The sequence below is a fragment of the Molothrus aeneus genome, chromosome 9 (genome assembly GCF_037042795.1).
Source record: "Molothrus aeneus isolate 106 chromosome 9, BPBGC_Maene_1.0, whole genome shotgun sequence".
Classification (NCBI taxonomy): Eukaryota; Metazoa; Chordata; class Aves; order Passeriformes; family Icteridae; genus Molothrus; species Molothrus aeneus.
The window spans coordinates 29717496-30005853 of record NC_089654.1 but is presented as its reverse complement, the minus strand read 5'-3'; the positions used below and the strand labels follow the sequence as shown (position 1 = coordinate 30005853).

Here is a 288358-nt window from a genome sequence, read left to right as displayed (position 1 = left end):
CTCATGGGGTTGTTTCTAATTACTGACCAATCACAGCACAGCTGGCTCAGACAGAGAGTCTGAGACAGCTGCCTTTGTTATTCATTCCTTTCTATTTTTAGCCAGCCTTCTGATGAGAACCTTTTCTTCTATTCTTTTAGTATAGTTTTAATGTAATATATACAATAAAATAATAAATCAAGCCTTCTGAAACATGGAGTCAGATCCTCATCTTCAACATAAGACCCCTGTGACCACGGTCACAGGGAGGATTTGGGGAGGGGAGGATTTGGGGATGCCCTGAGCTGCTGCTGCTGCATCTCCCGGAGCTGCCGGGCCCGTGGGGCTGAGGAGGAGCCGCTCCCAGCGCGGTGAGCGCTCGGTTTCCTGCGGGGCACAGCGTGAGTCACCAGCGCTGCGAGATGTAAAAGCGTGGGCAGGGCAAAAACAATGCAGAGATGCTGGGGGTGATTACGGAGAGGCAGAATCACCAGCAGGATGGGGTTTTTCCCTGCTTATCTGTAAGGTGTCTGTAAGGCTGATGGCATCAGCACAGCGTGCAGAGCAGCTGTCACCTCTCCCTGACCCTGTGCCAGGACTGGTGAATGCCTCCCCTCAGAATTTGGGGTCCTGGACTCTGCTCCTTGCAACAAAACTTGCTTGGGAAGGATTATATTTTTGGGGGAAGCAGCCAAAGCAGGAGGAAGGGAGAGGAGTTTATTGGATTTGCATGGCAAGGTAGCAAAACCTTGGTAGTAAAACTCTAGTTTGCAATTAACCATTCTTGGGAAAAATAGAGAAAGCTTTTACCCTTACTCAAGAAAGGCTGGCACCTCTCTCTGCCCCTGTGCCAGGACTGGTATTCACCAGTCCTTCTCTTGGGGTCCTGTGGTCTGCTCTTTGCAACAAAACTGTCACAAACTTGGAAAGGACTATATTTTTTGGGGAAGCAGCAAAAGCAGGAGGAAGTGACAGGAGTTTATTGGATTTATGTGGCAAGGTTTTGGTAGCAAAACCTTGGTAGTTACATTCTAGTTCAAAATTTTAGTAAAATTCTAGTTCAAAAGTAACCATTCTTGGGAAAAAAAAATAGAGAAAACTTTTACCCTTATGAGAGAAAGGCCACTGGTGAAAACCAGCCTGATCTGGGTGAGAAATTAAACACCTGGTGATTGAGCAAATCAGAATTTCTCAGGCTACTTATTCTCTAAACCTGCATTTCCCTTTCTCCCTGATTGCCTGGCATCCAGAGAGCCCCTTCCCAGGGTTCCTCCAGGGAATCCACCCTCCTTTTTCACAGCCTCCAGCCCAGGGCAGCAGGAATGGAGCAGGTTTCTTTATGCCAGGTGCCACCTCGGGCACAGCAAGCAATGCCACCCAGACGAGCTGCATGCATTCATTCCCCCACACCCTTGATCACCATCAGCATTTTCACCAGAAGCAGTGTTCACAGAATTACAAATAAACACAGTAAAAAAAAAAACCAAACAACCAGAAACAGTGCAAAACCTCAAAGGAAAATGCATCACAAGAATCTTGCTGTTCTTACAGCAGAACTCCAGCTAGAAGAAAGATTTTATACCTTTGGGGAGGATTTTGAAACAGATTAAAGAAACAACTACTCTCTTTACCAGCCAGTGTGGGAAAGTAAGCCACTAATGTGGTTTCCAAGCATGTATTTAAATGAAGAGTTGTCTGTTATCTTGGAAATAAACATGATGTTGTCCCCTATGCCTGGTGGCAAACGTTCATCCCCCGGCAGCAGAGCAAATAACTGAGCCTGGGCAGCTGCAATGCTTTTGCCCAAGCAGGGAGTTTCAGAGCAGGAGAACAGGGCTTTGGAAAGAGAAATGGTATTTCTCCTGATTATTTTAAGTGAGCTCATTTCATACATAAAAATAACAGCCCTGAAACAAAATTCTGCATCTCAGGAGTGGCAGAAACCACCTCAGCATGGGTGAGAGGGTGAGGCAGCACAGGATGGAGAGAGCACTGCAGGGAGTGAGCCTTCCTCACTCAAAGCCTTGCAAAAAACCTTCCCAGGCACTTATGGAAGAGAGCTCCCACTGTGCACTCTCAGCAGCCCTGGACAGGCACATTTACCCTCTGTGGCAGCACAGCCTGGCACTGGGCACAGCTCTGCCCTGCCAAGGAGATGCTCAGCCTCTCACATGCAAAGAAACCAAAATGAGGACACAAAAGTTAAAAAAAAAATAATAATTTCAAAGCAAGTGATGGAGAGGTCTTTTTCCATCCCCCACAGCTCCTCAGTAGAAACACAGAGCTCTTTGCCTTTTTCCAGAGGGGAAGGACAGAAGCACACTCAGCTGAGGCACAGCAGGGCACAGGGTGAGTTCAAAGACCCATTTCTGCAGGGGCTGCTGACAAACAGTGCTGGGACAGCCATTCCTTGTGACTCCTGCTCCATGTCCCATGTCCCATGCAGCTGCAGAGTGCTCCTGGGCTGCTGCCAGAGCTCCCTGGCCTTCAGCTCAGCCCACTCAGCCCTCCTGCCTCCTCATCTCCTTCCACCAGGGCATGGAACAAACGCGGTGGAGGTGGAAAAGAGGTTGTTTCATGTCTCATGGAAATGCCTGCCTGGTCTCTTATCTCCCCAGATCAGCTTTCACAGAGGAAGCACTTGCACTGCACTGCCTCTAATCAAACAGTGCTGAGGAGCTGGAGGTGCACACAGGTGTCCCCCAACACCACTGCTGGACCCAAAACACACCAGGCACAGCAGCCAACCCCTCCCTGGAGCAGAGCCCCTCTTTGCCCTCCACACCCCACAGCCAGAGCCCCTCTTTGCCCTTACCTCACTCAGCAGCATCCACAGCCAGCTCCATCACTGCCTCCATTCCAGCCAGGCACAGCTCAGCCAGTTCCCAGTGGGTTGATGGCAGTAGAGCTGGGAATGCTCCTTGATCCAGTGGGTTGATGGCAGCAGAGCTGGGAATGCTCCCTGTTCCAGTGGATTGGTGGCAGCAGAGCTGGGAATGCTCCCTGTTCCAGTGGATTGGTGGCAGCAGAGCTGGGAATGCTCCCTGTTCCAGTGGATTGGTGGCAGAAGAGCTGGGAATGCTCCTTGTTCCCAGTGGGTTGAGGCCAGCAGAGCTGGGAATGCTCCTTATTCCAGTGGATTGGTGGCAGCAGAGCTGGGAATGCTCCCTGTTCCAGTGGATTGGTGGCAGCAGAGCTGGGAATGCTCCCTGTTCCCAGTGGATTGGTGGCAGAAGAGCTGGGAATGCTCCCTGTTCCAGTGAATTGGTGGCAGCAGAGCTGGGAATGCTCCTTGTTCTCAGTGGGTTGAGGCCAGCAGAGCTGGGAATGCTCCCTGGAGGTGCCCATGTTGGGGTGCAGCCTCCTACACACCCTTTAGCCCCTCTAGCCCATGTGTGCCAGCCTGGGGGAGTGCCAGAGCTCCAGCAGAGCTCTCTCATCAGGTAAAGTCATCTAGGGTGATTTCTTAGGTGGCTTCCTCTCTTGTAAACACTGTTTGATCCCTGGCAAGTGCTGCTGGGCCTCGCTCGCTCCCCTGTGAGATTTAAGGCTCGTGACCGCAGAGAAAGAGCTGTGTGACTGCAGTCCTGAGAGCCTTGTAGCCCCAAAACCTGCAAATAGGGCACTGTGGAGCTGCACAGCAGCCAGGGGCACAGAGGCACAGCTTTCACTGCTTTTGCAGCTGGGCAGCCTCGACAGAACTGCAGAATTTTAGAGCCAAAGTGCCCCAGTCCCTCTGCGGGCCAGGCGTCAGGCACAGAGGAGGGAAACAAAGCTCTCCTTGTGGGCTGGGATTCTGCTGCCTTTAGAGTTTGTCCAGCCCAGTCCTCAGCAGCTGTCCCAAAGAGCTCTGGAGATGTGGTTCCAAGGGGTGACACTGCAATATCCACACAGCTCTAGGTCACACAAAAGCCTCTGCCCACAAACAGATATTTGGTGCATCACTAAAACTCCAAGCCTCCTTTTGGAGCACTCTCAGCAGCCAGAGGTGAATTTACACAAAGCCAGGCCACTTTCAAGAACCCACAGCAAACTCCAATCCATACACTGGCCCAGGCAGGAGCACTAAATTGCAGAATTTAAAGCAAAAAGGAGAAAAGCACACAGCCTCACCTCCCACCAGCACAGCAAAACTGACCTGGCCCCCACTTCAGTAACTTGCCCAAGCAGGGCCATTAAGATTTGCTCTGCCTTGTTCTCCACACAGGTGTGGAAAATGAACAAATCAGAGTTCCTCAGGCTACTTAATCACCAGGTGTTTCATTTCTCACCCAGACCAGGCTGTTTTTCACCAGTGGCCTTTCTCAAGTAAGAGCTTTCTTTATTTTTTTCCCCCAAGAGTGGTTAATTTTGAGCTAGACTTTTACTACCAAGGTTTTGCTACCAAAACCTTGCCATGCAAATCCAACAAACTCCTGTCACTTCCTCCTGCTTTTGCTGCTTCCCCCCAAAATATAGTACTTTCCAAGCCTGTGATAGTTGTGTTACAAATATCTGACCTTTTTTAGGACAGTTTTTTGTATGCTGGGCTGTGAAGAGAGCAGTGATCCCTGGGCAAGGACATCTCAGTTAAATGGGTTATCAACAGCAGAGGAAGAGCAAGGGAAGGCTGAACCCCATCCAGGTATTGATGGGTTCTGTGTGCCTGGGCCCTCTGCCTTCCCATCACTTTGCTGATGAGCCAGCCTAGAACTTTCAATTTGATACACTTCACATCAACTCGACCCACACTGGTCCCAAGAGGTTGATGTGACAACTCTTCCAAAGAGCTGGGAGAGCTCCAGTCCCTGAGCAGTTTAATGTCAATTTATCTGTCTACAGCTCTTCAGGACACAGCTGGCAGTGACATTCCTGGCCCTACCTGGTGAGCAGCCCCAGTAACTCAATGCTGGCAACATCCATCTCCAGCTTCTTTGAGCTCAGCCAGGGCTTCTTTGGATCCTAATCTACTTTGGAGTCTCATGGGGATTTTACTTTACTTAAGATTACTCTGCATTTGGCTTCCCATTTAACATTCTCAGAGCAGCCTGGGTATGGATGGATTTTGCCTAAACCCAGTTTGGTATGGTCACATCTCAACAGCTCTGCAGGTTTGCACGTGTAAAATGTGTTCATTTAAACAGTGCCCTTTGAGCCTCCTTTCCTCAGCCTTCAAGGCCTCCATGGGTTTTGATCACAGCAGTTCATAAGCTGCCATGACTTTCAGATTCCTCCCTGCAGAGCTGTTTCCTGACAAAATCTTACCTTCTTCTTTCCTGACAAAGTCTTAACTTCTTTTAGGCAGGGTAGGGATTAAATGTGTGAGATGGAATTTCTTGTTGGGACTCAGGTGTTTATTAGTTCTTATCTCTGTTACAGTCTCACAAACCCTGAGCTCTACAGCACTTCACTCTAACAAACTAAAAATGGAGCCCCATCTCTCTCTCTACAAGACCTTTTTAGGATAAACTGTCCAATTAAGAAATGACACCTGAATTATTTTCACTTTTAACCCAATAACCAACCACCCATGGCCTGCAGTGGGGACTTTTTTATCCAATTACACAAAACCACCCAAACCCGTGAAGAAGAAGGAGCAGCCTAAACCTCCATTTTGCTTTACATATATTACTATATTCTAAAACCTTAAACTCTAAGTTTTCTACCCTGTGATATTGCACACTTCTATTCAAACTCTACACCCACAATCCCAGTTCTGTCATTCCATTTTGGAAGCCTTCTCCATGGCCTCAGGTCAGTGCAGTGTTCTCTTGGGGGTCAGAGTCTGTCAGCACAGAAATGTGGCATTGTGGGGTCCCCAGGATGAGGTGAGAGATGAGAATTTAACTCCAAGTTCTCAGAAGGCTGACTTATTATGATATTATATTATATGCTAAAACTATACTAAAGAAATAGAATACATCAGAAGGCTAGAAAAGAATGATAATGAAAGCTTGTGACTGACTCCTCAGTCTGACACAGCTGATGGTGATTGGTCATTAATTAAAAACAATTCACATGGAACCAATCAAAGATGCACCTGTTGGTAAGCAACCTCCAGAGCACATTCCCAATCAGATAATTATTATAATTATTATAACATTATTATATATATAATTTATATAATTATAACATTCTTATATATCTTATATATATATTATAACATTCATATATATTATTATAGCATTCTTTTCTGAGACCTCTCAGCTTCCCAGAAAAAAATCCCAGGCAAAGAGGATTTTTCAGAAAATATCATGGTGACACAGAAAGTCTCAAATTCTCAGCAGCCAGGGCTCCAACAACAAAGCTCACCCAGCAGTGACCGGAGGTGCAGGATGCAGAGCAGAGCCAGCTGTGTCTCATCCCTGCTGCCCTCAGGAAGCCCTCTGGGGCTCCCCTGTCAGGGATTAAGGTGGTGACAGCTCTGGAGCACAGTGGATCAGCAGCAGCACCACCAGAAGCACACATCCCCCACTGGCTGTCCTGTCCCTGTCCTCAGTAACCTCTGCTTCCTGCCCACCATGCCTTGGTTTCCTGTAGCTGCCTTACCACCAAACAAAGAGACATTTTCTGTTTGTGTTTGCTGTGCCATCAGGCCCTGAGCTGTTTGTCACCCTTGCTGCTGATTTTGTCCCTTCCAGGTGGCAGAGAGGCGTCACTGTAGGAGCACCTGCAGCTGGAAGAAGTCTGTCACCCCAGAGGTGTCTGCAGTGGGGAGGAGCTGTTCCTCCCCTCCTGGGAGCATCACCCTGAGAGCAGAGACAGAGAGGGACAGTTCTAGCTGGGACCTGGCACTGAGATATGGGATCAGGAGGTGAGAGAGGCTCTCTGGGGAGTCCCTGCCCAGCCTCCTGTGCCAGGCAGGGCTGACAAGCAGAGCAGAGGGCTGGCAGATGTCATCCCATGTGACCGTGTTCACAGGGGTCTGAGGATGAGGGAAGAGATGAGGATCTGACTCCATGTTTCACAAGGCTTGATTTATTATTTTATGATATATATTATATTAAAACTGGACTAAAAGAATAGAAGAAAGGATTTCATCAGAAGGCTGGCTAAGAATAGAATAGGAAAGAAAGAATGATAACAAAGGCTTGTGGCTCAGACAGAGAGTCTGAGCCAGCTGGCTGTGATTGGCCATTAATTAGAAACATCCAGCATGAACCAATCCCAGATGCACCTGTTGCATTCCACAGCAGCAGATAACCATTGTTTACATTTTGTTCCTGAGGCCTCTCAGCTTCTCAGGAGAAAAAATCCTAAGGAAAGGATTTTCCATAAAAGATGTCTGCGACAATCCCACCCCAGGGCTCCTGCCCCTGCCACCACCAGGTGACATGGAAGCCTCTGATTGTCACCTCCCACCCTCCAGGGAGCAGCAAGGGTGGTCACCACGGCCCTGCACGACACGTGGAGCTCTCCAGGCTGGGGAACACAGTGCATGGAGGGGGCTGGACACCCTCAGCACCATCCCTGCTCACAGGGAATGGCCCTGCTGCAGGATCAGGGAGGAAGGAGCTTCCAGAGGGCCTCAGCTCGGCACAGGCCATGGAGCCAGAGCACCTGGGGCAGGGAAGGCTCCAGCAGTCCAGCCTTTGTGGAAGGATGGGCTTCATCCCTGTGGAAGGATGGACCTTGTCCCCACGGGAGGATGAGCTGTGTCCCTGTGGAAGGATGAGCTTCATCCTTATGGGAGGATGGGCTCTGTCCCCACGGGAGGATGAGCTTCATCCTTATGGGAGGATGGGCTCTGTCCCCGTGGGAGGATGAGCTGTGTCCCCCCAGCCCTCAGCAGCACCAGCTGTGACTCACCCTCCCCAGTGGTTTGCAGGATGCAAATGTTGATGAATCAGCCTTGGTGTCTCCAGGCTGTTCTGGAGCCCCCTGTGTCACGGTGCCACACCAGCCCTGCAGCTGAGGGGCTGTCACGGCTCCTCCTGCAGCAGCAGGACACAGGGACACGGGGATGGTGTCAATGGTGCCCGTGCCAGGCAGCTGGGAGGTGCCCAGCTCTCCCTGTGCCACCAGGGATGCGCTGGCAGGGCCTGCAGCCAGCATGGAGCTCCTGCCAAAGCTGTGCCCATCCTGGGCCTCCCCTCACGGCCCTGCCCCAGCCCCTGGGATTGCTGCAGCCTTGGTGCCTGTGGCCATACCTCTGTCCTGCTGCCCTGGATGCCTTTTGGGGCTCCCTAAAACCAGAGGCCAGACAAAAATCAGGGAATAAAAAGCTGTTCTATTTATTGAAGGGCCTTCAGGTGCATTTAGGGCAGATGGAGCCCTCCAGGGGCTACACCCAAAATGGACCACAGGTCAGAGGTTTGCACGCTTTTCTATGTTTGGTCCATTTGCATATTTGGGGTTAATCTTCCAATTACAGCTTCAGGTAATGAAGCCATGTACCCCAAGTTTGCTCCCCCCAACTCACTTTGGTTTTACATTTCTCAGGGCCTGAGGCAGTGAGGTGTCCTTGATTGCCAGGCCTGGAGAGGAATTGTTGTGTCTGACCAAAATGGGAAAGCAGCAGCTGACACTGGATATGGAGTTTAGAGCTATACACTTAAAAACTGCAAGATTACAAATAGATGAAAAATATAAAAATCCTGAAATCCTAAGGCATCACCCTTCTGCTGAAATTGTAACTCACAAAGGGCACACTGAGAGTCAGATCAGACCACTGTCCTCAAAGTACCAGGCACTGAAGGCAAACATTTCATATCTGTTTTGTTCTCCCTCCTTGCCCTGAATTGTTCCTTACTAAAAAGAAGCATTTCTTAGTTTCTATGCAGGCTTTCTCTTCCAGCCAGTCCTCCAGGCCTTCAGGCTCTAAGAGTGAAATTGGGGGACTCACTAAGACAGGAAATAAAAGCATTACATAAATTGCAGAACAATTATGTTCCATTTCCTTGCCAATTTAAAGCCTGAAGTACTGACATTTTACCTGCCCTGGCTGGCTGTAAGTTGTATTGTGGATAGGTTTGCTTCATTGGAGGAGGAAAATGCCTGTCTACAGACAATGACAGCATTTATTAATAAATAATGAGTGTCATTTTCCACACAGACCGTTTGCCACAGCTTCTAGCAGCTCAGCCACATGTCGCCCACTGTGCCAGCACAGCCCTGCCTGTCTCCTGCACAGCCACCTCCAGAGCCTCCTGGTGCTCACCCCAACACCTCCCTTCCCATGAGTGCCTTCCAGGATCCACAACCATGGCAGGGGAGTGCATGAGGGGGGAGGAAGGGCAGGGAGCAGTTTTATCAGCTGGGAGAGGCAGGGGAGCTGGGAATGAAGGCACAAGGGGAAAAAAATGGGCTGGAGGAGTGTGAAAGGCATTGCTTTGTCTTTGTTTCTCACCATGCAAGCCTCTTTGAGCTGGCAATAAATTGGTTTCCCCAGCTGAGTCTGTTTAGGCAGTGAGGGGAAGTGCTCTACCTGCATTTATCCCAGCCATGAGCCTTTCCAATGTATTTTCTGTGCTGTTCAGGAGGGGCAGTGAGGGTGGCCATGGGGGAGCTGATTGGGGTCAGCCCAATATGGAGATTTCAAGCACAGAGAGGTGTGTGCAGCCAGCAGGTGTCTGTTCTGTAGCACACTCTGAGTGCATCACACCAGGCTCAGCCCTGCTTGTCCCAATCAGCACACAGGGATGCTGAGGGGGAAAAAATAACATTTCCATCTGCATCTCTGGCAGGGCCCAGGGAGGGAGGGGTTCCCAGCAGGTCCTGCCCAGCTGACCCAGCACCTCCATGTGGGGCTGAGGGTTTACTGGAAATCACCGCAGAGTCTCACTGCCCATCCCTTTTACACCCAGCCAGAAAGAACAGAGATGCTTCACATTTCTGTGTTAATGTGCTCCTGGAGACCACAGGAAATAGCACTTTTTAAAAGTAGGTCTTCAGGAGAGGGGTAGCTATCTTATTTTTTTTTTTTTTGGTCACAGAGGAAATCAGAAGTAAAGAATGAGATGAGTAAAAAGCAGTTAAAGAAAGGCTGAATTTCCACACCAGTTACGTGATGGGTTCTGCCTGCAGGTGATTCAATGGTTCTGCACGAGGTTTTCACACCCTGAGAGCAAAAGCAAAGTGTTCAACAGTGGTACCCGAATTACAGAGGGCACAAACCACTAGAAAAGAGTTGCAAGAAAACAAAAAAGAGCAGTTTGGTGACAAGAAAAGGTCAGTCTTCCAAAGAAGGCTATACAAAGAAGGAACAATTGCTGTCTAAGTGTTCCTGGAGAGACAAGGCTTTAAGGCAGAAACCATGAATTTATTTTCTCTAAGCCACATCATTCCTAGAACATTATTCTCTCTCTCTCAGTGGCTGTGGGCTGGTGGGGGGACAAGCTCCCCCTTGTCACCATTGCCACACACATTTCTGGTGCTGGGCATGGCCCCACCACCCCACCACGGGCACTGCAGGGAGCCAGGCAGCTTCTCCTCAGTGCCTGCAACCCCAGGGCTCCCAGGCAGCTTCTCCTCAGTGCCTGCAACCCCAGGGCTCCCAGGTGATATAGGAGCCTTCTCGAGCCAGGTCTCATAAGCTCTCAGAGGCCTATAACACACCCAAGATAGCTCAGCTACCTTTGGAAGCATAAAAATCAGCAGGATGGCTGCTGTTGCAGTGTTGGAAACAAAAAGGTTTAATAACAGGCAAAATAACAAGCAGAGAAAAACTGAGCCAGGTGCAGGAGGTCTTTGTTCTTGGTAAGAACCTCACAAAAGCCATTAGTTTCTTTGTTCTCTTCTTTTTCTACTAAATTGCCCAGGCAATTTAGTAATTTTTGGCAATTTTTAGCAATTTTTGGCTTCTTTGTAATTAGCTATCCTTAAGTTTGAGGTGAAGTCCCCCAGGCCTATGAGGAGGAGAGAAACTTCTGGGCTTCTTTCCTTTTTGAGGGGACAAAAGATAGTTTTGTCACTCTGTAAAGAGGGGGCACATTCCTACACCCAGGCAGCTTCTCCTCAGTGCCTGCAATCCCAGGGCTCCCAGGCAGGCAGCTGAGACCAAAGTGCTGCTGCCAAGTGCCATTTTTAGGGTTTGGGGGTTTTTCAAAGAGTTCAGTGGTTGTATGGCAGCTGGCAACTCTGCCTTCAGCCCCAATGCCCCCACCAGCACTCTTGAGCATGGCAGCCTTGGTGGCTGCCACCATGTCCCCAGGTTCTCTTGCTTTGCCCCCTCTGTGCGTCCTCCAGCTTCCTTCAAGCACCAGGGTGAAGCGAATCTAGAGACTTGCAGAAAGCATACAGGCTTGGCTGATGGAGAAAGGGCACGGTTATCTGCAAGGGGTGCATCACCAGGCCTGAAGGCAGCAGACAGTCCTTGAAATGCCCTTGGCCAGGCCATAAAGAGAAGTTGGTCAGTTACACAATGCCTCCAGGCCCGCTAGCAGACTGTCAGTAAACCCCATTGCAGAAGTAAGCAGGAGCATGAACAGCTGGCTTGCACCAATCATAGCATTAGTAAAGCTGCATGAACAGATATTTGTAACCAATAACATGTAAGCTACAGCCGCATGGACAACTAACAATGGTATAAAAGAACCTATCAAGCAGTAATAAATTGAACAAGATGCATACCTCATATTGAGTCGCTACTTGATTCCAGACCCCTTCTAGACCCCTTATCTCTACATCTGGCGCCCAAACAGGGACCTGGCGTTGTGCCCAATTTTAGAAAACCTGTGATTCTTGGTCAGACGGCCAAGAGGGAAGCTGTGACAGGAAGAAGGGGAACAGGTGAGTGGCATCCACTCTGCGGGTAGCTGGACCAGACTGATCGTGACAGTCAACGACCACCACAGTATGACCGCTTACTCGGGTCATGGATGGAGAAGCGGCACTCTCACTGCTGGAAAAAATGCTCGCTAAGCAAGAAGCCAGTGTGAGTACCAAAAAGCTCCATGAGCTTTGCAAGTGGGCTAAGGAAAATGGTCATCTTCAGGATCCTGGATTGATGCAGATTTTACTGGAGAAATCCAAATTGTTGCATATACTATGCGTCCACCCCTACACATTCCAAAAGGCAGCAAGATTGCACAACTTGTACCATTGCAAAATCTTACCAGCCAAGTATGTAAAACCCCCTTGAAAGAAGTCAGTGTGCAAGGAGATACAAGTTTTGGTTCCACAGGAGAGATTGTCTGCCTTACATTGGACATGCATAATAGACCAGAGCAACAAGTGACCATGACGAATGGCAGCGAAACTATCACTTTCACAGCCTTGTTGGACACTGGAGCTGATATTACTATTGTTTCAAACAATATTTGGCCAAGGCATTGGCCTCTTTGGCATAGCGACGCGGCGGTGAATGGAGTGGGAGGAGTGTCCTTGGCATACCTAAGTACTCAGCCCATCACCTTCCAGATAGAAGAGAAGATTGCTACCATACTAGTTACAGTATTGTCACTGCCGAAAGGAGTGAACGCCCTGATTGGAAGGGAATGCATGACACAATGGGGAGCTGTTCTTACCACCCCAGACATGGTTTTCTCGCAGTGGCCCCTATCAAGCAGCCACCCCTTTCTAAAGCCAGCTTGGGTAACAGATGAGCCTGTATGGGTAGAACAGTGGCTGCTAAGCCAAGAGAGGCTGCAAAAGGCTCATGAGCTAGTCAAGAACAACTTGCAGCTCAACATATCGAACCATCTACTAGCCCATGGAACACCCCCATTTTTGTCATTCCCAAGAATTCTAGAAATCTAGAAATCTAGGGATGCGTAACAGTCCCACCATGTGTCAGTTGTTTGTGGCCACAGCATTGCAGCCAGTATGGTGACTCTGGCCATGCGCCCTGATCTATCATTACATGGATGACATCTTATTGGCACAAGAAAATCCTTTCACCAATGATCAGTTGCAGATTCTAACAGCAGTCCTCTCCAAGGCAGGATTGCAGATTGCACCTGAAAAGTCCAACGCACCTCACCGTGGAAATATCTTGGATGGCATATCATTGATAGTGTTATTCACCCGCAAAAAACCACCATCACTACTGAAATCAAAAATCTTACTGACATTCAAACCCTGATGGGTGATTTGCAATGGGTCCGACCCCTCGTGGGCATTACTAATGACGATCTGGCTCCTCTGCAGCCTCTCCTGAAAGGTACAGATGCAGAGAAACAGATTTCTCTCACCCCAGAACAAGAACAGTGCATTTCTAATATCGGCACCCTTATATCCACACGGTGAGGACCCAATGCCACCTCTGTCTCCCTATCCACCTCCTGATCGTTTCTCAACCGACTTCTGTGTTTGCCATCATGGCACAGTGGAAAAAGAAAACCAAGGGAAGAAGAAATGAAGACAAACTATACATCCTAGAATGGATATTTGTCAGTCTCCAACCTAAACAAAGTATTTAAACCCAACTGGAAACAGTAGGAGATGTAGTCCAGAAAGGATGAGATCGGGTGACAGCTATCTTCAGGATGGAGGCTGCAAGTATTCAAATCCCTATGAGCACAGCTGGCTTTGGATGGGCACTCAGACATTCTACTGCTCTGCAACTTGCGCTCTTAGATTACACAGAGTACATTTCAACAGCTCTTCCCAAAGGAAAAGAAGCTCAGTTTCTTACAGAGCAGTCTTAGATAGCATTGGAAAAATGTTCACGTAGACCATTAAAGGATGGCCTCACAGTATATACTGATGCTGGAAAAAACACCAGAAGAGCTGCAATCACTTGGTACCAGAATGATCAATGGAAACATCAAATTTTGCAAGCCCTACCAGAGGATACACTCCAAACATTAGAGCTGGCAGCTGTCTGCTGGGCATGTTGCAATGGCTCTCTACACCGCTGAATATTGTCATGGACTCTCTTTATGTTGCTGGAGTGGCCCAAAGGATAGAAGATGCATTCATCAAGAATATACAGAACGAACAGTTGCTTGCCCTTTTCCAGCAACTGCAGACAAGACAAAGAACAGCTGCCTATTGCATTATTCACATTTGGAGTCATAAGTGGCAAGAAGGACTCAGGGAAGGAAATCACAGAGCTGATCAGTTGGTTAGCGTGGTAAAGAAAAATCAAGCACCAGTCAATCAATTTGAAGCAGCCAGAATCTCCCATGAACACTTTCATCAGAATGCTACAGGACTAAGGCGACAATTCTCTTTATCAATAAATGAGGCCAAAGGCATAGTCCACACTTGCCCTCAATGCAGCAATCATGGACCAGGCCTTGGAATAGGAGTAAATCTAAAATGTTTACAAGCCTTAGAACTCTGGTAAATAGATCTAACTCATGTGCCCAAGTTCAGAAGATTAAAATATGTTCATGTCACTGTCGATACCTTTTCAAAATTTATATGGGCCACTGCACAACCAGGAGAAAAAGCTGTTCATGTTTGTAAACATTTGACTGCCTGCTTTGCTGTTATGGGCATACCAGAGCTGATAAAAACTGATAATGGGCTGGCCTATACTAGCGATGCAGTCTGACGGTTCATGCTCACATGGGGAGTGCAACACAAAACAGGCATTCCCAACTCCCCTACAGGACAGGCTACTGCAGAGAGAACCAACAGAATTTTAAAAGACTATATAAGCAAATTCAAGGAGGTTCTCAATCCAAAAGAACGCTTGAATCGAACCTTATTTGTGTTGAATCATTTGTATGTTTTTGGGGAAAATCAAGAACCTCCTGCAGTAATACATTCCAGTTGTGTTAATGCAGGAATGATAAAAAGAGATATGCTTGTGCATTTTCGCAATCCAGGAACCGGGGAATGGGAAGGGCCTGTATCTGTCATATTTAATGGCCAAGGATATATGTGTTTCCACTCCCACAGGTCCACTATGGGCAACCAGTAAGTGGACTTGAGCAGCGGTATGAATGACTCAGAAACTCTCAACCCAGAAGCCCGTGCCCGTGAGCAATACCGTTGGGCTCTTGTTTTAAAACCAATATTCGAGGAAGCAGGAGGAATACTGGGATTTACCATATCCTGGCAAGATCCAGACATACTGCTATTGGCCATCAATGAGCAGATAACTGCCAAAGTCAAACCAGAAAATTGTTTCTGTGGAAAGATTGGTTGTGGATGGTTTAGAATTTACTGTGGGAGTTCTGAGAGAGATCTGTGGATAGCTAGAGTACGAGGAACAGCACAAGGTTGCCTCACATGCCAGTTCTACCAACATAGAAGAAATGCACATAGATCTTTAGGTGAGTAGTTGGGGCAAAACCTCAGTGGACCAGAGTTCCATCAACTATTTGAATCAAGGCCTCAGAAAGAGAGGGCTCCTAGAGTTTGGCAATTGCAGGGTCTCCTGAAGGAGCTTAGACATAGAAAGCTAACCAAGCAGTTAGAATTCTGCTGTGGAAGAGAGGTGTGTATACCAGTACAACGTGAGGTTCCCAATTACTGTTGGGCCGAGACTGGGCAGATCTGGGCAGAAAAGAGACTGAGTAACAGGATGGTGGGTCCTTGTCGTGGTAAATCTCGTCCCAAAACCAGGAAGTAGCAGGAAAATGTTAGAAATCCCTAGGCAATGGTTTGACCCTAGACAGAATGTGTGGGTATCCTTGGCACAAAGTTTGAACACTACTGCCTTTTGCACGAGCCTAGCTACACCGAGTACCCCATTTTTAACTTGCCTGGTAGGGGTACCTGTAAATGACTCAACAGGGAAATTTTTCACGCAAGCCTTAAAGGAGATGGGAACCTCCCGTTTACACACAGAGGGAATGCCAGTGTGGGTATGGGAAATTATGACTCTTGGGATGATAAACTCCCCACAGGCCCTGAGCCACAAGAAATAGACCTACTGGATTCCCTTACGGCAAGTTACTGCATCTTCATAAACTCTACAAAATGGAAATGCAATGAGCCATTGCCAAGACCTTGTAATCAGACCATACCTACATCTGTTAGCCCGATAGGTAACATAACAGAATGGAAGGTTAACTGGTGCAAAAATTTTAGCCCAATGAAAAAAGAACAGTCGGCCAAGGCCCCCTGGCTCAAACGAAGTGCAGCAATGGGATTTAACTGCTGAATGTGCTGGAATCCTCCTGGTTCAGGATTTCCTCCTGAAATCCTCCTGTTCCTTCACTGCTGATCTCAAGCAGGGAACCTGAGAAAATGGCATTCTCCTTTGTGCATTCTTGGTCTTCTGTGGTTTGGATTTTGCAGCAATGATATTTTATGCAAAATCCTTTTGCTAGGATTTTTTCTCCTGAGAAGCTGAGAAGGCTCAGAAGAAAAGAAAAACAATAATTATCTGCTGCTGTGGAATGCAACAGGTGCATCTTTGATTGGTCCATGTTGGTTGTTTCTAATTAATGGCCAATCACAGTCCAGCTGTCTCTGACACTCTGGTCAGTCACAATATTTTATTATCATTCCATTCCTTTCTATTCCTTTCAAGCCTTCTGATGAAATCCTTTCTTCTATTCTTTTAGTATAGTTTTAGTATGTCATTTTCTTTTAATATCATATATATCATAAAACAATAAATCAGCCTTCTGAAACATGAAGTCAAGATTCTCCTCTCTTCCCTCGTCCCGGGGCCCCTGTGAACACCACCACAGGATTTCTCCTTCAGGACTGTAATGAAAGTTAAATCTCAGATACCTGTTCTTCATGCAGGAATCCCATCAGGAGGCACAAATGTTCCTCTCTGCTGCCTTTTTCCTCACAGGAGTGAGGAGAGAGAGAAACTTCAGGGGAAATGGATGTGCCCATCACAGAGCTGAGGAGAACATGCAGCCCAGTCCTGGGGGTCATTCAGGTGGCCCAAAAGGCCAGCTGTCCCCTGACAGGGCAGCTGTCCAAGGTGAATTCCCCAGGGAATTAGGTGGCCAGCTGGCTTTCAGTCACCAGGAATGACCTGACCAAGGGGAACCAGAGGAATCCCCAACAACAAAAGAAATCTGGACAGGGAGAGTTTTTCAACAGTTGTTGAAGGAAGCTGGTTGTGGAATGTGGGAAGAAGAGAGAGGGAGAGTTAAAATAAAATATCTGTGGTGGTTTGTAAGGGGGGAGAGAAGGTGATTCTCTCACAGGCTGTGCTGAGGAATGGGGAGGCAGCTGAGGGAGAGGAAAGCATGTTGTGGTTTCCACCTGCAGCTTTGGGTCTCTGCTGCCCAGAGGAATGAGCAGCTCATTTCCAATCAAACCTGGGAGTTCCCAGAGCAGAAAACCTTTGTGCTGTTCCCACAGCTGCTGGGACGGGCCATGTGTAGGAACAGAGCACCTGGCTCTCCTCATTACCCCCAGAGATCAATCAGCAACAAACTGTCAAGCTTTTCTTCTTCCTCATTTCCTTTTTTCTTCAGTCATTAAAATCAACCAGAAATTTGCATGCAACTTGCCTCACCTTGCAGCAAAATCACTCTGTCTTTACTCATCTCCTCCTCTCTGCTGTGTTGAACCTCAGCCACTTAGTCATGCCTAAAATTCCACTTCTGTAACCATGATGTAATACCCCCATGTGTCAGAGCACTAGGAGAAGAAAAGCAATATCTAAATCTACCCCTCTTTCCTTTCCCCTGTCTCTAACCACCAGACAAAGTCCTTCCCAACTGGCAAAAATGTGCCAGAGTCTGGGCAGCTCCTTGGGCTGCACAGGACATTGTGACAGAAACTCAGAGAGCCCAGGGCTGGCTTCAGGGAAAAAAAAGGAAGTAAAAAGAGATTTAAAAAATAAGTCTGTGATGTAACCCCTTGGTTACAGCCCATCCTGAGGCTACACAAGGTTTGCAAGGCACTGGAACCTGGTCTCAGGTAAATGGGATACAGCATCTAATGCACATCAGCCCCAAGAGAGGCCAAATCCCTACCAAGCAGCTCTCTGTGCTGAACAAACAGAATAAATATTTGCCATAAATAATTGCCATAAATATTTGCAGAGCCCCAGTTTGGGCAGCCTAAATTTCCTCTCTGCTCCCCCTTCTCCTTTACACTATTCCCCTGTTTCTATTCCTTTATCCAGCTCCCTCCAGAAATTCAGGTTTATTATTTATGTTCAGCCTCTGCTAAAGAAGCCTGTGATCAGAGCACTGAGCATCCAGTTCAAATGAGAGCTCCCCTTCCCCTAAAGGGGAAAATTTATTGGTAGAGGAGTGGATAAGAACCCTTTCCCAATATTTTTTTTTTTTGATTCAGTATCAGAACAAATTTGAAAACAAGTTTTCTAATTAATAAAATTCTCAAGTGGGAACAAATTTAAACTTCTCAGATCTAGAAAAAACCGTCTAGAGGACTGAAAATTTCTTTCTGACTTGGCCATTTATGAAAAGGATATCCTCATTTATAATAACATGGAATGCAAAAGAAAAGCAACAGTTTGGAAGTTCAAACCACAGTTTTTAAATTGTTCCAAACAGCTGCCCACAGGAGCTCTCTGTGTGCCAGGCAGAGGGAGCAGACCAGAGATCTCTGATCAGGAGATGATCTGGGCTCCTCACTCCCTGTCAGCCACGTTCTCTGCAGAGGGGGATGGAGCCCATTTACAGCCTATTTCCCTGCAGACAGGGGTCTCTGGAGCCTCTAAATCTCTGTAAATATCTGGTGCTGAGACCCCTGAGGCACCTCCACACCTGACCCAGGCTGCTCCACCGGGGGAGAGGATGTCAGCTCAGAGCACTGCAGGGCAGAGAGAACACAAACATCCCAGTTCTCACCCTGCTGGTGCACCTGGGATTGCCTTTCTCATGCACAGACCTTGCCCTTGCTGGGGAGAGAACAAAATACTTGGAAAGTTCCAATTAAATTTCAATAATTTATTTTTATTTTTAAAATTTTAAATACAGCCCAAGAGCTATTAAAATCACAGAATGGTTTGGCCTAAAGTTGGGTCCAACACCCCCAGTTCATGGCAGGGACCCCTCCTGCTTGCTCAAAGTCCCATCACACCCCGCCAGGCCTTGGGCACTTCCAGGGATGGGGCACCCACAGCTTCTCTGGGCACTGCCAGCGCCTCATCCCCCTCAGAGGGAGGAATTCCTTCCCCATATCCAATCTAAACCTGCTCCCTTTCAGTTTAAAGCCCTTCCCCATTTTCCTGTCACTCCATGCTCCCGTCAGGAGTCCCTTCCCAGCTCTCTGGCTGTGGAAGGGGCTCTGAGGCCTCCCTGGAAACTTCTCCAGGCTGAATGACCCCAACTCTCTCAGCCTGAGAGAGCCTGATGTCAGCATTAAACATTGAGTATTTAATGGTTACAATCAGCAAAAATGTCTTCCAATGAACAGCTAATTTGCTAGATCGGGGGATGACTTTGATAAAGTTGGTGTGGCACAAGCAGCCTGTGAATTGAGAAGGTCCAATCCTGCCTTGAGCTGGTTCCCAGGCTGCAGGCAGAGCCCAGGAGCTCAGCATGGCTTTGCTCTGGACACTGCAGGGATGTTTGAGGGAGGGATCACAGAGCAGAGCCAGTCCCACATCCCACTGGGAGCTGTGCCCCTGACCAGGAGCAAACCTGGGAGCCCCAGCCTGGTCCTGCAGCAGCTCTGCCCTCCTCAGGAAGCCCAGACCTGTTTGTAACAGCACTGCCCATCCCTCTGTGCCCCTGCCCACCCCTCTGTGCCCCTGCCCATCCCCCTGTGCCCCTGCCCATCCCCCTGTGCCCCTGCCCACCCCTCTGTGCCCCTCCCCATCCCTTCTGTGCCCCTGCCCACCCCCTGTGCCCCTGCCCACCCCTCTGTGACCCTGCCAATCCCTCTGTGCCCCTGCCCACCCCCTGTGCCCCTGCCCACCCCTCTGTGACCCTGCCAATCCCTCTGTGCCCCTGCCCACCCCCTGTGCCCCTGCCCACCCCTCTGTGACCCTGCCAATCCCTCTGTGCCCTTGCCCACCCCTCTGTGCCCCTCCCCATCCCTTCTGTGCCCCTGCCCATCCCCTGTGCCCCTGCCCACCCCTTTGTGCCCCTGCCCACCCCCTGTGCCCCTCCCCATCCCTTCTGTGCCCCTGCCCACCCCTCTGTGCCCCTGCCTGTCCCCTGTGCTCCTGCCCATCCTCTGTGCCCCTGCCCACCCCTCTGTGCCCCTGCCCACCCCCTGTGCCCCTCCCCATCCCTTCTGTGCCCCTGCCCACCCCTCTGTGCCCCTGCCCACCCCTCTGTGCCCTTGCCCACGCCCTGTGCCCCTGCCCATCCCTCTGGGCCCCTGCCCACCCCCTGTGCCCCTGCCCATCCCCTGTGCTCCTGCCCATCCTCTGTGCCCCTGGCTCTGAAAGGTGCAGCTCTGGGTTGCCCTTGGCACTCCAGGTAAGGACAGATCTCATCCCCTCCCAAGGGCTCCCTTCATCCTGCCCCAGAGCTGGCTGCAGCCACAGCCTGCATGGGCACTGTGGGGTGACCTAGAGAGCCCTTTGGGATCCTTCCAGCCCCGTGCCAGCTGTGAGAGTCTGTCTGAGATATCCCTCATCTGCCTCACGATCGTTGTTTGGGGACCACTGGAGAGAAGACCCCCCCTGTTTAGAACCTCTGGCTCTGAAGGAGAAAGTCACACACCAACAAGGCCCTGAGATGTGAGAGCATCACTAAGTTATTGTTTTCACAGGTGTGTTTGCTGTATGCTAAGAAGGGGGCACGGTGCCCCGTTTGCAACAATAGCTTTTGGAAGCTGTCCCACCTCTCGGCCTGGCTGGGCTTCTCCTGATTTTGGGTGGTCTCCCACAGAAGACCCTCACCTGTTTTACAACCACCATGACAGACAGACTGAGATGTGAGAAGCCTCTCCATCAAGGACTGAGAGATGGAACCCCCTTGTGAAAAGGCCCCTCTGCTCCTTCCAAGGACTGGGACTGAAACCCCCAGCCCAGGGGAGGTGTGTGGGGGACCAAAGCTGACCAGAGCGAGATGTTTGCCTGCAGGTTGTGACCACTGGAACAATAAAACAATGGCTCTCACCTGCTGCCCAGCTTGGACTCTGTGTACCCCTGTTGCAGTGTGACGCCATTTCCTGTTTCACCTATCCCAACCCCTCAGGTGTGCCAACCTCTCCTTTCCCCTCCCCCTTTGCCCTCCTGCTAAGAGCTGTCCATCAATCTTAACATTCCAGCAGGGTTGTGGCGTGGTTGGCAGAAGTTCAAAAGATGCCCCTCAGGTCCGGGTTCATTGGCCTGTCCAAGTGTCTTTATCCTTTGAGCCTTCCCCTCCTCACACCTGGTTGGTGGCTCACCTGTCCCTTCCCCTCCCCCTGTCCCCGGGCTTAAAAGGAGACGGGACCATGTGGTCTGGATTCTATTGGGAGCTGTTTCAGAGGTCTGCCATCCTGGAATAAAACTCTGGATTAAAACTCTACGTTAGAATCCTCTCCTTTCTCTTCACCATTGCCTGAACCTTTTCCACCAGAGGTAAACTGAGTTCCTACTTTGCCTGGATTTGTTCCGAGTGCCCAGCTGCAGCACCCAGCCGGCCAAAGGTACCTCTGAGGTGAAACACCACAGCTGCCGCCTTTGGCCCAGCAGCGAGGGTCAGACAGGGCCAGGCACGTCCAGCTGGAAATATTGGGATTAATATTCCATATACCCCCCTTTCTATTCTTCCCCCCGGAAGATCTTTGCTTCGGTTGTGAAATTTATTCTCCCTTCCCCCATTGAAAGGGAGTATAATTGGTGTCCAGATGAACTGTGCCTCTGAGATCTCCCCAGCGTACCAGGCGGATCCTCGACTGGAGCGGACCAAAGGACTTTGTCTCTACGTTTGGTAGCTATACCCCCCTCTTTCTCTCTCTCTTTTCTCTCTTTCTCTATATTTTTCTCTCCCTTAATCCCTCTATCTCATTTTGTTGTGGTCATTCAATACAGGTGCATTTGTTTTGATTATTACTGCAAACCCCCTGTGCCATGTTGGATTCTTGCACCCTGAGATCAAATCCAGGAACCATCACAAACCCCGTTCATAAGGACAGACTGTGACAGCAGCAGGCAGAGGAGCCTCAGGGCAGGTTCTCTGTGGGCCCCAAATGCCCTGCCCTCTCTCCAGGCTGCTCCCAGTACAAAGGGAAGCCCCTGGTGTGCTCGGCTGGTTTGGCTGCAGAGGCAGCTGCACAAAGAGCGTCCCGCTCCTCACTTGGATGTCCCATCACCAGGAGAGCAGCACAGCCCAAAGAGCAAGCAGAAGAGGACAGCAGTTCCCAGCAGCTGTGGATGCAGCAGCTCCATCCCTGTGCTGTGCAGTTTCACCCTCTGATACGTGCAGAGAAAAGGTCAAGCCAGAGAAGACCCCTGAACTTCATCCTTTTGAGATACTTTCCACCCTGAGAAATGCAGTGGAAACATCAGCAATGTCAGCAGGGCTGCAGTTTTCCCCTCCCACTGGCCACAGCAGTAGCCAGACCACCGAGAGGTTTCAAAGAAATAAACTTCTCTGAAGCAGATAACACAAACCACAGTGAGCTGAGAGCAGCACAGGGCAAAGGAAACAAATGCTGCAGGTTGCTGAGGAGCCCCAGGCACTGGGAGCAGCAGCAGAGCTGCAGAGGGACCAGTGCAGCCTCTGTGTCCTGCCTGTGGCAGTGACAGCCCCAGGGTTAGAACCCCGTGGAGCTGACACCAGGGTGAACAAATAGGGTTTGGGGCTATTTTACACCACTTTGTCTCTCTCACTTCTCTGTGAGAAGTGCTTCTGGGGCCAGAGTCACTCAGAGGGAGCCCTTGGGGACAGACAGCAGCAATTCTGCTCAGCCACCAGTGCCCAGCTCCAAACTGTGGATTGAGATCAGCCCCTTCCTGCTGGGCTTGGGCTGCCTGCTCTGTGCTGCCCACCCCACACCTCCCCAGGCCCCAGATCCTGATGGTTCAGAGCTGGAGATCCAAAGCCTCATGGAGAGGGCCCTGTGCAGTGCCAAGTAGGCAGCAGAGAGGGATGATGGCACTGTCATATTTTCTGAAAAATCCCTTCGCCAGGATTTCTTCTCCTGGGAAGCCTCAGAGAAAAAGGAAAACAAGAATTATCTGATTGCTTCTCCTGTGTTTGCTGCTCTGGAATGTGGTCTGGAGATTGTTTATCCAACATGTGAATTGTTTTAACTTAATGACCAATCACCATCAGCTGTGTCAGACTCTGAGGAGTCAGTCATGAGCTTTCATTGTCATATTCTTGTTAAACCTTCTGTCTGTATCCTCCTCTTTCTTGAGTATAGTTTTAGTATAGCATTCTTTAATACAATATAATATCATAAAACAATAAATCAGCCTTCTGAGAACATGGAGTCAGAATCTCATCTCTCACCTCATCCTGGGGACCTCACAAACACCACAGGAGGAGGCTCCCAGGTTTCTGCCAGGCTGCTGGAGGAGGAATGGGGCCCTGATCACAGAGGCCTTGCAGTGCCTCGGCCATGGCCCAGCACCAAATGAGGAGAGGACAGCACCACTCACTAGAAAAATATATATTTACCATCTGTGTTTTTCTCAGGAGGGAACATCCCATGGCAAAGCCATGCACTGACAGTGCCAGGTGTCACCAGCTGCACCAGGACAGGGGGGGCAGAGCAGCCCCCATGGAGAGCCCCCATGTGCTGAAGCTGAGGAGGGGGCTCGAGGTGCTGCCTTTACCTCAAACCCCAGTGCCCAGCCCTGCTGTGTGCAGAGCCCATGGGCACCCCCAGCACCCCAGCCCTGCTGTGTGCAGAGCCCATGGGCACCCCCACACCATGCTGTGCTCACACTGCCACGTCTGGGACACCCCCAGGGCACTGCTGCTCCTGGCACCTTCCTTGCAAGGCACTTGGGATGAGTTAAATAAAGAGGGTGGGGAGCATTTCCTGGGCTGGGAATGGTCCATAGCTTAACAGAGAGGCTGAACACAGCCCTGTCCCAGCCCAGCTGGCAGGAGGGACAGGAGTGCCAGTGCTGGGCAGTGCCAGCCATGGCTCAGGGGGAGCAGCTGGTCACACTGCTCATCCCACACCACTGTGGTGTCATGGCACAACACAGACACCTCCTAACACCCCCAGCTGTCCCCAGCAGTCTGTGCCACCACGGGGAGCAGGTCCCACCATCTTCTCAGGCAGCAGGTAGTGAGTTCCAGCAGGGTCTGCAGCATGCCACATTCTGAGTTTGCTGGGTTTTTGTCAGGAGAACACGTGCAATTCTGTTCAGGCTGATGCAGGACAGCCCTGGTGTTTTCAAACCTTTCCCATTGCTTGGATCCCCTCGTGCTGAAGCCCAAACATGGTTTCTGGTGGGTTTGGTGGTGCGCAGGCAGCTCCCAGCCCTCACACATCCACGTGGGGCTGTGTGTGTGTGTGTGAAGGGGCTGCCAGCCATGCTCCACTTCAAAGCTTAAATAAACCAAAGAAAGTCTTGGATTCCTCAAAGTTGACCAGGGCGATTTTGGAGACGTTGACGTGCAGGCTGTCCATCCTCCTGAGCCTGAAGAGAGCCCCCAGGTAGCTGCTGCGGGCCCACATCCTCTGGCCCGAGCAGAAGTTGGTGGCTCTGTCCTCCATGAGCACCAGGCTGCCCGGGGAGGCCGGGTTCCTCTTGTACACCACATGGGCCAGGAGCTGGGTGTCACAGGCCGTGCCCCGGAACAGCACCTGCGAGTACACAAAGTACAGCCCCGGCTCGCTGACCCGCAGCCCCCGCTCCTCGTACTGGATGCCGCTGGTGTAGGCATGGCCAGAGCTGGGCTCCCACTCCAGAGGCAGCCCCTGCTGGGCTGGGTTGCCTGGAAGGGAAACAAGGCCAAGGAAAAGATTGGGAAGTGGATTTGGTTGGGTGGGTTTGGCTCAGGTCACGCCCCACAGCACAAGGCAGGGCTCTGCTGTTGCAGTGGGATGCCATAGCCTGTCTCAGATATCCCTGTTCCCTCCCCAGGTGTGCCAATCACCTCTCCCTTCCTCTCCCTTGCCCCTGCTGAGTGCTGTCCGTCAATCTTGGCATTCCAGAAGGGCCTCGAGTGATTGGCAAAGTTCAAAAGACGCCTTAGACCCCTTGAGGGGCATTGGGCCATCCAGGTGTCATTTGTCCCCTGAGACTCCCTCTCCTGTACCTGGCTGGTGGCTCCCTGCCCCTCCCCTGCCCCTCTCCCCGGGGTTCAAAGACACAGCAACCACGCTGTGGTTCTGTTGGAGCTGGTGCTGCATTCAGAGCCCTGTGTGCCAGGAATAAAGCTCTGGATCCAAACCCTCCAGCAGAACCGACTCCTTTCCTTCACCTCGCCTTGAAGCTTCTCCACCACAGCTAAACCTGAGCTCCTGCATGCCTGTCCCCAGTGCCAGCTGCAGCATCCAGCCAGCCAAAGGTGTCTCTGAGGTGAGACCACCTCAGCTGCTGCCCTTGGTCAAGCAGCAAGGGCCGGACGAGCCCAGGCACGTTCCATCTGGCAATATTGGGATTTAATTCCAATATTCTCCAAGCTTTGCCTGCAGTGTGGAAAGTCCTCCTGGGCCTCACCCCTCACCAACACCAGCCCCAGTGCCACTCCTGCCCTGCACAGCCCAAAAACCGAGCCAAAGCCAGGCCTCACTGAGAGGCACAAGTGAGGGGGAGGGTTTTGTCTGTGGAGCAAATTTCCACTGTCAGAGCAGATGTGTCACCTGCGTGGGGTGGGCTCCTCATAACTCCAGCCATGGCATCCCCTGACCCCATCCCAGCTGCCATGGCACCCTCTGTCCCCCTCTCAGGTGCCATGATACCCTCTGGTCCCACCCCAGGTGCCGTCTGGCCCCACCCCAGCTGCCTTGGCACCCTCTGATCCCATCCCAGGTGCCATGGCACCCTATGATCCTGTTCCAGCTGGCTTGCCACCCTCTGATCCTGTTCCAGCTGCCTTGGCCCCCTCTGTCCCCATCCCAGCTGCCATGGCAACCTCTGATCCCATCCCAGCTGCCATGGCACCCTCTGATCCTGTCCCTTGGCATCCCCTGATTGTGTTCCAGCTGCCATGGCACCCTCTGTTCCCATCCCAGGTGCCAGCCCGGCCCCCCAGCACGTACCTGTGACATGGGCTGCCCTCCTGGCCTCCTTCCTGTGCCCTGCACAAAGAGAGGGAACATTGGCCACGAGCTCCATGGAGGAGCAGGGGACACCCGAGACCCTGCAGACCACCCATGGCACTGGGCAGGCAGGAGCTGGGGCTGTGCTCAGGAGGGGAGAGCAGAGCTGGGGAAGCTCTGCCTGCCCTGCAGGGCTGAGCTCCCTCTGGAGAGATGGGCCCGTTCCAGTGACTCGGTGTTTGGAGCCCATCCACTCCATCCCTTCATTTTCCCCAATATCTACTTCATCTTCTCTAATTTCAGAATCATCCTTTTCTTTTCTTTTCTTTTCTTTTCTTTTCTTTTCTTTTCTTTTCTTTTCTTTTCTTTTCTTTTCTTTTCTTTTCTTTTCTTTTCTTTTCTTTTCTTTTCTTTTCTTTTTTTCCCTATTAAATTTTCCTCTCTGCTCCCCCTCCTCCTTTACACTATTCCCCTGTTTCTATTCCTTTATCCAGCCCCCTCCAGAAATTCAGGTTTATTATTTATGTTCAGCCTCTGCTAAAGAAGCTGTGATCAGAGCACTGAGCATCCAGTTCAAATGAGCTCCCCTTCCCCTAAAGGGAAAATTTATTGGTATAGGAGTTGATGAGAACCAGGACTTCCCTTTCCCAATAATTTTGCTATTTCAATTTTTTTTTTTAATTCAGTATCAGAACTAATTTGAAAACAAGTTTTCTAATTAATAAAATTCTCAAGAGGGAACAAATTAAAACTTTTCAGAGCTAGAAAAAACGTCAAGAGGAGTGAAAATTTCTTTCTGACTTGGCCAATTTTGAAAAGGATATCCTCACTTATTAACATGGAATGCAAAAGAAAAGCAACTGTTTGGAAGTTCAAACCACGGTTTTTAAATTGTTCCACCTAAATTGAAACTTTTTTTTTTTAATGAAATCAAAACCATCTAAATGAAATCTAGGAAAATTGGCAGGTTCTTGTGGAAAGTTTCAATTTCGCTGTGTTCCGCCTGCAGGCACGGACTCACCTGTGAGTTTCTGAGCGGCGGGAGGGATGTGCTCAGCGCTGGCAGCCTGGCAGGAGAGAAGAGGAACATTGGCTTAGAGCGTGAGCAACCTTTGGCAGTGCTTAAATCTGGGGATTAACTCCATGGGGGGCTGCAAAGTGCTGAGAAATACACAGGGAGAGAGCAGGCAGGAGCACAGATATCCTGATAGAGCAGTCCCTGAGGGAACAAGCACCCTGTTCCTCTGTGCCAGCAGCCACCGAAATGGTGCCCCTGGGGAGCATCTCAGCCCATTCCAAGGGTTCCTTTCCCCCTTTCCCCAGGGACCTGCACCCAGCCAGGCAAACCTCACCTCTCTGAGTTCATCCACTTCCTTCTCCAGGTGAAAAATCTTAAATATGCTCAGCCCCACTCCGGTGAAGGCCACCAGGATCAGCAGGAACATCACGAGGAAGCCGGCGCTGCCCCTTTCCCCGCGCTCCCTTCCTTTGTTCCGGGGTTTTCTGCTCCGGTCCGGGACGGGCGGTGGGAAGGGAGCCGTGGGGACAGCGGGGGCGCAGGGAGCGCCTGTCTCGGCACAGCCATCCACCCAGAAGATGTGCGGGCAGTAATTCAGGTTCTGCTGCACGGGGGGCAGCGGCACGGGCCGGACCTGCCCGCCGGGCTCGTCCCCGCGGCAGCCGAACCCCGCTCTGCCCTGCGGCGGCTGCATCCGTGCGCTGCGAGGGAAGGATGCTGAGGAAGGATGCTGTGGCTTCGAGAGGCTCCGAGCATCAGCAGCAGAGCCCTTTCCGGCCCCGCAGGACCCACCCTCCTCCCACAGCCCCGCTCCGGGGGCTCCCGCAGCCGCTCCCCAAAATCTGCTGCCTCCGCACCGCCCGCAGGGCTGGGGAGCTGCAGGAAGGACAAACCCTGCGGCATCCCGCACGGCAAGGGACAGACAGAGCCCAGGATGGACAAACCTTGCGGCATCCCGCACGGCAAGGGACAGACAGAGCCCAGGATGGACAAACCTTGCGGCATCCCGCACGGCAAGGGACAGACAGAGCCCTCCCCGACAGGGGATGTGGTACCGAGCCCGTGGGATGAGGGATGAGGGATGAGGGATGAGGGATGAGGGATGAGGGATGGCTCCGTTCCTGCTCCCCGAGCATCCCTCCCTGCCTGTGAAAAATGCATGTATTTTATGATTGGCTTTTCACAAATATTAAAATGAATATTATATGTGTTGTGTTAGAAAGTAATGCTGTATTAATTCTCTTAAGTAGTGTGTTAAATATAATTTTAGGTTATAAAAATTGTTAAAATGGAAATGATGCTATGTAAGATACTTTTTTTAAAAGAAAGGACTTGCAGTGAGATAGCAGCCACAGGACACCTGAATCTTTCAGAAAAAAAGAATTTATTGCTCCATTATCAGGAGAAATGAACTTCTTCCTGCCTCGAAGGTGCTGTTAGGATTCAGAGGAAGAAGTTGACACTGCCCAGACAGAATCCTGTGTTTGAATGGAATTTATGCATCATGGATGAGGTGTATGAATATGCAACAGGCTGTTGCTTTTAAGGGTTAATCCTCTGTTAACGTGGGTCCTTTTTTGGGCTTGTGCTGCCCAGAAAAAGGTACCCAGACTGTCTGTAACTCTTTGTTTCTGTTGTCTCATATTGTCCTAATTCAATTTGTCCAAATTATTATTACTCTAATTGTATTACTATTTTTATAACCATTTTATTACTATTAAACTTTAAAAATTTTAAAAACAAGTGATTGGCATTTTTCACACTGCCTTTCCCCACTCCACAGGGCACAGCCCAGGCACAGCCTGGGCACAGCCTGGGCACAGTTTGGGCACAGCCTGGCACAGCCAGCTCCAGGGCTGCCCTCCTGCCTTCCAAGGAAAAACACAGAGTCCAGACCATGCTGCACTGTTAAGAGCTCATTACAATATCCTAATGAGGAGAGACAGGGATATCTCCATTTTCCAATTTCCATTCCTCACGTACTGCAGATTTTTAAGTGGGGACAGCGAGATTTCCCCACAGATTTCCACACGTGAAAGTATTAGGAAAATAAGAATTAATAAAATAAAATAAAATATAATAAAATAATAAATTCAGAAAAAGTATTAGGAATACTTTTTCTTTGACTTTACAGACAGGTGTTGAAGTGTGTATTTCCATGGGGCAGTGTTAAAAAAAGGAAATGCTTAACACAAGAGCAAACCAGAGATTAGTCTCCCGTGGTTGAAGGAAGCAATCACAATACACAGGCTTTGATCTTGAACATCAAAACTGGGATCTGAAAAGGGCACATCTGAACCTTTGTACACTTGTTTCTCTGAAGCAAGGGCTCAGCTTTGCCTGCAACCACACCAATAAATCAGATGTGCCTACAAAGTCTTGCACCACCAGACACCCCAGTGCTCTTTGAAGATATTCACCAGCCCTTTGCTTCAGCAGCAATCCACAGCTCAGGTTTCAATAACCCCATCTGGCTCTTCCTCACACGTCAGGGTTTAAGAGACACAAAAGCAACAAAAATCCAACTCTGACAAGGTTAAGCTTGGTCACACCTGGCCTGGCTCAGTCCCTCTGCCCCTGTCCCCGAGCAGCCACACAAGGACAGATCCCCATCCCCTCCCACAGCCACTACAAGAGAGGGTAACACGGTGGCTTTGCCTGGGGAGGATCCACTTCCACATTCTTCTGACACTGTGTTAATGCCAACAGCTTGTTAAGGTGGGACTGCAGAGAGAGTAGCAGCTTCCCTTAAATGCCACAAGTGTTCTTACTCCACACCCACTGCTTCCCACTTTCACAAAGATGCTTTTTTAAAGGGTGGCTGAGAGGGAGAGACAAGGAAACCAAGTGAAGCCATTTCAGCTGCACTTGCTTTTTTGGGTGCCCAGATCAAGAGCCTGCTAATACCCCATGTGGAGGCAAAACAAAGGTTGGGGCTATTTTACCATCTAAAATGTTTAGTGCCCAACATGCTTCCAGGGACCTCTACCTCTGCTCTCCTGCTGTCAGTCTCTGTTTTCCTGCCACCCCCTTCAGACGCCATAAGATGCCAGACACTGACTGGGAGATGGTGCCAGGCAGGGCTGTGTCTGACAGCACATCAGGATCACAGAGCCTGGGGCTGGAAGGGACCCCTGGAGATCCTCTAGGCCAAAAAAAAAGCAGGCAGTGGTGCCTGCAGGCTCTGTGTTCTGCTGGCTTCCCGTGCTCAAATGACAGGATAGGAGCAGGACTGCTGAAATCATGGCAGGACAATTTGCTGCAGGTAGGCACTTCAGTCAGGGGAATTTTGCTAGAAGGCCTAGAGCCAGAATTTAGATAAGGCTGAGGCCTCCTAACAAGGACAGCTGGGCAGGAAAACAGGGCATGAGAAGGACAGAAGGGGTGTCAGATTTGCCTCCACCACCCTATCCCCCTCTTGAACCAGCCTGCACACCCTGTTTCCAGCAGCCCTGTTATGTCATTTGGTCAGGAAGGAATATTTTCCAATGGAAACACCTTCCATAGCACTCATGAGAGAATTGTTCCCCTTTACCAAACCAAAAAAAAAAACTTTACACAGACTGTGAAAGAGGATTTTCTCAGAAGAACACTCTCCTTCCCCAGCTCACCCCCAGAGGAGAGGTGGGAGCTCTTATTAACAAGACACACAATTATGCTGAAGTTGATGGCAGAGAATCAGCCAGCAGCCAAGAGTTTGTACTAGCAGGACTTAGGGACCTGCCTGAAACAGCCCAAAGCAAGCAGGACTTGAACAATGATCCAGATCTAATACTTGACAGAAAACCAACCCTGAAACTCAAAACAAAAACTGAAGTGTGAACCTCTGTGTAGGAGAGGCTCTCACCATGTTTTGGACAGAGTCTCTCTGGAAGCAATTAACAAATATTTCCTATTACACTAATGACTAGTGGAAATGTTAAAAAGCAACCCTTGAAAGCCAACAGGGCTGCAGGAATTACACCCAAGAGCAACAGAGTAAGTTGAGAATCATTCGCATTCAAAAACACAATAAGGATTCAACATCACGAGCACAGAGAATTGAATCAGAAGAAAACAAGGCTAGAAACAGAGACTGCAGATCAAGCTCTTTGGGTAGAAAACAACGTGCTAGAAAGAAAACAAGTCTGAAGTTGAGAGGCTCCTCAGCTGGACATGAGCTTCCAGCAGGGAAAGCCCAGAGGCTCCTGTGAGAGCTCACACAGCTCTGGGCATAGACCCTGCCCTAGAGATCCCCTGGAGCCTATGGGGCAGACAGGATCCATGGGGCACAGGGGATCTGTGGGGCAGACAGGATCCATGGGGCACAGGGGATCTGTAGGGCAGACGGGATCCATGGGGCACAGGGGATCTGTGGGGCAGACAGGATCCATGGGGCACAGGGGATCTGTGGGGCAGACAGGATCCATGGGGCACAGGGGATCTGTGGGGCAGACAGGATCCATGGGGCACAGGGGATCTGTGGGGCAGACAGGATCCATGGGGCACAGGGGATCTGTAGGGCAGACGGGATCCATGGGGCACAGGGGATCTGTAGGGCAGACAGGATCCATGGGGCACAGGGGATCTGTAGGGCAGACGGGATCCATGGGGCACAGGGGATCTGTAGGGCAGACGGGATCCATGGGGCACAGGGGATCTGTAGGGCAGACACTCCTGGAACTCGCTCCACAAGGCTTTGTTCAACTCCAGAGAGGCTCTGGAAGAAGTTGCCGGAGCTGTTGGACAGAAAGGAAGTTCAAATCTGTCTGTTCAAGAGCAAATTGGCAGGGAGGGATAGACAGCGTGTGGAAAACCTGTGAAGAGAGGGATGATTTCCAGCAGCAGAGAGCTCTTAAATCTCACAGAATAAAAAGCCTCCCAAGGAGCCACTCGTTGTGAGCCAAATCTGAAGGAGTTTGAGCAAAAAATGGATTTTTGAGAGAACACTGGTATGGATGGTTGTGAGAGCTGCCTCCAAACGGAGTGGGTCCCCACCTGCTGAAGCCTCAGAGGGGTGTGGAAGGCACCAGAACTCACCCAGCCTTTGCAGCTAGCACCAACATCTTCATGTTGTTTTCTCTATTACGTGTTTATTAACAGTTTCGTTTCTCAAATTTCCTCCACGACTGCTTTCCTTGCTAGGAGCATTTGTGGCATACATAAGCCATGACAAGGACATTCAGATATTCACACACAATAACAGGTTTTAAAGTCCACTGTTAACAGCCCTGGCCTGGCATTACAGTGCTTAATACATCTCTCTTCCATGGAACAAGGTGCTCTCTGCTCTCCTGCACCCTGATTCCAACAGGCAGCCAGCAGCCCTGGATTCAGCAGAAGAGGGCTCTGAGGTGAGAGAGAACCCAAGGAGCCAAAGCAAATGAGGAAAAGAGTAACTAAAATATTACTCTGCTGCTTTCATTTCTTTTGTGCCTGTGGTAAGGGCAGGGAAATGAGGTGGAGTGGCTGTGAGGTAAAGGGCTCTATTCTGAGAACAGAGCAGCAGGGTCATTCCTTGGTGCCACAGGATAAAACAGAACAAGGTGCTGGGGCCAGCTGTGAGGAAGACCAAGAGAACATGCAGGTGTTGAGTTCCTGTCCCCTCAGCTGAAGGGAGAACAGGACATTCCCAAGGGTCTCATTCCCAAGCCCTTCTGCAGCGTCTGTGCTCTCCTGCCCCAGCCTCTGCAGCCCCAGCCCTGGCTCTGCTGGCCAGGGGGCCTGGTCAGTGTTTGACAGTTTAATTTCTTCTTGGGAGCAGCCAGTCTCAGCCCATTCAAGGCAAACAAACTGTAACTGTGTCATCACAACTCACAAAAGCTTCAGTAGCTGCTGCTTTCAGTCATTTTTCTGGGAAAAGAGAAACAGCAGCCAGGGACTGTTGTTTGCTGCAAGCTCACTGAGGGCACCGCAGCTGGACCAGGCTCCAACCACATCTGACAGGGCAGAAAAACAGGGCAGAAAAACAGGCCCCAAGGTGGCAAACGCTTCCTTTGCATCTCTGGGTCCACAAGGGGCAGAGCTCAGTTTCTGCATTGCCTCCCAAGAGCTGCCCTGAGCGTGGGAGCTCCTGGTGACTCAATGGAAAGCAGCACAGGCAGGGCCAGCCCCAGCCCCTGGCAGGGTCAGACAGCAGGGAGGCAGCAGGAGCTCCTTGGAAGCTTCTTCCAAATCCATCCTGCTTAAATTGGAGAAGGGCAAAGAGATCAAGCTGAGTTTCAGCACTAAGCCTTGACCTGTGGAGCTGTCACAAAGCCCAGCAGCAGCTGCAGTGGGACACTCAGGGTTTCCAGGAGATGAGACACCCCACAGCACTCCGTGGGCAGGGCTCTCCACTTCTCTGTTCCAAAGAAGTGGAACATGTTTGTACCTCATTAAGCAAAACCTGCTAAGCTGTTCCGCCTCGTGCTGTCACTTGGCAAAAGCAGAAGCCACACACCACCTTAGATCTGAGGTTTCTGCTTACATCACCACACAGCTGGCAGAGTGTGCAGCTTTCAAAAGCCTGATTTCCACTGGTAGTTACTGTATAGAACCTCAACACCTTGGCAAACACAGCAATGCACTTACACAAGGTGTGCTTGCACCCATCCACCCTCACATGGAAATCTTCACATTAAAGACTTTTTTGACCTTGGGCTCAGGACCTGCCCAAGGACTGAGGGACACCATCCTCACTCCAGCACACACTTTGCTTCTGGGTGTTTTACACCAACAGCTCTCCAGCCTGTGCTGGCAATACCATGAGACTGTCACACAGAAATTTGAGATGTAAAAACTCTCTTCATTAGAAACTATTATCCCTACAGAAAGTCTATAACCAATTTAAGAGACTTGATTCTAAAGAACCAAATTTTGAAAGCTACATTGCATGACATTAATAAAATTGAAAGTAAAAAATTACTCAAGAGCCCACATGAAAGGAAAACATTAGGCAATAATAACCTGATGGTAAGAGAATTTTTTTTTTTTTTAGCAGTGGTTACAGACAACTAAAAGCAGGGTGTCAGCAGCAGGTGGAAGCTGTGGTTCAGTCTCCAGTCTCTTACCAGAACACACTCTCAAGTCTGCAAAACCATAATTGGCCCTGTAGGTTCCTTCAGATGCTTTATTCCCATGGCACACTTCCCACGTGTTCATTACAGGACAGGCTTTATCACTGATGTCTTTCCACAAATGCATCAACTCCTCAGACCTAAGTCAGGCCCAGTATTACAGGAGCAGATTAGAACACATTTGGTTTTACATCTGCAATTGTTAACTTGGAAATCTGAATGCGTGATTGGGATTTCAACATGCAGCCTCATGTATCAGCACAGGATAGAGCTGGGAGTCCTTTAGTTCATAGCCAGTGTCTGCTTTCAAAGAGGGGCTGTTTTAAGAATTCAGTCACATCCAGCTTCAGGTGATTCTTCTGGAAATAGAAGAATTGCCTGGGCAATAAAGGTACATGTGCTTCTAACAAGTGACATAAGAGGAAGGAGTAAGTAAAAGGAACCCACACTTCCCCCCACAAACCACCCAGCACTCTCCTCCCTCAGCAAACTCCACACTCAGTTTTATTTTTAAATCATAGTTCTGTGATGAAGCAGAGTCCTGAGACACACACTCCAGTGGAAACTCAGTGCTGGGGAGGTCTCTGACAAGCAGCTGCTGGCCAGCCTGTGAACTTGGCATTTGGCTGCCCAAGTCCTGCTGGGCTTGACAGAACCAAGTCAGAGGGAGAGCAACCAGTACGGGGCAAACTTCAAGCTGAAAGCTCTGGTTTGAGATAATGACTCTCTAACTTTCCTTTCAGGGCCTTTTGTACCATCCTTCACAAGCCTTAGCTTCATGCAGTTCTTCTCACAGAAAGCCAGCACATGCAGGGATCCCCCAGGGCAAGGTGTGAGCTGACCTGCTGGAAACCTCTCCAGCAGTTTCACAGGGCCACAATTCCTGACCTTTCAGACAAAGCACCACTGAGCCCTCAGAAACCACTCCCGCACACTTTTCTTTATTGAAATAGAAAAACACATCTAGGCTGACAAGTTTATGAACGAACTCCTTACTACAGCCCAAAGGATCCCATGTCCTAGTCCTGGACTGAAATTTTAAGACCAGTCCTTCTCTAAGAATGCAAGCCACAAGTTTCATTCTCAAAGGAAAAAATGCCAGTAAATGAAAGACAAAGTGTTCAGATTTATTTGGAAATTCACAGTTTCTAATGGCACTACAGCTCTGTAGTTACATACTCTTGCTCCACAACATTGGATGCTGCACTCTGGTGGTATGAATTTTCTTCATCCAGGTTTGACATCCTTCTGAATTCACGTTCAACACGTCTGGTTCATGTGCTCTGACTGGCTAATTGTGCAGATCAACTCTGAAAGTACATCACTTTAAAGTACTCATAAACTAACAAGAAAGCAGCAAAAAAACAGAGGCTTTAAATAAGTCACATTACATACAATACCTAGGAAAGGCATCAGATCTGTTAAAAAGGGTACCACTAAAAGTGCTCAATAAATTAACTTATTTTGTACAACGTGAACCTGTAACACCTGTCAAAAGGAATAACCTTTTGTTCCACTCACTCAGAACACACTCAACAGCTCAGCAACCACACATCCTAAAGTATCCAAGTACACAGTCACAGTCAAAATAAAAAACACTTGAGTATGAAATACCAGCCATACCAACACTGCACATTTGTTAGCCAATACAAAAGCAAACGTTGTGGAAACATCTGCTGTGAGCCAGCCCCAAGGCTCAGACTCCCAGGCTTTGGCAACCTCAGCACACCCAGAGCAGGCTCTGAGAATGCACCCTCACATTCTTCAGCACAACAGCAGTGAGCATTCCTCATCCACCTCCTCCAGAGAGCTGCAGCAGGCCATTCAGGTGACAAATGCATTCCTCAGCCTCCACCACCAGCAGGAAATCCTCAAGAGCCACCGTCACTGATTCTGCACATCAGAGTAAGCTCCGATTGTGACTGAAGGTGCAAGTAAACACAATTGCCATCCCTGGTGAGAGATTTTCCTCAACAGAGTTTGCAAAACAAGAATCTAGTCAGGCAAGTCCATCTCTTGGTATTTTTACAGTATCCAGTCCACATTACTGAGTCCAGCTGAAGGCCAACATGTCCCTTTACAGCACTGTAGTGTTGCATCTTCAAAAAAAGCTAGAGAAATTACAAAATAAATCAAATGACAAACAATTGTATCTCCCCTCTTCCAGTGGCATTATAAATAGACAAAAGGCACATAAATATGGGAAGGTGCAAGAAATAGGAACAAAGCTAAAGGAAGAGGATTAGGCTTTTATCCCTATTCCACCCAACAAACTGGGTTTCAAAAAATTTCTGCCCCAGGAACTGTGAAAAAAAACCTTTATAAAATGAACCCTGCCCTCCCTCCCCCCCCCACGCTGTTCTCATAGGAAATTATCAGCCTTGTAAAGCTGCAGCTTATAGCCAAGATTGACACAATCCCATCTATTTAAAAAGGCAGAAACCAAATTTCTGAATACTTTCCAATGAGTCGAGCTCTTCGTCTCCCACCATCCTCCCCCAGGATACCACAGACTGTTCTCAAACGAACAAACACTCTCCTGTTTGAGAAGTTCAGCTAGGTTTAGATGTGTCCAGAGACTGTTGTGACTCCGAGCGTTCCCACTGTTATATCTTTGTTTCCTTTGATTATGTCATGCAGGCTTGGCATCGACCCCGACTTAGTCTGTATTAGAGTTTTTATGAGCTTCCCTTGGTCTGAAACTTTCGACCTCCTCCTCTTGACAGCTCTCTTCTCAGTCTTTGTCTTTTGGGTCTGCCCGTTGCACAGGCTGGTGCAGGCTGAGATGCCACAGAAATAGGACTCGTCCGACTGCGACGATGTCTCGGAGCTCCCTTCCGAGGGAGGGCCCTTGTAGGAAGAGTGATAAACCTCCCCAATGTTAGAGAAGTCCCTCTGGTTCGTGAAGGGCTTCCTTCCTTTGATCTCCCCGTTGGCTATCGGGTGCAGGGGCTCTGTTGTTGGCTTAATAGTCTCTGGTTTTTCACTTTTGTACTTGCAACGCTTTTTCTGAAACCACAAGTGAAAAAAAAATTAATGGTGAGCTTCTGGGAGGCAAGCAGAGCATGCAAGCCAAGCCTAGGAACCAGCAGGGAGAGCAGCTGAGACGTGCACCACCTGCCAGCACAAACACCTCAGCCCCAGTGTCACTGAGATGTTTTATGAAAATCCTTTCGTTAGGATTTTCTGCTGAGAAGCCTCAGAAAAGAAATGTAAACAATATCTGATGGCTGTGGAATGTGGTCTGGAGATGGTTTACCAACAGGTGCATCTATGATTGGTCTCATGTGAATTGTTTTTACTTAATGACCAATGACAGCCAGCTGTGGCAAGGCTGTGAGCAGTCACGAGCTTTTGTTATCATTCTATTCTATTCTTGTCCAGCCTTCTGTCTGTATCATCTCTCTATTCTGTAGTATAGCATTTTTAATATAATATCATATCATAAAATAATAAATCAGCCTTCTGAAACATGGAGCAAGGATTCTCATCTCTTCCCTTGTTGGGGGTGCCTGCAAATTCCACAGCCCAGCAGCTCCCTCCCCACAGGGTGAGACTGTACCTTCTTCTCTGGGGAAAACTTCAGGGGCTCCACAATGTAGAGATCCTCTGGATCCACTGCAAGAGAGAACAGACACTCAGCAGTGCTGACTCTGCCAGCTCTAGAGCAACGCAGTCCCAACTAAACACAGCATGACAAAGTATCCCCCTGAGCAGGCACATTTCTCCCTCTCTCCCTAAGCTGAGGGAGGCACAACACAAGCACTGTAAGTAAAGTCAGCACAGAGAAATCCCCCTGTGCTGTTGTGGCAGCTGTCAGTGACACACACCTGAAAAGCCCTGGCCTCCTCACAGTTATGGCCATGGGAGAGGTGCAAAGAACATCCTTTGGGGGAAAGGAGCAGTCAGAGTGCTGCAGTCTAGGCAAATAAACTGCTCCCAGTGTAAGAATGTGTCACCTGCAGCCTGACACACTCAGAACACCAACAAGGCAGATGCTCACACTGACCTGAGACCAGTGGGGAGAATTTGGGACATGCCTTGTTTTGAAAAAAAACAGTCTAGGCCTTAGATGTGTGTGTTCATGGCATCACACTGCCAACTCCAGAGTTTTAATGGAGTTTTATTCACAGAACAAACCTGTGAGGCAAGTTTGCTGCACCCAAAGGGCTGTGTCAGCAGCATACTTGCTAGTTACTATCATCTGCAACACTTGCTTTTGCATGGCACTCATGGCCTAAGAAATCAAAAGTCAGCTGTCCCAAATCTACCATGAATACTGCAAAGATCAGATCATTCCTCATACCCAAGCCAAGATAAATGGTCTAAGTTTTCTTACTGAAGTTGCTAAATTTGAATCCTAAATACCTGCCAAGTTTCAAACATAGGCTATCAGGACTTCAGGAAAGTAGGACACTAAGACTTCCCACGTCTGGCATTTCCAAGAGAAAAAAAAAAAAAAGCTGTTTTCTGCAAGCTTCACAGCTTTGCAGACCTGAGTGCCTGCACTGATTGCTCCTAACCCTAAAAAACCATCTGCAGAGCAGAAGAGATCTGTAGCAAAAACTGCATGTAAGGTTTTAGCATAATTCAGCACAGTTCTGTGAGTATCTGGTAACTTGTTCACAAACCACCTTCTGTTACAGAACACATACATGGACACACACACATTGTGCAGCACTAAGAGCAACAGCACAGACCAGATGTATGATATGAATAATACCTTCTTTACCAGCTAGCTGAAAAGACTGGGATCTGACCAGTGGAAGGGAAGTTCTTCTTTTCAAATTCATATCATCATAGGAGGAGAAACACCTAGGAAATTCCAGAAAGCTTTTTTAACACATTTTTCTCAGTACATTTCTCATGAAAAGTCATTCCTGGCAGAAAGACAGAACTGTCTGCTGAGGTGCCCAAAAAAGCCTGGCTATCAGACACAGTCCTGTGTTTGCTACAAGTTATCAAGACATGTTTTTCAAGTACAGGAGCCCCAAAAATGCTCCTAGGAGAGTGTTATGATTGAGAGCCCCTTGCTATCAATTCTGAGTGTGCAGAAAGAAAACTCAGAATTAAAGCAGATGTGCCAGTACCAGCAGACTTAGGAAACATTAATGAAAGCTGCAAGAACAATTAAGTTTCAGATATAAATACATTACCTTTTGGGGCTAGGGTAGTGATTGCTTTTGGGAATTTTTGAGAGGTAATCTCCACAGAACTGAGAAGGGCTCCTGCAGCGCTGCACAAAAAGCACCAAGCCCAGGATGAGGCAGAGAACCAGAGAAATCACCAGGTAGGTCTGGCGGTCAGAAACCTGCAGGGATTGGACACAACTGCTGAAGACACAATCCCATGACATTGCCATTCTTATGTTCTAAGCTCTAAAAAAGCTCTAAAAGACAAAAGCTATGTTCTCAACTCACTTTAATTTCACTAAACACCTGTTCATGTTTCAGTAATTTTTCAGAGGTTTGATGCAGTCTATTGGCTGTGCAGCATTTAGGAGTGAAGGCTGATAACAGGAAAAGATCCCCCTGCCTCCAATATCAGCACAACTACAGAAGCTGCCACCCCTTGCTAAGAGCATCCCAACCTCCCTGAAAGCAATACACTTCCCATAAGAAACCAGGCTCAGAAAGTAACTTCTCTGGTTCACAGCTGACATGGATGCAACACTATGGCAAACCTAAACTGACACTGCAGTACTTCAGAAAATACCATTATCATCACTTGATTCAATGTGGTTTCATTGACCACAGCACTCAAACAGGAGCTCAGCCAGCCAGGCATCAAAGGAGGAGCCTCACCAAGTGTGTTAGCTCAAGGGAGGTCTTTGGCAATACCCACAAAATATAAAAGATCATGTTTATGGTACTGCTTGAAATGTCAGGCGGGCAGAACATAAACATTGGAGAGAAAATGTTCCTAATATTGTTGCCAAGATTTCCCTAATCTCTAAAGATGACAATAGCCAGTAGGGAAAGGAGAAGGGTGCCTTTGCTCAGACTACAGTCATGGGGGCTAGGGTGGGCTGCACTAGGACCAATTTTGCTGTGACCAAGACAGCTCATGTTACTCTAATTTGCAGCTAGAAGTTTCAGATAGAGTAGGCTGAAAGCAACCCAGCAGACAATTTAAAACTCCATTTGAAGACTCTGGTCTCTGCAAATAGAGATGTGTTGATGCATCCATTTCCTCTGGACTGTGATTACCTCACGTTTCAGCTCTGCCACGGTGGCTGACAGATTGGAAGCCAGCTGGGTCATGTTGGTGAGCTGTGCTTGCAGCAGCTGGATTGCCTCTGTCTGACGCTGGTCCTGTGGAGAACAGAGTCATGGGCATGCTGTCAGTGGCCAGTTCCACTGTCACCTGCCCTCATGGCCATAGAATTAGTGTTCTGTCTGTCTGACACAGCAAGGCACTCAGCACAGCCTACCCAGCATTGTTTCCAACACAGTGCTCACATAACATCTTTGTTTGTCAACACTTCCTAACATCATGCCAAGTGCCTCTCATTAGAGACACTTGTGCTGTCCTCACCACGGGCACAGGGAGCAGGCAGCTCCACACAGTCACTGTCAGGAGGCCACAGAACACACACACAGCTCCAGCCCAAGGCTGATGCACAGGACAGGAGCCCACACCAGCCAGGAATGGCTCCTTCCCAGCTAACAGCTGCTGCCTGCAAGAGCCCTAACATGGCTCAATCCTATGAGAAATTAAGGAAGGTGAGCAGAACACCAGGGAGACTAACCTCACACTGACCAGCACTGATACTCTTCCAAAAAAACCCCAAACCCAACCCAGAAAAGGCAACACATGAAAGCTGTCATTTTCTTCACTGTACGTGGATGAATAAACTCCAGGCCTGGGGCTGCACTTCAGAAGCTTTCAGACAGTCTGGGATCAAGTCTGCTGTGCCATGTGCACAGATACTTTAGTGAATGTTTAGCACAGCAGTTACTGCTCTATTTCACAGCTGCTCAGGAAAGCCAAGATGGCAGAGCAGGGAAAATTCACATTTTAAAGAATGAAGTTTTTGTTACATGCACAACATTTTTAAATGCAGATTTGGCCTAAGCCATTACTGTACCACTCTGCTTTTCCACAGCCTCAGTCTCTTCAGCAGCAGGGAAATTGTCTATCGATACTTTAAATCAGATATGAAAAATGAACCAAGTTAAAAAAATTGTTTCGAGTGCAGTTACAACCAAGAAACAAGGGTTGGAACTGACCTGGGTAACTTTTTCATTGACAAAGACATTGAAGAGTTGTAGCCATTACCAGCTGACAACTGATCTTGTGTTTAAGTACAAAATCAGAAAACAGAGCTGAAAATGGCTTTATTCTGAAACAACTGAGAACATGTCTAAAAATTTTATAATGGAGAAAAACAGGGAAGCATGGAATGGATGCTCTTAAAAGGCAGATATACAGCTCAGTTGAAAGTAGATTTCTGTACCTCTGTGTAACTCTTCATTAAAAGCAAGCCTTTCTAACTAGGAAAACACCTCAATACTCCAAACAAATCATACCTGCTCTTCTGCTATTCTTGAGGTGTTCTGAAGTTTTATTATTGTTTTATTGAAAGCCTTCTGCATTTCTTCCATTTGTTTTCGGTACCTAAAACAAAAGGTGTTTAAGGCTGAAATATTAGTGCACAAAACTCCTCGGCTTAGACTTGTCTTTAAGTCTAAAACATGATTATGCCAGTAAAAACCTTCTCTTTGCCCAAAGAGCTTTATTTAAACATCAAGTGGTACCTGCTTTTAAGTTTCACAAATAAAACAGATGTCCCTTTTGTTTTGTTTTTCTTCCCCCAAGGTTATGGTCCAATCTATTTCAACACCTTCAAGCTCAGTGCCAATTTACTGAATTCACTCTGCACAATAATTATAACTGTGAGCCCCTTCCTTGGAACCAATTCTGAAATGGGTGTATCTCCCCACTCTCCTGTAGCTAAAGAACACCACAGATAAACACTAATGCACAGAGACATCCTTCACAGGAAACTCTTGGGTCCCTCTCCACAGCCACTTACTCAACCAGAGTTACTACAGAAAACAGGGTAGTTTAAGTGGAAACAATTTAATAAAAAAGGCATGGTAGGTGTGTGCCATTCAGTTCAACAGTAACAGAAGGATGTGCCATTTTGTAGACAGAATTATGGACAGGATTAGTGCCTACATCCTGACAACACTATATTCTTTTAAAAAATCCACAGCAATAGTCCTCAAAATAAAACAAACAGGATTTTATCTGAAACACAAAGAGGGAAGAAGCCCTGATTCACACAGGGTAACTCCAACAGCCACCTAGGCTCGGGTCCTTTCCTCAGCTTTCCATAAAGCTTTAAGCTGTGATTTACTGTTGTATTGCACTAGGTGGTTTCTTCAGTTATTGTTTTGCACTGGGTGGTGGTGTTATTTTGCACTGAATAGTTCACACGGTTTGTTCCACACACACCCCTCTCCTGGTCAGTCAGTGGTCTTGTTCTGGGTCAGTCCCTCCCATCACCTCTATCTCATTGGCTGTGGTCCCTCTCCTCTGCCCCATTTCCCCTGGGTTTAAAATCTCCTGGGATGAAACCCTCCAGTCTCTTTGGTCTCTTTCCCCCCAGGGACTCAGCCTATCCAGGACTAAAGTGGGGCTCTGGTCCTGAGAGGAAAGAGCTCCTCAAGTCTTTTACTTTTGTCCTTGTAAGGCTGTGAGGGCCCAAGGATCCAAAGCTGGCTGGATCAGACCTGAACAGCCCCGAGAGATCAGCCCTTACAATGTATCCCCTGCTCAACTCCCCTGTACCTCACAGCCTGTACCCCTCTCAGCCCTTACAATGTACCCCCTGCCCAGGCTCCCCTGTACCTCACAGCCTGTACCCCTCTCAGCCCTTGCAATGTACCCCCTGCCCAGGCTCCCCTGTACCTCACAGCCCTTGCAATGTACCCCCTGCCCAGGCCCCCCTGTACCTCACAGCCTGGACTCCACCCAGCCCTGCTCAGCCTCACCTCTGACTGAGCTCCTCCAGGTAGCGGCTGCTGAGGGACATGTTGACCTCCAGGGCCTTGATGCGGTTGTTGAGGCGCATGAAGACGGATTCCTTCTGGTTGGATCCATGAACCAGGTTCCCGTTGGTGTAGCCCAGCTCTGTGGAGTTCTGCAGCTCAGCATAGAAATCTGTGGCCGTTCTCTGGGGTCCCCCTGAGACCGGGAGTGCCAGCAGAGCTTCCTCCGCCGCCTGCTCCTCCTCCTTTGTCTCGGCAGGCACGGCAGGCTCAGCAGGAGGCACAGCAGGTTTCTGCACTTCTGGAGTGCTCTCCTTCCCTTCCACAGCATCACTGGCTACCACATCCACTGTGCTTTCAGGCTGCACAAGAAGAGTCTCTGTGGGCTTTGGAATCACCGGGGTAGCAAGAGGCTCTCTTGTGCTCACCTCCTTTACCTCAGTGGCCACAGTGGGCTCGGGGCTTTCTTCTACAGCTGAGCTCTCAGCCTTTTCCATTTCAGTGCTGAGCTCCGGGACATCCAGCTGGGGAGTCACCCTTGGTGCTACCTGGCCTGAGTCTTCTTTTGGAGACTCCAGCACCGTGTCTGTTGTGGGGGATGGCTTTGCTTCAGAAGTAACTTCTAGCAGGAGGGACTGAGAGACAGTTTGAGGATGGCTTGGCTCCAGCTCAATGGACTCTGTGGTCTCATTGCCAATCTCCTCATGGACTGCACTGAAGTCAACTGCAACAGCAGACCCAGGGGGTTTCTCAGCTTTGCTGTCCACTTGCTCAGGCAGAGGCTCCTGTGCTGCTGGGTGGGCAGACTCAGCCAGAGCTGGCTGTGGCTGCTGCACATCCACAGGGTGAGGAGGCCTCTCCTCCCCTCCAGTTTCACTGTGCTGCCGATGCATGGCTGCTGCAACCGAGCACCACTTCAGCAGGTACTCGGAGAAGGTGGAGATGCAGCACACTGCTGCCATGTCACTGCAGTGCTTCTCTGTCTCCAGCTCAAACCATGCTGCTGCCTCCTCCTCCTGCTCATCACTGGACAGCAAAGTTACTGTGGACTGGCTGCTATCTTCTTCATACTCCTGCACTAGCTGAACAATTGGGCTTTCTTTAGTCAAATCCACTATTATTTGCTCTTTCTCTATCTGTGGAATATCTGTAGTAACAAGTCTACAACAGAGTTAAAAAGACAAGGTGTTAATTCAACGGTTTTACATCTCTGCTCTATAAGACTGTGAAAATAGTCTTTTAGAAAATTAGCAAAGCTTAGTCCAGTGACCAAAAGCCAGTTTTGAGACAGAAATTCTGCAAGGTAATATTTTCTCTGGTGATTTTCAGTCCCAATAGGCAAAGAAATTATTTCAAACCCTGCCTCTTAAACAGCAAGCCTTCTCAATTAGATATTGCCCCTTCCCTCATCCCTGAAAAAAGTCACCAGTTCAATTCTTTTTTTTTACACAGCAAGCATCTTACTCTGCTGATGCAATCCTCAAATGCAAGAATCACAACATTCCCACTGACCTTCCTGAGCCTCACAGCAAGAGTGATAGAAAACTGTAAAGCCACTAAATACAGCACAAGTCATGTCTTAATATTTAAGAGGCAGGGTCTTGGCCTTAAGCAGCCTAATTATCAGCAATGTAATTACTGAAAAACAACAGACTCTATACAGAACTTCTTATCTCAAGCTCACTCTGTACATCTGCATACAGGTTTCATTATGGGAAGTCTACCAAACTATAAGCTTCCAAATCAGAAGTTTATACAAACCAGAAGTTTATAGCAACACGTTTTACATTCCTAATTAGTGTCCCTTGCAGGAGACCACAAAACCTGGACCAATATGAAACCAGTTTCTGTGTCAAAACTAAAAACACCATAATGGAAATAGCTATAATAGACAGCAACAAAACCACTAAATGTCTCTGATTAGTGCCACTACCATGGTACAGAAATACTTGCTTTTTCCCTTGTTTAAGTCTGCATGCACCTGCACCTGAGCATGCTACCACCAAGGATTGCAGACTGGCCCATGTTTGTCTCTGCTGGAAGCACATTACAAACACCCCTAGAGCAGTCACTTACTCTGGTGAAGGAACAGGTGTTGGTTCAGGCAGTCTTGGTGCAGCTGTTGAAGTTGCAGGGGTGGCAGTGACATTTTCAGACACACTTTTGTTCCCAGCTGCAGGAAGGAGGAAAATGTGAACATGGAAACTCAAGAACCATCTTTGTTTTCAACAAATTTTGAGGTCTGGGTTTATTATTGGTGGTTTTGTTTTTTATGATTAACTGTGCTACCAAATTAACTGCAGATGTCACCCCAAGTTATCTGAATGAAATGCTACTGACAGTTTTTGAGTATGATGTTCTAGACAGTCTCAAAATACTTCAGAGAAAGAAGCAGCAAGTTAGGACAACTCCAGCTGGGTAACACTGAGTAAAGATCTCTAAATAAAGCTGAACAAGCACATGTGTTATCTTTGTATGGGTTTTCTTCTCAGCAAATTCAGCATCTTTGCTCCACTTTTCAGTCACTAGGTTCTATGACACTAATCAGATGTGTCACAAAAGGTGAAAAAAGTCATTTAAACCATCAGAGAACATCCAACTCCCCACCAAAAAAAAAAAAAAACCCAAAAAAAAAACCCACCAAAACCTAATAACAAACAAACCCCCAAACTTAACAAAAAAATGCAAACTTTCCATAATGCTTTTCATCTAAAAAACTACAGTACCTTCAGCTTCAGATGACTCTTCAGTTTTGGCTCCAAGCATATTGGCAGCAATGTTCACCATACTCAGGATAGCATCTAAAAGAGACAACAACTCCTCAACAAGGGCACTCTCAGAGGGCCCAGAGATCAGCAGCACCAAGGAATTTGCTGTTTTACAATACTTGCTTGAAATTAATCACAGTGTAAGGACATAATATCTGGTCATTCTATTACACTGGAGGCAGCTGTTTCTTTTTAAGGTAAATATCTAAGTCAGAAACCTGTATTTGAAAACCTGCACCATAACACCCACAGATCTGCCTTACACATCTATTTATTTTAAGGAGCTGTTAAGTAGGACAGTTCCTCTCCCCTCTGAATTCACAGAAGTAAATTCCAAGAGGTCCTACTCTACATCAGCACAGGAATTAAATACAGCTCCTCTTTGGTCTTGATATTGACAACAAACATAATGGCCAGGTTTATTTAGAAGCTGAGGATCAGGTAAAGAGCACTACACTGTAAACACACAGGAGCTGGCTTGGTTTTGCCCCTTTCTCCCCCACCCACCAACACATGGCAGTGGCACATGGCCAAGGTCCTCATGTTAGAGAGGCATTTTAGTAGCAATGACAAATTCCTTGGGCTCCCTGAAGTTGTTTTCAAAACTTTGGTTCTGCCTTTCCTCCAGAAAAGGAAGCTGCAGAAGCTGCTGCCAGAAGCTGCATTCCTGATTTATGTTAATTTATCTTGGTTTGTATAATGAGAAAAGTCACAATAGTCAAAAGATGCTGAACTTCAGCTGTGGATGGCTTCTTACAAAAATGAGAAAATGAGGGAGAACACAGAGTTTGTACAGAAGCTTTAAAATGTGAGAAAATGGCAGGAGAGAGACCAAGACTGCAGAATGCTTCTTAAGAGATTAAATGTCTGAGAACCCCCACCTCCTCCTCTTTCTCACTCTACATTTAAGATGCAAAAAGGAAACATGTCCCATTTGTCTACATGCATCTAAAAAAACCCCACTAAATAACAATACCCACAAACTCTACTCCTTCCAAAAGAGGAGCACTGACCACCCTGACAGAGAGGAAACTCTCAGTAACAAAACCCACTAGCCAGAACTAAATACTGGGCACTGCAACATTTCAGTGCATTAGAGAGCCAGCTGAGCACCATCAGCAACAGGTGTTTCAAATCTTTTAATCTTAGCTTTGGTAGTCTGAAAAATTAAATGGAAAGTCACTGCCTTTTTCAGACAGTGAATATAAACTTGTAATACTGCTCTTGCAGACAGATCATGTGAATATGCATCAGCAAGATAGCTTGAAGATAAAAGTTTAGAAGTCACAAAGAAGAGATAAGCAGTGTCAGGGAAGAATTTACTGCTTTATCTCATCTGTGAGAGGCACACATGTAGAAATAAACTGCCTTTTCCACTATCTATTTGCCTTTTGAAAACTGTTCTAAGCTGTGAATATTCCTAGCCATGACCTTATTCTCAGGAGAAAACCATGTTCTAGGAAAAAACATGAAAGATTTCTGTGGCTCTGATCCACTGGAGGATGAAAGCAAAGGCTGACTCCAAACAGCATTACCTGAGTGCAGATCTACACTGGAATAACAAACCTGCATTAGCTGGGACAGAAGGAAGAGTGGTACAGTGCAAGAGCTCCTTAGGAAACGGTGTGAGGAGGTGAAACCATCAGGAATAATTCAGCAATGAAGACTACCATTAAAACTGAGTATTCCAGGATTCTCAGGCAAACTAACCCTACACATGGAGGTTTTCCAATGGAAAAGTGAGAGGAGACAGTCAAGAACCTTTAGTTCTCTCAAAAAAATACACAGCCCTTATGAAGAACATGAATGACAGTATTTACATAAAGCCTCCTCAGAAATTGTAGTATTCTCCATCCTTCTCTGCCCCTACAGTTGTGCAAAGTAAATCTTTATATTGTCTCCTGTAGGTTAAGCATTTTAATTAAACACAGATTTCCAACTTCCAAGTAATTACAGTTCTACAACACTTTAGCACTGGCCATTTACAGCCCTATGCAACTTTTACATGATCTTCAGTATTCAGAATCCTTAAGCACAAAAAAGTTTCCACAAAATAGATATCCTTATAAATTGAAAATTCATTTTTAGAACACTAAGAACAACCCCCCCAACTCCAAATTTTTAATGATTCCTATGAAACTAAAGAAGAATCACAAATTGCTTCAGCAGAATAGAAAAGCTGTAGATGCTGCACAACAAAATGTCATTCCACTTTCAATTAGCACATCTTGTTTTAAGCACAGGAATAACTTTTTCTAATAAATCATACTCACTTGTAGCAGAACCAAGAAGATTTTTGGAAGATTTTTCTTCCCCTGTGTTATAATCCAAGAGATAATCTATGTATAAAGAAGAACAATTCGTGACTATTGGAATTTCATCTGTCATGGGCAAAGAATATGAACCTCAAGATTTAACATGTCATTCAATGATGTCAACTTGACAGTGTGGAAATAAAACTACAGAAAGCTTGAGGTCAGATATAATGAACTGAAATGGACACTAAGAATAGAACTTTCCATGTAAGCTGCTTTATTTTAGTAATCCTTTCCTACTGTCAGCACATGAAGAAACTGTCTATTCTGCCAAGTGAAACAGAGACTCATTACTATAATTTTAAAGCCACCCTCTACGTAGCTACATTTAAACATATTGTTTAAAACTTCAAAGGATTGTTGGAAAAGCCCAGAAATGCTGAAACACTGTCAACAAGTAAATTCAAGGGTCAAATCTTTCATCATATGCAGGAAGTGATGAGCCACCAACAGCACAAGAGCTGTCTGAATGGCTAAAAATGCACAGAATATTTGCTTACCATAATCTTCATCAAACAGTTCTTGTCTTTCAGACTGATACTGAGAATCAGCTATTTCTTCATACTCTTCAACCATGCTAGTACCAAATACTCTATGATCAAAGTTTGAAAAGAAAAACTTAGTATTAGGAATCATGTGACATAATTTATAGGCAGTACTACCTTTATGTAACAAGTAATGAGATACAGCAGTTGGAGTCATTTAAGCAAGATCAAGCAGCAGGGATGTTTATTTCCTCTAAGTCTATCTACAAGGAACCTAAACAAGATCCTGTTTCCCATTCTAATTCCAAAGAGTCTTTTCTTCCTTTTAAACTCACACCTAGACTTCTTCATCTTTGGCTGTCCATGAGTTCTTACACCTCCTCTTCAGTTTCACCTTTGACTTGCTCTAGGAATATCTGTTCAGAACTACCTCCCTTTGCATACCACATTCTCTTTGACCTCTTCTGCCAAAATTCAATCAATTCAATCCAATGTAAAGCAACCTTGTGGATTGAAAATATGGTTTGACTTCTAATACCAGAGACCTCCCAGGTTCAAAACCCGTTTTTTAGCAGTACAGAGGCTGATGGTTCTCTGAATTAAAAATCCGCAGGTTTTTTTACTCAGCTATTGCAAACATTACTGACTGCAGGCACTGTGGTGCCAAACAACCCAGCAGCTTCCAGAAAGCACTCAGCACACCTGCTCTTTTTAGCTCACCACTTGTTCCCTGTTTTGCTTGGTCAGCTTTGAAATGCTCATGTCCTGCTCTAAAGCTGCTCAAGGCTCCTGTTTCCTCCTCCCCTCCTCCTGCAAATATAAACTATTCCTGACATACCAGAGAAGCAAATAAAGAGATTCAAACCTCCTTTACACAGACATGAAAGACACTACACAGCAGGCAGGTCAGGCAACTTCTTCAATCCATAATGCCTACAAGTAACTGCAACTGAAAATTGGAATTGTTGCCCAACTATTCCAAAAGCAGACTAGTCTTCACTGCAAGGAGGTAGAAAGACTAAGCAAAACACAAAGTATTACCTTATAAGACTTAAAGGACAAAAATGTTCTGATCCAAAGTGTGATATCAACTCCACCTAAAGAATAAAAGGTACTTAAAATAAAACTCCGAAGACCCACAGAGCCAAAAATTCAGTTAAACATAAACACTCAATCTTGAAATTGCAAGTTTTGTTCACTCCAGGGAGTTGCAGATTGCCCAGAGCAGAAAAGGCCAGATTTATTCTTGCCATGCATTAAAGAGCTGAGCCGCAGCAGAGAACACCCCCAGCCCCATGCATCCATCACTCCACAAGAAGAGTTGCTAACCTTTATGTACTTGATGAACATCTGAAGCGAGAGAGAGGAAAGGAGAAAAAACAAAAAACAAAAAGTAGATGTCAGTACAAAGGCTGAACACATGCCACAGGCAACTACAGAGTCCTGCTGGGTTTAATTCAGTACTATAAATGCCTAAGAGGACAAGCTGGGAAGGATTAAGGTGTAACACAACTTCATCTGCCTTGGGTAGCAAGATTTCATTTAGCCCTTGTACCTTGCAGATTGAAGGCGACATGCAACAAGTGTTTTATTAGGCAATTGAAGTTATTCCATTTTTCAGGGCAGCATGACTGCAGATAGAATACTGAAGTGTGTTAAATGTACTAAGTGTATTTTCTCCCCTCAAAGAACACAGACTACAGAAAGTGACTCAAAAGGAAAAACAAACCCACATAGCATGCACTCTGTATGTACTGCTGCTGCTTCAACTCACTGTAAAATACTTCCATTTACAGAAGCACAACTGCAACAAACAGAGCAGCTGATGACAGACCTGGGAGCTTCAGACATCTGTGTATCTCTAGTGCATCTATCTCTATCTCTTGACTACACACTGGTATTTAATCTGAATTAATTTGCAAGCATTTATTAAACCACTATGTAGACACTATCACTGAAGGACTGGAATAATCTGCAAGTGAGACCAAGACAATCCCACATAAATCCCATTGTTTTTGATACAAGTTCAGTAAGCCACTTCAAAAAATTTAACTTTTGGAAATATTTTGGAGTCATTCTGTAGACCAGACATACTTAGAACTTGCTTGCTTTTCACATCATGAAGTGAAAATATTATAAGAACAAACCTTTGGAAATGTTACCATGCTGTACTATTCAAGACAGAGCACTGTATCCACCAAGGAATTAAGTGCTGCAGCATCTACAGGAATTCTGCCACTTCAGTGACAATGGCAGCTACCTTAAGGCATTAATTAATTCAGCCAGAAAACAGAATTAAAAATAAATGAAATCTCTGTTCTGTGACTCATGCAGAATTTCTAGGTATGAAGTTAGACAATTATCATTCATAGCTACTTTTTCATAAAGGCACAAAGCATTAAGGAGGAAAAACTAATTTTTTTTTTTTTTGGCCATACCATAATTGGAAGATAACACATCACTGAAGAGGACCTAAAGGTCTGTATTTTATTTCAATTTAAACCTTCACTACAACCCAATATTTTCACAGAAGCTTTTATCCAAGTTCAAGTACCACATTAATTATTCATGGAGTTTTATTCCCTTTGAGTCTCCTGAGTAAAGATAGCTCAATGCAAACTGTTTTGAAGGTGGAGGTATCATGGCAATGCTCCAGTAGCAGTGAGCATAAATAATTTGCCTGAGTCAGAGTTATGGTTGAATAACTGGAAAACTGCACTTGGAGTCTCTTAATGAGAACCAAGATGCAACCCCATACACTTTCAGATTCACTAAACTGCACAGCCCAACATGGTACAAAAATATCAAGAAATAGGCATATTGTGATCTGTGCTCCAGGGCAGTGTGTGTATATACACAAATAAATCTCAATAGGTATAGATATATGTGTGTATATGTAAAGCAGATACAGCCAAGAAACAAAATAGGTCAAGATTCTTCTGCTCTTACATTCAGGGGACAGCTGGGTAAAGTCAAATAGAACAGAACTTTGTCTAGATTTTCCTTACTTCAGGTATCAGCTAAGTATGTACTTGGACCCAAGGGGCTTCCCAAGATCCTCTCAATTACCAAAGTGAGCAAGGTAATAAGGTCACAACTGTGACAAGGATTTAGTACCCAGACAAGCCCAGCTGGGGCCACTGATAACACATTTCTTGGGATGCTGTCATACAGAGGAAACCCAGCAAAGCCCTCCTTCCCTGAGGAGCATGGATGCTTCTGCAGTATTGAGTTACCTTCACATATTTTGCATACATCTGTTCATCCAGAGGAAAGCTCTGGACATTCCTCTCATCTCTGGCATGGAAAGTACCTAATTTAATCCATTTGTTTGTTGGATACCTAGAAAGGAAACAATGGAGTCAGGTAATGAAATGCAGGAGCTCACTGTTTACAGGTATTTACAGAAGTTTCTCCCAATGCCTTCCCAGAGCAGAAATACATTTTGTTCTTTCCAGCTGCAAGGCAGCAGCGAAGTTCCCAACCCAAAACCTCAGCAGGACCCTCACACAATGACAGCAACGTGCAATCCCTTGAAGCACAAAATCCCAGACTTATCCAGCCACTGAAATTCTGCCAGTCTGGAGTGAAGCCCCCCCAGATGAACAGAAGAACACAACACCTGGCAGGTTGCATCACTGTAGGCAGGCAGCAGAAAACTGAGCAGAGCAGAGCTAGAACTGCACAACAGAACAAGTGCTCAAAGTCTAACCCCACCTGCTTTAGGCATCCCAGAAGTAAAGGAGTTTTCCTGATGCCCTTTGAATGCCTGCTCACCCAGACCAGAATTCCCTGCTCACTCCAGAAAGCAGTGGGGGCACAGCACTGCCTAAATCATCCTAAAGCAGCCTCTAAGCAGCCATCTGGCTAACCTGCAGCACTCTCACCCCTTCCAACTTCTCAATGGTGAACTACTCTCCCTTTCTTTTTGAATAATCTGTGGGGTTTTGGACATGGTTCAGCATTGAAGACAGCTCAAACCATGTGAAAATGGTCTGAATGACAAGGGAGGGGAGAGCCCACGACCTCAGTAGCATTTTATTAAGGAATTTTATAATCTGCCACCCACTACCCAGCTACTGTATCAATTCTGCTCCTCAACAAATTTTTCCTTTTCATTTTTAAGGTGGCACAGGAAAAAAAACCTGCTAGCAACTGACAATAGACACAAAGAAAAACCATGTGACTTCACATTACATTACAGTTTGCATAATAACAAACATACAGAGATCCTGCTTCATAAAGCCTTGCATCAGTAATTATTTCATTTTTTCATTCAGAAGGATGAGTTTAGGTAACATACCTGTCACTAATTGACACCAGAAAGTCCTTTGGAGTGGAAGAGAATAATTCATGATTTGCAATGTCAAACTGCTTAACTTGCACTGGTTCACAGAGCTCAACAACAAACCTTAAAGACAAAAAGGAAGTATTTTTTAAGAGAAGACTTCTCCTCCTGCAGTTACAATCTTCATCACATCCTTCACTGGGTGTAGGGACGACACTATAAAAATGCTGTACCATTAGAATCACCGGTGGTGTTTTTCTGAACATCACCTTAAATAACTCCTGGCAGCACCTGCAGCTACAAGAGCTTCATCCATCTTGTACTCAAAGGGATCAAATCACAGAACTAAAAACTAAGGACAGCAAACAATTTAAATCACATTGAAGTGCCAATTAATGTATGGTAAATTCTGTTCACCTGTCCTACAATTATTTGACAGTCAGGGAAAGAAACCAAGAATCTTTATTTGAATGCTCAAGTGCCTTATTGCCATAAGATAATTATGAAAAACTTACACATATTAAGATATATAAAAATATCACCTTAATATTACTTGTCAATACCAGAGCTAGATTTCTATGAAGACATAATTTATTATCTTGTGCTAATTCTGCCAGAGTTCCTCACACACCCATTCCAAGAAGCAACACATCAAGGTCAAGTCAGTCCCACAGCAATGGAAAACTGTCACCACTCCTGCCACAAATGTGAACCTCAGGAACCTACCAGATTTTAGTACTGCAAGGATTGAGCATATAAAGGTCCATGTTTTCCATCAAAATAGCTGAAGTGCTCTGTAGAAAGAAAAGAATTTGTATTTTAAATTGCATGGTAGACACCAACAGCATCAAGGATTTTTCCCCTCTTTCCAGCAATAAATTGGAAATTAGGTTTGTAGACCAGTATCAACAACACTCTGAGCAAGACAATTATCCAGGACACAGCAGGCCATACTTTGGGGTAATCATGGATTATTTACTGTGGTGAGCTCTTTAATGTAACTCTGTTCAGTTTCTGTAGGAAGTAGACTCTGCTCCCATTTTCTGAATTCACTTAAGACATCAAGTTCTATAGCAATCCCTCTTAAAAAAAGCACTGACCACTGTTTACATCCTATTTTTATTAATCAAAATCCCAATAAATTCAACAACAACAACAATTCAACAGAACAACAACTTCACAAACCAGTGCTCAGTTTTAAGTGTACTTTGCTGCATAACAGCACACCAAAAACTGAACACTAATAATTAATAAATGCTTACCTTTGCCTCTGGATTTGCTGCCAAAATTTTGGCACCACACTCTACAGAGGCGTAGTTATTCCTGTTTTTCTGGACCTTTTTAGTGGAATGCTGCCCACCAACAGCAGAAGGGTGCATTGACTGACCTAGGAACAAGAAAATATTGCTACTATAACAAACCACACAAACAAGCAGTATTTGCACAGTCAGGGAACTTCTGCTCACTGCTTTTATATAATGAAGGCTATTAATTACATAGTTCTAGCAGAAAAATGAAGTTCCAGGCTGCATTCCAAATGGAGACAGTCCTGCTATTCAGCTCTGCCAGGAGATGACAGTGCTCTGGATTTAGACCAAACTAATGAATCCTGAACTTACTCTTTTCTTTCTCCACTTCCATGACTTTCTTCTTCCATTCATCAAATGTTGGAATGTCTCCAGGGTCCTTTGGAGTTATTACTGATGTAGGGTCAATTTCTCCTGTCTTCTTAAAGTCTTTCTGCAAAAGAAAGAACCACTGCTTGTGAATATTTTTCAGGACCAACAATGAAAACAAAGATGAACTTGAAAAAACAAAGCATGCTCTGATCCAGTCAAGGGCAGACACATCATTTGCACCCATGTTAACAACTTAGAGCCAATGTAAGCAAGATTATAAGCCAGAAAAAACAAGTGATGATTTTCTCTCAGAATTACAGATTATTTCACTGAAATACTGACAATTTTTGTGGCTAAGCTAATATATTTTAAATAAAATGTAAACCTTCTTCTCCAACACCTGCATTTTCTTCCCAAGTTTTGCTTTTCCTCTTCCTAATGAAGAAAGCTTTCCCTGTAGCAAAAATCTTTAAACATCAGTGCTTGTCATGACAGAATTCCAGAGGTTCTCTGGGATTTCTGAACATCTCAGAAACAGCAGAATGATTAAACATTAAAGGAACCATTTTAATTATCTCAGAAATAATGTTTTGGACTTGCCTGACAAAGCAAAAACCCTGTCAACTAAACTGTACATTATTCCATTTCAAGTTTTCATTTCTCCTTTATACAAACATATTCAGCACACCACCACATGAGTGAACATTTTTTGGTAGACATTTCAAGTGTAGAGGTTATTTTGTGGACAATATTTTAGAGGTAGTTGCCAAGTGACAGTTTAAACACAATCCTAAAGCAGCAAAAAATGGTATTGCCATGGCCTTAAGTCATTCTGATTTTAAAAAGAGTTAATTATTAAAAAACAGAAGCTTTAGGAAGTACTTCACAACCAGAGCATGAAAAAAGTCATGCAGTTAGAAGGCCTGGCCAGCTACATATCCCCTTGTAACAAGGGCCAAGTGATACTTCTGGGACAGAATAAAAGCACACCACGTATTTTACCATAAAAACAGAGGGCATTACTCCTGTGTGTACCAACTTACCTCCCTTTTTAGGTTCTCTGAAGCATTAAGAGCAGATTTTTGCTCATCTGCCCCCTTTTCAGCTGCTGAAACTTTGGACTCAAACTCAGATTTCGTCTTCTTTCCCTTGCCATGTGAAGATGATATGTTCTCTATATGTTGGCCTGCAAGGCTGGAAGTTGAAGGAGTGTCAGGATCTGTAACATGGTCACCACATGCAGTATCACACTCACACAAGTACACAGATAAGCAAGCACATGCAAATGTTTGTTGCAAAGCCAGCACAAGAGAACAACTCCCTTTGAAGTATTCAGAGCCACACACAACCTGCTTGGATACTCACCTCTCTGGTGGACTGACAAAAGAGGAAGGCTCACTGTGAGGGTCAGCCTCAAGTGTCCCACCAATATCACAGTCAGGTTCTGACTGCTCAGCTTCACTAGAGCTGACTACAGGGATATCAGCACGGGAATTCTCTATTGCACTGAAGGGAAACAAACAACAGCCTTTTTTAGCCTTCTGATAATACAAGGAACCCTGACAATCAACCACAAAGATAAGTGAAAGGTTTAATATAGCAACAGTCTGACAGAAATAATTAAGAAAAGAAGAATGAAGCACACTGTACTTGTGGAAGTGCATTCTCAGCCGTGCCCATGAAAGAACAGAATTTCCTTTTCCAGCCTGTTTGTCCCAGAAAGGAACTCAAAAGAGGCTTCTCATCTCCCAGTACTCTCATCCAACATCCAAACACTGCACTGGGTAATTCTTCCCAGCATCACTACAAGCTAACAACATCTTCACAGTTACCTGGCTGCCAGCAATTTTCTTTTTCCTTTCAACAAAAGAAGCAAACAAGAGACTGAGTTCCCTCACTAAAAGCTCCTCATGCTCCCAAGTCAAGAGGCAGCAGTGAGAACAGAACTTGGCTAAAACTAGAGGAGAACAGGGGGGAGAAAAGCAGAGCCAGCCTTTCTACTCATGTATATCTCTTTTTTTGCTGGTGTAATAAAAATCAGGTAGCCCAGCAGACCATGATCCCAGCTGTACCAACAGCCCAAACCAGCTCATCTGCCACTGCTTCACCTCCTGGCTCCCAGAAAGGCTGAGCACAGCTCATCAGACAAACCCTGAGACACAAATCCAACAGAAAACCTCCCTCTGCTCTTCAGGAATGATGGGATGGGTGGGATGGGCAAAGAGTGACTTTCAGGTGCTAACTTCTGACTGTCCTCTCCTCTCCAGCACAGGGATGACTCCCATGCTGATCAGCCCACAGCCAGGTCTAAGGAAAGGCTTTACTCTGCATTCTAAATTTCCACATAAGCTTTCTTTAATGGAAGCAGCAAACTAGGTTAATCCAGTATCATGACAGAGCTGCCAAAACACAAACAGCACGTCAGCAACTTCAAAGGGGATCTTTTTGGTTCCCTGACTGCTACAATCATCAACAGAAGCAGCAGCAACCAACCCAGGGAGACAATTTTAGTACCTTTCATATGATAAATTTCCTGTGGTATAAAACAAAAAACTCCTAGGTATTCCAAGACTTTTTGCTATGTAGCAAAATCTAACAAACATCATGAATACAAGAATTTATTAGCAATAAACAGAGAGTATTTACCCTGTATGCCCCAAAATGCCTCCATCTGAGATGCACAGTGTTTGGCTCTGCCTGCAACTCTTTACTGACTAAATAATGCTGACCACTACACAAAACTGAAAAGCTGCACATATTCTCCATTTCAGTGGGTAGGTGACTGTATGAATAATTATCAACTGAATAAAATATGGGACAAGAATGAACTTAAAAATTCCTTGTTCTCAGAGTGTACCTGACTGGCCTCAAGTAACTAATTTTGGCAGAAGGTGAGTCTAAAAGCTGTGGTGCTCCCTCTCCTTTGAGTACCTCGATTTGCCTTAATTTTTAAAATGCATTATGAAGGTCACTTTGCACAGCATGTTCCTCACTTCCAGACAAAAAGAGCTCAGATTATTTTTCAGTATTTTTTCCTCAGATTAGACTGAGGTAGAAAAGTTACACTCAGTGCTGTTCTAAAAAAAGATTCACTACAAAGTAAAACTTGTTTGGGATAAAATTCCTTCCAAAATATTTTGACTAAGAGGTTCTGCTGAAATATTAGACCAGTAACACCTGAGAGAGCTGGACTCGGTTACACTGTCAGGAATCAGCATCTAAACCAGCGAAAGGTAAAAAATGTCTGAAGGTAACAAATGCAACTGTGTCTTTTTAAAGACCTTGTTTGAGTATGGAGCTGGACCACAGCTGGTTTGGATATTCATCTGTTCAGTAAGAGACCACCTGTGAGTACTGAGAGCTGAAGTGCAGTTGGAAATAATGGATAAACATTAGTTTTTTTTAGCTTCTCTGCTACACCAGGTCTGCCCTTTCTTCCTGTAAATGGCACTGGTGTCACAACACCACTGCCCAGCATGAACTCATCCATCAGGTGCTCCAAACCAAGTTTCTATTTTCATTTGTTTCACAGCCCAATCTTTGGAGTTCAGCACTCCAGTATTCCCCAGCTGTGACAGCCAGACAATTTCCAACAATTACCAGACACCAAGCTGAATGTTTCAAAGGAAATAACATCCTGTCTCCTTCTAGGACCTGACAACAGTAGAGCTTACAACACATTACACAAATAAATCAGTGGAGTAGTCAAAAAAAAAAAGCTATAAAAAGAACAGGCTGAAGCTACATTCCAGTTTTGCCTTATAAAAACTGCAAATTTTGGAAGGCTTCCAATGAAAGACACTGATGAAATACCAAAATGTGTTTAAGTGTTAGCCCTGGCAAACTAGGAAAGATCAGCCAGCAAACAAAATTTCCATACCTTTTCTATGGTAAAGAAATGAAATTTGGTAAAGCAGAAAAACTGAAATCTTAAAAAACCCAAAACACCAAAGACACATCTACTTCATTTTCACTATGTTCAATTTTTATCCAGCAAAATACTTCATCTTTATCAGCAGTCAGAACAAGATTACTTCCCTTAGCACACACCCAAAAGCCAACAGGACTTTGTGAAAATCCTTGGAAGATCACACACGAATTTCCATACTACAGTTCACATTTACAGCACAACATCCCACAAAAGGGAAACAAAACAAAGTACATGGACTCCAGAAAGGTGCCTGCAGCAGAGGCAGCTCTGCAATACACTACTGAGCACTAGAACTAAACTGCCTTGACTGCATTTATATGACAATGTGCTATTTTGTCAGAAGTCTCTTCATATCAGAACTTGAGACTCTCTGTTTTAAGTCCCAAGATAAAATTCTGCAGAGCTCCTCCTTAACTGAAGGCAGAGGCCATTGCTGAAGCAGCCTCAGTGCTTGTTGACACAGATGTGAAAGCACATTTGTGAAGGCAGAAATGCTAATGGTAAAGCCCTGAGGGCTTTTCTAGTACAGATTATCTAAGCATGCTGGCTTAGAAACTGCTCATGGCAATGGTGTCCCCCTCGTGCAGGGGCACAACTCTTCATCCACACACTGAGGAAATGGTGGCACGCTCCCCGAGCACTGACATGCCACTGACAGATTTTATGAAAAATCCCTTTGTCAGGATCTTTTCTTCTGAGAAGCTGAGGAGCTTCAGCTTCTCCATGTTTTGCTACTTTGGAATGTGATTTGGAGAATTGTTTACCCAGCATGTGAATTGGTTTTAATTAATGGCCAATCACAGCCAGCTGTGTCAGACTCTGAGTCTGTCACAAGATTTTATTACCATTCCTTTCTAGCTTTCTGATGTATCCCTCCTTTCTCTTTCTTTAGTATATCATTTTTAAAAATATAATATAATATCAGAAAATAATAAATCAGCCTTCTGAAAGGTGGAGTCAAGATTCTCATCTCTTCCCTTGTCCTGGGGACCCACAAACACCACCACACTGACACCATAAGCCAGCAAAACAACTGTGGGGAGCAATCCCATCTTATCCCTACTACACATCTTAACAAGAGCAGAGTGAGATTCTCTCAAAGACCAAAAGAACAAAAGTGCAAGAGCTTACTCAGGCTGTGAGACTGGAGGTATCTCTGAGGTAGGTGAACTGGAAGTGTTTTCAGTGCTTGGAACTATGCTGGAGGAAGCTTCATTTACATCTACTGAAGGTGGACTCACAACTTCAGGCTGGCTTGTTTCACTTATTTCTGTTGTCTGTAAAAACATTCCAGGTGAATATACATTTTTCAACACCTGAGTAAGAAAAGCATTCCCACAGTAACACCTAACATGGAGTTCTAACAGTTTGCATTTCTGTCAGAAATTAATTTTCTTTCTTCCTAGACCTAGGTGGCATTCTGTGCTACTCTGGGACAGTTGCAATAATCATGTAAAAATATCAACTGGAGCAGGCCTGTGCAACAGCTTCCTCAATGATGCATTCCTACAGAGACTGCCATGAGAAAAGCAGTTTGAATATTGCAGCAACCAAAAGAAACAGTTCTATTTGCATGTTCCATTACAATTAAATTTACTGTTTTCATCCTAAACTAAATTTTAGAGAAGAAGGCTTTTAATTTCATCACTCCAACAGAGGTCCAAAATTATTTAAAGCCTATTCCATGCTGTAAGTGAACAAAGAGATAAATCACTTTTCACTTTTGAGTGTTTAGTAGTCTTGACTCTTATTTATTCTAGGTCTTCAGTTGTCATAAGCACATTCAAAATAAGGCTTTGTAAATCTGAAAGAGCAGATAACCACTGAAAGAGGTCAGATTAACTCCTGCAGCAAAAAGAAATAATATTGTACAAAAATTGCTTGTCAATGCCTACATTACTCTATGTCATCTCACTAAACATGAAGGGGTCAGGACTTTTTAACACATTTAAACACCCAAACCATGAAATAAATATTCTGAAGTATGTCCTGCATATGATATTTTGTAAACTACAAAACAAAAATATGTACTCAAATAAATAATCTTTAACAGTTGGTTTGTAACATTTAACACCAAGCACAGACTTTACAGTATCAATGGCACAGAGCTGAAATACAACCCTTTTCCCATTTTAACAAAGGAAATGAAAGTGATAGAAGTCATGAAGGATCAAAGCTAAAATGGACTGCTATAATCACCAAGCCTGATCTACATAAAAGACCTCAGAGAAAAGACTTTTTATGTTTTATTTATAAATAGACATCCATACCTACAATATCCAATTTTAATTTATCTTGGAAAGTTTTTAGTCAGTACCTCCAAATACTAAATTACTCATTATTTATGCACATAGGAAATGCAAGGTCTGTTAGCTCACACATTTTCTCTTTTACTGGAAACACGAGTCTGACAGCAACCCAGTGAACAGGTGAAACGTGAGAGATGGTTACTATGAACTTTAGATAACCAAAATGAAAGACTGAAATCCAAGAAGCATTTGAAGACTGTATGAAGAGAGTGAATGAAACAAAAGCCTTGCCTGGTGAGATTTTGTCAAGTCCTGGAGCAGCTCTTCCATAGAGTAAGTCCGTGTGCTGGAGTCCTCGGGCTCCAGGCTGGGAGCAGCCTCTTCCCCCTGGGAGAGCGAAGGTGGAACATCAGTCAGTCTGCAGGCACAGCTCCATGCTCAGCCAGAGCAGCTGCCCCAGGGACACACTCAACAGCAGCACTTCTTTCACCAGCAGAACATCAAAAACTAAACCACATTGATCCTCAGAACTGCTGCCCACCTGTGTTTCAAATCTCATCTGCACAAAGACTACAGCAAGTTAAAATGATTCAATCAAATCTTCCCTGAAAAGATCATTTTAGCACTGTCTTAATTCAGTTTGTTTGCTAAGGAGATTTCCTCATTCTTCTATGACTTCCTGTCACAGACACATTTTATGGAAAATCCTTTCCTTAGGATTTTTGCTCCTGAGAAGCTGAGAGGCCTCAGGAACAAAATGTAACCAATGGTTATCTGCTGCTGTGGGATGCAACAGGTGCATCTGGGATTGGGCTCATGTGGTTGTTTCTAATTAATGGCCAATCACAGGCAGGTGGCTCAGACTCTCTGTCTGAGCCACAAGCCTTTGTTATCATTCTTTTTCTATTCTTAGCCAGCCTTCTGATGAATTCCTTTCTTCTACTCTTTTAGTATAGTTTTAATATAAAATATATCATAAAATAATAAATCAGCCTTGTGAAACATGGAGTCAGATCCTCATCTCTTCCCTCATCCTCGGACCCCTGCAAACACCAACACAACTTCCCATGTTGACAAACCCTCCCCTATCTCCCTGCTGCCCAAAAGGGGAGAAAAAGAAAATTCTAAGCTGACTTGCATCAGACAACCATCAGAAAATAACACGTGGCACATTTCAGTTGTAGCAGCCTTATCAGCAGAACTACAGTAATTACACAAATCTGCCAGAACCTCGTAAAGCAACCTTTTCTTCTACAGCTAAAAATTCACCATCAACAGCAGGGAATTCACAAAATAAAATGTATCAGCACTTGAGGGGAAAAAAGTTTTAAACCCACCAGACTAAAAGCAGCAAGAATTTACACTTGTCCTTCAAACATTAAGTTATGACTACAAAATATGCAAGCTGGTTTTGAGCAATACTTTAAAATACAGCAAGAAATGTGGTAGAAATTTATACCCATTTTGTTTTATAAGGGCTACCTAAAACCCCATGGCCAAATACTGGAGGTGCCAGTGTTCAGACCCAAAATGGGCTGCTGTGCTATACAACACTCCATGATATTAATTTGAGAGAATTAAGCATCCACTGAAGTGCAGGAGCTACAAATCTGAGCTGACAAACCTTAGAGACAACTGAGCAACATTTTCCCCCAAATAACTATTAACTCACATCCCAGTCCCTAAGATGAAATAGCATCAATGGCTGAAGAGACAACTGATCTAAGGCAAGCTGATCAAGGTTGCAGAACTGCTCCTCTGGAGCAGGACAGCTCCAGCAGCCTAATCAGGAGAAACAGACACTTGCTTAAGATTTCTCACCCACCCTAGAGATCTTCTTTAATGAGTCTAACAGTGTAACATTAGTTCTCACATCTTTGGGTTTAAGTTCAGAAATCTGCTTACCTATGCATCCACACTAACAGAATGAAAGGAAGAATGTTGCAGAGTAGGAAATCATTTACCAGTGGCTTCCCAGTCTCAAAGCTTACTTAATCTTTCCAGTATTATTGCATCAGACATTAAATTCAAGCAGAACTTCCTTTTAGGCAGCCTGAGGAACAGGAATGCTATTTGGCTGCACAAGCTGGCAAAAAAATAGAGCTACCCTAGTTGGTGCAATGCTTAAGAAACCTACAATATTTAAAGGGATTTTTTATGGTCAGGCAGCTCTCCACTTGAGCCAGCCAGACTGCTCCACACACATTTTCCAAGTTTATTGTGGCATATAAAAGCTTTTTTGGAATGAGGACTGTGATTAACACTACTACAGATTGCTGGAGGAAATAGGAACCCCAACATATCAATACTACCCATGTTTAGAACAGGACTGATTCTGTACCTGGGTAAATAAATAAATGAATGAAATCATCATGATTTTCTGACTCAACAGCTTGGGAATTCACTATGCAATGCAAGATGCAGAAACTTGCCATGAGTTAATCAGGGTGGGACAATTACACTCAATTAACCTAAAGTGCTGAGTAAAGTAAAAATGAAAGGGACCACAGCTAATTTATTATACTTTTCAGAAACACATTTTAGCCCTCTTAATTTTTATTGAACAGAAGGAATGCAAAGTGATAAATACTGACTTGAACCAATTAATCTTAAATCTTCTCTTTAGGATAACAATCATCTGTACACTGCTTTTAATACAACACAGATGGAAGTGGCACCATGTGGCCTAGACTTACCCAGCCCATCCCCTCCTATTCTGGCTCTACAGAGTCCCACACTTGCCCAGTGCCCACTTCTAACATCTGACCCCCAAATTAAAAAAAAAACCAAGCATCAGTAGCTTTACTATTCATTCCTTCTCTTGCCCCAAACTATCCACTTGAATTGTTGCATGACTGCAAGAAATGAAGTAAAGGAGAATAAAACCGTGGGAAGGTATCACTGCTCAAACAAGTGAGTACATTAAACATTCTAGCCTTGAAGAGCCTATGAAGAATCTTATTTTCCAGTTTAATATTTAGTCAGAGTGAGTAATTAGCATGATGTATCCAGCATACCTTTTCCTGGACATTTTCATCCTCGCTGGCCAGGGCACAAGCATCACCTGAAGCAAACTGCACTGCTGATGAGAGAGTGTCTTTACAAAAGACATTCCAAACAGGAAGCCTATGAAAAAAGGTCAAAAAGTTTTATTTAAAATGAAATTTTAGAATTCCCTCACATTGTCTCCCTCAATCTTCTTCAGCTGTTCCCATGAGGCATCTAAAAAATACATGTACAGTTCATGGATACTCATTGATAAAATCCATTTGAGGATTCACTAGAAGTAGTTAGCAACAGAAAACACCACAAATTTACTACTTCCAAAAGAAGAAAAAAGTATCACCAAACCAGATCCTGGAGTGTCACCACATCAAAAAGTGAAAGCTGGCACAAATTAGCTAAGTTACAGCAAGTTAGGAACAACGTGAATCAACATCCTTTGACACAAAGCAATGAGATATTTTTAGCAATCATTATTACTAAGCAAAAATTTAAGTCACAGACTAAAAAGCAAAATCTCCTTAATCCCCTGTACAGAGCCTACCTGAGAAGGTTTCGTATAGTCAACATCACCAAGCACATTTAAGAAAATTAGAGAAAATAAGTACACTAAAAAAAAGCCCCAGGAAAAACCTCCCATGAGATTTGTTTTGTACTTTTTTCCAACAGCTTTAGTTGTCACCAGAAATGGATTTATTTCTGCAGAAAAGCAGCCATGCCCTCTATGAACACTTGTACCAGAAGGCATCTTTTCTTTCTCATCATACACGGTCCCTTCACACCCTCAGGAGCACCTGCACAGTGAACCACAGGCTTGGAGGCCCAAAGGTTTCCATGCTGATTTTAACCAAGGCCAGCAGAACACGGAGCAAACTGAGCTTTTATGGAGTCTTCAACCATGCTGGAACACCAGCAAGCCAGCACTTTAAACACAAACATTTTCCATCCAGGAAATGCTGTTTACATAACAATCAGGTGATTGGAATGAGCTCCTGTGAACAAACACAAACATCACCCTGCACCCTGAAAACAAGAGCCACCTTCTCCTCAGAGGAGAGACAGGGCTCTAGCACAGAACAACCTGCATGCAGCAACTTTGTGACAATAGTTTTGAGAAAGGAAACAGCCTTAACATTAATCATAACAGTAAGATTTTTAGTAGGTCATTATTCACACAACTGGGATCACTACTGCTTGGAATTTGAATTACCAGCTTTCTTCAAACTTGAGTATCAACTTTATCGGGAAGTCTGTGCAGCGTAGACTCCTCCACTAAGAAGGAACCCATGAAACAACAGACCACAAACAAGTATTAAAAATTTAAGTTTCATGCATATATATATAAAATTTTTTTTTTCATTGGTTCTCTCCACAGAAGAGACAGTGAACAAGGAACTTGTGGAATCTGACATATTATAGAGATGAGCAAGTAAGGTTCTCCACCTCTGTCTCAGCCCCAAAGCACCTCAGTAATTTCTCTTCTTTTTGAGGTAGCATCTTTCCTCTACACTAAATGAAAGCCTTCAAATCAGGCAGAAGCAGCTGCAGTTGATGGAAAATAAAGAACTGAATGTAAGGTATGAAAACAGTAATACCACATATTGTAGCAGGTACAAAGGCTCCCATCTCAGTTGAGAATTAGGCATAAGCTTCTCACACAAATTCCCAAGTTACCTGTTAGTATTGAGTTTTGCATCAAACCTCTGTCCTACCCTATGCACAGAGGCTCATTGCAGAGCATGAATGAAATGTTACCAGATTTCTATGGCCTTATTACCTAGCTCTCACTTGGAAAAATTAGTTATGCAAATACTTTGAGTCATTTCTATTTCTGAAAAGGGGTTTCAATCATTTCATGGTGAAATTCCCAAGCTCTTAGCTCCAGTACATCTCTTCAGAGATATAAGGACTCCCTGGTACTTCATAAAAATACACCAGAAACATCAAATATTACAGAGCATCATCCCACTCCTTCATTACTCAGGCACAGGCACTTGTTTCCCATTTCACTTCCACTCTAGGGGGCACCTTGGGTGAGCTGCACAGAACAGCAGTAACTCCTTGGGGGCAGAAAAGGAAACATTTCAATGGCTGTGAATTGGCATTTTAAAACACAAAGGTCTACCCTCAAAAATGCACGAGTAACTGCTTTAGCACAAAAAGCACAGAAGGCATAGATTTCTTACCTTAATCTATTGAGAGATTTCATGCAAGAAATCAGGCATTATCAGGTCACAAACACAGATTTTAGAAGAATGCAGACTGGCAGCTCAGATTTAAGTTACTCTGACATGATCTGTGTCCAATGTCTGTCTTACTTATTTTCCAAAATTCTTCTTGGTCTACTCCCCAACTCCAACAAGATGCCTCAAGTCTCCCAAAAGCCCTCCAAGCTAGGGAGGGGACTGAGAGCTCATTTTGTGTGTGTGCATGCACCCACAGGAAAACCTGATCCCTTCCTGCAGCAGAGCATGCAGCTCTCAGGATGCATCACTCATCAGACAGAGCACTCAGAACACAGAACCATGAGACACCAGCCAGTCTGGGAGAAGTCAAGTTAATAACCTTAGCAACACCACCAGCAGTAGATTTTTTCTTCTGACTTCTAACATTTTGCATATTAATTCAACAGGCTTCTTTAGCTGAAAGGATAGAGCTCACAATAAAAATAACCATTTAAAAAAAACAACAAGGAAACCAAGTGTTAATTTACAGAGAGCAAAATTCCCCTTGAGTTTAACTGACTTGCAGGGTACACCCAGTGGAAGTACAGCACATGCTGATCTGTCTTGCTCTGCCTTGTGACCCAGGAGTGGGATCTGAATGCTGACTCAGAACTGAGCAGACCTAATGCCCCAATGAGATCAGTCCCCAGAGACACTGTCTCAGGTACTAGGCAGATCTTCAGATGAGGAGATTGTTCCAAACACATAACCCACAGCTGCTGACTTACGTGGATGCTGAAGTTCTCAATAGTTCCATTTTTGTAGGCATGACTCAAAACACCACCTGCTATTAAATCTCATCAAGAACAAAGGAGCTTAAGCATGACTCTTTGTCCTATCATTAATGCATTTCAAAAGCTATTTTCTCTAATAGCACCACGAACTTTCCAGCTTCATGTGCACAAACCCAAAAGAAAGGCTACAAGCTCAGACAAAGCAGCAGGGGTGGGTGGGGGAATCTTGACTCTTCTCAGGGCAGGCTCATACTGTGGCTGCCCACTGAAGCAGAAAGGCTGCTCAGCCCTATCTGGATGGTTCACTACACTCACTGCTGCACAAATTGCCCATGCCCTGCTGATGAACGTTCTGCTTTTGAAAAGGAACACACTGAAATTCAAAAGGGCAGGTGGCTTTGAAATTGTAGTGTAGTTTCATGTGAAAGACCATCCACTTCTGATTTGGCTGAAACTCTTCAGGTAATTGTGACAAGGCTGCAGAAAACTACCAGAGATAGTGAAGCTATGGATAACTGCTCTAACAGGCATAAAAATCAAGTAGAAAACAAAGAACTGGAAAGAAAAATTAATCATACAACTTACAGCTAAAAAAAAAATTCAAAAGATGAAGGTAAGAGGAGTTTTTCCACAATTTGATCAGAGAGAAAGAGCTTGAGCTTTCCTTTCCAAAGACTTCATACAACACTGACACACAGCTTCAGTTCAAACACATCTGTCCCCAAAATTATTAATTTCATAGATTCTCCAAAAGCAGGACCTATTTCTGGACACTGGAGAGTGAAGCAGTTCAGAACAGTTTACATTTGGCACCTGCAAGACAGAGGAATTTGAAGCAAAGGGAAAAGAAAAGGAATTTATCACCAGTGCACCAATTCCAAGGCCTCCATGCAGGGTACCCACTGACAGATGCCAGAGGGCTGTGTCACCAACAGTGCAGCTGTGCCAGTGCCCAACAGCTAAGAGGGGAAAGAAGATGTCACTGTCCCTGCCAGGGCACAAGTCCCTGCTCAAAACATTCACAGATCACTTCAGAGAGGCCTGTGCAAGAGGAGGAGTTGGAGCCAGCAGAGCAGGCCTGTGAGTGCTGCTTGCTGAAGATGACCTTCATTACACAGCAACTGACTTCAGATCAACGAGGCTGAAAGGGCAAGGAAAGCAGCAAAACCCAACACCTCTTGCTGTGAGCAAGTCCTACAGGTCTGGGACTGCTTTCACCAGCTAACTGACAAAGAGGAAAAAGGCTCTGCAGGAATGAGGAGCTCAGCAGATCCACAACCAAGCTCTGCAGTCAGCAGCAACCTGCCTGGCAGCCTCTGGCAGCACAGGAAAAACAGCAAGGGCAGGGAACCCTCCTCTCTCCCCAGCGACTTCATGGAATCAATCCTTCCCTCCCAACAGTTCAGCCAGGGGGACTGGTACTTGAGAGCCTGCAGAACAAAGTAAATGCCGTGGAAAATGAAGATCAGGACATTGTTTTAACCAGCCACAGGAGAAAAGCCACTTGCAAGACACTGAAGTGCTGCAGCACAACCTCCCCAGACACAACACTCATTTCTGCAGGTGAAGGGGAAATATATCTTGATAAATGCACAGAAGAATCATTAATCTTCTTCAATACAAGTAAGAAAACCCCAAAGAAAACAATACCATTCATTTAGAAGCCATTTATTACCACAGAAGAGCAGCATGTGTTACTAAGATAATTTTGAACTTTATGATGGACCTTCAAGGGAGGAAAAAGCTGAAAACTACAAGTACAGATCTAGACTAAGCATCACTGGTATCACCTCATTTCCTACCACTAACTCAATTCACATGCTCAAAAAAACCCAAGCCCAAAATAGCTGAAATTGGAGCTTTTTTGCAAATTCTTTACCAATCTGTGGTATTTTGCAATTAAGTTTTTAATAGCTTGCCCACACTTTGCAAAGAATGTGCTCTCCAAACAGTTATTTCACTAACTCAGAGGAGCCAAACACAAAGATACTTCTGACCATACTGAATTTCATAGCTGCATACAATGAGATTCCAACCTTTGGTTTCAAATAGGGCTTTCAGTATTTTATATACCATCAGCATGCACAGCTTGCAAAAGGAGGTTCCAGGAGCACCAGATACTTTATCAGATTGAACTGATTTACTGCATCCCCCCTTGAGCCACACAGGAATCTGCACCCTCTGCTCTGATCTGGAGATTATGGAGACATTCCAGTAAGTCCTGAGGGGGGTAAGAAAGTCAGCTCTGAGCCAAGGAATGCTCAGATATCCAACCCAAAAAGACACAGTGGAACACAATATTTGCTCTTGACTGTCCACTGCTCTCCCAGGTTAAACAACAGAAACCAACTTCATTCCTTGCTTGCAGTGCTCCCAGGGTTACTCCCATTCCCTCCTGGAAAAGGCTGCTGAGATAACAGCACCTTCACAGGGCTCTGTGACCACAGCAGACAACAACCTACATTAAATGCAGGTTCCAATGTAACACTGAAACAAACACAAACCTCCTTTTCTCCAAAGGAGTATCCAGGTGCCCTACTTCAGGCACTAAAAGCAGGGCAGATGTCACAACCCCCTCTGGAAGCACCCAAAGGAACAGGCAGTTCCTGGTGTTCCTTGGAAACAGACTTTGCAATCCTGAAGGAGGATTGCAGAGTATCAGAAGCTCCCTGCATTCTCAAACTCTAGTTATTTTCTCTGATGCAAGAGTTTGGGGAAGAGCACCCGCTCCAGAAAAGAAAACACAAAAAAACCCAAACCACACCAAAAAACGTGATGGGAACCACAAAGGCTACAGGGAAACAGCACGGCCATGCACTGTCAGTAAACTTTGAGGCTTTTGGAGGCTGCAGAAATGTATCACACACACACTTTTCAAGACTTCCCTCATTGCTTAAATTCACAGCACAGCAGCAGCAGTGGCAGCTGCTCTGCCCCAGCTCTGCTAAAAACCCACCCTCAGTCAACAGAGCTCAGCACAGTGCCACGGAGGGGGGTACTCAAGTGTAGAAATGGCAATTTCAGCCTTTTAAAGCATTGTAAAGCTGCTATCACCTGACTCCCAGACATGGGTGATGTATTTTTAATAGGCTTCTTATCTGTAAGGGATTTCAGCATTATCTTGATTGCCATTTCAAAACCCAGCCAAGCCAAGGCATTGCCATTCCTTTGTGCACCTGAGCTGATTTTTGAACTGTTGGAACCTTTTGCTAATATTCCAATCTGGTTTGCCATTCACATCAACATTTTCACCCACCCAAGCTGTGGGACCAGTCTGTTACACCAGCTCAGTATTTCCAGCAAGAATTAAGAAAGTTTTCAGATTTACAGTTCTAGGTTAACCTGGTTTTGGCTAAAACTTTTCATGCACATCCTCTCCAGGCTGCAGCACCTCCAGAGTGAACTTTAAAAGACACTGCATGTCCTCCCCTTGAAAGAGGCACACAACTTCCCAAAAGCTGGATCAGTAATGAAAACTAAAGACAAGAAAAAAACGTCTCTGTACAAGACACAGTAAGAACATCAAAGTGCAAAAGAATTAATAGCAGCTTAGAGAAAGACGTTTCAGAAAGAGTTCAAATGAAGTGCTCAAGGGAGACATTTCACTGCAACAGGCAGGGTCTCCTACACCAACACAGACACCTCGTGATGGGGTAGAGGCCACTTCAGTACACCATTTGCATAACAAACAAACTAACTTGAAGTTTCTAGGACAAATCTTTTAGAAGATACTGCATGAAAGCAGTTCACTGATTTCCAAATCATCTTAGAAGGAAAAATATTCAATAATTGATTGAGCCAGGCACTTGGGCCCCTGCTGGCATGTACCATCTTCAGCATGAGCAGGCTGCAAGCTGGGCACATTGGATTTTCATTTGTAGGAGTGCAAGAGTTGCAGGGCAGCTTTTGTCCCAACCTTAACCACAGAGCAAAGACCCTTCCAAACAGGATACTCCATACCTAGGAACACACTTTCCATTCTGAAATCAGATGCCTGGGACAACAGCTCTGATTAGATCAGTGCTCAAATAATTTCATTTCTTCCTGCTATAAAATGCACACGCACAGTGTTTATTTTAGTATCAGCCTTCTAAAGAGATTTAAGTACTCAAGAGGAGAATCAGCAGATAAAACTCTGAGCCCTACCACAGGCCAGTTACTCTTGTAGTCCTATCCAGATCATGAGGGCACTCATGAGGGAAAAAAAAGGATTTCATTGGTAAGGGGCACATTAATGAGGCACACTGGAACACAAACCTCTCACTCCCCAGCTCTACCACTCACACCTTTCTGCAATTAACAGAGGTGAGCTCTAGGTGTGAGCCACAAGCCAGTAATGAGGCAAATAAAGGTTCAATCAGCAGAAGCTCCCTGGTGTGACCTGCACAGCCCTCACCTGTGCAGCAGCACACAATGAGCCTGGTGGTGCTACCACAGTCCAGCCCAGCACTGGGGTTCTCAGAGCTCCTCCTGTGTTACAGCTTCCAAACCACACAGGACTGCAAATGCAAAGCCAAACTGGAAATATCTTCTCTCATGAGAATCCACATGAATCCACACATTAGTAGGTGTCAATACAAACCAGTATCCCTTTCCACTGTACTTGGTAACCCAGGCTTCACTCCTGGCTGTGCCACTGACCCAATCCAACCTTTACAGTTTTCAGGGCACGCTCTCGTGGTGGATTTCAGTCAGAGCTCCTAGGCCAGGGCTTTGCCATCAAAACCAGCACATCTTGCTGCTAAATCACTTTGACACAAGGCATTTCCTGATGCAGGATACTCACAGAGTAACAGCTGAAGGATCCTGAGGTGCACATGCACTGAGCCCATCCTCCTTTTACTCACAGCTGTAAACCCAAGCAGCAGAGTTAATAAAAGCTAAGTAGGTCAGAATATGGCAATGAATTTTCTGGGATAGAAAGACAAATAACTGGATGCACGATTTCTTTATTAGACCCCCAATTAAACTTTGGAAGTGCAGCTTATGGCAGGCAAAAGCTGATGTCAGAATAATTTATACAGGTCACTCTTCAAACAGCCATCACAGCTGGTCTCACCTCACAGAGTCCTGGTATCCTACAAGCTTCTAAACCTACTCCACTTACTCAGCTCTGGATAGAGGCAAGCTACAAAGCACTGCAAGTTTGAAATGTGTTTTTTACATTATGATCATGCACACAAAGGGATTAACTGGAGCATTAAGGAGGTCTCTGAATTCAGGACAACAGCAGACATTTGTCAGGCCCAGTGGAGGCCCCAAACTGCACAGATGCCCATTATTTTTGGAGCACTGCATTCCTGAGCCATACCTCCAGCAGAAGGATTTCCCCAAAGCCATCCTGCTCCTTTGACACTTGGAACAATCCTGTTGGCTCAGGGCTGTCAGAGCTGTGGCTGGCCCAGCTTCAGAAAGCCTCAAGCACTGAAAACTGACCCAGAGAGCATCACATCCCCTTTATTGAAGGGGCACGATTTGGCAACAACCCCCTACTCACTCCTCTGCTTTTCTGGGCACCTCCTAAAACACTGCCACATTTTCAATGCCCAGGATGACATCTTCCAGTTCAAGTTCCAATCATTTTTTCCCCCCACTTGATCTATACTAATCAGTACTTCCCCACTGAACCAACTCTCTTAGGTGAGCTTGAAAATGCATCAAGAGAGATTTTGAAAATTCCTATTTTAAGCATAGTTTCAAGGGAAGAAGCAACAGCTACTCAGAAAGAAAACAAAGCCTAGATTAAAAAAAGGCAACAAGTCCAAACAGCCCCAAGTGTTCTTTGAGCAGTTGTTTTGTCTCATGGGCTCTTCCCTGATTTTGGGGTTCCATTTAATCATCTGTTGACCACCAGTTCATCAGTTACACCTATAAGGAAAATATTTCTCTCCTACTAGCACAAAGTCCTTTGAAAATTACATCTCAAAACAACTAAATTTAAAAAGCCAACATTTCTAACACAAATCCTTCCATTTGCTATTTGAAATTTCTTAACTGCTGAAGTGAACAAAGGTGCTGATTTTCTTTACAGTAAAAAGTTAAATAAATCACAACTTATCAACTTCTATAGTCCACCAACTATGTATGAACCAACAGACTTCAAGACTTTCTAATTACAACTCTGACACGGCTGCTGAAATTAATGCAGGTCCCAAAGCCATCCTGCAGCCAGGATTTCAAACTCTCTAATGTGAATTCATGCTTGAACAGCAGACTAGAAAACTGGAGTTGCATCTCTCAACATTGAAATTAATTCACTGGCTCCTAACCAAAGGCAGCCAGTGAGCAGGCTGCTTTTCTCAACTCTAAAAAAGAGTTTTGCATTGGGGCACTGCACTGCAAGCTCTGAGATCAGTTAGGACACTGCCTGAAAGAGCAGCTCCATTCTCCTCCTAACCACACCAAAGAAGAACACAGAAGTTGTCAGAGATTTACAGAACAGATACATTACTCCAACAAGATAGCTGAACATGACATTTCTTCTTTCATATGGAATTATCCTGAAAAAAGCCTGAACTTTTTCACTAAATCAAGTCCTGGTGAAACAGCAGACTAAGAACACAGCAACGAAAAAAAAAAATCAACCTGCCCACCTATTGATCATTAAGCTAAAATCCCCTTCCACTAACAAAGGACCTGGAGGCAGGAACAGATTATCAGCCCTCAAGGCACTCTAACCAAGAAACAAAAACTGCTTTCCTGATAGGAACCCGAGCTATACAACTAAAACCTGCTGCCAGAACTTCACTGTCCAAGGAGCAAAAGCAAAGCTGTCTGGAGACAGTTCCTGAGGCTCACAGCTCACCTGATCAAACCCACATGGCCAGGAAGATTTTTTTGTTTTCAATTTTGCTAAGTGTAAACACAGCAACTGAGTTTTCAAGATGTGCTTTTGTCTCCAAACCCCAAAATGTCATGACATGAACCAAAGTTGCTTCAGGACTGTCCAAACACAGTAACACAAGCACCAGCAGCAGATTTGTAAATGATTGTGTAAAATAGAGGTGCCTGGGCTCCCACTCCTCAACCAGCTGTGAGACAAGCCAGAGCTTCAGGATGATTTCTTTTTTTAAGCAAACTATCTGAACAATCTACTGTAGTAATACACCAGAGTGTGGCTACTCCATTTGCAATATTTGCAGTTTGCTGTTCAAGCTGGCTATCAGTTCTCAAACAGTGACTCACCAAGTTCAAAGAGGGCCAAAGTTTAAGAAGGCTGGAACTTACCATGCAGAAATACATTCTACTAATATTTGTATTCTGTTGGATGTCATCTCTTAAAGGAAGTTTGAAAAGAAAGCAAACAGGGGATGCTGGAACTAAGTACAGTTCAGGTAATCAGTACAAAAAAATGCTATCAAAGGCATAATCAATGCAAAAATAATAGGGTTCATTTGGTTTAACTTAACACTACTCCTGATAGACTCAGAGAAAGGGTTTCAAGAATAAGGCACCGTAATCTTCCAGAGGAGAGTGCAAGAGCTCAGCCTGAAACTGGAAATGCAGGGATTCCTCCGGTAAAAGCACAGAGACAAAAACACACATGTAACTCTGACCCTCGGTGTGTGGGGTGAGCCCTCACCTGCCCCCGCCGGGTGACCACTGCCGCTCCTGGCAGCGGGAATGGCCCTCCCAAGCGCTGTCACCTTCGGGAATGGCCCTCCCGAGCGCTGTCACCTTCCCCAGGGTGCCACTACCGGGGAACCCATCCCGGGGAACCCATCCCGGGGAACCCGGGGGCAGCGCTCACCATCCCCAGGGTGTCCAGGTCACAGGAACCCATCCCGGGCAGCGCTCACCTTCCCCAGGGTGTCAGGGCACGGGAACCCATCCCGGGCAGCGCTCACCTTCCCAGAGTGTCACTGCACAGGAACCCATCCCGGCAGCCCGGGGGCAGCGCTCACCTTCCCAGGGTGTCACTGAACGGGAACGGGAACCGATCCTGGCAGCCCGGGGGCAGCGCTCACCTTCCTAGGGTGTCAGGGCACGGGAATCCATCCCGGGCAGCGCTCACCTTCCCCACGTTGTCACTGCACAGGAACCCATCCCGGGCACCGCTCACCATCCCCAGAGTGTCACTGCCCGAGAACCCATCCCGGGCACCGCTCACCGTCCCGGGCTGCCCGGGGAGGCCGCTGGGTTCCTCCCGCTGGAAGCTCTCAGAACGCACCCGGGCGCGCTCCCGTGTCACCTGCCCCAGGTGTGCCTGCCCGGCCTGGGGGCTGCACCGGACCCTCTCCACAGCTCCCTTCACACCCTCCCGGCCCTGCGACTGCCGCACCCCCCGGCTCTCCGCAGCCCGCCCAGGAAGCGCTCCCAGCGCGGCGGAGAGGCCGGCACTCACCAGAGCAGGGCGCAGAGCAGGAGGCAGGAGCCCAGCGCCAGGGGCCGGCGGGGCGGCTCCCTCATGGTCTGGCCGGTGTGGCTGCCGCGGCCGGGCCGAGGCGGCGCATCCTCCTCCCGCGGGCAGCGGCGGCGGCGGCGCTGAGGAGGATCGGCCGTTGTTGCGCACGGCCCCTCCCCGCGCGCGCGGCCGTTACTGCCCGCCGGGCCGGGCCCCCCGCCCCGCCCCTTCCACAGCCTCACGCGCTGAGCTGGAAGGATGCGCGTCACCCGCTGCGCGCCGCCAGCCAATAGGCTGAGAGCCCCGCGGGCTGGCCCCGCCTCCCCGCCCCGCCGATTGGGCAGCGGCCTCGCCTCTACCCGCCCCGCCGAGGACCCCGCTCTGTGAGGTGTCTGCGGCAAACAAGCCGTTAAAGGGAAATCGCCATAGTGATAAACGACGGCTGGCGGTCAAACCACCGGCTACGAGGCGCCTGATGCGCGCCGCTGCCTCCGTTTCCAGGGGCCTTTCAAGCACCAGCGCGCCCACGTGACATCTCTTAATTATTCGATTTTTATTTTGATCAGGCTTCCCTGCAGGCTGCCGAGCGCTGAGGCCCGCAGCGGGATAGCCGCACGGGCGCTGCCGGGAGTTGTAGTTCCGGGCTGGGTAGGGCCGACGCTCGGGTCTGCGGCCGCCATTTTCCGCCGCCCTGAGGGGTCCGTGAGGGGCAGCGGGGCCCGGCTTCACTCCGGGCTCGTGGGCTGCCCGAGATGTGTCAGCGCATATTCCTATCCATCGTGGGAGCGGGGGGCGAGCGGGGAGCGCTCCTGGAGTGCAGGCCGGCATGTGGGAGAGAAGCGAGGAGCCTCCGCCGCACCGGGACGGTAGCAGAGCACCCCGGCTGTTACCAAACACGTTCCGTGGGTAACCCGGCCCAAACCTGCCCCTCCGCAGCGCTGGTCTCCACCCCGAGGCAGGAAAACCTTCCCTGCGGCTCACTGCTGCCAAAAACACCCTCAGGATTGGGGCTCTCCGTGAAACGAGCGGGGGGAGCAGCACGGCACGGCCCGGCCCGGCCCGGCCCGGGAACCCTGCAGGAAGCAGGGGGTGAGGCAGGAGCGAGCCACGCTGGAAATGTGCACATGGCAGGACTCTGACCGGGGAAAGCCAGCTCAGCCCGCAGGGAGGGGTGAATCACGGCCATCCCGGCAGCAGCAGGTCACAGCTGCTGTTTGCCCAGAGCAGCTCCAGCCTCATGACCCGGCCCTTATGGAGCTGTGGGATGCCGTGAATGGAGTCAGTCAGTTCTTTCCCTGATTTTTCACTCTGTAACTTTGTGCTTTCGTTAACACTTGGCACTCCCTGCCCCTCTGAAGTTCCCAGAGCAGCGCGGTCCCAGCGCTGCTGTTCTGTTCGAGCCGGCTCCGGGAGCGCCTCTCCCCGCCGGGCTGGGGGCGCCTCGGGGCGTTTGCCCATCCCAACACACAGCCTCAGCCACAAAGTACCTGATGGGCACGGCCAGGAGCACAGCGTCCATCCATGAAGCGCTGGAAATTCAAACACCTGCTGATGTGGCTGCTGGAAGAGCTGGTAAACATTCATTAACCGGTTGCTGAGCACTGCCAGCTCTTGGCCTCAGCGCTGCCACAGGGTATGGCTGGGCCTGTCTCCATTCCAGGGACAGGAATTCCTGCAGCCTCCCCCACTACTGGAGAAGGCTCTGAAGCCACACTGGCTCAGCCCGTGGGGCTGCTCCCTCCTGGCACAGCTCCCACACGCTGTGATCCCGTTAGGAGTGAGCCCAGCTTGGACCAAACCCAGCCAAAGAGCTGACACAGGGGACACATCATTTCAGGGGAAGCTTTACAGAGCTGGGATCCTGGAGGAAAAGCCCCCTTAAGTCAGTCCCTGAGAAGAGCCTGGATCAGCCAGGCAGGGTCCTGATGTCCCCACCTCTGCCATACCCAAATACCAGTGCTTGCTAAGCTTGTTTCCCAACCACTGATGAGCAATTCAAGAGTCAAAAAATGACAGATTACCCAATCTCCTAACTAGAGCCCCTAATTAACCCAAAACCCAGTTGCCCATGGGGTTACCAGGGAGCAAATATTTGTATGGAATTCTCACAAAGTGCTGCATGTTTGTAGCAGGAGTTTTTTGTTGTTTTTTTTTTGGGTTTTTTTTGTTTGTTTTTTGTTTTTGTTTTGTTTTGTTTTGTTTTGTTTTTTTGGTTGCTCTTGGCCAGATTTTTTATGAAAAACCTCAGGAGGAGGCGAGCTGGTGCAGTTCCTGTGACATCCTGGGGCTGAATTGGAGCTCACCCTGCATCCCCTGGGCAGGGAACATCGCTCTGCTGACCAGGAATAAACCTGGGCTGTGGAGTTTGGCACCCTGGGCAGGAAAAGCTGGAGGAGGCCACCAAGGGACACCCTGGAAGCAGCAGGAAGGAGGAGGTGGTGCTGTTTTACCTGCACAGTGATGGGGCAGTGCTGTCCACTGCACCCCAGCTTTCCAACAGGCTGGCTGTAGTGTCCCCCAGAGATCTGGGCATTTTAGCACTGCTGGAGAGACACCTGACCCTGGGCTACACCCTGGCCTCTGCCTTTCAGCACTTTGCAGCATTTGTTTACTGCAGTGGCAAAGCCTTCTCTGCCATTCATCCCTATCTGCTCTTTACAAAGGCTTCTTGTTTTCCCAAGTGTTGCCTTTTTTTTTCTCCTTTTTTTTCCACATGTGATTTAATTCACACAAACTCCTTCCTCTTCTGACTATTGATCTTGGCTCCTTACTGGTTAAAATAAACTAAATCTTTCATAAGCAGGTTCTGACAACACAACTTTTGTTCCTTCCAGACACAATTTCCTGTTTAATTTCCTGACTGTTTCTTACTTGGTCAAGGAAAAGCTGTAAATTGCAAGATTGCTCCAGAGACCTTCCTCTGACTTCAGATGAACTGTTAACCACTTACAGGAGAGAATCCAGCAAATCAGCACAAAACTTGTAAAAAAACCTCAATTTCTTTTATATCTTCGGCCATTTGCACCGAAAGGAAGGCTGTGCAAAAAATAAAGGTTGGAATAATTTTCCTTGGGAAATCAAACAGGAACGAGTCCCCCTCCAGCTGAGCAGGTAATTGCTCTTTCATCACTCAGCAAAATGCCTGTGACACACGGGCCGTGCCTCTGTGCTCCCAGATGGGGACATGGGCTCTGGTTCCACTCCCACACTCCCTGAAATCCCGGGAGAGTCCCGCGGTCACAGCGACCGCCGGATCCAGCGCCACATTCCGGGCTCACCCGGGACAGTCCCACAGGCGGGGTCACCTGAGCGCTCAGGGTTAATTAACGTGCTCAGCGTTAATGAACGTGGGCTGGCGCCGGGCAGCCTTGGCGAGCAGTGACACGGTGACACCCGGCTGGGGCTGCCTGACCTGCAGCAGCCGAGATCGGCAGCCACAGCCCCAAAGAGCCCGGAATTGTGGCACGGGTCCCAGAGCAGGATGGAGCCAGGAGCACCTGTGACAGCCCCTGGGCACATCCACGGCCAGGTCTCCTCTCTAGTGGGGATTTAGTGGGGTTTTAGCTCAAAACCTGGAGGTCAAAACTTCATGTAAGATGAAGAAAATGAATTGACGTGAGAATGTCACTTTTGAAAATGTTTGTAGTTTGGTTTCTCATTTCATGTGGCTAAAATTTAACTTTGCCTAGAAATAGGAGATAAAATGATTGCTCCAGCAGGGATGCCCAGGCAGGGTTCAGCTGCAGCATCTCCTGGCCCTGCTGCAGAGCCACAGAGCCTCTGCATGCCAGCAAACACTCTGTGCTACAGCCAGTGCTTGGGGATGGCTGGGACACAGCTGCCTGGGGAAGGAATCCACCTTATCCTGGCTGGCTGGCAGCTGTTCCAGGCACAGCTTGGGCAGCACCTTGGCAATGCTGTGACACCAGTGCAGAGCCTTGGTGCTGGAGAACACAAACGGGCTCAGCCACTGGGGAGCTTCTCTTGCATCTGATGGGGCTGATGGAATGGGGAAGGTCCACAGGCTGCTGACAGCTGGGACACAGAGAATCCAAATTAAGTCTTGCTCTCATGATGGAAATGTGGTGTGGGCGTGGGGCCCTGCAGAGGGGTGAACCCACCATGGTGGGTGTCTGGGTGCCCCTGGTGCTTCCCAACACCTGCTGTCTGAGCCCCCCTGGGAAAAGAAAAATCAGATTTCACTGCAGAAACCGAGAAGCAGCAAATCTTCACAAGGAAAGTGTGAAGCTTTTTTAGCCTTCATTTCTGAGAGGACAGCGTGGGCTGAAGTTTTCCCTTCCCTCTTCTCACTCTGCCCCAGGGGTGGGAGGAAGGGCTGGGAAAGCACCTGGTGCAGCCCAGGGCTGGGTTCCTCTATGGCCCTGGGCAAGTCAAGGCCACAGTGGGGGATGTCCAGGCACCTGCTCCAGCAGGGCAGGGCAGGGCTTCCGTGGCTTTCTCAGCACAAACCCAGACCTGAGACCCACCCCCGGGCTGAGGGGGGGTCAGAGCCCACTCAGGAGCAGGGTGGCACAGCCCACTCAGGAGCACCAGCACCTCTGCTGGGGATGAGGGACCCAAAGGGCTCACCAGGCACACACAGGGAACCCCACAGGCTCAGCTGCCTCCTTTCCCTTTCTGCCCACTGCTGAAATAAACTGAATTCCCACCTGGCTGCATCCCCTCCCTGCCAGATATTTAAAAATAGGCAGAGGGTTTAGGGGGTGGTGGCAGCAGGAGTGTCACTGCTCAGGGACTGGTGCTGCAGGGGAACAGGCACACCAGGCACCCCTCCCTGTGCTTTGGGGCAGGGAGAAGCACTGCAGGGGTGAAACAAACACCCCTCAGCCCTTACTGAGCACGTGGCTCCTGCTTGGAGCTCCAGGAAGAGGGCAGGGAGGGCTCCTGGTGTGGACATCTCCTGGGAAATCTCTGTGTTCCCAGACTGAGGCCATGCTGTGCTTGAACAAAAGCTTCTTTACTTCTTTACTAGGCAAATGGGAAGGGGAGCATAGGGGAGGATCCTCTCTCAGCATACCAGGCTGCAACAGGCAGTTGCAACCTCTTTTTGACCTGGGCACAGCAAGTTTTTCCCCAGCTACACTTCTAGAAAAACCAACAGTGTTTGCATACACGGTTTCATCCAATATCCCCCTCCCCATTTATAGAACAAAAATGTCTCCATGGCAGACACTAAAACCTTGTCAGAAACTCTGTGTCCCTTCACACTCCGTGTCCCAGAGCTGCAAGGGGAGGGAAGTGGCTGCTGTAGGAGGCTCAGGGTGGGCAGAGTTGGTGCTGGGCAGCTGCTGGGGGGCTCCAGCCACCACCCCAAGGGGGACACTGCTCTTACCCTCTGGGCAGGTGGGTTTTGCAGTGTTCTGCCACCTGCAGCTCTTGATGCCTTTCCACCAGCTGTGGAAGAGCTGGGTCAGCAGTTCACATCCATGCCTACACTTCACATTTAGGGCTAAACAAGGGGGAACAGAGTGAGAAACCACTTGGCAAAGCTTTGTTTGGATTCCCAGCCCTGCTGTGCCAGGTCTTGGAGACACTCGATGCACCATAAGACCCTCCTTGTTCCCAAATCTCAGTTTTCACCTTCCATCTTCCATGACAACCCATGCTCAGGTCCCACAGGCAGTTTTATTGTTTTATCTCCAAGGTCTGGTTTCCTCCCTGCATCTCTGTGCTAGAGATATGCCACATACAGCTGAAGGTTGAGCTGAGCTTACCTGAGCTGCTGAAGTTTGGACTCATCCCACCCTGGAGCACCCTGCAACTGCCAGAGGACATTGCTGGTGTCATTTTTGGCTGTAGTTTCCTAGGGGTTTTCTTTTTCTAAAGCAGATTAAAAAACAAAAACATCTTTACTAGGTGGCAGCTTGACCCTGATGAGTTCCCCTGCAAAACAGGCCCTGCTGCCCTCCTGCCCTGGAGCTGCCAGGCCCTGGGCTGGGCTGGGCTGGCTTGTCCCTTTCTCCAGAGCCCACAGTGGGTGCTGGGGAGGCTGTTTTGCCAGAGGGCTGCAGGGATCCGTGCTGACCGGCAGGGAATGCCAGCAGCGAGGCAGCTCAGTTTCACAGCCGCCCTCGTGCTGTGCTGTGTGTTCCAGAGGTCACATCCCTGCAGGCACGTGTCTTTCCACATCTCATCTCTCCTGCCCTAGATCCTCAGCCTTCCCATCCTTCTCCCCCTGCAACAGGCACAGCAAATCCCAAACCTTGCCCTGGCAGATGCCAGTCCAGTGTGGGCTTCTCAGACCCAATCCCATTTTCCTGGATTGCTCTGCCAGCTCTGAGCAGGGTTTCTCCAGCAGCCTTGGTACCTCCTCAACTCAGCTCAGGAAATGTGACCTGCACACAGGAAAGGGAGAGCCTGGGAGAGCTGGAGCAGCACCATGGGCAGGCCCTGCAGGGCTCCCAGCCCTGTCTGCCCCAGTATCCCCGCAAGGCTCTGGGCTGTTGTCAGCCCAGTCCCTGCTGGGGACTGAATCCAAACAATCCTTACATTGGTGACTGCAGGAGAGCAGGCACAGCCTGTGCCATGGGGCCTTTTAAGGCAGGAGACATCTCTGGGCATGGAAAAATGCAGCAGCTGGAGCTGTGCCAACCTCCCCCCTCCCTGAGCAACATTCCTGTGGAGGGAGGGTTTGGCTCCAGGGTCAAAGGGGAAGGCTGGGGGATGGCTTGGCAGAGAAAGGAGGCCCAGGGATCTATAGCTGTGCCCTGTCATTCCTGTGGGGTGACACCGGGGAAGAGCCTGTCTGGGGGACAGGGAGAGGCACAGGACCCACCCTCCTCCATACAGGCTCAGGCTGGCTCAGCCCCTCAGCAGAGTGTGCTGCTGAGTTATTTGGAAGCCTCTCTCTGCAGCACAAGTGATGGTCCCGTCCTGAGGGGAATCAGACACACCTGGAGGCAGCCTCCAGCCAGGGGGGGGGAGCAGTGCCTGCCATACTTTGATATTCAAATGTCTTCAGTGGAGGTCCAGATCAATCCCAGCTATTTCAGTCCCAGCCTGTCACCTCTTCCACCTTCCCTCCAGACAACCCCAGCAGTGAATTCCAACATTCAGAGGAGGCAGACACTAAACAAATCTGCAGTGGGGTCCCTTTGCAGAGGGCAGGGCAGAGCCAAGCCCCAGCACACACAGAGTTTGTAGGGCCATGGCACCCAGCTCCTCATCCCTGCATCTCAGCAGAGGGGCTCAGAGCCCTCGCCACCCCACAGCCTCTCCAGAGGCCAGTGGCACTTGGGGACACCGAACTGTGAGGTGAGGGAGGTCTTGTGGCACAGAACCCAGAGTGGGAATTTCGATGCTCACAAAGAACTTTTGTATTCTTGACCTTAGCTATTGCTTATCCTGCCAGGAGAGCTCCCAGGAGGGCTGGGGGATGACTCCATGGCACAAGGTCCCCTATGAGCAGCAGGGCTGGCTGGTCACAGTGACGTGGCAGGTCCCGTGGCAGGTCCTGCCAGGACAGCTGTGCAGGCAGGAGAGTCACTGCCCCTGCCAGTCACTGTCCCTGCCAGCCACTGCCCCTGACAGTCACTGCCCCGGACAGTCACTGCCCTGCGGCAAAGTCTGGGCCACCTGGGCAGCGCTGAGCTGTCCTTTGCACCGTGGGCGGTGCCACCACACGTGGCAGTCACACGCTGTCCCCTCCCAGGGACACGGTGCCAGCACAGCAGTGGCAGCTGCTTCGTCACTGGGGTCCCCAAGCACCAGGTGGGTCCCAGGTCCTGTGGGTCTCGGCCCTGGGCTGGCATTGCCAGGGGTGCAGAGCCAATGCCAGAGAGATCCCCTTGTCCAGGTGGGCACCCGTGGGGGGCTCCAGCTGCTGTGCTGGATCTCCCCAAGGGTTTGGCTTTGCTGGCATCACCCAACATGGCTCAGGAGCACTCTGAGTCACTGACCAGCCCCAGCCTCCCACCCTCCCTGCCTCCAAAGGCACTCTGCTGGCCCACAGCAGAGACTTGAAAGGGCACACAGACTACCCATCACCTCTGTTCTTTCCACTGGGGTTTCTGCATGGACCCGACCACATGGAAGCAGCCTCATGCTCCAGCCCCATGCTCTTCTTGGCCCCTAAAGCATCACAGATGTGCAGAGAGCCCAGGGCCAGGTGACAGCAAACCTGCTGGCACCACCCACAGTGAGAGCACAGCATTGCCCTGCACCTGCCCACAGGGAATGGCTCTCTGCCCTCCCAGATTTCCTCTTGCATGCCCCAGCTTTACTCCATGACTCTGGGAGAAGGACATTTCGTTCAAAATCTCAAGTTCCCAGGCCCTGGGCACCGAGGCAATGCCAGCAATCCCAGGAGCTGGCAGCACTCCCTGTCCCTGTGGGCGCTGCCTTGTGCACATGGAGGCACGTGCATGGCTCTGTGCAAAGCTGGGGCTGGGGGCTTTCAGGGAGAGCAGCTGAAGCCGAGTCCGGCTCCATCCTGGCTTGGAGCCTGCTGGCATTGCCCCTTGGCAGGGGGTACCTGCACAGGGTGAGCAGCTGCTTCTGCCCTGCCGAGCAAGTGCAGTGACACGGGGCTGGGAGGTGGCACTTGTGAGGTGTCACTGTGGCGTGGCTCAGCCTGAGGCCCCCCCAAAGGCACAGCAGCAGCGTGGGTGTTTCCTGCTGCTCTCACGTATGTCAGGAGGTGGGATCTGTCTGGGGAGTCTCCTGTGGCAGCCTCTGGGTGAAAACAACCGACAGCTCTTCGCCTGTTGCCGCTGGGAGAGCGGGGCCATGAGGGCCCCTTCCCACAGCACAAACCAGGCCCTGTTTGGGGCTGCCTTGCCCTGGGCCGAGGCCTCTCGGGTGAGGCCAAAGGAAGCAGCTCCTCAGCAGCAAACACCTCTCTGGGGCTGGGAAGGCTCTGACCTGAGCACAAGCAAACACAGACTTAGGGAAAACACCTCTGGCCTCTGTGAAACCTCCCTTAATGTGCCCCTGTCCCCTTGCTGCAGATGCTGAGTCCCTTTGTGGACATGGGCAGCACAGGAGATGGATGTCCCTGCAGAGCTGCCCCTCTCCAGCCCTGCTCTCCTCCTCCTGCTCCTCTCTCGGGCAGGGCAGGACTGAGCTGTGAGCAGGCAGGAGCTGCAGGGGAAGGGAGCCCTGTAGCATCACACCCACATTCCTGAGCTGCCTGCTGGAGCCTGGTTTGGCCAGAAAAGCAGGTGCCTGGCTGGACGGGGACAGGGAGTGGGGCTTGCAGCATGGGCTGGGGTCACGCTCCCAGCAGCAAGGCCGGGCACGCACCGGGATGTCCAAGCACAGAGAGGCGCCCTGGCTAAATCCCATCGGCCGCTGTGCCCTCCTCGGTCGGCTGCAGGGATTCTGCCCTTCGCCACGGTGTGGGAGCAGGGCAGGGGCATCCCTCCTACCCGCTGGGCCGGCTTGCGGGGCCAGGGAGGAGCGAGACAGCCCCAGCACGCTGCAGTGGGACAAGGACTTGCGGCTCTCGGGATGAGGGACACGGGCACGGAGCTGCGCTGTGCCCTGAACCCAGCCCAGAGGCTGCTGAAGCTCACACGGAGCGGGGAGCGCAGCCGGGGGCAGGCGACCCCTCTGAGGCGGGGCGGTGTCCGCCCGGGGTTCGGCCTGTGGCCCAGGGCTTCAGCCCGTGTCCGGGGGCTCCTGCCCGTGTCCGGGGGCTCCTGCCCGTGTCCGGGGGCTCCTGCCCGTGTTCCGGGATTCCGGCCCGTGTCCCGGGGCTCCTGCCCGTGTTCCGGGATTCCGGCCCGTGTCCCGGGATTCCGGCCCGTGTCCTGGGGCTCCGGCCTGTGTCCGGGGGCTCCTGCCCGTGTCCCGGGATTCCGGCCTGTGTCCGGGGGCTCCTGCCCGTGTCCCGGGGCTCCGGCCAGCAGGTGGCGGCCGTGAGCGCCCCGGCGTCCCTTGCGCCACCTCCGGCAGCGGCGGCGGGGCCGGGGTCGGGGCCGGGGCCGCGGAGTCCCCGCCGCGGCGGGGCCATGGAGCCGGTGCCCGGGCGGCGGTGGCAGAAGGTGCTGTACGAGCGCCAGCCTTTCCCCGATAACTACGTGGACCAGCGGTTCCTGGAGGAGCTGCGGAAGAACGTGCACGCCCGGCAGTACCGGTACCAGGCCGTGGTCTTCCAGTCGGGAGCGGTGGTGCAGCAGCTGTGCAGCGTCTGCGTCTTCGTGCTCACCTGGTGGTACATGGACGCCGGGCTGCTGAGCCCGCAGGGCCTTTTCGGAGCGGCGCTGGTCTCCTCCCTGCTCGGCTACGTCCTGTTCGACGCCGTGGACGGCGGGGCCGGGCGCTGGGCGAGCGGGCGGACGCGCTGGGCTGACCTCAAGAGCACGCTGGTGTTCGCCGCCTTCACCTACGGCTTCTCGCCGGTGCTGAAGACGCTGACCGAGTCCATCAGCACGGACACCATCTACGCCATGTCGGCCCTCATGCTCCTGGGGCACCTCATCTTCTTCGACTACGGCGCCAACGCCGCCATCGTGTCCAGCACGCTGTCCCTCAACATGGCCATCTTCGCCTCGGTGTGCCTGGCCTCGCGCCTGCCGCGCTCCCTGCACGCCTTCGTCATGGTGACCTTCGCCATGCAGATGTTCGCCCTGTGGCCCATGCTGCAGAAGAAGCTGAAGGCGCGGACGCCGCGCTGCTACGTGGCCGTCACGGTGCTCTTTGCGCTGGCGGCGCTGGCGGCGCTGGCCACCGTGTCCAGCGTGGGCGCCGTGCTCTTCGCCTCCCTGCTGCTCGCCATCTCCTGCCTCTGCCCCTACTGCCTCATCCGCCTCCAGCTGCTCAAGGACAACATCCACGGGCCGTGGGACGAGGCTGAGATCAAGGAGGACCTCTCCAGGTTCCTCATGTAGCCGTGGGGGACCCTCTGCTGTGAGCAGTGGAAGGTCCTGGCTGGGGGGACAGCCCTGTGGGGGAGGACACCTGAGCCAATAAAGTCTCACACGGCAACAAGGACCAACCACTCTTGTGTTCCCCCAAGATCCGCTTCTAGCCCTGACTTGCCAGGCTGTGGTGGAGGAAGGAGCTGAGCCCTGCAGGGCTAAGGGCAGGGGAGGGGTTGGCTCCAGCCATGCAGCCCCAGATGGATACAGGGGATGTGTCCCATGGAGTGTCAGCCCCAGAGCCGGGGTACAGGGGATGTGTCCCATGGAGTGTCAGCCCCAGAGCCGGGGTACAGGGGATGTGTCCCATGGAGTGTCAGCCCCAGAGCTGGGGTACAGGGAATGCGTCCCATGGAGTGTCAGCCCCAGGACCCTCAGGGGGTGCTGGGGACTGGGCACTGCCCGGGAGGGCTGCAGGGCAGGGCCTGGTGAGGTCGCTGGGGCAGGGGTGCTGATGGAGCTGCAGGGCCAAGCACGAACAGGGCTGCACCGCGGCCCTGGTGGGTGCCAGAATAGCCTCCCACCACCGCCAGACACCACGTTACCCTAAATCCCTTGGGAGAGGGGGCGATGAGAGGGCATCACGCCCTCCTCTCACCCCTAACCCCTTTCCAGAGGCAGTCCTGGCCTTGCTGCAGGGCCAGACCCCGAGGCACAGGGATGGAGCTCAGCGCAGCCCCCATGGGCGCACACCCCGCTTCTGGGGGGATGCCAGGGCCCGGGAGCTCCCACCCGCCCCCGTCTGTCCGGCGTCCGTCTGTCCGGCAGCGCTCCCACACAACAGAGGGCGCTCCTGGCAAGCGAGTCCCGCTGGAGGCCGGGCCGGGCAGTCGCGGTGCCGGCGCCTCCCCTGTCCCCGTCCCTGTGCCCGTCCCTCGGGCAGCCAGGCGGGCAGAGCCCTCCGGAGGGGCACCCCGGAGCCAAGGGATGCCCACACCTGCCCCAGCCCCATCTCTCAGGGCTGCATTTGGCACCGCCCCGGTGTTGATGGAATTTCTCTTTCGGAAAAGCTGCAGGAGTGCAGCTTCTGCTCGATTTTCCCGTCCCAGCGAGCCGGAGCTTTTCAGGCGCTCCTTTCTCGGAAATGAGCAACCCCCGGCGGAGTCCCCAACACCTCCAGTGCTTTGTTACTGCTCTTGCCAAGTGTTAAATGTTGCTGCTGTCGTCGTGGTAACGACTACATCTCATTTTGCTTTTAATTAAAACCTGTAGAAGTCTGGAGCCCGTGCTCAGGTCTCGCGGGGGGCACAGCTCGCCAGATGCTCAGAGTCAAGATGACATTTTTTAGCTCTTTTTTCACAGGCGGGTTCCCAGAAAGCTGCTGAGTGACCCCAATGTCCCATCTGACACTGGGCTAATGCCACTGAAACGCTGCCATCCCCAACAGATTCACAGAACCCATTGCTGCAGGGGCAAGGCTGGAATGTAAATCAAAACTAAACCAAATCTCGTCTCCTTGGCCCCTGGCTGTCACAGGCTGCAAGGAAGCAGAGTTTCTGTTGCACCCACTCCTCCAGGGGGAAATACTTCCCCACCAAGCACCTTTCCCAAATTCACACTGTCAGAAGCAGCTGTGGGTTAGGAAAACTGCAGGCACTGACCACTCAAACACTTCAGGTGGTGGAGCTGGGCACAAGCTGCCACCTTGCCCTCAGCCCCAGCAGGGACCTGTGAAGATCTGGGGACCCACAGCAGGCTCCATCCCCCAGCTCCAGGGATGCAGAATGTCCCACCCAGCCCTGCCTGCTGCCCACAGCCCCAGACCTCTCTGCTCTGCCCCATCCTTCCCTTCACCTCCTTAGAACCAACCACACAATTCTAGGATTAGATTGGAGCAGCCTCAGTCCTTGCCCAGAGACCCCCTGGGAAAGGCTCAGCTCCCCTCAGCTGCCCACAGAGACACCCTGCCCACCCTAACCTGGGAAATGGAAACCAAATCCACAGCCTGGATGCACAAAGGGACCTGAAGGAAGGAGGAATGCAGAAGAGAGCCAGGGAGAGGAGAGGAGGAGACACAAAGGGCAGGCAGGGTTTCCCTGGGACTTCCCTGACCTTCTCCTGAGGACACGTGCTCTGCAGGGCTGCTGCTATTTAAGCTGCTGTATAAACGGCCATTATTGGTGTGTCTGCATGCCTGAGGTCAGAATATCCTCTACAGAGCAGGATTTGGCCATAACTCTGCACTGACTCAGTAAAGCTGGATGCCCTTTGGGCATTTTCTCCCTGAGCAAACCCCCCCTGAGACCCAAGAAGTTGGTCCTGGCTGTTGATGCAACAAACACTTCATCAACCAACCCTAAGGGGTTAAATGTTCTTTTGCATTCCGAGTTTCTTTCCCTTAAGGTTCAGTCCACTGAGATCAGTCCTTGCATGGGATTTTCTTTTGATGTGAAGCTGGCCAAAAGTGAGTAGCTGGGAGGTGGCTGGGGATCAGCCTTGCTCCTGGGGGAGCTGCTGACACGTGCCAGCTGGAACCTCCATCCATCTCCAGCTTTGCTGCAGGGAAAGGCCAGGGGCAGCCGCCCACACCGCGCTCTCAGGGGCCACGTCCCTCCCACGAGGGGGCCTGGAGCTGGGGAGCCTGTGAAGAACAAAGCCTGGCTCTTTGATCAGGAAAGCAAACCAGGATTTTGGTCCTAACCCATCCACTGCCCTGCAATGTCACCCTTGTCCTCCTGCCCCTGGCCACAGCAGCAGGGCAGGCTGCAGACAGCACACACGAGGTGAAACAGCTTCAGGGAGCCTCCCTGTGAGCTCATGTTGAAGAGTGTGCCTGGGTTTCCCAGCACACCAGCTCCTGTGCCTTTCTACTGAAGACATTTTAGAAATGGCTGCCACAAACCCATGGAATCTGGAGTCCAATTTTCAATGTTTTTTACTAAATATTTCTTAAGAAGGTAAAGATTTGTGTGGAGGGTTTCCCACCATAAAATGCCCCAAGAAACCAGTTTGTGCCTTCCAGCCCAGTGTGTGGAGGCCAGCAGGCAGCTGGGAGCTCAGCAGCAGCTCCTGGCTGGGTGCTGTGGCCAGGCCATTGAGATAAAATATCATCCACCTTTAATCTGTTGTTGCTGCTGTGCTGTAGCTCAGAGGGACTGCAGGGAGAGCTTCCCCCAGTGCAGAACAGATTTTTGAACAACCTGGAGAAAAAGCAATTGTAAAGTTCAGTCCATCCCCCTTCCCTTTGAGCTGAGGCATGGGCAGGACCTCCTCAAGAGCTCCCCAGTACAAACACTGTTGCTTCTGCAGTAGTCCTGAAATGCACAATTCCTGAACTCTGCTGAGGGGTTTCTGCCTCAGCACCTGGTGGGTTCCACAGGTGAGAGCTGCAGCCACCCTCAGCTCCTCCATTCTTGGGACAGTTGTTTTGCTGGAACTGTAGATCCAGTTGTTTCCAGTTGTTTTCCTGCAGCTGTAGGTCTCCCTTTCTCCCTGTCTCAGGGTGCTGGGAAGCACCTGGGCCAGTCCCAGCAATTCCCAGTTTAGCACATGCAGTTCAAAGGCACTGAACAGGGTTTGGGGTTTTCCCCCACTTTTTACTACACCATTGCTGCTTCTCTGTTCTACTCTACCAAAAGACCAAGTCTAAGTGAGAAGAAGGAAAAATGTCTTAAGTCCACACCTTTCTGGGCTTATATTTTGAGCAATCTCAGTGTCTGCTATTTACCGGCTCATGCAGGTGCTTCAGCAGCTCCCTGGATATTTTAGAGGTCAGCAGGACCTAAATCAGCTGCAACAAGAGGAACTGCCCAAATTCAGCAAAGTTGCATCAGACCAGGCTGGAAAACAAGCTCAGGCTGGCTCGACCTGGCCCTTTCTGCACACACTGAGTGATCTCATCCCCTCCTCTGCCCATCCTGAGCAGCAGCTCTACAGCTCCCTCTCACCATCACCTCCCCACTGCCCAGGACCCTCTGCTTTGGGCCCCAAAACATCAAGGTGGAGTCCAGTGCCCCTGACTGTGGTGCCCCCTGACTCACCTGCATGGTTTGTGATACCCCCTTGGCTTTCCTGTGAGGAAAACAGCCACTTAGACCCATCAGTTTCCCCCCTTCTCAGACTGACCCTTCACAGACTTCTCTGGCACCCAAAACAATCATCTAAATCGCAGATTTTCTCTTTCCCACAGGGATGGACACATTTGGAATCCCAGAGGTGGCTCCTTACAGCTGCTTGAGCTCAGATGCTCCAGTGAGGTCGGCTTGCAAGGAATTCAGAGGCTCAGCTTGAAGAAAATGGTCAGAACAGCTGCAGTTTATTTATAATTGTGCAGATTAATCAGTCTAGGGACTGTCTGGAATCTGCTGCAATCTTCTCCTTCGAGTTTCCGCTCAGCCAGGTGCTGCTGCTGCTGCACTGGACATGTTTTGGAACTCTGCTGCCTGTTCTTCCTGCTCATGCTAAGCCAAAGCCATTTGTATGGAGCAATCCTGGTGCTGAATGCATTCACCAGTGCTGGAACTCCAGCAGAATGTCCATCCCTCCCTCCACAACCTTGGAGGGTGGGAGGCTCCACAGAGCCCAGGGTAAGAATGTCTCCATGTGGGAAGAGGGAGTAGACCCTTCAACAGAAACAAAGGACACACTCCTTTTGTAGTCAGAATTTTATTTTCTTTACATCCAGGCTTATCATTGACATCTGAAAATAAAATCTTTCATTTACAAATAGGCTAGTGCAAATTAAAGGTAATTTTGGATTAAAAAAAAAAAAGACACTGCATGTAACACAAAAGAAATGTGTGTGTGTTAGGATGATCTTCCTGGAACAGCTGGTGGAGGTCGCCTAGGAAAAAATCAAAAAATAACCCAAAAATCACAGGGAGAGGGGGAGATTTAAAACAAAAGGCCAAGATACAATAAAATGACTCATATACAAAATTATCTTAATAAAATGGGTTAAGAGAAAAAGGCACAGAACATGCATATTAAGGAAAAGAGCAAGAGCAAGATTAGAATCAGCTGGCTCTCAGCACAGCCTGGCTTTCATCCTCACCCCTCCCTTCTGACCTGCCAGTGCCAGAGAAGCAGAACAATCCCATCCCAGGTGTGGAGGTCACTGATCACAGCCTTTCTAATTTTCTTGCAGCAAATTCTACCCTGGCCAAGAGCTTTTCCCCAGGCAGCCTTAAAATCCTCACCATTATCTGCTTCAAACACTGCTCTTGAGTAGAACTTCTGTGAGGCTCTGGTGAAATGAGGAATGATCAAACAGGATGATCCTGGGGTGACAGGAGGGGACATTTCTGGGAAAGGACAGAACAAGGCTGCAGAGCCCTGGGGCAGTGAGGGCACAGAGCACTGAGCACCCCCTGGTACCCAACACTGAGCACTGAGCACCCCTGGTACCCAGCCCAGAACACTGAGCTCTCCTGGTACCCAGCACAGAGCACTGAGCTGCCCCTGGTACCCAGCACAGAGCACTGAGCTCCCCTGGTACCCAGCCCAGGGCACTGAGCTCCCCTGGTACCCAGCACAGGGCACTGAGCTCCCCTGGTACCCAGCCCAGGGCACTGAGCTCCCCTGGTACCCAGCACAGGGCACTGAGCACCCCCTGGTACCCAACACTGAGCACTGAGCTGCCCCTGGTACCCAGCACAGGGCACTGAGCTCCCCTGGTACCCAGCCCAGGGCACTGAGCTCCCCTGGTACCCAGCACAGGGCACTGAGCACCCCCTGGTACCCAACACTGAGCACTGAGCTCCCCTGGTACCCAGCACAGGGCACTGAGCTCCCCTGGTACCCAGCCCAGGGCACTGAGCTCCCCTGGTACCCAGCACTGAGCACCCCCTGGTACCCAGCCCAGGGCACTGAGCTCCCCTGGTACCCAGCACAGGGCACTGAGCACCCCCTGGTACCCAACACTGAGCACTGAGCTGCCCCTGGTACCCAGCACAGGGCACTGAGCTCCCCTGGTACCCAGCACAGGGCACTGAGCTGTCCCTGGTACCCAGCCCAGGGCACTGAGCTCCCCTGGTACCCAGCCCAGGGCACTGAGCTCCCCTGGTACCCAACACTGAGCACTGAGCTCCCCTGGTACCCAACACTGAGCACTGAGCTCCTCTGGTACCCAGCACAGAGCGCTGAGCTGCCCCTGGTACCCAGCACTGAGCTCCCCTGGTACCCAGCCCAGGGCACTGAGCTCTCCTGGTACCCAGCCCAGGGCACTGAGCTCCCCTGGTACCCAGCACTGAGCTCCCCTGGTACCCAGCCCAGGGCACTGAGCTCCCCCTGGCACCCAGCCCAGGGCATTGAGCTCCCCTGGCCAACATTCCTGGCTCCAGGCTCGTGCAGGGGGCCCTGAGGGGCTGCAGCAGAGGGGACACCTGGGACACTGCTGTTCCCTCAGGGGGAGGGCACAAACTGCCTCAGCCACGGCCATTAAAGACCAATAAAAAATCTCCAAATCTTACAGGAAACAGCAGAGATGTTCCTGCTGTGCTCATCCCACCTTTTGCTCCCTCTTTTCCCAAAACCTAAGGACCCCCTTAGGCACTGTGGGGTTCCCAGAGGAAGCTGTTGTGTTCTTTGTGCCCCACAGACCATCTCCAAGCACTGATTGCAGACACTTGGCTGATCCTGATCTGCAGGAGGAACTGAGTAATCAGGACATCTGCACATTTGTGCACAATCTTTAGGGGGAAATCCCTTTCAGGCATATTTTAACTCCAGCTCCTGCTTTGGAGGACTGTGTCTGGCCTTCTGCTCAGCTCTGAAACTCCTCTGAACGTGCTTTCCCCAGCAATGCAGTGAAGCCCAGGTACTGCTTGTAAAACATTCATCCATTTCCCAGCAAAACATCTCTGCAGCACTCCGAGCCCCTTGCAGGGGAGCAGGCTGAATGCTTCCCAAGGGGAGGGTTCCCCTCCCCTTCAATGACATCTCCAGTGATCTCAGCACAGCAGCACCTCCAAGAAATCCTCCCTGCAGTCCCCACCGAGGCACTGTGGAATGCTGAGATGATGGTGCAAGAGACAGAAGACACCACTCATACACATCCAGAAAGTAATAATAAAAGCCCATCAAGAATGACAGTTTATTTTGGGTTCAGAAATGCAGCATAACATTTTTACAGCAGGTGTATGTGATGCTCAGTGATGACCACGGTTTCGGGAATCCACTCGCTGTGCTCAAAGGTCAACACCAGGAACCATTTACAGATTACGAAACCAAAGGCAGATGTTTTGGTTCACATCAAGTAGGGCATTAACATACAGAGCAAAAAAAAAATCAGAAAGAAATTAAGCGTTTGCTTCTTACAAAAAAGAAGTCATGGTTTAGCCTGTCCTGGAAAAGTAAAGAGACAGCAGTAAAGCAAACGGCCGGCAAGGCGGGACAAATCATAGATCAAGCAAGAGTGGAGGGCTGTCGGGACGGGAGGAGGAGCCGTCGGCATCAGCTCGCCTGCGGACAAAGCAAGAGGAAAGACAGGCAGAGTAACATTCATTTACACAAGGGAGCTGCTCTGCCCCAGCCTGGGAGCAGGGCAGTGCCACAGCAGGAGGAGCTGGGCCAGGAGGGCACCGGGAGGCTCCCTGGTGGCACAGGGACAAAGCAGGTCTGCTCTCAGCTCGGGAGGGTTGGGCTGTTTTAGGACAGAAGGACAGAACTAGTCAGGAATGTCAATATGCTGTACACATCATGGTTAGTGGAGCTCTCTCAACAGGGAGGATAATATTTTCTATGTTATACTTGAACACGAAGTGCCATAACCTATAATGTATCTTCTTTAATATAATAAATAATCTACTTTTAGGAGGCTTACTGAGAAAGTGCAACAAGATCAGCAATAAAATAAACACATATTAACTATGTACACAAAGCCTTTTTGTTGAACATACAATCTTTTTAACCCTAGCACAAGATCCCTTGAGACCCCAGGCCCAGAGCTGTTCACAGCACACACAAGCTCTTCAGCTGCTGGTCAGCCCCAGCAGGGTGAGGTGGAAATGTTCCCTGGGCAGAGATCCAGGCTCAGCCTAAATGCAGTGTCAGATGAGCACCCTCCTGAAACTTAGCAACTACACCACCCAGATCTTTGTGCACCTCACCTAAGATCAGAAACTCTGGTGTTGCTTCATTATTGCTCCACTATGGCCTGGCAAGCAGAGCTGTGCCAGAGGGAAGCAGAGAAGGGCAGAGCAAGCTGTGCTCCTCAGACACAGAGCTCAGACCTGGCTCATCCCACCTGAGGGCTCTGCAGAGGTGCTCAGTCCCTCTGGCAGACCCACAGGGTGCTTGTCCTGCTTTCCTTTGGGCATGGAGTGAGTTGCTGCCAAGGCTGCAACTGGATGGATGGGATAGCCAGCATCAGGAGTAAGTGGGACAAACAAACCCATTCCAGGCACTCCACAGCAGAAGGAAGTGGGCCAAGGCTGCAGGACAGTACTTACTCAACTGGATGTGGCAATTTCTTGGGAAGCATTCAAGTGGTTTTCCTAGAAACAAGATTCTGTGGTTTATTCTCACAAGCACATACGTAAGAAGAGGTGAAATCATCAAACCCTGGATTTGTGCTTATGGTTTTTTATTAACCTGGACACCTAAAAGTGTTGCATTTAGGGCCCAGGGCCAGATGTAGATGAGATCTGAATGAGGATGCAGAGGAAGGAGGGCTGTGCAGCTGTGTCCTGCACCCTCAGCATCAAGCACAGGACCAGATGGTGCTGATGCCTCACTGCCTCCTCCTCCTCTTTTGGGTAAATCCACCCTTGAGAGCTTTATTTACAATTCAGGAGTACCGCTGAGAAATAGTCTCTTGGGGGCAGAGTAAAGGACAGTGCTCAGTTGTGCCACCTCTTTCCTTATGCTTGGCAGAAACAGTCATTAAAGTAAATCAGGGAGTCTCAAGGAGGGAGCATTTAAAAGCACATTTTAGGCCAGGAGCTGTGCCATGTAATTGAGGCTCCTGACTTACCAGCATTGCCCTTGTGTCCCCTGCAGCCACACTGGCCTGAATCCCCTCCTGGGAGTCATGCTCTTCCCAAAGGACAAAGGACAGCTAAAGCTGAGTCCTGGGGCTGTGGTGGGACAAACCCAGACTGTGGCCTTGCAGTGTCCTAGAGTGGGTTAGGTTGGTCCCTGCTCATGGATGGTGCCATGAGCAGAGACACCTTCCACTAGACCAGGCTGCTGAAAGACCCATCCATCCTGGTCTTCTATCACCATGTGGGTATCAGAATTTCATATTCTGATATCAGAAGTGATATCAGTGATCTCTGTGGCTCAGGCATTAAACCTGGCTTCCCATCAGCAGGCAGCTGCCAGTCAGTAACAGAGTTCTGTTAAACTGTTTGGAAATACAGGAGTGCTGGCAAGGCTATTTACAAAAATGTACCCAACAGATGCAGCACAGCTTACAGCAGAGAGCACTAAGCAGTGGAAAGCTGTGTAGAAGACAAGAAGGATCATCAAAATATGTTTTCTTTTTTGTAGTAAAAATTAGTATGACTGTGCTTGTGTTTTCAACCTTTTCTTTTCCTTGAAAGCTGATTCTGTGCACTTGGCACTGGAGATGTGGACCTGTTCCCCACACCAACAGCAGTCTGCTGAGATCACCAGGATGCCAGGGCTCTGACAAACTCCATCTCCACCGTGCCTCACATGTGACCTCCAGACTCCCCAGGAGTGTGGCACAAGTATGGGGTTGACAGAAATGGAAGTTAAACTAACACACAAATCATGATGCTGTTCCAAGCTCGTCTCTCTTCTGCAGGCTGAAACATGATTTGCTGCACTGGTGAGCACAGCTAATCGGCAGCCTGGGAATTAACAGAGTGAATCCCCATTTGTTGTGGCTCTTTGATTGGATTCTTCCTATCCATGGGGCTACAGCATACTGGAGCCCTACAAGCAGTCTCAATAAATACATTTATTAGACTGATTGTACTGGGGGCCTTTGAAACCACCAATTGCTTTGCCAAGGGATCTGTAACCATAATTTTAATAGCAGCAATTCATATTTTCTGAAGGAACAAGGCCAAATTCCTCTCTACTTTCATGCTGTTAACTCAGTAAGTTCTAAGCTTTAAGGGTGACACTGACCCTAAGTGTTTAAAGTGAAGTAATGCAGTTAAGACAAAAGGTTTTTTATAATGCATTAATTTATAACGTGCAAAACAAGAGGCAGAGAGCACCTCTGCAAGTGAGCAGCTGCTAAAATAATCCAGGATGCACAGCTGAGCACTTCCCAGAACTTAGCTGGATAAAGCAACAGTAAACCAAGGTGTGTGCAAGGACCATGTAATGCAAAAAGAAAATCTTTACACAGGGGACACAGGGAAACTTTATTGACTGGCATGTGAAAATATCACAAATATCTCACATCCAAACCCCTTGGGAAGCTCAGCTGCCAGTCCAGGCTGGAGCTCCCACGGTGGGCACAGGAGGGGGACCCAGCCCAGCTGTGCATGTGTCTGTGTCTCTGTGTCCTTCTGGGTCACAAAGGGACCAAAAGTAGTGCTCAGTTTGCTGGCTCCTGCACACAGCACATTTCCATGCACTCACTCCCCACAGCACTTCCCAGGAGTGCAGTGGGAGCAGGAGTGGGAGTAGGGTCAGAGGGAGCTGCTGTGTCTACCCCAGCCCTCCAAACCACCCTGTCCCCTCCTGGCTGTGGGGTGGGACAGCTCCCTGTGAGCTGGGGCACCCCAGCCTGCTCCTCACCAACCCAACCAACCTGGCATTGCAGCTGCCAGGATGGGAATACAGCAAAACATGCCTTGTCCCATGCACACCCTGCTCGTTTAACAACATTCCTCAAAACTAAAATTTGGGTAAGGACAATTTATAGGAGAAGCAAGCCTCTTACAAGAGAGACCTGGAAGTGTGGGGCCTTCAGAAGAGCTTGGTAGGAAACCACATGGCTTTTCTTTGCCCAGTTTAGCCATTACAAGAGAAAATAGAAAACCTAGAAGGTACAAATAAAAGCAAGATTCCTTTCAGGTAAGGGAGAAAAAAAAGCAGCAGATCAAATCAACACATGCACAAAGACACACAGAGTCAAGCCCTCCAGCTGCTGTAGAGGACTGTGAGCACAGGTGTCTGGGTGGAGATATGTGTCAGTAAGTTAGCTAACATCAGTTATTGCAGAAGGAAAAGTCAAGGCAGCACAGACCTTCCCCAAACATTGAAGACCTCATAAACAATGCAGAATGGACAGAGAATATCAGTAAAATTGGTTACTTGCCTAGAGATGTCCATACATGCGACTATACACTGGTTATTGTGACAGTTACCAAGCAATTTGTTTCCACATATTTGGTTAACAACGAGTGGCATGCCAGAAACTCCTTTTAGTCTAACAGGGAGGAGTCTAACGGACGGATTACAGTGGGCCGAGTAGGTGAAGGGGGCGGTCTTCGACTGGAGAGAGAGAGAGAAGAAACAATGAGCACAGACACTGAGCACAGACACTGAGCACAAGCACTGAGCACAGACACTGAGCACAAGCACTGAGCACAGACACTGAGCACAAACACTGAGCACAAGCACTGAGCACAGACACTGAGCACAGACACTGAGCACAAACCCTGAGCACAAACCCTGAGCACAAGCACTGAGCACAGACACTGAGCACAGACCCTGAGCACAAGCACTGAGCACAAGCACTGAGCACAAACACTGAGCACAAACACTGAGCACAAGCACTGAGCACAGACACTGAGCACAGACCCTGAGCACAAGCACTGAGCACAAACCCTGAGCACAGACACTGAGCACAGACACTGAGCACAGACACTGAGCACAGACACTGAGCACAAGCACTGAGCACAAGCACTGAGCACAAGCACTGAGCACAAACACTGAGCACAAACCCTGAGCACAAGCACTGAGCACAAACCCTGAGCACAAACCCTGAGCACAGACACTGAGCACAAGCACTGAGCACAAACCCTGAGCACAAACCCTGAGCACTGAGCACAAACACTGAGCACAAACCCTGAGCACAAACACTGAGCACAAACCCTGAGCACAAACCCTGAGCACAAGCACTGAGCACAAACCCTGAGCACAAACCCTGAGCACAAGCACTGAGCACAAACCCACACCTACACCTCTGGCTGTTTGACATGGACATGCACGTGCTTGTACACACAACAATCCTACTGCCACGTACACCAAAGCCAGACACCCCTGAGCATGCACAGGAAGGAAGGAGAAAATGGGTTCTGCCATTTCTGCCATGCTTTACCCTCTCACCCATCACTGTGCTCAGCCTGGGGGCTCTGCACACACCACTGCCTTCTGGAGCCACGCAAACCAGCAGGGCAGGGGGGTTATTCCCTGGTTTCAGGGGTCAGTCCCAGCCTGGACACTCACAGAGCAGATTTACAGGTACATTTCAGAGCAGGCACAGGACTGGGGAAAGCAGCCTGCAGCAGCTTCAGGTCTGCCTTGCAGGAGCAGGAAAATCTGCAGCTTCTGGCATACCTGGGCAAACTGTAGCCCTATTGATGGGCCTGAATCTGAGGCACACTTTAAATCAATGGCCAGTCTTGAAAATGCCAGTCATGGCCAGGGCTACTGGATTCATTAATTTACCATGAATGCATTTTTCTATCAACTTCAGGAAGTGCTACAGAGTGATGGATTTTTTGGGAAGACTTAGGTGCCTTCATTCAATTTTCCTTTGTACTGAAAACCCCTGCATTTTAATTTGGACTCTGTCATCCTCTGATAAGAGACCCCAGAGCAAGGGTGAGCAGCAGTGATCTCCAAGCACATCCTACCTGCAGTCCAGGCTGGCACTTATCCCTCTCTCCCTTCACCAAGGATAACACCCAGCTCTGCTGGAGCTGTAGACAGAGTCTCTCTGGTAGCTGTGTAACACTTTACCTGTTTGTGTGCAGGAAGGTCCCCCTCAGGGCTGTGTGGAGGTAATTCCCTCAGCTCAGTTACAAAGAGTATTTTTGTTGCTGCTCCATTCCACCTCTGCCCATGCACAGAGCCTGGGCTGACATTGCCTGCACGGCTCGCACAGTCCTGCCTGGCACTGCTGTGTGCTGGACAAACAGCCTGAGACTGTTCAGCCTGCTCCTCTCTCAGCTGTCCAGCACCCTCCAGCCTGCTCTGGTGCTGCATTTAGCCCAGTCCATGCCTTACAGGGTGGTTTTGCTCCCTTCCTTTAGCAGGAAGTACCAGGTACACTCTCTCTATTCCTTAACCCAGCCCAGATCACCAGGAGAGCCCATGGCTGCACCCAGGCTCTGAGCAAGGTGGGGCTAAGGCTGGTTCCCATCAGCTCCAGCAGAGCTCATTAATAATTTTTTAGTAAGAATAGATTAATAATTAGCCCCAACAAATGTGCAGCCCTTTCTAACTCATCCTCCACCTGTGCAAGTAGGGACAGTTGTGGCTCTGAAGAAGATTAGGAAGGAAATGTGTCTCATTCTGCTAGAGCTCAACTGAAGATGAAAAGAATGCAACACTGTGTTAATTTTCTTTGAACAGGAACAAAATATGTGAGACAAATTTACACTTGACAAAAAAAAATTTCGTTTGGCTCAAAGTGCATCTTGTGCGACAATATTCTCTTTTGGTGAAGAAACGAGAATTTTAATCCCAACCATGCAACAAATACAAAATATGCCAACTAAAGCATTCAAGTAAATCAACAAGCTAAAAAAAAAATAGGCAAAATATAATTTCTTCATGGTGTATTTTTCTTACAGGAAAAATGTTACTGTGTTAACTATTGTTTCTTGAGTTGCTCCAGTGTAGGTCTTCTGGACTCATTTCCAAAATTTGTAGTTTCATAAAGAACCACTTCTAAGGCTCTGCATTTCTGCTGGGTTGCATTAAATTATTCCTTTGTTGAAATGCCTCACATTGCATTGTTTAGCGCTTACTGAAAACATTGTATCATATGTATGCAATTGACAAACAAGGGAAAATGCATACAGCTGTCTTCATATCAAATTTAAAAGCCCAAACATGCATTTTAATACCAGGCTAAATGCAGCCCACTGGATTCAAATAATGCAATTTAGCCAAGTTGCCATTTAACACAGAAGGATCAGAAACTGGAGAGCACAGTGGGAAGATTTCCTGGACACAATCAGTCAAACCAAACCTGAACCACAATCAGGCCCAAGCCCCATTCCCCCCTTGAACCAGCGCTGTTACTGCACCCTGGCCTACTAAGAATTTCCACTCAAGCCCAGTGCAGACCTGAAGGGAAGAACCCTCCATTAGCTCTTCCCCACTGCAGAGTGCCAGGCACTTCAGGAGAAGCTGATTACCCCAAGGGGATGCTCTGCTGAGGAGCTGCTGCCCAGCCACCCATCCTTGTCCCTGTGTCACTGCCCTACAGACAGGAGTGCTCAGAGCAGGGAGCTCTGACCCGGGGGGCTCTGACCTGTCTGTGGGTGCTCTCACCCCTCTGTGGGTGCTCTGACCCCTCTGTGGGTGCTCTGTCCTGTCTGTGGGTGCTCTGACCCCTCTGTGGATGCTCTGTCCTGTCTGTGGGTGCTCTGACCCCTCTGTGGGTGCTCTGTCCTGTCTGTGGATGCTCTGTCCTGTCTGTGGATGCTCTGACCTGTCTGTGGATGCTCTGACCTGTCTGTGGGTGCTCTGACCTCTCTGTGAATGCTCTGACCTGTCTGTGGGTGCTCTGTCCTGTCTGTGGGTGCTCTGACCTCTCTGTGAATGCTCTGTCCTGTCTGTGGATGCTCTGTCCTGTCTGTGAGTGCTCTGATCTGCCTGTGGATGCTCTGATCTGCCTGTGGGTGCTCTGATCTGCCTGTGGATGCTCTGACCTGTCTGTGGATGCTCTGTCCTGTCTGTGGATGCTCTGACCCCTCTGTGGGTGCTCTGACCTGTCTGTGGGTGCTCTGACCCCTCTGTGGGTGCTCTGACCCGTCTGTGGATGCTCTGTCCTGTCTATGGGTGCTCTGACCCCTCTGTGCGTGCTCTGACCTGTCTGTGGATGCTCTGACCCCTCTGTGGGTGCTCTGACCTGTCTGTGGATGCTCTGTCCTGTCTGTGGATGCTCTGTCCTGTCTATGAGTGCTCTGTCCTGTCTGTGGATGCTCTGTCCTGTCTATGGGTGCTCTGTCCTGTCTGTGGATGCTCTGTCCTGTCTATGGGTGCTCTGTCCTGTCTGTGGATGCTCTGACCCCTCTATGGGTGCTCTGACCTGTCTGTGGGTGCTCTGACCTGTCTGTGGGTGCTCTGACCCCTCTGTGGATGCTCTGACCTGTCTGTGGATGCTCTGTCCTGTCTATGCATGCTCTGTCCTGTCTGTGGATGGTCTGTCCTGTCTGTGGATGCTCTGTCCTGTCTATGAGTGCTCTGTCCTGTCTGTGGATGCTCTGTCCTGTCTGTGGATGCTCTGTCCTGTCTATGGGTGCTCTGTCCTGTCTGTGGGTGCTCTGACCTGTCTGTGGGTGCTCTGTCCCACCTGTAGATGTTCCCACGTGTGTCTGGGATGCTGTGACACAAACATCCGTGTGTCCTCGTGGTGGGCCTGGGCAGCACATCCATGAGGAGCGGGCAGAGCCCTCCTCAGCTCCAGCCCCTCAAGGGTGCTGCCTGCCTGCCGTGCACTTCCAGCTCCTTAACCCCCCACATAAACTGGGGCAGCAGGACCTCCGCCTGCAGAGCCTTCTGGAGGAGAGCAATGTTTGGGAAAGGCAGTGCTGGGGAAAAGAGCTGGAGCAGGAGCAGCATGTCCCTCCAGCCCTGCTGCTGACAGGCTCCTGGGGTATCTGCAGCAGTGCAGGAAGGGGCACTGTGCTCCCGAGGCCCTGGGCAGAGCAGAGGGGCTCAGCTTGGGGAACAGATTGGGGGGGGGATCTGTTCCTTTTCCCTCCCTTTCTTTGCCTCTGGCACTCGGCATCAGCTGGAGCTTGAGTACAAGTGAAGGAAAGAACAAGCCCTGAAGTTGCCTGTCCTAGCCTTCCCTGTCAAGGTGACAAATCATTCTGTGACCATTTCTACCCTGGGAGTAGCATTCAGACTTGTTTTTCATCCCATAACACGAATCTCAACCCCAAAAACAAGAGGCGAGGTTGTATCTCTTGTCTCTCCCTGGCTCCTTCAGGGCCGGACGAGTGGCCGGGAGCCCCGGGAGCGGTGCAGGAGCCTGGGCCACGTAGAGACAACAGAGACAACAACTCTGGGGCAGCTGCACCGAGCACAGCCCCGAGGCAGCCGAGCGCGGGCTCGGCCCCATGGCCCCCGAGCCCCGGCCCCTCACGGGAGCCGCGGCCCCGGGCAGGCAGGGGAGCGGGCCTGCAGGGCGGCAGGGGGAGCTGCAGCCTGCCCGCGGCCCGGCCGGGGGACAGCGGGCACAAACAGCCGCGAGCTGCCATCCCAGTGAGTAAATATGTGACTAAGGCCGGTTCAATGTTTAGTCTGAGGCCAGCGGGTGATAGCGGCGCAGACGGCGCGGCCGGGCCGGTCCCGGTTATCGCAGCCGGGCAGCGGCCCCGGCCCCGGAGAAAGCTCCGAGGGAAGCGGCGCTGCTGCGGGAAACCCTTTCGGCTGTTGTCGCCAACATTTCAGCTGCGTTTTCGGGTCCCGCTGCCTGGCCCGTTTAACTCACTAACTCACTCTCTCGACTTTGGGGTTGTTGTTATTTTGTTGCTTTTTTATTTTTTTTTTTTTTACTGTTTGTAAAAGTTAGTGCTAAAGGGGCAGGAGATCATAGGTCCCCCTGGGGTTGAGTAAACGAGTCTGCAAAAAGAATCAGTTCTTCTAACTAGCACACATTAAGCAGACATAAAGAATTTACCAATGAAAATTGTGGACTAAGTATGTATTTAATAACTCCCTGATGTTGCTGCAGAGACTTCTCCTTTGAAGAGCTCAGTGGGGTTTTGAATGGAGGGGAGCTCTTACCCCCTTGCAAAAACTTTTTAAAAAAGGAAAAGTTTTTACATTTATTTTTAACCTTAGCAGCACCCGCCCCCCCCATGTTTCCAGTTTTAAAAGAACTCCTAAAAGCTTTAGCTAGGCAAATGCCGAGTAAAAGAAACTAAATAAAGCAAGTCTAGACTTAAAATTAGATCAGAAACATATGGGAGTTCTTCGAGCCTTTGCCTTTTGAGAAGCCCTATCGCTCCCCACACGGAGTGCACAAAATGTGCTTTCAGTAAAGCATGGCTGTAATTACCATGGGAGGCCCCGCTCGAAGATGGCTTCTCACAGCACAGCCAGAGGACTTTGAAAGAAAAGGCTTTCATTTCCACTTATATTTGACATTCTTGCTTGCTTGTGACCACCAGAGAACATTTGTGGAAGGCATGCACAGAACTCTATTTTATGATACATCCTATAGATCTGAAGCTGTGAACAGAAGCCCATTATTCTCTCCCTTTTCCATCATGTTGGTTTCCCTATAACGCAGCCCTCTCGGATACCCCAATATGTGACATCGTCTTTGTAGAATTTAACAAGAAAATACTTCAAATCTCTAAGCAGCTTTAAGACTGACTGCAGGCAAATTTGTTTTAGGTGACAGAACAAACCTGGAATGTGAGGCATATGCTAAGAGTGCAGTGACTTAGTGCAGGTGAGGAATAAATCTGGTTTCCTGTTTGGGCGATTATTTAGAGAACTAAGTAGCTTGATCCTGAGAAAGTTATAATGCTTTGACTGGTTTTATTTTTGTACTGTTTCTTTGGTTTTCTCTGTTTCAGTAAGATTCTGAGAGACCCACACCTTCTATTACTGGTTCTTGTATCAACTTAACTTTTATATGGCATCTCTCGACCTCCATCAGCCTCAGGATTTGGAGGACAATCCAAACCAGAAGTGGAAGTACTGTACCTATCATGCTTCAAAAACAGAGGCAAGACATGGTTTGTAGACCTAATTAGTCTTCAGTCTAATTGTGCAGGCTTAAACTCTGTCCTACAGCAGATGCAGCACAGCTGCTGCAGAGTCTCCCAAACATCAACTCAGGAGTGGAAGTGGGAAAGCCAGGGGGAAGACAGGGGGAGGAAAGGCACTTGGTCCTGCTGACACAGGTCATAACAAAGCAGGAAAAGCAGAAAAAGGATGATGACATTAGGAGGACTAAAGCAGGAATCACAGACAGGGATCAGGAGGAGATGGTGATTGCAGCGGAAATGAGAAACTGCATGGAGTGGTGATGAAGGGTGAAAGGAGCTGGGGAATATCTGCCTGAGATGGTCCCTTAGCCCAGTGTAATGGTCCAAGAGAGTGAGAATTGCTCAGATTTGTTTCTGTACTGGAAAATGTCATTTTGTTAAACACAAAATGTCTGTAACTGTTGCCCAGAGGATCAGTACGGTCAGGCAGGCCAGGAAGGGAAGCCCTCAGACACAGAGCACAGCTTTAGAGGGTGGCTGCTAGTTCTGAAGCATTCTCCAGCTGAACTCAGGCTCTACAAAGCACAGAGGGCATGCTCAGACTGTGCTGCCAGGGACTGCCTCAGCTGTCCCTACAGCTGAACCCCAAAACTGCAAATGACCCCTCTGCACAGTGCTCTCAGTGGAAGAATTTTTTTGTTCAGTATAAGCAAGTTAAGGTTATTAGATTATGCTGTTTTATCAGATAGCTGAAAGAAACAAACAAAAAACGACACTGCAGCAGTATAAATCTCCATGAATTCAAAGGCTTACACTGTTTGAAAGCACTGGGGTTAGTGAGGTTCCACTGTGTGTGATTTAACTTAATACAGATACTCCTTTCAGAGGCAATGTGGTCCAAAATATGATGTTCCAGCAGAATAATTTATTATCTACAACTCAAGCTATGTTTTCTATATGACCATAATAAATCAACGTCCATCACACACACATACAAATATATTGTATGCTTATGTGAACACTGCATTTTCAAATTAGTCATTTCAGGGAATTAATGTGGCATATGAAAAGCTCAGCTTGAATAAACACAAAATTAATTCAACGGAGTGACCGAGACAGAGTATTATTCTTAAGAAACTGTGTGTTCTTGTTTGCCCTTCAGCAGAGAACATGTCAAGTAAGCAAGTGTGCAGTGCATCTGTGGAATTCTGCCCCAGCCTTTCAGAAACCTTAGGTTGGGATGGTCCAGAGGGTCACACCTGGCCATGAAGAAGAGAAAGTTAGGAGTGCTGAGTGGGAGCATTCAGAATGCTGTTCTGTGCATGGAAGATGACAACAGAAGGGCCACCAAATCAGCAGGAAGAACATCTGATCTCTTTACAGCAGCTCAGTTTGTGAGCTGCAGTTTGCCATCAGTGTGAACCATGGACCCCACTTTTGAATACATCTCCATTCTTCCTTCCTACTCAGCTTTGACCTTCCTCTGCCTTGTTGCCTCTCTCCTCTTTACTTACCTTGGTGCAAGAAGGGGAGCAAATGTCCTGGTTGTCACCTGCAGCTGGAGTTGCTCCTCTTCTTGTCCATGATGCCAACTAATGGGATTACCACTGTTGTTAGTGGAGCCATGGAGTGCCCTCATCACTACTGTTCCAATACAGCTCGCGGGGGACAGCAGAGTTTCAAGACAGCCTTTCAAGATGCCTGCAGGTGCAGGAAGTTCAAATCATCCTGTTTCTCTCTGTTTACTCTCAGATGTTTTCTCTTCTAGCATAAGGCAGCCTAGAAATGCGCTGCTATTCACCCACTCTCTCAGACAAGGCAGGAATTCCCTGCTCAACACCATTGCTCTTAATCCTGCAATGTCTTCATAGCAACTGTTATTAAACCACTCCATTATGAACCTAAATCATTTCTTGGCACAAATAACATCTTCAGGTTCCTGTACTTCTGTCAAACAACTGCTGTTGCTTGATTCTACTTTCTTTCTTCAAGTAGAGAGACGTTAAAAATAAAACCATTTCCTTCTACTAACAGTATCTTGAGAGAGAAAATGCTAGGAAGAAAAAAAAGAACCGAAACCAAACCAAACTCAAATTTTTGCTGAAATTCATTCACTGCATCAGCTGACACTCCCACTATATTTGAGGACTGCACTTGCAACATCATCTTTATTCCAGAACCACTTCTTTTGATGCTTTTCAGGTTCCTTGTTTTTCTGTCTTCCCCTCTCTTGCATCTCTTTTGCCTACCCTTCCCCATCACATAGCTCTGGTCTACACTAAGAGTAATGAAAAGCCATTTCACTGCCAGATCCTCTTTGCTGAACCTTTAAAGTGACTTGCAGCAGTCCCAGTTGAATGTCACTTTGTTTTATAACAATTTTTTGTTGAATAAGGCAGGAGCAAGTAGCTCAGGAACAATACTCAAGATGGCTACAGCTACCTGAGGTGCAGTAGATAGATCAAACCTCAACCCTATGCAGAACAAGGGATTCTTCAGATACTTTTGTTAATTGCCACAGTGAACTGCCCATCAGAAAATTCCTGGGCCACTGAAGATATAATCAGCCTGTCTCTGGCTGATGGAGGGAGATGCTGAGAGAGGTTAAGAGTCAGTGGCAGCAGACATGGTACCCAGGCTGAAATGTCTGCCATCCCATGAACTTTGTTCTCCTCAGTCTTCAGGACAGCCATCTGGGGGAGAGGAATATAAGGGAAGGCAGTAACAAAATCCTACTGCCAGTCTAAAAGAGAGCCCTCCTTTTCGGGGCAGCAATCACTGAAGCTCCTGGAGCAGAAGTGAAGACTCTCCTGTATCTCTCATGGCATTACAGCTCAGGCAGCTGAAGAATCAGTTCTGTGCAAATGCCATTCCAAATCTCTCATAAGATCAGTACTGCAGAATTACAATGAAACTGCCAGACTTGCTGGATTGTGACATTTTACATGTTTTTACAACCTGCTGGGACCTGCTTTCTGGCCAAGCCCTCCGATACTTATCCTCATGCAGAATGCTCCTTCTTTCAGTGCTTCTGTTGTCTCTCTTCATTGCAGGGGGGTTGGACTAGATGACCTTTAAAGGTCCCTTTCAAACCAAAGGACTCTGTGATTCTATTCTTTGATTCTATCCCATGACCAGAGTTGCAAGATGAGCCCAGGTTTGCACCTGGCAATGTGACTGCCCCAGGCAGAGGAGCTCGTGTTTTTTGTGGGTGTCACAGCCACTGCCACCAGGATGCTGGTAAGAAAGATTGCCAAATATTGCATTCTATGGCTTGAAAACTGTCTGAAAAACTCTAAAAGACAGAAATGCCACGTGACAGATTTACAAAGGTGGCAGGGAAGGGATAATTTGGAAGGAAACCAAGACAAGATGGTGAGAAGGAAAGGAAGGAATACACGGGGAAAAGAGACAAACGTACCAGGCAGGAAACCAAGTGAAAGGAGGAGGTGAAAGAGGAAGCAAACAGGATGGTCAAGAAAGGGACAGAGAAGGAAAGGCTGAGAAAAAAAGGGAAAATAGTGAAAAAGGACCCAGTGGAGGAGGGGAAAATGCAGAGCTTCTTTCTAAGAGATAAGAGAAAATAAATGGAGTCTGCTGCTGCTCAAAGCAGTCAGCAGCAGAAGTAACATATTACTGGGTGTGCATTTCAACAAGAAATGTACGTTAGACTGGTAACAAATTACACAGGGCTGTCTTCCCCCTGGGCAGAAATCACAGAAATAATAACTGATATTCTCCTAAGTCTTGTGATTTTGGGGTCCTTGGACAGGCAGAGTTGGAAACATACTGGCTACAGAAGGGCAGTGTCCCCCCTGGGAGGGGCTCTGGCTTTTCCTATGTAGCTGTATATTCTTGACATGAGATGCAGAATTAAATTATTCTTTGGCTTTCTTTTCTCCTGAGGTTCAGCAGGAATTTGAATTCTGTCCATGTAACACTTTTGTCTCTTTGCTTGCATGAAACAATCCTAATTGCAGACTATACTTTTTGAATATAACTTCTGCCAAAGATCCATTCAAAGAGGACAGAGAGCTGTGCTCTCCTACTTGGGTGTTCAGATTAAGATCATCCAAGTCAGCATGCAAACACTCTAAGGTGGCTCTCACTCATCCTGCCAGAAGAATTTGGTGCAATGACTATTTGATTACAATTTATATTCCATTAAAAAATACAGTAGTAAGCTTTTAAAGCTGCAAGGTCAAACTTTCAGGAGAAAGAAGATTCCCAGGCTCAGGCAGGATAACCCTTCTGGCCTTATATGCCTATGCACTGTGACAGATTTTATTCAGAGGATCATGTGCAATTTTTGCACAAAATCTCCTTATCATTCAATGCACAGGGTTAGACATTTCATGAAATCTTTTCAAAGAACTCTAATCCATAAAAATCCATCAGAGAAAACTTTGTGAATGGTTGATATTTGGCAACCAAAGAGTTGAGTGGGAGCCTGTGGGCTGGGAGTTGTCAGGCAGTAATGCTTTCTGCACTGCTCCTGACTTTGTCTGAAAATTTCTAACTGCAATTACTGTTAGGTAAAAGTACCTTTTCCTGCCAGTTTGGCAGAAATACGTAATGGTGGCTTACAAGGTAGATTAGCTACCAACACAGCAGGTGATGGAATCAGCCTTGGTGGCATAACAAAGGGGAGCTGCAGAGCTGCCACCAGCCCTTCCCTGCTGGCTGCCTGTGGGTGGAAGTAAATTGCAGGGACAGTGTGTGAGCAGCACAATGTGAATTTTCTCCCCACCACTTGCCTCACATGTAAAGACCAGCCCCAGCCCCTGGGGAGCAGCCCCAGCCTGCCTGAGGGTGACACACGTGCTCCAGGGTTTCACCTCCTGTGGGGTCACCTTTGTCTCAGTGACAAAGTCAGGAACCATCTCCTGGTTCCAGACCAGGGCTTTGCTGGGAAAGCCCTGGTGAATCCACAGTAGCAGCACACAGGGAGAAAAAGGCAGCACCCTTCCACCCCCACAAACACCACGGGCTCTGCTGCCAAGAGAAAAAAACATTTCCAATTCAGTTGTTTTCCTTGTGGCAAAGCTGTCCATTCAGGACATTTAAAAGCTGAAAATCAGGCATCCACAGTAGAACTTAAATTGGTCAAGATCAGGCTTTCCACACAGGCAGGCAAACAAACATCAGGGTGAGCTGGAGTGCTTCTAGTGCCTGCCTAAAGCTGTCCTACCAAACCAAGCACACAGCTGCATTTTCTTTCAAAATACTACTGAAGCCTTTTAAGAGAGAGGGAATAATCCAGATTCTGGCAGTGGGGAATATTTCACAAATCATATATGCTTTGGCATCAAGCCCTTAAAGCCAGGGGCCTTTACTCACAGGCTTTGCTGGGAGAGATCCACCCACCTCAAGTGGGATTAATTAAAAGAGGCATGTATCATGCAAATAGTTTCTGTTTCCTTACAGAAATATTCAGAGCACATAACCCAAACCAGCTTTAGAATCAGAGTGAAGCAGGGAAGAAAATGATTTCCTGCTCTCCTAACTCTTTTCCTTTCCCTGTACACTAAGGGAGGAACAGTGAGAGAATGCTGAGAGCTCACCATTTCTGTACAGTTCCTTTGATAAATCCTAATAAAGTAGAAGAAAAAAAATCTGTGTTTTCAAAGATGAGCTGTATCTCACGGTAAGGTGCCAAATTTTCCACATCAAACGTGTGCTGCTAATCTGCTTGTTGGACAAGGACAGTCCAAGTCTCACCCCTGAAAATGATCTTTTTAGCTTAAGCAGAACAGAAGAAAATGGAAACTCTGTATTTCTTCAGCATGTCAGATTTTCAGCTCCATTTGACAGGGACAGGGGCTGTAACAGAAAGCTCCTTTGGAAAGGGAGATAAACTTTAAAAATACTACTTTCTTCTCAGGAAGTTAAACTATTTCCCTAGATAAGAGAGATCCCAACACTTCAAGGAATCCCTGCAGAAAATGGTGCTGGAACAGTCAGAGCACAGCGCCCCAGTTCAAAAATAAGTCACAGAAAAAGCTCAAGTTTCCACACGAACTCTTCCTCAAAACTCTCTTTTCCCCCTTTTAATATCTCAGACCCATTTTCTGAGTCAATTTCCTATGATCCTGCAAAGGCTGTTATTAAAACCAGACCAAGCGTGGCTGAAATTCCAGGGCTCAAAAGAAACACTGAATAGGCACAGGAGCTGGCCACACTGTCCCCCTCAGGTGATTTCCCTGCAGCCCCTTCCCTGGGATTTCCTCCCTCACACTTTAGTCAGCAGAAGAAACCTGAAGTTTCAGCAGAATGTCAAACCCTTCCTTCATTCTTTAGCAGTTGAGATTTTTTCTGTCTGAGGCTTTCATAGCTCTAAAAGACAGAACTAGGATCTAGTCCAGAAGATGTGTATTGCAGATTATTTTTTTCCACAAAAATGTCAGGCAGTCTCACATTCAGTTCTGTATCCAGCTACAATTTGAAAATCACTGACCTCCTTTATCCACCACTGCTTTTCCTGCCACCAGTGGCGGTCCCGAGCGGAGGCGTTCCCAGGCTGCTTACCCCCATGTCTTTTGCGTGCTAGAAAATTCCTTCCTGGTCTCCATCCCACCTTAGCCCTCTGGCATGAAGAAGAAGATCAGCAGACATGCTCTTGGCAAGGCACCCTGGGAAAGCAGCATCCATGCACAGCCAGGGCGGGCAGGGGAGGGAGACGCGCTGCCTTGCGGGGCAGGGGACGGGAGCCATGGTTCTCTCGGCTGGCACAGCTGGCACAGCTGCACCTCAGCCCTGCATCCCTCTGAGGTGGCCCCTGATGGCACAGAGCAAGCAGCAGGGCCAGCGCCCTTTGGCTCAGCTCCAGGCTCTCCCAGCAAGGGGATGGTCCTTGGGTTCTTCCCTTCCAGCGCAAAGTTTGGAAAGGCAATTCCAGGTTTCTCCCCAGCGGTCCCTGCTGCAAGCTACAGGATATCCACTGAGGTGAAAGGGTGTTTCATGGCTGGGCATTGATGCAACAACGCCCTTTTCATAGCAAATGTAGAAAAATACTTCATTCCTTTGATATACCTCATTTATTTATGCTTTCTATTATAAAGGGTAATTATATTAGAAACACTGCGCCTCAAATTTAAGTTACTGACAACTGTGACAGATCTCACCTATTTAAAAGAAAATTCTTCTCCAAAGCTTCTCTTCTCAATGACCGTTTTTAAAATTGAAAATGTGCACATTTTATTTTGGTTCCTATTTAGCTGGCTCTTTTTTTTCTTCCAAACTGTGAGTACTTTCAATGTAACAGCTAATTTATCAAAAATGGAGAAACCCCTTTGTTCCAACATTGCCTTATCTGCCCACGCCTCTCATAATTTAGAAAGTTAATGAATCCCTCAGAATCAGAGGTTTTTATATATATATACATATATACATATATAAGTGATTAAGTGTATTACATCATTGTGAAAATAAACATTAAGGACATTCTATTCATATAACATATAAAATAGCAATCAATGCCATAGAAAATTATACAATATGCAAAGCTACTTTAAAAGGGCTTGATAAATGCAAAGCCCTGAGAAGGAAAGGAAATAATGCACTGAAGATCATCTTGTTCCTTAACTAATTGCTTGGTACCATATGATGTACTCTGTCAGACAACCAGGGACTGTTTCCAACTGGCTGGGAATTACTGGCTTTGCAGGACAAGAATCAGACTCCTGAACCAGTGTTCCACTGGTTCTACAAGAATTGCTCTTGTTCTCTCTCCCAGGAGAGCCCCTGCTTCCTCTGGTGAGGGTTCAGAAGGGCAGAAGTGAGGAGCTGTACCCCTGCCCCTCTCCTCCTGGGGGTAGGTGACCTCCCTCTCTCTCTGGTCCCTTATGAGGGTACAACACAACCAGGACTGAGGTTCTTAATGCAAGCAAATCAGGGTCTCCCAAGTGACTGACTAGAGTTTTTTAAAATGAAAAAATCTTTTCAAACAGGCTAAGTGCTAAAAAGTGCTTCCATCAAACACCTCTGGCTGCAGGGAATGCCCAGTTTTGCTTTGCTACAAGCCCTTGGCAGCAGCAGCACTCGCGTCCCACGCGGGGAGCAGTGCAGGCTCTGGCTGTGGTGCCAGGGGGAGAGAACCATGGCACCCCCAGGAACACCAAGCTCTTACCTTGGCACGCTGGGAGGAGCCCGGCTGGGCCGAGAGGGAACCTGGGGGGGTCCTCCGTGGCCTTCGGCACTGGGGAATGGAGGCAGAGCTCCCGGGCGGAACGGGACCGGCGGAGCCCCCGACTGGGGGCCCGGGGAGGGGATGGCAGGAGCGGGTCCTCGGCCAGATAAAGGTCTGCTGGGGGGGTTGTTCAAGGTAGGTCTCCTCGGAGTTGAAGGACTTGGAGGAGGTGATCTGGTGAAATATCAGAAATTTTAAAAGTTCAGTAAGGTGGGGGTACGGGTTTTGGGTTTTCTTTGATGTATTGTATTTTGCTTTAAACAAAAGTTAAAACTTATGACAGATGGTTTTGATTGGCATTTTCCTTTGCTGTCAGTGTCAGAGGATCACATACAATTAAGACTCACGTGTTTCCCACTGACAGCATACAAGCAAAGAGGTGAATAAAATGGATTTTATTATTCAAGTCCTAATAATGTTTTGTTAAGTGGAATTTCTAGGACATGGAGCCTGACGTGCTGAATTATTATAACAGCTTGCAAAAGGAGGCCAAGTGGATACACAACTGGGGTGACAGAGGCAGCTGCTATTTGAAGCATCAGAGAAGCTGTAAGTCCACAGCATAGTCTTCTTGCAAGGCAAATATCCTGTCTGGTGCTCACATAAGCATACCCACAGAATAGGTGGGTATGTTTATATATATAAACATATTCCCATATTATATATGGGAAAATGTTTTGATTTTCCTCACAGATGTCATTAAGACTTGGAGGAGCATCTTCCTAAAAGGACAGGCAGGCAGGGAGCTCCTGATCTTGTTGGAACCCTGGTTACTGAGAATTTGAGACTTTCTGTGCTGACAGGCACTGACACCCAGGAGAACACTGCACTGACCTGAGGCCATGGAGAAGGCTTCCAAAATGGAAGGACAGAACTGGGATTGTGGGTGTGGAGTTTGAATAGAAGGGTGTAATATCACATGGTGGAAAACTTAAAATTTTAGAATATAGTAATATATATAAAGACAAGATAGAAGTTTAAAGACAGAATCTAGTCCTTCTTCTTCATAAGTTTGAATAGTATTGTAAAATTAAATTTAAAAATCCACATTACAGGCCATGACTAGTTAGTTATTAAGTTAAAAGTAAAAATAATTTAAGTTTAATTTCTTAATTAGACAGTTTACCCTTAAAAAGCCTTGTAGAAAAATAAATACCATTCCATTTTTAGTTTGCTAGAGTGAAGCACTGTAGAACTCATGGTTTATAAAACAGTGACAGAGATAAAAACTAATAAACATCCAAACATAAAATACCATCTCACACATTTAATCCCAACCTTAAACAAAAAGAAACAAAGACAGTGGCAGTGCCCCAGACAATTAGGCTGACCACTGCGGCTTTTACATTTTTTGAACATGACTTTTTTTACCTAGGGTTTTTCTCCTGGGAAGCTGAAAGGTAGTGAGAGGTTTCAGAGAAAAGAAAAACTATTCTTATTTCATTTGTTTTTTTTGTGTTGTGCTTATGTTTGGAGATTGTTTATTTAAGGTGATTGCTTGATTGGACTCTGGTGTGAGTTACTTTGACTCATTGGCCAATTAGGGCCAAGTTGTGTTGGGACTCTTTTCAGAGTCATGAGTTTTTATTATTATTTTTTTAGCATTTAGTAAGGATTTTTTCTGTATTTTTTAGTATAGTATAGTGTCAGAACCCAGGACATTCCTCTGGCTGCCCTGGGTGATTCCAGACCCTGGCAGGGGGCTCAGAGACCTTGGCACAGAGTCACAAACACCTGTGCCTTTGATTGTAGCCCATGGAAACAATTACCAACTTTGTGTGAAGATTTACAAGCCACAAGAGTTTGAGTAGAATGATAGTGAATTTGTCACAGGGTGAAAAGAAGAATTTTGGGAATTTAGAATGGGGGTTCAAGGGGCAAGATGGAGGAATCTGGGTGTGTCCTGTCCTTCTTCTCCTTCTTCTTGTCCTTCATCTTCTGCTGGGATGGTGACACTTTTGGATTGGTTTGGAGTAGAGACAGACTGTCTAACATAGGTGATGGGTATTGGAAAATTACTGTAAATAAAGCACAGGTAGTTCTTAGTATAAAAATTTAACACCACCCCAGGGGCAGGGACTGTGCCACAACCCGACCTGCTGGACAGAGCTCAGCAGGCCAGAGAAGGAATGTGACAGAGCACAGTGCCTGTGCTGGTGCCATGGCTGCTCACCTGCGTGCCTGCTGGAGCCAGGAGTCATCCACGGGCGGGGGAGCAGGGGTGGACACGGTGCTGGTGCTGATGTCCCCGATGATGGCCAGCGCCTCCTGCAGCGCCTGGTACATGCGCAGGGTCTCGTCCCGCCGCTGCGCCTGCTCCGCCGACTCCTCCATCAGAGTGTTCTGGTCCTCAGAAGAATACAGGTGAGCCAGCAGCTCTGCATTGATAAATTCTTTTACCTGTTTCATCAATGAGAAAAATGCATGTATTTTATGACTGGCTTTTCACAAATATTCAAATGAATAGTATATGTGTTATGTCAGAAAGTTGTGCTGTATTAATTCTCTTAAGTAGTGTGTTAAATATAGTTTTAGGTTATAACATAATGCTAAAATAGAAACTATGCTATGTAGGATACTTTTTTTAAAGAAAGGACTCACACTGAGATAGCAGCCACAGGACACCTGAATCTTTCAGAGAAAGAGAATTTATTGCTCCCTTATCAGGAGAAATGAACTTCTTCCTGCCTCACTCAGCCCTGAGACGCCATCAGGATTCAGAGGAAGAAGCTGACACTGCCCAGACAGAATCCTGTGTTTGAATGGAATTTATGCATCATGGACGAGGTGTATGAATATGCAACAATTTTGCCCTTAAGGGTTAATCCTCTGTTAACGTGGGTCCTTCTTCAGGCTTATTTTGCCCAGGAAGAGGTACCCAGCCTGTCTGTAACTCTTTGTTTCTATTGTCTCATATTGTCCTAATCCAAATTGTCCAAATTTTTATTACTCTAATTATATTGCTATTTTTATAACCATTTCATTACTATTAAACTTTAAAAATTTTAAAAACAAGTGATTGGCATCTTTCACAATCAGACAGAAAATAAAATAATCCAAACCACCAAAGAAATAAACAAAAGTCTTTATGGAAAATACAATGCTGAACAAATATAGGGGAGATCAATGGAAGCAGGAGATTGAATCACTTTCTCTTACTACATTACACCAGCTCTGCTGCAATTCTGCATCTCTGAGGTGACACCTCTGCTTACACTTCATTTCCCAACAGCTCCCAGGAGCCAGCTGCCATTTTGGGCTATTTCTAAAGGGCTGACTGGGAGGTAAATGGCAGTACCATCAGATATAAATTCCCCAGGGAATGGGAATTTTCAGGCTTTATGACATACCTGTCAATTACTTTCTTAGCAACAATTTACCTGACTGTAGACAGTGTCTTTCATTTGCAGCAAGTCTATCAGATTCTGAATAACCCATCCACACACATTCAAACTGAAGGGAGAAGTCTCCAAGTAATCTAACTTAATATATTGATTTCCTGCTATGCCTGCCCTGGCTATGGAAACCTGGGCCACATTAAGAGACATAAAAAGCTAGAGGTACACTGATTAAATAAGACTGTGGTAAATAGACCAACTGCTGACCTACTAAATCCTTGCATTTGAGACTTGGTGCTGTTCTGATCTATTTCTCATCTGGTGCTTTGCTCCATAAAGCTTTTTTGAGCTGGAGATAGCGATGATAATACATTCCCAGGATTCTGATTACATAAACCTGAGCTCCATTTGCTCATGGGTTTGTGCTAGTTTTGTGATTTAAAGGCTGACAGTGAGACTAAGGCAATGTTTGTGTTTAGACAAGGTCAGTGAGAGCAGTGAGCCAGCACAGCCAAGGGACCCTTTCTGGTCACCAGCAACGAGCAGGCAGCCAGGACAGAGCTCAGAAGGAAACAAAACCACATCGCCTGGGCTTGGCTGTCATTTCCCATTCACGTATGACAGGAGATGCACAAATTCTTAGCAAAGCCTGCAACATTTTTCCATGAGTTTCATGCTGTTTTCCAGTAGATGGTACTGATCAAGAGCCAGAGTACACTACTCTCCTTGTGATTGCCAAAAACTCCACATTAAAAACAGATATCACAGTTAAACAGCATCACATTCTGCTTGATGAAATGAGCATTTTAATGGCATCACTTCAAAAAAAGAAGTCCTAAAATTAGATTAAGGCCAGAACTGATTGTAAAGGCATTGTTAAACCACAAATATCTGTTTGAAAAAAATCAGCCTGTGACAATTATCATGAGAGGTCCCTGTCTGTCACTGGCAGAGGATTTGAGTAACTCCCTCCTCTGGAAAGGGAAGACTGCTGTGTTAAGGATGGATCTTGGATCAGCCTCCTGCCCTCCTATGCTGTACTAGACAGAGGAAGATCTTCCACCAGAGCCACTTCCTCCAGCTTGGAAATGGAGGGAAAAGTGATGCTTACTCATGTTTGCTCCTTTCTGGAAAGCAGACTCACAGGAATGGTTTAAAACATTTTCCTTCACAGACCTGCAGTCAAAGCTGAACCATAGCAAGCATCCAAATGCCAGTGCCCCAAATCTGCCCTGGCACCCTGAAATGGGGCAAGGTGGGCTTGGAACCTCCTCAGTGGCAAGACAACACATGGCACTGCCTCAAATGCAAACACAACCCATTCCTGGACCTGCAGTCTGGCAGTAACAAGTCCTGTGGAGTTTTTCTCCTCAGCTGAGATCAGTATCAGCACTGTTTATGGAGCATACACTGACTACTCTTAAGACCACCCCTCTTGTATAATCCAGGATACCAAGGCACCATGAAATACAAACTTGTGTATGTGTTTTTTGTTTGGGCATGTTTGAATTGGTAATGGTAACTCAATGCTGTTCTGTGTGGTAAATGTATTTTCTTTTAAGGTAATCAACATCCACCCTAGGGGAAGAACAAGGGATGCACTTGGAACACAACAATGTAGGCTTAGGCCCCAAAATATGCTCAGGGACAGCATGTAATTATTTTCTGTACACTGAGTTTGAATCTGATACTTTCCTTGAATTCTAAGTACTTGTTTATGGGCCCACAAAGTGGAAAGGAAGTTCTAGGAAAACTTGGGAGGTTGCAATTGTCATGGAAACAAATTCCTTGGGATCGATTTGTTTCCAGAGTTTTGGAGGCAACATGATGGGGCAGCAGAAAATACAGAATATGTTGATTAAGGGGGAGAGAAAGTGTTTTCACTTAACTCCTGGTCTATGGGTTGGACTTATGAATACTCCAAGGAACACACACAACTTCACAGGACCCACCTTCAATCACAGCTCCACTCCTTTCCAGATCTTTGCACTATCTTTTGGCAGGGCTCAGCACTCTTGATTCAGCCATTTCTTTTTCTTTTCAATAGCCCTGATTTTTAAAAATTGCTATTTTATCTATTGTTTTCAATATGGTATTTTACTGCCTATGCTGTACAGAAAGAAATTCATTAATGCTTCTATGTCACTTTTCACAGTTCTTTAAAATGTTTGGATTCTTTGCCCCAGATTTAACCTCTAGGATGGAGGTGTAGGCCTCAGCTCACTAGGAAGCCCAAATGCAGCTTGGGACGATGAGGTCAGCTGAAAGCTTGGTGATATTTTAAGTGTGTGGTTTCTGTGTGCCAGTCTGGCAGGCTTTATCAGTGTCACCAACAGCTGATGAGACTGAAAGCACAAAATCTCACAGTAATCTACTTCTGAGAGAGAAGCACACACTTCAGAGACCCCTAAACGGTTCCAGATGAGGAGGTGAGTGGCAGAAAATTTAATGTAAGCTTTCAAAAGCAACTGCTCACTGAGCTCTGCTGTTTATGAAATGAAAGCTAAACCCCAGCCTTTCCAAGGGCACTGGAGATAGGCTAAGTCAAAGCAGTGAGCTGCTAGCAATGATCTGGAAAGAGCAGTGAGGACACACACTCAACTTCTGAAGTCTAGAGCAGGGCTGATTTCCAGAAAAAAAAGGCTGTTCCATTGTTCCCATGGTTTTTTGTAAAAACTCACCCATGACTAGAGCATTACTTACATTCTGACTCCCCTAAACCTGAAGAAGTTTAATGAAAAATCTCTTGCCCTCATGCAAAAATTCTGCTCGTATTAAATGTACGAGGAAATCCCACTGAAATTTCCTGTCCAACCACCTAACTCTTAAGTGCAACACAAATTCCACAGGGCTAATGAAATCCATCAGATGAAGGCTAGAGGTGGCTCTGAGTCAAAAGTAAATGCTACCTTCTAATCACATTTGCCTCCCAGCATATTGCACTGGTAAAGGCTGAGTGGTTTGATGACCTCTCAGAACTAGCAGGGGCTCTGGGTCCCATCAGTAATTTGTATGGCAGCAGTGGCACTAATATTAAGCTCAGTTTTCAACAAGGTCCATTCAGAACTCTGTGAAGGCTGAGATCCCACTGCAGTGGAAAAACAACAGTATCTCAAAGCTGGTTTTAACCAAATAATCTTCAGATCTAAGAAAGACACACACAATAAATCAACCAACCACATCTGCTTATCTAAACAACAGTGTCCAAAGCTTCCAGATTTATTCCTTGGAAATGGTAACCTGAAAATATAAAGAAACCCAAACAAAATAAGAACTGCTTTATGAACCCTGACAAAGGCCTGCAGATGGAAAACCAAGGAAGCACAACTCTGCTCTACTGCTCTCACAGGCTGCCCACACCAAGCTCCCACTTCCTCTTCCTGTTATATCAAAAGCAAGACATCAAATAAAAACCAAAATAAAACCACCTTGATTTACCTTTAAATAATAACTTATGTTCTGATTAAGATGTAAATGAATTCTTTAGGATTTTGGGATAAGCACTCAAGGCAGTGTGCCACCCTTTGAGAAGGCTGCAGAACTTCCAAGTACTATGGAATATTGGAATATTTTATCCACGAGTGTGACATTAATTCTTCTCTTTAGTAGCTGCTGTTGCTGCTGTGTTCCAGAGGGGTGTTTGAGAGTGAGAGATCTGACAGACACATTGAACTGATTTAGAACTGTGGCTGCTACTTACATTATTGATCATGAGGTGCATGATTGTTTTCGGGATCAGATCTCGGATACATTTGTTAATAATGGACATGTAGGAGTCCACAAGATTTCGAATTGTCTCCACCTGTCTTTCCAGCTGGGGGTCCATTGAAAAATTATCTGCTTGGCCATTCTCTTCAGTTTCAGTCTACAAAGAAGAAAAAAAAAAAGCCTTTCAGATTGAAGTAAACTTGAAACATATTGGGGGAAAAACCTCTGGACTTACACTGTAGTAATCCAGCAACATAACTCATACAAACACTATCCACAGGTTAAAATATGAAGTCTTGGCTTGTTTAACAGTAGAGTTCAGCATCATGAAATTTGGACCTTTAAAGTTTAATGCCAAATGAGACCTTTTGCACAAAGCACATGTACGTATTTCTACACAAATTTGTAATTTTATGTTAAAGAAAGTTTTCGGACAAAGATGCACAGTGGTAAATGTCACACCAAGAAATTATTTCAGATCACTTACTGCAAAACTTATTATCAAATCTTTTACCATTCACATTCAGCCAGCTGGACCCATACAAGAAAGCAGCACCATAAGTCTGGATTTTTAATTTTACCCTTCTGTGGGTTAAACCCACCTTTGTTATTTAAAGCTGACTTATTTGTGACAAATTTTGCAGTTCAGTCTCCAACCTGTTAGATGTGAATAGCACCTATATAAACAAAGGGATTATAAAAGATAACAGCAAAAGAATCATTGCTTCCAATGCTCAAGGCTGAATTATATATTTGTGGTCTCTTTTTCACTGGATAGAAAAAAAACTTCTTTGTATGCAAACAGCTGACCTAATTAAATACCAGGAACCTTAACTGGAAGCTAAAAGGCCTATACTTTGTCTCAGTCTGGCCTGTATAAATATAGGAAAACCTAAAAGAAAAATAGTAACCTTTTGGTGAAAATCAAACTGCTGTCTGAGGCTTGCAGATTCCCAAAGAATGGAATTTCTACCCAGAGAGTACAAAGAACAACATTCCCCAAACTCTGATATCAAACTTCTCCCTGAAAACAACTGCCAGAGCATTAATAGCACAAACTGTAAAATCTAAATCTGAGTACCTGAGTATGCTTCTGTGGGTACCTAGAAACATAAAATCATTGACCCACAACGTGCTTTTGGTTTTGACTTCAGCCAAAGTGCTCCAGCCTTGCAGCTGATGTTGTTCCAACCCCCCTTGCAGGCAGGGACGTCTCCCACCACACCAGGCTGCTCAGTTCCCCATCCAGCCTGGCCTTGGACATGAGAAACACAAAGAAACAGAAAGCACTTGCAAAAACTGAAGAAGCCAACAAGGAGAATGAGTTGTGTATCAGCCAGAGCCCTGCCAGGACAGCTCCATTTACAACAGAGCTTTTAGCTAAAATTGGCACATGGCTGGTGCTTTAAACATTTCTGGAGCAGCTGAGATCAGTATCAAACCCACCAGTGAAAGGCCATTAGAGCTAAATATGCAAACATGTCACCAAAGAGGCTTCTCCCTGCAGGAAACTGGGCCAAGAAGGGACTCCTGGTTTCATGTCCTGGTGCAGGCTCTGCTTCTGCTCATGCAGCATTGCCAGGGAGAGCACTTGGAACCTTTTCAACTACAGCTTGGTCAGTCCAGGCTAAATGAAATGGAATGTTTGTCATGTGTTAAATTCTAGTTTTGTTAAGAAATGTACCTTTTAGAAACAAAACTGAGTGTTTGTAAAAGAACTTTCAAAAGTACGGGTGAATTACTGGAAAAGCAGCAGATCTTTACAAACAATTAGCTGTGCTTCCTAAAAATCCTGTGACTGTGGAGGACACTGAAGGGGCTCTTGATGAAAACAGGGTTTTCAATGCTGTAATATTGGTAGACACCACCTTAAAAACCTTAATCTTTTTGTTAATAAACTGCATGTAGGCAAAAGTCTCAGTGCAAAGACTATTTTCCTTAGCCTCCATGTCTAAAGAAAAACTAACGGTAATTTTCCCTGTGAAATACCAAAGAAATAAAAAATCATACATCTCTCATATATCTGCGGATTTTAACCAACTACAGACCAAAATGCCCCCTTCCAAGTTCCCCCGTATTTGACATCTATTCTCTTTCTTTTCTTCTTTGCTGTCTATATAAAGTGCAGTTTATTCATGTATTTTTTCCCTTTTATTTTTTTTTCTCTTTAAATTACAGATTGCAATAAGATTCCTAACTGGCTAAGCAGCAAAGTGACAGATGTTTATCATTATCCTCATCAAGAGAATGTAAAGTAAAAATAGTAATTTGTCTCTGATCTTTCAGGCAAAGAGTAATAGTCTCTTGTTTGAAACTAACAGAGCTGACTTCATACTGTTGATTTATTTTCTCTGAAATCAAAAAAGATCAATCTTTCATTACTTTACAGTAATTTATTATGAAAGCTTCTGGCCATAGTATTTCTAATGATTTGATGTCTCAACTGAAGGCTTTTCGTGCCAGAAACCATCTTGTTTGCATGGCATCATGCAGATGGAAATCTGCTTCCAGCAGGTTTCTGTGCCCTCCAGGACCCCTCCAAGCATTAGAAACCTTTCTCTGCTCAGCTGCCTCAGCTCTGTGCCAACAGCAGAAGCCAGAAATGAGGGTGCCTGGCAAGGCTGGGCATCCCAAGTGACAGAGATGCCCTATTCCACCTCCAGGCCATTGTTTCACAGCAGCTCTCGTCTCTGTGAGCCTCACAGTGACCCCACCTTCAGCGCAGGTCACCCCTCAGCCCCTGTCCCTGTTTCTTACAGCATGGCTCCTGCAGTGAAAGCCTGCTCAGGGAATAAACCCAAAGCAGAGCACAGGAGCAAACCCTGCCAGTCTCTGCCCACTGCTACCAGCATGGCCAGGCTGAGCAGGAAGGGGGAACAAAGAAGGTGCAAACAGCTTTCCATGCCTCCTTTCCCAGCCAAGGCAGCCCAGTCCTTTCAGCTCCTCATCCCCAAGCCAGAACTCACCAGTTCCAACAGCAAGTGTTAAGTGACAGCACATGAATCTGGACTAGGTTTTTAGTCAGTTGACTCTTGCTTAATGCTGCTATTAATTGTTGACAGGAATGGAATATTACTACTTCAAAGGAATGCAAGTGCAATTACTTTAGGGAGTTCTGTAAACCTCCAACAAAGAAAGCTAAGGAAGAAGCTAGAGTGCTAAAAAACAGGTAAAAGAAATGAATTCATCTGGGAAAACTCTAAATCAGAGTATGTGATGGAAACACACCAGGGCTACAAAGAAGCAACAGGTAAAAAAACCACAGATGAAGAGAAGGTAAGGTGGGAGCCAAGGGGGTGCGTCCATGTACCCTTCCACACACCCCCAGACATCCTTCCCTTCTGCTCCCTGCACTTTAGAAGACTAAAAATATAGATCCCTTGCACTCTGCTGTGGGCTCACCTGTCTGAAGCTGCTCTGGGATCCCTGCAGAAAAAGGTGCTACTGAAACCCAAGGTACAGCTCTGCTGCTCTCCAGCTTCCCTGCATGCACACACCTGTACTGAGAATGTGCTAAGGATTAACTAATGGGTCCTACAAGAGCAGACTAAAAACTGCCTGTGAAATCCAAAAATCCAAACCACTGAAGTTTGTGGGAATTTTACTGTTGGCTGCAGTGGGAAGAGGATTTCATCATTTCTACCACAAAAGTTATCGATCTTCTGAAGATTGTGAGCTCTCTGCTGCAAGAGGAATGATTTAGTGTGGTACTGGGGATGCAGTGCAATCCAAAACAAAGGAGTAATACCTTAGGATATCAGGGTAATTTTTCTGATTGTAGAAATTATAAGCAAGTTCAAGAATGTCCCAAGGAAATTTAATGAAAAGTGATTCCTTTTGAAATTCACAGCAAAACTGGGTAACGCACTGAAAACAGTCTTGAGCTGGCCACACAGAGAGAGCAATACTTCTAATTTCCATGATTTCATTACATTCAGGGCAGCTGCCAGCATATTTAAGAATGTCTTGTATAACATTCCTGATGTCAGTTCCAAGAAGGAGCATTTGTCTGGCATTTTCATTAGAGAAGTGTATCAACCAATTTTCTCTAATCAAAAAGGCATTCTATTAACAGTGACCAGGAGGAAGCAGACTGGAAGGTGACTGACTCAAGGGTAAAAATCAGAGCAGCAGCAAAGCAATGCTCTGTGCAGTACAAAATACGTCCATGGCTGCAGTAAGAAATTGCTCATTTAAAAGCTGCTTTCAGCTCTTTCATTTACAGTTCCAAAGTTCACAACAGCAACAACCACCTGAGAATTAATTATTCCAGGCAGATTGCATTTATGTTTTAATTCACAGCTGCTGAAAATACATATAAAATCTATTTTATGTATCCCTGTCCAAGTAAGTTTTTCTTTAATGCCCCAACACTCAGCACACTGCAGTTGTCCTAACGCCCCCTGCTTTTCCCTAAATCTTTACAATTGATTCTCTCTTCATTGCAGTTAGATGCTGGATATGTAATTTAGCTAAGATCCTCTCAGCTGTACATAGTGTGCCTTTTGCCAGAGGACTGCTGAAACCACATGATGGCTTCACACAGTGAGGTTTTCTTACTGGAAGGAACCACAAGTAAATGACAATAGATTACTTTTGTGTATTTACAACAAAGCAAGCAGCAGAAAAAGAACACTTCCCGGGCAGCTTGGAAGCTGTCCTTTTCCCTCACAGAGGGTGACTTTGCCACTCCCTTCCATGCTTTCAGCATGTCCTGACTTTGTACTGCTGTTCCCTTTACTGAGCCACCCACAGGCTGCCCCTTTCAGCTGCTGTGCCTTCATTAGCAGCCTGGAGCTGCTCTGAGCAGAGGTTATGATCTGGCTTTCCCTCACACACAGCATCTCTCTCACTTCATAACCCCCAGAAGAATGATACACCCTAGTGCAGTTGGGTTCACGAGTGTTTCACTCCCTGGATTAGCTTAAATAATCATTTATTCCTGTTCTTCTCTGTGGCTACAGACATTGCCCAGGACAGACCATGAGCTAAATCCTCCTGCTCCCCAGGTACCTCCAGGCCTTTAACTATCCCAGACATTCCCAAACTGGCAGGCTCTCTCCCTGCCTTACTCCATGGAGAAGCTGGTTTGGAACTGTGACCCTGGGAGGAATGATGTATTACCTGAACTCCAAGAAATCTGGACTTACTTTCATCTCACAGGTTGATAACTAATCATGGCAAACCAATCCAACCTCCTTTTAGAGCAGGGATTCAGATTTTACAGGTATTAACACAGACATCACACATCTCAGAGCTCAGTAAAGCTTTCTGCCACCATCTCAAGTGACATTTTCATTAGTGGAAGTGTGCTTTCCCTGCAGTTCATGCTTGCATGCTGATTGCCATAGAAAAGCTGTCAATGGCTCGCTGGCAAAGTGGAGAACTGTACCAAGGAGACTTTTCTATGGAGTTTGGTTTATAATGTGCTTATTAAAGCCTCAGTGCTCAGGATGGTGGGTCATAGCCTGGGCCTGTTACAGGTACAGATGAGAAGAAACTGGAAGAGAGTATGAACAAGTTGGATGACAGGACACAGTTCACAATGACCTAGAGAAACAGGTTCAACATCTAAATGAGTTCATTCTGAATAGAAAGTATTTGATTTCACAGATGCTCCTCAGCTGGAAAGGACCCACAAGGATCATCAAGTCCAACTCCTGGCCCTGCACAGGACACCCCAAGAATCCCATCACGGGGTTCCTTAGGCAGGAATAAATCATTTAGATGTGAGAATGGAGCAGTTCAGCAGAAAAGGAGCTGTGTCCACAGTGCAATATAAACACAGCATGAGTCAATAATATCTTGCTGTTAAAAAATCATGACAAGAATTGTGCAGCCAGTGCTGCTTATCACACCACCAGAAATTTAAGGAACATTTTGAGAGTGTTCACATGAAGCCATTGAAGATGGGTCAGGGCTCTGTAAAGTATTCCCTGAAGGGAAAAGCTAAGATTAAATTGGGACTGATGAGTTCACAAGAAATCACTTGTGGAAGGGTAGAGATGAGCATCTTTGCAGCCAGCAAAAGATGTCAAATAAATATTTGGAACGTGTTTTATGGTAAGAAGAGTGAAGCAGGCACAGAAATAGATGGATTAGGAGAGCTGCAAATCCCTTCCAAGGATTGGAGCAGCATCCCTCAGAAAAGACCTAGGTACAGAGACTTTTCCTTGAGAAGAAGAAATAGGCAACCTCTCACATCCCTTCCATCCAGCAGGTGCTACTGGGTGCAAAGTGGTGTGAAATTACCCACAGCGCTGCAACAAGAAAAGGGATTTCTGAAATGGCAAAAAAAATTAATTACAGTATCTTCTACTTTTTCTTCTATGCAAAAATCAAGTAAAAAATAAAACCTTGCTGTGAATTGCTTTCTCCCCTCCAAGAATCTGCACTCCAATTTCACCATTTGCTGCCATGTACGTCTCTCACACAAAGGACTTTTACATAACCCTCCCTCCACTGCAAGTTTTGACTGAGGGCCAACAGCTGCTTCATGCCTTTCAGAACAGACTGCTGGACAAGCAAAAGCAGAAAGAGGCTGGCATAAGGAAAACAGCACCTTTGTTTATAAAACAAATACTACTGTGGAATTTGCAAACTTTTCAGTCAAAGAATTTCCTTGTCATAACAACGCATGAAGTGCCCCATATTTATAAGAGCACATTAGAAAAAAAAATCTAGGATATGAGATACTATTGGCATGGTATTTGCTATTATTTCAGTGTAGAAGGATGTCAGTGGGTATATTGGGAAGTCACAAACATGGTGAGTTACCCTGGAATTCATCATGATGATGATGACTCAAAGTGCAATGATTGGCCCAGATGATGTTCAGGCTGAAATTTATTGTGGATTTGTTACCAAATGCATGAAACACATTCCCAGAGCCAGCAGCCTGATCCAGCAGTGGCCATTAGTGAGGGGAACAGGATCATGTGCTGTGGAAGGAGGCAATCAATGGGTGGAGGCATCAGCCGGACATGTCAGGATTAAAGGATTAAAGCTACTGGCTGTGGAATGCAGTCCCCTAAGAACCAAAACAAATACAAATCCCGGAGTTTCTACCAAAGAGGATGAAAACAGAAAGCAAGAAAATTAGTCATCCACGAGGCTGATCAGGGAAGTATTAACAGGAAGACTGAAATCACACCTTGCCTCTCTTCTCTGGTATTTACCTCCCCTCAGCAGTAGCCATGCAAGAGAGGGTCACTAACAAAATTCTCCTAATTCCAGCAACAAGGCTCAGCTGAAGGATTCCTTTAGGAACAAGGAATTTTCTTATTCTTGAGATTAAAATGGGGCAAGTAAGTGCTCAGTGCACGGACAGGGGCTGAGTGAAATACCTTGGCTGAGATGACATGTTTAAAGTGCAGCTTACAATTTAATGTGTCTGTGTCTAAGAGCTGCACTTTTTCCACCAAATGTGATTATTTCAGTGGTAGGTACCCAGAATAATGAATTAAAATCATAATTCTGTTTGAAATTAATCCTTTACTGAACTCCTGTTCTGTGGTCCCTCCTCATTTGTTCCAGTTGAGGTGGTAACTTCTGGGTACTCAGCAGCCTGGTAGAAGTGAATGTGACTAGAGGAGGAGGAGGAGGAGGAGGAGGAGGAGGAGGAGGGCAGCAGATCCCTGTGCAGATCCCTGTGCATGCTGGGAGGGATGGGCTCGGAGGGGCCTTGCAGTGGGGGAGCTCTGTACAGCATCCAGTGCTGGGCTCTATAAATTCCAACCTTGTCTTTGATTTTTCCTTGATCTAATGCAATGTGTCCCCTGTAACTCTGCTCTTTTCCATCATTAATGGTTTCTAGGAAAATATTCTGAAATTCTGCCCTGATAAGCACCTAGACAAACTTGATGTTTCCTCTCTGAGACACAAAAGAGGACGTTAAACTGTTTTCACCCCCACATCCCTGGAGCCATGAGAAGTACCAGATCTGTCTCTGCTGGGCCAGACTAAGCCCTGGCTCACCACAAACTCAGTGCAGCACCGACAAATGATCTCCACAGTAAATGATGCAAATAAGAAATGTCAGCATGTTCCAAAATTCTTCACTTAATCTTATTGCCAGTTGTATAGTCTGGATAATCAGTAAATAAATCCCTCTAACTTTGCTCAAATCCTTAGGGGCTGAATACACAGAGAGCACTTTCTAATTCATTCTCATTAACCTTTCCAGCTCTAAACAAAGTAATTTCCTACTTCTCTTAGTGTCTGAATTTTCCACTGGCCTCTGCAACACCTGATTTAGCAGCAATGATTTCTCACTTGTGATTTCTCTTTCGAGCTGGCATTGTTCTTTTTCCTCACACATATGCTTGCTGGAATAGCACGAAACAACAAGATTTAAAACCTCCCATTCTTAAGTTTGAAGCCCCTGAAGGGAAATTGCAGTTGTGATGCCAAGGAACACAGCCGTACGTTATTCGACTTTTCCTCGGCCAGGCTGACAGCACAGGGGGAGGAAGGGAGGAAGGAAAGGGGAAGGGAGAGGAAGATGGCATTTTAATAGCACCCACACTGCTTTCACACAGTTGGATCTCTGTGCTCTGGAGCAGCACCATTTCCTTTCCCTTTGCCTCACTTTCAGCCAGCACTGCTCAGCCAGCCTCTATGGGAAGGGTTCTCAATCTTGTTTTCCCAGCATGGACCACATCACAGGGCAGAAATCTCTCTTGTGGACAACCCCCTAGCCCACCTTTTACCCCCCATTTTGACAGCCCATTACCAACCCAAGCCTTGCAGGGACCACCCCACCCACATCCCAGATGTGACTGTATGAGCCAACATTCCTGCCAGGACAAGATGGATTATCTCTCCAGCTCTTGGCCCAATTCTCAGAGTCACTGTAGTACCCACAGAAATTGCCTATCTAAAAAAAAAAAAAAATTAGTAAGAAAAAGGAAGATATTTAATCTAATTTAGTAAGTGGACACACAAGAACCAGCAGCACCTTATGTTGACAAATCTGCCTTTCCCAGATGTGAATCATATCTCAAGCATAGCTTGGCCAGAGTCCTCATCAGAACATTTCATTTGATAATTCAGGTCCCAAGATTCAAAGTTCTCATCCACATCAGTGAGTGTTCCATAAGCTCTCTGTCAGGCAGAGTGACAGTGGGCTACAAATTCTGGCAGGAACTCCTACCCCAGCAGAGCATCAATGATCACCATATCCATATTCTCCATTTAAGTTCCCCTTTAAAGCTGCAAGCAAAAATGGGACCTGCAGCATTGCTGTAGCAAAAAAGCTTCAAAACAGAGCAGAGGAGGAATTTGAAAACATGGAGCACTTTACTGAAATGTAACAAATACTTCTAAACAAAAGAAAATCAGGTATAGAGAAGCATTTTGGATTCATGCCAGAAAAACAGACATTGAAAATTCTTGGGTAAAATTATTTTCAGGGTAAGAAATGAGTTGTGAGCAACTATGCTGTACATAACATTTATGACATGGCTTCCATTTTGTATAACTATGACAAACCCCTTCTATGTATTCTATAAAAGCAGTAGAAAATCAAAGAATTTTTTTCCCTCCTAAAAATAAATTTTATTTAAGAGAAGGTGAGATTTTGGTAAGTTAATACACATGTCTGTAAACAACAAACATAAACACTTCATGTTATAAGACCACATTCCCTTTGGCACAAACCACAATGAAACTATAAAGTTTAAAGCTTAAATCACTCTGACCTCCTCTCTGTGGGGAAGGAAAAGGACATCAGTGATTAGGACTGTGACCATATGGAGTTTATCTTTGCAGTTAAAATTACCTGGCTTTGCTGTTGCCACAAACAACCTTAACTTGGCACTTCAGTTGGTTATTTCTGCAATTTAACTTTTAAAAAAAGTTAAATTACCTATTATGGTGTTTTCAGTTCAAAAGGATTTATTGGTTTTGCCCCTTCTGTCACTGATCAGCAGCAAAAGGTAAAGTCAAGACTCAAGGAAACCCTGTCCTGGTGGCAGCACAATGAGGAGAAGCAGCTCTCACACACAATCCTGAGGATTACAACTGCTTTTGTCAAGAAAAGAAAAAACTGCCCCTCCCATTAGGGCTCTCCCTCCCCTGCTCCAGGGTTTGTGCCTGCTAAGCAAAGCTGGGGGGAAGAGCCCTGGTTTAATGCATCATCCCAAGCACTGAATTGTCTCACAGTGGAGCTCCAGGCAGGAAATTTCCCTCTTCTTCCCCTATGGTTCTAAAGGTTTTCTGCAATGAAATTACTGGGAGACAGCAATATCCAGGGGCAGGCATGGAATTTGAACCCATGGCCTTCTGGCTTGGAGGTGAGACTATTCCTAACTGAGCCAAAGTGACACATACATAATATGCTTTCAAGGTTTTTAGAGAGCTCTGTCATGATTTAAAAACACTAAGTCTTTGTGGTACAAACCACAGGGCAGGAAAGAGCTGGGGCTCCCTTTTTACTGCTAATTTTAGCCAATGAATTGTTTATAATCTCCTGCAAAATACATAAAGCCTTATTCTGCCTTAAGCTAAGAGAGAACAGCCTTTCAAAACTGCTTCTTAATTATAGTGTTCCCCTGCTAGATGGGATGGAGGCAAGTTCCAAAATTGTGTCAGAGTATATGAAGTGATAAAATGAGGATGGGTGAGCTATTTTTAAACATGCTCAAAGACTTTGAGGTCAAAATCCCTGAATTTATAGCCTTGTGGCTGTATTAAAAGTCATGGACTATTAAGTCTTTTGTGGCAAGACTGGAGTATCATTTCATTTGAGACACCTCTGCCTTCAGAGCCCTATGTTCCCTCCCTCTCTGCCAAACTGGGGGGCCTGGGGAGCCACCTTGAAGCCCAGGTTATTTCCCTGCTGTAGCCAGGCTTTGGGGAGATAAAGGGGATGAGACACTTCCAGCCCAGCACATTCCCTCCTCCTCTTTTTTCCCAAGACATTCTGCAAGTGAGAGGCTTGCCTTTCCAGATGGCCAGGAAGTGAGTGGCTTAGAGAGGGCTGGAGGAATCTCAGGCAAAAGCACATAATTGCTCCTTACTCTGCCCAGTCTGGAAACCCAAACCAGCCCCAGGCCTGCTGGTATTTGCTCAGCACAGTTGTGTTTCCCATCTGAAGAGGGCAGCTGGGCACCTGCTGCTGCCCAGGAACACTCAGGTTTAGCAGCAGCCATCCTGTCCTCTCCTACACAGCTTCTTCCCCAGCACAGGAAAAGGACTTGGACAGAACAAGTCCTAAAATACATTTTTGACTGTTTGGAAAATCCAGACTCGTACCAAAATCATTGTTCTACTTGTGGGAATAAACCATGCACAGGCACCAGCTGGGATGGTGGAAGGACTGGCCCTGCCTCTGCCCCCACTAGCCTGAGAGCAGCACTCCTCATCTCAGGTCTGACTCAGCATGGTAAAAGCTGTCACCTGCTGTACTCACTTTGGTTTCTTTCAGTAATGATCAATATACACCATTTCTTTTTCATAGGAAAAAGGCCACACAGTGAGAAGAAACCCAGCTGAAAGACTTTCCCTGCCTCCCAGGTTGAAGTGGAAATAACTCTCAGCCCCTTTTCACCATGCACATTCTGCATCACCTTTAGGTGTATCTTACTCTAGAGGCCAAACAAGTGGCAGCAAAGGCTTTAGGACTCTGAGGACATTGCAAAATTATTGGCACCATTTGCATTGGTTATTTTCTAACTGAGGAAAGGTTTTATGGGAAGCCACTGCACAGAGAGGAGCTGCTACTTTGGAAAAGACCAGATGTAGGTTAGGAACATCAGAGGAAGACAACAGACTCTAATGCTATTTTCAGGTGAGGGGATTTGTTTGTCCAATTTTGCAATTGCATTTACCTGAGCATCATTTAAACCTGTAATTTTGTTCCATTTGGATTTCAATGCAGTGATGCATAACATAAAATACTAAAGAGCTGTGGATGGCCCAAGTGAAAGCAAAAACTAGTCAAAACAAAACTCAAATCCTTTTATAGATTGCATATGGATTTATAAAGCCATAAAACCATGGAACAAGCACAAAACAAAAGCCGTGTAAAAAAAGGTTCAGTACAAAAAAGGCCAAGTGAGGAGTTGAAAAAACCATCCAGTGTTGTTGGTTCTGTTAGGAATTAATGGACACTCATGTTTCAGTCCAAAGGAGTCACTGGAATGGGTTGTGCATTTTATCCACTAGAAGATCCCAATGCACTTATTATCATGAGAGGGTCCCCCACTTGGAGCAATGCTGGATGGATCCATGTTCCTACTTGGGTATTCTGCACACATTTCATATTTTAACAAATTCATGGTATTAGTCCATCCTATAAGTATTAAAGTCAAATTCTTTCACAACTTCCCTGTGTCAGTGTGAAAATCTGTACCATTTCAGGAGAATGTGGTGAGTTCAGGGACACTTTCTCTCCTTGAGTTAATAAGCTGTCATTCCTGGATGGATGCACCCCCCATTACTTCAAGGAGAATTGCTCCTTTCAGGAATGGGGCCTGATCCATCCTCAACCACAGCCTCCAGGAATCTCCTTCCCAGTACCCACTGGCATTTACTTAGGACTACAACTGCTTCCTTACATTTCTGGAGTGGCAAAACCACTTTGAATGCTTTTCCTACAGGTGTCCTTCACGAGATTGATTTTCAGGCACAAAGAATTCCTTAACTCCTCACTGCAGCACAAATCATCCTCCAGCTCCATCCTGCACTCCTGCATCCCACTCTGCTCCCAGCCAAACCCCTGCTAGAATTCCCACTGAGTTTAATAGTCCTGTCCTATTCCCCCCAACTCCTAACTGAGGTTAATTTCTTTTCTCCAAATATAAACAGAAACCAGCAGGTAAAAAAGTTTTGTCTAATGTGGCACTAAGGCTGTGGAATTTACTCCCATGTGAGAATGGCACAATAAAGTCATTTGTTTAAAAGTAAATTGAAAACATTCCAGTCTTCTCAGGCTTACAACTATTAACTTTGGTTTCTGCACAGCACTGTAGAATGTCTGGCATCAAAGACACTTTGTACATTGCACTGAACTTGCACTGGACACTGTTAGTGGGCCATTAATCACAGCAAACAAAGATCCCATGCAAACACAAAAATTACTGATTTTTCCCATGTTCAGCATGGCCTAGCAAAGGTTAACACCACAGCTGCTGGATACTGCACATTTTGAGGCATGGAGTGTTGACAAGGCATCTGAGAACGTGCAGATTTTCCAACTAATAATTACGTATTCCACATGAAACAATTCTTATTTGTGCCTAATGCTGTCCAGAATGAGCCAGACACCTACCTCAGCATGAACTAGCACAACTTCAATTCAGGTGCCTACAAAAGCATGTCCCTCTTTCCCCCACACACAGATAGGATGTGTGAGTGCAGGGGCACGGGGTAGCGGCAAGAAAATGGAGAGGATGTGATCCAAGGTTCACAGGAAGCACTGCTGGAGGAAGGGAGGGCTTATGGAAACAGGCACTGAGATCAACTTGCCTGAGGGAATGTGGAAGAGGAATGGGAACTGAACCAGAGAAAAATGAAAGAATCTGAAAACAAAAACCACTCAGTGGCCAGAGAAGCAGCAAAGGAAGCACAGGAGAAAGACCATGGTCTGGAAACACAGGCTGTGTTTCAGGGTGCAGTTCACTGATAATGGCAAAGGAGAAAATGCTGTGGCACAGGAGTGTGAATTACTGGCACTCACAGGCAGTTTTCTGTCATCCAGAGCAGGGCAGGGGAAAGCCTGAGCCATCTGCCTTGAAGCTTCCTGGCTGACAGGATGATTGCGATTGGGCTCCTCAGACTACAGACAAAATTCTTGTACCAGCTTTCTCAGGTCAAAGAAACCTTACTGCAAAATCATCATTCTCTCCTAACCAGGGCAGGAGATGTGAATTGAAGCAGTGAGGGAATAAATTGCTACCTTCAGAAAAAAAACCCCAAAACAAACCAAAACCCACACCAAAAAACCACCACCACCAAAAACTCAAAAAACCCCAAAAAACAACACAACCAACCCCCCCAACCCAAAAAAACCCCACAAAAACCCCTAAAAACACTCCAAAAAATCCCAAACCAAACAAGAAACCTCAGCCATCAGCTCCCAGTAATGCAGCAGCTCCCGCTGCTGCCCATGGAGTGGGTGCAGGATCACAGCATGAAGGTACCAGCATGGTACCCAAACTCAACAAAATGAGAAGAAAATTGATGCAAGTACAGGCTTGTTAGTCAAGCCATGACTGTATGCAAGGCTTTTAAACATGCTTCTAAAGAGCTTAGATCTTAAATAAAATTTAAAAAAAGAAAAATAATGATGGCAGAGCTTGCCAAACTCAGTAAGTTAACTGATTTTGCTGACTAAAGAAAACTTGACAGATCTTTGGTTCAGCAAAGGGATACCCTTAGGAGACTGGCAAATAAGCTTATAAAGATGAGTATTAATGAAAGAATAGTGCAGTACAACAACTCTCTAACAGATAAATAAGTTATAATGTGGAAAGAAAAACTAGCAGCCTTGAAGGATTTGTTTAATGTGGAAAGAAGAACAAGCAGCCTTGAAGGATTTAATCATCAAAGGGTTGAATGGATGGGTCTTACTGAAATAAAATAGCATAAACTTGCCAGTTAAATTTGATTCTGCCCATTAGACAGAATTGTGAGGTAGTGTCAACACAATGGGAGTCTGAACAGTGTCCTGGAAGACAAGGATAACTTCAAGGGTTGGGAAAACAGAAACAGGATCAAATCATAGCTGTATGCTGACAGACCAATGACAGCTGCTGCATGGACAGGGAGCTCAGCAGCTGGCAATGAAAATGGAAAGGAGAGCCCAGGCACAGCCAAGTGAGCATCAGATGATTCCAAGACACTGCTCTGAGGTGCCATGGAGGAGCACAAGTGCTGGTGGTCTCTGTTCTGGGCAGTGCTTGCCCAGTAGGGGTAACACTGTTTTGTACAGGACTGGGCACTGATGGAGGAGGCCATGAGACTCCTGGTGACAAATGACACTTCTCCTGTTCCCAGGGCTGCTGCACTATTTCCTTAAGAGTCAAATGAAGCTGCATGTTGAGAACAAGAGTATTTTATTTTCATTGCATTGGAACTGCTTTTCAGGCTCCCCTGGTAGAGCAGTGCAGCCTCTGAGAGCCCTGGACAGTTCAACTGGAATATCTCTGCCTCTTTCATGAACTATCTGGCCCTCCCCCTTCCTCCCCCAGGAGATCCTTGGCCATATCTCAAACCATACTCCCCTGCCTTCAGGCTAGAAGGGGCACTGCAGCAGCTCTCAGGTTAAGCTGGGGAGTACCTAAGGGAGGAAAGAGGGAAGGGGTTTGGAGAGTGCTCTCCAAAACCTCCCATGCACTCACTGATCCACCCAAAGCTGCTTCTGCTGCTTGGTGGAGCTGGAAGAAGAGGAAATGTGGCCTTTGGAGAAGACTTAGGCTATTGGGCAAGGAGATTATTGTTTGAGCACTTTCTTCATGTGGCTGGAGAAGCAGTGCATGTTCCACAGGTGTGTGCAGAGCAATTTGGGAGCCTGGTCAGACCAGAGTAAAACAGCAGTAAAATAACCCCTGCCTTTTGAAGCAGGATTTTCCCATTGCCTTCTCCAAACTGGAGGATCAGTCCTCTGAGTTTTCACCTTGTGAGAGAAGAGCAGGCAGCTGAAAAGGCAGGTAAAGAGCTGACTACAGACCTTGATGCTCCCGTGGTCTGCTGGTTACAGCTTCCATGTAATGGAGGGGGGAAGGAAAACTCGATCCAAGACCCTAAAATTGACATTTAAAGTGATGAAAGCAAGTTGGACTGGACTATCAGTACTAAGAGACAGTGACCATGTCAGAGACTGATCTCATCTAACAGAAGATTGCTTTAGATTTATTGGAGGATCAAATGACACACTTGAGAATCTGCTACTCCAGCTAAAACTCCATATCCATCTCATGAAAAGTTTTGGGGTGTTTATCAGAAGGGGAATGGTAGAAAGGGGTGAGAGAGAGGTGAACTCCTTAAAACATAATTTGTTTTCTGACTACCTTCCTTTCATAAGAAAAAAACAAAAAAGAATTCATCTTAAATTACAGGCATACAGACAAGCTTTCTCAGCCCCAGAAATTCATCCTACATGTTGATTAATGATCAAACTACTAGAGCTTTAGCATGAAAAATGGGCTAGGCTTCAACTGAAGATTGCCTGTAGCTAATGATGCAGTGGAATGAACATTTTCATTCCAGCTAAACCATTCCTGTTCCTGTAAAAATAAAGAAACCCAATCTTGGGTTATGAAAAAGACTTGTTGAATTCTGCATATTTCTTGGGTTAAAATAATGCCCTGCACCTTAACAGATCTGTAAATGCAGAGTATTACCTGTGAAGTCAGACACCCATATGATTACACACATGTACACCCAGAGTTTAAATACTGAGGTCAGGTCACGAAGAGAAGCTGGTAAGTGCAGCCTAGAATTTCACACCTATGGGCACATTACTGGCTTAGCAGATTTAACACAGCTCCTGTCTCAGGCTCAAAAATGTAAAATGTAATAAAAAACCCCAAAAGGAAGTGCAGTGGGCTTCACAGCATTTGCCTGGAGGGAAGGCTGACACAGGCACGGCTTGCCCGGAGATCTCCTTGTGGTTCAGCCCCTGGCGCCATCAGTTGGGCTTGAACTCAAAAGCTGTGGAGGGAGGTCATTAAAAGTGACTCTGCACCACTGAAAGAGGGTGGGAAAGGATTCAGGCATATGCAGGGGAAGGGATGTGTCTCTCCAGCTCTGGTGATTTCCATCATGGAAACACAGCACTTTACAGCTTTTAACCTTTATGCCGCTGAAGTCAACTATCAACGTTCTTTAAAATTTTGTTTTCTTTTCAGCACACGAAATGCAAACTCCAGTTTGGGAAATGTCAACAGTACGTTCTCCCTTAAACCACAAGGAAGGTGCAGAGTTGAAAAAGCAGCACAAGGAAGAAAGCTGAGAAGTGGAATCACACACACACAGTGATCCCACCAGCACGTTGGCTGGCCAGAACAGTGATTTTCAACACTATGGAACTCAGAGGGAGTGTGAGGGGAAGCCAGGAGGTTCAAACCATCCTGCTGGCTGCAGGGACAACTATTTAAAAAAATTAGGAGGAAAGTCAGACCCCAGAAAGAGCACAAGACACTGTGTTCCAACTCTAACCAGCTGAAGGAAAGTTTATATAAAAACAATTACTTTGTTAGTGACTCATAAGGAAAGAATCCCCAAGCTTTCTTCAGGGAAACCCCAGTAAATAACAAGTCTAAAAACACATGAAGATGGTGCTGTCTGTTCTGTTACAATATTCAGTCCACATGATAAAACCTTTGGCAGAAGAACAACCTACTGAGCACAGATCCTTTTGGGAAACCCAAAACCCAGCAAGAACTGCTGTGGGTGCATGCTAAGGCTGCCTCATCTTCCAGATCTTGTGTGACATGTCTAATCCTAACTGGGAGAAAGTGGAGGAAAAAAGGCTTTTTGTAACAGCTCCTCTGTTGACTACATGCAGGTGCACTCTCAAGATACATAAATGCCTGGATTTCAATGCATTCTGCAGGTTTAAAATGAAATGTTATGGATTCAAATATCCTGCCACACTACATCCAAAGACACGGAGTAGAAAGATCGCTGCATTTCTCTCTGGAGCATCTTATGAGACACACAGCAGGCTGGGCAAAGAACAGTCCAAAGAAGGGATGGATAAACTTTGTATACTTTGCAGTGTATAACTTCTTTGCCTATGAAGATGTTTTTTCCTTTTATTTTCTTTCTTCTTTCTCTTTTTTTTAAAGTTAGCACAACATTCTGGAAGTATGGGTTTTTAAGCACACCTTCCAGCAAGAGACTTTAAACTCAGTAAATTTGTAAAAATATGAGAAATCACAGTGGTTTCCCAACAAATGACCATATCTGAACACTGAACCAGTGATGCCTGAAACTTGCACTGACTGGGAAATTCCAGGTAGGAATATTAACAGAAACATTCTGTGTCAAGCAGAGATTATGTTCTGTAGCAAAATACTTTGTTTTGGAAGATATCTAAGAGGACTGAGTGGGAACCTGGGAGCAATTCCTTAGCCATTTTATCTCACTCTCTGATGAATTTTTAGTCTCCATGTGAATGTGGACATGTTATTTTGTACTGGAAAGCTCCCCTGCCCAAAATTATACCTTTACATACTGAACAGAACATGTTTTAGTTTATTCTCAGCTGCTGTAGAGCCATAGCAGACTCCAGAAACTTTCCACGATATAGCCAGAAAATTGTCAAGAAAATAATAGAAGGTTGAAAGCATTGAATAGTCATTCCCAAGGGGCTGAGAAGTTACCATAGTAAAAGAGTGTTTTTAACCCAAATGCTCAGCAACAAAAGCAGTAGCATCACCAATATTTGAACTGTAATTTTCCATTGTCAGTTGGAGGTTGAATTTGGAAGGAATGGGGCATTTGTGACAATCTTTCAGGTATTTGTGACCATAGCCTAATGTTCCTCTCCTTATGATGAAACATGTTTTATAAAAAGCTATGAACCATCATTCTAAAGGCCACCAATACTGAAGAAGCATGAGCAGCTACACATAAGATATAAGGAACTCCTTTAAAAAGGGAGCATCTTTTGGGTTAAGTAAATCATTCCAACATCTCAAATGGAAGATTCAACTAAAAGGAGCATAGACAGGAAGAATGCCTGAAAAAAAACCCCAAGCAATGCATGGGAGAGGGACAGGTCACACTAGAGAAAAGTTGTGTGTATTTAAGTACTCCATTGGAAATTTGAGTTCCCTTGCTTTGCTGCTCAAAGACAATTACCTAAGGACCTGGAACTTCCAGAGACCCATTGTCAATGAAGAGAGAGTGAAGCAGCTCAAGAGATCCAGACTTGGAAGGAATAATCATTGATTATTCTAAACACAAACTCCCAAAAATGCAATTCCCCAGTAGGAACCCGTCAGAAACGGCCAGAATTCTGATGGAAGGAAGATGTTGATGGTTCTATACACTAAAGGAAGCCCATCCAGTGTGCCTGAACAAAGACATTAACCAGGGTCTTGGAAAATAGACAGACACTCAGTCTTGGGTACACAGGAGGAGGGAGAGCTTCATTGCATGCCTACATCTAGGATACTTCACAAGGATTATTGGTGTTTTATCACTTGAACAACTAGTCCAATGCATGCTTTTGAGCAATTTTCATACTCTAAGCCTCTTCCACCATGTAAGGATGGACACTCAAATCAACAAGTGTCAAATTTCAGAGAAGAATTGAAGAGTATCTGAGAAATAATCAGAACAGGAGGATTAATCCCCTTTATATGTAAAAGACAGGAAGAAAGAAATCCCTGCATACTCCAAAGATGTTGGAGTGAGGTATTTTTAAAGAACAAATGTCCTTTGCTAGGCAGACCAGTGCCAAACAGGTAGTGTGCCCCAAACCCCTGTTTCTAGAAGCACTCTAGTGCTAGTGACAAACCTTTAACAAGCAACACTGTCCTGCAATAATTCATTGATTCTCTCGTGCCATTCTTGGACTGCCAGCAACAATGTTCTTACTCTCAGTTTGTAAAATGGGATCCTGATCTGCAACTGCAACTTCTAGACAAATAGAATCTATTCCCAATATTAAAACCAGCTGCTGGAAAGGCATCATGCTGGGGCTTACAAAAGAAACTGTAAAAAGAAGAGGGAGCTCAAGAAAATAAATGGGACATGGGGCAGAAATCACAGCCCCAGTGAGACAAAGACAGGATTGGTTCTACGAAAGAAGAACTTTATTTTAGCAGAACACTAATCAGACTGCAAAAATCACTGGAAAAACCCAAACAGCCCCCGAAGTCATGCAACACTAAGGACAACACCCCCACTCGCAACAGGTGAAATTCTCACTCTCTGGAAGTGATGCCATTGATTTCCCCATGCCCATCTTCCAGCCTGACCATGACCCAGCCTGGCTAAAATGAAACCATTTCTGAGCCCACATGTTCACCCATCACATTAAAAGGTATTTTCTGCAGAGCAGTGTATAACAAAGAGGGAGCTGATATTTTCAAACTAAAAAAGACAACTGAAGGTGAAGTTTCCTAAAGCAGGAGCCTTGATTTGCACCACACCAAGGGCAACCCAGGTGGTGTTAAGGACTGCAGACAATTCTGCATTTTGGTCTCAGGAGAGAGACCATCACCTGTGTCAAAGCCCTCAGTGGAGGAACAGCAGGGAACTCTTCCCACAGAGCTCCTTGGTGCACAGAGCTGACATGAGCACATCTCTGGAGTGTTTGCAGCCACATTTTGAGGCACAGGTGATCTGAAAGAGAAGCTGAGCTTTTTGGGGATGCCTGCCCTGTATGCAGCTGCAAAAGTGGATAAAAGCTAAGCTAAGAAGAGCTAAGGTCAGTCCTTAGGAGAGCTAAGCACAATATCACACTACTACTGAGAATTTGCTGCCTGAATCAGCCAGATAACCTTTAATAACTATAATTTAGAAATCTGGTACAGCAGTTGTTTCCAGGCCATGGTCATGAACAACTCCATATTTTTACACAAATGCCAGCACAACACAGCCAAGGACAGCTGGCCTGTGACTGGAAGGCTTCTGTTCACTACAAGAAGGATCCTGCTTCTACTGGAATAATATCTAGATCTGAAAATCAAACAGTATTAAACCGAACTACAACTGAACATGAAATTACATTGCACAAGACTGATTTTTCTCTCAGACTTTATCTTCCATTCTCTGCATTAGTTTCTTTACTTGATTTCCATAAATGCCTTTAGGTTTGCTGCCACCAAGTTTAGAAACCCCAGCTGTTGAACAGGTCAAGATAATACTATGCAGCAAATGGAACCAGAAAGTTTGAGTATCTGCTGCTAAGGGGTCTGATGGGGGCCTGACACTGTGTGTTACTGCTCTTGGTAATTTTGTACCCACCCACCAATGAGCTTCTACCTAACTCAATAATGTGACCTGTTACCTGAACTCAGGAGCACATACAATGCTATGTAATTCTCTCTTTTAATCATAAATAACTTGCTTATAGAAGAGGAAGAGCAGAGGTTGAGTTTCAAAGAGAAGAATTTAAAGGAAACAGAATGAGATCACTTGTTTCTCTGCTGCAGGAACTGAGGCTTCAGGAACAAAGGTGTGAAAGTCACCCAAAAACTGCACTGATCAGACACCTGAACATGTCCACAGACAGCTCTTCCTAGTGGGAAATCACCATTCTCCAAAGCTGGCAATCCTGAGATATCAAGTGTCACACACCAAACACAGAAGAACAGGGAAGACATCAGTCAAAGGCCTCAGTGGAGCTGAGGAGTGACCACAGAACAGAACACATGACATCCTGGAAGGAGAGTTATTGAACTAAAGAATGCAGCTCCAGAATGGAGGCTTTTACACCCTTAATATGGGCCTTGATTCTGACTCAGCACATGGAAGGTAATCCTAAACCTGTCTCCACAAAAAAAGGTAGGTAGAGAAGGTTAAAGAAATCCAGGATGAACTATGTCAGAGTAGGCATTGCATATCTTCATTTTAGTCCAAAATACAGTCAGGGAAAGCAACATTCAGCTTCTCCTGCTCATCTTGTTTTCCCTTCTAGATGAGAAAAAAGGAGTATCTGGCTGCTCACCAGCTGCCCTCCACCCTCATGTCTAATGATGACATTTCCTGTTACACTGTAAATGCTATGGAAGAGTGAGTCTAATGACATTTTTGGCAGGAAAAAAAAAATCAAATTTTTATTTACTCCTAATTTCTATTCAGTTTTTGTGCAATTACTGACTTAGAAGACAAGGAAGGTATTTTAGGATTGTCCCAAACCCTTGTGATAGTTGTGTGTTTCCCCCTCTGTTCAGTCCCCCTCAGGGGTGATCCCATATGCTAAAGGAGCCACCTGCCCTTCCTGACCACAGCTATTCCAAGAGCTGGAGCCACAGGGACTCCAGCTGAAGGTATCAGCCTGGGCTCCAAAGCACCTTTGTGGCTGAGATTGCTGCAGCTCAGTCTAGAAACACCTTCCTCTCCTCCAGCCAACTTTCAGTGCTCATTGACCAGCTCTGGGAAAGCACCCTGAGAGTCTGGCCACCCTCACTGCCTCCCCCAGGGCAAACCTCACTGCATGTCCAAAATGGGGCTAATAGTCCTGAAACTTCACAGCCAGACAGCTTTCACCTTTCTGCAGAGTTTCATCAAAATCCCTCACTGGAGTAGAAGTGTGTAAAAACTAGCTGCCCCATAAAAAATGAAGAATTTAAAAATATTTTCAGTATGCAGACATCTTGCCAAAAGTACAGTAAAGAGCCCACCGTGAATACAGAACAGAAATAAAAAATGTTTGCTCATTTCTAAATTTCCTGGAGTTTGCTTAATGTCAGCAGGCTCAGCTAAGAGCAGGAACATAAAACCCAGTGACAGCCATTGAACCCCCGACCCCATCAGCAGCTTTGCTGAGACTGGCTTTGGAACCACTCAGAACATCAGCCTGCATCTTGTTACACTCCCTGCAACTGATGCAATCCTGTGAATCTCTTCTCCCCTGGCCATTTTTAACTCTCTCAGGACAGAAGTTCTTTTACTCTTACAGGAATATGAACCAGGGCTGCTCTGTTTCTTCAGCAACATTTAGGGAGCAAGGTTTCATCTTTTCAGTTTTTGTCTGAAGGAGTAAATATTTAGGAGAAGCAGAAGATAGCTTTCCTCTGAAACATGTTTGCACATCCTTGGAGCAGCAGGCAGGGAAAAGGGGACTGAAAACAGGCTGCCATTTCCTTGCCTGCCTGCCTTTGGACTGCCTTTGACCCAGCGTGTGCGCATGCACCCTCACCCCTGGGGCTGCTCTTTTACACCGGCACTTCCTTGTAAAATCCAACTCATCTGTTCAAAGCAACGACTGAAACACTGTCTATAAAATTATGGCATTTTTCCACTTGAAAAAAAAATAAATTAACACTTCATTTAAAAGTTATTTTTAAACCTACTTGGCTTGAAGCCACCTTTAGTCACAACTGAAATGAATTCTTCTTTTCCTAGAATTCAATGCCTTCCTTTTCTAAAATATACTAGTTTAAAAAAAGTAAACTCAGTAAATGCAGAGTTTATACTTCTGACTACACTGTTTTGCCCTCTGACATATCAGCAGTTTGCTTTTCAACAAACCCAAACAAGTCTTTACTTTTTCTACTTTAGGGACTTATCCCAAGCAGGGACTTGAGCAATGCCAGAGCAGAACACTGAATCTGGCTGGGGCACTGGCAGAGCACCACCACAGCCAGGAACACAGTTATGTCTGGGAGGGAACTGAAGCCCTTTCAGAAACATGGCCAGACTTGAAAAGAAAGCACCAGAGCTTTATCCCAGTGTGAGACACGTCCAGCTTCTGGCACTGCACCTGCACTTACATGGAAGAGCCAAGCACAAAACACATGAACTGAGAGCACTGCTGTCATATATGCAGAGAGAACGGGGATCCTGACTTCACTATGTTCCCATTTTCCAGGACTGTCTCAAGAGACAGAAGGACATCTGGACTCCTTAATGAAGTAGCTGATCTGGAATCTGGGTTTAGTAACACTAATTCACCTTTAAATAAAATAAGAAGTTTTTAAAAAATGGGGAGAGAAAAGAAATACTTTAAGCCATTAATATGTCACCAAAAAGTATTTGAAGGACCAACAGGCAAACTGACCTGACAGAAAGAGTATTTTCCTTCTCTTTTCAGGGGGACTCTGCTTTTCCTAAAGAGAAAATGCCAACTAAATTACATTGATTTTATATTCAGTGACCATTTGCATGCTCAGCATTATCTGCACAGTGATAACTCCACTGAGATGTGAATATGGAGCTCATAGACTTTAGTTCTACACATTCTGTAAAGGGCATCAGCAAGAACAGCAACGCAAAATAATTTAAAAAAATTTATAGTCACTATATGTAAAAGGTAATTTAAAGAGATTTTGGGTTTCCAAGTCAAAGTTTCTCAAGTCTGAGATCAGCATTTAAGTGTCTGGTATTTTGAATCAAGTAGAAATTATTGGCTAACTCAGGACTTAGTGATGACAAAGAAAAGGTGGCTTTTTATATTAAAAAGTGGTGCTTTAAGCTTTTGAGATTTTTCTGTTGCTTCTGTTTTATTGCTTGACTGCCAAGGGATTCAGAATCAAAATTTCCTAAGGTCCCAGCAACTATCTACTCTTTTAACCTAGTAGTGTTAGAAGCCCATGGAGGTGCACTCTGGGAGAATGGTTCAGGTTTTGGTATTGTTTTCAAACAGCAGCATCTGGAGAGCTGTTTCGAGGGGATTTGGTTTTTAAATAGGGGTAAAGAAGATGCACAGGGTAAGCAACAAATCCACAGTGGTGGGTTAGGACAGTCAGAGGCTCTCAGCTCCTCTGTCTTCAGCAGCTGGGCTGAAGTATAGTGCTCTGCACAACCCTGGACAATTCTGCACTCATTCCCCATGCTAGGCTGTGGAGCTCAGTGTTAATATTAGCAAAATGCAGCTTGCCAACATGTGCTAGCTGAATGAGGTAGGTCTCCATTACCTCATTCCACACGACCCTTTTACAGATTTTATCCAACAAAGCTTCTGAAGATATATTTATCTTTAACCATGTGAGAAATCTCACTTACAGTAATGATTGTGCAACAATAAAAAGTAAAAATAAAAATGATTAGTAGTCCGCTGACGATTATAAACCCTCTTCACTTCCCTTCCTCCCCCTTTTTCTTACAGACTCATTACTCCAATGTTTATTTTTACTTTTGTAAGTCCAAGAGTGCAAAGCTAAAGGCAGAGGTATAAAAGAGGCCACAATCTGAAGGGATGGGTGAGTCCAGGATTGTGACATGTGAACACATGGCAGGATCCAGTGCAGGAACAGCACACTGGGCAGCACTGGAGGAGGGTTACAGCTCTGGGAGCAACCCAGGAAAGCTGTGCCAGGTCAGGAAGGAAGGATTCTGCAGCTTTTCAGCATAAAGTTGCATTAGAAGCTTTAAGACACTGTCACTGTCAATCTGCCATTCCTCTCCGCCCTGACCTCTTCTCAGAAAATCTATGGTCACCTCTCAGGTTTATCCATGCCATTTTCCAACTCCACTAGGTACAGAAATCTCAAGACTGTGGGGTTTGAGCCTCTGCAGGCAGCTGCAGGTTGGTTCCATCTGTCCAGCTGGGATCAGGAATGATCTGTGTGGAGGAGAAGGGGGACACACAGATGATGAGACACAAATCCTTACAAGGAACTGGGTCAAAGAGAAAGATCAGGATGGTTTCCTGGAGATTTCTTTTGGAGTTATCTTCTGGATGGCAACCCAGGCCAGATGGAGTTTCTGAACCTACAGCAAGAACTGTCCTTGGCTCAGAGTGAAGGAAGAGTTAAGAGCTCCCAAATCCTCACATCTCACAGGTTTCTCCTCTCCCTGCTCATGGGTGTCCTGCTGAAATCTGTCAGCTGACCTCCCTGGGGTGCCCCACAGCTCACAGCTCTGCAGAACAGAGCAGGTCCATGCAGCTCAGTTTGTGCCAGCCCCAAGAGCTCAGTGTGCCCCATCTCTCCCCATTTCCCTTAACAGAGCATCTACAGTCTCCTCTGAGATCAGAGCAGCATCCCCTGCAGCAGCAAAGCCTTAAGCCAGCATGTTGTAAAGAAACATTATAAACACTACCTTGACATTTTAGTGTACACAGTTAACATTTACATTTCACACCACCTCCTATGTAAAGTCCCTCTCTCCACGCCATCAATTCACCAATTCTCTTAACCCCTCCCCACCCAACACTAAGAGCACCTTTTCTCAGGCAAGCCAACAAAACAGAGTATTTTTGGTGCTTCTGAGCCCAGCCACTGTGGAGAGAGGAGTGGTCAAAAACTGGTTAAAAATACAAAAATTAGAAGCAGACAAAATTCCCCAACCGTCAAAACCTTTAAAACCCACCTGGGTCTTTCCCAAATATCCCAGAAAGTTTCCAGCTCACAAAGAGATGCTACAGGCAATACTCAAAGGCTACTTTCAGTGTTTGCTGTGAAGCATCTTTTGATGCTCCAGATTCATCTTCCTAAGGGTTAATATACCAAAACAGGAAGGGGGAGGGGGGGGTGAAAAAAGTCACAAAAGCTGTATAACTCCTTTCTGAGGTATGACAAACTCTCTCTGCATCTTATTCCAAAGTGTGAGATGTGAAACTTCCATTCTTAAGCTCAGTAAAAATGGCATTAAAAAGTCCCAACCCTGGGAACTGCATTATTATTCGTTTATCAGATCAACATCAGCAAAACTGTCTTTTTATGTGCTGCTTACTTTCAAAAAAAACCCCTACCATGCATATTTCAGTTCTCCCTCTCCACACCCCACACCCTTCTGCTGCTGTCCAGCTGGAACACATCAAGGGTCTAGAAGCCAAGTCAAATGTTGACCCCACCCTCCTCCATCCATTTTAAGGCACCTTCAAAGCCAGTACACTGATCTAGTTCAGCTTAGCCAACAACGCCAGCAAATCTGTTATTTAAGACTTTAGTGCTGGGTTTTTATAACTGCCCATTAATACAAGCTTTGATGTATGGTCAAAAAACCCAGCTGTAATGAGTTTCATCAGACTGTAGTAACCTTTCCTCAGAAGGTCTTTATTACTATACCTTCATAATCTTTGGGCCCAATACTTTTATGGAAGCATTCTTACTGAACCTCCTTAAAAACAGCTCTGCAACACTTAACACTCTTTCCCCAAAATTAAAACAAAGAGCCAGTTATAGTTTTTCTTGAAGACCCTTTTGCACCCACATTTTAACCATATTTTGCTGTTAAGAGCATGCAGGCAATAGCTGTGTGAACTGAAAGACAAACTAATTTTCATTACAAAGTCCTTCAGACAGGATACAAAAGGATTTTGTAAAAGGACAAACAACTTACTTTGTTGCTCCCCTTTGCAGGATGCAGCACAGAAGAAAGAGGGGAAAAAAAGAAATATTAGTTATATTTATTTTACATGCATTCAGCCTAACTTGCACAGTTCTGGAAATGGCTCAAACCAAATGAGGAACTGACTCAGGGAACATTCATGGAATCCTGCAGTCAGACAGCTTCCAGGGGAGCACAGGACATTCACAAAGGACTTAAATGTTCAGCAGAGCTGTTTTCCTCACTGCACAAACATTCTGACCTGGTGCAAATCAAGAGCAGCTCCTGGGAAGTCGCTGAATACAAATACAAGGGAGAAGAAAAGAGATGATTGGGATGGGATGGGATGGGATGGGATGGGATGGGATGGGATGGGATGGGATGGGATGGGATTTTCATGTGTTGGTGACACTGAACTTCCAGTACTCAAAGCAACCAGCTGGGTTGAGCTTTCTACGACAGCCATTCCCTACAACTTGCCAGCTAATGGAAAGTTTCAAGATTCAAAGCATTTTAAAAAGCAAATGTTGAATTTTTAGATTAGTAAAAAAAATAAGGAGGAGATGGCATGGGGGGGCATGGGGGGAGAAGGAATGGGTGGTGCTAACAAGGTAAAGTGTGCAGAGCAGTTACGACAAACATCTGGGCTATTATTTTGGTTTAATTGTGAGTTTTGCCATGAGCTGGCATGAACAGTGTATATTATACAGTGGGAAGCCAGCCAAAACAAACACCAGTTGAGAAATACAGTCTGGAAAGGTTACTCACAACGTTGTAGTCATTTTTTAACAAAAAAAAGGAGGGTTTTGGATGCATTGGTCCAGAAAGCCAGCAGCAAAGTCAGCTGGTAAATGGATATCCCATTTCAAAGTGAATTGGCCACAGGATGATTTATATCAAGCAAGCTGACTTGCATATGGGTTGGAAAAATAAAAACACTGATTCATTGCTATCTGGGTGGCTGTCAAAGCCCACAGCCTCACAAAGGCAAATGGATTGGGAAGCGGGGACTTGGAAACTGCAAAGAATTCAGAGCAACACTGAGGGCTGATCAGAGGTAATTCATGGGACAGTGAATATGGGAACACAGTCACTGGGCATCCCCATGGACAGAGGGACAGGGAAAACAAGCACAATGAAGCAAGGAAATGGAGGAAGGGGGTGATATATGGCCTTTAAAATATTAATGGGATTTGCTTAGGCAAAAAGAAAGATTATCAATCTAGAACCTTGGACTTTAAATGAGCAGGATTAAAACAGCAGCACTCCATATTAGTGGCAGCAAGTACTGAGCCCCATTACCACTGTAATCAAACAACTGTATGTAGCACTACTAAAAAAATATCAGCAGAAAATGAATATTCTTAGATTCTTAGTTGAGAGATTTGTCCTTGGTGAGAACTCAGAACACAGCTCTTTAATCAGTGCCAGATTCCTACTTCTCCTTTAGTTTTCATTTCCAAGCAGCAATTCTTCTGCTTCTGGTGCCAAAGCCTGGATACTCAGAGTTCCCAGCTGTGCCTCACAGGTAAAAGAGAGAGAAGTTCACTCTTTGAAGGGGCTTAGGCACCTCTTCACCTTTTCAACTCGGGATCATGAAGCTGGGGGGAAGCACTAAAGGAAACTCAAGTTGCTGCCATTTCCTGACAGTCCCTCCTACTTAAAAACATGGTCTATGAATCTTTGAAGGAGACTAAAAAACTGGGGGGTGTCTCTAAAACAATTTTATATTGTCAGAGGAAGGTGTGAAACTAAGGAGCATGCACAGGATTTTCATGAAATGCTGCTCATTTTTATTTAGCATTCACTGGATCTACTAAGATACCTGGAGCCTTGGAGATTTTGTTTTGCAAAATTCAAAACTCTGAACAGCAGACTCCCAGTCCACATTTGAACCTCCTTAGGAATAAAGTTTTGGAGGCCTAGAGTAGCACAGAGCATCTTTGCTGAACAGCTTGATAAACTACTGGGCAAATTTCAAACTACAGGCATTTGGAACAATAATATTTACTCTTTTATAATGTAAAGATAATTCCAGCTCAAAGGAGAACTGTATTTTGACTCCCTTCTACTTCTTTCAAGGAAGTCTCTCATCTTGCATCTAAGACTCTTTTGACAGACCAACTTTAAACAAAACCAAGAATTCTTTATAAACATATTTTGAATACCAAGTATTTTTAGGGAGAAGGGAGAGACAGGAAGACAGAAGAGAAGTTCAGAAATTCAACTAGTCTGTCTTTTTTAAGGATAAAGTACCAGATATACTAATATGATAAAACCATCACAGAACACAAGATTAAACCAGAGGCAGCAAGAGTCTTTTGTGAAATCATCATTAAAACCTAAGCAAGAAAAAACCAAAGCAACACAGAATATTGGTCCAAGTAATTAATTAGGTAACCTCTCATAACAAATCCTTCTTACATGGCTTCTGATATTCTTAGGTAGGAACAGATCTACTGGAACAGGCAACATACTGAAAAGTCACCAACACTGTTTTACTTTTTAAAGGTAAAGTCTCAGGTACCTGGTATGTCTCCAGCTAAATGCATATTTGCACTATTCTCTAAAAAAACATCATTATTACTATCATCACTGTTTAGTTCTATAATAACTGGAGAATCCACTAGTATAAGAATTTCTTATTTATCTTTTAATGGCAGTCTCGAAACTTTGTATGAAGAGAAGAAGCTGAGCTTGTTTGCATGAACAGCTCCTGGAGGAGATGCAGACAGAATTGTACTGGAAGCCATGCAGGCATCACAACCAAGGGAAGAAAAAGATGAACAGAGAAGACAGCACAAGAGCCTGGACTCAAGGAACCTGGCCTTCCCATGGAAAACAATCAGGAAGAAGAGCAAATTCATGAGAATCAAGCATCCTTCCTCAGAGCAGATCTTCTTCCAAAGACATCCAGCACTCACTGCAGAAAGGTGAGCTGTGCATTACAGAAGCTTTAAAGGCTCAAACGCCAGGTATTTCTGCTAGTCAGCCTTCTCTTTGGATACATCTCAAACCTTCACTTGAAGTAAAACACCAAGATATCCAGGTCCAAAAAATATTAAATAGTAGCTGGACATAGTCTGTTTCCCAACTTTCTGTCATTTCTAGTAAATGAACAGAGGCTTTTTTATTGTATCCTGTTCAATTTGCTCCACATGATGATTAGCTGAGTAAAATTGCCTTTGGAAAGGTTTAGCATGTGTTTCATACACAAAAAATGATGCAGTGAATAAGTAAAATAAATATACATGATTGCCTGGAATGCTTCTGTCAGTTCTGTAATCCAGAGCTTGAGGGAATAAACTGTTCAAAGCACATCTTTACCTTAGAAAACATTAATAGAAACAATGAAGCTCAGGAAACCCCAAATTGCTCAATGCTTTTACTACACAGATCCAATGAAAAACATGTTGGAAGCTTTGGTTTGTGGTTGGTTGGGTTTTCTACAGTGAGGTTTGACGCACAAATTGGTCTTAAAATATTTCATTATGAATATTTTAGAATTACCACAGTACAATGAAAAAGCTGCTCTTTGTTGAGATATCTGCATCAGACACTGTGTTTTCCCAGATGATACAGTTGGTTTTTTTTGACTCAAACAGAGCAGCTACTGGCAAACCAGTGAGCTTTAACTTACTGAGGATTTATCAGGATAGACACCGGCTCGTAGCAGAGATGCCTTCCAGCTATCCACCTCCTCTTGGGAGTCACAGGCTAGCTCAAGGAAACGGTAATCCTTGTAAACATTCCTAGAACAAAGAGCACCACATTGTAAAACTAACATTTTACTGCTCTCTATCATGCACACAGCATTTAAAACTAAAAATCATTTGGGATCAGGAATTACTTGGTAATTATTGTGCACAACAGACTTTATGGGACAGGTGCTTGTTTAATAATTACTTGGAGTACTTAAAAATATCTTTGAATGCTACAGCACAGCTCTGGAAATAATAATCACCTGAAAGCACCGTGAAACTACTTCAAATCAATTTTCCTGCTTTTGCTAAAACAGAGGACTTTCAGGGAAAAAGGGTGTTGTGATGAAGAGGACAAACACGTAAGACACGCCAACACAACAGCACAGCTTGTGATGGATTGCTGCTGTAACCAATAGAAACCAAAACCATCACTGATGCAACTTCTTCCCATGTGAAGTCCTTTCAGTCCAGTTTATACCCATTCCAGGTTTTAGACATCATCAGTAAAAGAGGAAAAAAAGCAGCAATGATAATCAAGATATTTTTAAACAAACAAAACAAACCTCAGATGTCTCTCATCACAGTAAGAAAACTGGGACATGTTTAAATCAAACCTCTTACAGGTAGTTCACATAATGAGATAAATACAGGGGATCACTTAATGGAAGAAAAGAGAAAGGAGGGAAAATACATCTGTAGGAAGGTGGTGCTTGTAAATTCTTCAGTACACAGAACAGATTTTCCCCTCACGGTTTAGCCATTAGTTTCTGAAATCCAATTCTATAGACAGAGCAGATCACTGTAAATTTGTCAGCCAACAGTCTTTTTAGGAAAGGCCACGAGCTCAGCTGAAAAGGGTAAGGAAAGCACATTTTGCTAGATCTTAACAGTTGCACAGGGATCAATCTTCCATCCCAACCAAACTGTTTTCTTCCCTCAGCAAGCTGTGGAGGAGAGGGGTTGATGGAGATTGCTTCACTCTCAATGACAAGGGGCCCTTTGGTTTCACTGTGCAACTACAGAGGTCATTTCTGCCACATATTCTGAGAGGGAAAAAACCTGAATTCACTGTAGAACAAGGAAATAAAGCTATTATTGTCACTGCCCAGACAAATTTCTTTAGCGTTTGGGGACTGGTGGGATTTCACTGCCACACTGCTGGAACACAACTGACTTGATGTAATTCCCACTCACAGCAGTGATTCTTTCTTAACCAACAATGGCACCAGGCACCTCACAGCCTTGCCTTTTAGGGGCGGGAAACAGGTTAAAAAAAGGTAAAAAAAGTGTAATTGAACCTGAGCATGAAGCAGCCATGAAACCATATCATTAAATTATCACCTATGAAACCACAGCACAGCAACCAGAGCACACCCACTCTGAAGAGAGCAAAATGTGGTATTTTTCAGCAGGCTCATAGGTTGAATTCAAAACTGCAAAGAATAAAGGACATACTCAGAATTATTTCCTTACATTGGTGATTCAATTCTCACCAAATTCAAAGGCTAAATCTGAGCACCAGGCTTGCACTACTCCCTTCAAAAACCCACAGTGGAGGTGCCACCAGGGCATTTCCTTCCCACAGAAACCAGCCCCAAAGGTCACAAAGAGGCACTAATGGGCCTGAAAGCACAGTTTAGCCAAAGCCACTGACAGGATGAATAACTGGAAGCTCTGTGGATTCTTTTATTGATTGAGAAATTTAAAATTAATCCTTTTTCTTCCCTGACTCCAAAAGTACTAATTCTCTCTTAAAGCAAATAATAACCTGGATGACCTTATCAGATGCTGTTACCTTAAAGTGAGCAAATACCTGAATTTTATTTAATTTGCAATATTGTGGAACTCCAAGTCAGCATTTACTGAACAAAAAAAAAAAAAAAAGAAGTCAATTTAAAAAACAAAGAAAAAAAAAAGAAAAAAGCATAATGAAATTGCAATGAAATTGTCAGAGAAAAAAATGCTTTAATTTATTGTTAGGAGAAACTTTTCCTGAGATAAGCTTTTCTGGCTAAGATAATGAAGCAGCTATAACTTTGAAGAACTAGGAAGCTGAAATGGTAAAAGGGTACTCTCAGCAAAGATGACTAAAAATAACAATAGAGCAAATAAAGGCTGTAAAATATAGTGATAGGGAAGTTCCAAAAACACTTATCTGCAAGAGCAAAACAACATGACACCAGCTTGTGAAAACATTTTTTCAGGCCTGTCATGTTATATATTACACTTTTTGGCATTTGGCATTGCATTTGTGGCTTGCTGCAAGCAGCGTGGCTGTGTGAGCAGGGATTTCAGCCAGGCACTCTGAACACGTGGGAGCTGACAGTCCTGCATTCTGTCTCTGTGCCAGGACTTCTCCTGGGGCTGGGGACACCTCATGGCCAGCAGCTGATGTCCCCACATCTCCCAGGCCCTTCTTTCTCCCTGTAGGATCTGAGAGCTCTTTTTTGTGCAGCTGATTTTATTCCACCACCACTGCCAAAGAGCCAGCACGTGTGAGGGACTGAAGGATGCACACCCTGAGTGCTCCCACCATTGTCCCAGCAGGGCAGGTGAGGGGATGCTTGTCCCCCAGCTGGATTCCTTGCTGCTAGACTGCCCCTGCCTTTCTCCCAGAAAGGCTGACAAGCATAGGAACTTTTCAAAGGGAAAAAAAAGCCAAAGTAACTTCTTTCAGTAACTTCTGAAGAGAGTGTGTCCTTTTCCTGTTACCAGTGGAATCTTACAAAAACACATTTACATGTTTTACTCATTAGAATTGCACTGGCGTCTCATGGAAAGCTGTAAAAACTTTCTTGAAAACAATTCAGATTTTCTGTTTTCTTCTCTCTTCCACTTCTTAAAATTGCTGAAGCCATCAGCACAGCACCAGTTACTACTCAAGCCTCACCTAGGTTCTCCATATGGAATATTCTGAAGTCATGCTCTCACCCTCACCTCTAGAGCAGCTAAATGGGATGTTGGACATCAAAGACTATGACAGAATAAAGGATACCAGGAAAGATGAACTCTCAACAATACCAATCCTGCTGATATTCAGGTATCTGTAAATCTAAGGACTGCAGAAACAAGATAGATACAGAAAATGGGAACATGCTTAGAAGTACTATCTGCAAGTAGTATTTCCCTTGAATATTTAACATTTCTTAAATGTGAACACATAATTGAGGAAACTGCAAAGCTGTGTGCATCTACCACATCTACCTACTCCACTTCCTCCTGGAGTCTCATCACTGTAATTTAAATATCATGCATAGTCCATGAAAATATAACTATAGTGGCATATCCAGAAATCAACATAATAGTGATAACACTGCCTTTCTTTCCCAGAGTGAAAAATACAAACGGCTACCATTTGTTATCTGCAGATTTTATTGTACTCTAGATAAATAAACCTCAACTTGGAACTGCATTTCCATTAAAAATGCAACATAATTGCTTATGAGTATGAACAGACAATTGGACTAAAAGCATCATTTCCAGTTCTGGAAGGTTCCACACTCTGGACACGCCTTCTCTAGGCCAGGCCCATCACCTCAAAGTCCAGCAGCCACCCAGCTGTGACTTTGCTTACTCTACAGCTTCTTCACTTTATTTTCACCTTCATTTCTTGAATATTTCAGAGTCTAATATAGAAATGTCCATAGGTGTTTCCTGAACTCCTCCCATCAGGAAAAATTCCTAACAGGACTGGATTAAGGTATTTGAAAGTGCCCAAGAGGAAAGTGAGAAATGCCAGATAAGTTTGAAGACTGACCCAGCTGTGAGTTACTGAGATTTCCCTCCCAGCCACCCTGAAGCCTGGGCTGTCAGCACTGCCTAGGGAAGGCTTGACTACCTATAAACCAAATTTCTGCACTCCAGGGGCAGGGAGTGAACAACACACCTGGAAATCACCCAGAAAGAACAGCCCTTGCAACACCAGTGGGTTCCCTCCATGGTGGCTGCACATCAGAACGTGCTGAGCACATCCCTTGCTGCACATCAAGAGGGACTGTACCTCCTGCAATTTCTTAATACTAAGATAAGGTTAAATATTTATCTCCAGCAAGCCTAGAAAATTTGGAAGGGCAACCTCATTCCAAGCCCAGTTAACATGTGTGATTATATATTAATGCATGCTCACATATAAGCATGTGCATGGAGAGCTCTTAGGTTGAGCTGGATCTGGATATCACTGGCCAAAGTTGTACTGGATATGCATAAAATTTATTTTCATAAAGAGAAAATACAAACCAAAATTAACTAAAAATGCATTTATTCTTGCCAATGTGGGAGGAGACAGAACAACCATTACACAGCAAGTATAGTGACATTTTTTAGAACTGGACCTATAAACTACTTAAATCTTCTTCTTTGTGTAAAGAACACAAATCCATATTTATCTTCAGCAGTCACACTGACACAAGGGAAGCTACTCACAGACTGAAAGATAAAGGAATACCTTCTTTTACAGGGATTTCAAAGTGATTTTTTGTAAACGTCTCATCTCTATCAGGATGGAAACAGAACTGAACATTAGAAATCTAGACCTATATGCAAATTGGTCCCATTTTATTCCATGAAAAACACAAAAGATTCAATTCTTAGGTATTTCTCACTTGATTGAAATTGGAAACACACAGAATATGGGTTTAATGAATAGTCACCTAAAATGAAAATGGGAGAAAATAACAGAATCCAGACACTCCAGCTACTGGGAAAGGTAATCTTGGATTAAATTGTACATTTTCCATCTATTTAATCTGCAACTCCACCGTGCACACTGTGCTTATTCAAATTTAGTCTTACTCTGTGATTTTGGACACCTGTAATTGCACAATGGCTGGTTTGAGCGTATGCACTTTCTTTTTTTTCCAAATAGAAAAGCTCTACCAGAAGCTCTGCAAATCATATATTTTGAAGAAATAAAAATGGCCATCTGCTCTGAGTTAACAGCAGTGACTAACATTTTCTATCAAGGCATACCATTTCAGATCACTCCAGTGTGAATGCTAATTAAAATTAATTACACATGACTCTGAAGATTCTTTTTTTTTAATATCCAGAAAAGCCAAGGAGACAATCTCCGAGACAATGTCATGAAATAATTACACTTAAGGATTTTGCCATCTGTGTCATGTGAGTGCTCTCCCAAAAGCATATGAATTTTTTCAAGTACACACACTCAAAGTACACAGAAACCCCCCAACTTTCAGGTGCAAATGAACAGAAGATGTGCTGCTCAGTACATAGGCCAGCCTTGGCAATGAAGTATCTCGAGTCCTATATGTAACCCAGAACAGAAATGCAGCCAAAACTAACACCACACAGGCCAAAATCCACAGTAGTAACAGGGACTGCCACTAAAATATTCCAGCAGTCCCTGGAGGAGAAGGTTTCATGCCTTTGGTGGTGAGGGATGGAAGCCTGGCCTGGAATTTGCCTCAGGGCCACACAGACACAAAAGCTGCCCCCAGCTGTCAATACCTGCACCATACTCTCTCTTATTTGTCATGTAAAAAATATTTGTCAATAATGACAAAACAGAATATATTCCAGGAAAAAATCCAACCTTTTTCTTTTTTTTTTCTTTTTTTTTTCTTTTTTTTTTTTCTTTTTTTTTAATAAGGGAAAGCTGTTGGCAATAAAGGCTAGCTATTCCTTGGGTTTGTATATTTTTCCCGTTCTTAAATATTGTACTCTCCAGCATTTTAAGAGTTTATTTAGAAATGTTAGCAGCTTTTTTTCTGGATTAAATTTGTAGGGCTTTTTAATTAAACAGATTCTCTCTCTTCCATTTTGAACAGAGAGGGCTCTGAATAGCTTACAGTCCAGCTCTTCCTGGGGCTTAGCTTTCTGAGTAATTCAAAAACAGTAACTAAACATACATCTCATTTTAGGCTTTCTCCTTTAGCCTGGCTTCTATCCAACACCTCCTCTGACCCGGTCTCCTTTCACTAGTTCCCTTTATTTTGGCTCTTGCCCAATTTCCCTTATATATGGATAGCAGTTAACCAGTTGCTGCCCATGGCCAGAAATTCACTACTTACAGCTCTGGTACATTTGGAGCCCCAGAAACAACTTGTGCTCCATCCCCTTCTAGAGCAACCCAGAACCAACAACATTTATCCAAAACATGCAGTGATAGCTCTCACTGAGCAGACACAGAGTCATGTCCTGGGTCCTACCAGACACCAGCTCCCTGTGCAATATGATTCCTGACAGACAGAGTGTACTCAGGAGTCAGGAGCTACAATTCCTCATCTGGCAGTTCTATTTTCAGTCCTATTGTGTGCCCTCAAAATGGCCTTTTGCTCACTCTCCTCTGGACATTCATCTCTCTGTCAGATTAAAGAGCTGTTTTTACAGACAGGCAGCTCTGGAGCAGGGATGGCAGATTCTGCCCCACTGCTTCATGATTCCTGAGGGGCATTTTGCTCTCAGGAACCCACTCTTGTGAAGCAAAAGGAACAGTTCTGTGCTTTGCACTGCTCCTCACACCCCTGTATCACACAGAACCACAGAGGTGAGGAAAGCAACACCATTACTCAGCTTCATCTGGGTCCTGGTGATGCCTCAGGTTACAGCTTTTCTATTTTTCAGGTTCTGTGCTGCTTTAGTGTGTGGGTCTGGGCTTCATATTAGGGGATGGTGAGCTCTGTGCACAGAGCAGGGAGACAAAACAATTCCTGCTCCAGCTGGGCACCAAGGACAAATGACCCAAATCTCAGGCCCAAGAGCACAAACACCGTGGGCTGAAGAGAGAAAAACAAGAAGGATGGGACTGCATGGGCTGGAGCTGTAATTGGACAATTAACTCCAATATGCAAATGGACCAAAACTTACAAAAGTATCAGACTCCATGACCTGTCATCCATTTTGTGACCATTTTGGGTTCATCTGGGTTGTATCCCTGGCTGGGATCTTGTGCTGCCTGAGGTGCATCCATTGAGGCCTTTAATAAATCCCTGCTTTATTCTATAACTCTGTTACCCTCTGTTCTAGCTCAGCCTTCTCAAGGCATCACTGGTTGAGCAGGAAAGGAAAAGACACGAGAACTGGTGGCACCTTCCTCTGCAAGGAAAGCAGAATTTCCCACATTGGTTCTGCTCCTCTGGCTCCAAGGACAGGAGTGAGTCTGAAGAGGAGCAGAGGAAGGCTGCAGAGATCAGGGACTCTCCACCAGGTAACCCTTCCTCATTCTGTGGTTGCTGCTCCAACTGTTGGTAGAGAAGGCTTGAAAAGTCACCAACTTAGCAAACACTTCAGCCTACTCCCATTTATAACCCCCCAAACCTGTACCTAGTAGAATCCCTACTCCTCTAAAAGAGAATTCATCTCTCCAGAATTGGAGAAGAGATGGAGAGAAGCATTTTTTCTGCTTCTAGCAAATGAAGGCAGGTTTTTTTACTCAGCATCATTTCTTGAATTAAAAGGGAAGTAGTATATAAATTGAGGTGTAATACAATAATACAACAATTTATTGACCAGTAAATCAGGAAAAAAGTGTAATCAGGCTACTGCAAAGGCAAGAGATTACTTTAGAACAACAGACAATCTGTCAAAATAGTACCATGTGGATCAAAAGGACAAGATCAATGACTGCTTGCCCTTCTCAGGGGAGATGGAGAGGTAGGACTTGCACAGATCCTTAAGGGAGACATATTTAAGACTACAGTTTTTGTTCCAGCCTACAGTACTTGGGTAGCAGAAAAAGCACCAAGAAGTGAATAATTTTTACAAGAAATACATGGAGAATAAATCAAGTCTTTGGAATTAAATCCTGTAAGGACAGTAAACTTTCTGGGGTGGACAGAATTTGTTTTCTTTGTTCTTGAGCTCTGAACAAGACTCTTACCCACTCAGCAATGAGAACATGACATATTAATCTACTGAATGTGAGCTGAGATGCTGACAAATCCTCTCTTCTCCATTCTCAGCTCTGCCTAGAAAGTCAGTGGCTACATCTACACAACTTCTCAGTAAGCTCTACAGCAGTACTGCAAACTTTCTTTCTTTTCCTATAGCATAATTATTTTAAAATACTCAATATATTTGATCTCTTTTTCCAGTCTAAAAAAAGCCAGACTTGCCACGAGTTTCCTGTGGAGAAGATGGTTAACACAGAATAGCACTCACTCACAGCTTTAGGTTAGACACACACTGTTTGAACCCACTTTAGTCACTAAAGGCAGGCTGTGCAGATGGATGCAGCCAAAATGATCCAGGAATCACAGGGCACTCACTCAAATTCACTTTGGTTTAATATCTACTTCTCCTAAGGTAATGAAACTAGAGGAGTCCATTGCAAAGGCCTTCCATAGTGTCTATAAATTAAGTAGATGGCCCATTCAAAAACTTTAAATGTATGACTTACTTTGCAGAAAAACAAACCTAACCTCCCAGTTAAGTAATACTGTAACTATTTCAGGCAAAGTTTTTCTTTTCCCACCCTCACCTTTTTTTTGTTGTTTTTTTAAAGATTTAATTAGAAAGTAACACAAAAATAATTTAATTATTTCACAGCACAGCCTTTTCATAAACACACAATTATGTTCATTTCATGAGAATTTATCTTCACTGTGAAATCAATCGTCACAGTCTCCATTTACTCTACATTACCAAGTCACATTTGATTCCTGTCAGAGAACTGTTGACTTCTGCAGTAAATCAAAATGACAGATACTGTTAGTTTCCTTCTCCATCTACCCCCAGTCTCAGCTAACTCAAGATGGTTTTTCCTTCTATGCAGTGAAATGAGTATTTTCCTGGTAACTATATTTCAGAGCTGGAAAGGTTTTCATAAATGGAAAAAATGCAGTGCATAATCCAGGAAACTATTGAAATGTACAGTATCAGAAACATATGGCTGGAGCAAATACCTATGCAGTGAGGGGCTGGGAATGAAAAAGAGAACAAGCTTATTAAAATTCTTCTCCTAAAGGGTTTTTGCTTGAAAATTAAAATAATTTAATTGAACATTAAGAAAGATTTTATAATCAAGGAAAAACATGCTGCAGATTATGGGGGGAGGGAAAAAGAGATACAGAATAATCTCCATGCTATCATGGAAGCTGGAACAGATGATTTTGCCTTTGTTCTTTAATGATCTACATCTTAAATAGCAAAATGGTTCCATAACCAGAACCCTCAGTGGGCAGACTTCGAAAGCTGATTTCTTTCTTAGTTGCTAAGGTTTTTTTAATTAAAAAAAGCAACCCCTCCACCACCACCCCCCCCCCAAAAAAAAAAAAAAGCCAGCCAGAAACTAAGTTAATTTTTTACATGATCTTTGAAAAGCAAGCCATACTGACACACACAGAGATCAGAAACCAAGATTCAACAGATTACCACAAAGTAAAACAAAGGTAAGAATTTTTATTTCAATGTATCTTTATCAATTCCCTCTTTCAGTTTCCTTAAGAATGTGGGATAGGGGACAGTCCCCAGCCAGATCATTCTACTCAAGACCCAATATTCCTATTTTTGCTGACACATCTATCAATTCAGGATTCAGTGGAAAGTGATACTAATCTTGTTTTGATCAATTTGTGCCAGGAGGCAGATTTTTTAGAAAGATCAAAAATCAGCTGTTTTACAGTAACAGAGAAACTGCTGTTTTATCTAGAATTCAATAAATATTTCTTCAAAACCAACTTCTGCCTCCCTTAAAGCTGCAAGACTGACTCCATGATCTGCCTCTCCCAAGGCAAAGGTATTTTGTGGTCTTACTGCTGTGCTGTCATGTCTTAACATGCCCATGTGGATGTAAGGATGTTTTTAGAGCAGCTTGCTGAGGCTGCAGGGTCTACTCAGAGCCCAAAGAGGCAGGGCTATGGCAAATATTTTAGACATCTGATTTTGAAATCCTTGATGTCTAGTATGGATGAAAATCAAGGAAAAATGTGAATGTCCAGCTATATACCACCTAAATAAATCCCAAACTTGCCAATGGAAATGCTGCTCTTGGATTTTCACAGCAGTTCAATGATTAATATTTATGATGATAATAATATTCAAAGCCATTAGTTGAACCAAAGGAGAAACAATGAGTTAAATGAACAAATTTCTCCTGGAAGTAACCTAATATGTCCAGCTGCTATCAAGCCACCAGAACCAAGTTACCTTTCTGGATGGATCCACTCATATCTACAGCCAGAACCATCAGAATTACATTCATTTCCAGCATCCAAAGATCATTTCTGTTTTTAAGAACATGAAAAGCTTTTCAAAACTTTTTTCTGTGCTCCAGAAACACAAGTGGTCAAGCATTTGAAATGCTATTCCCAGCCAGTGTGCGTGTGCCATGCTTTCAAAGGGCATCTCCTGGCAGGCTGGCTGAGGCACAGGCAGAGCCTTCCTGGGCTAGTTCAGACTGAGCCTGACACTGTGGCCTCACATTTCTGGGGTCAGCACAAACCTGAGAGGCCAGAAATCCCATTATTTGCTTTTGCTTTGCAGGAGGGAGGGGCACTCCTTGCTTCTGAAATTCTGGCCACTATGTCTGGAGCAAAGACAGCTGCCTCTGCAGAGAGCCACATCCAGCCCTCATCATCTTGAATATCTGAAGGTAATGCCAAGCTTTAGTGATGTGAGGGAGAATCAGGTGTGAAGGAATTTAGCAGAAGAGGGGAACAAGGATATCTATCTATGCTACATTTGCCTGAAAAAAAGCTTACAGAAATTGCCCCTTATCTGCTAAAATGCAATTCCCCTGAGACAGCTACAAATGCAACTCTCCTCCTCAGTTAAAAAAAAAAAAAAAAAAATTACACATCACTTTTATGTCTTTCGTAACATTTAAGGAGACTGAGCTGGCTGTGCATCAAGAGTAGCTTTCATAGAGCACCCACACCACTTAAAACAGAGAAGAGTCTGAGAGGAAAAGTGTGGGGCAAAAACGAAAAGACAAAGATTTTATTAATTAAAGAAGTAGAGGAATCTAATTTTTCTCCATTCAGCAGTGTTTAAACCCAAACAATCAAATGAGTCCCAAGATTAGTGACAGGCAAGATTTTCCACTGGAGAAAGTGAAAAGCAATGATGCTTTTGTGATTTACACCAGTTGAATCTGGTCACAAGGTACAGAAGTCATGAATGTTTTGGTAAGCCTAGGTGACTGCCAAATAAAACAAAAATAGGATCAGGAGATGATTATTCAGCCATAAGGAAGGACTGGCTGACTCATCATGGAGCTGTGGCTCAGAGGACACCAACCTCTCATCCCATGGTTATGCAACAGCAAAGCAGCAGATAAATCAAGAATATCAAGACCTTGTGTACTCAACATGGTGGAAACAGCAGAAGTGCACTCACAGTTATTGAAATGCTCAGCTAGATACAATCTGATAGAAATATCTTCAGAACAGCACATTTTCTTACCTCTGCTCTGTGTTAAACAATGCAAAGATGTGTTTGCTGGACATGAAGCTCTTTTCCACATCTCGCACTTTCAAGTTGTCCAAAGGCAGCATGTACTTCTTCTCTTTTTCCTAGAAAAAAAAAGGATTAAAACAACACTGTGTGAGAAGAAGCCTGATGTCAGCAAGATCTGTTGAGTTGGTAATGACCTGGGAACATTTGTTATCATAAGGAAATACCCAAATTTAAATGTCTGCTTATCTTTCATAGACCTACCTGCAAGAGAAATGAAACCTCAGTTTCAGTTCTGTTTTTCACTGACCCTTTTAAAACATTTCCTAATGAAAAAAGTTCACCTCAAACACATAAACATCTACATTTGTTATTTTTCATTCCTCTGAATTCTAAAAAGGCAAGGGTCAGACTTCACTAAAATAAAAGTGTCTGATCAAAAAAGAACTCTTCTATGTCTGCACAGCAAGAGAAGTAACTGGTGGCATAAATTCATCTCTACTTTGTTGCAATTATTAATTATTTAAGCATGGCATTCAATAAACCCACACATAAACTTTAATTCTGCCAGTCAAAAATACAAAACCCATACAAATTAATCAAAATAATACCATGTACAAACAAAATCAGACTCTAATCTAACCAGCTTATTTCTCCAAAGAGGAATGAGTTATTCAGTCTTGCTGTAGCCAACTCCTTTGCAATTTCATCACAACCCTCATTTACAGCACAATCACTGTAATTTCACCTTTTCCAGGTTTCGTCCTTCACTTCCCATTAAGAACTAGCAATACTCCCAAGGTCATTTATTATGTCAGAACAAAAAGAATCCTGAGATTATTAGCTGCTCCCATTGTGTTAAACTTCTTTAAGTGATGGATAAACTGAAGCTGACCTCTCCAGTTTGCTTTGCAAACACACCTGATGTTCAGTAGAAGGATCCAAAGACAAGAAGCCATCCTCAAAGCCCTCATTCTGGGCTTGCCCATCACGACAGCACTGCTCACTGGGTTATTAACACAGCACAGTTTAACAGCTCCTAAAAGCATTCAAGGTACTGTTGAGGCTGGTGCCACTATGGCAGCAATGGATGCAGAGAGGATTTATGCCCTGGAATTCTCCCAGTGGATAGAAATGGGGTTTTCATGACTTTGGCTACCCAATGACCCTACAGAACTTCAATAAATCACCAAAGTTGGAGAGCTCAGATTCCTTCACAGTCCCTTATCAGCCAGCTTGAAGCAAAGCTGACTGGTCTCTGCCCAGCCACCAGCAGAGCCAGCTCTGAAATCCAGCAGCATTTCCTCAAGTATTCTGGGCTGGAACATCACTCATGGGGGTTGGCTCAGGAAGAAATATGCATGGGACAACAGTTTGTTGTATGCCAGGAAACAGGACAAAGGGACAAAGCAGCTGAGGACTCAGTCTTCTCTGTGAGTGTTTCCCAGAATACACCAAGCAGCTCTCAGTGCTCAGAACTGGAAGATGTCCTGGCTGGGCTGAACGTGTGTTCTGTGAGGGCAGATGCAATTCATCTTGGCAGAGCTTCAGCAGATTGCAAAACTCAGCTGGATGAGAAAGGCCCTAAGAGTGAAACTATAAAAATACTATGACATGGCCAACAAAGGCTCACTTTCCTAGACAGCCTCCTAGCAGGCCTCAGGAGAGGAAAAAGCAGATTTCAAAAGCCCTTCTGGAAAAGCACAGTTTCTCTTGTTGTTGAATACAAAGGTTATCAAATTCTGTGTATTATATAAAAAGCATCTGATGGATTTTGAAACTGCCTCTATCTTAAGCACCCTAGAAATTATTCCTCACAAAAGAAGATACATAGGTTTATTCTTCAATCCCTCACCTAACATCTGGTCCCATGAAGGAGTCTGGTTCAGTGCCACTCTGTAGCTGTTTATCACAGCTCAGATCTAAATTCTGCTCCCAGGGAATCTGCATGGTCTGAAGCCCTGGGGCTCTCCCAGCAGGGACTGTATACCACCACCCACTCACTGAGAATTACCACTGAGACAAATAAAACTAAGCCATGTAAATTCATAATTTAATTAATATTCATATTAATTAATATTCATATCAATAAAAATAATTGTAAACAACACTAAATGAAGATCTTATAAATATTTATATATGCAAATTTGAAGTATCTATCCTCTAATACTGATTTGTATTGATATGATCTCTTTTGCTATTATAAATTTATGTCCTACCTAGTATAGTAAACAAAAGTAACAATGTGTTAGCTCTGCTGCCATAACAAAGGGACACACACTTGAAAAATATTGTAGCATATATTAAACCTTGTATCAAAAGCAAATATCTTTTTCAGCTGAAAGCTGGACTGCAAGGCAATATAAGATACTTTGTATTATATTTCAAAAACTTAAGGCAGGTTATATATAAAAACATCTTTTGGGCAGAAATATTCTATTTGGGCAGATATATTCCATCATAGCTAAGGAAAAAACTCCAAGATAAGTAAGTTTAATTTTTTCTGTAAAACTAATCTTTCAGTATTACAGAATAGACTTACCATGATTTACTATTCAATTACTGAAAATTTAAGAAGTTTCTGATGAGGTGTTTCTTCTGACAGACACTATTTACTGACAAACCAAGCAAGCACAGATGAATAAAAATAGAAACTGATGAAAAAACTATACCAAGAATCTGATTGTCTAAACAAAAATTCCACAAGAGGGAAAGTTATATAAATGTTTGATGCCAAACTGTGAGAAAGTGTTTCTTCTGCACCACCAGGAAAAAGGAAATGCCTACTGAAGGCTAAGAAGTGGTTGGTATTTATTTACATGGCCTCCTACCCACATGCTGAGACAGGGCAGTTTCCAAGAAAGGGAAATCACAGGGTGCGTGTGCTTGAGGCAAACAGAATCACACAGGAGAGATCAGAGCTAAATACTGCTTAATTCCAGGAGAAAGGTATTACTGTGACATTAAAGTGTGGCAGCAAAACTCATTGCAATTTTATTTTCCCTCCAAAGTGGGAGAGAATATACAGAAATGGAGAACAAGCTAATTCAACAGCAGATGAGCCCAACATTTCAGCCTAAGCTCAATTAATATTATGTTATGGTAGGGCTGAAAAAGCTGCAGCCAGGACTGTTTTGCATGTTTCCCATCCTGAGAAGCTGACAGCATAAGAAACAGGGAATGCATGAAGCCTGGGAGGAATGGGGCTAGGCACCCTTCGACGAGTGACTACATGCACATAACTGTGGGTCCAGTTTGTCCCCCTCAGCATTTGTTCTTTTTTATTTATAGATTTTTATTTTTATAAAGGGGCAGAGAACTTCAGCGTGACATGAGGGGAAAAACCAGCACATGCTGAGCTCACGTAGAGACTTCGCCTCTCTTTTTCCAGAGTGGAGGAGAAGAAGGAAAAAGTGGGAGGTAGAAAGGCCCATTCCTGTCCCTGTGACATGAAAAAAAATTCCCCATACTCCACCTTAGAAAAACAAACGAACCTGCTGGCCTGGGGAGGCCTTCCCACCCTGGAGACGATGTTTCACCACTCGTGGGCATAAGTAGCACTCACATCCTTAATGGACCAGTTCTGTTCTCTGACAGGCAAGGGAGCTGCCAGGAACTGACAGCATGATGTAAATATGCCATATTACAACTGCCCCTTCCTTCTGCACTGTTTAAATATACTAAAAATAAATACTGTTCAAGTCTAAAATGGCACAAGGGATACAAAAACTACAACAGCAGCTCCCCTTCCCCCAGCAGGGTCTCAGCCAGCACTTCCAGGCTAATGAACTCCACTGCATTTTCAGCCAGGGGCAGGAACTGCTTCAGAAAGAGTTCTGTGCTTTTGGAACTTTCAGGCTCAGTCAAAACAGCAAAAGAAACCTTGGACACAACATCAGCAAACCAGATGATAAGAGGAACAGAACTCCCTTGCTTCAAAGATAGAGATTGTTTAATGACTTCAGCTTCTTCCAGCTATCAAAGGTGGTTCTTGTGTCACTTCAGGCTGGCTAAGGTGCAGCAGCAGAGGCTCTTTTCCACAAGAGAACAGAATTCAATTTTATGCAGCACACCTCAAGCACACGATGCTCGGGTTCTGAAATGCAGGATTGAGCCAAGCATTGGCCCAATTGCACTTTCAGCTGCATCAAGAGAATTGAGCTGGTTTGCTCACCACTTCCCAATGCCTTACAGAACATCCGCTTTGACATGGAAGGTCATGACACCAACCAAAACCTGTCTATGTGGGGACCCCAAGTTCAAAGAAATCAAGCTCCCAGCTGGAAGCACAGGCCACACTGGAAAGGTTGGAACAAAGGCTGGTTTGCAGCAGGATTCATTCTCTGCATCAGCTGAGAGCACAAATCTCAGGAGTATTTACTGTGCCCTGAGAGCAAATGTAGATACCCACAAAATCCCTCTGCCATTACTATGAGGCATTAACAAGTATTAGGCATTGATTAGGCAAAAGAGTGAACTGCTTTAAAATCATAAACTGAGGAAGAAGAGCTTTGAAATAAAGCTGGGGAACAGCAGATAAAAAACTTAGCATTTCTGCCTCTGGACTAGGTTTCCAGACCCACACTGTACTGCTCTCTGGATTTGTTTCTGCATTCATACTCAGGGATAACACTTACCTGACTCAGGCATCGTGCTCAACCTTGTTTCTGCCAGAGCCAGGGATGGCAGGGCATCATTAAATATCCTGCAATCAGGGCTCTAAAACATGTAGGTGGAACACCCAAGCCAAGCAACCACTTGGCAAAGCAGTTAAGCAGAAGAGGCAGAAAACAGTCCCAAAGCAAAGCTATTGTACAGTACTGTGCTATTTCATATGGCCAGAGCAGTGTCCACATTCTACAGACACACAAGAAGCAGTGGCTTGTGAACCTGCTGAGCCAGAGTGATCCTTATTAAAGAAAGAAGAAGAGAAATCATACAAGTGTAAGGAACTGCTGGTGGTCTGTGCCTGTTTACTCCCAAAAAGGAAAGGCTCAGCCTTGTTTACACCTCAGAGCTCTGGCTGCCAGTGCCAACAGCCCATACTGTGGCATTTGATGCAAGTGAAAACTATTAAGATGCCTCATAGAAACCTTTATAGTATTCAAATCAATATCCAATAATTTACCGTATTCTGACTTTAAATATACCCAAGAGAATTTTCGTGTGTTTCTGTTTCAGTTTATATTCCTCAAAGCATACTTTGAAAAATGAAGCATGAGATTCTCAGACACTACTGCAACATTCTGAAGAAAACTGAAGCAAGTTCTTTTATTACAGACTACTTAGCAGTGTGGGATTCAGGCCTGAGCATGCTCCTGGATACAGATGTAGAAAACATAATTCTAACACGTCTATAAAATGAAGAAGGAGCTGCTTTACCAGAAAAACAATGCATACCTAAATATTCTAACATTTTATGAAAAGCACTGCAAAAGAATACTTAATAAGTTGCAGATGAGAACATGTTTCTTCCATCTATGCACTTCTCCCCTCCAGTATTCTAGAGTCAACTCCAAATTGAAAATCTCATGACAAAAATGTGACAACGGCCCAGGCTGATAAGCTGGGCTGTTATAAGAACAGAGCACAAACACCAAATCTTGTATTCCTTCAGTCTTACAACTCTTTATCTTTTGCCCCATGCTCAAAATATTGAGTTTCTTATATAAATCAAACCTGAAACTGTAGCTGAAAGAAAGATCTCATGATAGAACCAAGCTATTTCAGGTTTCAGTTATCTTTCTATATTTTGCATTTGTACTAATTTTTTCAGGCAATTATGCATACTCCTGGCAATTGCAATTTTTTCCCAATCTTTTGTTATCTTTTTCCACAAAATGTAATTAAAGAAATTTAAGAACATTGTTATATCTCTACTGTTCCTTCAGAATTCAGTTATGGGACTAAACCTGATGCTAATGGTAAATCAGTCCTTAGTCTGACCTTGTTCTTAATTTTACAGTGTCACTCACTTCCCACTGTGGTTTTCTCTCGTAAGACCCAGCATTATTATTTGTTTCTACAACTTTTTGTTGCCCAATTTTTCCAAGTATAGAAAAATGAGAGTTCAGAACTCTGCATTCAAAATACTTCAAGAAGCAATGGCCACTGGTTCTCCCTTGAAAGCAGTTTTCTATCCTGCCACATTTCAAGAAGGACATCAGGATAGGCTGTCTCTACATCTCTATTTTGCAGGGCAGGTTTCCAGGGAGCTGAAGCTGCAGTTTGAATTCCTACAGCACACCCCAGAGCAGAACCTCATAACCCCCCTGCTCAGAGCTAGGCAGCCCCAGATTCCTCCTTCTCCTTGCCTGAAAGAGAGGATGGGCACAGAATCCCTGGGGAGAGCTGAACTGAGCAGCCAAGCTGGCCTTGAGGTGGGAGCTGACAAACCTACGAGGGGGGCTGTCTAGGCATCCCATTGCAGAGTCTGAATGGCTGTATGAAATAAAAAAATAATTAAAAAAAAATAAAAAAAGGAAATCTAATAATTCCACTGGTAGTCCACCCTGCCTTTACAGAATCAGTGCATCAAATGCAAGGGCAATAGTTTCTGGAGTACATAACAACTTCAATGTTAAGTTTGCCCCTCTCCAAAAGAGGTGTTTATTATCACAAGTGAAGGGCTGGTCTTTCACTGCTCTGTGCTGCCAGTAAAAGGATCAATCTGAGAGAAGGCCTGATGAAGAGGAAATCTCTGTTTAGCTCCTATTAGTTAGGATCTTGAAAGGTCATTTTGAATTTGGGAAATCTTGTCTGGGAAAGAAGCCAGCAATTCCTCTGAACTGAAGTGATGTTGGCATTTAAAACTGAGAGAAAGCCCCGACTGATGAGCCAGTGACAGTCTGGAAAAATTCTGCTGGATGCGCCAGGCGGCTGCTCCAAGGTAGAGGGGGATAAATGTATCCTCTGACCTTTCTATCCCTTGCTAGGAAGCCTGCTTAGGACAGCTTGTTTTTCTCTGCTGGTGCTCAAGTTTTTGTTTTTCACTCCTCACCTCTGCAGACCATCCAACAACCACAGTGGTTTGTGGGAGCAGCAGTGCAGGATGAAGGAGCAGCATGTCTGTGCTGGCACAGAGGGACAGTGACACACCAGGGTCTGTGAGATCAGGCTTCTCAGCTGGCAATCTGCATTGACAATTTGCATTATCACACATATGTGTGTGTGTGTGTATAAAAATAGAAAAATAGTGTGGTTTTATATATATATATATATATATATATATATATATATATATATATATATATATGTATACACATGTGTTTTCATGGTGGGATTTTTTTTATTTACAGAAAAACATAATTCTTGAAACCTCTTCCCTTTGAATTGAAGTGCAGCTCAGATTTCAGTCTTGGAAAGGTGATGGTCTGGGTGGATGAACCTCTCTAGTTCTAATGATCTCTCGCATTAGGAATACTAAGATAATATGGAAATAAACATAAGATAATATGGAAAAAAATACAGTAAATTGCACTGTATTTCCAGCTTCCTCAATGCCCTTAACTTGAAGATAGAAAGGGAATCTTTCATTTATTAGCCTCCTGAAATTCCTTGGTAAGCACATGAAGAAGATACACCTTTGATACAGTACAATTTTGTCTGCTGGAAAGGCATTTCCTAAAACTCCTCTTCCTTTTAATCTATTTCAGCTTCTCTAAAGTGAGCCCTAGGAAAGCTCAAACTCAGAAAGCCACCAGAGACCTTTCCCTGGGTACCAACAGAAGTATCTCCAGAGACCCCACATCCTTTGTGTATGCAAAAAAAAGATCTTTCCTGCAAAATGTAAAATGATAAATCTGCAATTACATAATTCTGTAAAAAACATTAAGCAGGATTTTCCTGAGGTGATGCATCTGTCTCTGCAGGACTCCTAAACATGCAACATCATGCGCACACACAAATTAGCTCATGGCACTTATGCTGCTCCACTTGCTTGTTATCATTAAAAGCTTTCAGACAGCAATCAATTTCACTGTGGTGGAGATTACTGCAAAATGCATTAAGAAGTTCACGCCTGTGGCAATGGTCATTGAAAATATTTTGGAAAGCATCCCAGAAGTATAAGACTTTTTCCAGACATCCGAGAGAAACTCTGCTGTGACAGAGCTTCTGGTGTCAAGACTTCTCCCTTAGCACCCCTCCTCTTCAGTTGTTTTTTGTTTTAATAGCAGCATTTTTTGAAAGGTACATTTCAGCTTTTTCCTTTTTTTTCTTTTTCTCTTTTTTTTTAAATAGAGCCAAGATACTTGGGTCATGGAAAACATTAACTTCTGAGACAACTGTCTGAAGCTATCTCCTTCCTTGCTCCACATCATATGTATAAATATACTCTAGCTTATCAATTTTGTCAAAGAAAAACTGTTGAATTATAACACTAGTGATAAAAATCACCTGTCATATCTCAACAACATATTTGTTTGGTCGGGTTTTTTTGTAAACTAAGTAGTCCTGGGGATGTTCCTATAACTAATAAACAAAGAAAACTGAGACCATCATAACTACCAAGCACAATTTCTACTTCATAGCAAAAACATTACCTTCACATGGTAAATCACCAAATAATGCTATCAAATCTTCAAGGGAAGGTTTTGAGATGTGTTTCAGAATTTGACAAAAGATATCCTAAAATAATTGCAGCGATGTGTAGCAAAACCTGCTGTCCTTGGAAACCAATATTAGATTGAAATCTCCTTAGAAATATTCATCAGGAATGTTCCCATGAAGCTGTCCCAGACTGAAGCACTCCTGAAGCTCAGAGCCAAAGCTGCTCCTCAAACTGACCTTAAGTTTCCTCTGTCCTCAGCCAGAAGCCACCTCTCAATGTCCATCACCTGTCCCAATAAGTACTGGAATGTGAGGGGGGATTGATTCAACTCAAAAAAGGAACCTGACAAACAGGGGCATGGGAATGTGGAATAAAAGGATAGTAGAACATTGTCAAAGATCCACTGTCAAGGTCCTCTGGTTCAACTTCAGTCCATTTCCTCTTGTCTTGCTGGTTGTCTGGGAGAAGAGACTGACCCCATCTGCCTACAGCCTCCTTTCACAGAGTTACAGAGAGCACTAAGGCCATCTCTGAGCCTCCTTTTCTGCAGGCTGAGCCACCCCAGATCCCCCAGCCTCTCCTCTTATGATTTGTGCTCCTTCCCCAGCTTTGTTGCCCTCCTCTGGACTGGCTCCATCAAAGTTACTGCCATCAAAAAAAGTGACTGCAAATTGCCAGGCAGTGCTGGTCTCCTCCTGACCCCTACCACCAGGAGTGTGTGCAGAGGGAAGTGTGTGTAGGAGAGCTGCCAAATATGATGGTTGTCAATATGCAGATGCTGTAGATTAAATGCAAATGTCCAGTGTTGCTCCCTCCTGATAACTGTATGTTTGTCACAGGCAGAAGTGTGTTCCATGAAGGACACTGCAAATCATTTTGATTGCAAATCATGACATTGCAAATCATTTTGACTGTGCTGATCAGCTGTTCCCTTGCAGCACAATACAGAAAACAGAGGGCCTGTTGCAGCATCAGCCCAAGGGAAAGTATGTCAACCCTACAGCACACCTTCAAAACACACACCTGAAACAGGGACAAACTGCACTGCCCGGGCCAGGTGCTCCCTTGAATGCTGAACTCAGGCAGATAGCTCAGCACACTCTGGGGAAGCACACAGCAGCACCTCTGGAAGGACAGAGACATCCTCACACTGAAATTACCACAGACTGTTCAAGTGCTGTCAGTGCCTTTCGTGGGGTTATTTATTGACAGATCACCTTTGTCAGCTTCATCCAAGCCCACCCTTGTGCCCTTGCTGAATCACAGTGAAGGATAACACTCGTAGCAGCAAAGCCTTAGAGCCTGGCCATCCTTGGCACTCTGCAGGCCCAGAGCAGGCTGTGCCATGTCCAGGACAGATCATCCAAAGCCACCTTTGCAGCCAGCTCCAGCAGAAACAGGCAAACAAACACTGCAAGCACAAACTCACAGTAATGCCTTAAATTTTAGCTTTTCTATTTTTCAGATGAGTAGTGCTTTAGTGTATAACTCTAAAATTCCATAGCTTTGTCAGCTACTGTTGTTCCATTTTATTCACACAAAAACAATTCTCCCTAGGCTTGAAACTGAAGGACACCTTACTGATTCAGGCCCCCAAAAATGTAAACAACAGTGAATTGGGGGGGGAATCTTTGAGTAAATTACTTCATTACCTGAAGCTGTAACTGGACAATTAACCTCTGATATGCAAATAAACCAAACTTTTATCTGCCTGAAAAGCTCCTGACCGTCGTCCATCCTGGGTGCAGCCTCTGCGAGCCTCCTGCACTGCCCAAGGTGTGCCTATTGAAAACCTTTCAAATAAATACCTACTTTGTTTTCTAACTCTGCCTAGCCAGCCTCTCCAAGGCATCAGCAGCACATCCTCAGCCATGTGGGATCAGTTTCTCCATGTCAGAGGCAACAGGCAGAGGTTTGTGCTGAGGCAGATCATGCACTGTCACAGCCAAGAGCTGGGAACAAAGCTGGATTGCCATTGAGCACTGTGAGGGGCACAGGGGAAGTGGGGTGCTGAAGTCAGGACACAACATCTGTGATGCTTCTGGCTGCCAGATTGATTCTTAGCACAGCAGCAACAAACTCAGCCAAGCAGAGACTCCATCGTCACTGCTGTGAGCAACAAGCACGAAAAGCTGGGCAAGGAGAGAATCTCTCAAGAGTATCAGCACCTGGGAGGAGGCATTTCCCTTGCTTTTGCATGGGGGATGAAGTCTTCAGTAACTGCCAGATTTAAGAATCTTACAGTCATATTCTTTGGCTATCCCAAAATAAAAACCTAACTAATAATTCAAAAGTGTTTTTAATTGTTTTTCTACTTTTCTCCGTATCTCTTCCAATCCAGACTAATGCCAAACCTTGTCTTTTCTTGCAGTGACATTTAAAAATATGTCATTTCTCCTCCGTATGAAATAACATCATCTTTAAAGAATTCCAGTGCTCCCATGTCTGGATTCCTGCAATCAACTACTACTCTGATTCATACCTAACACCCTCTTTTATTCCATGCTTTTTGCTTAGGGAGGGAAATACAGATTGAATACACCATTGTGTAGACTGAAAGTTGTGTTAAGATGACCAACACCTGCATTTACTTAATCATCTCTGTTAAGATACTGTCAATTGGCTTCCCCAAGAGCACAATTAGAAAAGAGCTCTTTCCTAAGGAAAAAACCTCTAACCAATGATCACAATAGCTGTAAGAACTATCTTCATCATGCTCTAAAAATTTGTAACATGCAGCTTAGATAGCTATTGTTGGTGAAATTGTATTGTGAAAATAAGACTTTAAAAGATTCAACAAACAAGGTGTAGAGTTTTGCTTCAGCAGCACTGGCTACACGTGCTTAAACCTCAGCTGTTTCAAAGAACCCATGAAAGGTACAATGGCTTGGGAAGTCTCCAGGAGCTTGAGAACTCCACACAAACAACGGTAATGCAAGAGGTGAGGACATTATTGCAAACAAAGAAGACAACAAAAAAGGTGCATTGAAATCCAAAAGTTGAAAGATGCCTGCAAAAATGGTGAATTTTTACAGTACACAGACAAGGAAGATGAACACCACTGCCTCTCTGGAAGAAAGGGAATTATTTACTGTTCTGCACTTCCTCAACAGTGCAAGTCCTTATCAATGCTGACTCAAAATAGTGGAGACTATCAGTTCCCTGGCCCTAAACTTGCAGGACCCTGTAACAATTGTAAAGAATCACTGCAGCGTACGTACACCAATTCTACACAACACTGACATACGGCACTGAATTCCCAGACAGTCAGTCAAAGTTCTGGGCAGGAAACCAAATTCCATGGGTGTTTTTTTTCTTTAAACACTATGTCAAAACACCCCTATTACTTGTTACTAGTGCTTTGAAAGATATATTCCTTACTCCTTAATGTCGTTAGCTTTTACAGATACTGCAACCAACGAGGAACTGCTGCTGGAAAAATCCATCTCCAAAAGCCATTCTGGGAGTGTTTCCATGGGAAAGCAGCGTGGTCACAACAAAAATCCAAGTGAAAACAAGATAGCTAACTTACAAATATTGGTACACAATCAAATTTCAGTAAGGGATCTAGAATAGTGAATCTATCAAACTCCCAAGTCTGTAATTTTTCACAAGGAGCTTGGTTCTACAATGGATTCTGAAAACTGCATTCACACAACTAAGCCTTACTCATATAAACCATCTTATTAGCTGCCAATGAGCTCCTTTCACACACAGTTAATTCTGTTATCAGAAATCATCCTTTAACGTGTTCTAAAGCAGTAAAGAACATTTTGGACAAGCATTTTGTTTTTAGGACACTCAAAGATACAAAGAAGGAAGGACAGCTTATTGCCAAGTTGTCCATGCAACGAAATTTTAAAAATACAATATAAAATAAATAAAACAATTCAGCTAGTTTCCCTCTGGCCTTCAAAAGCCTCAAAAATATTGAAATAAAATACTGAAATAAAAAGTTCATTAAAAGTGTTCTATGTCTGCTCAAGTGCTATTTTAACATCCTATTCAGCAATTTGATTTTCTGTGATCCATTCTCTGCATTTATATTACTCAAATTAAATGTATATTTTAATTATTGTCTCAATTCTTTACTTTGCTGAAATAACATTCTGTGCTCTTTTAAGGATATTCCCAAGCTGACAAAAACTGGATTGTCTAGCAGTTTAGATTTGTTTTAAATGTCTAATAATACATTATAGTGAAATAGCTTGAAATAATGAGGGGTTTATACTAATACATTACCAAAATATAATTACTAGTAATTCCCAGGAAAAAAGTACATGACAACAGACAAGGCTAAATGCGTGTATATTTACATAAATGCATTACAGAACTAATTGCCATTAATCAAAAAAGAAAAAAAAAAATCTTCCCCAAACCAAGTGTTATAAGCCTTGAAAATTTACATTTAAAAGAAATTCACATTCCCCAATGAAAACAGGAGACCTCAAAATACAATTCAGTCTGCCCTGAAATCGCTCTTTAGAAATGTAGGTGGGAAAAACCTAATTCAGAAGGGGAAAAATACAGTTTAGTCTAAGAAGACAAAGCTATGGTTTAAAATCAAATTCACTTGGCAGCTGCACAGAGCCTTTACAGGTGACTCCCGAGTCCCCTTGTTTTTCTTGCACTCACTTCCTTTTTCCATTCACCTCCCACATCTCCTGCAAAAGATGTTTGGTGCAAGAAGTGGTTTCCAAGTTGGGAAGTACAGAAATGCAAAGACAAGCCTGGCCAGTTTGTGTGTGGACAAAGACCACCACTTGTAGGTGCCTTTTGCAGAGAAGGGCACTGTTGGCAAAGCCACTGGAGCTGTACACTGCACTTTTACAGAACTGACACTACCTCCTCCTAAAAGGGAAGTGAAGATGGGAAACTCTGGTATCAGTGACCTCTGATGTTTTCTGCAGGCATAAACAAAATCCCAGACCTTTTCAGAACACTAAGACACAAGGTCACATTGAAGAGAAGCACATTATGGAATCTTTCTTCTGCTCACTGAAAAGAAGGAAAATTTTATATGCCATAATAGGTGCATGCCCCTCAGTCTAAAATAATTATACTCTAATTACCATTGGATACTAAGTTCTCTCAGCTTAAACAGCACAGCCAAAAAGTCTTCATTATTTCATGATTTGGATCATTTAGTGTAGAAGTTGACTAGTGTCAGGCCCTGAGTTCCATAAAAAAACATTCCTAATTGATTTGAATTAGGCTGCAAATTCTCAGCTTACTCTGCAGTTTAACCAAGTCCTCACTGCCCTCACACAAACATCCACACACACACAGCATGGCTTCAAAAGGAAAAAATCCTACCATAGAATGGTTTGGGTTGGAAGGGAGTGAAAGTTCATCTCATTCCACCCCCTGTCATGGGCAGGGACATCTTCCTCTATCCCAGACTGCTCCTTGACACTTGCAGTGATGGAGCATTCCCAGCTCCTCTGGGCACCCTGTGCCAGGGCCTCACCACCCCCCAGGGAAGGATTTCTTTCTGATCCTTGATCTAAACCCACTCTGAATCAATTTAAAGCCATCACCCCTTGTCCTATCACTCCAAGCCCCTGTCAAAAGTAACTCTCCAGCTATCCTGGAGTTCCTTTAAGTTACACTTCAGCTGCTCTAAGGTCCCCTGGAGCCTTCTCTTCTCCAGGCTGAAGAACCCTAACTCCCTCAAGCCTGCCCTCATGGGAAAGGTTCTCCAGCTTCCTGAGCATCTCAACGGCCTCCTCTGAACTTGTTCAAAAAGAACTGTTAACTACAGAATCACGACACTCCTTTCTCTGCTGTTCATGTCCTAAAGGACAGGTGGGGCTGGAAGGGAGCAGAATCTAGCAAGGAGCTAAAAAAAGCAGTTCAGAGTACCTCAAAGATGAAAATGAGAGGTAAAAAGACCTGTTGATAGCTACAACACATGGTGACCTGGAGAAGTGGCTGTAGAGGTGGGGATAAGGCTAGGAAAAGGTTATGGAAGAAACTGCTACACAGTTATCTAAAATATCTGTAGACTGACTTAGTAATGGCACACAAACAGGAAAAGCTAAAAAATTTTAATACAGAACCAAAATTTCTACTTAATTGATCTAGCAGAGATCTAGTGGAATAATTAATCTGGAAAACCAACATATCTTTATATTCTTGTTTAGAGAGCTGGACAGAAAATCACTGGAAAAGCATCATCTTTCATATCAAAAGCACACGGATTGGTGTGGGGTTGGCACACACAGAACATTCCCAAAGGCAATAAAACAACAAAGGACATGTGCCTCACCATCACCAGGACTTTCAGTGATCACAACACAGATCTCAATGAAGTATTTTAACTAAAATAGACACACCAAGGGAAAAGCTGACCTACTGCTTGGTAGAGGGGGAAACCCATTAATAGGCAATGTTGAGAAAGCTCCAGTGTTCAATCCTTCTTTTACATTACTCCTCACTAAAAAGCCTATAAAGCAGTAAAAGTTATTATGGCTAGATATTAGGAAAATAAAATTAAGTTAAAGAAAATGAAGCACTAGTATAAACTGCAAAGTTCAGTTAAGCCCCCACCCCATTCCTTCACCTCTCTCAAGTGTCCAGTTTCAAATAACAGCCTGAAGTAATAAGAGAACTCTGCAACTGATATGTGTAAACCTCTTATTTAAATTACAGAGAAAGAAAAAAGCAGCAAACCTGACTTAAAATGCCCAAGAGCTCCTTGGAACTATACCCTGCTCCTACTCTGCTATTTACACTGCAAGCAGCATCTCTGCTGTTCAAGACAACACAGAGACTTCACCAAAAGGAAAACCTGAGAATCTCAAATGCTTCTATATTTCAAGCACATTCTCTTTTCCCCTCTGCTCCATCCTGGTGCAGACAATTTTCCATGCTCTAGGCCTGGATCTACCAGCTCCTTCTCTCCAGAACTTTTCTAAGTCCCAGCTCCCATCCCATGCTCCTCAGGAAGGTGCTCAGGGTGGTGTGTTAGACACAGCTTGGCAGAGGTGCTTGAGACAGGGACATGAGACATGGGCTCTAACAATAGAACTAAACAAACTCAATTTATCAGGAATGATGCAACTTCTTGTTTGTGTGGAGCTGAAAGGCACCAGCACCCTGTGCTCACCCCCAGTCTGAGGAATAAACTGGGAGTTCAAAGCAAACCCAGGGAGGAGGCACGAGTCCAGCTGGGCAGGAGACTCCATCCATAGAGGCACCTTCATCTTCCATTGAGGAGGTCAACACCTGGGTCTGCTCCAAAAGCAAAGGGCTCAAGGCCCTGGGAAGTAAAGCACCACACCTTAATTTATCCCCTCCTGGCTGGGTACCAGCCTAGCCCAGGAGCAGCTACTCATCTTTTCCATTTGGTAGAGTAGGGTGTTGGTCCATCACCTCAGTGGCAAATAATTTACAGAAAAGCACCAATTCATGTCTCACATGAAGGCCACAGGAACTTGTGCATTGTACAAAGCAAAGAAGATCATGATGAAAATAATGAAGAACTTAGAATTCCTTGTTTCACATAACTTGTGCCAATAAAGTGTTGCTTATCCCCAAATTTAGCCTGCTATACAAACTGTCCCTAAACTGTTGAATATTTTTTTTATAAGCAGGGAGAAACACAACTATAAATGTCTGAAGTCCTTGTCCACATTTTGACCTCAGATGCCTAAAGGCACTTGTTCTGCTCCCACAGTGTGGAATGCCCTCCCACAAAGCACCCGTGTGGAATCTTCAGAGGCTATTTTCCCAAAGCACAATAAAAAGACATTTCTTGCTAGACTTTCTGCTGTTAGCAGCACAGCTTATTGACCACCTCTCTGGATGCCTACACTTTCCATAGTATTTCATACAGATGGGATTTCTTATGTGTATTTACAAAAATCTAACTGAAAATTTACAGTTGTCGACAATGAGACAAAGGAGGAAGCAAACTTCTCTTTATGTAGGGATGTATCTGTCTTCACAGTGAAAAAAGAAAATATCATTTTCACGAGGTTTACTGCAAATTTATTATAGCAATTAAACTGTCCAGTGAATGTCTGTATCAACTTATTTTCAGATCCAAAACCAGATGCAAAAACCACCTTTCATTGAATTGGATTATTCTAACTTGTGTAGAGTATGTAGCAACAGATATTTTGGCAACTGGTTGCTAATGAGCTTTCCTAACTCTTTAAAGCTGTTCTTGCAATGCTTTTTTTTACAGTATTTACCAGAAAAAGCCAGTGATTAGAAAACAGTTCAAATCTTGCTCTTCCTGCAGCAGAAATCACTCCACCTCTCCTGCACAGAGAAAGGTTTTAGGAAGAGAGCTCCCTAAGAATCCACTTTGCTGCTGGCCATGGCTCCAGCGTGGTTGTCCTGCAGCTGCACAGCAAAGGGTTAGCAAAGCATCCACACTACAACGCCCATTGCCTACTCCACCCATCAGGGCTTCTAAGGTTTCTAAAAATGTGCAGGATTTTTAACCCACTGTTGGCCACTGGCATTTAAATGCTCAGGAAGTATTTGGTTTCTGACTTTATGCATTTTGTAATGGAGCTATGCACTCTCCATAAAGATTAATTATGAAATGGAAGTCTTACAGGGAAGATGCACAGATTTTTATCAGTGAGTTTGCAATCAAAGAGATATTTATTTGATGTTTTAATCTAAAACAAAAAATCCCAATACTGTATTCAGTAGTGTAAGGTTCTACCTGTTCCTCTAAGCACCCACCTACAATTCTGTGGCTTTACCATTAATTTTCTGTGTTTGTGAATATTGTTTTCTCCAATATAAACAGAAGATGAAATCTAACAAGTCACTGACTGTTGCATTTCCTCTGTGAAAGCTGATAAAGAGAAGTTTCTTTAAACAAAGCACATACTTAAGCTATGATCTGCACTTATGCCAAGCATCCTTGAGACTGAGAATTCAGTGGGACTCAAGGAATCCTTTCCTATGGATGTTCCCAGCTGCATTAGAAAAGGAAGAAGGAGCCCATGCAAGGAAAATAAAGTTGCACAAAGCCAGGGAGGGAGGCAAATGCTGCCCAGCTGCCTGCTCTGGGGGCTGCAGCACTCTATTAGATTTGGCTCCTCTTGAGCATCTGGCATTTGCTGCTTTGACAAACACACTGATCTGATTCAGGACAGGAATTGCTACTTTTCAAACTGCTGTCATATACACTATGTCAAAACTGGAGATTTTTCTTTCCTTAGCTTTTTCTTTATGGTAAAATTTTGTTTACATCTAAGAGATAAGAAAATTGCAGACTGAAGTCTGATTTTATGTTGACAGTATCTCTTTACAGTGAGTTTAACAACAAGATAAACAGTAGAATCAGAAACCCAATCATAGCTTTTAACTTTTCATCTTATGTTTTAGTTACAAGACTATTCTTTCTTGCAAAATGTTTAAACCACTACCCTGAGTTTACTTCTCACTTGTTAGCCAGGCAATAAAAATAAAAGGGCATTGCAAAAGTGGGAAATGAAAAAAAAACTTAGATAAACAGATAGCACATTAGATATGCTTAGAAATATGCATTAGCACATGAGATGTCTCTGGTAAGAGATGATGGATCACATAAAAGATACATCAATGAAAGTTCCAGTCCATTTTCATGACCTTTATCAATAGCCTAAGATTGACTAGAAGTTACAGAAAAATAACAGAAGAGATACTGTACCCAGTCCTGTAGCCAGTCCCATCTGCAGTGATTAATCCCACATTAATTAAATAGAACATTCCTTATTTTCAGACTGGAGTCACTGGCATCTTTTACACTGATGCTTTTTACCATCTCCAGTCTCTCCCACTTTTTAAGTGACTCCATGAATGGGAAAAATAACAAATTTCACTTTAACAGAACACAGAGGTACACCAGCTGATACTCAAATGATTTCTTCCTATGCCTGTTTCAGTGTGTCGGTCTTGCTGAGGCCCCACACTGCAGCAGTCAGTAGAACAGATGTGTTCCAGTGAATGCCAACACTGCCTGAAAGACTTGTCTACCCCATGGCCACCTTTCCTAAGTAGAAAACAAGGACTTTGGTCACTTACTCAAGATTCCCAGAAGGCAGGTAGCCAAGGGAAAGCCCCTGCAGACAGAGCTGCAGCAGTCTCCATGCCCAGGGCACATGGGCTTCAAGCCCTCATGTGCTCTGAGCTCAGTGCTGGACCAGAGTTACCCACTGGGCATTCATGACCTGTCTGGCACCTATGGGAGCTTCAGTGAGGACATTCAGAGGTTTTTGCTATTCCTGCTGCAAATGGCATCAAGTTGCAGAGACATGAGGCTTCAGGACTATTCTCATTCCTCTCCAGTTGGATACACCAAGGTGACCACCAGGACAATCCACAGAGCTGTTCTGTGTAATATTGCACAGGAAGAGGGGATGTTTTTCACTTTCAGTGGTGATGGCAACCATGGGCACAGACAGACAGCAAGACTTGAAATACAAACAACAATTCAGGACAAAATTCAACAACTCTACCTATGGCATAAGCAGATGCTGGTCTGTCCCCTCAGTACCAGCACAGAAAGGAAATTAAGGCAAAAGAAAGGACTGTGGGAACTCTTCCAAAGTGAGTGTGTTCAAATCTCAGCCTCTCTCATTTGCCATTCTAAAGAGACACAGAATGAATTCAAGTACCATTCCCTTAAGGATCTGATCTATGAGCAACACAGCCCCCAAATGATTCAAGAACAATAGAGCACATCTACCATACAGTTCTCCAGTGGGATGCTATCAGCAAATCAAAAATGGTGATGCCTTTTTTTTAAAATAACCCTCAAATATGTGCAGGGGAAAACCCCAAATCTTTGGAACAGAACACAGAAATGATCATGACAACTACCAGTCTGACACACAACCCAGTTTTCTGATCCCCTTCCTCCTAGTTTTTGCTCCAGCATATATGTTGTACTCTGACTGCCAAGACAATAATTTGGTTTCCTCAGCTAATAGAAAATACCTTTCAAAAATTAAACCATTATTTAAAACCACTGGAATATTTAATAGGCCAGCTCACTCATCCAAGCTACTAACATAAGCAATTAACAAAATGTTTCAGCCAAAAACCTGCTATAGTTATTATGGTTACCTGTGGTTAATTGAGAGAGATGGCTCAGCAGAACTCCAGTCATATTCTGATTACTGGTAAAAATATACATTCAAATGTGTGGGTCTATGATGCAATGGGAGCAGAAAAAGGTGGACAGGTCTGAGAAACGCAGATTCTGTCAACCTACTGCTAAACTCAGGACTGGTAACAGGACTGTTACCATCACCTGAACTGTGGGAACATCTAAGGAATATTCCAGACTGGCACTGTAAAAATACTTGTAGCATTTCCTGCCCCAAGAGCTGACAAGCCTTGTCACCCAAAAAAGCCTGGGGCCATCTGGCAGTGTCCCAGTAGCACACACTCTCCTCTGATGTTGGAGCTAGACCCTATTTCAAAGGCTGCAAAACCATGTCATGGTGGGAAAACGAGGATTATTTACAAACTGATAACTACTTGGTAAGATCTGCCTGCACACAACCTCACTCAAAATAAGTATGAAGTGTAAAGCTGTGCAACTGCACAACAAACTGCATGGGCTAGTAACAAAGGAGTGCTCAGACTAGAGAGTTCAGTAGGATTTAAAGGCTGTTGAAAGGACAGATTCCACCCCTCATCACTATTACTTCAGATTCTTCTCCCTTGTCTTCAGAATTGACAAATATCAAAGATCCTTTGCCTTTTGCTAGACTGACCAACATTGGCAGAGAGAATCCAGCATCATCTGTGCTAAGGACAAAATATCAAAATATCAAAATCCACAAATTTCAAAGATCCTTTGCCTTTTGCTAGGCTGACCAACACTGGCAGAGAGAATCCAGCATCATCTGTGCTAAGGACAAAATATCAAAATATCAAAATCCACAAATATCAAAGATCCTTTGCTAGACTGACCAACACTGACAGAGTGGATCCAGCATCATCTGTGCTAAGGACAAAATATCAAAATATCAAAATCCACAAATATCAAAGATCCTTTGCTAGACTGACCAACACTGACAGAGAAAATCCAGCCTCACCTGTGCTGAGGACAGAAATAACCTGTCCTCAGGTTATCTGAGGATAGAGAACTCAATGCAGGAATTGAGTTTGCCCTGCTACACTGCTCTTTGTCACCAGGGTATCATTCTACACATGGCAACTCTGAACTGAATGAAGAACTGGAAGTAGGACAGATCTGGTTCCAAAGGGCTACACCCAGGTCAGTGAGTCCTGAATTTTCATCAGGTTATCAGCACAGGTGCCTGAAATGCAGCTGAGCAGGAGAGATGCTTTGGAATAACCTCTGATCCTGAAGAACTCAGCAGCTGCAACTCCAACAGCACTTAGGTACACTATGAGTAACTTCTACAATATATTCTACAGCTCCATCAGCTCCCAGGCACAAGAAACCATTTCTCAGGTCTGTCCAGCACACTCCAAACCAGCTGCCATCGACTGAGAGATCACAAGGAGCAGAAATGTGACCACACCCGCTGAGACAGCTCAGTCACAGAGTTCCACAGCTCAGCACTAGAGGCACCACATCCCACGAGCGAGAGCACACAATGGAGCTTGGAAAAGCATGCAATAATCACTGTGGTATGCATGAACCCCTGAGAGGATCCAACAGTCCTGGACAATTTGGGCTGGCTCCAAGCTGTTTGCAATAATTATTAACTAGAGCTTTGGGCAGTGTCTCGTAGGTTTGTTTTTTGAACATTGCAACTGAAGTCAGTTCTTCTTTAATTTACATGGGACTCACTACTCTAACCAGGTGGTTGTGATTTGCACAGTTTTCACAACACTTGCTCCTCTTGCTGCTTTTTTCCCCTCAGCTTAAGGTTCATACCATGTTTTTTCCAAGGGGTCTTTTGTTTTGTTTTCGGATTTAAGTTTAAAAGCATGAAATAACATACTCCCTGGGTTTTGCCTGGTTTCTAATTAATGCCATTAAATATCACCACCCAAAAAAGACACAAGGTGATCTGAATCTTTGTCAAAATTGACCAAGAAGTGCAATAATTGTGAAGGTAGGTGAAAAATTTACATGACCCATCTCTCCACCAAGACATACTTTGTTAGTAAATAAATTCAGAAAAGAGCCTTATAGTTCTTTTGTAGGCCACTGGTCTCATAAAATAATAGATTTGAAGTTCTCTGGTTGAATCCATAATACAGAGGGAGGGACATGCAACATATTCCTTGTGAATAGTGAGGTGGGAAGTGATTTTATATTTTTTTAAATTAAACAGCTGTGGGAAGCACAAAGGACTGGAAAACAACAAACTGGAAAGAAAGCACAGTACCTGTGTGTCATGAAAAAAGTCATCACCATTTGAATGCCCATATTTGTAATGCAACCATAAAACCAGGCCAATTTCATCTTTGGGGGCTTTCTCTGCTAAGTTTTAATAGATTCTTCTAAATATTTCCTGCTTGCATTACTCAAAACATTGAAAAAAGCTTGGAATCGAAGGTATAAAAAGGAGAGAAAAATGAGTTTAGGTAAAACATTAACTGCCTTATGAGCATAAGCATAATTTTTAAAAAAGTTATACAGAGAGAGCTTAACTTCAGCATTTAAAGAAAAAAACAAAAGTGAACACAAATTGGGGATTCCCCCCTCCCTTTTCTTCACTGAACAGGATTCAGCAGTTGAGATTTCTGGGCTCCAGGAAGGCTACACTGAGTAAACTCAGCCAACCACAAGGTTGAAAATGTAGCAGACGTACCATAAAAATTTAGTAATGCTTTTAAACTACTTCTCACCTCACTGGTTTGATGGTGGTGTGGTACTGTTATACAATATGTGCTGTTGCCAAGGCAACTCCATCTCACCTCGACAGCTGCTGTAACTTCAGTGAAGCAACACCATGAGCTGTGGCAACTCTGAAATTTACTTTTTTCTAAAGAGTCTTTCCAACTATAAAGCATTTTCAGATGAACTTCTGGAGCTCTTTATCCAAGGACTATGACTATTTTTCAAAAATATCCATCACAGTATTCTAGTGGAAATGCTGCGACACTCAGTTCAAAAGCATATTCACATATTCTATTAAATCAGATTTGTGCCAGGCACTTTTATACCTGGTGTAGAAACAGTATCATGCCTCTGTGCTTGTTCAGTTTAAGTGCAAGAATTTTACATCCCTGACAATACCACAAGCCTGCCTGGACAGTTTAGCATGTCCTTTTCCATTAGAGGAGGGAAAAAAGTCAAACTTCTTGAAGCACAGAAAGTTCTAACCCATCCCTTCAACAGGAGCCAAACTGTAATATTGCTTCAACGCCATTTTAAGCAGAGCTAAAATAAAGGGTGAAGTCCAAAACAAGATTCTGTGCAAAGAAATCAGCACAGACTCCTTCTGTGATAAAGCCTTTAGTGGAGGGAGGTGGCTACAGTCTCGTGGTCCAAACCCCAAAGAATTTTTTTATTTTCATGTCCTTGGCTTCAGGGACAGTGCTGTGTGAGCAAGGACTAGAAAAAGAATCAGAACATTACGAGCCTTCCCCGCAGTAAGTATCGATTGCAGCTTTTAAGAAGATTCAGTGCTATTTCTTTCTTTTTTCTCAACCTACTTGGGTACAGAACCAAAGTAAACATAAGACAGCAGAGCAAGCTGGTGAGGGTGTTTTGTGAAACTCAGCCAAAGTTTCTGCTACTTTAATTTGGGGAGAAAAATAAGTGTTACAAAATGTCTAGGAAAAGTTTGTGCTGAGAAAGCACACAAGAGTTTAAAAGTGGACGACGCAATTTACTGAAGAGGAATAATAGAAAAAGGGTAGCAAAATAATTATGGAAATGCCAGATTTATCTATTCCTTTTTAAATCAACAAATCAGTAAAGCAAAAGTTGATTTTTCTCCAGTCTAGGCTTCTTCCCTCCCTTTCCCTTCCCCTGTTGTAAGAGCAAGCAGCGGTGGCAGAGGAACGAGGCTGGCCCTGCCTGCTTGTGCTGCCTGAGCCTGACGTTTAACCAGTTCTGCTACCAGCACGTTTGCCACCTTCCTTTCCATTCCAAGCTGTAGGTACAACACAAGGAAGGGACACTTTTTTTCACTTTTTTTTTTCTTTCTGTTTAGTAAATTCTCTCTATATAAAAACTTTCAAGTGTCCCTCTGCCCCTGAACCAACCTCCACCACAAAAATCTCCTGATACAGAACTAAAAAATGCCAGGTAGTGGTCATAAAATTTTCAATGCATAACACATAAACACATATGCAATTCTCCTGATTCTCCTCTACTATCCTGCAGCTCAAATCGGCGAGGCAAAAGCTCCAGCTGTAACACTGAAACTGCAAAGAATCTGCTAAATTCAGCGATATTTAAAGAGGTTGAAAAAACCAAAACAAAACCAAAACAAAACCAAAAAACCAATGAGCAAAGAATGTACCTAATTACTACTAATCCTGCCTATTAGATTTCATTCAGACACCACAACTTCTTTCAAATAACCCCAGTTTATTTTTGAAAAAAATTCCTTTCTTCAGGCAGGATATGGGGGAGGAGTCAATCAGTGATGTTTTACACATGCACATCTGGATACAGTCCAATTATTCCCCTTATACATTCCTCCAGTTGTTTTCATTTTGCTCCATGCTCTGGCATTCATAAATTTGTGAGATTAATTGTGTGTGAGCGTCTGCAGTCTTGGATCTGGGCACGGGTTGAGCTGCAACACAGCTAGAAGTCAACATTAAAGAGAGCTCCAGTTCAGAAAACACAATTTACATTTATACATCTCTGGTACAGTAAGAAATGAAGCAGCCATCATCCTTACCACATGCATCAAATTGGTAAGATTAATTCAATATCAACTACATTTTATTACCATAGTTAGTGTGAAACTCATGAATACTTAATTACTCAGCATTAACTGCAAAAGAAGGATTTTATTATTTTTTTTTTTTTTAGGATTTGTTTGGTTGGGGATTTTTTTGGATAGTTTTTTGTTTTTCTTGGTGTGATTTTATTTGCCTTTGTGAATCATAAGCCATTGCAAGGACAGAAGCATTTTAAACCTGGGCTCCAGCTAACCCAGAGGATTCTGCCACTCTGGCCACCACCAGGGTCTACAGAGCTGGCAAATCCAGAAACCTGGGAAATGCCCCTGTCAGAGGCTTTCCTGTGGGAAGCTCCCACTCCTTGCTGCTGTAACTTGCTATTTACAATCTCCAGCAAAGGCAGACACGAAGGTTGTGAGTGAGCTTCTGCAATGCTCTGGCTATTCCAGGCTGCTGGAACAGCCCCCTTTGGGGCCAAGAGCAACTGAGCTCAAACCAATCACCAGCACGGGGAAAGCAAGGGGGCTAAGCCCTGCTTCTCCTCTCCTGGGACCAAGCCTTCCATTTACTGATGTTTTGTATTTTATATGCAATTTACTAACCAAAACCAGCTGTTTCCTCAAGTTGTCTGCAATTTATTGTTTTGCAAAATCAGTTTCACGTTACACTTCTGATCAGTGCAGTTCCACATGAGAGCTACACAACTGAGGTGAGGTATTAAAAAGCCAGGGGTTGAAGACCAAGAATCTGCTCCCTTGACTGCAAGCTTTGTGACCCAAATACAGGGCTGGATGCACAAATCCCACTTGGGTCCAAGAGCACAGGCAATCCCAGGCTGTGATGTAGGAGTCAAGGCAGGGTAACGAGGGAGACCTACTGTGCCCAGCTCCTGAAACTTAGGAATAGCTGGACAGCCATAGGTTGTTTTGGTTTGGCTGGCTTTGTGCAAGATGGCTGTTGTATTTTTGAACAATTATCCATCGGATTTGATGGCATTTTTACAGAAGATAAATTGAACCTTTTTACAGCCACCTAGTCTTTTCCAAAAACTTTGATGAACTGTGCAAGAGTCAGTCTGGGTATAACACCATTTCAAATTCAGCAGATGACACTAATCTAAAGTTCACTCCCTCACATTTCCCATTGCTAATCCATCTTGTGGATTAATCCTTGAAGATCTCTCAAATCTGTAGTTCTTGATAAGACACAGCAGAGGAAAGAAAAAAGAAAAAAACCAAAACAATTCTTCAAGCCAGGAGATTTTACAGTATTTTTTCTCCAACCTATGAAATTCTGCTTCACTTTTCTTCACGCAGAAGGAAATCATCTTGCATTGGGCATTTGTCATGAGCACAGTACCTGAATCTGACAGTGAATTGCCACTGCACTGAGACAATTTTCTCGTCCTGCCAGCTACCACTGCTAATCCCTACAACTCCTCTGGGAATGCTGGAGGGTGAAGGTCTAAAAGGCAGAGAGTGGTTACAGTAAGTTTATTACTGGGGCAAACATAGCTGATCTCCCCAGCACTGCAGTGCTCCCACAGCTTGCACTGTGACACTTGAGAACTGCACCAGCTGTGAAGCTCAGCCCCTCACCCCAAACCTCCATCCATAGAATTGCATCCAACCTCAAGATTTCAATAAACTCTTTTAGTCTTCCTTCCTTCTTAAAGTTAGGAAATCATACCCCAAACCAACCAATGTTGAATGAAATTCTTTCAACATCAAGCACCTGAGAGTCAGGGAAGGTCAGATTATGGCTGCACACAGAAGCCCTGTTCTGCCCTGTGTGTGCAGGCATTGTGATTAACTCTCTGATTCTGTGATTGAGCCCTCCTTTTCTGCAGGACTCCTGCCTCATTCACTGTGCAGAAAGCATATACAAGAGGAGAGAATTACATTTGTACAAACAACCATAAATCTACTACTTCCTAGCTTCTGAGTACTTGACTTTGCAAACAATGTTCCTTTCATGTAGATTTCTGGTTGTAATACTTGTACAGCCTACACCTAAAAACATTGCAGCAACCTGATTGACAATCTTGTCTAAGAGTACAGAATCAATTTTTGAAACCTACTCATTTTATGGATGTAACATTTGCACAAACTCTCATTTCATGGTTGCACGATCAAGCTTATAAAAGTCATATTTTCCACACAATAGAAGCAGTGTAAAAATTAAAACAAGCTGCAGACTGATTGACCAAGTTGTCTGAATTATTCTCTTTCTTCCTAACAATGAACTGTGCTCTCTGAGCGCCAAGTAAACAATTAAGAAGGGTGGGGGTGGGGGTTGCAGGGCAACCTATAGTAAATAGCATTTTAATTGCACTCTTGCAAAAAATACAAGGAAAATAGTAACACATAAAATAAGCCTCATTTTCTCTTTAAAGCCCTTGGAACTGTTTTAGTCAAGCAGAAGCTCTGAGCTGCAGGCGAGAGCACAAACCTTACCCAGCACAAGTTGAAAGAAAAACAGAAAGTAGCTCATACAAATTTCTGGAATCATGTCTTCCAAGGCAGTATAAAGTAGCCTTTATACCTGAGTTAGACTATCAGAGCATCAACTGCTACGATGGAAGAGACCCAGTGCACACTGCAGTTGCTGGCTCAGCAGGTGGCACTGGATAAATGCACACATGATACTTTTACTTCATAGCTCCTAAACAGATGTCCAAAAGCACTGCTTATTAAGCTGGTTCTGTTTAAAAAATAAACACCCATAAAAATACTATTGAAGGGTCCCATATAATCAGGGCTCATTGGTTTTACTTTGAGAGCTCATGGAGCAAAACTTCTTGCCAACTCAGCCAGGGCTCTGTGCCACACCTCCTAAAGTCACATACATCCTGCAGTTCCTGGTACTTGGCTAAATCTGGCTCGCTCACCTCCTTTAACCACTGGGGTATTTTTTACTGAAGAGAAGCAAACAGAACTTTGCAAACTACTGTTTGTGCTTTACTCTCTCACAGCTGTGTGAGCAAGTGAGGCAGTAAAATTAAAATCTCGCCCCCAAATAGTCATCACTAAGAAGATTACAAGTCGAGGTGTGATATCTCCCTGAGTATCCATCTCCTTTTCTGGTCGCTTTCCATGCTGTCCAAGGCTTGAAAGAATTCTTAAACTTTCCCTTTGGCATTGGGAAGAAACTGGCACAAAGGTCTGAAGGCAATATCCGTAGCAAATTCAAGATTTTCACTAGATGGAATAAATACTGCAGCTAAATTGGGTTTCTCATTTCTACTGGAAACAGGTAAGCAGGTCTCCAATTCTGCCATTCATTCAGGAATTTTCATAGCATGGCTTACAGCGAGTCTTAATGGAGATGGAAAGCAGATTGCAGCCTTTTCCAGTGAAATGTGCCTTTATTACAAAAGCTGCATGGAAGCAAGGAGAGGTTTCTGTTAATGTACATAACCATACTTTAGCAATGCCCTCAATACATAATATCTACACTGAAAGGCACAAACAGAGTCATTCATTTTCAGAAGTTATAAGAGATAATTACAGGACAGCAAAGCAGCATTTTTCCCCCCATGCACACTAGAGAAACAACTTTGTTTCAAAATTAATACTGTTCAGAACAGTATTAGCAAACCTCTGTGAACAGCAAGTAATGAATATACAGAAAGAGCCTCTAAGACTAAGCCTTAACTGCCACATGGGAGTGTTCAATGTCCTTCACCTGCTCAAACCAGCTCAAGGGGAACATATTCAGATACAACAGAAAGTGCCAAATTTAATGATCTGCAGAAGACAGAACTAACATTCCTTCCTGAGCAGCCACCCAGCTGTGACTGAAGGGTTAACTAGACACCAACACCTTCATTTTTTATCTAGTGAACAAAGTCTTCAAGCACACCTATTTCAACCTTTGGATGCTCTTTTGGCATCTGACACCTGCACTTGCACCACAAACCCTTGGAGTATTTAGCTGCTATTGCCAAGTTTGAATTCTTATCATTAACCTTACAACCATCACATGAAGATTGCTGGGAGGCTGCCAATATTATTGAGGCTCCTGATGGATTGTCTAACAAGGATTGTAGTGCCACCTGTTCAGGAGACAATCTCCACCCCAGAGCCTGCTCCCTCCCCAAGTCCCCCTTCCCAAGCTTGCTGTCCTCCCCACTTCTCCATCCTTCCATCTGATAGAATTCGCTCAGCATCTTTCCTGCTTTTTTTCTTTCACTGACATAGGCTCCACTTTCCCTTTCTCCATAAACACATCCCAAAGTTCACAGAAATAAGAACTTGAAGATTTAGCAAATCTTAACAAGATGAGGCTACTTCTGTAACATTTACTCCCACAACACATACTGAAGAATTTAATTGCCTCAGATCAGCTACACCACTATCTTTGCAAACCAAGTAACAGATTATCTTGGAGAGGCTAATTAGGGGTAAACAAATGAAACACTGTTATGATTCACCTATGCAAAAGAATTAAGATCAATCCCACCAAAAATATTTAACACAGACTCAGTCAGATAAGTATGTTCTGTTATGCAACACAAGAGAACAAAATTCACTGATAGTAGCAAAGCTACATTGAAAGAATGAATCACCAACACTTTGATAAATAGCAGGAGTGGAGCATGGAGCAAAATATCAGATTCTACACAGAAGACTGAATTGGGTACTGAATTTATTACCCTGATGTTATTTTCTGATACTGTAAAGCAAAGCCTCATTTCTGACTTCCTGGCTCCAGAGTATGTTTTTCTTTAATTATATGCACATACCCTATGTTAAAGGAATTTACAATTAGTTTTTTGGCCTTTAATAGACATATTTAGTAATTACTTTAAAATATTGATATTTATGATCAATAGTGAAGATAAATATAGCCTTTATGCAAAATTCTGTGGGAGGTTTAGACTGCAGCAGGTGAATAACACAGGCATGATTTCCACAGGTTCCTCTCCAGAGGATGTTCTTTCCAAACTCAACTCCATGTGGCATAGAAAGGTCACAGATTATGAAAGATTGGCCACAATCTAACAGTTTTTCCTTCAGTATGACCAGATGAGTGCAAAGCAACAAAACAACAGAAGAATAAAGGAAAAAATAAAAACCAGATGTCCATCAGAGTATTCATGGCTAAATGGTTAAGTGGGACTAGACTGGTTCTGGGGAGCAAAGGGACTGGGTGCAGAGAGAATTGCAATATTAAATCTTCCTGAGGCAATTTGTTTTGAGATCATGGCTTGCAGATACAATAGTGGAAGAGGGAAAGTCACTGGGGGAAGGAATTGAAGGTCCCCTAAGTCAGAGTTTGATAAATGGTGATAGTAGCAGTTCAAGAAACTGAAAGAGGACACAGGAGATGTGGTTTTGAAAACACAGATGGGAAAATACAGCTTTAGGCCACAGAGCAAAGGAGACTCCACTCAAGGCCCAAACTTAATCCCGTGCATTGAAGTTCAGTGTAGTCTTAGGCAAATTCTACAGGTGTTAAAGATCCAGAAGCACTAATTGGGAGACAACATTCTAGTCAGCTTGGATCCAAGCATGACCTCTGTAAACCTCTTGTCCTGACACAGAGGCACTATGTTCTATAAAAAGTTCTTTTCCCCCTGTAGCTGTTCAAATGCAGGACTTCTGAGAGTTATCATAAAGGGGAACACTGTGGGAGATTCTGTGGGACAGAATTCAATCTTACAGCCTATATAACATATCTTTACACATAAACCACCTGCCCTTAATTTCCTAGTGTGTCTTGCCTAACTTCAAACATTCCCTACTACCTATTTTTTTTTTGCTTCTATTTTATCACTTACCCCAAACAAACACTTTCAACTGCATTTCAACAAGTTCTTCTGAAGGCTTTACAGAAAAGAGAAAGAACCCAAAGTAGAAAAAGTTTGCTCAAGGTCATATAAGTATATGAAAAGACAAGAGCAAAAATCTTGATTCAGTCTTCACACCAATCATACTGCTTATTCTCACCATGTTATCAATAAATACATTTAATTCTTCAGAATGTTTCCAGCACTGATGTATTATGGAGCTCCTTTGCCTTCTCTCTTCCCTGAGTTAATGCTTTTTCAGCATACCCTCCTGTGGATGGAATCATCATCATTGTGTCTCTAAGTCTCCAGGTCTGTCATGAAAAATTACCATCTTGTTAAAACCAAACCCCCAATGGTTTCCTCATTGTACAAAGCACTGTGCAGATCCACAGGTGTAGTCTCAGCTCAGGAGCAGGGGTTTGTGCAGACCTCACACAGGTCTCTCTTTGGAGTATCATCTGCAGTTCTTTCACTGATTTTGCAGCTTGCTGTAAGAACAGGCTGGTTTGAGTGGCACTGGAGTTAATGAGCAGACTGAGTAATCCATCACATCCATGGCTGCTGTGGGAATCCCTTCTCAAGGAATTCAATATTGACTTTATGCTCTACTATCTCTCTGTCTCCTGTCACTGATCACCTCATTTCAATTCCTATGTTATGATTCTATTCCAATTGCAAGAGATGTGCAGTTTTTAGAAAAAGAAAGCTGCTGGTGTAATAAACAGACAATGAACTGTGGCCATGCAAACTAGCCCTCTTGTACAGGAAATTTTCTATCAGCCCTTCTAAGAATGAACAAAACACTAACAGCTCAGGAATTGAATGCACAGTATATTTAAACATAACTGAGACTCCAAAATAGCAGCATATTGACTTTACATAATGCTTTGTGGATCTTCAAAGTCAAGAAGGGAAGGACAGTACCAACAATATTTTTTTTAAGTGCTCATGATTGTTTTTCCTAGTCAAGGCAACAGTCTGTCAATACCTCAGAGTATGCCAAATACAGTTTCAAAACAGGAGCTTGAATTATGAACGAAAGCTAAAAAAACACCACAAATATTTCTCAACAGGTGGAAAGCATATAAATAAAATTTCAGATAATTCAAATACATTCAAACAGCAACATTTTCCACACAAAAACATGTTTCTCCCTAGCTAACTGGAAAACTTCAGGACTAAAGGCAGCATTTTGATTTATCCAACCTGAAAAACAAAATATTTCCCATCCCTCCAAAATTAAGGGACCCAATAGAAAGTAAAAACCCAATCAGATTCTGTGAAACAATGTGCAAGCCAAACATCAATGGTAAATATTTTTGTTATAGCAATATCTAAATGCTGTAACTTAGGGTCACATCTTTATATGGAGATTTGGATGCACACGGAGGCAATTCATATTTTCAAGTGCTTACAGTTTAAAGACACAAGCAGAAAACATTAAATGGGAATGAACTATACCAGGCAAACATATTTTATAAGAATTAACATAATTTTGTTAGAGTTCTTTGGGATTTTGATGAGTCAAATATGTTTACATATTATACTGTAGTAATCAAAATAAGATCTTACATGCTTTGTCAATAAGACAGAAGGATACAATGATTACATCTCCTGTCTACTCAGCACTTCATTATTACATAAATTAAAGTATCATTTTTCCCCCCTCTCAGTGCAGGGTTTTGACCACACCAACCCCAAATCACTCTGGTTTCTCTCACAGGACAGGAATCTAAGTGCATTTTAAAAAAAGAGCCAATACAGGAATCAGGTATGTATAATTAACACCTTTTTGAGGAGAAGGAGAGGAAGGAGAGGAAGGAGAGGAAGGAGAGGAAGGAGAGGAAGGAGAGGAAGGAGAGGAAGGAGAGGAAGGAGAGGAAGGAGAGGAAGGAGAGGAAGGAGAGGAAGGAGAGGAAGGAGAGGAAGGAGAGGAAGGAGAGGAAGGAGAGGAAGGAGAGGAAGGAGAGGAAGGAGAGGAAGGAGAGGAAGGAGAGGAAGGAGAGGAAGGACAATTCTCTGCTGTATTTGATGTTCAGAAGGTAGGAATTCAGAGTTACATTCCCCTGAGTCACATTTCCATTTTTTTTCCTGCTCAGAATTCAAATACTCCGAGAGAACATCTGAGTTGTGTGACACTGACAGAACAGCAGAAACATTCCCTGGCTTTTCTGACTTGCTTTTTGGTTAGGCCCTTACGTGCCTTCAGGTCTTGGCTGTTAATTGAATCAAGACAGATTTCAGCCAACTGCACAACAGCAGCATCATCAGCCTGTGATCCACTCAGGCTCTCAAAAGCCCTCCATGGCTTTTGTGAGCTCAGGGCCTCTTTGTGCAGTTCTTCACTGTTTAAAGTCTGCACTGTCACTTGATCTGGGCACTTCTACTGCTCAGAAGCTCCTTCAGCATTCTTGTAACAGTTAGATGAAAACACTGCAAGTCTCTTTAAAGAGATCTAGAAACTGAAACTGGTCCTTCAGCCTTGGTTAATCTGTGAAGCTGAAATTGCAGAAACACTCCCGACTGTCTGCAAAGTTCCTTTAACATAGTGGTGTTATTTTTCAAGATTTCAGATTTAGATATTCTCCTTGGAAATCTAAGAAAACTGGACCTAGGGATTCATGTCTTTTGGTTAATTTTCCCTACTACCCTGACCAAATGAAATTCCTTACCATGCTGTTCACACTGATGGATAACACAGCCTGAAATTACTGGCCAAATCTGGGTGTTTCCCATGTGCACACATATTGCTGAGCTCCTGGTGATTACCACTGAAGAGTTCCATTCTCTACAGCTTCCAAAAAGTCTGAGAGGAAGAAGACCTTCACAACTTCTCTTTCAATCCAGTTAAGTCCTTCACTCACAGACCTGAACTTGAAGTACAACATATCCAATACATGAAAAAGCTGAGCTCTGCTCAAAGTGTTCTCTGTTTTATTTGTCCTGTGGTGCTCCTTTTCCCAGACTCTGTGCAAAAACCAAGGGACTACCTCAGCACTGAGGAGTCTCAAGGAACTCTTAAAAACTGAACTTCTGCTCAAAACCAGGCAAAAAAAATCTAAACCCTGAGACTCTGAGGAAATCTACTGCACTGTTTTCAGAGATGGTGAAATTTTCCACAACTCCACAGCAGCTTAAGGATTTTTTACTATTTTGAACAGTATCAGACACTAGTGCAGACTTCAGTTCTGTGTGCAGTGTTCATCAAGACCTTTACATTGTGGTGCCTCTCCTGTGCTACAGCTCTATCAACTCAGCAGCTTTGCAGATCTTTGATATCAATTCAATTCACTAAGACTTAAATTAACAGATGTTCCAACATATTCTATACAAATTATCTTCTTTCTATATAGAATCCTACATGAAATTATACTGCTGATCAAATTTTTTCTTCACTTAAAAAAAAAAAGGAAACCACACTCCTTTCATTTTAAGCTGCATACTATTCATCTAGCAGTTTGTTTCTCTCTCCTCTACTAGCAGAAAATATAATACAGGAAAAGATTTAAATGAAAAACAGATCTGTGTAGTGAATTGCATATGGTTTCCATTTTCCTCCATGCAATGTTTCATAGAGAGTCAACGAAGAAATCCCTCCCACAAATCCAGATCTGAAGTCCACTTTCAGAATCTTGTCAGCACAGGAGTTAGAGACAACTCTGTGCATGAAAATGCTGCAAGCTGCCTGTGCTCTATCTTGTTAGGGTAAATCATTCCTAGAAAGTACCACTGGATCTAGGTAATAAATCAGTGTTTAGAAAATATGCGCACCCAAATGATGGTGGCTGTGTGTGTGTGAACCTGCTGGTTTCAGGCACTCCAGGTTTGGTGTACAGCACACAGCTTGCTGCATTTTACACCTCTTTGCAGCAGGGTTTTCCAGCACTAACAACTTTATACTTAGTTGACATTCTCCATGCTAAACTAAACCCAGCCAATAAATACCACTTCTGCCAAAAAGCCTCCATAACTATGACATTCCATCAGCTTTCCTAGCTGATTTAAGTAATTATTTCCAAAGTTTTTCTGACTTTGTTTACATAAAACTCATCTTTTCTTTCTATTCCTCATAGCCTGAACTATTTTTTTTCCTCTTGCATCCTCAGCAGTTCCTGGTGACATCCAAACACCAAGGCAAGTGTGCCCATGTTTCTATCAGACACCATCAGACACCAAAGGAGGTTTACAAAGCAGGAGGTTCCCTCTTTCCCACTCTCTGGGGGTTTCCATGGCAGGGAATGAGAATGAAAGATGAGCTGCTGTTTCTCAGATGCCTTTGTTGTTTCTATGAGTTAACAACTGTTTGGATTTCACTCCTTTTAAAGACTGGCTTTAAGTGGGGCATTGAGTTGGATGCAAAAATGAAATAGAAAATCTGGAACACCTTCTCTTGTACCTTCTCAAGGTAAAAGTCCAGGTGGGAGGGGATGTTTGTGTAGAAAAATGTTCCCAAATGTACGACTTGGTGAGCACATCAGAAGCACACAGCACTGCTCCCTTGAAAGACAAGACACTGAAGTTCTGCTTAGTTGCAAGACAGAAGCAAAGACCAAGTTTAGCAAAACTTAGCAAAATCATATCTGACAGTATCTTGCCTTGGAGAGAATGTGCAGCAGTATGGGATGAACACATCCTGCCTGACAGACACGATGTGCCTGTTCAGAAAAATCCAGAGCTCACAGGTTACCTGGATTGTAGGTCTATTCCTCATGGAGAATTGTGGGCTGAGAATTCTTTAACATGCTAAAAGAAGAAAAGGAAGTTTTGCTGACTCTATGCCCCTTAAATTTGCACATATGAAAATGAAAAATGGTACCCAGGGAAAGAAACAGTCAGTAGAAAACTAACAAAAAATGAAACATAGGAATATAGAAGAAATTACTTTTTTTTAAAACACCTATTAACATGGAAAACTATCTGTACAGCACCATGTGTTCTAAAGTCATGTAGCAGAACTGGCATCCCCACATTAGCTCAGTTCCACCTGGCACTTCAGACCTTCACATCCTTGAGTGCTGACCCTAAACCCAGCCAGGTCAGGGTGTTGAAAAAACCTGAGTATTTAATGTTTACAACAACACCTTCTAATCCCAGAGTCTTCCCATTATATTCATGTCCAAACAAAGCGAAACTTGCATGAACAAACCTTTCTGTTGGTTATTCCCATTTCCATACAGTTATTTCTAATTTTTGCGAGCTTTACTAAGTTTTCACCATTCCAAACTCTGAAATAACTTTCAGAAGATTCTCAGATACCTGACAACCCTTCTCAGTTTACTAATTTTTACTGTGAAGTCTACAGTAAAATATTTTCTTTGTTAAATGCCAAAAACCTGTGGAGGGAAGCTGTGGGATAACCCAGGACATCTCCCTGGAGTTTTCAGCCAGTCCTGGTCTACAAGGTATGAAATCTGGAAACCTTCTTCCTCTGTGCATCAGAGACTAATACATCTAGTAACAAGTAGAACATTTGTTGAAGTAGTCCAGAAAAAGCATAGAGAGGTACTGGGAAATAATATTGTACTACAAAGTCTTTTGGGTTTTTTTAATACATACACCAGGTATGTAAACTTTTAGCTGTAATGAAGTTCAGTTTCATCAGGCTTGTGAACTCTGCTTGGTTGCAGAGTTTCAGAGGCATACTCAGGCCTCTCATGCATATACCCATCATTTTCCTGGCTCTCTCTTGATTTTACCCTTTTAACTGCATTTTCAGGTCTCACTCTACATGAACAGTGTTTGTGAATGATTTGTCAAGCAACATTAAAATGCATAAAATTGCTCCTCCTTCTTGTATTTTCCACATTTCTCACATGATACTCACCACAAGGCAATGTTTTGGTGCAGCGCTCAACCAAAAAATCCTTTTGTAAGGCTTTAAGAAAAGACACATTTAATAAACCCCCCTTGCAGCTGGAGTAAAAGATGACAGAAATCCCTTAGGGAATCAAGAACAGAGCTGTCCACTTCATCCCTAAACTTCATGCAGTCCTCAGAATACAGTGAGGTTGACATATCTCAAAGGGAACCACTGCAGAGATGTGAGATGTGAGCAGTGATGGGACAAGGTGACCTTGGGTGTTACCTATGGGAGCTGCCAGAAAGGGCTCTGGGTGGGTCGTTGGTTGTTTGGGAGGTTCTGCTTTACAATCCAGACCAGATCCTCAGGAGGTTAAGTGTTACACATAAAAGACTTGGATAAACTTGGATATTTGCTATCTTGGGTTGAAGTACCCAGTTGGACAGCAGAGGGGGTAATTCTGTACATCCAAGGAAAAGCCATTCCATCAGCAAAAGGCAGGCCTGGGATGAAGCTGTGGAGACTGACATGAAAGGAACAGATCAACATGCAGAGATGGCTGCTGTCAGTGAGAGACCACAGAGCACAGATCAGCATGGCAACAACATGAAAGGAGAGAAGAGTCATGAACCATCCCCCAGAAAAACATGCTGAAGCAGGAACAGGGACTTCAAAGAATGAACACTGTTCCTTTTGGGGTTCTGCACTGCAAAGGTGAAGTTATTGCTGTGATTTCAAACAATTATAGGGAGAGGCAAGAACTTTGTGATCTCTGAAGAGTGTGAACCAAGAGGCACCAATGGAGGTGTTGGTCCTGACTAATACTTTTAAAGCATCCCCTGTGTCTAACATGATCCACAAGGAAAGGAACTTCAATCAACTCTTCAAAAGCTCTCCATAGTCTCTCTCACATCTTTCAAACTTTCAGTAAATTGCTTACTTTTTCTGGAATTTACACAGCTTTTGAAAATGCTTAGTAATTTGAGAAAAGGAAACAACTATGAACATAACAAGACTGAACTTCTGTCTTACTAAACTACTGGTTAGTAGCTACAGTGAGTTTAGGCAGTTGGGTATTGTCAACAGTATGAAATATCTCCAGGCCAACACGATGGCTCACTGCTTTTTAGAACACATCTCGCCTCAACTGCTGAGAGAACATTGGTAAAGCCACAATAAACACACATCCTCCTGCACTGCATGTAAATCTACAGCTAAGACTAACCACTAAAACTTTATTTGTAAAGCAGACAGGTGAAGTAAATAACAGAGAAAGTCTGTTAGTAGCTCAGTTTTATCAGAATTTTAAACTGATAAATCATCCCTTGCTTAGCTAAGAACAACCAACACATACTGCCAGGAAGGCAGGACACAACCTCTGTTTTGGCTTCAGGAGCTCAAGTAACAAAAATTTCTGTTTCTTTTAACTGAGAGATACATACAGTGGTAATGAGGAAGTTTGAAGCCTCTCTTTCTAGGGAACATTGATAAAAAAAGCAACTATAAATACTAGGGACAATGTAACAAAAAAGTGTAACATTCTGTTGATCTGTTAACTCTTTATTTCCCACATCTTCATTGATAAAAAAAGGCAACTATAAATACTAGGGACAATGTAACAAAAATTGTAACAGTCTGTTGATCTGTTAACTCTTTGTTTCCCACATCTTCAAGAAATTCAATGTTTCAGGGAGGCTGTAAACGATGCTTGAGAGCACTGTCATTCACCAGTTCACATGAAAATTCTGCAGAAATCAGATCTCAAAATCTTTGAGCAATCAAAAAGCGTTTAAGTTGGCCCTTAATTCTAAATTAAATGCTTATGTCTACATAATTAACTCAGACAGCAAGAGTAGGTGATTAAATCTTCATACCTACAGAAAAAATCAGATATGACTACTCCTTGGCTATCACTTATTAATCTTTGGAAACCAGATTTAGATTTCATAAAAGAGGATGAGTTATTCTGTTATGGATTTCATGGAGCTGCAGCAATGCAGCCTTGACAGTCGCCTCTCCTCAGAGTTTACACCTCTGCACAGCACAAATGACAGATTGCTGCATCCAGCCTCAAGAAAGGAACTCACAGTTTCACATTCCACAACCCGGCTCCATGTTGTTAAGCCTTTATCAAAAGCAAGAAACCTATGAATAAATTATGTTATGAACAGAAGTTTTGGCAAGACAAAGACGACACTTCATGCAGCAGTTAATATAAAGAGAGGATAATAGTCCTGCCAAAGACAATAAATACTAGAAGAAATGGCTTTCAGTTTTAGAGGCCCTGAGCAATATTGCTGGTGTTCATTTTAAGATCTGCTTCTACAACACAATTCCCTTAAGATTGTTCTTAAATGTGAAAAGGATGGATGTTTTTGTTTTGGGATCATTCACATGTTGGAATTGCAAACCACAGGCTCGAACTGAGGTGAGAGTTAACATCACTTTGCCACTAATTTCTTTCAACTGCATCCTTCTCTTTTGTGATCTCCCTTCCCCCCTCTAAAAAAATCTCCAGGCATTACTATCGAAAATATACTCATGTAATAAATCATGTATTTGCTCTCACGTGACTGGTATTCATTAGAGTCAAAGATCTCCAAGATCTGCCCCCAGAGTGTATTATGTTACTGAAACATAGAAATAGCTGCAACACAAAGTTTTGCCAGAAAAAAACCCACAAAAGTAACAACAAACTGTGTCTCAGTTGGGCAGAAGAAAGAATGTTCATAAAAATATTTCTGAGGGGTAAATCAAACCCCAAAGTCTAATTAGACAAAACCAGCAGTTTAAACCAACAAGACACAGGATTTTTAACTAGAAACTTCTAGAAGTATACACTTTTTTCAGTCACCCAGGCAGTTCTCTTTTCAAAGAGAATTTTTTTCTAGAACAGAATGGAAAAAGAAACATAAACCACTACAAGTTTATCCATTATATATCCTGGCTTTGGTTAAGCAGTAAACAACAGGCTCCTACATTCCCTCAAATGCACCCCCTTACTGTGCAGTTATTTTGCTTTACTGAATGCTACAATCACTTTGTAGCAGAAGTGACATCTCCAGTGAGAGAGGCAATGCTATTCCAGTGATGTGGTAACCTGACTGAAACATTGCAGCCTGAGTGGGGAAAAGGAACACTCGGTTCAGCTGCACATCTGGGTTTTATAAAGGGTCCAAAAGCTTAACACTAACGTGCTGCAGGGCTAAAACACAGTTGAGGAGATCACAGCAGTCAAGAAAGAGGACAGTGTTAATCCAGGGCATATCGTGCTCTTCACCACTGCTCTGAAAATTAACTTAGCTCAGCTAATTTTGCATCCCCACAAATTGTGTGTTGTGTATGAGTAAGCAATGACTAAGGAAATGTCAAAGCTATTCCATATCCTGTCCTTTTCCTGAAGAAAAACATGACAGGCAGAGAGGATACCTCCCATTAAGGCCACAACAATTCAAAAAGGCAGCTATTTTTTTTTTCAGCAGGAATGAAATAACCAATATGGAATCTAAACATTGCCAGTCATTATAATCACTTGTTACCACTGTGCTGAGCACACATGGCTCCCCCAAATCAATTTACTATCCAAATATCAGTTTAAATATTAAAATATATATAATATATAATAATGTATTATTTTATGTATATTATACTAGATATAATATGAGCATGAGTGCATACCCACAATTTAAGCTGAAAAATGCACAGTGAGCCCAAAGTCAGTTGTACATGAAAATACCTGCTCTGTACTACACTGGCTCTTTTCCAGTGTTTCAGATTATTCATTGATAAACTTTGACCACTGGCTAGAAAGGCAGAAAAAATACTGAACAATACAGACTAGAAGGTGATGCACATATTACAACCAGGGTGAATATAACCAGACTGCTGAAAAGGCAAAAAGAAGTGGCATAGATATTGAACCTGCAGTTGGGTCCCTCACAGCTGTGAGGACAGAAATCAGCAGTGGCTCTCCATAGGTGTCCACCTCAGAGGTGCTGAATTGTCCCCTGCACACCAAAGGTAAAGGAAACACAGGCTCCTGAACGTGGTTGTTATGAATTTCATCTCAGATATCCAAAATAGCTGGACTGAGCCCTTCCAGCTCTGCCTTCTCCCCATTTGTGTGTCTCCCATAAACCTGAACAAAGTTTGAGACAAAGCACATAAAGCAGAAATGTGGAATTGAGCAGAGAAAAGGTGAAAGAGCAAATATCCTAAAGCATCCAAACTACATGTCTGGTGAGGAGAGGACAGGGGGACAAGTGATAAGGGATAGAGCAAGGAAAAAGGACTGGGAACAGGGAACAGAGTGTTTTAGAGACTGTGGTTTTCACCAGCCCATTATGTGTTACAGGAACTACACAACAGAGGGGCATTAGGCTGGAACATTGTCCAGAGCTGTACTAAACTAATTTATAAAAGATCAAATCACTGACTGAAATACTCAGACCAGACTGCCTGGAAAATTGTGCAGCACATAGAGTGGCTCTGGGCAGTCCTATAACCTTCACAGAGGGGTCCCAACCAAAGGGGGCTTCAGTTAGCACTGTTAAACTCCTGCCAGCCTCACAATCTTTCCAGACACCACGAATAATGCTAAAAACAACACATGAAGATGATGGGACAAGCTGAAAATGAGCACCACACTTCAATAGCATGTTCTCATAACAATGGGCACAGCTACTTAAAAGCACCAATCATGCCTACACGCATTGGCCAGAAGGAACAATATTGCTTAGGGACAAATTTTCTTTTTTGTAAATTTAAAATTAAAAAAAATGAGTCTGATCGCAGTGGAAGACCAAGAACAACAGGACTGCAGGACTGCATTAGGCCTTGCCCAACCATAAGTGACATCCATTAACAGAAGGGTCACAATCTCCACAGAAACAAAAATCAGATACTCTTGCCTCATGTGCTGCTGCTTCCTCCACCCTCACCTCTTCTTTCCCTGCTTTATCCCCATCTTCCTTCTTTCATCCATGCCCCAAGCATTCTGCATAAAAGTGAACACAATTGGGACTGTTTGCATTTGTTCACTCTCACTGGCATTTGTTCTCTACTCACTTTGTTCAAAAACTCAGCTCCAAAACAGACCCTGGAGGTAATTTTGCAGGGGTTTTGTGCTCTGATGGCAATGACAGTCTGCTCATACTGTTGCCTGTATCCTATGCCTACCTATTTTTAATCCTTTTAAATCAAGATTTAGCTTATTGAGCACCAAAAAGGGTTAACCTTTGCTGCTGTATGTGCAAAAAAAGCTACAGCAAATCATGGCAGACGACTTTCTCTTTGAGAATTTCCAAAATAGCTGTGTACAATTGCCTGCTATTATTTCAACTCATTTATCAGCTGCAGACACCCACTTACTCTTCTGGAGTTCCCTGGATCATATCTAGTGCTTTTACAAAGCAGAGATACAAAATTTACAATTCTCCAGACACTTTCTACAGTAACTTTTTAATGCAAAAAACGCACACTAATGGCAGTTCAGCCACTTCACCACGTAAATGCAGTCTGGGATGTTTTACAAATAAGGAGCACACAGCTCCTGTGCTACCCACACACTTCATGACCATTTCTAAGATGTCCATCCCATTCAGTGTGAATAATGGCCTGGCACTATGTTTTTGTCTGCCAGGAGAAGAAAACAATCCAGCAGAAATACAGCTATTTTCTTTTTCATAGTGGTCCTTCAAATTAGCATTAATGAAGAAATCAGACTTCTCAAAATCCCGAGTTTCCTCCAAGTTAAAAATCAAATAATATTGTCAGCTTGTGGAAAATAATTTAATCATGGGCCTGAGTTCATATGAACAGCAGAACATCAGCATGATGATAAACTCATGAAAAATGAAAGTTTATCACTACCTTTGGAAGGCACTTAGTATAAACTATGGGCAACAGTTTATTATTGATACTGACTGTGTGAGTGGAGCCTGCCATGCTGCTGCCCTGATGGCTGAAAGCACAGCACAGCCTCAGAAGCTGATTGGAAGCAGTTCAAATCTCACTGTAGAGATGGGGAGCTATTCAGTGAAAGATTTCAAATATTTCAAGTCTAGTCTCAACTTGGTATCATAAGGAATGGAAATGTCAATGGCTTTTTGGGCTTATTCCTTTCCAAACAGAAATCAAGTGGAAAAGGAGGGATTTGGTCTAAACACCTAAGACCGATGCGTGTAAGCAGCTGAGCAGCCCTTAGGAAGGAAAGAAAAAGTGCATTAGAGGTCTGAATGGCTTTGCACTGTATTAGAGGTTCTCCCCATCAAGGCTTTAGCATCTTCCTGGGCTCCCAGAACAACCCAAACCCCCTGTTCTCCTTCGTCCCTCTCAAGTTCTGCTTTTGCCAGGAAACAAAACTTAGAGGGAACAAATTACCAGGCCGCAGTGTGGGGAGCTATTCTGGCTCTATTTAACCATCTCAGGGAAAACACACAGACTAAAGCTGCTGTACTTGGCAGCAAAATTCCAAACTCCACTTCCCTCAGCCCTAAACCTGCTTGGTTCAATGTTTTGCCTTCTGTGTTATTCAACCTACGTCCTTTTCTGCTGGGATGGAAAGAAGACCCCTGGAAGGCTGTCTTTCCTTGACAACATAATTTCTTGCTCTTGGTGACACATGCAGTAATTAATCTCTGACAGTTCCTCACTGGGGAAAATCTGACTGCTCTACTGAGGGTCCCACTCGCAAAAATCACTCCTCAGTCTTTCCAAAATTGTATTCTTCTTCCACAAGGCAAGTGCCAAGTGGGAATACCATAAAAAAGCCAGTCCCTACACAGGCAATGATACACAGACAAGGAGCCCTCCTGGTTTATGAATGGTGTGTAGCTCTACTTTCTCCCTTATTACATTTTTATCTTCAAAAGCCCTTGCCCACCAACTCACTCTCTCTGACACACTTGCTGCTGGTTTTAAGAAAGCGAAGCACACATCACATTAAACCTCTCCGAACCTTTACCTCTGCTAATTAAACAAGAAACCCCAGCACTGCTTTGACACATATTAGTCCCCTGTGACCCAAATTGGAGAGCTGGAGGATGCATATTCTGAAACAGACACTCAGTGCCTGCCACCACCACAAAGCAGCCTGAAGGTCACTTTTCCTTTTCATTGGACTGAGACTCCAATTCCCCAGCATCCAAGTTTGTTGCATTCATTCTCCCTGAAGTGAGAGCTCTGCAACCTGCCCTGTGCACACCCCTAGGAGCTACGGCTCTCAGAATCTGCCCGCACCTAGGAAGAACCAAATCCTGCAGAAGCCAGTTTGGACACCAGAGCTCACAGAACACATTTAGATTTACACACATTCCTGTCCAGGAAGCTGGTGGAGATCTACCTCTCAAGACACTGATATTTGTCTCCGAATTCCAGGCAGAAAAAGAACTGCTGGCACCAACTGCATCCAGGGCATACCCAGACCCAGGCACAATCACCTCCAGGTTTGACTTGAGAAGAGCTAACTTGTTCTGTCAGCTGTTGTGTTAGACCACGGTCTAAGGAAGATTAAAAAAAGAAAAAAACCCACACAACAAAATCAATCTAAGTACAACACTTCGATTCAGCAGAATGAGTAACAAAGAAAAAATATTTACCGGAGAACAAGGCTGGTTGCCTGTGGGGAGAATATCTTAAAATCTACGGTAAAGTCATAGTTGGCAAAATTCAATAGATCTGGTAAACATCAAAGATAAAATTCAGCAGAATAATTCCACCAAGCACCATTAAAAGAAAAATGGGACCAGCAGGGTTACCAGTGAAAAACAATGCCGGGCCTAATAGCACTGATCTACCAGAAGCAATTTATTATGACACCAGAAATAGCTATTTTCACAGTGGATGCTTGAAATGAAAACTTTAAAGCTTCTTTAAGTCTTGAGCTATAGCAAAGTATTCAACCAGCCAGCCAAAATAGCTGAAGGGAAATAGGAAGGCCACATGTGGAACTAATTACTCATGTAGAGGCTATGACAAAGAACATTTCTCCAGACTTTTCATGGGGGCTTCACTTTCAGGAAGTAACTCTAATTACTGTTCAAGTCTCGGCAGCCTGCATGCCGCTGACAGTTCCAAGAAAAAATGAACCTATTTGCCCTTTTCTTGGTCTGAAATGCCAAAATAGAAAAGCGCAACTAGAGTCATTAAAAAGAAAGAAAATAAGCACGGGGTTATTACACTAGCTTCCTGAGCAGAATCCTTTTTATAAATTCTGTTTTTCAGCCTTCACAAAAGAGCAAATTCTGCATCTACATTAACTCGCTCTCTGTTGGCTGCAGTGAAACTGTACATCTTGACTTTTTACAGCTTTTCCATACTGGGGCCCACTTCCTGCCCAGTTGAAGAAAAAAATCTGGCCTGAAGATGAAATGACTGCTTAACATTACACTAAAACATCTGGTACCATTTTATACACAGACCCATGTCTGAGAGCAGGCAATTCTAGCGGTCTCACCAGCGGCACAGTGCATACCCAAACCTCCCCAGGGTGACATCATCCCATATATGGACTCTCAGGCCCAGCCCTCCCCCTTTTCCTGGTCCTAAATTCATTGCCAGATCCCCAGTCTGCTGCAAATGTGCCACGTCAAGACTGGAAATCACAGCACTTCAGTGTGTTTCAGTGAGTGCTGCAGAGTGTGAGCGAGAGCCGAGCACAACCCGTGATGCAGGAAGGCAGTTTTTCCCCGAGACTAAAAGAGGATTTAAAATAAATAAATAGACGCGTCCGGAGATCCTGCTCCGTCGCCCCAGTGTTCAGACTACCTGTTCAGGACAATGCTGTTGTACAGTAGTCTGCACATTGGTTAGACTGGGCAAGGGAAAGCGGCGGCGTGGACTATTGGGGACGCAAGTTGCTCTTGCCAAGGAGAAGACACTCATTGCTCCTTTCAGATCTCATATCCAGTATTTTTCTTCACAGGTTTTGCACACTAGGGAATAAGAAACGCTAAGGGACACTGTGAAAAAGGAGGACTGCAGAATAAAGCGGGGAAGACATTCTGGTAAGGCCTGCTTTGGAAGAACACCTGGCCTATGACCTGGCGAACCTAGGTGACTCCCCTCCCCCCTTCCTCCAGTCATCACTGCAAGAAAGATGGAGCTCTGATGGTGCACTAAAAGCCATGCAAGAAATGAGAGAGGTATATTGCCTAGAGGTACACTGCCTAGAGAAGTGTACAGCAGTAAAGCTAAAGTCGGTCACTTCTTTTTACTAATTTTTTTAAAATTTAAAATAAAGCTTTATTCCCCAACAAACTAAAAAGGTAAATTTAATTTTTTTTTTACTTGAAGCTTTCAGTATAAATATTTAAGAAGTATATGACTTTTTTTCTTAGGCTTGCTAGAAGTATGTATTCTGAATAGCTCCTGTGATCTATGATCTGAATATCAATTTTTTAAAAATTATTTTTGCTTAAAGTAATAAAATACTAGAAAAGAATGCATGAATAATATTTTATATTATTGTAAAATATATTATATCACCTCTCAGAAAACTGTACTTAGCTTTTTATATGCAGTTGAAACTTCTTTGCAAGTAACTTATGCTAGATGTGCTAATGAAAACTGGGAGGGAAACCATAGAAAAACTGACTACTCCATACTAGACTTCTGCCCTGTAGAATATAAAATCTTTGATTATCAGGAAAAATTACCTTTTAAAGTTCAGGATGTGATGGAAAATAAATCACCCAATAAATAAAAGGGAAGAAAGAGCTTTCCAACCCGATACCTGGCTGGATATTGCATGGGAATGATCAGGACCGATCGATTGTTGCCGCTCTCATGTGCACTTTGAATCGCTGATAATTCTTCTACCATTCAAAATGATAAGTTACTTTGTCCTGAATCCCACTGATAAAAATGGAATTTGTAAACCAATGCAGAAGTTTGCTTTGGTGAATTTCCAGCTGTCCTGGTAGGGGAAAAAAACCCTGAGGCTGAATGAAATCCCCACGGACAAAATAATACAAAAAGTCTGGGCTGCAATTTGATACCAGCCGAACTCCAGAGTCAGCTCCCCTAAAGTTAACAGTAGTAACAAACTACTGCAACCGGAAAAATATCCCACCTATATGGTGCTCATTATTGCCAGGAAGGCTTGGAATAGCTGTACTGTAAAAAGAATTAGCATAAATATGCAGCCATTAGCATTGCAACCAGCCGATTCTGCAGAAGGTGTGCTGTATTTTAGACAGCCTTCATGCTAGAATTTCTTTATTAAAAAAATCTGTATATTGTGCTGACCTTTTCCACTGCTCCTTCGATAATCAATAGAGGAGCTTTTGGGGAGGACTGCTCATGTAGTGTTGGTGTGATGGTGCCTGGACTGGCTGCCTTAAAGCTTACAAAGGAAGGACTAGCACTGTCATTTCTGCCTCCAAGCAAAACTTTTCTTTTGACCAAAAACCTCTTTTTTTAATGTATATATACACTTGTAAGTTATTCAGCCTTTCTTATTTTGCAGAAGATTATTTTTAGGATTAACTTAGTGGGGTTTAATCCATTATAGCATGAGTAGATGAAATTTTTGTTCTCATTCTGCTTTAAAGTGGAGTTACAACACAGATATAATTGTGGTTATTAAGAGAAAATCTGAAGCAAGAGGAAGAAATTAAAGGAATGGAACTAGAGTCAAACTGGCATTAATATTTCTCAATCTTTACATATGATTGCTGTCTTAGGCATCACAAATCTGAAAACTTTTTCTGACTTCGATTTTGCTTGAGCGGTAGAAAAATGTTTCCAAATCTTGTTAAGAAACTCGCTCAGTTTTGCTTTCAAGGGGAATATGATCATTTGCAATATTTTTTTCTCTCTAATGCTTACTTGCAAAGCTACTTTTTTTAAAATTCTGATTTAGAAATTAAGGAAGGAAATACTGTTATCCAGGGAATAATAGGCTCTCCATGAAAATAGTGTTGCAGATAGCCTGTGTTAACTTTTGCTTAATAAGCAAGGACGATGGAAACATATGGAACGAGTGTTTCTCTTATCTCTAGTCCACTATTTGCATTAATCTTTATTTTAAATGACCTTTCTGGGTTTAGGAAGTGATTCCCCTCCCATACACCCATGACTCTTCAAAGTTACATTTTTAGACTGTAAGGCTGAGATCGAGGAGGCCCCCTTGGTTTGGGGCTTGGAAAGGAGGCGGGGGGGAAATGCAGAGTGCAAAGCAGCAGATATGGAAAGAAAGGCTGTATTGTTAGCAATGAATAAGGAAGTATATCGACCTCAGCTCAGTAATCAAAACATTTTCAAAGTGAATTAAATGATTCTGTGGTTCTTAAAAGACTGCTGATTTAGTTGAAACAATTTCTAGTTGATCATAGTCACAGAGAAGAGATTTCAATAGTTATAAAACAAGATGCTTTAACCAGGCATGTCAACAAACACAAACAGGCTGCATATAAATATTTCAAGAGGAAAAAAAACCAAAAAACAAAATACCACCAAATATTACTTTTTGTAATTAATAAAAAAGAAATTAGCAGGACCCAATGATACAAATCATGGTGAGAGTTCTCTAAAGCCAGGACAATACCAGTGCTTAAGCCTGTTGTATGAACTGATACATATTACCATAAAATGCACATTGAAGCCAGTAGGAACATTTAAAATAGGTGAGTGTTTCAACACAATAGACTTTCTTTCATCTTTAGGGGGTGTATTCTATTTAAGTGCACTAAAAAAAATTAAATAGGGAAGAGGAAGAAAATATTTCAAACGTTTTCTAACTATTCCTTTAATGTTAAAATCAAAGAAAAAGAGAGAGAAGGTGGGGGAAAGTCAGCTAACTTTACAGAAATAAATATAGATCAAATAAGTATCCAAATGTGAAAAAACTAGTTACTTTTTAAAAAGCCCATGTCATTTGCCATCTTTCTGCCTTGTCATTAAGCTGCATGCTGTCTCCTGTATGAGCATTGCCAGTGCTATTCAGTGCATCTGTATTTTCAGAGCATGAAGACACTGCCACCCGCCCCACGCTCCTTGCCCCCCTTCCTGTACTATCACTGTGCCTCCAGACCACCCAAGTAACATTTCTAGATGGAAAATATTATAACCAAACTAGCAAAATACCTGCATCAAAATTCTAGGCTTCTACATAGAATGCTCATTATAAACTTTCAATCAAAATCTGTTAAGCAGATTGGAAAATGAAAAGCCCTAAACTTTAATGTGTTGGGTTTTGTAAATAAGACATTTTAATCAAGAGCATAACTTTACTTTTACTTGTAAAAGGCTTTGTTTCCTGAACTATACTTTATTTTGGGGGAAAAAAATCTTAATTGAAATACTATTAAGGGTCAGGTTTAAACCTACAAAAAGACAGGAAATGCCAGAGTTAAGAATGAAACTTTCCTGAATTATTCTACTGTAGTTCTGTACTGCATTTTACACAGCATTGCAAAGCAGTATCTAAAAATAACAGCCTTCCCTTAAATAAAGAGTCCTGATCACTACTGGAGGGAATTCATATCTCAATTCAGTTTCCAAGGTACCAATATTTAAAGACAGGTCCTTAACATAAGTTTCTGTAAATATAATATTGGCAATCATGAGATTTTTTTTTTGTTATGAGTATTCTAAAATATTCTCAAGTCTTTTACTGACTTAGTATGTCAACCAGACACAGCACACAAAAATGTTAAGCCCTTTAAGCAAGTTAACTACAATTTCAAGGAATTTCAGTTTTTAACTAAAAATCAAGTGGAGATATTCATCTAGTCATGTCTAGCAGCACCCAGTGAATTAACTGAAGGGAAAACAAACTTGCCTCTGTCGAGATGTAAAGCTTTTTGCTGATTCTTTGATGAATTCTCCTTGTGTACAGTTATTAGAAAGACGGCACAAAGTTTCCACTTACAATTTTCCTCCCAGCACAACCTCCCTGACAGTGGTTAACTGAAAACCTATTTTAGAAAATCCATACTTCTGCTGTTCCAATATTTTGTATTATAGGTTGCCAACAATTTTGACTGTACAATTCTGTAATTTCAAGAAACATCCATAACACAGAAAGTTAGACCAAATTTTCTTTTAGATGAAAGATTTTTCATTTCTTTAGCAGCTAAATGCAGGAGTTAAATCTGATTAGATCTATGAACCAATCAGTGTATTATATCTATTTTTAAAATACTTCTAATTTTCCACTTCTGTTTTTCTTCAAAATGGTAAAGCAGACAGGAAGAAATGGCAAGTTAAAGCATACCCTTAAAATTTTACTTTTAGCTATAAAAATTTAAGTAAGCATTTTATAAAGACAAAGTATTTAATGTATTGAAATTAATTTTTCATCTCTGAATTAGTTAGCTGTTTTTTGTGGCTGATTCATTTAAGACATCTTATTCCACCTTGTTAGGTTCAAGGAAAATTTCATTCATATAATTGATAGACTTAACTTGTATAGTCAATTTGTATATTAACTGAAATGCGTATTATTCTTTACAGCAAAATTATTAGAGACAGAACACCTGAATAATTACATATTGACTTCTTATTAGTTTAATATAAAACCTCAGCACTATCCCCACCTTTAATCTCTGGTAATTTATAATCAGTTTTCAGGCTGGATTTAAAATTGTATTCTGAATGGGGTATGTTTGAGAAGGGTTTGAAAGCATAGCTTTGTTGCTTACCTATGGTGGCACTAGCGAGCAACAGAGATTCAAGAACACCATTACAAACCAGAGAAACATTTAGTCTGTAGAGAATACTAATACAATTATTCTTTTCCCCTTTAAGGTTCCAATGGTTTTTGTACCTTCTGAAACAATACCCCAGAAATGTTGCAAATGTCACTGCGAAGTTGGATTACAGTCACTGCGTGTAGGGACAGGGTATAGAGAAAATTCAGCAAAGCAGCACATCTTGTGATGTGAAATGATACTATTTGCATGCTTTGGATCTCTAGTAAAGTCTGTATTTGACTGAAAAAATCTTACTGAAGTTTTATGAGGTTAATTTATTTTGTCAGAAAGTACAGATTTTGAGACAAAGCAAAATTTAAATAACATGCAAACCAAAATACTAAAGAGAATATAATACATGTACAGCAAAATCTATCCAAAATGCAATCAGTTTTCTTTCCAGCACAGTCCCTATAATGGGGTTAATGTGCAAGTTGCAGCCTCCATCTATACAGAAGGATTTTTATTTTTAACATCCCAGATTATTGTACTTATCTGCTCCTAGAAAATATGCACTGTATAAACATATCCTTTATCTTGAACTTCAGTATTTCTGTGCTTCCATGAAGAGTAAAAACATCTGGTTAAATTACTATGTGTGAGTAGAACGTGCAGGCAAAACCCTGCATGTATTGCATATAAAATAAACCACAGCTTCGGTTCTTTTTGCTTTTCCAAATGTCCAGCGTGAGCAGTCTGTTGAAATCGCATCCCTGATATGTGTGAGCACAATGATAACTCATGTACCAAGCTTCTTTTCTGAATAAAATCAAGTTCTGTTCTTGTTCTGCAGCTGCCAATGTTTTAAAGTTGAATTCTGTTATGTGTGCTCCCCCACCAAACGCCCCCCAAAGTGGACTGGCACAAAGTGTTGCACAGCAGCGGCGATGGCTCCAAGGGACTGGCTGGACGGAGTTGTCATGTGTCTGCCTGTCTACACTTGCTGTGCAGAACATCCTCTCACCTGTACAGCAGGCACAGACAGGCAGTCGCATGACAACCCAGCCTGAGGGACAGCCGCCAGTGGGACCCTGCTCTGACAGCCCAGAGCGTCTGCAGCACCAGCTCCAGCCAGGAGTCCTCTGGACCTCACTCGGCCGCTCAGTCACCAAGCCCAGAGTCAAAGCAGCACTGCCTGTCAAGTACAATAAAACCCACTGCTGAAATTCTTACTGTGCTTCCTATAGTACTCTTTTCCTAGCTGTTCTCAGGAGCTCACTAACAGTGAGTTGGATTTACCCGCAGCCCTGCGGCACCTCCGGATGTTCTGTCCTCCCGTCTGCTTCCCAGGCATCGCTCGATTCCTGCTGTAGAAAACTCCCTGACAGAAGCCAAGAGCAGCTTGTTGTGTGGCAAGCTCATTCTGTAAACACACACAATGTCATACCTTAGAGGAGCTTCTCCCCTTTCCACTCTCTCACCTCCTCCCTGATTTCTGTAAGTTCGCTCTCAAATCTCAATCATTTCCCAACTGGGAACAAACTGTGAAATTATAATACAAACTGCATCCATCACTGGATGTTGACAATAATATCATTTACTATTGAAACAGAATGGAAATATTTTCTTTGGAAATAAGACTACAGGAGATCTTTTCCCCATCAAAGTAAATTTCACATTTTTAGAAATCCTAATCCTAGAGTCCAGCTTGGCATCCTTTGCACAGCAATAATGCCAGTGAAATCTCTGGATGCTTTAGAAAGAATAATAAAATCACATTCTATGACTGTGCACTGTAACAATGTTACACCAGTTCACAAATGGCATCTATATTTTTACAGTGATGAAGTTTTTTATTCACAAGCTAGAATGACATTCCACATTCCCAAAGTCCATTTCATCCTAATGCAGAAGTGGCTAATTCACAAACTTCAGATTTGCAGATTGACTCTCAAATGAACCTCAGTTACTGCTACTTAACAATACAGCAACAACAGAGAGCTAAAATGCTCAGATTTAATAATTTGTGTGTGTAGGTGTGCCTTATAATGCTTCAGCTAGGATTACACAGAATACTCTATGAAATAAATCTGTATTTGTGAGGTCACAGAGTGTGCTGATCTTGCACTTGTTTACAGCAGCCTCAAAGCCCGTACACAGCACTTTCCTTGCTTGGTTTTTAAGTAGAAAAGCACAAAGTCATGGTACTGGTCACACAGCAAAGTTACAAACAGAAGCAACTGCATGCAGGATCAGAAACTAATCCATGTCAGTTCTCCCAGAACCAGTACTGTAACTGCTCTAAGCACACTGTTCAAACACCAACCTGGCATTTCCAGAACTGCAAGTCTAAAAACCCATTCTTAGGCACGGAATCCCTCTCATCAGGAATAAAATCCTGGTGTGGGTTTGACAAAAAGAACTGTGTGAAGAAACCAATAGTTTCTTCTCTAATATTGATATCATACAGGAAAATCTGAAATCTTTTGCCATAGCAACTCACTCCTAAATACATTGTACTGTGGATTTATCGCTTACAAAGCTGCACCTCACAAAGGAATTTACATCCTTCTAACGGCACTAGCGAGCCACCACTAGTGATTTTGATCTCAGAGCAAATTCCAGACTAAAAACCAGGCTCAGCTTACACTAGAGGGGGTACACAGCCCTGGAGGCCCCAGCAGGCTGTGAGCTTTGCAAAGCACATTGTCAGAGCTCTCTGGTACACAGCTGCTGCAGCACTGGCTACAGGCACAGAGGGCACAAACTCCTCAGCACGGCAAGGGAGGCCAGGTGAGAGCTGACCCTGCACCTTCCCCAGCTGCCAGCCAGGGAAGACAGCCCGAGCAGGGGCTGGGGCTCTGAACTCCCCACGACCTCGCAGGGCACAGCCAGACACACAAACACAGGGATCACTTCTCACATCACCAGACTGCACATCTCACTGGGGGCAAACACCCCCACACAGCAGCCACTGCAGCCAGCAGCTTAGGAGCCTGACTGATTTTTCAGTCTTACTGAGAAGGTCCAGTACAAAAAAAAAAAACCAAAAAAAACCCCCACAAACCCAAAAAACCAAAACAAAACCAACCAACCAACCACAAAAAATCATGACTTTTTAAACTCTTTTCCAAGACAGAATAATCAAATTATTCAGCTAATCTGTATTTAAGGAGCAACTTCTTTCACCAGCAGAGCATGGAATAGTACTCTGCTATTATCCTATGCAATTATTTTCTTACCACTCTAAGAAATCCCTAAGTGATCTCCCATGGCCTGAATTAACTACTGACATTTTCATGACTCAAAATGTAACTGTTTGGCAATTAAGAGACATTATCTTAAAATATGCATATGGAAATCACACAGTGGGCATTTCTTTCTGAGTACTTTCAGGAGCTTCCCAGGTGACTCTCCCCAGCAGATTGTCAAAACTATTTCTTTTTAAAGTTGCACAGCACAAGATGTACCATTAGGATTTTCAGGAATTGTTATATTTCCCACTAAACAAAAATCAGATTTAAAAAAACAACATCAAAACTACCTAAAAGTAATGCCACAGCTCATCTTGGATGCACCTCCAACTGCTTGAGATAAAACACAGCAGGTGTGTTAGTTTTGTCACATTGCTTGTTTTAGTTACAGTTGCCTGTATCTTACCTAAGAAAGCTGGTTTGAGCAACTTCAAAGCAAATCACAAAAAACAACAGCTTCAAAGTTTCAAATTCATAAAGTCACTTTTGCATTTTTTTCAAATTCTATTTCAGCAATCTGAGAGTAAAATTTCCCCTCTTGACACCTGTCCCTTGGCTCCGCCCCTCTGCCTGACACGCACTAGTTTTCCTGTTACACTAAATTTGAATCCCTTTAAAACTTAAATAAAAGGGCAAGGGGCAAAATCCTCAAGATTAACCAAGTATGTCCCTCTGCCTTAAGATGTATCCTGAAATGGCTACGGACTGGGGGGAAAAAAACTGTTTTTGAGCAGCAGAGTTCCCACCTCCAGCAGCATTACTGAAGGAGTTCCACATGCTAGATTTGCAGGAGTCAGGAAAGCTCTGCCTTATGCACTGCAGGCCTTCTCCCTAGGGCTTCCAGAGAATTCACTGCAGTAAAACACCATGGTAGTTTAAAGAGAATATGAATTTGCACAGTCCCCATCAAGCTGTTTTGTTGGGATCAACCAGTGTTTTGATTATTACTTAGAATAAGATGAAAAGATTAAGTGATGCTTTAGAGCTCATTTAAAGCTTTCTCTTTACCTGTGCTTCTTCCATCCATTGAACTGGTTCATCCTAAAAAGAACTAATTTCTTACTAAAAACATTTTAAAATTTTTGGGGAATGACCCAAATAGGAAATAATAGATTTGTTTAAAATTTAGCCCTATTTTTCCACAAAAACGAACACAAACCTTAAAATCTCACAAAGGCTTTACCATAAATCTGATGGCACACATAATCCTGTTTTAACCTTCAAAATAGTGCTGGAGTCTTGGATAAAATGTATCATTACACACTGTTGAAAAAGTCATCAAACAGAACAGACAAGCTGCCTAACAATATATCCAAAGTGAGCAATGAGGATGTCCTTTTCTTCATTTGCATATAACTCACCTCAGATTTACTGATCACCCAAGAAAGTGCATTTTTTGTCAAATTTGAAAATCTACACCAACCACAGAACTCTGCAGATGGGCTTTTCATCCTCTCAGAACACAAGACCAGAGAACAGCTGTTTCCATTAAATCAATTGCTGTAGTTACTTTCAGAAGTAAATTTACCCAGACAATTTATGATCAACTTGCAGTAGATGTGCAAGAGCAACCAAAGCAAGGATAGGACAATCAGCAGAGTATTTCAAAACATCCTGAGATTTTTTTCCTTTTTAAAAAAAATATGTGGAAATCACAGGAAGAGAAGAAAAAAGTAAAACAAACAAAAATACTCCACACCACACCCTGTGTTTGTTATCAGCATTTCAACAGAAGTCTTAGGCAGTCAGCATTCTCCATGAATCAAACCAGAAATTTCAAGAACACAGCTAAAACCTTAAAACACAAATTTAAAGAACACAGCTAAAACCTTAAAACAATCTCTCCATTCAAGTTTACACAAACTGATAAAATATTTCAAGTTATTATCAGAATACTGTATTAATACTGGGGTTTTCCCCAAAAGAAAAAAAACCATTCCTCATTCCTTACCTCATCATCTTTATACCAGGACAAGCTCTCTGCAGTCAGGACAAACCAGTATTCCTTGGATCCTCCTTTCATGATGCCAATGTTGTTGATGGTGAGCCAGCCTTTCCGGATGACCTAAGCAAGGTGCAGTCAGGTACAAGTTTAGTTCATTACTCATTTGACAGAGTTCTGCTGCTGCACTCATTCTTTTAAATCAAGATTTGCTAAATGAAACACAAACAGGTGCATTTTTTCAGTCTCTGGGAAATTCAAGAGTTTTTGCAGCATTCCAAAAAAACCCAATAGTAATGAAGTGAGTATTACATTTTCAGTCTGAAGGTTGGAGAAAGAGAGAAGCCAAACTATGAGAACGTTGTACTTACAGCAAGGGAGTGTGATAAGAATCAGGTAAGGTTGAAGATATTTATTTGCTGTATATGAACACATTCTGAAAGCCTACACAATTAATCTCTGACTACACTGTTCTGGTCTAATTGTTAAGGTCATCTCTAAAGGTGGATAGCAGGAAAAGCACCTAAATTCTGGTAAAGTGAGTGGCTTCTGACACACTGGGGATTTTCAGAAGTGCTTGTATGGAGTGACAAAGAGGAGAGGTCTTCTAAAGTTAAGTTAAATTTAAGGCAGGAAGATGTAAGGAGAAGCATGGGAGAGGCATTTTCTTCTCACAGGAGAGAAGAGAAAAAGAAAAGAGGGGGAAAAAACCTTAAGCAGCAATAAAAATCGGGGGGTAAAAAAGGTAAAGCAAAACTTTATAGCATAGCTACAAGCCAAAGATGAAAGAACAGATGTGAACATACCTATAAATACTAAGAATACTAAGATCAGGAGGCTACATCATGCACAGAGAAAGAAAAATTAGACAACTTCCCAGCAGAAGAGAATAACCATGAAAATTCATTTACAGATGAGATGGAAACTTTCAATTTTATTGGAACAGCCACTGTTTTCCAATATGAATGAGGGAGCAAACATTCCTTCCTATCATGCTCTGAACAAGACCACAGAACTCTCCTAATCACAGATGCAAGGATCCTCAGCTCTTCCCTTTCTCCCCACAGCTACACCCTTCACTTGCCAATGGAATACTGAGACAAAAAAGTGCTCAGAGAAGCCCTTCAGACCCCTCTCAACAATCTCCACAGGCTCTGACTTGTGTGATCAAACATGACTTTCTTCTTGTATTTAAAGAAATCTATGAGACCAACATTCCTCTCACAGGGCTTCACAAGAGCTGTAACTCCAATACCAACAACTCAGCAAAGAAGAACATGGCTCACCATCTATTCTTTGCCATCTATAGAAGTTTCAGAACCAGAATTCACTCCTATTTAGCCTGGATGTTCATGCAAGCAACTAAAAAAAAAAACCAGCTTTGGTTTGCACAGGGTAAGGGACTGAATTCTATTTGATAACTAAACCAAAGAAGTTGCAGCTGAAAAGCAGGAAATGGTATGGAAATGCACATAATCCAAGAGTATCGGTTTCATTTCAAGGAAGATAAATGTGCTTTCTCATTTACTACCAACCAGGCCAGCAGTGTAAGAAATGTCCTGAAGATCCAAAAACAGGCTGTAAGTTTTCAGCCTGTACAAAAATCTCTAAGAGAGCATTGATTTGGTTCTGAAGCCACATTAAGGGATGAGAGAACAGGACATGATTCCTGTAAAGAGACTCAAAGGTATGGCACAAGCAGATTAGATGGAATAACCTGTTCCACAAAGATTTCTACAAAAGTGGGTCAGGACTTTTAATATTTGTGGCTTTTGAGGGGGGAACTTAAGTGGAGAGGGGCATCAGTGAGTGCAGACACACATGGAATGCTTGCCTAAGTGCAAGGGAAGCACTGAGAAGAACTTGATTACCTATCAAATCCTCATTTTATTTTGTGATATTTATTGAAGTAAGTTTTTAACAGGAAACCAGTAACATGTATATACAGCCAGTATATATACATGTTATATACATGTATATACAGCTGGCCTTCAGGCAGCTGTCACAGGACAAGTTGTGGAACCCAACTAATTCTATTTTTTCTTTCTGCACTGAACCATAAAAAATTAAAGGGAAAAAAATCAGGGAAAATCAACAAAATTAAGGTTCTGCATTCACTTGAACTTAGTTCTGCAGCAAGGGGAGCTGTATTTGTGCAGCAGACTAAATCCTTCACAGCACATGTACCCATTCTATAAAGAGGCTGGGAGAGAAGATGCTGTTGAACCACATTGTCTGAACTGAAAATGCCATGTTGCTCCATGCAAAGCTCACATCCACACACAGAAAGCCCAGGCAGCCTGGCCAGCACCTGGTTTGGAGAAAAATGTTTTGGAGAAATATCTCAGGGAAGGTAAAAGATTTGAACACAGATGTCAGTGAAGATAAAGAGGTGGTTTCTAGAAGCAAACCAGGCAGGAACACCTAAGCAGCAGGTTCAATAACCTTACAGGTGATGAGCACTTCAAAGGGAAGGGAAGGAGCACTCTGCTTATTCCATCCTCTCCCTCACCATTACCACAGGCTCTGTAACAGCTTCATAAGAGTCTCATTTTCTCAATTCCACAAGAAGGCATTTGTAGTAGAGGTCTCAGAACAGACCAAGCCAACATTTTAAAAATTAAGCTATACAAAGCACTTAAGAAGCACTGAAGGTTTCAATACTTCTAAAGTAGGAATTGTGTCATGCTCCAGTCCAACACATCTCCCCACAAATGTGCAACCATCGTGGGGTGTGGACAGAAACAAGCTGACTTGCTAGGACAATCTTTGGTCACTGGTTCATAAAGGAAGGAATTTGCCAGTAGTTTCCTCAAAAATCCTGTGTGCTGAGGATTAGATCCAGCTGTCATTCCCCCACAACCCTGCAGAAGAGCAGGACACCAACCTACAGCAATATTTGGGTGTGTGCTTTTCATGTGAAATTTCTAGACCTGTTTATCTATACCTCTCTGGGGAAACAGAGTTTTGTGTTCTCTAAAATATCCTGGACTCTACAACAGGTCACAACAATCTAAAATACTAGGAAGCTGTTCCAGGGGCCACCAAGAGGGAGAAGAAGAGCTTAATGTACTAAGCCTCATGTCCTTTTCATTGAATTTTCCCATTTCCCAGGCACATTCTGTTAACTCCAAAAAGCTACACTTCCAGAAGACTCAGCATCAGTGTCAGACATAAAGGGGAGGGAGATGTTGGATCAAGGTGTAATGCAAGAAAAAATGAGATTAAGGAACCATAGTTTCACCTTAGATGCTGGCTAAATTCTCAAAAATACAAAAAAACCAAACCCTCAAGACATATTTTAGAAGTGTTCTTCCACAGGCAATAATATGGTAAGATTTTCAAAGACACTTTTGAAGTTCAAAAAACTCTGAAGGAGAGTTATTATTTTGGAGTTTTTTAAACTGTTGTGTTAGCTATGTTTTATAGCACTTCAGCTTGAAAAATGAAAGCACTGTGTTTCATTATTGTTCTCACTAGTTCTTTTTCTCATTGGCTTGTATCTAAGAGATCCATTTCACTCTTTCCTATCCTATTTCTAAATGTCATTCTGTGCAGAGCGGATGTTAGTGACATAAGTTATGAACCTCAGGAAGGTGAAAAACATGGGCATAGCCAGAAGCTACTGCAGACAATATTCTGAGAGGCAGCTGGACTCCATGCACAGGATGAACAAGAGATGACACAGTTCCTTCCTTCAGGATCCTGATACCTAATCTGGGTGACTGAAAAATGAAACTCAGAGCCCCTGAATGCACACGAACAAGCCAGAAGGAAATCGCTCTCATAGTTCAGCTGCACAAAACCCAAATCATATTTGTTGTTCTTACCCTCCACCACTTCATGGATAAACAGGAAAGCAGGATTTGACACAATAAGCACAATTTATGTGTTGCTACATGACTTTAATAGCATTAAATCATATAAGGCATTTGTAAAAGAAATATATTGAAAGAAATGGGACACTTTCTGATTCTCTAAAGAAGTATTTGAAGGCTGACTTCAAGATAGGTGAGAGACATGAAACTGGGCAGAGAGAAACACAAGAGTGAGGATCATGAGACTGGACACTCCCACAAGAACACAAGCAGCAGTAACTGCTAATGTAACACCATTAAAGTTGTGTTGTGTAACTCCACTGAAATAATCTGAGCACAGCACACAACTCCCAGTACCACTCCATCTTCCAACCACTGTCACTACAACATGTGCTACTGAACAGTAGGCACATTGAGAGAATAAAAATTACAAAAACTACTCAGGGAAGCATCCTTAGAAGCTGTTGGTTCTTTGGATTCAGCCATGAAGATCCTCACACTACAGAAGCTGTAAAGTATTAGAGGGGAAACCTACTACAGTATTTCACTCTAATTTGCCAAATGTCCCAGCATAAACTCATCAGATCTGCTCTGATACTGAACACAACCAAGATCTTGTGACATTGCTTCCCTACAAATCACTGCACAATGTATTACATAACTTAAAACTTGTGACAGAGGCTGAAGTCCTAAAAACATGTCTGCTTTGAAGAAAAATTTAGTCTTTACTGGAACAAAGCTCTCAGGGGTAAAAAAACTGAAATATACTTCCAAATATAATTAAACAAAGATTGAGATAAGTCAAACATGAAGGGATATTAACCTAAAAAATAATTAAAGGCCATTTAGAACAGCAATACTCCTCTAGACTTGATAAAGTGAAAACTCAAAACCAGCAGGTTTCATGCTGCTGAATTTTGAAATATTTTGAAATATTTTTGAATGTGTTAGCTCACGGGCATCACCTCTTTCATAGAAATACTGACATTTCTTAACAGAACAGCTTTGCCATGATTTTTCATAACCACCTCACTGACCATGGCACAAGTCTCCATTTCCATCTGGTTGCTTAGAAAAATTCTACAAACAGTTTTTTTCCTGGGTCATGCAAGATAATAGGATTTAAGTATATCTGAAGAAAAGAATCAGCAAAGTATGCTACAAAGCAGGATTAAAAGAAAAGAAAAAAAAGGGGGTTACAAGGGGAAAAGTTACTTATTAGAACTATAGCTCCAGGCAGCTGATAGGGTCTGAATGCTACTTGTTTCCAGAAGAAATTAATCAGAAAATTAATCAGATTGTTGGTGTAACACTGAAGAGAGGCAGGTCAAACAAACCCCTCAGACCTAAACCTCCACATCACATGGACAGTGCCTTGAAACTCACAGTTCGCATTAAGCCCCTTCTCCAGTTACAGGGCAGCAGATTTTGCCACAGAAGCCAAGCACAGAATCTCCTATAAATGATATATAATCCTCTATAATTTCAGTGTCTTGCATGCTCACACACATCAATTGGGCTCATGGAGCAATGACACCTTCATCTTTAAAGTTTTATCATGAAGGGGAGTTTAAAACATTGAATTTTAGTCACCAAAACAAATATGAGCACACAGCACGCACAATTAAGAGTGGGTCAGCTTTCAGGAGCCAAGCCTTGCTAGTGTGCTGTGTAAAACCAAGCATTGCACAGAGTACTCCAAGCAAATGAGAAGACAGACTAACCTGTGGCTTAAAAAGAAACTTTGTGGAGTCAGGTCAAAACCTCAGGCGGTAGCAAAGAAAAGACAAACAAAAAAAAGGCCAAAGATTAAGTGTGAGAGGATAAATTAGTAGTAGAGGAAAAAGGAGAAAAACATGCTAAGAGGAATTTGCATTATTGTCCAAAAATAAGGTGTTGCTGTGCTCATCTTATTTCCAAGATACACAGAAGTAGTTAATAGTTATCTGCATCATTCCAGCCCAAAGCAAGCTACTAAAAAAGAAAAGCAAATCATTGCAAATGAGCATCCCACTATTTTGGGAAAATTCAGTGATCTTGATCTCCCCACGGGGTGCAATTCAACTGCTGCTAAAGTCAGTGATGCCCTTTTCCATAACTGAACATAAATTTACTTTAAAACAACAACTAATAGAATTTGATGATGGCAACAAACTGAAAAAATGTACATTTTAATCACAGATATTGCCAAAGAATACACACAATACAAATTTATTTCTTACACCTTACCATCACTGTACCAATAGTAACTTGTTATAAAATTAACTGCAGTTTAGACAATTAATTCTAATTAGTAATATTAAAGACATTCACATATTTATTTACTCATGAAGTGGAAGGGTTAGAAAAGAGTCTGTCCGTGATATATTGATCCTCCTGGTGCTATGAAGAGAATCCTAAAAAGGCTTTAAATATTTTCATTCATAAAACTCATTTTTCTATCCAAAGTAATTTCTTGACATAAACAAACCACCAAGAACAGTACCTGTACCCATAAACAGCATGTTCATTTACACCAGAGCTAATGTTTCCTTTTGGTTACCAGAAACTTATTTGCCCACCTTACAAAGAGAGGTTTACTATGAATAGAGGCACTCACATCAGATAAAAACTGCTTTCCAGTTATATAATAAAATAAACACCAATTAGTCATTTTAGTTTGAGAAACTTGTTAAACTACAAAAATATTAATTTGATGCAAAGTCTTCTACAACATTTTAAGTGCTACTAGTTCAGACTGGTAACAGCAGGTTAGTAGCAGTTAAGTGATGAACTGCAATTACACTTTGTTGAGGTAGTGTTACAGACAAGACAGCTTAACATTAAATAGTTCAGCAGCAAGTACTTGACAAACCAATGAGTTAGAGACAAATTTTGCCCTCTGAGAAGCTAAATGAAAAAGCAACAATAAAGCTTACAGAACTTAGCTCGTACAATTTGCCTTGAAGGCGGTAGATTGGTTCCCTGAAATAGCAAATTGCAAAAATGAAGTTTTATTTCAGAAACATTCTCTCATTCTTTTCAACTCCAAACAATCAACTTACAAACATCTGTTTATTATCTCTACAATAAAAGGTTCAGCAAAGTCCTTTATACCACAAGTAACCAAGTTTCAACATTGAATTTAAAATGCCAAGCTTTTTCTTCACTTCTTTAGAGAGAAAACATTCACTCAATTAAAAAATCATTCATTTTATTTGTGTATTTTTGAAGAGCCAGATAATTGGTTGCTTTTCCTTTTATGGGACACTCCAAAGTGATGACAGTCCTTGTGTTTGACACATGTTCCGGCACAGCTAGATAAGAAGGAAATCTCTCCTCAGAGGGGAGAGGCTGCTCTTTGAAGCCATTGCAGTGTTTAGACCTTCCAGGGTTTTGGTTTTTTTTTTCATTTTAATCCAAACCATATATTATATCAAAAATGCCACTCATGCTGGTCAGGCTGTGGGGAAGCATCACATCCAAGAAGTTGCTGGATTATTTTAAGAAATATCCTGAAAATAACTAGCAATTTCTTGGTGAGAGGAAGAGATTGAATTTCTAGCTCCAAAAAGATGACTACAACTCTTGCCAAGAACTCCTGTCTACAATAGCAGCAGAATAGGAGACTTTCTGAAATTTCAGGTTTATTGTTTGGATCTAAACTCAGTTGTCACATTTGAAAACTTTGATCAGGAGGTGAAACCTCCTGAGAATTGTTTGACCAAATTGCACGTGAAAACATCAGGAAGATATGCAAGAATGGTAATTAAACAAAATTTCATTGTCTTATTTTTACTACTATGTTTTATTTCATTCTCAAGTATGTACTAGCTCCATAACAATTTTTTTTTTGTTTAAGACTTTGCAAAAACCTCAAAGTGAGCAGAAACTCTCCAAATTGTAACATTTTGCTTATTTTCATCTCATATCAAGAAGAGGACCGATCCTGCCAAGTACTGAGAACCCCTGAGCCACACAAAAGCAGAGAGGGAAGTCAGGCTCAGGAGCACCAAGGACCTTGCAGAATTAATCCCATATTCTTACATGACAAAAAGAAACAAACAATTTCATTAATGAATCTCAGTGAAGACACTAATTAACCTGAGAGCATCAACCACTAATTCTTTGTTTATTTTGAGAAAGGCCTATGGTACATAGTCACCAACTGTGTGGTGTCAGCTGAAAGGTTTCAGAAGATGTAAAGGCAAATCCACATTTGCTTGCTGACTTGCCCTTCACTGCAGTTCAGCTGTGAACACATCAGGAGTAGCAAAACACACAAAGCACACACAGGCAAGTACTCACCAGCATTTGGGATTCTGAAATTCACAAGTTTGCAGTTAATGACAAAACACTGATGTGTAACATGAGGATTCAAGGCACTGAACAGCATGGGAGGGAAGACACTCACCAGCAGTGCAAGCAGCAGCAGAAATGCTAAACAGCAAATGATGATAACAATGGAAGTCAGGTGGCATTGAAAAGTTCAGCAAAACAAGGCAATGAGGACACATTTATGTATGTTTGAAGCAAACAAAGGTAAATGATACACTTAAAACAGAAAATGCAGCCAAGAAAACCAAACAGCTTGGATTAACTTGCACATGCCATTATCCATTCTCTGTTAGGTGCCTACCTGATTTCCCACTGCACTTTTGTTAACCTGACTGCTTCTTTGTTGGGCACTAAGGGAAGCAGAGGAAAAGAGTTATGCTGAGGAAACTTGAACTAAGCCAGTTCCTGAGCAATAATTTTAGCAGTAATAGTTACTTTTGACCCCAGCAGAGAAAGCTAGATGAACACAGCAAAAGAAACACAGGAAAATCATTGCATTTATGTGCATATTTCAACTGCTTTTCTACCTGATTATATTTGCCTGCTAAGGACAGAAGGGACATGCACGGCAGTCAGCTCCTACCAATCATCCCCTTTGCAACAACATCCTTCTTGCATTGGTAAAGGTTACTAAAAGCACAGAGAAATTACGGCTCATGTGGGTAACTTTGGAAACATTAGCCTCTATAAATATTCAGAAAAGACAGAAAGCAAGCCATTTCTGTTATTTAGAGCAGTACAACAAAATCCTCCCCTGCTGGAGGCTCCTTAATAGCTTTGTCTTGACAGTTTGTTTTGGATATTATTCTAATATTTATATGCACTTTGAGGGTGTAAATATAACCAATGGATGAAGCCTTCATGAAGTTGGTTCAAAGTTGAAATCTTGTAAGAATAGAGCACATTTGAAACTAAACCATATTTAAAATATTTTGCTCAATTCTTGAACTTTGGTAATCCCAGTTCCTGAAACAAAACACACTCCTGTCTCAAAACCAAACAAGTTGCCATTAATTCTAAAAGCATTTGCATTATGTGGCAGTTTGTGTTAGGCCACAAAATTAAAATATTGCTGGAAAGAAGGAGAAAAGCGTTCCAAGAGCAGGCTTTGGCTACTCAGCCACCAGCCCTTCACTGGTGACAGGAAGTTTTGTTTGGATTAGATTATACCATTTCACCAGGCACTGATTCACTGAAGCCAGAAGCATCCATATGCCAGCAGCTCCAAAGGCTGCTCTGACAGAGGAAGGCAGAGGTGTGCTTGGATCAGAGCCTGCGGCCAATGCTGCTGTTTGGTGCACAGCTGCTGCTCCAAAGAATTGATGAAACACCCAACTCAACCCTAGTCCAAATTCTGACCCTGCCCTTTGGACCACACCATCAAGCCAGCAGTCCACATGCTGTCTGGGAGATCCACAAGGATATTTATTCCTTGTGCCTGCTCACTAGGTTTAGCTTGATAATCCTGATCCTTTTGACCAAACAACACTGCATGTCCCTGGTGCAACATCTAAGTTTTCTTTTTTTCTTAATTTTATCACCTTAGAAAAGTTAATTATACCATTAACATCATACTAAGAAACCCATGCCTTTTAGAAATAGCCCAGCAATTGGTCTTCTATTTAATGTTCTAAATACAAATTACCCTTCATGCAGATTGAAGCATGTAGCTGTTCTTGAGTTATACCAACTGGAAACAAACTCAAGCCCAGAATTTTGCCATTAGTTCTGCCAAACAAGAAAAACATTAATATTCTAAGATTTTGCCATTTTATAACTATGCAAATTTGTTCTAAACACTGGCCTTATTAAATCCCTCTCAAGACAATTCACATTGCACTGTACCTGCCTCAGGTCCTGCAGTGCTGCAGAGTAGTTTGTAATATTTTATGCTCTTGTTCTTATGGTTCACAGGACTTACACTGTACTGCAGCTGCATGAGACAAGGGGCTAGAGGAAAGGAAACACCAGGGAATCTGGGGAATCTGTAGTCCAGGATGTTTGGATACTGCAGAAGCCCCTGTGCTACCCAACTTATTTCATTTTCCAGCTCTAACGTAACTGCTGTAACAATAATACACTTATAGTTTCAAATTAGTATTTTTCTCCATTTGTCTCATTAGTGAATATATTTCAAATTCTTCTTTGCTATCCAAATTTTCTCTTTTAGTTGAGCAGAAGTCAACAAGGCTACTTTCCTTTCCATCTGTTCCAACCTAGCTTGCTTTAACCTTTGCTTAAACTTACCAGTGAACTTAAGCCAAGAGTCACTTATCTGCTTCTGCCCCATACACAGCACTTGGGGATTTCCAGATCTCAGCTGGCAAAAGAGAAAGCAGCTTTCCCAAGAAATTGAACTTGGGAATTGTAAAGACACAGCAGCAAGGACCATGGAGGCTGCAGGAGCAACACCCATGAGAGGAATTTTTCCAGGGGAGAAACATAATGCAATAGGTACAGATACACCTGGAACTCCAGAATCCAGTACTATAAAATATGGAAAGTTTCAACTCGACACAAGGAAAAGTCTTTTCATAGTGAGGTGAGGCAAGCATTGGAACAGGCTAGCATAGAAAGGCTGGAGAATCTCCAGTTTTGGGAATCCTCCAGATCTGATTGGACAAAATCCTGAGCAGCCTGGTCTGAACTCAGCAGGACTCTGCTCTGAGCGGGAGGCGGGACTATGTGACTTCCCAAGGTCACAACACACACCATGAATATACATGGAGTGTTTTTAGCAGCCTTTTTCCTGTCAGAAAAGGATGAAGAGAAGTAAATAGCAGGCAGGTTGTTATCTTGACCTCTAGAAGGCCAGCCACCATTCCTACAACATCCTGTTATTTGTCAAGAGAGCTGATAACAATATCTAGGACCCACAAACAATTCTAGAGAAAGTTGCTCAAACCAAACACATAAACAGTGCCTGCCTTTGCTTTCTCCCCTCTCAGCTCACTGAACTCCATGTTTTAAACCTTCAAGGCACACTGCCAAAGATGTGCACCTTCCTTCACAGTGCTAACTAGAATTGGCCACAGTCAAATACTACTGTGGTGCCCAAATTTGTTGCCAGCATCTCACACAGCCCAAAACCTGTTGTGATTCCAATCACTATTATGGCAAATACAGCATGAATGTGTCTGAAGGAACATTTATTCTTCAAAGAGTGAAGACATCTTCTATGTTTTTACTAGTGTCAAAATGTTGGTATGAAGTCCCTGAGGCACAAATTGCTGGAAACTGAGGGAGAACATTCTGGAAAATATTCTCACAGCCTTTCCAATTAAGTGAGGAGAACGTCAAGCCAGGCCCTGCAGGGCATTCTGCTACTATTATTCTCTGCAGCCAAACAGCAGGCACACTTAGAATTCAGTGACATCCATTATTCTGAGCAAAACTGTTTCACACAGAATCACAGCTTCCAAAGTATGCATTAATAACAATGTGGAAAGACCACCAATATCCATTTCTGTGTCCTGAAATGTGTGTGACTCCAGACTAAGACACAAGCTCCAGCTTCAGTGAAACCAGGCTTGTGAACTGGGTGAAGACTCCCCTGCAACTGGGACAGACTTCAACATTGTGCCTATTGAGAAAGAGCATGGTCCTTCAAGTTTGGGACTCTGCAGCCTGGATCCTCACTGTCATACTTCAGGAATTGTGTTCTGAGCATAATAAAAAAATGCCAAGCAAATAAACAAAAAATCCTGGCAGTGTCTTCCTAACAAATTTTCCATGTACTTACTTTGCAAAGCCAATGAAGTCTTCATGGTTGGTGTTGATATAAGAAACCTGGATATCAATGAGCAGCAGCATCTATTATGGGAGGCAGGAGAGCAAAACAGGATGGGTAAGGTGGAAGAGAGAGATTGAAGAAAAGGAAGAAAAAAAACAGAACTCTTGAGTCTCTGCATTACTGAATATTGTTTTCATAATTGTTCAAGCCAAAAGCAATATTTTCTAAATTCCACTGCTTCTGTTTCTGTGCTTATTAAATAAGTTAGACTACAGAAGTCCTATTCCTTCTTCCTACTTTTTTTCCTAACAGACCTCATTTTTCACCTTCTTGGCCCTTGTCCATTCCATTAAGATCAATCATACAGAGGCAGAGAGAATACATAGATTCCAGCTCTGCATTTTGCAAGTTAAGCAAATTCTGCCTATCTGGAACATTCCAGCCAAGCCAGCAAGGAGCCTAAACCTTAAACCTAAAATCCATATACCTCCACTTTATGTACCACACAAAGCAGTGAAAAATAATCCAGTCCTGGCCCAGAAAAGGTCCAGTCCAGCCATTCTGTGTGCACATCTGGATTGAGAGATGGGCTATCAACAAAATAACATAATGATTTGTGTATTTATCACTTGTCAGTCTTTCAGCAGCCCACAGAGAATTTGATTCGACCTTGACAATCTAACTCAGCAAAGAACTTGCTGAGATATCTGCAAAAAATTCCCTCCTACCCTCCAAGAGGATCTGGAATATGCAGGAGACTGCACTTCACCCCTGTCTTTTCAGGCTTCCATCAGAGGGAGCAAGGAAGGAACCTATTGCTACCAAATGGTGGCATTTCATCTCTTCAATCTTATTTCTACACAGCTCCTGAAATACAGCATCACTCCCAAATTCTTCACAATTCCCACAAGATATTAGATGCCTCACTTAGACTCAAATCCCCACTGTTTTTCTCCATCTCTTACCTCTGAAAGATAACTGCTAACATCATAAATCATGATGTGAATGTGACAATAACCTATTTGGTCAATTTTTGGCATTTACAGAAAGCCCATTTTTGTTCTTTGTTCTGAGAAATAGTCAGGTATGTACATACAATGAAGAACAGGAAAATAAAACTCAATTATTTTAAACAACTTCTATTTTCTCCAAAATTTTGAGATAATAAATGTTCTGACTAGAACTCCCTGCAAGTAGGAGCCCAGCTAATAATTTTTTTGGTGAATTATTTTTATGACTACATTTTCAGCACAGATTAAAGCAGCAGGAGGTGCTGCACAGCTCTCTAACTTGCACAGGGACAGGACTAGGGAGCCAGGAGTCCAGAACAGCTTAGAGTTCTGCTGAGCTCTTCTTCCCCAAATATTTCTATTGTCACACTCTGCACTCTCCAGACAATAATTCCAAATCCTTTCAATTGGATTTTCTCACATGTAATCTCAGATTCGCAGTTTCCTGGATTTGGAGTGTTTGGCTAAGTGATGAAGGCTTTAACCAAATTTCTCTGAATTTTAATTTGGTTTTTAGCTTTTTTTGAACTTGAAGGAAAGCTTGTGACTCCCTCTTGGGTTCCAGTACAATTGTTTGTGAGCCTCACTGTAATTAAGCTGAGGGGTGGGTGCATGGGATGGGTATGTTAAAAACACCTGGAAACAAAGTAGAAATAAGCTATTCCTTTGTGCATCTCTTTAATCAATATTGATTTCCCACAAACAGCTTTAGTGGCCCAGCTAACATGTTGGCACACTGGCACAGGAACAAGCCAACACTACTTAACCATTCTGTAACAATTCTAGTCCCTATCAAAGCTCAGTGGAAAAGAAGCAATTTTTTTTTCTTCTCTAAAATGTATAGACTATTTGAAAAAAAAATTAAATCTTTCACTGTCCTACTGCACTTTGGATGTAAGAACTCTTCTTCCCCACACTGTCACATCTCCTATTTATTCTCACCTGATCCTTGGTCTTCTCTTCTCTTTCACGAATGTAGCCAGCAACAATTCTTTCTGTTTCCTCACACAACCTTGGATATGTTGCCAACTGAAACAGAAAATTAACAGAAATTTACACCTGCAGAGTGGCTTCAGTGGAATACAAACAGGGGAGCCTCCAGCTTTTTCCTCTTTGGAAGAAAGCAAATATTATAAATGCTTGGGACGAAGTTAAGCACACTGCAAAAAAAGCAAGCCTTACTTGCTATTGTTCAGGGACTGAAGAGACCTAAACATTTGGATTGTTGCTGTTCTTTTCCTCCAGAGAATACTGAGGAAAATACACTTTGGCCATATGAAACACAGTCTATCTGGGGTGAGGTTTCTTTCTCTTCTACTGGGCCTAATTCCAGACTGGTGCTTTAAATGCTTTCCAAATTTCTTGGTTTTTAAAGGCTCCACCTCGTGGCAACATCTTTACATAACAATACTGAAAAAAGCAAGATGCAGTAAATTTGGCAAATACCACTGGGAAATTTGGTAAATTTGGCAAATACCACTGGGAAGAGCATCAGCACAGTTAATTTAAGTGACAAGTCTTGCAGACTTTGACAAAAGTGAAAAAAACCTGGAAACTCTACTGAAAACATACCAGAGAATCTGTTTCTCTCTGTTCTTTGTCCTTCTGGTTTTAAAAAATATCTCCTTTACTTGCTCATTGATATAAAAAATTTGGGTTTTTTTCAGAAAAAATGCAAGAGGATATTTCTCAATAAGCTCATCATAGCTGTGCTCACATCCCAGAATCACTCCTGTACTTGCTATTATGGGGTACCCTGCACTGGGATGGTGGGACAGGCAGATGGACAGGTGAGACTGCAAAAGCAGCCAGTCAGCTAGGAAGTGAAAACATGGTTTTAAGGAGGAAACTGAGGGCATCTCTTGACTCAAAAACACCTCTCACCCTAAGAATAAAAGCAAAGGAATCAAAAAATGAACTTTTCCATGATTACATTATTCTGAGCACTTTGCAGAAGTTGTAATTAATTACCTGAGGAAGTGCTACTCTGTCCAACGAGTGACTGAATCAGAAATCTCTCATAACACCATAAAATGCAAGACAGCCTTTCTATTATGTACTATACCATTGCATTTTACTTACATTACCAGATCTATGTGCAAGCTACCTTTTTAGTGCACTTCTTGACAGTGTTGATTAACTCTTGCATCACCAGATCCACACTTTTTAAGCAAGGTCCTTTCAGCTTAACGATCTGTTTTTTAACAATGGCTTCAAATGCCATATCTGGAGTGAACAAACCTGTTCTGTGGACATAAAAGAATATGTAAGACAGTAATAAAAACATCAGGCAAGGAAGTTTTTTTTTACTAAATTGCTCAAATCTTCACTTTCAGAGCTGAGTAATAATCCCTACACAAACAGACTTCCACAGAATTAAATTTGCTTCTTTCTCAAAGGAAGTATCATTCTGAATAAGAATATACTCAGAATATAAGAATTTAAGTAGAAACATGCTTGAAAGATGAAACTCCTTCAAGAGGACTGCAAGAACTCTAAGGAGTACTGCTATAATGCAGAAAAGCCTCAGCAGCAGTGCATCAAACCTTAGGGATGAGTGGCAGCTGCAAGCACTCCATGCACAATCCCTTGCACAGCAAATCCATAAGAATCCTATAGCTGCACTTTTCCCTCACACCAGAAAATGAGGTTTTGTTATTCAGTCCAACGTGGAGAATTTCACAGCTGGTAACTGCAGAGTAAATGAATCTATAAACAGGTACCCCACAGACCCAGTCCTAAACAAATGGGCCTTGCTTCTCTTTCAAACACTCTTTTCCAAGGTCTACCTTGGCAGATAAATTCTATAAAAAACCAAACTATAAAAGCACACCCAAAACTATCAGTTCACTATGATAAACCAAGACCTCTCCAGCAATCAGGCAAGAAAAGTTCAAATCCTGCACCACGGCTACCAGGGTCAAGCATCTGAGAATTTACCAATCAAGTAACACAAGAAACATTTCCCAAAACTGAGAACAACCAAGCTTGTAAGCAATGCTTTGGGAAGATATTCCACCTGTACCATGTGACCAGGCAGGAAAACAGGGGAGCACTTGCCTGATTCCATGTATGTTCTTGATGGCATAACTTATCTCTCTCCTCAGCTCCTTCTCGTTGAATTCCATCTACAGGAACAGCAGCACACAAGAGCACATTAGGGGAAGGTTTCAACAAAACAGAAAATATCCCCTCTCCCTCCATAACCACAAGACAAGCAAGTTCAGCTGTTAAAATAGTAATTTCTAATTACACCAAACAATGCATAAGTATTTTAAAATGTTTTAGAACTAAGGCAACAGGCAGCAGTAAATATTGTTGTAAATCACATACTCTTCCATTCCAGATATGTCAAGAGCTGGAATGATTTTGAAGAGTTGACAGAGTAAGCCTGAAACAGGATTTGGAAGACTCCACTTTTTTTTAAAGCATGGTTTCTTAAAGTGGTGCAACTTCCGTGATTATGATCTGTTTATCCTCCCCTTCCCATTCTACAGTTTTCAACTAAATTTAAGAGAGGAGTTGTCCCAGTTATGAAGTTATAAAGCTTTTCTTCAAGTTTCTTGGAAGGCAGCTGGCTGGAAGAGAAGTCAGTGTTGTCACAAATGAAAGGGTCATTACCTAGGTCAAACCATCACAGAATGATTTAGGTTGGAAGGGACCTAAAGGGCTATTTTCCATAACTCTCATTTTAATAGATACCAGCTACTTGAACACAAGTCAAATTTACCAACTCTAACTGCTTGCATGCCCCATTTAACCAAAGAAAGATGCCATCTGTGATAAAACAATAGGAGAGCACAGAAAATAGTATGAAATGGGATTATAATTATATTCCAATTCTTGTATTTTAGAATTCTTAGTATGTCTCAGTGTCCAATCCTAGAAATTAAGCCAAATGTCTCAATTATAACTTCACATAATTTCTTCCACAGTTAAAAGCATATTCTTTCAATCAGATCTTTGCCTGGCCACACTACTAACAGTATGAACATAAGGAAACTTAAATAAAATAAAGCACATCAGCAAGATGGATAAATACCTTCACGAGTTCAAAGGGAAACCGTTCATGGAAAATACGATTGATTTTGGCACCTCCTGAAAGTTCCAGCGTATCAACTTGATCTCCTGATCCTTCAATTCTTTTTTCAAAGTCCACTGAAAACTGCTGTACCATCCTAAATGGCAAAGGAGGGGAGGAAAGGAAAAAAGAACAAAAAAAAAAAAAGGAACAATTTAAGCATATTAACTACCAACTCTTATTTCAGTACTATGCAACTAGTGCTGCCTATTCAAACATATTTAGCAATTGCCAAAAGTATCTGTACCACTGATTGAGCCAAGGTGCCAATCCATAGAATCCCTACCTACCCACATCCCCCTGCATCCCTGCTGTCTTGCAGTACAATCTAATAGCACGATGTGAATCCAGTGCTGCAAAATTCAGAAGGGATTGGAAAGGAACTTCTTTTCCCCATGCCAAAGGCAAGCCCAAGAACCAGTACTACCATGGTGATGTGTCAGTACAACAAGCTCCAGCGTACTTGGCTCTGCTTTGACTTCTGCAGCAGCAGCATTCAGAAAATCCCACAGAGTTTTTCAGAGTTCTCCCAGTCATGGAAAAGTCAAAGGTGATGTCCCTCTGTTTTTGCAACCAAAACATCTGCAGTAAAGTACCAAGGAACTGTCTACTCTTTTGGACACAATTGTTACAAAAATAAAGAGTAAATCAGAGTCTTCATCTGGCTCAAGAAAGTCTCTAGTTCAGCTGATTACTTTCCCCTCTGAATTCCAAAGTTTTAATTAGAGAATGAATCCAGCTCCAAACATACACATTAGCACAATCCAATGCTCTTACCATCTTATCCCAGAGAAATTAGAATGCTGAAAAGCTCAGAAATCAGAGCAGGAATGTGACAACAGGCATATAAGAGAGAAGAGCTAGGTACATTTTACACTTCTTCCTTCACATGCTTCCTCTCTAAGAGGTAAATTTTATTTGCATATAAACACAGGGGGCTACAACTGAAGAAAAAAAAATGGGAGAGCCAAAATGGCAGCTCTTTCAGGTGAAAAAATAGGCAGTACTGAGTATCCAGCACCCCTGGAAACAGGCCAAGGAAGGGAGGAAGCAGATGCAGCAAAGCAGCAGCTGCTAACTGGTGTTCAATCCATAACATCAGCATTGTCCTTTCTCCCTGGTGCTAAATCCACAATCAAGACAGGGCTGGGATTCCACCTGCACTTGATTCCAAGTCAGATGAACAGTGATCTCTGTTCCATGGCTAGTATCAAAGTCTCTTCAGACAGATTTATTTTGTGGATGAGACCCAAACCAGACAGTGACTTCAGCAGTGAAAAATCAGTTCAGAACTGATGATGATAATCCCCAAGAATTTGCCTTGCTGTTTTCTGAGAGCACAACAAACTTTTACTGACAACTCCTGCAGCAAAGATCTCTGGGTATTGGGTGCACAAAATATGAAGGACGATCATCTTTGATTAATTTTGATTTTGCCATCTATGGGTTCTTTTGCACAGCCAAGTTTTTATACTAGAAAAAGAAGCATTCTTTATTCTTCTTCCAGCCTCCTCATCTTACAGACTTCCAACACAATGTCTCTGCCCTACCTGAGGTCATCTTTTTGGCAGACAGAAGAATATGTCTACACAATCAGAAGCAGTTTTTTACCTTTGATCATCTCTGCTGCCCATCTTCATGCTTTTTCCTTGTTCTGCTTTCTCCCTTTTCTAGGATTACTAAAATTAATTTAGGGAAAATTCTGTTGAAATTGTAAAATAAATATAGTGTTCTGGAGCATCAAACACAGAAATCTTTGGAGCTTGTGTAAAGAATCCTTAACAATATCCTAATGTTTAAATTTAAACCAATCAGAAAGAAGGGGCAAAAAGGCAAAACAAACCCATTTGAAGTGAAAAAGCAGACAAAGACACTCACTGCAACAGGGCTTTTGTTTTTCTGGTGGGATCTTCTGGTCTGAAGTTTTTGTACACCTCTACTTCATGTTCTATAGAAAGCAGCTGGCTCTGGAGTTTGCTTCTGAAGGCTGGCAGGGTATCCCGGATGTGATTGGTAAGTTGCTAAAAAGCAAATAAAAGTCTTTTTATGCTGTCAAAAAGATGAAAGCAGGAGCACAATCATTTCCTTCTGACTGCCAACCATATCAGCCACGACCTGTGCTAGTTTACCAGTGCTGTTCCTTTTGATCTCTGATGCAATGGAGACTTTTAAAGAACAATTCAATATTCCTAGTGCACACAAAATTCCTTCATCCTTTCACTCACTGAGCCCTGTTACTACACACCTGTTTAGTTACACCTGAAAAAGTTACACATATCACATGGGTAATTTAAAATTGCCTCTCATCTCTCTGTGCTGATGCCACACTCCCATTTTGCTGCTTTTCTTAAGGCTGTTTCACAATTCCCTATGTATTTGTTCAGCACAACAACTGCTTTATGCTACAGCCACAAGGAAAAGTGGGAAAGAAAGATATTCTGAGCACTCACAGCATGTTTTTACATATATACATATATATATATATACACACACATGTATATATATTAGGACAGTACTGTCTATGACTTACCTGTGCCATAAATGTCTCAGGTATTGTACACATTCCTTAATTAAAAGCCAACTGGACTTCTTCCACTATGCCCCAAACTCCCTCCCAACCCCAGCCAGACAAGCTATACATTTAAACTGTCATACACCAAAAGATATAAACTTAAGTTTAAAGTTGCTCAGCAGACTGACAAGCACAAAATCAAAAGCTGGAGTTTCCCTGGAGCACCACCTTGTGGATACAAAGAAATTGAAATATTACCTGAAACACAAAAGTTCCCCAATATCTTGAGGACAGAACTTATGTAGATCTTCCCATATATAACATTCTACACACAGTAAAAGCAACAGAAGATCAACAGTTTCTGCTGAAGTAGGTTAATATTGAAAACAGCTCTCAAAAAAGTTAATAGCATATAAAGAGTCAGGACAGACAAGACAGTCAAAATGTATGTGCAGCTTGTGTTTCAGTCTCAAAACTAAGACATATGGATTAAACTTTCAAGATGTAAAACAAGGCAAAACATTCTAAACACAGAAAGAAATTCAGGGTACAAGGAATTTCTTGCATCAAGATGAAGGCTTTGGCTCTGAAGCACAAATAAATAGCATTAGTAGTCTTTTTGAGCAAGCCCAGAGCACTTCATAGCCTGGCTTTGCAGTTACAGCTGCAAAGTCACTGTAGCAAAAATTAAGCAGAGGAGCCATTTAGTTTTCTACTTTAACCAGGAACATTCCAGCTGTTTCCAGCTGCTGTCCTAAATGGACAAAGCTGGGCTGACCTGGTCTTTGCCTATTCCAGAGGAAAAGCTGCAATTTGACAGTGAGCTGCAAAAAACAGTATCAAGTTTGACTTGTAGGAATACCAAAAACACTGGGCAACTGACAAGTTAAATGTAACAATTGAGGAATAGGATGGTATACTTCCAGGGAGGGAAAGAAATCCTGGTTTTGATGTTCATATTCAGTATTCTAAAGAACAGGGAAGTGCAGAACTACCAGTAAAAGTCAGAAACTACAACTCACAGCAAGCTTTTGTATCTACATGCAATATATAGTTTTATTTTTACCTTGTGCAAATAAAAAACACTGAAAGCAGGAAAGGATGAGTGAGGTTTAGAGACCAATTTCATTTTAAAACAGTTTTTATATTCCCCTATCATTACAAAGCTGCCTTTCACCACAAAGGTTTCAGGTCTTACCTGGTTTAGAACTTTCTGGAGATAGGGTGTTCCCATTCGATCTGCCATGTGCCTGTAGGATGGGTGGGAAAGAAAGAATTTCCTTTCTGCTAGAAGAGCTGCTTTTATGTCCTTCTTCCCATCAATGTCCTTCTGGCTTCTGTTTACAACGCCAATATAACCTAAAACAAGACAAAACCAATGGGTAAATCAATGCAGCTATTGCCTGAACTACTGAATTCATCTTAAATAGAACCAGACTGTCTCAGCTCAAACAAAACTTTCCAGTTCAGGCATTTCAGATCATGTCTGCAAGTAGAATAGTAACCTTAACACTGCCTAAATTGTTCATTCTGTGTACATATAACAGATAGACTTCCTTTTAAATCACCAATTCAAATAGAGAAATATCTGAAACTCTGGTGAAGCCCAAACAAACCACTTCAAAAATAAGCAAACAAAAATCCAAAATAAAATTGAAATACACACAGAGGTCTATGCAGATAAATGATATGACATTAACAAAACACAAAAAAAATTTCTTCTCATTTGCTGGACCAACTTGCTCCATGGGAGGAGACAGTAAATTATCAATAAATTATAACCATAATCAAAATTCTCGATATAATTAACAGAATGAGCAAATGTGGCAGTAGCTGCCAGAACATGGAAAATTTCTGGCAAGGATCAAAACTGGTTTAGAGTGAGATTACCAAGCTCTGGTGCTTGCTTCTGTCATATACAAAGAAAAAAAACATTTTTATGTTACAAGGAACCTGGCAGAAAAGAAAAATATTGGCTAATGAGATGTGCTGGTATTATACTGCATATTCCAGAGGAAGCAAGGATTTTCCAGGTCCACAAAGGATATTTTTAGCTACCTTTATGTTTGCTGACTAGATAACTGCAAAAGCAAGGAACACATCAAGTCCAGCATAACCTTTGATTCATCTCCAGGACTCCCAAACACCATCCTTATCCAAACCACTTTCTGGACTGCAAAGAATAAAAGCAACTGAACATTCTCACCTCTACGAAGAGGGAGGAGTTTGTTTTCTAGAACTTCTCTTGCATCTGTTCCTTCATCCATCAGATCCAATTTTGTGATCACACCGATGGTTCTAAGGCCTGACCAGAGTGGAAGCAGGAGGAAAAAGTTATAAAAGAATCATTTAGAGTCAGAAGAACAATTACACAATTATGTAACAACATATCTGTGCCCTTCTCAAAGCTATCACACAATAACAGCTCCAACTCAAGTCATGATATGTCTGGAAAAGCAGGGAACATAATTGCCAGTGCTGAAATGTGTTCCTCAAAACTCCTTAACAAGGCTCAGCATCCCTACAATATGACTGTATAAAATTTATGATGTAAGTATCCAGAAATCCCATCAGCACCATCCCCTGTTCTGCCCAGTACTACAAAAATTCATAGATAACCACTGCTGCACTTGCTTATAAGAGATAGTGACAACATTTGAAAATTCATTTACAGCAACATTACCAAACAATACTGAGCTAACAAACAGTTACATTGTGATGCTGAAGATTGCATGAGAATGTAACTAGACATCTATATTACATATTATAAATTATAGAATTTCCCACAAGAGTTGGTCTGTTGTTTTCAATTATGTTATTACAGTTGAGAACAAAAAGTGGTGATACTCAATCCTGCTTACCCTGAGGGTCCACTTCCTTTGCCAGCTTCAGGGCATCTGAGTTGGCCAGGTCAGTGTTAGCTGGAGTCACAGCCAGGATCAGGCAGTTCTCCCTGGAGATGAACTGCATTATCATGTCTCTGATCTGCTGCTCAATGTCTGGAGGCTGATCCCCCACTGGCACTTTAGTGATTCCCGGCAAATCAATAAGGGTCAGGCTCAAGACTACGTGGACAGGATGGATCATAAAGTGGTTAGAACACAACACATGACAAAGGGGTCAACACAGCCATGGCTGCACACAAGTTTTGGTCACATAAAACCCCACAGAACTGCATGTACAGGCAGATAAATAGGTCAACAGTTGTCAACAGTTCAAACAAAATGCCTGACAACCTGCAAAGACTTGTTTCCCCATTGGTCTTACCTCTCTGGATTTATTAGTACTATTTAATATTAAAATTTAATACTTGAAATATTGCAACTGGTATAAAATGATACTTATATAACGTATCCTTGAGGGCTCTAAGACAAATTAAATTAACATGGCTTTCTCAGCTTTGTCCAACAACAGGAGCACGGGCAACAGATCACTCTCATTGCATCCTCCAAATAAACCAATACAGTTGTTAGGATTTTTTTAAAAATATAGTGTTTCTCTGACCATGTTTTCAATCATGTCTCTAATTAAGAAATTCCCAAAAACCAATCAATAGTTAGTCTAACTAATATAGCAAAACTGTTGTTAAGGGGCTTGGGGATATATTACTGGCTTGGGGTTTTTTTTGTTGTTTTTTTTTTTAATCTGTAACATCTTCAGGAAAGTCAGAAAGAAGAAAAATTATTCTATTAAGAAAACCTGATTTGCTTTGGTGTGATTTCCCTAGTAAGGGCTACAGTGCCAACTAGGGCATCATGGCTTGGAGTAAGCATCCTGCTGCTGGGGCAACAGGGCATCCTTTAGACAAATGAAAAAAATGCAATTCCTAGGAAGGAAATACCAGAAGTGTAGTTGGAGTCTGGTTAATATAGACAACTGTGGCTGAACTAAAAGATTGATCCTAACAAAACAAAGCAAGAGCAATTGGTAGGAAATTTTCACTTTCTCCTGGAGTCAGCATGTTCAACAAACAAGCTTTGAGGCAGGGGATTTAGTTGAGCTTCTCTGCAGCTAGAAAAATCATGCTTCAGTTAAACACACCACTTTTGTCCTATATCAAAGACAAATTCAATGGAAAACATTTTCTCTAGATTGTCTTCATTAAGCTGGGCAGATGGCAACCAGAGGAACCCACTTTGATATATACAGGGGGTCTTCACCAGAAAGCAACTTCAAACACTGGTACTGTCTGAATATATTTTTAGTGACAGCAAACAATAAATTTTCAGTAAGGCAGGGAGACACAGAGACTTTCTAGATCAGGGAATTCCTCTGGAGAGTGCCAAAAAGAAGTTTTATTACAAGTCCCATTACTGGTCTTTACTAACTCAGCCTCAAACCTTTTCCAGCCCAGATCAGGCAATAAGAACAGATACAAAAGGTGATGAGCTACATAATATGTTTATATAACATAAATGTAAAGTAGAATGATTTTACCTACCATGTGGAGAATATATTCTTAAATTAATAGGAACTGAAGAAATGCCTTTGTTCATTCCTGTTACTCTATCTGTTTCTACTTCAATTTCCTGACGGACTTCATCAAAATCAGTAAATTTCTTCCCTTTGCAGTGTAGAAATTCAGCATACTCTGTCAAGAATATCAATAACAACTCTGTATTTCACAGGCTCATTGACTTGCACACCCACTTTCAAGCCCCCAGTGTTCTTCAGATGTGTAGGCACAAAAGTTGGTCATCATGGCTATCAGAAAAGCTTTATTATGACTGCACATATGAAAACCAGCCCTCAGCAAGAAAGGCTCAGTTAAAAGTCAAGTTGACTGGATATGATTTATTGCTCCTATCTTTAGCACATCATCTTCTGGAACAACTGACTCTTTCAATTAGATGCCATTTACAGTAATAGAATAGGGAACAGATTAAGAATGAGATTGAGTTTTCATCTGATCTCATTTGCCTGTAATACATCCTAAATGGAAAAGTAATTCAAATTCTGTACCAGGAAAGATTTTTAGCATTTGCTTCAAAAACTTACATCCCATTTTACACATGAATTTAGCAAGGGAATTCTGTAAATTTTTGCAAGTTCAAAATGAAAATAAGATCACTTAAAAACACTGTAATGTGTTTAATACAAGTGTCCTGTAGTCTAAATATGAATCATGTTTACAAGTTTGCAAAAGTGTCCATAGAAATAGCTGTGACTTTGCTGAAGTGGGACAACACAAATAATTCCCAAGCCTTTAATTTCATACCAGTTGCTATTTTACCTTAGAAAAGCATGGACCAGGAATCAGAAACAGATAATTTGTTAAACCCAAACTTGACACTTAGTCTCTGTTTGACTTTTGAATCCAAATACTGATACTAATTATTGCAACTTTTAGGTTGCCTGCATGACCAAAAGCACATCCCAGGATTTTAAAACTGGATTTTCTTCTGTCAAAGCAGAACACAAAGGTTTATCTACATAGTGAGGCTGCCATCAGAAATGATGACATAAACAGCAATTCCAGACACCAGCTCATGTCCTGTCCCCAGCAGGTCGGAGCTGTAGGACTGGGGAAAGGCTGAAAAGATTTGTGCACATTCCAGTCCATTTCATCCTGCAATGGAGGCCTGATCCCAAAGCTCCCTTCAGAAGTTTCTCTCCCAGAAAATGTTACTTGGTAACAAGCCCAGATAGCCAGAGCAAAGAGCTTGCTCGGTACTCAAAGAACAGCAGCTGAGAACACCAAATGTGAGAATATGGATTAAAAGAGGACTTTATGTGTCAGTACTGAAGCCTGTTCCCCAGAAGTCACTTTGTTACTATTACTGACAGAGCTGTTAAAAAAATAACATATAGTCAAAACTGCAATAAATAGATAAAGCAAACTGACAGAAAAAAGGACAGAGTGGAGGGGAAAACATCAAATACCCACCTGTCTGCCCTACAATATCATAATCCCTCCAGATTCAGTGTGGGAGGAACAAGGAAACTCACCCTTGTTCAGACAAAAATGCATCACTTATTTTAAAAACAAGAGAGTACCTAAAAATAAGCACCTTATTTTATATCCTTTTTCTAGTTCTAGCAGCAAAATGATAATGAATGGGAGTTTTGTTTTATTATCTACTGTTTATTAAAAAAAATCCCAGGGAATATTGAAATATTTCAAAAAGAAAAATAATATGGTGCACAAAATAAAATATCTCAGCTGAGAATTTACATTTGTAAAATTTGTCATCTCAAGGCTGGCAAACAGATACCTAATGAAAAAAAGAGCTGACAAGTGGTCCCTATTTTATCCCACCTCCTCATGCACAGCTCCTGGCATAAAACATACATATTCTTCTTAGTTATTTTTTTCTCCCAGTGGATCATCAGATTTTCTCAGGCAATTATTTCTGAATCCAGTAATTAACAGTTGGTGCCCAGCTGTAATCAGTTGACTCGGTAGCCAAGGAAGTTTTTTCTCTTTTTCCCACTCTACACTCAGTAATAAATTCACTATCTGACAAGGCTTCAAAGCAATCCATATAAAAATGTTTGCTACTTTTTAGCTGGGTTCATGTTTATCAAATCTCCTTGCTCCTGTGGTGCCAGCAGGGCTGAAGGAATAAACTCCAGGGTGGTTCCTAACCTGTGCTTCCACATGCAGCCTACAGAATAAGAATTCCCAGGGACAAGCAGAGCTTTGTTCTGCTCCTTTCAGCCCTCAGCCTGCCCTTGGCAGTGATGCCTTCAGCCAGGCTGGAGAAGCACATGCTTTAATGCAAGCTTCACTTTCCAGCTTTCATGCTCAGAAGAACTCTGGGAAAATGTTTTATTTATGGTTTTGTGGGAATGGACACAAAGCTAAGCAAGAAAAAGTGATCCTCCCTGATGTCTAGCTTTCAGACATGGATTTTTGTATAAAACTGAAGTTGCATTAAGAGAAAGAACAATTAGATACAAAATTAAAACAGTCCTTGCATGTAAAATAACTCTTTTTTTCCCCCAGACTCATTAAAAGCACCTTAGATAACATACAGTTAAAAGGCTACCAGAGCATAGTTCCTTCAGTGCATCCACAAGTGATTAATTTTCTCTTCAGTTTTGATTGAATTAGACAAATCATACAAACTAGTGATATGAGATCACATCTTTTAAAATGCTCCTTCTTTTTCCTGTCAGTTATATCTCTGTTAGCCTTTATGATTTAATCTAGCACAATGATATACTGTTATGAGCACTAAACAGTCATTGCTATTCTCAGACTATTTAAATTATATAAACACTTGAGATATTTCATAAATTTGTCTCTAAGCTAAAGAGAGCCAATGACAAGGATCAGCCCTTAGGAGTACATAAGGGATGCTTTGGAAAACATCCCTGACCCACATCAGGCTGAGCCCAAGAGCTTACAAAGCCCAAAGGTTTTACTCTGTACAGAAAAATCTGTTCCTCGAGGTCAGGAATTCACCAGGATCACAGCCCTGGATTCAGAGCTGCTTCCAAACTGATTTCAAGCAGAGCTGCTCCAAGCTGGTGGCAGTATCCAGTACTCAAAAGGGATTGAAAGTGTTCCAAGAAGAGGTTCATTAAATTGTAGGCCTGTGGCAAACATTTTAAATGTAGGCAGCACAGGAGGAGTATCTGCTATTACTGCACCTTCTATCTGCCCCTTGGGGAGATACCACTCAAGCAACAACACTTTTACCTTCAATAAAGCATCTCCCAAAGCCTCAGAACTCTTTCCAAAAGAGTGATTTCAAGAGGGTGTTTTTTAAAAAACATGCAAATAAACATCATCAGCCAAAGTACTTCACCTTTTCTTTGATGATGGACAGCTTTTTCTGAACAAAGTAAATGCAGTGAAGGGAATCTGGACCATAGCAAATCATTCAATGGTGCTTCCTTGAAAAGAGAGGAAGTATCAAAAGCCCTTGTCCTGCCCAATCTACAATCCCTCTTCTGCTTTGCCATTTCTGTAGCTTTTCCAACAAGCTGAAGAAGAAATACTCAAAACTGAGTTATTCCACTGCTAACCTTCAAGCAGAAAGGCTATAGGAAACAGAAGTACCCTGGCATTTCCTGAAGCTAAAACAAAAAATCCTGGCAATGCAGAGAATGACAAGAATATCATAGCAGAAGATATTAAACATGGAAAACAGTGCAGATCTGATAAAGTAACTACCAAAGATAGCAGGTGACACTCCTAGGAGCCAGTGAAATGTTCATTAGAAGGGCAGACACCTGTACAAGAGGAGGAAAACATTCTTTTGGATACAATAATCTTACACAACCTTGGAAGCTTTTGTTTGTAGAAGGAATTTCCCTCTGTTCTTTCAGCCATTTCCTATGGATGATGCTTTCTGTAGTTCCAAGCCCTCACCCAGCCTTCCTCCAGGCACTTTTTCCTAAACATACAGAGGCAGAGCTTTCTCCTTCCCAGGACTGAGGAAAAGCAGAATCTTGTAGGACTGCATTTCTGTGCTGCACCTTGTACAAAGTTTACTTCTGTATTTCACAACAGCCTGGCATCAGTGAGTTTTGCTCTGTCAGAGATTCACTGTGAGCACCAGGTCCTTTTCTGAAAACCAACCTTTTTCTCAAATACCAGCCTTTCAGTACAGATAAAAACCCCACCCCAGCTGAATTGCTTCTTACTCTGGGGATATTTCTCTTCTTCTGCAAGCAATTTGAATTCCAATTCTGCCCACCAGTACCTTTCATATTCTTGCTTGTATTTGCCAAACACCAACTTAATAAACACACTCCATGCTGCCATCCTACCAGTAATACAAAATACTGCCCATGACCTGGAGGGGTGTTCCACTCTAAACAGCTGTGCATCCAGCTCACAGGAGTTCTTGCTAAATCCTATTTCCTAAGATTGCTCATGATATTTTCAAAAAAAAGGAATCATTTAAAAACCTTTACTGTAGCCAAGGTAAGATACCACCTCACCTCAATTTACAAGCCTGCTACCTTGTAATAAAAAAAAATTATTGCACTGATATGACAAGTTTATTTCCCTTGATGAGTTTGTGTTGGCTGCTGTTCATCTCAAACACCTTTCAGATCGTTAGTTAATAACTACTTACAGATTTCTTTCTCTTAAGAGTGAACTTTGATTCTTCTGTCACTTTCCTTTATTATCTTTATAAAGATGGGCATATATAGATCCATTTTTCAATCCTAATGAGGGGATTCCATCTTTCCTACTGCCACTGAGCACCAATCTGGGATCAAGGAAACAAAAGCCTCCAGGCAAACCCACGTGTAAAGCCAAGTATTTGTGGGTACCATCAATTTGTCCAAACATGAGCTGAAGCTCAAATCCCATTTTGAGGTCCTGATAGAAAAGTGGCTGAGCCCAGCAAGCCATGCTGCCAGACCTCAGCAGTCACTGGGATGAGCTCAGATCACCCCCACAGACAGCAGCAATTGGGAGATTTGCAGGTGCAAGGAACATCTGCAGTCTCTCTGACCTTACACAAGCTTAAATTCAGGTTTCAGAGCAGCAGCACTGTCTCTCTTCCAGGATGTCAGTACTCTTTCCTTAGCTCAAAAAGGGGTCACCATCTTTTTTTACCATCTTTTCCTCCTGCTGGTGGCACTTTTTAGCTTTTGGGGTACACAGCTCAGTAGTTTTACTGATTTCTCCAGCATCCCTGTTCATCATCTGAATGAGAGTGGGATCCAGGAAATGCAGCCACTTTCTGCCTTTCCTCCCTGTAAAGTGCCTGTTCTCTTTCCTGCTGTTGGCACTGTGGCATTTTTCCAGTTTTTAGAAGAAGACCTCCAAATGCCTGCCATCTGATGAAGTCTCTGAGATCTTTTGTGTTAGCTGAAATAACCAGTCTAAATTGTTTTTATATTTCTTTTTCTGTTCGAGGATTGTTTTTGCCACCAGATGGCAACAGAAGATGGCTATGTGTGAGGAGTAGTCTTGCAATACACGAAATTTGGATTAAAGCTCTACAACCTCAACAGAAAAGAGCATCTGCAAGACTTCAGAAAAAATCAGAATGTCTTTTGAACCTTCTGACTTAATTTCCTCTTAGTATTCTAATTAACAGAACTCAAGTGTGGGTATTGTAAATATGACTCATTTCTCTAACAAATGTCCACCTCAGCAAAGAATTTCAAAATCTGTTAATCTGCTGAAGCAAGAAGAAAATCTGAAATTGCTCCAAAAACAGTTATCAAAATAAGGAAAATAACTCTCCTAGAGCCAGGATATTTCAGATGTAAATAACAAATACCAGGATTTATACAGGAGGCAATGGATTTTTAACAAAGAGAAGACCTACTACAAAGGCTTCACATATTTTTTGTTGGCACTGCTGCTCAAAAACAATGTACTAGCTAATCTCTCAGAACCTAGTCATTATCTCACCTGCAGAGGCAGAAGAAAGCACAGCAAGAAGAACAGATTGCCTAAGGTTATACAGAATGTGTGGCAGCAGAAAGAAAAAAAATAAACCACAAACAAAACCCGCAACAAAATGAACAACAAACAAAAAACCAACAAAAACACCAACTCATCTCTCAAGATCTCAGAAATTTCAAGTCATTACCTTCTAAAGCTCACTCAGCAGCACCACTGAAAATATCTATTAACTCCAACAAAAACTATTTCATCTTCCTGCTGTGTTAGATAAAAAACCATCAAGCTAAGAACTATACTCAAAGTTGTGAAACAAAACCTTAGAATGTTGAAGAAATAAGTTTTAATGGAAAAATGAAGGAACACCAACTCAAAGGAAGAAAAACCCACCAGCTCACAAGCACACTCGAAATTCTCATCTCAGGCCATCTGTGCACTAACACTTGCATCTTAAAGACACACAATTTCTCACATTATCAAACTCAGAGAAAATACTCAAAACTATTAAAGACTGACTTGTTACTTGCAATATTTAATTAAAAACTTTGTATTTGCCTTCAGTATTTCAGCAGAGTACAAATTTGCATGAATGTGGAGTGCAAATGCCATAAAGCCATTTAGGAATTGTACTGGTACCACCAAAACATGGCAGTGACTAAAGGAGGCCAAGGGCACTGAGAAATAGCTTTGTACAAACTACACAGAACTTTTAAAATGGGTAAACAAAATTCTAAAAAAACAACACCCATACTAAAAAATTCAAAAATGTTAAAAATACCCCATGTACTCCATATCTCTCATGATCTGTATTTCTTACTCTGGAACTGTTCAGTGTTACCCCTGCAGGGGGAACAGCTCTTTACCCAGATCTCTGAGATGCTGGAGGATCCCTGGGAACCCCTCCCAGCCAATTCCTGCTGCACCCTTCCATGCCATGTCTGACCCAACAGTGGATGGGCAAAGCTTTCTCTGACTGTGATGTGCACAAATGCCTCCTCTGCTAATTTTCATCTCTTAGTGCAGTGACTCAAATGAAGCTTTAACCTCTTTTGTCAATCAAATTCACATTCCAAAACCTTGCTGAAGTATCTTGCAGTAATCAGTACATGCCTGCATAGAAAGTGCCCCCTCTCTCCCAAGGAATACTCCAAGATTAAGAACAGTTACTTTTAAACCTCAAGAAAAATCCTAGGATTAAAAATTAGTTTTGTTTACTACAGCAACAAAAAGCTGATACAGCTCTCTAATTATTCTGTAACATTTTGGATAATTATGGGCTTCATAGAAATCAGCCCAGCATCTGCTTCCTGTAAAAGAACACTGTGCTTCTCTAAGCAGTTTTCTTTATTTTCTTTTCTTAAAATTAGTTCACAAAGATAAAGGTGACTTAAAAGATAAAGTTACTTGGAATTTCACCATCAAAAACAACAACAGTGGAACAAAGTTTAAAGAAAGTAACAAAATAATTATAGCTTGCATTTTAAAGGTCTTGGCATTTAATCCCTAACAAGAACTTCACGGCATTTCCCAGAGGGAGAAATAAACCTTGATATCCAGGAAACACAAAATTAGGCTGAAACTCAGCTCTCCTGAATTTTTCAAGTTTTTTTTTGTATTATTTAATCCATAATGAAGAACTAATTTTCAACAGAGAAGGTACCTGTACAAAACCTAGAGGTCTACCTAAAGGCAGTAATACTTTGGGAACATAGTAATGAGGAAAAGCAGATAGAGAAAAACACTAAACCAAGAGACAGTGATGGTTTTATAAAAGAGGTGAACTCAGAGCAGTCAGGGTAAGTTTAGGATGGGTGTCAATGAATAAGTATTTATCCACTTGAGGTCAGATATAAGACAAGTCCCCTCAGTTCAGTCTTTTTGAAAGGATTCAAAAAGCTCAAAGCTTTTGTTTCTTCTGCTCTTGCATCATGGTATGGTGCTGGAAAAGCCAGATGAAGGCTCTCCACAGCTAAGCCTCATTCATGCATTTCCTGCATCATCTGTCAGAGGCCAAAAGCCAGAGCTGCAGAAATGGCAAGTGTTCATTCCTCCAACTAAATCAAATGTTAATATCTACCATATATAAAGCACTATAAGTGTATGACACACTTGACAATCCCAAAGTTTCTAAGCTGAGCATACAGAAATCCTGAATTCCACTGTTTTTCCTTTCTTTTCCACATGTGTAAACACCATGGAAAATTTTATAGAGGCACTGAAATTATGATGGCATCTTAAAAGAATAATTCAGAAAACACCCTGAAGCCCAAGCAGACTGGAGTCTACCTTCCTGTTGAACACTGTGAAGACCTTCAGGAAAGAAATACACACAAAAATTTCATTATATCTCACACACAGGGACAGACTAAAGTTTTACAGGCAGCTATAATTTTGGTTTTTTCCCCAGTTTCATCATGGTACATAATTCAAAGCCCATTTTTTGGTTTCAGTGCTGGTTTGGATGTTATTTTGTTTCTTTTTTTACTGTTTTGAGCAGAAGTAAATAGCAAACCAGTGAATTTTGTTGCTTACATTGGTTTAGAAGTAACAACACCAAAAACTGGAATGATGGTGAACCATAACTGCTTTTAGCTATGCCAGGGACCTGAGCTACACCACAGCAGATCAAGTGCCCTGTGGAAGAGTACAGAGTGGTGAATTCTCATGAAAAATCTCAATATGTCTCATAGCTTACTGGTACACCCAAAAATATTTCTATTTCTGACCAGACAAATACACAGAACCCTTGTTTTCCCCCAATCCACCTTCTGCTCTACTTAGTGCAGTGAGCCCAACCAAAAAGGACAAGTTCTGAAAACAGCCTGTGTGGAATCAAATCTGTGTGCACTGGAGCAAGAGCTAAAGGTAGAAGTGCAGCAATTTAGGTGTGTTAACTAATACAACTGCAAAGCTCATCAAGAAATGAATAAATCAAAGCTAATTTCCAGAGTATATTGCATGTAATGATGTGGATTCAATTCACCATGTGCTCCAGGATTTAGACATTACCATTTTCCCACAATGGGAAATGTGATGAGTTGGTCCTGAGCGCACAATTTTGGAGCAGCAGCCCTTTGTTCCAGACAGTCTGGTGGTATCTTCCTTCACACTGCTCATGTCTTCTTAGAGAAGTTTTTCTCCTGTTGAAGTACATCAGCACTTTGTCCAGGCATTGACCCAACAAGAGGAAGGGATTACCTGTTTTGGCAGTGATGAGCTGCAGGACCAACGGCCGTCTCGTCACAATTCCAGAACCCCGTGGAAGAAAATCCCTAGAAACATTAAACAAATAGTTACTAGCCAGAAGTAATGTGCAGTTAGACAAGATATTGGACTAATTTGGCACCTCCTATGCACGGAAATGGAAAGGTGGTATGGATAGATTTATAACAAATACTCCTATAAAGTAGGGCTGTTAATTTTGGTTCAAGATAGTAGTTGGTCATTACATATGAGACAAATGTGCATTAAAGCTAAATTACTGTCTCAGGGCATTCCCAGGCCTCCTCAAGACCATCACACCCAACATCTCACCTTGCACTACCTGAAGCCATGGCCAGATTTCCCCAAAGGATTCTGGCATCACTGCACATTCAATCTGAAGAGGATCAGACACAGGAATGTACATCACACCAGAGCTCTGGACAAACCAAGCTGGCAGCACTCTGCACTACTCCTTCACGTACTCAACTTCTGCCAGTCCAAATCTCCAAATAACTTTTCCACCAACACATCCGCCCAGAAGTTTCTCAGTGAAAGCAGAACACCAGAAGTCCTGTGGGACAGAGGGGAGAGTGTCCTTGGACCAGAAAGGAAGCAAGAAAACAAAGACACCAGCTCTACCATATCATTATGCATCCCCGTGGGCCTTTCCATGCCTCTAAAGACAGGGAGACTCCTTATGCAACTGGAAAGAAAGAAACCCAAAGCAAAATATCACATTTTTCCCAGTGTCTTCCCCAGCTGCCAGATCTATTAAACATTTAAAAACTATGAGACGAGGTTCAGTGAGAGGCTTTGTAAAGTGTTTCCTTCAAATAAGCATCTCCAGAGGAACAAAATTCAGGGGTAAACAGAGTTTCACAGTCAGTGTAAGCTCATCAAAATCCCCTTGGTTTTTTTTCCTGCCTCCCAAGGGATGCTGAATCACTTTCCTGCCTGCCCTAGCAGCACTGCTAACTCCCCCCTCTGGCTCAGCTGAAAAGCAAATGCAGCCAAGGCTTAGGGCAGGAATTTTCAGTCCAAGGGCAGAGCTGATGTGGGTGACTATTGTTATACCCCGAGTGCCTGTACAGAGGGGAGGCAGCAATGTGCAGTGTCTTTGGGAGGGATGGGGAGAAGGACACGAGCCAAAGGAACAAAGCACAGCCCTGGCAGCCCTTTAGACACAGCTGCTCAGACAGGTCTGCTCCAGGCACTGGGCAATCACCTCCTGCCTGGAACAACCACTGAGGATCTTCACACTGACCTTGCACTACTTAATGGAAGCCTGACTTTCACAGCTCCTTTAAAGGCTGCACTCAAACCTGTGTGGTTTAAAACAGGCCTTGAGGGTACATCTATGAAAAACAAACCACATAAATATCCAGGATATTATCTGTGCAAATCGGAGGATGTTAGGTCTGAGCAGTCCCAGGCAAGGACAGGTTCAGAAACACAAAAATGAACCTCTTTCCACAAGCACCAACAAGGTGACAAAGCCTCAGCAGAAAAGAAACACAGCAACTCTACCTGTGATAGGAGTACTGAAGGTTTCCTTCCTAACATCTGGACATAAATAAAAATAACATATGCAAGCAGTCCTAAGGCTCTGAGGAACAAGACCACGTGTCCTGTGCCCCACAGCACTTTAGAACTCCCCAGCATTTGGAATGAAACAGTGTTAATTTGTAGCTAAATTGTGCTTCTCTTTCTCAGTACCTGTTCATGTGTCCTTACTGCGGGATTAGTCTGCAAACCAAAGCACACCAAAAGGGGAGGCTGTTCAAACACAAACTCACTCATTGAGTTCCCTACTCAAACTCAAACCTGCAGGCATAAGTACAATTAATTAGGAATTCAAGTAATCTCTAAAGCAAAGACACTGCAAAACCATCAGGTGTACTGATTTAAATCTGCCGTGATGCTTTATAACACTTGAGACAGCAACAGCAGAGAGGAATTAGCTTCAAGAGATGCCAAAGGCCTTCAGAGAGGTCTCTAGCATAATTTCAGTACCTGCTAATGGAGAGAAAGCTGCCCCTCCATGAACACCTGCTGCTGTTTTCTCATGGGGAAACAGAAAATAGTAATGGGAACAATGGAAATTCTTCTGTGTGCACTGAAATGAACACAGCCAGGAGGCAGCAAATTAAGATTAAGATTACAGTTTCATACATTGGTTTTCAAACATTTAATATCCGTTTTTAATACATGTATATATTTTCCCATCAAGAAGCTAAAATGAATTGTCACTCAGGACAAAGTGGTCACCTAAACCAGTGTCCTCTACAGCACCACAAGAGACAAGAAAATCCTTTGGGGAGTCAAAGGCTGAAAAGATTTATTGATTTTGTGCTTCAGACTAAGCACATTCAGCAGTAAAGAACACTGCATTAATGCAGCTCTCCGTGTACACAATGCTCACCTTTCCTCATCAGCAAAATTACAAAGAAAGGTTAAGACAACAATTTGCCTTCAGAACATGCTCTTAATATGCCCAAAAGTGATGGCATTCTTTACCCTTGTCCAATGAGCTGAACTATCTTCTGTGCAAGCAAACATCAGCAGAGAGAGGCTCCTGCTTGGTGAGAGGGGGAGCTGTGTTGATCACACAACCAACTCCACAGTGCAGCAGCAAGACATAAAACTTCTGCTACAAATGCACATTTTCAAGAGGGAAGAAGTCAAAGAATGAGGGTAATGGGCTTCACAGGGAGAGTTCAGGAGAAAATTCTCCCCCACCGTTTAACCACTGAATGGGTGTCTTACCTCTCTGAAAGAGACACTGACGTCAATCTGCCCACAGAGACAGAGATTTTTTTTTAACATTTGAAATTTCAGCTACAAGGCAACAGCACCCGTGTACAGGTTCTGTACAGCTCTCTACAGGTTCTGTACATTCTCTGTACAGCTCAAATCAGATGTTACAAATAAATACATAAACTCTACTTACAGAAAAAAAAGCGCAATTTTTTAAACACACACAGGAATGTAAGTCAAATCTGAAACATAGCTTGCACATTTTTAGGAAAATAGGAAAAACAACCTAGTACCACACAGCAGGGAATCAGGTGAAATGCTGCACAGCTGCTTCTGCAGAAATGCCTGCTCTGACATCCACAGGACAGAATGCAGCTCCTCTTTCCCCTGGCACAGAAAGCATTCTCTAAAGGGTTTGTAAGTGGTGCTGAACCAAACAGCTCTGTATCAGAAATGGTCCCACAATTTATCCAAGTAACAGCAGCAAGAAATACAATAGGAATGAACAGAGCCAAGTCCCAAAGGTTCCTTCTGAGCAAAAGGACAATGCCCCTGCAGGCCCTGCTGGCACACCCTAACATTCCTCTAAGATTTGAGACAGCTGCTATCACACCTTTTGGTTAGCACGCACACCTCTGTTCAGTGAAAGCTGGGATAAAAAATTCACATCACAGTTGAAGCAACTGCAAAGAAATCCATCTAAGAAAATATTCATGCCTGAGCATTTGTGCTCAAAGACACCAGCAAGGGAGAAAAGGCTGTTTGCTGTGGAGGGGGCAGTGAGCCTGGGAGCACCTCGGTGCACAGCTGCAGGGCCCTTAGCAATGAGGAGGTGCAGGAAAGGAGAAACACCTTGGGAATGAAAGCCCTGCTCCTCTAAGAGACATTCATCCTGCACTCAGATTCCAGCTACCTTTCCATCCTCACTCTCAGAGCGTTCTCAGCACAAAGCACTGAGCTGACAGCAGCTGTACCAGCTCAGCAGTGACAGGACAGCCCAGCAAGGCCTGGCCAGGGCTGAATTTATCAAATGCAAAGAGGAGGCAAAGAGCCAGACCTGCCAGGACAGCCCTTCAGGAATTTGTCAATCTTAGAATGCACTCAGCTGTTAGAATATTGTTAAATACTTTCAAGAGCAAAATATTTTCAGGGCTAAAAAATTTTTATCCTATAAAATTACTCATGTCTTTATATTTATTTATTTTATTTATTCTTTATTTAATTTAATATTATTTATAATATTATATATTAATGCATAACATAAGCTGTGTTGTCTTCTCTAGCACTGCTCATTTCCAGTATCAGAGATCTGGACAAGGGTATCTACTAAGTTTGGTGTCTACTGTTCGTTTAATGCATAAAGGAACATACAGCAGTTTGAATTTGACTTGCTAAAAGCAAGGTCTCAAACTTATGCCACAGGATGGTGAAACAAGTTGGCCATTGCAACACTTCAGCAGTTTATAATAACAAGCCAGTTTGGGCTTTAAAGTGAAAAAGTAATTAGAATACTCATGCATTGAAGAGCCTCATGGATGAGATGGAAATTTCAGGAAGGGCAGAAACTGTAGGGAAATGCTGAAAAGCAAACTAGACAGGGGCTCCTCAGTGGGGTGGTCTCATCATAATGCAGGATTGCAGCTTACACAGGAAAACACAAACAAATAAACATAACTTGTTTCAGAGGATTTCCAGGGAAAGTCTCCATTTAGGAGATCTTCAGCACACTAACAGTATTTATTATGTAAAAAAAAACAAAAAAAAAGAAAAGATGAAATGAAGCAGAAGAATCCCCAGTTTGTGTGAAAAGTGATGATGGATCAGTGTTTAAAACTTATCGTAGTTTCAAAAGAATAATTTACATTTGCTTTTCTTTGCCAGTGTAGGGCTGAGAAATGTCCTGTGCTTAGATCAGTTACATGGTCAGTATCACACAGGATAAATGGCAACTCATTTACATCAATCCCAACATCATTAATTCATACAAAACATAGGGGGAATCCAGGAAATCAAATAACCGAGAGAAAAGTCAATGATTGCACAGTAACTGCATTCATTAAAGAGCTCTGAACAATTCTAATTGATAGTGATGGATTGTTAAAAAAATCAGAATTGCCTCCAAAGAAAAAGGCTCCACATTCCTCACAAAGCACAGAAAAGTGCCAGGCTCAGGACAAGAGCCAGAGTTTCTCACAAGAAGCAGAAATGACCCATCCCCTTCACAGTGCCAGACAACATCAGCAATGGCTCAAGAGTTCTCCCATGAACACCAAGTCCACCCTAAGGCCCCAAACCACCCCCAAATGCAGAAAGGCCCTGATGCAGCAGCTAATAAAACAACAGGGCATTGCTAGCACTCCCCACAGGCTTTTATTCCCAAGTTTTGCCAAGGAATGCAACACAGCTTTAATTGCAATAGGAAGCAATTGTGCCCAAAGTCAAAAGTTTTCCTGGGCCTTTTTCCAGCAGTGTTTATTGTTTTACACAACTCCAGCCTGGCACACCAGGAGCACTTGTGGCCCACATTAGCAGCTGAATGACCATGCCTTGTGCAAGAGACCACACAATTTCACAGGAACACTGACACATGTCATACAGCATCTCCAAGTGCTGTGCAAAACACACAGAGGTACTCAAAAAGCTTTCATTTTTCTTCTATTTTTCATAGTTAGCCTCAAAGCAAAGTGCTAAAAAATTCCAGAAACAGGAAAAAGCATGGTCCAGTGTAAGCCTGAGGATGGGAGGCATGAAACATTTCTAACTTCTTTCATCAGGTTTTAAAAACCCATCAACCACACCCAGGTAATTTGTAACTGGAGAACTCTTAATGCTAAAAATATACATCTGCAGATGTGCTCACTATCTCACCTGCTCCTGTGCTCACCAATCCCACAGAGGATCCAGCAGGAGATCCTTCACTCACTTTTCATTCATTACAAAGCAAGGTATGTCCAAGAGATGGGAAATGTACTTTGCATTTACACAGAGGCCTTAGCAATCAAGTCCATGAGATTTGTCATCACCAACACAAGACACACGACCCTTCAAGTGACACTACAAAGATAACCCCAGGACACAGAAGGCACTGCCTCAGTTGTGCTTTGATGTTCTCAACCAGGTGCCTTTGTCATTCAATTACACAGTAGTGTTCCTACAGGACACTGAAATTTGGCCATGTAGGTTGTTCCTCCTCGGCTCCAAGTGCAGAGACCAGTTCTCATTGTCAGTCACCGCTTGATCCCTCACCTCCTTTCATTAGTTACAGAGGAGTAAATGGTTTTTTCTTTGGCACTATGTCTGTCAATCAAAGGTCTCCCAGAGCTTTGTTCAATGGCCTAACACAATGGGTCTTACAGGAAGATGTACAAGACAATTAATCTGCTTTATTGAAGACCATGATACCGATCTTAATTAGGCCTCCCAGGCATGCTAAATGCATTTCAGAGGCTGTGGATTTTGAGTGATCTCAGATGGATCAGCTCCTGAAGCTCTGTGCTGATCTTTCCAGGGGTTTTTTGGGAACCACACAGCATAGATGGCTGGTGTTTAGTTCATGTTTGGTCTCAGTTTGCAGCAACCATTCTTTCAAGGTAAATCTTCCTTCTACTGACAGATCATTTTAATTAACCTGCTCAATCAAGCACAGTAACCACACATTCAGCCCATGCAGTGTGTGCAGGGCTTTAGGGGCAAATAAACAGAGTATCCAGACACCTTAGGGCTGTCAACTCCTCCTCTCAAGCAGGGTACATAAACTTGGTGGTTTTGAGAAGCCATTTTCCAATCCATCAGCGTCCTTCACTACCACTGCTGAACTACTGGACCTCAACAGCAAAGCAGAGACACCCCCATTATCCTATCCATCACTTCCAAGTAAGAACACAGGTTGAATTAAGAAAAATAAAAAATAAAGGGTTGAAAATCTTACACAGCACTACAGCTAGCAGCCTAAAACGTCTCTTTGGGTCCCTTTTCCCTCCACTCCTTTATGGAACTGAGACCAGCTATAAAAAAAACCCAGAAGGCAATGTTAAAAAAAAAAAAGTCTACTCAAAAAGACCCAGCTGTGGGAATATGAGAGTGTTGATTCTAAATGTGACAAAAAATGTATTTTTGAAAAGCCCTTGAAAAACTGGCAAGGGATTCCAGTCACACTAACTGGGGACCTCCATAACAAGTATGCTCAATGCCAGTGCTTAGGCAGCACTCAGGTGAGAAAGCAAAGCTTGAGATTCCTCCTCATGCAGAAGACTGGGGAAAGAGCAGGCTCAGAAATCCCTGTCATTGTACTTCTCTTGGATCTGGAAGATGCTTTCTGTAAGTAGCAGCAGCATTTCTGCCCAACAAGATGACAGAAGTTATTACACCTCCCCCATTAGACATCAGGGCTATGAGAAAATCAGTGCCAAAAATTACTCTGGTCCCAATGGTGAAATCCTCCATTAAACAAAATTAGAATCAACAGGTTCTCCAAAGGGGACATTTGAACTCAAGTCTAGGAAGGCACAGACCTTCTTAGAGCAATCTAATGCTGTATTTTGACAGCAATGACAGCACTCCACACCACATTCCCACACAGAAAAAGACAAGACTGTTCACTGGCTCAAGGAAAGAAAATGCACTTCCTAGGGTTCAAGCAAATGTCTTTCACATGATAGAAAGTTTTAGAATCTCAGCAATGCTTACAGGCCTGCAAAGTTGCCCTACACAGGCATGAGAAGCTGCCAGGCTGTGAGATGAAGAGTGCTCTGTGTGTGTGCAGTGCTGGGCTGTGCTGGGCTGGCTGGGCACGGGGGAAGCTGCCAATGTGCAGGCTCGTGGGCAAGGCACGGTATGCACGGTGCATCTGTCCTCCCTGGCAGGCAGCCAGCCCTCTGCTGCATCATCCTCCTTCCATGGGTGAAAATGCCCTTTTTCCTCTGTCCCTTTTAAGATTTGACAAAAGCTTCTGCTATTTCCTGCCCAACGGTGCTCTCTGTCAATTCCAAGCGGTGGTGGAAGGGGGAGAAAGGAAGCACAAAACACAAAGAAAGCCCAACAATTCCCAGAATTTTGGTGTCGAAAAGAATAAAGGGGACTTTGCAGAACAACTTATTCTCCCTGATCAGATATGTTTGCTTTTAGGAAAGGACTCATTTGCATAGGATGTTGGTGCATAAAAGCCCATCCATTCTCAGGATGAATACTAATGCAGCAAGATTCTGTATCTCAACAACAAAAATTCTTTGCTCACTTTAAATTGTTGTCAGTGCTCTAAATAGACCTTGGCTGTTTGGGTTTTTTTTCAATCACTTCCAGCTGCCAAATGCAATTAACAATGTTTCTTCAGAAAGATTTGAGTAAGAAGTTTTCCTCCATAATAAAATCAGAGATAAAAATATGACTGCAAGGATCAGAAAGAAAACAACGTGTCCCAACAAACCAGGCATATCAGCTACATGAAGCTAATTAGTACAGAAATACTTGTATTTAGCAAATAATGCACCTCCTGATACTCTGTCAGGACAAATCTTTTAGATATTGTGAATTCCAAAAACCCAGAAAAAGCAATCTGCTGCTCTTCCTCCCAAATCCCACAGTCCTGAGCTGGGATCCATCAATACAGGCTTTTTAAACGGAAGCACAGTATACAGTCAGCTGTGACACAAAATTCAAGGACACTTCAGAAGCATTGTGAAAATACATTTCTCTTTTGTAGTAGACAAGGTGTCAAACTGTACAATTCCTGTTTTTGATACAGTTTTGATATGTTTTTGGTACAGTACAAGCCATTTTAGATCATTTTGCAGAGCTGGAATGTATCTGAATTCAATTCCTGTACTCCCTCTGGAACATATACACATTGGGAACTGCAGTATAAAGAGCATGAATTTATTTACAGGAAGACAATTACAGAAGGAAGGGGGAAAGGAGATTGTTCCCAAAACAAGTGATCCAAGTTTCTCAAAGAGCTTCTCTTCTCCAGCCATTTTATCCTTTTCTACCTGCTCATTTATCCTTCTCTGAGCCTGTGGTATGTGCAGATTAATATATTGTCCAGGACAATGTAAAGTCTGTTTAGCTCAACAGGGAAATTTAATATCAGCCATGATCTCCCATCTCTCTGCTCACCAGAAATTGAATTATTACCCCAAGAAAAATTGATATTAGAAGTCTGACCCAAAGAGTGTTTTGTGCTGCTACTTCCCAGAGCACTAACAAAGTCATTAGGCTGCAGGTCTCAGTCCAGACTCCTGAGATTCTCAGCCTCTTTCCCAGATCTGACAGACATTGAGGATCTTCTGCCAACATTTGTTCAGCACCACAGCAAATAAACAGGTGAGCACACAAGGGCACAACACTGCCTCTGATGGATTATGCCAAAATTTCTTCAGCAGCTTCCAGCTTGGCTGATGAGCAGGGCTGGAAGAGAGCCATACTCCCCCTGACATGCAGCAGAGAGCAGAGATGTCTCCCAGTGGTTCTCATCCTTGCCCTGTCTGCTCTCTGCAGGTGAGTTCCACACCAGCAGCTTCAGAGCATCCTCTAGAGCTGAGCACCACTGAGTGGATGGGCACGGTTTAGGCACCTGCAGTGCACAGAGTAAACAAGAGAGCAAGTGCCCAAGTTTCTCTGGCTTTGATGATCTCATCTGTGAGGGCTGAAATTCTGTATTACAGCACAGAGTGCATCTCCTGCACACCTGAACAAAGAAATCAGGTGCTGAATTAAAAGCATGACTTCCACACACAAATTATAAAAGCTGCCATTATCAGCAGACACTTGGGTTGAAAACCTCTCTTATCTCCAGCTACAGTCTCCTTTACACCCCAGAGGCTATCACAGACAACAGTGCTTGGCAGCACATCAAAGCCCAGCACCCAGTTAAATGGGATTTTGCTCCTCTCTAGTTCAATAATGCTGCCTTGTTCAGCCCCATGCAACTCGCTGAAGAAAAGGATGCAAGGTCACAGTTAAATAATGCTCATTTCCTGTTCTCAGCACATTTACACTGCACACACACAGCATTAAAGGGAATCTCAGTAGCCCGTTACACACAAGCACAGCAAATGGGGAATTCACAGACTTCTGTATTTACTGTTGGTGTTTAAAGCCCCACCAAAACAGTAAGAAAAAGCTAAACACCAGAAAAAGCTAAAAAGTCCCTCCCCCTCAAGCCTGCAATCTAGGCACTGTTGAGAAACCCATAAATACTTGGAGGAGCATCATCAATTTGCTCAGTGATCAGCTGAGGGAAGGCAAACCACAAACATGATCTCTCTCTCAATGACTAAGCTATTGCTGGTGCCTTTTTGGGATGAGCAAACACTGGCACATCTCAGCTGTGCAAAGCAGAATCCAAGGGTCAGTTCTGGTTCCACACAAATCTATATCAGCCATCACTCAAACAAGAGAAATGCATAACAACAAGGTTTAGACAACAATCAGTTATCCCACACTGATTTTAAGATTATGTGCTACCATCTTCCTTTACAGGTAGAAGCAAGGTAAAAATAAAGGAATAAAAATCTATATTCTACATCCAGGTAAGGCATGTGTGGATACACATACAGGTAATATTTAAAAAGCTGTTTGAGGTCACACAGTAAAGAGTGGCAGAGAGCAGGGTCCACACTTCCATGCTGTGCTGCAATCCATGGCAGCATCACTCCCAATGTTTACTGGTGAACGTCCACACAATCCCATTGCTGACATCTATTTATCTAAACTGGAAATCCTTGTTTGCTCTTTTATCTCCACAGGAAAGTGACATAAGCTTGAAACATCAGCAGCAATGCCCATCAAGAAACAGCAAGACAACAAAGGTGTTGGTTATTTGTTGATTTCAACACTACAAAATCCCAAGTGTGGGCTCCTTCCTGAAGGCAGTGAGTAACAGGATTTAGAATATTATACAAGAGTCTAGAGAGTCAGACAGTCTGTGAAACTTTCACAAGTGCCTCTGCAGTAAAAACCAGGGAAGTCTGGATAAAGTGAAGTAGATTCCTGTGTGTGGCAGCAGCTCTCTGGCCACAGAGAGCAGGCACAAACTTTCCCAGACATTTTCCTGGGGAAGGCTGTGAGAAGCTCAGAGAAAAGAATGAGAAACAATTCTTATCTCCACTTGCTGCACCTGTTGTTGTGCACATGTGGAATGTGCTATGGAGATTTGTTTACCAAAGGGTGATTTCTTAATTGGACAGTGGATGGTGTTTTGGATGGATTGACCAATTAGGCCAAAGCTGTATCAGACTGTCTGTAAGGGTTACGAGCTTCTTAATAAGTATAATATAGTGTAATATATGATCCAGAGAATAAAGCAATTGATCAGCCTTCAGCAATCATGGAGTCAATGCTTATCATTACCTGCCTGGGAGCCTGCAGTGACACCTATGGTCTGAAAAAAGAAAAAGCCCAACCCACAAGCCTCCCCTGAGATGAGTGCTGTCCTCTAAAAACCATCAGAGGAGTGCAGCCACCTGCAGTACCCTGATGGATTGAACTCACAACTGCCACTGAATCTGCAGCACTGATTTCTCACAAGGCACTCGAGACCAGACTGGGGTTTTTTGAACATTGCTTTTTGCAGGGTTTTGAAGTTTTTCTGAAGTCTAGAGCACAGACTTCAAATACTACACTTGTGTTCACTAAATGCTACAATACCCTGGTCGTACACAGCATGCTGAAGTTAGAGTAGGACTATGTATTCTCACTTTACAAAAGTGAAGTGTTACCTATTGATTTGGCATCTCTGAGCTGCCTGATATGCTGAACTTCAATGCCACAGTAAAGGTCAGAGCTCCCTACACTATGCCTGCCTCATTACAGAGTAAAGCTTTTCTTAATTAGCAAAATTTACATGCCAAAAATAAAAGAGACAAATCCTCAAAGTAGTTTTAGAGGAAAAAAATTACATGCAGGGTGGTGCTGAAAAAACAGCATATTTTTTGCATGTCTGTTTTTTAATACACATTTCCTTTACTTTGTATATACCAATTCTCAAGACTTGAAGGAAAAAAAAAGAACTTGAAGTCAACAATGGAGTTACATTTAAGGACAAAACCAGGCCATCTGTATCCCATCTAAACAGCCAGTTTGTTCTTCAATGTATAAATGCAAAGCCTTATTCAGGGAAGAAACCCAAATGAGCTGTCTCATTTGCTGCTGTTTCTAATAAATGAAATACCCAGAACATCCTTGCTTTCTTTGCACCAGAGTATTTTGATAACTAGGCTAATATACTCAATAGTGTACTCCAAGCTGTACTATGTCTTAATTAGTCAGGAAAAGGAGTGGCTGACTCTCATTTCCAGAAGATCCTTAAGATTAAAAAAGAGTACACAGCACCACATCTCAGTTTGTATTCAGCTTGACTGCTTAGCTTTTTCCTGCTTGTTTCACAAAAGAGGAGATTTTTCTGTCAAAAAGTTTTTCTGTCAGTGCCTAGTAACTAAAAGAATAAAATACCTGCACCAATCTTAATACATCTCCCCCAGGAAGCATCAATCTAAATATGTGTCTACATTCTTCAGAGAAATTTTCTGCTCTAGCAGCCAGAGTTAAAGTCCCTTCTCTTCTCCTAATGACTCAACGCAGTCTTTTCACAACCGCCATCTCAAGCAGAACAGAATGAGCTGAGCACACGAGGAACAGTAATTTCAAAAAGAAATAATCACTACATATGTCATAATAAATAGCTCTACTTACATGCAGTGGCCCTAAGATTGTCAAAAGCATCTCAGATCAAAAAGCTGTAAAGCTGAATTACACAATCAGACCTGGGGCTCTTAAAATGAAAGTGCCTGTTTGATGATGACTGACAGGCTTACAATCAAGAGTTCATATCTCTTGTAAAACAATTCTTTGGCCTCATGCAGTTTGTATTACATTAAGCAGGAAGGGAAGTGAAGAGCTTTCAAGTTGGAAACATAATTATTAATTTCTTGCTATTTTTAAGAGTAAAACAAGGTTCTGATTTCTGAAGAAGGAGACCCTGACAAAGTAGCTTGCTGTCTGTGCCTTCAGTTATCTGAAAAATCCATTTGGCTACAGATGAAATAAAAGAAAGTGCTTTCTCTCCATATACAGTTTACAGGGATTGCTTCCTGCCAGCAGTTTTCTTTTAAGTAACCTAATTATTATCAAAAGCCCATTTGAAAAGCACAAACAACGTCCAGGCTCCTGGCCCTGAGCTGCTCAGGAGCACAGCACTAAGAGAGGCCGAGTGCCTTCTCCCACTGGCAATTCCCTGGCATTTGTTGTTTGACTCTCCTTTGTGCTTTTGAGTTGCTCTCCAACAACCCCTACCAGAAGGCTGCATTAGATGCTTTGCTTCAATGCTGGCTCAACGTTTCCTGGGCACATTAACTCCTGTTACAAAGGGAAGCAGAAGGAGGTAGGATGAACATTTGCTCTTCAGACAACTTCATTTCCTCAAACACACACCATGAGCTCCAGTTATGAACACATGAAGAGCTAACCCATAAATGGAAATGACTGCTGTCCTCAGGTGCTCTCCAGAATCTCTGTGTGCATCTAAATGTAACCAGAATCCTGAGAGAAAAACCTTCCTTGACTACCAAAAGAAACTGCCTCCCTACACACAGAGGAGCAGCACTCAAAGAGGAAACTCTCCACATTCCTCAGGGGATGCTAATCCAAATACAACAACAATGGGCACTTGGGGAGATCTGACACATCGATTCCAGCTTGGCTACAACAAGACAAGTAGTTCTGGATGTCCCACAGTTCCTGCAGAATCCATCCTCACTCAACACCAGCATCTATGCAAAACACATGTCAGCTGATCCCAACACATTCCCTGCCTGCTGCTAGTCACTAAGGGTGCTGTGTGCACCTGAACAGGCCTTGCTGCTGCCCTGCAGGCAGTGATGGATGTGTGGCATTCACTCTGCAGGACCCAGCTCCCCCTGCCAGCCCACACCACTGTGCTACACCAGATTCCTCACAGCCCTGCTGAAAAGTGATGGCAGTGCATGAACAAGGTAGAGGATAACCCTGCACAGCCCAACACGCTCCCTAGGAGCCATAAAGAAACTCTGACTCATGATACCACCTGCAAGTCAGAAAATACCAAGTGCAAAAAAAAGTAATCTTTGCACAACCAGAGGTCTTGTGGAAGACTGAAACACTCACAGTGCTATAGTGGCTACAGAGAGCAGGGAATAACAACCTAATCCTAGAGGTAAAACCACCTTGCCAACCTCACCACAGCTCCACTGACAATACATGTTAACAACCAGCAGCATGGTTGTAGCAACACCCATGGAGGACATCCTGCCTTCCTCATCCCAATTACAGCTACTCCTGAAGAAAAGAGATCTTCAATCTCTCTGAAGGCTAAGAGTTCAAAATCTACTAATGATAATGATTCATGTGGTAAAAAAAACCCAACAAAATGAAACAACGCAACAAAAAAACCCCACAACCACAAAACAACCCAAACCAAAAAAACTAAACAAAAGCCATGAGAACTAATGGTCAAACTTCAGAGCAATGCAAGGATTGTTTTATTTTCATGTCCATTTCAAAGCTGTGTTACTGTTAGTCAAGTTGGCTCTGTGCTTGCTAGAGGTCATGCAATATACCAGTAACAAAGAGAAATGAGGGCAGCACGGCTCTACAGGGAGATTTTCTACCTCTACAAGCCATATTAAGACAGATGTGGATGAAACAAACTTGTGTGCAGAGAGCAGCTGCATTATCCCATAAAAACATGACTATCCATCCTATGGCTTACTAAAAAGAGACACAAGCCATTTGTCTGCTGATCTAACAAGCAAAATCCTCTTCTGAGCTCATGGATATTTATTAATCTGGTTCTGAGGGTTCACAACCAAGTTTTCACAGCTTAGCCAGGGCACATCTGCTGCCCACACGTACTCAGCCTGGAGGAAAGGCACGAGCAAAATATCCGTGCTCAAGTCTCGTGGAATAGGTTTGGAATAATGCAGTTTAATGTCATTTTTGCAACAGGCTCTAAGGTTGCAAGTAGGGAGGTAAAACAGATCAGTTCGTGCTGAATCTCAAGAAGTTACTGCATAAAACAACGATGTGGAACTCTGAAACCAGGCTGAAAGAATCCAAATTCCACATCCCATGTGACAGAGACATTCTGGCGTTTCACAGCAGCCTGTAATCTCTTCTCTGAAGAGACTGAAGTGTCTGCAAGCTGCACAGTGAATAACTACACGAGTAAAAAAGTTACTGCCCTTAGCTCTCCTTCCTAATTCCTGCTAGAAGTGCCCACAGCTCACTCGTGCAGCTGGCTCCAGTCTCCTGGCCAAAAAGACCAGATCAGCACAAACTGCTCGTTTTCACCTTTTGCTCCGGCCGGGCACATCCAGGCGGCTCCAAAGAACAGCTCCACCTGCGGATCAGATGGAGCAGATCCCTCGGGCAGCCGAGCAGTGACGAGCATCTGGGAGCAGTATGATCTTCCATCGGCACAGCTGGATCCAGAGACCGATATCAGCCCACCTCGCTCAGCCCCGAGCCCAGGGACCAAAATAGCCTCACTGACAAGAAAAATGAAGGTGCTTTTTCCCCTCAGCACATGTGCTTTGCACAGCTTTGTGGACACGTAGCTCAAAAAGTCAAAAGGTTACCAAAATACTTTTTAAGGACTTGTTTAAAGAGAACAGTAATAATTTGATAGCCAATTGTGCTTTCTGAGGATCTCAATTATGTTTTCCAGAATCGAAGACTTGCCAGTACTGACAACACCAGTAGCTAGTTACAGTCTTCAAGGAGAAAGAACTGACATTTAACACAGTCAGTTCTGAAGAAGAGATAAGAACCACTATACAGTATTTTTATACCGGGTATCAAGAGCTATTGCAGCCTGGCACACGGCCAGGTTGTGGAGTGTCACAGCATTTAATATTACCTTCGGTGAAGATCTCCGCACATCAAAGTCCCCCAATCACCGACACACAACAGCATTTCGACCCCATAATCCGGACTAGGATCGCAGCTCGGCTGCGGGAGCACCACCTCCCTCCGGGAGCCCGCAGCTATTTGAGGCAAACGCAGCAGGAACTTCATCAAACAGCACGTGAAGCCCATGTTTACCTCGGGACGTCTCCAGAGGCACAGCCTGGCCGTCAAAAAGCACCGCCTGAATCGCCAGGCTTCCCCTTTTCCTGTCAGTGACTTGTTAGAAACGATGCGCATGTTGGACTTGCGATCTTGGAGGTTTTTTCCAACCTTAATGACGCCGCGATTCGAATACCCACGGGCGCGTCGGGACGGTGCGAATTTATACGCGATGGGATGGGAGGAATGAGGCGCCCAGAGCCAGCACGCCACCGAAATTAGGGTTTGGGGCTTTAAACACCTCGTTCCTCTCAGGCAGCGGTCACCCCCCCACACACACACACGCACACACGGAGCGGGCACCCGAACGCGCTCGCACCGGAGGCGCGGCGGCTTCCCCGCATCGCGCACATCGCATCACGGGCGCTGCTGGGCCAGGGCCCGCCTCGCCACCCCCGAGGCACCGCGGGGGGAGGGACACCGAGCATCCTCGGTGGGGACGAGCACCCACGGTGGGCTCGGAGCCGCGAACTGTCCCCCCAAACCCCTCCTCGTCCATCCCTGCCCGACACCGCCCCCCCTGCCCTGGCCGCTCTGAGGGGGGCGCGCGCCGCGGCCGTTGGGAGCAGCGCGCGCCGCGGGCCGTGTGGAAGGAGCGGGGGGGGACGCGCGGGGGTGCCGTGCCCGCCGCCCCTCACCTGGAGACGCAGTTCTCCAGCACGGAGCTCTTGCCGGCGCTCTGCCCGCCCACCACCGCGATCTGCGGCAGGTCGAGCAGGCAGTTCTGGCCCAGCGCCGCGAAGGCATCCTGCAGCCGGTTAACGAGCGGGATGAGCCCCTCCATCCCACCACCGCCTCCTCCTCCGCCCGCCGCCGCTGACAGGTAACGGCCGGCGCACTGCGCATGCGCGCCTCCCTCCGCTGGCCTGGGGGCGGGGCCTCCGCAGGGCGGCCACGCCCCCTCCGGTGCGGGTCCCGGTGCCGGTCCCGCGATTGTCCCGCGATTGTCCCACGATTGTCCCAAAATCCATTTTCCCCCCGTTGTGCCAAAGGCCCATCCACGCTCAGAGTCAAGGGGCTGGATTTGTTTGTAGTTCTGCGCAGAAAGATGGCTGGGTGGCAATTCCACAAAGCCAGCACGACAACTGTCAGAAGTTTTCCCTTTTTGTGGATTTTAACAAACCAAGGCGTTAATGTTTATTGGCTATAAGTTATCTAGTTCACTTATTAATTAGTGTTCTGTCTTCTGTTGGTTAATGATCCTCTTGTTTCCAGTGCTAATTAATCTGCATGCTCAGTCTTTCTCTTATATTAGTGGGTTTTTTGTCTGTGAGTCAGTGGTGACAATTTGCCCCTGCCAGAATTACCTCTTAACCAGCCAGAGCTGATTGCAGCACAGTTGCTCAGTTGTTTTAATTAGTTTCTTTCTTATCTTGGGTGTTCTGCCAAATAGCCTTGTAGCCCCTAAATTCTGCATTCTTTGTGTCAACTAAGAGTGGTACACCCTTCTCCCCTTTGGTAACATCCCCCTAGGTCTGAGATCACTGAAACATGTCAAGCCCTAAACCTTAACAAGGCAATTCTACAATCCGACAAGTAATTTGTCTTTTTACCATCTGGACATCACTTAGAGCTTGCTTTTTGGGATTGCTTTTTCACAGATTGCCCAGAGAGGCGGTGGAGCCTCCCTCACTGGCGATATCCCAGCACCAACTGGACACAATCCTGTGCCTGTGCTCTGGGATGACCCTGCTTGAGCTGGGACATTGGACCAGATGCCCGCTGTGCTCCCTGACAACATGACCCATTCTGTGATTCTGTTTGTTATAAATGAATATTCCAATTTAATAATTAAGGAAATTTATTAAATTATCAAAGTATAAATTTGGAAAAAGCCACAAGCAATTCAACTCTAAGCCAGGTGATCAGTTTTGGGGAGACTCAGGATTTGGCCTCTATTGCACCAAGGTCCCTGTGAGTCTCTGAAATGTCATTTTGAAGGGGTCTGTTTTATACAGACCTTTGGGCTCTGGAAGGGGGCTCTTCTTTAGTATATTTTAGCATATTATCATAGTTTTTCTTTCTTGCTGCTGTGTTTCCTGGAACCAGTGGATAATTCCTGAAATCCTGTGTGGTTGTGTTCGCAGGGGTCCCAGGACGAGGGAAGAGATGAGAATCTTTACTCCATATTTCAGAAGGCTGATTTATTATTTTATGAGATATATTATATTAAAAGAAAATGATATATTAAAACTATACTAAAATAATGGCAGAAAGGATTTCATCAGAAGGCTTGAAAGGAATAGAAAGGAATGGAATGATAATAAAATCTTGTGACTGACCAGACAGTCTGAGACAGCTGGACTGTGATTGGCCATTAATTAGAAACAACCAACATGGACAAATCAAAGATGCACCTGTTGCATTCCACAGCAGCAGATAATTGTTGTTTTTCTTTTCCTCTGAGGCTTCCGAGCTTCTCAGGAGAAAAATCCTAACTAAAGGATTTTTCATAAAATGTGTCTGTGACAATTCTGTCAGGTGAAAACTTCCTGGCATAAACTTCTGATGATGCCTATCAAAAGCCTCCTGCTGGGGTCTTGTCAGACAGAAAGAAATCCCTTGAAATATAGATCCCGAGAGACAGTGCCCTCCTGCTGTTTGAATCTCCATTCTTTATTTGTCCGACACTGGCTTGGTACACAAGGCGCTATGGTTGTAATTTCCTTTAGCACGAATTATTGTATAACATATATCACATGTTCCTGCCTGAGGACAAGTCCACCCCGGTGCTGGGACACTTGGACATGAGGAGCACGGTTCAGCCAGGTCTGTGTGTGTTGGAATTCAGGACATCCCTCTGGCTGTCCTGAGCAGCCCAGACCCCTGCCAGGGGGCTCAGAGACCCTGGCACAGAGCCCAAAACACCTGTGACTTTGAGACCCATGGAGCAAATGACTAACCTTATATGAGGATCCGCAAGCCACAAAAGTATAAGTAGAATAATGACTAGTTTGTCATGGGGTGAAAAATAGATTTTTGGGGTTTTTAGAATGGGGGTTCAGGGGGCAAGATGGAGGAATCTGTGCATGTCCAGCCTTTCTCCTTCTTCTTCTTGGTCTCTCTCCATCTTCTGCTGTGATGTTGGCACTTTTAGATTGGTTTAGATTAGAAGCTCACTGTCTAACATAGGTGATAGGTATTGGGAAGTAATTGTAAATAATGTGTACGTAGTTTTTACTATAAAGAGATAACACCACCGCCCCAGGGGTGGTCAGAGTGCCTCTGTCTGTTCTGCTGAGCGGACCTCGGCTGGACAAGAGAAAGAATTTTACAGATAAGAATTTTTATAGATAAGAATTTTATAGATAAGAAACAATAAACAACTTTGAGACCAAGAACTGAAGAGCTCTGACTCCTTCTTCGACCACCAGGCTGGGAAAAGAGACTTTCTAACACATCTCGGGGTCACTGTGAGCAGCTAAAGCCCGAGCTGTGTGCTGCCCCTGAGAGCACCACGCTGCCCCTCTCCCCAGGGAGCCCCAGCTGACCACTGGGAAGGGCTGAGCGATGGCCAGGCACAGGCAGGAGCTCTGCCAGGCTCGGGCACGTTCCGAGGAGGAGGAGCTGGAGCCGGCAGGGCAGGCAGCAGGTGATGCTCAGGAGCAGGCCGGGGAGGGACATCGAGGTGCCAGCCGTGTCACTGCAGTGGGTTCAGTCCAAAATGCACGCTGGGGCTGAGCTAAAAGCTCAGGCACACAACAGAGACGAGATTTAGCTGCGATTACTGGCAGCAGTCACATCATGAAAATATCCAAATGCAGGCTTTGGAGTCGTGCAGGGATAAAAGTTCCCCTCTCTATTGGAGCAGACACTGGCCCCGCTCAGCAGGAAAAGCAAAACAAAGGGAGCTGGGAACATCCCGCAGGCTGACGGGGACTAACGATCTGGAGGATTATCAAAACTTCTTGGCCACGGCTCTCAATAAGTGTGAAAAATTACAGCAGGCAAACCTATAACTCTGGAAACAAGTAAGGGGTTTGAATTGGCGCAGATGGATTTGAATCGGCACGAGGCAGGGACGGCTTCTCCTCACTGCTGCAGTCAGATCACAGCCTCTGGGAAAAGCCTTGCCATCATTTCTGTCTACTTGGGAGCCTGGGAGTTATTGACATAATTATGCCAATTAGCAGCATGATTATTTCTTTCCCACTCCTGGGTGAGAGAGCTGTGCCAGGAGGCACTGGAGTAGCTGCCTGGCCTTCCTCCAGCTCGTGGGTTTCTATGGAGGCTGGAAGTTGGGAAGTGCATTATGAGTGTCCAGAGCACTTTGTGCTGCCCCCATGAAATAATTAAGATCCGTAGAAGAGCAGCCTGGCCCTAGGATTGCATCTCCACAGGAGACAGATGAAGATTGAGAAAGGCACGATGCCTGGGGAGCAGCACCATGCATACCTTCAAACTGATCATCCAGGAAATTCTCCTTTCTGTGAGGGCTGTAAATTACAGCTTTGTCTGCTTCCTCAATTAAAATAAAATAAATTAGGAAGCAACTAATTTAGGAAATTAGGAAACAACAATTTAGGAAAACAAACTAAGATTAGGAAATTTGAGTTATTCCCCCAAGTCTGGGAAGTTTCCAAACCAATTTTTTTGTCTGGTGAAGCAGAGTTAAAGCCATTAAGTGCCCACATTCACCCTGCAACTCTATCACTTACAAAAATCCAATTTCCCCACTCCAAAAAACAGGAGCCACCAGCAGCCAAGTATAGATTCCCCACCTTCTGGAAAAAGCACAAACAATTTCATGATGGATGCTTGTGATATCATGAGAGGTTTTTCTCATTTTTCCAACACCTCCAAGAGAGCAGGGAAGGAGAGAGGAGAGGCACCTGAGCATATCTTTAGGTCTCTGCTTTTCCTGACTGACTTCTCTGGGCAGTTTGTTCCAAACCCCCGTGCAGAGCCCAGCCTGGCTTTCTGAATTTGCCAAGATTCAGAGTGGCTGAACTAAAGGAAACAGGGGTGCTACTAGACCACTGCAAATCTTCTTGTAACAAATAACCCTGAAATACAAGACCCAAATCAGTGTCAGGGGGCCATGCAAGAAATTGTTCTCTGGGGGAACAGTAGGGGCAACCCCCAGGAGCAGAGAGCTGTGCTGCTCACTGGTTAACCAGCTAAACACAATCTGGTTTTACCCTGCTGTGCTCACTTGTGCCCTTAATAATACAATACAATAAAATACAATATTTATAATTTCCTTTTGCTGCGTGCCAGGCCCAGCAAGGAGAGAAAACCTCGGCCAAGCACCTTTTCTGGCATGGCAGGAAGGGTGGGTGCCCTGATCCCCAAGGTGACTCCAACAGTGTGGTCTGATGTCACATGTCACCAGCTCCAGCACAGCCTGCCTGGGGCCCCCAGTCACAGCCTCCAGTGCATTTCAGATCAAGGCTACAGACAGCAAGCTTGTCCTGCCACGACTTTCAGAGAAATATATGGCAAAAATAGCCTGGCTTCAGGGTGCAGCTGAACCCACAAACTCACACACAGACACTTCTCCCTAACCAGGCAGTGACGTTAGCACTGAGGACATTTGGACCAGGTCCCCAGGCTGCTTCCCAAGCACACAGCAGTGCAATTCCCTTCAGGAGAAATGAGTTCTGTAAAAAGCAGCCGAGTGGGGACTTGCAGATGGCTGCAGTGAAGAGCCAGGCACGCTGCCCTGCCCGGGGCAACAGAGCACAGCAGAGGCTGCTCCTCTCCCCTAAGAACAGACAGTTCATCCACACCTGCTCGTCTCTCCAGGGACCTTCCTCACCTCCTTCTTGCTTCAGACAAGAGTTTTGGCAGAGCTTTTCAGGCAGAGGATGGGCACAGAGCAGGAGGAGGTGTGGGCAAGGGGCAGCTCCAGGTTCTCGGCAGCGCTCGGCTCTGCAGTGCTGCCAGTCAGCATCATCCCTGTGCATCTGCCAGGACAAGAGGTCAGACCTTGAACCTGCAAAAGATGGAACTCCAGCCCGTGAAAGAAAGCCAGAATGGCTGCAGTGCTGCAATTATAGTGGCTGCAGCATTTCTCCGTGTATAGAAGATGTGCTTTCTGCCTTCCCCCACAGCCCGGGGCACTGCTGACTCACTGATGGCAGGACAGCTCAGTCCCTGTCCCATCTCTCCTCTCTCCTCTCTCCTGCCCTGTGACCTCCAGCTGCATTCTTTAGTCGGGTGCCTCCCCTTGCAGGGTAGAAAAAGGGCACCGTGCTGCATTGCAGCCTGCAGAGATGTTTCCCTGCAGCCCTCAGCACCCTAGGGAAGAGCTGCACTCCCTCCCTGCAGCCTGGCAGCACGCCTGCTTCCTTGGCCACAAAGCCAGACAAGCCAAGTGCTTCCCCAGGGGAAGACTGCATGGACAAAACACTTCCCACGTGCTTCCAGCCTCTGGGAGTGGCTGCTGCAGCCCTCGTTGTGCTGGTCCATGCCATGCAGCATCCCCCAGCAGTGGGGCCAAGGCTCTGCCCAGCTGAAGGAAATCAGCCCAGAGCTCAGTCCCTGCAGCTTTTGCTGCTGCAAAATCTCTCCCAGCTGCTTGCTGTACTTTGAGCTGATGACAGTATGTCCCTCATCCACCTCCACCCTGCTCCTGAGAGAACTGGAGTGTCAGTCTCTTCTCCAGAACAGGGACCTGGGCTGTGACACCATATGGGGTGAACATGTGGCACCCCATCAGTGCCTGCCTCAAAGTGTCACTGTCCCAACAGCTGCCTGCTGACAGCCACCCTGGCCAAAATTCCTCTCTGCATCCTTCTACCCAAGCTCAGGAAGCTCAGGGCTGCCCCACCAACTCCAGTGTCTCATCCCCTGCAGAGCAGCAGGACATGGATGTGATGCTCTGAGAAGATACCAGGACAGCCCAAACCATCCCCAGGTGGCTCCAGGCTTACACCTGAGCCGTGGGGTGAGTTCCACACCCGGCTCTTTTTGTGCTGGGAAAGCCAGAGAGGGAAAAGTCAACATCTCCGTGCCCGTGGGGGTTGCTAAGTGACGGCAGAGCTTGTTTCTATCAGCGTGCCTACGCTGCAAGGGAAGGAAGTGAGGAGTCAGGGATGTAAACATGAGCACATTGCCAAAACTCTCACAGAATCACCCTTGCCAAACATATACATTAGCTGCGTGTTTTGGCTGCCAGCAGAGAAATATTTACTATGTGTCAATTACACCAGCCTTGGAGCATTTTACCTGCAGAGGAGGATTTGCAGCACTCATGAATTTGCCATTTTCCAGCTGAAATTAATTTTCAGACCAAAGTTGCCAGGCTGCCAGTAGCTGCAAGAACAGCTGCAATGAACTGAGATTTCATCCTTACATTGTTTCTAATAGATGGCTTTTGTTTTTCCACCAGGATGTGGCGTTATGCAGCATTTTGGAAGCACAACAGAAAGGCAGGACTGGACAAGGGAGGGATGAAGGCAGCCTTTGTATGAGCTCCTGGGGAGGAAAGGAGATGGTTTCGGTACAAAAAAAGGCACACACACACAAACCTACGTGGTTAAGATTATGTGGAGAATTGCAAACTAAGTTAAAAATAGAGTAAAGGCAGCACTGCTGATCTAGTTGAGAAATTTGCCATTGCTCAGCTAGGTGGATAATAGATATCTTTCAGAACAGTGCTCATCACAGAGCAGCTTTAGAAACTGCATGGGGGCAGGAACACTTCAGCTCCAGCTCCAGCCTTGTTTCTCCCCCGTGCTGTGCTGAACTCAGCACACGAGGAGGAGAATCACTGGAGGAGTGACTGGGTGGTGGCACAGAGGGCACCCAGCCAGGCTGCCAGCCTTTATCTGAGGCAGGGAACAGGCCAGCCCTGCTCTCCTGGGCTGGGAACCATCAAAAGCACTTATTAAAACAGCATCTACTCCTTTGTGTACTTGCAGGTTAGCCCAGGGAGAAAGTAGGGCACCCATGTGTCCCTCTGTGGGAAGGGGAACAAGGGAGGAAGCATCAGAGAAGGGATCTGAGCAGAGCAGCTCCCAAAACAGAACCTGCTGGGAAATTGAAATAAAAACACACCCCCAGCTGCTGATCAGAGGGAGGTGCTTGCTGGCAGCACAGCTGCCATGGGGCATCCTAGGCACCAACAGCCCCATCTCCTGCATGGGGCAGAGCCCACATGGACCCCACTGCTGCAAGGGTGACAGCCTGTGGGAAATGGATTTGTAGAGAATTCTCAAAGCCTGACAGAGGGCTCACATAGTGTGCATCTGAATGCAAACCTTGAGATAAGAAATGCTGACTTAGAAATGCCATGGAATAAAACATATTGTTGAGAGAGAAATGGAACGAGAAACAAGTTTCAAAAGATGGCCTTGCAAAAAAGACTGGATACTTTGGAGAAACTATGAAACTATGAACATAGAACTATGAAAAATGCATTGTAGTAGGTCCCACAAGGAGTAATTTTAGATGATTGGCTTTAAGGCATTTACATCATGCTGTGGCAAAAGCTGATAGTCGAAGAAATGCTTATAATTTATTGTAATTAAGAAATAATTGGTTTCTGATTGTGATGGCATGAATTGTAACTTCTGTATTGCCTCACCCTTCACTTGAGGCTGAAAATGGAAAGAAAATTTTTAAATGCCTCTCAGTTGCCCCATCTCTGGGTCAGAAAGGGGCATAGTCCAACAAGAGCCTTTTGGGGTGTCCTTTCCATGGCCCCATGAGCTGGGGAACTGCAAACTCTCAGCTCACACAGCCTCCCACTCTGCTTTGGAAGTGGCAGAGGTTTTCCCACAGATGGAGGAGAGCTGGCTCCTTCCAAGCAAGGAAGGGGCAGCCCAAACCCTGCTGGGACAGAGGGTGTGAGCTGCAGGGCTGGGAGATGGCCCCAGCAGGGATACTGAGCCAGATCCCTCCTGGAGCTGTTCTGGTGTGCTGTTGGCTCCCTGGGCTGTGGAGAGGTGGCTGGGGAGGGTTTGCTTTGGGAAGCAGCTCTCAGAAAGGCTGCTTCACAGGTGTCCTCTCAGGCTGCCAGTGGCAGAAGGGAGCATGGAGTGAGGGTGCAGGATCAGTGGCAGAGCAGCAGTTTGTCACCTTGCTATCTGCAAGCTGGTCATTTTGGTACCGTGTCTCAGGCTCATTTTGGCACCTGCTGTTGCAGGGGAGAAAGACAAGCCCCCCCCTGCAAAATGGCTTCTGATGAATGAATGAGAACCTGCAGGTCCATGCCCAGCCAGGACACACATGATGCCTCAGGTTTGAGCTTTTCTATTTTTCACATTCTGTTCTGCTTTAGTGTGTGGGTCTGGGCTTCATATTAGGGGATGGTGAGCTCCTGCACAGAGCAGGGAGACAAAACAATTCCTGCTCTAGCTGGGCACCAAGGACAAATGATCCAAATCTCAGGCCCAAGAGCACAAACAATGTGGACTGAAGAGAGAAAAACAAGCAGGATGGGACTGCATGGGCTAAAGCTGTAATCGGACAATTAATTCCAATATGTAAATGGGGCAGAACTTATAAAAGTGAGAGACCTGAGAGACCCCATGACCAGTCATCCATTTTGTGACCATTTTGGTTCATCTTGGGTGTAGCTCTGGCTGGGCTCTTGTGCTGCCCAAGTTGGATCCACTGAGGCCACCTAATAAATCCCTACTTTATTCTTTATTCTGTCTAGTCTCTGTTCTATTCAGCCCTCACAAGGCATCACACAGGCCAGCTCCTGACTGAGCTGCCTGGGCAGGATTGGGGTGCTGTGGGAACACCGCAATGGTGTTTTCTTGCTGTCCTTTCATCCTGCAGGAAGGCTGACCTGCACCAGCTGGGTGAGTGTGGCCAGGAGCCTGAGCACAGGGCTGGGTCCCTGCTAGCCCTGGGGCAGAAGGGTTCTGAGCTCAGGTGTTTTAGTTCAGTGGTGATGGCTGGAGAGATTCAGAAGGGGGAAATGTACTGGGATGCTGAGTGGTGAGGGGGCAGTGGGGTTCAAGTTGCCTGCTCCCAGGACACACCTCTGAAGTGCAGTGATGACCGTAGTTTTCCCAGGGGTGTGGGTGCTTCAGAAATAAGCCTGAAATAGCAAAGCACTGCAGGCCTCAGAGCACCCCTGAGCACTTTATTCTCACAGCTCGCAGCCCACCCACGCACACCCACGAGCAGCCTTGGAGCAGGCCCGGGGCTCTGCAGAGACACCAGAACGCTGGAGACGCAGGGAGAGGCACCCTCAGAACAACAGGAGCTGTGCTGAAGGGCAAGGAGAGTCGGAGGGTGGGAAAACAATGAGGACAGACCCAAACCCACAGCCCTGCCAGTCCCACAGCACCTTCCTCACCCCACAGCTGCCCCTCGGGCTGCACAGCCCCGCACGGTGCTGGAGCCATTCCTCAGGAAGGGCCTTCCCGTGCCAGCAGGCCCAGGCTGGCATCGGGCAGCAGTGCCAGCCATGGCTACCCTGTTGTGTCCCACAGGAGGCCTGTGGTGCCCGAGCAGAGCAGCAGAGCCCCCTCAGAGGACGAGCACGGCCTGCAGCATGTCTGCCAGCACATAGGAGCTGTCCCAGGGCCGGCCCGGCTGGCGCAGGGCCCCCTCCAGCGCCCGTGCCCGCGCCCCCAGCTCTGAGGGGCTGCGCCGGCCCGCGGGGCCCGCCTGGCACAGCAGGATCTCGTTCACCTCGCCCTGGATGCGGCGCGCGTAGAGCAGCGGGAACACGGCCCTGAGGGCGGCCAGCACCGACTCCTTCAGCCGGGCATCGCGGCACACCAGGTTGAGCACGAAGACTCCTGCAGCAGGGAGAGAGGAGGGAGCTCAGAGCAGCCTGCGCACCCCACTGTCACTGTGACATTCATGAAAAATCCCTTCCCCAGGGTTTGTCTCCTGAGAAGCCTCAGAAAAGAAATGTAAACAATAATTATCTGAGTGCTTGGAAGGTGCTCTGGAGGTTGCTCACCAACAGGTGCATGGTTCCATGTGAATTGTTTTTACTTAATAACCAATCCCAGCCAGCTGTGCCGGACTCTCTGGTCAGTCACAAGTTTTTATTATCATTCTTGTCTGGGCTTCTGATGTCTCCTTTCTCTTTCTTTAGTATAGTTTTAGTATATAATTCTATATAATATAATTTCATGTGATATCATATCATGTGATAATATAATATAATATAATATAATATAATATAATATAATATAATATAATATAATACAATATCAGCCTTCTAAGAACTAGGAGTCGGATTCTCATCTCTCACCTCGTCCTGGGGACCCTCACAACACTGCAACCATTGGTGACCACACCCCACCCTGCTCCCTGCCACCCTGGGCCACCCTGGTGAAAATGTCTCCCTCACTGGTGTGCCCCTGGCTCCATTCCACATCCCTGCTGCCACATGGGTGGTGGGTAGCCACGAGATCCGTTCTCAGGTATTGCCCACACCTTCTGCTTCCAGAAACCTCTGCTGGCCCCCTGGGATGTCTCAGCCTGTCTCAGGCCATCCTGCTGTCACAGTGCCCACTGAAACACCCAGATGCAGGACCCCCAGGAGAAGGGGATGCCATGCAGCAATCCTGGCTGTAGCCAGTATTCTCCAGGATGAGAAACGGTGGCACAGCCCCAACTCCACACAGAACCAACCAGCCTGGCCACAGGGACATGGCCACATCTCCCCTCCTACCTTCTGGCTTGAGGATGGTTTTAACTTTCTGCAGAAAGGGCTTCTCCACAAAGGCTGGGGGTGGGCAGCTCATCCCCACCGTGAGGTCTTTGCTGTCCACATCAAACATGATGGCATCATACTGGGCTGGTGCTGCAGGACAAAGCACAGACAGCTGTTACCCTCTGGGACAGAAGTGAGCTACACACGTGGGAAGGCCAAAGATGGGATGGTCAAGACACCCCTTCTGCCATGTTATGGGTGACTTCTCTGCTGGGGTTTCTCTTTACAAGCCCTTGGTGCTGGGGGAGGCACCAACCTCTACACAGGTTGGCAAGGACAGGCTGTGAGCTGCAGAGACCTGGTGAGGCTGGGGACTGTGACACAGGGCAGGAGATGGGCAGGAAGGGGAAGCAGGTGGTGACAACAGCCCAGGACTCTGTTACCCATGGTGGCACCCACTGGGCTCGATGGGGCACCTGAGATGCTCTGTGAGATGGTACCTTCAGCTGCCAGCTTGGCCACGTAGTCCAGGCCATCGGAGACGTGCACCTGCATGCGCTCACCCTGGCAGAACCCGAACCAGTGCGTGGCCACTTCCAGCATGGAGGGGTCGATCTCCACCACGGCCACGCGGGCCTGAGAGAAGTAATCGTGGACAAAGAGGGGCAGGCTGCCCCCGCCGAGCCCCACCACCAGCACTGCCAGCTCTCCTGCCAACCAAGAGCACCCAGTGAGCCTCCAGGATGCCAGAATCCCACTGCTCGTCTGTCATGGACATATTTTATGAAAAATCCTTTAGTTAGGATTTTTCTCCTGAGAAGCTGAGAGGCCTAAGAAATTAAATGTAAACAATAATTACCTGCTGCTGTGGAATGCAACAGGTGCATCTTTGATTGGTCTCATGTGGTTGTTTTTAATTAATGGCCAATCACAGTCCAGCTGTCTCAGACTGTCTGGTCAGTCACAAGATTTTATTATCATTCCATTCCTTTCTATTCCTTTCAAGCCTTCTGAGGAAATCCTTTCTTCTATTCTTTAGTATACTTTTAGTATATAATTTTCTTTTAATATAATATATATCATAAAATAATAAATCAGCCTTCTGAAACATGGAATCAAGATTCTCATATCTTCCCTCGTCCTGGGACCCCTGCAAACACAACCACACTCATCCCACCCACCATCCCCAAACCGCTTTGGGAAGGGTGCCCGGAGCACCTTGGCCAACAGAGCCTTTCCCCAAGGGGCTGTGGCGTGGGGACACCTGCCCCAGCCCAGCCTCCCACTGCTGGCCTCGTCACCTGGGAGGGCGTCGGGGCCCCCCAGCAGGCAGAGCCCCGCAACCATGGCCTTGTGGTGCTCACAGCACAGGTAGCTCTTGTCGATGGCTCCAGGTGGCTCTGTGGGGCTGGGTTTCTTCTTGTCCTTCCTCCTCTTCTTCTGGCCTGAGTAACAGGAGACACCAGCCAGTAAGGCAAGGGGGGAGATGGACGTGCTTTCTGAGAACCAGCCACCCTCAGCCCTGTCCCACCCACGCTGTAAGAACGCTACCAAGTGTCACAGACATCTTTTATGAAAAATCCTTTCCTTAAGATTTTTCCTCCTGAGAAGCTGAGAGGCCTCAGGAACAAAATGTAAACAATGGTTATCTGCTGCTGTGGAATGCAACAGGTGGATCTTTGATTTGCCCATGTTGGTTGTTTCTCATTAATGGCCAATCACAGCCCAGCTGACTCAGACCCTCTGTCCTAGCCACAAACCTTTGTTATCATTCTTTCTTTCCTATTCTATTCTTAGCCAGCCTTCTGATGAAATCCTTTCTTCTATTCTTTTAGTATAGTTTTAATATAATATATATAATAAAATAATAAATCAAACCTTGTGAAACATGGAGTCAGATCCTCATCTCTTCCCTCATCCTCAGACCCCTGTGAACATGGTCACACCCAAGGCTGCTCTAGAGCATGACAGGCAGGTCCCAGCAGGACTTCTACCTTCTTCCTGTACTGCTCTCACTCTCTGTCACCCTAAAAAATCAGCCTTGGCCCCTGCCCCGTGTACCTGGGAGAGGTGTGGGGGCCAAGAGCCGAGCCTCAGACTGCACCACGTTCCTGTTCTGGAGGAAGATGAGGCGGCGGAAGTAGCAGCTGCCATCTCCCTTCACATCCTCCACCACGAAGTCCCCGCTCAGGGCGCTGCTGCCACGGTGCCGCACCGCCCGCACCCCGATGTCCCCTCCCACGGACAGGAAGGGCACCTGCAGGGAGGACAGGGCTGCTGGGCTTGGCTTTCCCACTGTCCTGACTGAGCCAGGACGAAGCAGACACAATAGAGGAGCAGTGGGATGCCACAGGAGAGCTGGGGATCTGTACTGGATTCATTCCCAACACAGGGAATGCAGGGAACAAACACAGCAAGAGTTTTTACAAGAGCTCAGATGGTGTGGAGTTGAGGCAGGAAGGAGAAGACAGAAGGAACAGAAGTTAAAGCCAGGATTAAGACAGGAGACTGGATGCTTTTAGGGTTTCTAGATCTCTGTGTTTCTTGTGATGTTGGATTTTGGAGGGCAAGGACTTTGTACTGAATCCTACCACACAAGCACCTCAAATCCTGCCTCCAAGCACAGACAGACAGCTGGAGGGAAAGCCAAGAGAAGCTGCGCCTGAAGCCCATTGCCTGCCCACCAAGGCATCCAGCTCGGTCTCCCTTGGAGAAGAGGGTTTCCCTGCTGGCAGAGCCAGCCTGGCCCTGTTTTGGGAAGCCCACCAGGGGGCCGGGCAGTGGGGGCTCACCTGCTGCCGGGCAGGGAGGCCCGGCGGGGCCAGCTCCATCACCTTCCCCGAGAGCTCAGCCTGGATGGCGGCCATGCCCTCGTAGAGCTGCTCCCTGTGCAGCGCCACCGTCAGCAGGCGCCCGAAGCCCGCGCTGGCCGCCAGCTGCCGCCGCCCCTCCTCCGTCCCAAAGAGCCACTCGGTCTCCCTGCCCTGCGGGACTGCAGAAGGGGCTGCCATCAGCCTAGGCTGCTCCCGGCCTGGAGCCGCCAGGGGAGGAGCCACAGGGAATGGCAAGACATTCAAGGGAGGTAGCACTGCTTGGTTAGAGCCAGGATCTCCCCTGCTTTGGGCAGGCTCATGGGAAAAGCTGGAAAAGCCACATCTCATTAGAAGGGGTGTCCAACAGGCTCCTGAGCTGTCTCCAGGCTGTGGGAGCTTTGCAGGCATGCAGGGAGGGAATGGTGCTGCTGGCAGAGGCTGACACATCTCTGTGAGTGCAGCCCCAGCAGTCTGGCCCTGTAAGCCACGACATCCACAGAGAGCAGCGACGCCTTCCTGGCTCCAAGGTGCTAACTTGGCTGTCACCAGCATCCAGGCAGGAATCACCACCTTGGAGGCAGGGCAGGCAGTGTCCCTCTGCCCAACAAGCTCCTCTGTGCCACATCTGTGCTTGCACCACCCCACTGCAAAGCCAGGACTAAAACATCACCCCAACTGCAAAGCACATACCCCACCGCAAAGGCAGGGCTAAAACATCACCCCAACCCCACACAGGTGGGTTATTTCCCTCTCCAGCCCCAAATTCAACAGGCCCTGAAGGGCTGGCTGCTTTGCAGCTCCTGGCCAGGGCAAGCACCTGGCTGCAGCCTGCACGGGCTGTACTCACTGATGAAGATGGCAAAGTGATTGTCCCGGGAAGGTTTCACCGAGGGGCTGTCCACCACGTGCAGCGTGTAGCGAGGCTTCCCACTCTCTCTGTCACACAGATCCAAAGAAACCTGTTCCCTGCAGGGGGTTTTGCTGATCTGGCTGCAGAGCAGGGCATAGTGCTGCCTGTCCTTCACCGCTGCCAGCAGCCGCTCCGCGCTCTCCACCCGCACGGGCCTGTCCTGCTCCTCGGGGCAGATCTCCAGGATCTGAGCTGCTGAGCCAGGCACCTTCCTGAACTTTGTCATCACATACACAAAGACAGGCAGCACAAACTGCTGCTTGTCCCCACTGCTGGCCACCTGGTGTACTCGCACCACCCAGCCTTCCTGGGAGAAGTATTCCACAGCTTTCTTCAGCACATGGGCTTGTGCCAAGGAGACGCAGAGGTAGCGCCCTCCCACCTGCAGCACCCGGCTGATCTCAGCAAACATCTGCTCCACCTTGGCTAAAGTGGCCTCCTCCTCATCGGTCAGCAGGGCATCCAGTGTGCCTTTGTCCAGGACCACTTGGAAGTGGGCATCAGGGAAGTCCATGTGGAGCATGTCCATCAGCAGGTAGCTCATCCCGGGCCGGGTGCTGGCGCTGCGCTCCCGCATCTGGCGCACGGCGGCGTCGCTGACGTCGATGTTGACGATGTCCTGGCACATGCCCATGTCGTACATCTGCTCGCTCAGCTCCGAGTTCCCACAGCCCACCACGAGAACCTGGGCAGCAGCACAGAGCAGGGAGATGGTGACAACACCCTGGAAATACCCCCCTCATTTAAGGAGCAAATACCAGATGTGTGTGGGGCCCTCAGTGAAAAGCACACCCTCGGGGCCTGCAAAGTCACTCTGCATGGCCCAGGATAACATGTCCACAGGGCACAGTCCCATGGCACAGAAGTGATGTGTCTGCTGCATGTTTTCTGAGAATGACCCCGGAGTTTTAACCCCCAGAGCTGCCCAGACTAGGGCCACCCAGGGGTCTATCCTGTCCCCTTGCTAAGGCATACTGGGGGCTTCACATTGAGAAAAATGCATGTATTTTATGATTGACTTTTTGCAAACATTAAAATGAATATTATATGTGTTGTGTTAGAAAGTTACACTGTATTAATTCTCTAAAGTAGTGTGTTAAATATAGTTTTAGGTTATAAAAATATTAAAATAGAAACTATGCTATGTAGGATACTTTTTTAAAGAACTTGCAGCGAGATAGCAGCCACAGGACACCTAAATCTTTCAGAAAAAAAGAATTTATTGCCCTCTTATCAGAAGAAATGAACTTCTTCCCACTTTGAAGGTGCTGTCAGGATTATGAGGAAGAAGTTGTTGATGACCAGACAGAATCCTGTGTTTGAATGGAATTTATGCATCATGGATGAGGTGTATGAATATGCAACAGGCTGTTGCTTTAAAGGGTTAATCCTCTGTTAACGTGGGTCCTTTTTCAGGCTCGTGCTGCCCAGAAAAAGGTACCCGGACACCCGTAACTCTTTGTTTCTATTGTCTCGTATTGTCCTAATTCAAATTGTTCAAATTATTATTACTCGATTGTATTACTATTTTTATAACTATTTTATTACCATTAAACATTTAAAATTAAAAAAAAAAAAAAAAAAACAACAAGTGATTGGCGTGTTTCACAACATCATCTGTGTCAGTCCTCGCACACAGAACCAACTAGCCTGGAAAAGATCTCTGAGAACGTGGAGCCCAAGCGATGACCAAACACCACCGTGCCAACAAGACCACGGCACTGAGTGCCACATTCTGTTTCTCCTGAAACATCTCCAGGGACGGTGACATTCCAATGTCTAAGCGCCCTTTCTCTGAAGAAATTCATCCTCCGACTGTCCACCCTAAACCTTCCCTGGCACAGCTCAAGACTATGTTCTTTCATTCGGTTGCTGAGTGCCTGGCAGAAGAAGCCGAGCCCCAGCTGGCTACAAGCTCCGTTCAGGGACTTGTAGAGAGCGGTAAGGTCAGAGCTGACCTCCTCTTCTGCAGGCAAAACCACCTCAGAGCTGGCGGCGCAGGAGGAGCGCGGCGGGGACACAGCGCTGGCTGCCAGCGGGGCTCACCTTGTCGCGGGGCCGCACATACTTGTGCAGAACGGGGCAGAGCTCCGGGAAGGCCCCGTACCACTCGAAGGGCCGCTGCCCGCGCTGGCGGAAGAAGCGATCCCAGTAGCGTGCGGAGCCGAACTCGGCGGGGCTGCGAGGCAGCAGCTCCATGGCCGGGCCGGGCCGGGCCGTGCCCCGCTCCCGCTGCCGCCACGGCCCCACGTGTGCGCCGCGCTGACCGCTTCCGGCTGCGCGGCACGGCGCGCCCGCCGCCCATTGGCTGACTCCGCCCCGGCCACCGCCCATTGGCTGCCTCCGCCCAGACCGTTCCCCATTGGCTGCCTCCGCCCAGACCGTTCCCCATTGGCTGCCTCCGGCCCGGCCGCTCCGCGCTCCTCGGCCCCGGCGCGCCCCCGCCCGGTGCCGGTGCCCGTTCCGGTCCCGGTGCCGGTCCGAAGCCGCCCCCGGCACACAACGGCGCAGCTTTAACAGCGCACAGCGCTGGGCTCTGCTGGAGCAATAAAAAGGAGAGCGAGGCAGCGGTGGGTTCGAAGGAGCAGCTTTAATGGCAGCCCGAAGCGGAGGGAGTCTCTGCGGCGCTGCCTGTGACATGCACCCCGCCTGCCCGGCAGGGCTCGGACACGGGGATCTCCAGGGGTCCTTTCCCACCCAGGAATCCCGTGCGGCTGTGTGAGCTCCCTCGGCGCTAGCTGGGAGCGGGGCGGGGCTCTGGAGAGTCGCTCTGAAGAAAGAAGGCGGAGAGCTCGCTCAGCGCCCGGTACCGGTGTGAGATGGAGTTCTTCACCGCCTTGGGCATTTCAGCGTAGCTGCGGGGGACAGAAACAAGTGTCAGTAGCAGGGACACTACAGCACATCGCTGGAGCACCGAGAGCTCCCCCTCTGCCTCCCTGCTTGGCTCAGGGGGGGCATCTGTAGTGACAGAACCCCTGGTCCGGGGGTTTCCCATCACCCACTGTGTTCTGATCCAGGAGAACATGTCCCCTGATGCCCTTCCTCACAAGCAAGTTCCCCTGGACACCCTTGACCAAGGTTTGCCTTACACCAAGAGCTGTAGGTAAAACACCACTTACGTCTGGTTGTAGCCATTTGGCTGAAAGCAGGGATCCCAGCCAAAATCCCGAGGGCCCCTGGGCTCCACTATCACTCCCTGCCATGAGAAAGCACAGAAAAACATTAAAAGAACACAAAAAAGCACAAAAACCCCTTAAAGACTGCACACCCTTGCAGTCACATCTCAAACACAGACAGAGACATGCAGCCACAGCTCACAGTGCAGCCACCACAGGCCCTGCAGGTGCTGTCCCCTCCCCAGGACGTGACCAAAGTCAGCAGCTCCAAACTCACACTGCCCTATGGTGACAGTGCTTTGACCTCTCCAAACACCAGAGCTAAGAACTGTTATACAGAGGGAGAATTTACTAGGAACTAATATTTAAATTTACTAGGAACTAATATTTAAATTAGTGCATTCACTAGGAATTAATATTTAAATTCCATTTTACACATTCATTTTTTTATGTTGACATTTTTTATTTTTTTTAATCAACTAATTAAACCATATATCCCTACATTATCCAAATAATTTGTCATCAACACACTTTCAATTAACCTTCCTCTATATTTCCTAGTATCAAAAACAATAACCAACTGTCATCATCACTCCATAACCACCCCCAAACATAGAATTAACCCCAGAACTAAGCCCCCCAAAAAACCAAACAAAAATACAAACCGTGATCATAAATCATCAACCAATCACCCACCAAATTTTATGTTCTTATAACTTATAAAAAAGCATGACACTGAAGATGTCAAGATGGCTGCCACACACACCCAAGGACAAAAGACTTAGTCCTAACCTTACTGTTAGTTTTTGCTAGGTATATACATGCAAGTATCCGTGCTCCATACAATTCCCTAAAAACTGAGCCCAGAGGAGATGGGGCTGAGCAGACTGAGGTGATGCTCAGTGAGCACCCCTGAACACAGGGCTGCACCCCAGTACCCACCTCCCACCAGCTGCGCCCTCCCCAGCGCCCCAGAGGCCAGCACAGTGTCCCCAGCAGGGGCACAGTGGCAGTGGCAGCAGAACCCCCCTCCCAGCACACAGCACCTACGTGGGTCTGGCCTTTGAAGAGCTTCACGGGCTCCTCGGGGTTGCCGCTGCTGAAGGCGAAGGTGCAGAGCGCGTAGGCAGACTTGTCCTCAAAGCCAGCCAGCAGCTTGTACAGCCCTGGGGGACACAGGAGGGAGCCTGCAGCTCCTGCTGCTCCCTGGGAGCACAGCACAGCCACCCAGTGTTCCACATGGCATTCCCAACCCCCCTGGGAGGTGACAGAGCTCAGGCACCAGCGTGTTCTTGGCAGGATCCCTGCTGTGACTGAGGCCAGAGCTCAGCTCTCATCTCCAGAGCCCTGCCACGAATCTGGGAGAGGAAGCAACCCAGCATAACTAAAGCCCCTGGTGCTTGAAAGTGATCAGTGCTCATGTTAATGACACCAGCACAGGATTTGCAGTCACACTCTGAGCTTGGGGTCAAGGCACAGCAGGGGAGGGGAGTGTTAGTGGAGAGGGGCTTGCCCTGAAGCCACAGGGAGCAGGAGATCTTCCAGGTCACATTGAGGACAAGCAAGATGCTCCCATGAGCTCTGCCACCAGCCTGCAGAGGCAGGAGTCTGGGAATCCAGGATGGAGCTACTGAGAAAAACAACATCCCAGGAAGGAGGGCACAGAGCAGGCTGGAGGAACCTGCTGGTTCCCCCAGCATGGGCAGGGAGCCACTTCAGGGGCACAGGAGTGGGTCACACACAGAGCAGGGACATGAGGGCAGTACCTTCTGGCTTGAGTTTCTCCAGGAACCATTTTCTGAAAAGGAAGGAAAGAGGGAAGATCTATTTTTGCAATTATCTCTCAGATATATAGACATCCTTGTGACATTGTTGCTTATATTTTCATAGCCCTTTGAATCCCTCTCAGTGTGCTGTAAGATCACTCATTCTGCACTATTTACCAGGAAGGACAGACTTACCTCTTAAGATGAAGGGGACACAGTGAAACAGCAGTGGGGAATTTAATTTACTGTATCCTAGTTTTATGTATATAAATACATAATAACTTTGTTACCTTCTGGATTAAAGCTGTCCCTAGGAGAACCTATGGGGCACTCATGGCAGAGTCTTGCTGAAAGGCTTGGTGCCTTTACTGCTCTTTGGACAGCTTCCCAAGCTGCCAGAGCAGGCAGCACAGATTAAAACCAGAGCCAAGAGCCCAGCTCTGTCTGTCCATCCCTGCTCTGTGATTTACCACAGGGCTCAAGGAGCTCAGTGCAGCCCCTGGCGTGCAGGATGAAGAGCAGGGCACAGCCATCACCTCCCTGACCCCACTGCTCCTGCAGTGTGGAGCCCACCCTGCCAGCCTGGGCCCCTAGCCCTGGCACATGAAAGGGGAAACAGCCACTTACATGTAGGGTCCTGGGAGCCCCCCCAGGGCATTGAAGCACAAGCAGGTGTCCTCTACTATAACAGGTCCCTGAACCTACAGTGACAGCCCAAGAGAAGAACATCAGACCTAAAGGAAGGCATTGCCTCCAAACCTATTCCCTTGCTCCATCCCATCCTCATGTTTCCACCTGACATCAAAGGCAACACACACCAGAGACAGACACAATGAAAGCCAAACTCCCCCCAGGCAGGCCAGAGAGGCTGAAACACAGTAGGGAAGGTTTCACATGGAGAAAAACAAGCAGAGCTGAACACTCCCTGCCATCCTGGAGGGCAAGGAAAGGGAAAGCCTGTGTTCCAGAGCCATGCCTGCAGGATACCCAGCCCAGAGCCAGCAGACATCAAACTCTTTGTCCTGCAGCCACTGGGCCTGAAGGAGCTTCCGTGACCTCCCGCTGCTGGAGGGACACAGCATAAACCAGCACAGCCGGGTGATGAGAGAGCAGCGGGGTCAGTCTGGATCCTTCAGTGTCCCTGCCTGGGGTCCCCCCACACCCATCCCGCCGGGAAAGGAGAAGGAGCGAGTGACCTGCCGGGCGGCTTCGCGGCACTTCTGCACCGAGATCTCGTCTGGCTCCCCCTGGTACTCGGGCACTGCGGACACGGGGACGGAGCGGTGCTGAGCGCACGGCGGGGCCGGGCCGGACCGGAGCGGTGCTGAGCACACGGCAGGGCAGGGCCGGGCCGGGCCGGGCCGGGCCGAGCCCTCGCACCCCGCCAGCAACTTACGGTCAATTTTCTTCGCCACCAGCGTGTAGGGAGAGGAGTCCCCGAGGATCTGCGTGACCTGCGCAGGCAGAAGGGAGTGACAGGGCAGGGAGGGACAGAGGCAAACCCGCTGGCCAGGCTCGCTCCCGCCGCCCTCACCTCCTCCAGTTTCTTGGCGTTGCCCGTCACGAACACGACGCTCCGCCGCGCCGGCGCCGCCATGCTGACCGCGCGCTCGGCCCCTGCGCGCCCGGCCGCCAATCAGCGCCGGCGGCGCGCCGCGCCCCGCAGCGCTCGGCCAATGGGGAACGCGCCCGCCCCGCAGCGTCCAGCCAATGGGGAGGGCGTCCGCCCACGCCAGAGAGGCGGGAACTGCCAGCCCGCGGGAGGCGCGCGGAGGGCGGGGCGGGCCGCCATGGCAACCGCTCCCTCACGGCCCGGGCCGGGCTCACAGCCCCGGCCTTTGCAGCCCGCGCTGCCTTTCCTGAGGTAAAATCAGCTGCAGTCGGGGAATTGTCGGGTAAGGAATTGGGCTCCAAGCTCTGATGCTGCTCAGCCTCCGACCTCAGGCGCGTCTCTGTCATCGAGTTTCTTGTGTCGGAGCCATAAAGTTCCGTCGTTGTTGGTTTGCTGCTGGTGGCGCCTCTCACAGCCAGAGCTGTCCCTTGGGAACGTCTGTGCCCAGGACAACCCCAGCACTGAGCGACTTGAACCTAAACGCGATCAACAGCCAATTCTAGCAGCTCGGGGCAGTGCACTGAGGCTGCCTTGTGGCAGCTCTCCCTGCCCTGCAGCAAAAGCTCCAGGCTCGAGTTCTGTCGGTGGGGCCGGTGTGGAGCCCTGCAGGAACAGGTCAGTGCGGGTGGGCAGCAGGCCCTGGGAAGGAGCAGCAGCAGAGTCCCAGCTCTCCCAGCGTGTACCCACTGCCAGACCCTGCCAAAGCTCCTGCTGTGCCAGGGGACTCCTCAGGAGGGATTTCTTTCCCCTGGGCTGCCTGGCTGCCACAGCCAGGAGGCCTCTCTGCACCTGCGTCCATCCCTGTCCCTGTCCATCCCCCTTCCCCGCAGGCATCAGGGTCACAGCACAGCCTCACACAGCAATCCTCAGAGGAGGAATGCACTGCTTTCGCCAGAAGATGCCATTCCCTGTACAAAAGAAATCATGTGGAAAACAGCAGCTGATGGTCTGTCCTCTGCATGATGCAGGAATGGGTAAAACAGACCCAAAGCTTGGGTGAAGGAGTTGTTTTTGTTGTAGAAGCTCCTTCATAACATCTCCTAAGTGAAAACCAATCCCCAAGCATGCAGACAGTGCTGGAAACAACACCCCTTCCCTTTCTGCTGACTGCAGTTCTCTCTGCCACCAGTCCAGGGTGGGACAGCACAGGCTGCAATATAAAACCACAACACCAACGGAGTATGTGGAGGACTGCTCTGTACCACCCCAAGAGCAGACACTTCTAATGGTCTTTCCAGCCTTGTGGGGGAAAAAATATTTCTATAAAACTTGCTTAGCAAATTCTATTCCTGCAATGTTTCTGACCAGGACTCCTGTGGCACCAAGGTCCTGCTGTGGGTGGCAGCAGCAGCAGGAGCAGCAAAGGCAAGGCTGGGCAGTGGGAGAAAGGCAGAGGCCCTGGCAGGGCTCTGCAGCAGCAGCAGGAGTGAATTAACTCACTTTCCAGCTGGCAGGACATGGCACCAAACAGCTCAGTGAGATCTGCAGCCCCCCTGGAGACAGACACAGTCCCTCCTCATCCACCTTCATGAGCCCTTGCAGGCAGAGAGTAGCCAAAGGAACAGGCTGGATGACTTTTGTCCCTTCCACCAAATGTATGATGTTAAACCAGCCTATACATCAGGAGGAAAAACCCAGCTTGCCTTCCTGATTCCCACCTGCAGAGATCAGCTCTCACAGAGGGGAAAAGCTCTGTTTGTATTCCAGCTGGGCAAGGTTGATGTTGAATCCCATCCAGCCCTCCAGGCTGCCCTGCTCACTCCTAATCCCCTTCTCTGCATGGGGCAGCACTCAGGTGGAAACTGTGCAAGGTCCTGGGGGCAGGCTCAGAGGAGGAAGCTGGGACATGGCACTGGAAATTCTCTGGGGCACCATTTCCCCTCCCCAGAATCATTTCAAACACGTGCTCAGAAGGACAACGCTGCTCTCATCAGAAAAGGAGAAGCAGAAGAGCTTGGCTCAGCTGAAGTGCCAGGCTCAGGGCTGGAAAGGAGAAGGCTCCCAAAAATAAAGGGCTGACAGAAATGCCACCAGCACTTCTGGTGACACTGAGGCTGGAAACATCAAAACACCAGTCCCACCCATGGATAGAGGAGCTGAGCTCCTGTTCATTCCAGCACAGGGGGCCCCAGTGCCCGTGGCTGGAACAATCCCCACCCCACTGGATCACAAGGAAGTGAAAGTGGCTGCCATTCAGAACC

The 288358-nt window shown here is 44.7% G+C and overlaps 6 protein-coding genes across 10 annotated transcripts; 1 reads left to right on the top strand and 5 right to left on the bottom strand.

Annotated features, from left to right (window-relative positions):
- Positions 1-23672: 23672 nt before the first annotated feature.
- FASLG (Fas ligand) lies at positions 23673-27566 on the bottom strand. Its single transcript, XM_066555204.1, has 4 exons — positions 27207-27566; positions 26876-26921; positions 25855-25893; positions 23673-24584 (listed from the first exon to the last, which is right to left on the bottom strand). The coding sequence occupies exons 1-4, from the start codon at positions 27564-27566 to the stop codon at positions 24190-24192; spliced, it is 840 nt and encodes a 279-aa protein (XP_066411301.1). The 3' UTR covers positions 23673-24189.
- Positions 27567-35015: 7449 nt separating this feature from the next.
- On the bottom strand, positions 35016-75031 carry SUCO (SUN domain containing ossification factor). Its single transcript, XM_066555860.1, has 24 exons — positions 74870-75031; positions 63581-63689; positions 60855-60950; positions 59446-59591; positions 55749-55889; positions 55427-55577; positions 54384-54504; positions 54027-54151; positions 53491-53558; positions 52780-52887; positions 51713-51818; positions 49806-49826; positions 49518-49573; positions 48492-48583; positions 47950-48015; positions 45635-45709; positions 44985-45081; positions 42912-44069; positions 41442-41529; positions 40119-40223; positions 39066-39220; positions 38633-38724; positions 37472-37527; positions 35016-36918 (listed from the first exon to the last, which is right to left on the bottom strand). The coding sequence occupies exons 1-24, from the start codon at positions 74932-74934 to the stop codon at positions 36472-36474; spliced, it is 3744 nt and encodes a 1247-aa protein (XP_066411957.1). The 5' UTR covers positions 74935-75031; the 3' UTR covers positions 35016-36471.
- Positions 75032-84792: 9761 nt separating this feature from the next.
- PIGC (phosphatidylinositol glycan anchor biosynthesis class C) lies at positions 84793-85825 on the top strand. The gene has a single exon (XM_066555849.1). It carries the CDS (start codon positions 84844-84846, stop codon positions 85720-85722), a length of 879 nt encoding a protein of 292 aa, XP_066411946.1. The 5' UTR covers positions 84793-84843; the 3' UTR covers positions 85723-85825.
- Positions 85826-92755: 6930 nt separating this feature from the next.
- On the bottom strand, positions 92756-265161 carry DNM3 (dynamin 3). 5 transcript variants are annotated; one of them, XM_066555642.1, is made up of 21 exons: positions 265001-265146; positions 248502-248575; positions 239421-239570; positions 237841-238044; positions 237186-237284; positions 236178-236338; positions 234346-234488; positions 232429-232564; positions 231447-231514; positions 230494-230632; positions 229329-229415; positions 227386-227456; positions 223945-223993; positions 222261-222290; positions 215518-215631; positions 160730-160839; positions 149302-149413; positions 118756-118920; positions 113891-114117; positions 111658-111891; positions 92756-93153 (listed from the first exon to the last, which is right to left on the bottom strand). In XM_066555642.1, exons 1-21 carry the CDS (start codon positions 265144-265146, stop codon positions 93090-93092), a joined length of 2583 nt encoding a protein of 860 aa, XP_066411739.1. In that variant the 3' UTR covers positions 92756-93089. The 5 variants fall into 5 exon arrangements, with proteins under 5 accessions (XP_066411739.1, XP_066411743.1, XP_066411742.1 ...); XM_066555646.1 differs by lacking the exon at positions 92756-93153 and adding an exon at positions 96011-97113 and having other exon boundaries at positions 265001-265161; XM_066555645.1 differs by lacking the exon at positions 92756-93153 and adding an exon at positions 96011-105230.
- A 9218-nt stretch (positions 265162-274379) lies between these two features.
- On the bottom strand, positions 274380-281898 carry METTL13 (methyltransferase 13, eEF1A N-terminus and K55). Its single transcript, XM_066555690.1, has 8 exons — positions 281710-281898; positions 279601-280348; positions 278733-278932; positions 278002-278197; positions 277242-277385; positions 276441-276650; positions 275959-276090; positions 274380-275071 (listed from the first exon to the last, which is right to left on the bottom strand). The coding sequence occupies exons 1-8, from the start codon at positions 281860-281862 to the stop codon at positions 274797-274799; spliced, it is 2058 nt and encodes a 685-aa protein (XP_066411787.1). The 5' UTR covers positions 281863-281898; the 3' UTR covers positions 274380-274796.
- Positions 281899-282234: 336 nt separating this feature from the next.
- On the bottom strand, positions 282235-286174 carry ITPA (inosine triphosphatase). Its single transcript, XM_066555680.1, has 8 exons — positions 286080-286174; positions 285942-285999; positions 285742-285806; positions 285173-285246; positions 284546-284577; positions 283830-283945; positions 282783-282859; positions 282235-282518 (listed from the first exon to the last, which is right to left on the bottom strand). The coding sequence occupies exons 1-8, from the start codon at positions 286140-286142 to the stop codon at positions 282398-282400; spliced, it is 606 nt and encodes a 201-aa protein (XP_066411777.1). The 5' UTR covers positions 286143-286174; the 3' UTR covers positions 282235-282397.
- Between the last annotated feature and the right edge of the window lie 2184 nt (positions 286175-288358).

What these genes read in the sequence shown, in the direction of transcription:
- FASLG (XM_066555204.1), bottom strand. Translation starts at nt 27,566, where the DNA reads ATGCAGCCGCCGCAGGGCAGAGCGGGGTTCGGCTGCCGCGGGGACGAG. An exon ending in CGCCGCTCAGAAACTCACAG is followed by an intron (nt 25,894 to 26,875) that starts GTGAGTCCGTGC and finishes CTCTTTGTGCAG; the next exon opens with GGCACAGGAAGGAGGCCAGG. An exon ending in GAGGGCAGCCCATGTCACAG is followed by an intron (nt 24,585 to 25,854) that starts GTACGTGCTGGG and finishes TTTCCCTTCCAG; the next exon opens with GCAACCCAGCCCAGCAGGGG.
- SUCO (XM_066555860.1), bottom strand. Translation starts at nt 74,934, where the DNA reads ATGAGGGAGCCGCCCCGCCGGCCCCTGGCGCTGGGCTCCTGCCTCCTG. An exon ending in TTTGTCAGTCCACCAGAGAG is followed by an intron (nt 55,578 to 55,748) that starts GTGAGTATCCAA and finishes TTCAACTTCCAG; the next exon opens with CCTTGCAGGCCAACATATAG. An exon ending in GGAAGTGGAGAAAGAAAAGA is followed by an intron (nt 54,152 to 54,383) that starts GTAAGTTCAGGA and finishes TCTTGTTCCTAG; the next exon opens with GTCAGTCAATGCACCCTTCT.
- PIGC (XM_066555849.1), top strand. Translation starts at nt 84,844, where the DNA reads ATGGAGCCGGTGCCCGGGCGGCGGTGGCAGAAGGTGCTGTACGAGCGC.
- DNM3 (XM_066555646.1), bottom strand. Translation starts at nt 265,146, where the DNA reads ATGGAGGGGCTCATCCCGCTCGTTAACCGGCTGCAGGATGCCTTCGCG. An exon ending in CCTGGTATAAAGATGATGAG is followed by an intron (nt 160,840 to 215,517) that starts GTAAGGAATGAG and finishes TTTTTTTTCTAG; the next exon opens with GAAAAAGAGAAGAAGTACAT. An exon ending in TTGTTTAACACAGAGCAGAG is followed by an intron (nt 149,414 to 160,729) that starts GTAAGAAAATGT and finishes TCTTTGTTCTAG; the next exon opens with GAATGTTTACAAGGATTACC.
- METTL13 (XM_066555690.1), bottom strand. Translation starts at nt 281,862, where the DNA reads ATGGAGCTGCTGCCTCGCAGCCCCGCCGAGTTCGGCTCCGCACGCTAC. An exon ending in ATGTGCGGCCCCGCGACAAG is followed by an intron (nt 280,349 to 281,709) that starts GTGAGCCCCGCT and finishes GCTGCTGCCCAG; the next exon opens with GTTCTCGTGGTGGGCTGTGG. An exon ending in GGGCCCCGACGCCCTCCCAG is followed by an intron (nt 276,651 to 277,241) that starts GTGACGAGGCCA and finishes CTTGGTTGGCAG; the next exon opens with GAGAGCTGGCAGTGCTGGTG.
- ITPA (XM_066555680.1), bottom strand. Translation starts at nt 286,142, where the DNA reads ATGGCGGCGCCGGCGCGGCGGAGCGTCGTGTTCGTGACGGGCAACGCC. An exon ending in ACGCCAAGAAACTGGAGGAG is followed by an intron (nt 286,000 to 286,079) that starts GTGAGGGCGGCG and finishes CTGCCTGCGCAG; the next exon opens with GTCACGCAGATCCTCGGGGA. An exon ending in GGAGAAACTCAAGCCAGAAG is followed by an intron (nt 283,946 to 284,545) that starts GTACTGCCCTCA and finishes TGTGTCCCCCAG; the next exon opens with GGCTGTACAAGCTGCTGGCT.